This window comes from Heterocephalus glaber, unplaced genomic scaffold (genome assembly GCF_053883595.1).
Source record: "Heterocephalus glaber isolate CG9 unplaced genomic scaffold, H.glaber_assembly_v1.0 deba00001687, whole genome shotgun sequence".
Classification (NCBI taxonomy): domain Eukaryota; kingdom Metazoa; phylum Chordata; class Mammalia; order Rodentia; family Bathyergidae; genus Heterocephalus; species Heterocephalus glaber.
Window position 1 is genome coordinate 19,275,392 of NW_028258412.1, and position 275,959 is coordinate 19,551,350.

At 47.7% G+C, this 275,959-nt stretch overlaps 1 protein-coding gene and 2 pseudogenes across 12 annotated transcripts; 2 read left to right on the plus strand and 1 right to left on the minus strand.

Moving 5' to 3' along the window:
- Positions 1-1,710: 1,710 nt before the first annotated feature.
- On the minus strand, positions 1,711-219,547 carry Rph3a (rabphilin 3A). Of its 12 annotated transcripts, XM_087198487.1 has the most exons (25): positions 89,921-90,543; positions 89,670-89,792; positions 89,285-89,384; positions 88,742-88,921; positions 87,437-87,590; positions 57,232-57,325; positions 51,129-51,140; positions 42,801-42,947; positions 27,235-27,364; positions 25,604-25,690; positions 23,627-23,792; positions 22,108-22,146; positions 21,857-22,009; positions 19,111-19,197; positions 18,533-18,595; positions 17,653-17,862; positions 15,410-15,489; positions 14,533-14,607; positions 13,209-13,318; positions 12,397-12,523; positions 10,771-10,827; positions 9,999-10,153; positions 7,157-7,238; positions 3,505-3,601; positions 1,711-2,886 (listed from the first exon to the last, which is right to left on the minus strand). In XM_087198487.1, the coding sequence occupies exons 6-25, from the start codon at positions 57,300-57,302 to the stop codon at positions 2,756-2,758; spliced, it is 2,079 nt and encodes a 692-aa protein (XP_087054613.1). In that variant the 5' UTR covers positions 57,303-57,325; positions 87,437-87,590; positions 88,742-88,921; positions 89,285-89,384; positions 89,670-89,792; positions 89,921-90,543; the 3' UTR covers positions 1,711-2,755. The 12 variants fall into 12 exon arrangements, with proteins under 12 accessions (XP_087054613.1, XP_087054615.1, XP_087054614.1 ...); XM_087198489.1 differs by lacking the exon at positions 88,742-88,921; XM_087198488.1 differs by lacking the exon at positions 87,437-87,590.
- LOC147822020 (plasma membrane calcium-transporting ATPase 1 pseudogene) lies at positions 155,681-156,475 on the plus strand (annotated as a pseudogene).
- On the plus strand, positions 156,488-159,880 carry LOC101724272 (plasma membrane calcium-transporting ATPase 1 pseudogene; annotated as a pseudogene).
- Positions 219,548-275,959: the final 56,412 nt, after the last annotated feature.

Sequence of the window (275,959 nt, forward strand, 5' to 3'; positions counted from 1 at the left end):
TAATGGGCCGACTTCTGCTCCCAGCATCAAGAAACACCCTCTCACCTGGGGATTTAGCTCAGCGGTTCCACTGCCTGCCTCACAAGCACAAGGTCCTGAGTTTGATCCCTGGTACAAAAAAAAAAAAAAAGTGTCTTAAAAAAAGAAACACCCTCTCAGCTGTGGGCAAAGGGACTTGTCTTGAACTTGGCACTGCAGAGGCATTTCCATGGGAGGGATGAGAGGGATTTGATACTCTCTTCCAGGAAATAACCAACACTTCTGAAGTGTTCTGGGACCAAGTCTAATGGGATTAAGAATCCTCCAGGAAGGTTAGTCACCTACTCAGCTGTCTTTCAGCACTGTGGAGAATCCCAAGTGAGGGTCTACTGGGAAAGGCTCTTGTGGGTAGGGGGATGCTCGGATGCAAGGGAAGCATTTGACAATCTGTGTTTTCATTGGTCAGTGTGTTAAGGGCATTGGGCCGGGGTCCAGCATCCTAGCTCCTTCCTGGGCATAGCCTCTGAAATGTCACATGTGTCACTTCCTTCACTGGCCCCTGATGTCTTCATCTCTGTGATAACTGAATTGCTTGAATCAGGCCCCGGTTCGGTTCTAAGATTTCATTTCAGCAATACCTGATTCCACAGCCATCGGGACTTTTCCTGGGGGGGCTGAGGTGGGAGGGAGAGGGTGAGGATGAACCTCCCTGGGTACTGGGTACCCACTAAAAGTATTCTAGGAGGACGTGGGAGTCGCCCAGAGTCAGAAACTCCACATCTGTCCTGTTCACCGGCTGCAGCCCTTGCCAGGAACAAAGGCACATTTAATGCGCATGTGTAGGTAGCAAGCAGCACTTGTCTTGGGGCGGTGGCAGAACTTCCAGAAACCACCTAGGAAAACTGCAGACCACAGTTTGCCTGGATATTCCTACTTTATTGTTGGCTACATCATCACAAAGAAAGGCGGCGGGCGGTTGGCATGCACCAGGGGTTGTGTATGTCCTAGGCAGGAGGCGCTTGAGTGTGTCCGGTACAGCGCGTGCCCAGACCAGGGGCACAGCACGCTTGCGCATGCTCATTCCAGAGCCAACGCCGGCGCCAGGCTTGGCGACACAGCTGTCATGCATTCTCCTAAGGGCGGGCCGTGGCGGGGAGGTGGCTGCTTGGGTGCCGCAGGGGACTGACGGGAAAAGTCAAGGTCAAGAGGAAAGATGGCGGCCTGGAAGCTATTGGCCACCTTGGGGAAGGTGAAGAGCTTGGTATTTAGAAAAAGAGTGCTTAAAGGCAAGAACCAAGTTCTCCAATAAGTTGTGGGGGGAGCCGAGGGTGGAGGGCATTGAGAGGGGAAGGTCAGAAGGTGTGAGTTTGGATAGTGGGAGTTTCTGTTGGGTCTGACGGCTTCTAGAGCGTGTGGCGGAGGCTCGGGATGATTTGTGGTGATTTTCATGGGGAAAGATCTAATCGACGTCGAAAAAACCAAACCTTTCTTAGGGGGTTGAAGATTGCCGGATCTCAACCTCAGAATTATAATGTTCATCTCGATTCATGGTGGACCAAAAGCCTTTGGCATCAGGGTTGGCCCCGTTTTACAGTTGTATACCTGTGATGCTATTTGATTCCCCCCAGGGAACTTAGGAAAGAGCATGCAAGAGACAGAGAAGTGGACAGAGACACAGGCTTTCTGCAGAGAGACGGGGAACCCAAGGAAGGACGGAGTCACAGCATGGCGGGTGGGGGCGGTTCCTTTAACTGAGCACAGAGGAAGGAGACAGGAGGGGCTTTGGCCCAGCCCCTCAGACTGTAGCTGGGGTCTTCCACTGCCCAACTGGGAAGCAGGAGTGGCAGAGCTCGTCTAGGGGCATCTGCCAGCTTGTGGGGTGCTGCCATGCGCAGGGCTGTGCCTGCAGCCTGCCTGGGTCCAAGGCCCTCTGGCCATGCCAAGAGCAGTGGTGGGGAGTTTAAGAGGCGAGGCGCCAGGCCTGCGGGCAGCAGGCTCCAGGCTCCGAGACACAGCTTTTGATTTTGCTATTCTGCCTCCTGAGAGAGGCGCCAGGGAGGAGGGAGGTGCGGGTAGAGAGAAGAGAGCCAGGCAGGGGCTTCCCCTGATGGGGAGCTAGGGAAAGGGAAGCGGGTGGAGAGAGGGCAGTGGGGGGAGAATTATTTTTGCTAGGGGCAGATGGATGACTTCCTGAAAGAGGGGGCAGTGAGACCCCTGTGTGCCCTGCGTGTCCATTTCTTGCTGTGTTTGCAGCTGGAGTTGGCAGGGTGGGGGTGGGGGTGGGGTCCCCTGAACACAAGGAGCAGCTGTTCTGGCAATTGGGGGTGTGTTTTGGAGGGGTAGTGGATCCTGGATGTTCCCATTTCTGCCCCAGTGTGTGTCCTCATGGCGTGAGGGTCTGAGGGGACATGTGGCACGCGCACGCACTCGAGTATGAGTGTGTGTGTGTTCAAGGCCAGGAGGGTAGAGAGACAGCCCGGACAGTGAACACCTTCGTTCATTTCCCCACACAGGCGGTTATTAAGTGAGCCTGCTCTTTATGACTGTCTCCACATCCCCAGCCCTGCTGTCAGTCCTAGGGACCAGAGCAGGGCTGCAGCAGGAGCTGGAGGAGGGAGGAAGAGGAGCAGGTCTTTGGCAGCGGTGCCCAAGGTAGGGGGCCAAAGGCAGGCTCCGGGCAGGCAGCTGGGGCTGGGGAGGTGGCACAGGGAGACTAGAGAGCAGTGAGTGGCTGGGGCAGGCTGGGGCACGTGGCGGTGGGGACCAGGGCTCCGTCCTAATCGCTCGACACGTGGTTCTCATTCTGTAGCTGGTGCCAGCGCTCGATCTTCTTGTCCTTGTTCTTCAGACACTCGTACCAGTGTTTCAAGCGCTCTCCTTTGGCTGAGATCCCCAGCTGGCAGCCTCCTGGATGATGGGGTGGGGAGGGGGGGGCAGGAGGTCAAGATGGAGGATGCCCATCCTAGGCCCTAAAGTGTCACCATGGGCCTCTGTGCCTCAAGAACCTACCATGGCTCCCTACTATAGCACCAAGTCCTAACTTCTTGTCTGCTTTTAAAGCTTTCCTGTGGATGACCAGCCCGCTTATGGAAACTCACCCCCACTACTTCTTGCACTGGGCACCGGCCATCAAGTTCATCTTCCTGTTCAGCCCTTGCCTTCTGTCCAGAGTTCCCTCCCGACTCTGTCTTTAATCACCTCTCTTCCTTATCACTTGGAGGGAGGCCAGGAAGATGAAAACTTGCAAACAGATTAAGGGGAATTTCTTGCACCATTTTCTGCAGAGACCCCACCCACCCCACTCTACTAGGGTTGACTCATTCTATGCTGGCTCTGGGTTCAGGCTGAGCCCACCACACAAAGGCAACTCTGGAAGGGACCAAAGTCAGGGTCATAGGCTCCAACTTGGGGTTGGGACCACAGGATTGCGGAAGGACGGGGCTGAGCCCAACCCTCTGGAGCCCTGCAAGGCTTCCTCTTCTGGGAGGACAGGGAGGGGTGCCCTCCGGAGCTGGGGGCGCTCACCAATGTAATCGTTGGACTTGCCAATGTCATAGTCCCACACGGAGATGTCCAGTGACTTCTTGGCCAGGTCACTGTGTTTGATGTCATAGAAAAACTCCTGGGTGAGGCAGAGGAAGAATGAGTGAGGGTCCCTCCCCCCCACCTGAGGGGGTCATGGACTGAGGAGCACCGTGGAGCGGGGCATTCTGCGAGCCTCCAACCCAGCCCAAAGATTCCCTTCCTCAAACATTGCTCAACAAAGCCCCGGAAACTTTGCAGTGAAGGCTGTGTTTGGAGTGGGGAGGCAGCAGGGATTGTCCCCTGGGCCTGGGCCTGCTTGGGTTCCTGGCAGGTAAGATGACCGAGACCTCATCCTTCCTTCCTGGTCTTTGGAAGGGCTCTGCATACCTTATTTTTAGGGAGTAAAGGTGGTGAAAGCAGACCAAGTACTTTTACTCCTAAACAATCTGATTTGGTTTTTTTTTTGGTACCAGGGATCGAACTCGGGACTTTGAGCTTGCGAGGCAGGCATTGGAACCACTGAGCTAAATCCCCAGCCCTGAGCTAAATCCCCGGCCCCTCTGATTTTTTAAAAACAATTTTTTTCCTAATTATAAAATTCACTCATATTCATTGTTAAAAGAAACACATAAGCTGGGTGTAGTGGTGCACACTTGTAATCCCAGCACTTGGGAGGCCAAGCCAGGAGGATGGCCATAAGTTCGAGGCCAGCCTGGGCTGCACATCGAGACCCTGTCTCAAAAAACCAAACCAAACAACAAAATAAGGGAGCAAAAAAATAAAAATAAGAAAAGACTTGTAATCCAACTACCCAAGAATAGCCACTGTCAATATTTTCCCATCTGTGTCCATGTTGATCTAAGTTTTTAAAATACAAAACAAGGGCCGGGGATGTAGCTCAGTGGCACTGCACCTGCCTGGCAAGTGCAAGGTCCTGAGTTCAATTCCCTGTACCCAAAAAAAAAATTAAAATATGAAACAATACTGAATATATTGTATTATAGCTTCCTTTCTCCACTGTATATCCTATGGCAAACCCAACAGAATATTCACAAATATTTTACAAACACTTTACCATATCACCATTTTAATGGCCATATTTAGTGGCTGTATGGTTACACCACAGCCTAAACCAGGGATGGGGGACCTTTTAGAGCTATCAGAGTTAACAAACAGCTGGCTGCCACACGCATGCTGTAGGTTTGTCACCACTGGCCTAATCCCTCACAGTTGAGTGTTTAGGGTGTTTCCAGTTTTTTGCTCTCACTGATAATACTATGAAGGACAACCGTGCAGTGAAACCTTTATGTACACCCGTGGTGATGTATTTAGGGTGATTTCTAGGAAGTGAACTCCTGAGTTTGTTGCAGTGTAAGATGGAGACTGGTGGAGGTATTGTGATGCCATTTGTGAACAATAAGAAAACCGGTCACACGTACATTTACATTGTACATAAGAGGTCTGATCAGAAAATATGATTAATGTTTAAATTTAAAAACCATCACAGTAAAAGACACGTTGCCATGAATACGCAGCTCTGGTGTCCTCTTTCATGAGGGTCTTTCGTTGCGCTGTTGTGGCTGCCTTGATGTCCTGAATGGATTAAAAAAGTTTACCTTTCATGGTCCTTTTGATTTGGGGAGGAGCCAGGAGTTGCACCCTGCCAGATCCGGGGATGAAGACCCATGTTGTGTTTGCATGAGCCTGCCTCTCTGTTAGACGGCGCTTGGCAGCAGTAGTCAGCACATTTTAATCCCACCTCATAAAGACACTCACAAAAATGGGCTCCCCGAACTGTTTCAGAAAGTGGCAGGAAGGAAAGTATGTTTGAAGCAAGGGGGAGTACTGTGGGTGGGATTCATGGCAATGTGTATTTTATTATAATAAATATTTTAAATGTAAACATTCACTATATATGCAATCACACCTCATATATATATACATATATATATATATATCAGAAATGAATTATATTTTTGCTTCAGAAGAAAAGAAGTAGGTGCCAGAGGCTGGGGGAAAAGGAGATTTTGATTGAATACTCGTTTGTACTTCGAATTTTAGAATATTTTTCTATATTACCCATTTCCCAAATAAGTGGACTTGCAAAGATTTTGCAGCTTTTGAAGGACTAACACACTTCCCTTCGGAGGCTGGGCCAGTATGTTTTCAACCCAGGAGCGTGTGCATTTCTCTGTGTGCTCACCAACACTGAGTATCCACATTTCAAAGTATTTCAGGGCCAGTTTGTTACAAGATATGGGGTTTGGTGTTGATATTTAGGACTTGGATTTCAGATTATTTTTGTGTGTGTGGTTTTGGGGACTGAACCCAGGGCCTTCAGAGCTACATCCTCAGCACGTTTTATTCATTTATTTTTTTATTTTGAGACAGAGTCTCATTAAATTGCTCAGGCTGGAACCTGAGATCCTCCTATTTTACTATGTGTGCTGCTGAAGCGAGCCCTTGTTGAGATCCTCCTGCCTCAGCCTCCCAGAGTGCTGAATGGATATCTTCTTTTGTGACTTGATCAGATTCCAGGAGAGGACTGGACCTTGGGAAATCCATGGGTCTCTGTGAGGAATTCAGGTGCTTGGTGGAAGGGCAGAGCCAGCAGGTCAGGGGTGACCCTGGACTCTGTTTACCGCAGAGTCCCCCTCTCTGTGCATATGGCTATTCTCCATACAAACAAAACACTAACAAAAATCCTGTATTGTAGATTCCCTCCCCGCTCTGCAGCATGTGATGACAACCACATTAGCTGGCTCTGACCCAAGACGAATCTCAGGAAGGGGGCCAGGAAGGGAGAACGCAGGGCCAGGCAGCGCTGGGCTGGCACGGAGCTGGGAACCTGGACTCGCGCCTGCTCTGGGCATGAAGCCAGGCTAAGGGCTGGGTTCAGGCTCTGAACTTGTGTCTCCCATGACCCTGTTGTGGTTTCTTCCTTCCCTGTGTTTTAGGTTTGCTTAGAGCTCATCTGTTCTTCCACCCTCTGGTCCATCCCATCCTTTGTTAATTTGCCAGATGGTTCTGGACCCCTAGTGTCTGACAGGCCTGGCAGATAACTGAGATCCAGGTGCAGCCCAAGGCAGGAGTGATGATGCACAGGGTCTGGAACACAGGGGAAGCATGCGTGCAGGAGGTAACACTCTATGTTTTGAGGGATGACTAGGAGTTTGTTAAGGAGGGAAAGGATAGAAGAGAGCAGCAGGGACAGAGGGACCTGCACGGAGTTTTGTGTGACTTGAGAGCATGTGAGACAGGGCCGGTGGAGGAGAGTCCGAAAGGGCTTGACCGTCAGTGCCCAGTGGCTTCAGCCGCTTGATGTCCTGGGTGGACACAGGGAGAGAAAAGCACCAACCCTACTTCCTCACCTTTGAGTTTTATAGAGCATTTGTGTGAGCAAAGGCACTGAAGGTGATTTGATTCAGTCTCCCTCCAAGCATAGTTTCCTCCCTGTGAATTCCTAATCTGCATGCTTTTGTCTGAGGCTTGATTACGTCTGGTGAAAAGGAACTCATCCCCTCTCCTTAATTCAAGCTGATCAATGCCCCAAAGCTTTTTTGATGTGATCGACAGGATTCTAGCAGGAATCTGCTCCTCTCTCACTCACAAGAATTATCACAGAGCGTGACCAGGGCTGGGGAGGCCTTACCTCATTAAATTCAGGATTCAAGGTTTTCTTTTTAATTTGAGTCTTGTGTTTGGCCTTCTTTCCCATGTCCGGTTTCAGCCAGCTGCAAGGAGACAGGAGAGGCCATAAGGCACAGAGTTTAATGGATGAGGACAGCCCTGCCACAACCCCAAGGCTACTCTCAACCTCAGAGTGACAGCAAGGACCAAATTGGACAGTGGAGCAACACTGACAAGGACCAGTGTGCGTCAGGGCTCGGCTGGATGGTGCCAGGCCCAGTGCTAAGCACCTTGGGCAGGACACTGCATACACTGAAACCAAGAGACCAGAGGTGGCCCCAGGTCACATAGCCAGGGATGACACCTACCTACTGTGTTGCTGTCTGTGCTCTTAACCACCACTGTGTCCCAAAGGACCAAACAGAGAGCCATGGCTGGTGGCAGAACTCAGCAGAGGGTTTAAAATCTTCATTTAGCCTTTTGGCCCTGTGTGGTTGGGTCCCTGCTCCACCCCAGCCAAATCTTGTGCCATGTTCTCTCCACTCCTTACTCCTCTTTCTGCCCCAGGGCCTTTGCACACACCACTTCTTCTGTCTCTAAAGCTCTTCCCCCATGTCTGGCACATAGTAGGTGCTCAATCAGTTTCTGGGTGAAAATAAATATGCCAGGGACAGAGTTTGAAAAAAGAACAAGGCTAATTATCATAATGTCTGAATACTATCCTTTGCCTGTAAAGCATTTCTGACAGAACAAGTATTTCCTAGGTGAGTAAACAAAATGGGCTAAAACCTCCTCAGGGTTGGGACTTTTGGATTATGACCCAGGGTGTGACTCTTTGGACAATTTTAAATATGAACATAAACTTCTTCCTGTAAAGAGCACAAACATTTCTTTCTCATTCACTGAATGGCTTTAGGAAGACTCACAAGTGAGGAGAGGAATGGAAAGATATCAGTTTCTACATTAGAAAATCTTTATTTGGTCACAAATGGCCTGAGGGTTTTCTGTTGCCTTTACCAGGACTGCAGCCGCCAGGGTAGCTGCCCCCCTTCCAGTAGCACTGGGCAGGTGGGAGAGGGGAGATGTGGAGGGTTATTTCAGGAAGCCAGGGGTATGTAGGATGTGCAGGGCTGGGCTCATCTCTGGTACCACACGAGGAAACAAAACCAAATTATTCTGAGAAATCACACTTATCCCTGGAGCATGTGTTTTAACTAAATCTTTGCTCACAGAAAATCCACACAGGCCTGTTCTTTAGCCCTGGGCTTAAGGGAAGTTTTGCTTTGGGTATGGGGTAGTGTGTGTGGGGGGGGTGCCTTCCACCCAGAGAGAACACTAATAGACACTCTGCCATGAGTAAGCAAAGCCATGGTAGTTATTTATAACCACAACAGCAGGTGTTTATTGAACACTTATTATGTGCAAAACCCCATGAAACTGCACTTCTCAGATCTCCAACTGCAGGGGCTGAAATTAACAGAAAAGCTACAGGGCTGTGAACTGACATCATGCTGCCCTCAGCCAATCACAGGCCTGCAGGGATGGGTGCGGGGGGCAGCCCACTGGGGCTTCTTGGATGGGTGGCTTTGTGCTCAAGGCCTCGCAGTGGCCCGGCTGAAACATCTTGGAACTGCACTGCAGCCAGGAAGTCTTCCTGCTTCGACTTCCTTCCCTCCCTCTCCCTTCCTTGATAAATCAGATCTCTGATAAAGCGGACAAACTCTGCTGTCTCTAGGGACCTCCTCTTCCTGATTCCCTTCACAGGCATTTTCCCCAATGAATCTCTTGTGTATCTCATGCACTCCTGGTGTCTCCTTCTTGGAGCACCAGGACTAATACTGCACAGTGTTGCTCTCTCTACTTTACAGATGAGGACTCCTAGGCCCAGAAGTTAAGCCACAAGCCCAATGTCACACAGCTGGAGAATACTGAACCCTAACAGAGCAGTCTGGATCCAGAGCCCATGTCCTTAACCATGTCCACAAAATGCACTTCGCTGCCACACAGCAAAGCAGAATTCTACTCAGGTGCAAAACATTCTGGCACCAGGCACAGTTCTAACTGCTTTATACAGGTTGGGCATCTCTGACCCCTAAATCAGAAATGCTCCAAAATCTGAAACTTTTAGAAATCTGAACCCTTCACACCTGACCTCGTGTGATGGCAGCAGTCAAAACACAGGTGCACTAAACGTACTATAAACTTACCTTTGGGCTCTGGTAAAAGGGTATATGAAACCTAAATGAATTTTGTGCTTAGACTTGGGTACTACCCAACATATTTCACTATGTAGATGTAAATATTCCCAAATCTTAAAAAGTGCAAAATCTGAGACACTTCTAGCCCTGAGCATTTTGGGTATGCTGTCTCATTTGAGCCCCGTGTCCCCTGGACAGAAACAGAACTGCAATCTCCACTTCAGGGGAGGACGCTGAGAGGCTGATTCATGCGCTTGGATCTACGCCCCAGGACTGAGGGTCCTGGAATAGCCCCCAGGTCTCAGGTCTTTCCTTGGTGCATCTGCAGAATGAATCGGGGAGAAGCCACATGACTTCCTTGCTGTGAGGTTCTGAGCTGCCACAGGGAATGCAGCCGACTCCTGGGAGTCCTAGGGGGTTACTGTGACCACACCTCCTGCCCCCAGGAGGGACAGAATCACAAAGCCTCACCCGTGGCAGGTGTCGCGCTGGCCCAGCACCTGAGGCGCCAGCCTCCCACTCCAATCCCTGTGTCACTGAGACCGTGGCAGGCTCGTCCCCTGTCTGGGTCTTCGGGTGCTGTGACTTGGAGGAAGCCCTCTGGCTCTCCCTTTCCAAGGACTGAGACCCTCATGGTCCCTTCAGGGTCCCGAGGCCCCGACTCACAGCTTGACGAAAGGGTCTGAGTAGCCATTGGCGTCCATGGCGGCCAGGTGCACACAGCGGATGATGCCCACGATGAGGCCTCCTTGCTGAGTGCTGTACATCAGGGACACCAGGATCTTGCCGCGCTCCTCTATGTCACCAATGCGCTCCACCTGCTGCGTTGGGGCAAAGGAACGGGGGCTAGGGGGCAGGGGCTGCGCTCTGTGGTGGGCAGGCAGGCCGCTCAGTGGGTCAGCACTACGGACAGCGGCCCTCCCAGAGGCGCTAAGGGGACCCGCGGGGCCTGAGTCCTGACCCGAGCATATGTGGCGCTAGATCTCTATCGCTGAGTGACCCTGATTCTGACCCAGTACTGAGCCTGGATCTCCAGCCACACCTCGGACTCTGATCAAAGACTCCTGGACCCACGCAATGTCCTCAGAGTTACGCAACCTGGGGTCCCGTGAGAGCCCAGCAGGGGACACGGAGGTTTGGTCCTCTGCCTGCCAGGCACACAGCCTGAGGAGCCTGCCCATGTCCCCAGGGTGGGAGGAGAGTGTCACCGCTCTCCTTTCGCATGGACATCAGCAGAACTTTGTGCCCAAGGCCAAGGACCTCGGGTATCCAGGTATCTTGGGTTTCTCAGAGGCTTTGAGTGTGGGGACCCTGGGTCTCACCGGGGTGAAGGGCCACTCTGGGGACCCCACAGGCCGGGAGTCACCAGGAAGCAATGACAGGGCCAGGCAGGCAGGGCAGAGAGACCTGACATGGCTCCACTCCCACCCCAGCTCACCTCCTCCTCGTAAAGGGCCATGCCTCGGGCCGAGCCGGTGGTCCCTGCGCGCTTCATCTTGATGGGAGGAAACAGAACGAAGAGGACATTGTCTGCAGGGCTCCTCACTTCACAGGAAGCTCAGAACCCCTCCCTTCCATCAGCACAAGGTGGGGTCTCAGAGCCCTGCGCCTCCCATGCTCTTCCTCCCAGCTGCAATTTATCTGACGCTGACCTGTAGCAGGGCAGGTGAATGCACCGCCGCCAGGACACAGGCTCTCTTCCCGTGCCCAGTTTACTGATGAAGATGCTGAGGCAGAGCGGGAAAGCCACTACCCCACACCAGAGCACCCCGCCCGGAAATCAGATAGGTTTCGTCTGCTCGGGCTGAGGGCTCAGGGACTTGGGGTTAGGTCCACCAGGTGCCCCTCGCACAGCCTGTGCCCCAAGGCTCTGAGGAAGTTTGCAAACCACTGGTTAAATCATCTGGGGTCCGCAGGGAGGGGACAGCATTTTTTAGGCCACAGCAGGTCCTTGATAGTGAAAGGAATAAAAGGCAAAGAGCTGAAGATGATTAGCAGTGTACTGGGGCCACAGCAGCACACCTGTCCCGCTGTCTCTGTGTCCCAGGTCATGTGTCCATCGGCAAGATGGGCAGAGCCGGGAGCTGATGGCCCAGCCAGGGGCCTGTCCACTGTCCTGACCAACTGGGCTCATGCAGCAGGGGAGGAAGAGGGAGCCAGACAGTCAGCTGTACTCCTAGGGCAGCACAGGATTGAGGAGGAGCCCGGCAGGCAGCGCCAGCCTTCCCTGCAGTTTCTCTCGTGGTGTCCGCTTCCTTCTCATGAGCTGTGAGAACAGGGCCTGGCGACCAGCCAGTCCACTCTCGGGCCAGCCACACATCCGACAAGCGCAGGCTGGGTTAGACACCACTGCGCATCCCCCGCTTAGTGGGAATCTCCAGGGGGCACCTGCACAAGTCTTTGTACATCTCCGGTGGTCAAATCCCCTGGTAAACTCCGTGGTGCCACATCCGACGGCGACTTGAGTTCTCATACTTGATTAGCACAACCACATGGAACCATGAAAAGACTTTCAGGTGGGTCCCACACTATCCCAGGTTACAGAGGAGAAAACTGAGGCTCAGAGAGCTTAAGGGATTTGCCTGAGACTGGATTCAATCTGCAGAGTCAGGATTCAAACCCAGGCCCTGGCTGCACGGGCCACATTCTTGGCCACCAAGCCACGCTTCCTCCTCTCTATCTGTGGGACACTTAGGAGGTCATGACTGACAGATGGACAAGGCAGTGTTATTTCCTATAATAATCACCGTGCCTTCATGAATGCTTATTTATCACACAGTAGATTCTGTTCTGATGTTTTAAAAACACAATCATCCCACCAGTAGGCACAGTCACAGTACCCATTTTGCAGACAAGAGCAGGGAGTGGCAGGGCTGGGCTCTGACCCCAGCTGACGCTGGAGGGAGTGATGCTGACCCCAGAAGGTCGAAGGCAGATGGAAGATGCAGCCCTGACCTCCTGAGCGGGAATCTTCACTCTCCTTGCCAGCTGCCACAGCCCTCTGCTTTGGTGCCCGTGCACCCAGGCCCGCAGACCCTGCAATCCCGAGGGTTGAGCTGCTCACCGGGATCACCCGCTCCAGACAGATGTTGAAGTTCTTCCTCTGGTTCGGTTTCAGTTTCTTGAGCGAGAATCTCGTTTCACCAATGAACTCGTTATGGCCAAATTTGTCCTCGTCACAAACAGAGATCCTGCCGGGGACGTAAGGGCGGGGAGAGAAAGAGCAACAAATATTGAGCTCCTACTACGTGCCAGGAGCCACGGCTGGCTCTGGTGAGGACCGAGGACCGGGTCTGAGGATGACACGGGCCAAGTTAGGGATCCTGGGCCTGGCCGGGGCTCACACTTCTGCTTGGCTGCAGTGTAACCCACCTGCCGCAAGGGGCGCAGACGCGGGGCACAGATCTGGGGCGCAGACCAGCGAGTCCGCGCATGTGTGCATACCAGTACACACTGCGCAGGCGCACACACAGGTCTGCGCCCTGCTCAAGTCCAGCTGAGGGCGTTCTTGTACCGGGGGATGCTCAGGATCCTCCCCACTCACAACCTGCCCCCAGGCAACCCCTGTCCTGACCTCTGGTTGCACGGTGGCATTTGTCCTGTCTGACCTTCACCTTCACCTACGTTTGCCCCCTCCGCCTCCTTTTTCTTCTATTGGAGATTGAGCCCAGGGCTTTTGCACCAGCTACATCCTCAGCCCTGATTGGTTGACTGAGACACAGTCTTGCTAAGCTGCCCAGGCTCGAACTTGTGACCCTCCTACCTCAGTCTCCCAGAGTGCTGGGACTACTGGTGTGTGCCACCATGCCTGTTTTTTACGAAGATGTTTGAAAAGGAGTGGGCCTCCTCTTGCCTCCCTCTCCCTGCTGTGGGCACCTGAGGGTCTTCCTCTGCATGTCCTCGTCCGTGATGCCATGGTACACCAGGGTCTCGTTCCAGATGGGGTTCCGGGTGTTCCGCAGAGTCTTCGTCCGGAGCTTGTTGGACTAGAGCCCCGAGAGAGGGTCAGAGAGACTCGCCTCCCCAAGAGCTGCCCGCAGCCTGGTACTTGAGCCCTTCTCGGTGGGCAGTGGCTTTCCCCCAAGGAGTGTCCAGGGCCCGAGTGGCCCCAATACACGTTCTAGGGGGTGGGGCCTCTAGGACAATGGCCATAGGCAAACGGATCAGTGCCCTACACTGCCCCCTGCCGGAACTCTACGTTAAGATAAAGAAGCAACGACGCCTTCCCTCCAGTCCCAGGCTTTGTCATTTGAGAGAGAGAAGCGCCATCTATAGGCCAGGGAGGTAGAAATGAGAGTCTCCAGTTCCTAGGCAGGAGATCTTGGGGTGGTTCCGTCTGTTCCCCCAAATACTGACCTTCCTGCCTGAAATACCTTAGCAAGGACAAAGTTTTTCATATTACTCTGAAAGGAAAGGCTAGAAATGCAACTGCATCCAGAACAGGAGGCCTGATGAAAAATCTAATTCATACAACCTGTAAATGACTCATGTTGGAGTCTTTGGCCAAACAGGTTTGGATTTAACAGTACATAACTGGCATTCAGTACCACACCTGGCAAAGAGAGGGTCTTGATGGGAAGGCGTGGGTGGAGGGACCATACACACGCTGGCCCTAGCAGGTAAGAGACTATCTTTGATCCAAATAAAGTAAGAATGAGAGAAAGTGTGTGTGCTTGCGTGTGTGTGTGCACACACATGTGTCTTTGGTTTCATGGGGCATTTGACACCTGCAGAGGTATTTAACGGGCATTTTATGAGAGCATGTCAGCAAGTGCACTGTCACTTTGTTAAGCTAACATGACAAGGCAATAGATACGCCCAGGAAGCCATACTTCTGGGTCCAACCAGGACCATGGGGGCCACAGGAAGAATGGACGTAACCCCAGGGCTCAAGATGAGCTGAAACTCTGGGCTCTGCAGGGGTTCATTTCTGCGGAGAGTTGAAGGGGTCTGGTGGGTCAGATGGCTGGGGGAGCCCCTGGAGGTGTGGGGGCAGCTGAAGGGCATCTCCTTTCTGGCCCTTGGGAGTCCCTGGACCCGAGTTTCAGAGCTGGAGAAGGAGCAGAGCCCCTGACCACCCTCAGCCACATGAGGGCTTTGCCCCAGGATGGGGTGTGGGCATGGGGCAGATGGGCTGTCCAGGCTCTGGGCTGAGAACCCAGGTGCTGGCCAGCTCGCAGAGCTGCAGGCCATATGGTACCTTGCTGGCTCCTGGCAGGAGGTGCAACTTGACATAGGGATCGGCCAAACCGTTGGAGTCCATGGGCTTCAGTCCCTGCAAGAAAAGCCAGCCAGGGCATGAAGGCCTCCAGCCTCTGCTGTCGTAGGCTGGGGCACAGCCCCTGTGTCTGTCCCACCTGGCAGTCTCCCCTGTGTGCTTCCTCTTCCAAAGAGAGAGAAGAGAGATGCAGTACTGGGGAGAGTGCTAGATTCAGGCAGTCAGGACCTAAAGATGTGTTGCTTCTCAAAGAGAGCTGTGTGACCTCAGGAAAGTTTCTTAACCTCTCTGAGCCTCAGTTTCTTCACCTATGAAATGGGCATGAGAATGGTACTTTCCTCATGGAATGGTGAGCTTAAATGTAATCCTGCCAGGCACACAGTAAGCACCTCATGGAGGCCGGATTATTTTTCTAGGGTGGGAATAGAATAGAAAGGGTGGAGAGAAGGAGGCACTGGAGGAGGAGGAGAGTCCTGAGTTCTGGCCCTTACCTCACACTCACTCCTGAGACCTCAGTTTCCCCAGCCGTACGAAGGGGTCCATACAAACCCGGGCCTCACGGGTTTCCGTGATGAGGACTCGGGATTCTGTGGGCACTGACTCACCTTGTCATGTGCGGGTCGGGTGCTGAGTACACTGAACTGTGCGCAGCGCGGGGCCTGGTACTCAGCAGGGCCCAATCAGGGCCCATGAAGGAAGTGGCATGAGAGGGAAGACACGAGCGCCTCACACTGCTTTATGGAGCAGAGTGGAACTGGAGTGCTCAGCCTTGTCACCCGCTGGGCCACCATTGCTGTCACAGATAGGCAGCAGCAGGAGGCAGCCCTGGGTCTGTCCCCACCCGAGTGTCCTCACCCACCTTGGCCTTTATGATGGTGCACTGCAGGGAGCTGTTGTCCTGGTTGTAGAGAAGGCTGAATTCCAGGGCACCCAGGGTGGCTGCAGGGGTAAGACGGGAACCAAGAGGACATTTGTTTAGTCATTCAACAAACATTTATGATGTACCCTGTCCAGGCTAGGCACGGAGACTAGAGAAGACAGGAAGACTCTGTCCCTGCTCTGGACAGCCCATCCTGGCACACCTTCCTCCTTAGTACCTCTGTGCTTGTATGATCAGTGGATTATCTTTGCACTTGCTGAGAGGGTGACTTCCTTAAGCCCCATGAGGGCAAGGGTGGGGCCATCTTGCTGACTCTGTCCCCACTGTGCACCATTCAGGGCACACAGTAGATGCTTCCTCATTCACCAAGGGAACAAACGAGACTTAGCGTTTGCTGTTCCCCTTGCCCGGAATGCTCTCCCTCTACATCCTCACATGGCTAACAGCTTCTCATTATCCACTTCTCTGCCTAAATGTCACCTGCTCAGGGGGGCTCCCCATCACTGCATCTAACGCAGCTGCCCTCAGGGTCACTCAACATATTTTATCTCCTTTCAGGGGCTCTTGTCTTGATGTGAAATGGACTCCACGTTAATCGTCTCTCTGCACTAGAATGCCAGCTCCAGTAGATCAGCCAGCTTGCCTGGCACCTTTTGCCGTGGTATCTGAATGTCTGGGACAGCTGGAGGTGCTCAGTACGTGCTCAGTAAGTCCTGTCTGCTGCAGAGATATGTGAGGAGGAGGAGGACGGGGTTGGAAACAGGTGTATTAATATGCATGAGACAGGCATTTCAGAAGTCATGGGCATAGGTTAAGGACCGGCCCAGTGCATTTCTGGAGCAGAGACAGCCCTGGCTGCAGAGGCGGGGCAGTCTCAAGACAGCACAGGGGATGCAGGGGACAGCTGACACCTCCCCAGGCCTGGCCGTCGGCCCCTCCCTCCAGTCCCCAGCTTCCTGGAGCCTCCCCATTTGTCACGAGGGAGGGGGACAAGCGGCTGTCCTGGCCTTGCAGGGGAGTTCAGTGAGCAGACACGCACAGCAGCTCAGGAGAGACCCTGGGACAGGGTGTGGGTCCCACCTGTGTCACCACTAGAACCCCAGGTATTGGAATCACGGAACAGCGATTCATCCTGGGCCTGGAGAACCGTGTGAAAACAATGGCTTTAGTGAAACCTCATCTCAATATTTTTTTGAGACAGGGTCTCACTGTATAGTCCAGGCTGGCCTTGAACTCACAGCAGTCCTCCTGCCTCAGCCTCCTGAGTGTTAGGATTACAGGGGTGTGCCACCACTCCTGGCTCAAAATTTAAAAATGTATTTTAAGAAAGGACTAGGGATGTAGCTCTGTGCAAAGGCCTTGGGTTCCACGCCCAGTAGGGCAAAATAAAAAAAGGGTGATGGTGTGCAGTCCATGAAGCACCTTCCAGAAGGTGCCTCAGTTCACCTTCCCCCCAGCCAGCATCTACTTCCCAGTGTGCAATGAGCCAAGGCTGGGCCACTGTGCTAGCCTTCGCCCCACTTCCGTGTGGCTCCAGTGTCCCCGCCTGAGATGGACCCTGGACCACATGCTGCATCCCATGCTTGCAAACCCCGACTCCCTGCCGGTCTCCCAGAGATGCACAGTAGATGCTTAATAAATCACTGAAGAGGCAGACAAGAGCGACTTAAAATCCTGGTTAAGCATCACTCTTAGAGGACACCAGCTAAAACCCTTGGGCAGTGTTCATCTGTAGACAGACCTGCCTGGGAGTGTGGTCGCCGGGGCCCACAAGGGTTGTTTAACCAGGAGCTGCAGTGGGGGATGTCGTCAGTGCCACCTCACTGAAATCTTTAAGATGATTAAAATGAGCCAGGTGTGGTGGTGGTGCACATCTGTTATCCCAGCGCTCTGGGAGGCTGAGGCAGGAGGATCACAAATTTGAGCCCAGGTAAGTCGAGCAAGTTACCAATTTAGTGAGACCCTGCCTCAAAATTATAAAGGGCCCAGGATGGAACTTGGTGCAAAGGCCCTGGGTTCAATCCCCAGTACTGCAGCAATGCAAACAAAAATAATTAAAATGCTAGCTTTGATGTTAAGTGTATTTCACTACAATAAAAAATATACTGTCTAGTACCCATCCTGTACAAGGCCCATACTGCTTTGTGAACCCGAGTTTTCATTCACGGCTTTAGTATGCCAACCAGTCTTGGCACACGGGGGCTAGGGTGTCCTGCACCTACTTGCTTCGTCAGAATCATAGCTGTTGGCCTCCTCCTCCTCCTCTGGGGGCAGCGGGCGGGCAGAGGTGGCCGGCTGGGGGGCGGCGGCAGCGGATGCTTGGGAATAGGGCCCCAGCGGTGGGGCCGCTTGCTCCTCCCTGGCTCCCCCTGTCCTCTCCTCCCGCAGTGGGGTGGTGGGCCCCAGATAGCCAGGGCCACCCATGGCCACCTCTGTAGGGACAGAGAGGACAAGGAAGAGGCAGGTGAATCCCGAGAGCAACTAGGGAAGTGTCACAATGCAAGCTTCCTGGCCTGTCCAGAATTAGTGGCCTGCAGCGGGGCCTGGGGCCCATGACCGACAGCCGAGCTGATTCAGATGTGGCCACGACAGGCCTCACTGGGCTGGGCAGCAGAGTGGACTTGAGCCAGACAGCCTGAGTTTGAAACTCAGCCATGTGACCTCGGGAAAGTTCTGGAATGTCTCTGAGCCTTAGTTTCCTCATCTGTAGAATGGGACTCATGGTACTCACTCACACTGCACTAGTTGTGGGGGTTATATTAATATGGTATCTGTAGCCAGAAGCAATGGGGATGTGGTAGCCATGACGACTGATGATGGAGGTGACCCACAGGGATGGCTGTACATGTTCCCTGCTCAATGCTGAGGTCCTTTGTGTGTTAGTGCATTAATCCTCCCCACTCCCCGTGAAGCTGGGCCTCGTGTCTTTCCCACATTGCAGATAGGGAAACTGAGGCTCAGAGACAGTCAGTGACTTGTCCCAGTCACACTGCCAGGAAGTGGGGGAGCAGGGACCCAGCAGCCAGCGCTGGCTGGGGACTTGGAATCCGGGCACCCCTGCTGTCCCTGGGAAGCCTGGGGAGGGAGGAAGCGCACACTCGCCTGCTCTCTGGTCTGGAAAGCGTCCTGCAGGGCCAGGAGCCGCTCTGCCGCCCCCTGCTGGCCCTGCAGGAGAGAGAGAGAGAGAGAGAGAGAGAGAGAGAGAGAGAGAGAGAGAGAGAGAGAGAGAGAGAGAGAGAGAGAGAGACAGAGAGAGAGAGAGACAGAGAGAGAGAGAGAAAGGGAAGTGGACAGTGGGGAGGGAACTGGTGCCCCTCAGGCTCGTCACAGGGGTGGACATGACCCCGGGAGTCATGGGGAGGTCACCCGGGCTGCAGGAGTGGTCCCATCATGGGCTGGGGGTCAGAAAAGCCCGGTTCACACCTGATGCTGTGGGCCCTTCCCACACCCCCAGGTCCTCTGAGGACTCAAGGCAGAGACCCGGATGACAGGATGCTCCTTCTTCCCCCTCCTGCCCCTCCCCAACAGGCCCAGCTCTAAGCTGCCTCTCTCATTGGAGCCACATCTCAGAAGAGCTTAGGACTCAGCAGCAGCCGCAGCTATGCTCGAGGTCCAGCAGCTCTTCTGGGTGAATGGCAGACTGGAGGGACTGGGGACATGCAGGTGGGTGGGGCAGGTACCTGGTGGCCCTGGCTGGGGAGGTGCTGGGCTGGGCCCTGAGGCCGGGGAGGGGCGGGAGGCCTGCACTGAATTGGTGCGTCTCAAACCTGCAAGGGGAAGACAGCAAATAGGAGTCGTGATTCACGTGGCACACACGAGCGTGCACATATGAGCGTGCACACACACACCCACTCCCGTGTTCTGGGCCTTAGTTACCCAGGCTGGTGTCAAACTTGAGACCCTCCTGCCTCTGCCTCCAGGGTAGCTGGGATTACAGGCCTGCACCATCACACCTTTTTAATATTCAGGCTCTGCAGGCAAATCCCAGCCATAGCCTGCTGGCTAGAAAGCACAGGCTCTGTGACCTTCCTTCCTTCTGCCTGTGAGACTTTTCACTAGTGATCTATCCACTCTGGGCCTCAGTTTCCTCATCTGTCAAATGGGCATAACAGCACCTGCCCAGAGGGACAGGAGTCCTGAGTCTGGCTCAGGAATGTCCTGAGCGTCTTTTCCCTCAGGAGGCAAAATAATGTAGAGGTTAAAGACAGGATTTGATATACAAAAATTAACTCAAAGTGGATCAAAGACCCAAACATAACAGCAAAAGCTATAAAGATTTTAAAAGAAAATATAAAAGGAAGTTGTTATGGCAATGATGGCTTAGCTATGACACTAAAAATGTGGGAAGCAAAAGGAAAAGTAGATAAATTGGACTTCATCAGTCAAACACTTCTGTGCATCAAGTGACACTGCTATCAAAGAGGGACAGCAACTCACAGAGAGGGTGAAAGTATTCATGAGCTGTACGGCTGCTCAGGCATTAATATCCAGAGTGTATAAAGAACCCCTATAACTCAAGAACAACCCAGCTTAGAGAAATGGGTCAGGGATTCAAGTACATATTTCTGTAAAGAAAATATGCAAAGGGCTGATAGGCGTGTGGTAAGGCGTTCAACATCCCTCCAACAGGACAAGACACCCGAGTCTACAGGAACACAGTGAGGCCACTTCACACCCACAGGAATGGTGTTATTTAAAAACAAGACGAAAAGCAAATGAAAAAAACCCAAGAAAATAACAAGTGCTGGTAAGCATGCAAAGAAATTGGAAACCTTGTGCATTGTCGGTGGGGATGGGATAGTGGTGTAGACACCATGGAAAATAGCGTGTTGGTCATGAACAAATCACACACAGAGAATTCCCATCTGATGTAGGTATGTACTCAACACACTTGAAAATATATTTGTACATCATGTCCATACATGTGCACTATTCATAGCAGCCAAGAGGTGGGAATAACCAAATGCCCACGAACAGATGAATGGATAGGTAACATGGTATATACAGATGGTGGAATAGTGCATAACCCTAAAGAGGGAGGAAATTTGGACACGTGTTACAATGTGGATAAAGCTCAAAGTTGTTATGCTAAGTTAAGCCAGACACAAATACTGTATGATTCCACTTAAATGTGGCATCTAGAATAGTCAAATTCATATAGAAAGAAGAGTAGTGGTTACTGGGAGGGGGAGAGGTAAAAGGAAGATGGGGTGTCATTGTTTCACGGATACAGAATTTCTGTTTGGAATGACGAAAAGCTTTTGGAGACGGACAGTGGGGTGGTTTCCAACAATGAGAGCGTACTAAGTACCGCTGAACTGTACACATAAAATGATCAAAATAGTGAGATATAGAAGTGGATACAGAACACAAACATAAAAGCTGGAACTGTAAAACTCTAAGAGGAAAATATAAAGGAAAATTTCAATTGCAAGTTCAGAAAAATAAAAAAGCATTTCCAATAAAAACTTTACTTCTGAAAGAGAAAAGCAAACAAAAAGCACAGGCTTTGGGCTTTAATTCTCATTTTAACCAAATATCAGCTGGTGACTGAGGGCAGGTGGTGGCTTTGCCTCCCTAAGCCTCAGTTTTTCCATGTGTAAAATGGGAATAATGAGTCTCAGACATGGCTTTGGGGTTGTGGCAAGGATTCAGGGATATAATATAGGTTTCTGGACAGTGTCTGATGCCCAGCAAGCATTCAGTAAGCATTCTGTGCACTGCAGACCTAGAAATCCATCTCTCCCTGTCCATCCGAACCAGGGGTTCACGGGGGTGGGTCTGGGTGGCAGATGGCACGTGCCCTGCTGGGAACTGAGATGTTCAGTCAGGAACCACAATTTAGGAAGAAAAGACCAGGACTCACCATGAGACTGCAGCGCTCGGCTAGTGTGACTTAGACCTGACTCATCCCCTCGCTGGCAAAGCGATGAAGCTGCTCAGGCCGGGGTTATGGGACATGGATTTCCCAACCCAGCAGATGTTTCCTTTGAAGTCCACAGACCAAGGACTCTGGCCAGGGGGCTCTAACCCCAGCCCTGGTGAGACAGAGGCACTGGCACGATGACAGGACCTGTCAGTGACATCCTGGCCATGCTGAGCCACCTGTCTCCTTGGACAGCTGAGAGCCCTTGCCAAGCGAAGAAGAATCTTTGGAACGAGGCATCCTTACCTTGCTCAAAGCCAAGGGACATTCTCCCCAGCTTTCAGAGGGGAAGTGAGGCAAAACTACATGTTTTCCTTTTAATGGCAAGAAAAGATCATAACCAAAATTTTATGAATCCTGTCCATCCCCTATCATAGCCTTGAGCCAGTGTCTGGAACAGGATGCTCCACGCATTCCAAGTGAATGAATAAATGAAAACCTCCCTCTCTTAGCTCCTTCAGATTCTCCGAGTGCCCACCTGGCCTCGTCACCTCTCTCACCTGCGGGGCTCCGGCTGGCATCTCCTGCACTCCCACTGTGGCCATGGTCCCAGCTCTCAGAGTCCCGGGTGGCTGAGCTCATGCGCGCCTCCGAGGCTCTGCGTACCGGAGGCCCATGGCTTCCTCGGCCAGGGGTGGAGGCCGGGTCAGGGCCTGCAGGGGGCAGCAGGGATTGAACAGAGAAAGGGCCATGGAGGAATAGGGCAGAAGGTCTCCTGTCCAAAGCTGAAGACAGAGTCAGCAGAACCCACCTGGCTTCTGACCTGGGGCCCTCCTGTCCTCGGTGTCACCTGGAGAGAGAGGAGGGGAATAATGGTGTGTGGAGAGCATTTACTTACGAGGCCCATGAAGGGGCTCCTCTACCTCTCCTCTCCTAAAAACATGTAAAAAATCAAGTCCCCTCTCAACCGTCCCCTAATCTAGCTGATGCTTACAGTTTTATTTTATTTCCTTTGCATGCACAAGCACCGATGAGCATACACAGACTTAAAACAAACAAACAAAAGAATAGCTCTGTTGTAGTCTTTGCAGGCAAGAGGGAGTAACGCTTGACCAAAAGAGAGTCCTCTAGTGGCAGAACCTGGGCACTACTCTGACACAGCATGTCTGCTGACCATCTGGTGACTCTCTTCCTTCGAGGAGTGGAGATTGCTGATGCCTCACCAGAAGAAAGCATTTGTGGAATGCCTCCTGGGTGCCATGCATTGTGCTAGGTACCTTGAAAGATCACCGTATGAGACACAGCTGGGTGCTCAGTTTTGTTTTTGTTTTTCCAGTACTGACGATTAACCTCGAGCCCTTCACATTGAGCTACATCCTTGGGCCTTTAAAAAAATTGTTTCTTCGGTACTGGGGACTAAACTCAGGACCTTGCACTTGTGAGGCAGGCATGGCATCACTGAGATAAATCTCTATCTAAATTTTTTTTTTAAATTTTGACACAGCCTCTCACCAAGTTACAAGGTTTCCCATCCTGGGCTTGAACTTTCGATTCTCCTGCTTCAGCCTCTCAGAGTGCTGGGATTACAGGCATGTGCCACCAGGCCCAGCTGATGCTGCAGTTTTTGAGAACTTCAACTCTAACCTTGCTTTCAGAATTACAATCTGTGCTCAAGTCCAGAGTTGCCACTGAGACCAGATTTGATTGCTTATTGTTAATTGAAATTACTGTGAGAGCTTTATCTGGTCAGTCCAAGAGATCTAATCCAATTAAACCATGTTTCTTAAAAAAATTGCTGTTTTGCCTCTCTTAGATATCATTTTAAAAATTAATAGTAACACCTGTATAATAGTGATAATATCAATAGCAGTGATAATTTTTCTTTTACTAAATTTATTTCAGTTCATTTTTCACTTTATTTAATCCAATTTCAGACTTCCTTATAGCTGATTGAAGAAACACTGCAGGCCAAGAAGGCTTTCTCAGCAAGTCCCAATTCCCCCAGGCTCCAGGGTGTATTTTAGTGGAGGGAGGCTGTCTCAGTTTGTATTTTAATTTCTCCTTCTTTCGTATTTCTAAGCATTCCACCAGGGATGACAGGAAGGTTTCTTGGCAGCCTGGCTTTGCCAGAGAGTTTCCTGTGCTACCTTCCAGGTAAAGGTTTATGGTAGGCATGAAGGGGACAAAGAAGTCCTAGACCCCAATCCAGAGGTCGACTGTCTGTCCACTAACTGCATAGACACAGGCACCCTGTCAGGCATCCTTCAGGTAGACCAGTTGGCTTGGATCTGTCCTTGGTTGTTGAAAAAAGAATTTGTTTAGGGTCCTACCTTGTGCTGGAGCCGGAACAGTGTGCTTGGGCTCACGGGTGGGCTGCTCTAGACCAGCAGGCTTGGTGATAGGCTGCTGGGGTTTGGTCTTCTTTATAGGCATGGGCTGTGGGAGAACCTGTTTGGGGAAGCCTTTGAAGAACCATGCTCCTGAACGCTTCCATACCTGAGGAGGAGAGAGGCATAGAAGATGCAGCAGCCAACCATGATGGCTTTTGCCTTTGTGAGTCAGTTTTTAGCTCTGCTTCCTCTTCACAGCAAGAAGTCTTCCATCTTATTTTTGGGGTGTTGGGGATTGAACCCAGGACCTTCACACTGAGCTATATCTACAGCCGTTTTTATTTTTAATTTTGAAACCAGGTCTCACTAAGTTGCTCCAGCTGGGCTCAAACTCACACTCTTCCTGCCTCAGCCCCCTAAGAGCATGGGGTCACAGGTGTGTGCACCACCACCCCCAGCTTAGTCTTCCATCTCTCTTTTCTTTGAGTCTTCCATCTCTTGAGGTGGCACTATAGTAGTTGCGGTAAAGAGGCAGCTTCCTGACCTGTGGCCTTTGTCCTGGCAGCACCTTGAGGCAGCACATCAACAAACACCTTCATCTGTAAGACCCATTCTGCACCAGTCCCCACCTGGCTTGGGCCTGGAAGCTGAGCAGCACGGGCTGCAAGAAGTGGACTCACTTGACCTCTGCCTTTAGGGCTATTTGGTCAAGGAGAGCCCCAGAGGAGTTCTCCAGGCTGCAGTCGTGGCACTCCTGCCCTTGGCTCCCTCCCTGCTAGCTGGACAGTGACAGCATCGCTATAGGGGACACTGACTTCCCAGGCTGGTGATGGCTCCCTCCCCATCTCAGGGTGGTAACAGTTGCTACCACTGGGGAGCACCTCCATCCACTGTGGCTTCCCTCAACCCTGCCCTACCTTTGGAAATGGCTCAGAATTTTTCAGACTTTATCCCTCTGATTACCCTGCTGGAGTGAGTCCTGCCCAGCCCTTCTGATACCCAGAAGGTTGTGGTCATCAAAACCGTCTCAAAGGCAAGAAGCAGCCAGGAGTGGTGGTGCACACCTATAATCCCAGCACTCGGGAGGCTGAGGCAGGAGAATTGCCGCAAGTTCAAGGCCAGTTTGGGCTACATAGTGAGTTCAAGGCCAGCCTGGACTATATAGTGAGACCCTGTCTCAAAAAACAAAAAACCTCAACAACATCAAAAGCAAGAATTGGTAGCAGGGGGTGAGTGTTGAAAAAAATCAGAAATCGGGGTCAAATGAGTAACAAAAAACAAGTCTGGCAAAGGAAGGGTTGCATGGAAGCACAAGCCCAAGAAAGTAAAGAGAAAGAGCAGGGCAAAGGTGTGGAAAGTGCGGGAGGCTGAGAGGGCGAGGGAGAGAGGAGAGCAGGCGGTGAGGATGCAGAAAGAAGACGCCTCAAATGAAGGAGGCAGTGTGAGGAAAGCAAAGACAGGCGACGTGGAATAGAGGGAAAGAGAAAGCCAAGAGGTTTGGAGAGGAAGACCCAGAAGGTGCGAAATGGGGGTGAGGTGAAGTGGAAGCCAGAGGGTGATGAATTAGGAGAGAAGAAGGGAAGGTGAGGAAGAAGTGGGAGTCACAGAGGCAGAAGACAATAAAAGAAACTCGGAGGTCATTCTGCCCGTTCATAGCTGAACCGGATCCTTTCTCACCAAGCCCTTAAGGTACAAGGCCTGCTGGGGTGGTGGCACACAGCTGTAATCCTAGTACTCAGGAGACTGAGGCAGGAGGAGTGCCATGAGCTTGAGGCCAATTTGGGCCACAGTGAATTCAAAGCCAGTCTAACCTACATAGAGAGACCCTGTCTCAAACAAAATGAAATAAAAAGAAACAAATCAAAATAGACACAAGACCCTACCCAAAACCCCCACTCTTCCAATGCTACCCCATTTTCCTGGTCCCAGGAAGAAAAGGGAGCAGGTAAGGAAGGTAGATGAGCCCGGTCCACTCACCTCCCTCTGCTCGATGCAGATTTTGCAGAGCCACACAGGGTGCAGGCGGTTGTTGGAAGTCTCCACCCCACACTTGGTGCAGACGTTCTGGGGACAGAGCACAGCACAAGGCACATTCAGAGGAGATGTGGGGGGCTGGGGAGGCCTGGAGGGGTGGCAGTGGGGCCCCAGGATCTCTTGGTGGATGGAAAGAATTAGCACTCCCCTTCCTTCCTCACCCTTTCTGCGGTGAGCAATACAGTTCCAGTTGGAATACAGTTCCGATCTGATTCTTATTTGCAATAACAAGAACTCGAGTCCTTCCTAAGCATGGATGAAGGGATTCTCTGAGAGTTCCTGTCGGGTCTGAGTGTTCAGCAACCACACAGAGGAGGGGATTGGTATCATTTTTAGGAGGAAAGACCGTGCATCCATTTTGTTTACTCATTTACCTTTTCTTTCTTTCCCTAAAGGATCTAAGACAACCTTGACCATGATGAGAAGCCCACCTCTGCCTGCAGAAGGAAGCTATCTGGGCACAAGGTATGACTGGGGCAGAGCAGTATATTTAGGGCTGAGTGTCCTGGCTGTCAGGACAAGCAGGAAAACATACCAGACCACAAATTCCCACTGTCTTGTTGACTGCGGAAGATGTTTTTCAGAAAAGATATACTCTTCCCAAGATTTCATTCTAAATGCTAAATGGAATAGGACATGCCAAGGGATTGTCCCCATCTGGGTCGCTCACTGGAATTCCTTTGCTGGGAGTCGGGCACACCGAAAGCCAGTGGTACCTCTGCTCCAGCTCTGTGAAGTGCAGACAGTTTAGGGAGGGGATGGGGGGAATTGCCAAGAGCTCACAGAGACTTCCCTCCAAGCATGAATGCTCTCGAAGTCCAAGGGTTTGAACGTGGCTGGAGAGAGGCTTTCTGAGTCTCTTGTACCATTCTCTTCAGAAGACAACGTCAAAAGCATGTAAAATGTCCCACAAAAGTAACAAGAGGTAAGGCTTTTGGAAGGAGACTTGATCATGGGAGAGCTACACTCATCAATGGATTAATCCATTAATGAGATCTATTAATATCATACCTAAATGATCTCATGGCTGAATGTGTTGTTGAGAAGTAGGGGCTGGCTGGAAGAGATGAGCCACAGGGGGTGTCCCTTTTGAGGAATATCTCCTTTCCTGGCTCCTTTCTTCTCTCTCTGCTTCCTGGCTGCTATGAGTTGAGCAGCTTTCCTCTGCAGGTACCATGCTTTTCTGCCTTGGAGCCAGCTGACCATGGACTGAACCCACTGGAAACCGTGAGCCAAAAAGATCTCTCCCAATTTAAGTTGTGGGTATTGGGGGCTGGGTCCAGTGATAGGAAGGTGACTAATACACTTGGAAGCCACAGCCAGGACACTCACAGGCTCCTCCACCCTGGGCTCCAAGTTCATCCTGGTCAGAGGTCAGTTCAAAGGGAACATAAGAGTTAGAGTGAATTCCAGGAAGGAACTAGGATCAGGGTGACCTTGGGAGACAATTGGGCAGGGCGAATCCATGTCCTGCCAACAACTCTTCAGATCCCCGAGGTGTGCAGACCCCTAAAGCAGCAGCTTGGCATCTCCACAGGTGCTGGGGAGGAATGGAGGCAAGAGGGTGATGGTACCTTCTTGCAGTCCTCACAGACGACACAGGCAGAGCCCAGCATCCCCAGCTGTTCCCCACACAGGATGCAGCGGTTCACCCCGTCCCCGGCCACATTCTTCCTCATGTTCTCCAGGCGATCCACCAGGCGCCTGGAGGGAGACAGGGCAGTAAGGGCCTTGCAGGACCAGGCACCATCATCTTGTTCCCCAGTGTCACATTGAGGGTCTTAACCTCTGAGCTATATGCCCTTGAAGCTCTGATGGTGGCTGCAGATCTTTCTCTTAGAAGGGGCCTGTGCTCTTCAAATTCTGACACCGAAGCCCTGCTCAGCACCCACACCCCTCAAAGTCTACCCAGTCTAGTGACTGCAGACTAAGCATCCCATCTGGTCCTTCTCATCCTGAGTGACCCCGCAGGGAGCTGCCTTCGTGCTCCAGATCTAAGTCTGCATGACGCCTATACTTGGCTGTGCTCCTAGCCCAGCAGGCTGGTGCTTTCGGGCTGAGCTCCCCGTCTTGGTGTTTCTCCATTGCCACCCTGGGCAGCTGTTCCCCAAGCTCAGGAAAGAGCGCTGCCACCCACTAACTCCTCAAGCCAGAAACTTGGGTCCTCCTGCACCCTCTCCTGGTCTGGCATTCAGGGACCCCACCTAATCACCAAGTTCCACTGAGTCTACCTCCTTAAAACTTCGGGGTCCATTTCTGTCCCCACCTCTGGCCAGACACCGCCATCTTTCTTCCAGATGGCTGTAGTCATGGCCCTGCACGTCCTTCTACAATCGGTGCCCAACCCCCAGCCACGGTGACATTTCGTGTCACCCTCGGCCCCCTACAGAGATCTGGTGGCTTGCCATTCCATGGGGGCTCTCATGGCCCTCTGTGCTCTGGCCCAGCTGCAATCCTGATCCCCTTGTCCCTCCTGGGCCTGCACTAATGGTCTGCAGAGGCTCCAGACCAGCTGCATCAGCATCACCTGGGAACTTGTTAGAAATGCAATTTCTCCAGCCCCAGAAATTCCAGGGCTTGGCCCACAGATGTGTGTTGCCACACGCCCTCAGGTGGTCCTGATGTCCGCTTGGCATTGCTCTCAGTACTCAGTCTTTCTTCCATTCCAATTCTCCTCTCTACCTCAGGACATTTGCACATTCTGTTCCTTGTGCCTGGAATGCACCCTCCATATGCATATTTGTGTGTGATCTTTTCCCCTGTTTTGTTGCACATGTATGTGAGTGCACGCGCACACACACATACACACATACTTTTACACTTTCCCTGCCTCTATTCTCATCCTTGAGATTCCAGTTCTCATATCACTTCTTTCTAGAAGCCTTCCCTGACCACCTATCTTATTCACACTAAAAACAAGCCGGGGCTTCCTCACAGTGCTTGTCACATTTGTAAGCAACCAAGGGATGACATAACTAAATGATTCACGGATCGTGACACGATCTCCAGCTCCCCTCTGGATTACGGGTCCCTGCAAGCCAGGGATCTTATCTGTTCTGTCCCTTATGTGCTCAGAGCCAGCTCAGTGCAGAGCAGGTACTTGATAGTTGTTTTCTTTTTGTTTTGAGACAGGGTCTTGCTATGTAGCCCAGGCTGGACTCAAACTTACGATCCTCCTGCCTCAGCCTTCCAGAGCGCCGGGATCACTGGTGTGTGCCACTGTGTCTGGGTCACACGATAGGTGAACCAATGATGACTGAATGACAGCTGCTCACTCCCACACTGGTCCCCAGTAAAAGCTGAACGGGGTACCTGGTGATGCCCAATAACCGCTTATGTTTGTATAGGGGTTCAGACACACCTGGCCTGGTCTGCATCGCCCTGCCACCCATCCTTATGAGGTGGGCACTGCCATAGTGCCCCTTTGCAGGTAAGGAAGGTGAAGCACAGGGAAGCTGAATGACAGCTGGGTTACAGCAGAGTCCAAACTAGAATGGAAGTCTCGTGTGCATTGCCCTAGAGCTTGACACACTAATGTGCACACAGATGACACGGGACCTTGTTAGAAAGCAGATTCTGAAACACCAGGTCTGGGTGAGGAGCTGAGCGGCAGCATTCTAGAAGGCTCCCCGTGATGCCACAGGGTGCCGCTGGCCCAGGGTCTCTGTGAATACCAAGGTGACACAGCTGTGTAACCCTTGCAGCTGTGGGCATTCTGCTCCAGGCTCAGGGTTTGGTTGTTGTTATTTTTGGTACCAGGGATTGAGCTTGGGAGCTTGGGCTTGCAAGGCATGCGGCAGCACCACTGAGCTAAATCCCTGGCACTGTTGTTTTCTTTTGTAACACTTCCTGCCAATTTGAAGTCACTTCCTTGCCCTTCTCTTCAATGAAGATTTATTGTCCCGTCCCAGACCCAGCCAGTGGACCCCAGTGGAGCCCCCCACTGATGCACCCCTCTGTGTCTGGGTCCCTTGGAGGACACCATGTGCGTGGGAACCGATGAGGGAGCACTTGGACATCACAGCCTCTGAGGGACCTTGGCAGTGCTGGCTGCAACCCCATGGTGACTCTTCAGGGGCTCCCTGGCTCTCCTGGCTCTGCCATGACCAAGATCAGACTACAGGGAGGAGGCAGAGGTGCTGGGCTGACTGGTCCCCTCATCTCCCCACCCACCAGGCTCTCCCCAGAAGTGATTCCTGTAGGATGCCGGGGAGACAGCAGCTGGGAGCAAACCCATGGTCTGTGGCCTTGAATCCCAGAAGCGCTGGAGCAGGTGTTTATTGAGCATTACTAGGTGACAGGTACAGAGTTACAAAGTAAATTTTCTTAACAAATTCTTCCAGCTGCACTAGAAGCCAAGGACTATGGACTGTCCCAGTCTTGAGATACTTTGACTCCACTACCGTGCAAAAGAGGACGGCAACCAGCAGAAACTGCACTGTGGGTTTTGCATTCTGATCTGTTGCTGGGCAGCAGTGTACGGTGTGGTCCTCTCTTGCCATGTCGAGCGGCTCCGTGTCAGCCCCACGTGGGGTCCTTGGAAACAACTGATGCTCTACAGTGTGCTGAGCTGGGTACTAGATTAAGGGTATCCAACATATTTTCAAATCAGAATGTTTTCAACTGAGAGCATCCCATTTATTAAGAGACAACGCAAGCACAGAGAGGTTAAGTGATTACCTAAGTCACACAGCTAAGAAGCAGTGAAAACCAAGATGCAGACCCAGGACATCTGGCTCTTGAATTCCTGTCCTAACTGGTGCACTCACGGGCATGTGGCAAGCAGAGCTGCAGGAGTCCTGGAGCAGTTCAATCTCTACCCTGGCCAGTTCTCCTCCCTTTCCCACCCCAAGGGGTCCTCAGTCATTGGCATGAACCCAGTCACACACACAGCCATCCCTGTTGGTCCTGTTACTTGCAGTGGAGACAAGAAACCTAACAGTTGCTGGGCCTGGTGCCACACACCTGTAATCCCAGGACTCTATGAGGCTGAGCCTGGAAAACTGCAAGTTCAAGCCCAGCCCGGGAAACTTAGCAAGACCCTGTCTCAACATATAAGAAGAAAAAAGGGACAGGGAATGTAGCTCAGAGTGAAGGCCCTGGGTTCAATCTCCAGTAGAAAAAGAAATAAAAAGAGAAAGAAAGAAAGAGGAAAGGAAGGAAGCAGAGGAAAATAAAAGAGAGAAACCCAATAGCTTCCTTCATCATGTTTCTCTAAAGAACTCTCAAAATTAAGCCAAGAAATCTGAATTTTCACTTCTTGGGGCTTCTGCTTCCTCATCTGGAAAACAGGGGGCTTGGGGTTACCTCAGAGGTTGTCAAACTGTGCTTCTTGGCACCACCGGGGTTCCATAGGGCTGGCCCGGTCCCCTCCACTGTGTGGTGTGTGGGGGAGACACTGAGTGGCCCCCACATCCCAATCCCCCCGAGCATTCAACTGTTCTCCTTGTTCGGGCTGATGGATTAGATTCTCTCTGCAAAGTTGTTTTCAGAGTTTAAGAACTGCAAGATACCAGAGGATTATAAAATACTCTGAGACAGCAAGGTGGACTTGGGGAGGAAGGGAATGAAAGTGCACGAGGACATTTCTCTTGTGCACAGTATTTTCCTCCTTACTACTTTCTTCGTCCACTGCCCTAGCCAGGAAGTAGTTAGATTTTGTTCTTCTCTCGCTATCACTGGGGACCCAAAGCACAAGGAGGTAAGAGGCTTGCCTGGCTCAGACTGCTGGGGCAGGAATCTAGTTTTCAGCGCCGGTAAACCATCTTGGATTTCCAAGAAGCCCCTGTGACTCTGTCCCTCACGTCCAGCTCTCCAAGGGGGCCCGGGAAGAGAGCATGTCATAGGTGTAATAGCTGCAGAAAGCCTTGTTAGGGAAACAAGGGTCTCCGGCCTCTCCTTGGACAATAAAGGTTAGAGATGTGCTCAGCCCCTGCAAAACCCACACTGCAACCTCCCTATCACACCCCCAATCCGAAAGGTGCCATTAACACGAGTGGACAGAGAGGCTCTCCTCAGCTTCCATCAAAAGCTGCAAACAGCACACAAATCCAACAGATTTAATTTGCCCCCAGAATCTTCGCTGGTGGCACTTATAGCTGCAGCATTTACCCTGACATAACTCACAAATTACCCTCTAACCTGACCCCCAAAGTTTGCCATGAAATATCTCGCTTTTGTTGTTTCAGCATTGCTCTGGTATATTAATAATCTTTAGAAACAAAAGACATCATTTATTTACAGCATTCTGTTTTTAGTAGTGGTATTTCCATTTACAAAATATAGTAATTTTCGACGGCTGAAAATTAAATGAACACTGGCATCGAGCTGTACTTCTTTTTCTAAATGGGAAATGGGTTAAGGCCCTTATTCAGGTGTCTCTGCTCCGGCCTTTGTTATTTGGGAATTTGATACAGACCAATAAAGAGGATGGATGTGAGGTACGGATGGGTCTCTCTTTTGCACCTAAGATCGGAAGTGATCAGGAAGTTTCTTGCAGCCTGTTTGTCTGGACACCCCTCCATACCCCCAAAAGCTAGGGCCATGAATTGGAAGGCCTCAACAGCCACAGATTTTAAACTCAGAAATAAAGCCCAGCAGGAAGCTAAATCAAAATTGTGTTACAGGAGATCATAGGCTACAAATGGATTTGTATCCTGGGATTAAACATTTCAGCTTTGTTACCCTAAAAAGAAATATTTGCTTTTATCAGTGTGGGCAGAAGAGCTGACTATGCATATAGGAGACTACCTGTCAATCACCCAGCATTAAAGAAGATATCAGTGTGACCCAGCCCCCTCAGGGCTGGATCTGGTTAAGCCCAGACGCTGTATTCAAGCATGCAGCCCTGCTAAGAGGCCCTGCGTGAGAGAATGTTCCTAAAATGTATGGCACATCTGGATCACTTTGGGGGAGAGTTCAGCATTCATGATTTCACAGGATTGGGGCGAGGCCCAGGAACCTGCATTTTAAAAGAGCTCCCTGTCTGATTCTGCAGCTCACGAGCTGTTTGTTGGCCATGCTTGGAGAGTTACTGCAACAGGCACATTGCATAGGAAAATTGTCTGCTTCTTTTTTTTTTTTGGTACCGGGGATTAAACTCAGGTCCTTGTGCTTGCGCAGCAGGCGGCGAAACCACTGAGCTAAATCCCCAGCCCAATAGTCTGCTTCTTATGTTCCAGTGGGGAAAACCCAAACACCTAGGAGGCAGGACTGTAAGCAGGGAGTAAGTTTGTGGGTGGAACATGTTCATCGGAATACCTTTACTGAGTGCACACAAAAAAAGAAAATCAGAGAGGAAACATCACAATAGTCACACTGATTTACACCAACTCGTGTGATCGTGGGTAACGTTCATGTCCTTCTTTCATGCCTCCACCCTTCCCCACATTAAGCATCCAATTAGGTGGACTCCTCTTTACTTTTTTTTTTTTTGGTACCGGGGATCGAACTCAGGACCTTGTGCTTTCGAGGCAGGCTCCGGAACCACTGAGCTAAATCCCCAGCCCCCTCTTTACTTTCTTACAATGAACATGTTATCACCTTGTATTAGAGAATGAAGTGCATTTTTGAAGAGAGAGCCATGTAGACCAAGGATTCAAAGACACAGGTTTGAACCCTTTCTCTCAGTGAATAAATGATCTTGAAAGACCTCTGTTCTCTAGGTCCCCTTTCCCCCGACTGTGCCCTGAGGGGTTAGGTGAGCTGCACCTTGAGCTTCCTCTGGGTAGCAGGGGTGGGTGGGCTTCTCAGATCCTGGGGCCGAAACATCAAGATCCCCTTTCTGTTCTGAACCGGAGGCTCCTTCTGTGACCAGGAGGCCAGTCCCCACCAGCAGCCTGGTTTTATTTGCTTGTCCGGGGTCTCCACCCCATCCCCACATTAGGTGCCTAATTAGCTGGACACTGTGAGTCACTGTCACTCCCTAGTTATGTCTTCGCATGCCCCATTAACTTTATGACGACTGCTCACACCCAGAAAGTGTCCCCCACGAGGCCGAGTGTTGACGACTCAGGGAAGCCAGATGGGAGCCTCTCCTTCCCCCAGATGTTTCCAGAGACACCAGAAAGAAACATGTGGCCTGCCCTGGCCACCAATGGATGACCTCTGGAGGTACTGGGAAGTGGATTCCCAGTTGGTCTGACTTGGCTTCCAAATTGAGGTAGACAGGCTCCTTGTGGATTTGACACATATCTATGGAGCACCTGCCATGTGCCAGGGAGGTGGGAATAAACCTTGTGGAGCTGGCATTCTAGACAGGGACTTGGCTGCCATCTAAATAGTCATACAATGAGCCCTCTGGGACTAGCATGGGCTGTTATGAGACATTGCATTGGAGGGACGGGGACATTCAGGATGGTCCTAGAGGAAGGACAGGAACAACAAGTACAAAGGGCTGGAGAAAGAGATCCCAGCATGGTGGGTGGGCTGGATGGCAGGAAGTGGGCCTGGAGGGACATCTGGAGTCTCAGAGGGACAGGGCAGAGTTAAGGGTCCTAAAGAGGAGGAGCTGGTCTGGGGAGAGCTCCAGGCAGCGTGAGGCAGGGCTCTGGGCTGTGCCCACCCCTCATCCCTTGCCTCTTGCAGCCTTGGGAAGCTGTCTGCATTTCCGGCTTCATGGCTACTTCCTCCGTCCTCGAAGGCAGCAGTGTGGCACCTCCCCAGCTCTCTGTGACTCTGACCCTCCCACCTCCCTCTTGTAAGGACCCTTGTGATGACACTGCATGCACCCCTAAAATCCAGGTGAATCTCACCATCTCCAGAGTCTGCATCTCACGAGTCATATCTACCAGCTCCCTTTATGGGAGGTGACATAAGCCTGGGTTCCAGGGACGCAGGATGGATGTCTGGGAGCCGTTACTCTGCATATCATGTCCACATTCTTGCCCCGTAGCCTGCCAGGTTCTATTTCCAGCTGGCTCAGGTCCAAATCTGACTTCGGCCCCCTCTCCAGAGCCAGGTGTGGCCAATCCTTCCACACCTGGCTGTGGAGGTCAGAAAAACCGAGCTTCAGGTTCCATGAGCTTCTGATCACTACCTCCTCCAGGCACTTATGCCCAACCCCAAGTGAGTGTGAGTCCTTACTCACACCTGCATAATACACACCTGCATGCACTCACCTGCACACATACCTGCATACATTCACACCTATATACACACACCTGCATACACATACACCTGCACAACTCACACAGACACCTGCACACACCTGTGCATACATCTGCAACACAACCTGCACACATATCTGTACACACACACTTGCCAAATCTGGAAACAGGAGGCAGTAGGTAGGGCTTGGGATGCCAGTTATGAACCTGCCTGCCTCCGTATGTGGGTGTTGCCACTTCCTAGCTCTGTGACCCCAGGAAAGTTACTTCACCTTTCTGAGCCTCACTTCCTTCATCTGTAAGTTAGGAGACACCAAGTCCTTACCTCCTAGGGTTGTTGCATAGATAAAATAAAGTTGTGCTTCTGAAAAGGAAACCGTGCCTGGAACATGGTAATTACTCAGCAGTAGTTGCTGCTCCACATTTCTTGTGGAGATCTGTGGCTTTTATAATTCCCTGATCTCACATGTTTCTGTGTCACCCCGGAGCTGTAATCTGTCCATGAAATCTGTCCTTCTAAAGCTTTTCAAGGACCTTTAGTGACAAGAAATATATAATACACACATGCCCATTTCTAAACACACACACACACAAACTCACACACACATGGATGGCACCTGCACCCACTTACGAGCATGTATACCCTGAGTACATCTAGGGGCACACGTCTGTGTGCACCTGAAAGTGTGCACACACAGATGCGAAACACAAATCTGTGTGCAAGAACACGCCTTCACATGCATGCCTGTGCAGGGGCTCAGCCCGGTCCGCTTCCTTCTGCAGAGCAGGACCCGAGCCAAGCTGAGAGCTGACAGCTGCTTGCTTGTTAAGCTCCGGCTCCCTGGAAGAGCCCAGGCTGGACTCGGGAACACTAAGGCAACTGTTTTTGACCCTCCGAGCTCATGTTGCCACAGTGTCTTGATGAACGCCAGAGGGAGGAGGAATGGATCAGGCCTGCCCCAGGACATGGGCTGGACTTGGCGGGCGGCGGAGCCCTGCTTGCCCAAGTGAGAGATGGATTTATGTGCTGGTCCCTGAATCAGCAGGGAAGTACTAAAAGCTGGGGGCCCTCCAGAGCCAGGGCAGCTGCCTTTAGAAGCAGCGGCTGGCTTTGATTTCACAGTGATATTTCAGACGGAGCGGGGGTAAGGGTGCTAGGTTGCCTCTCTGTCGCTCTGTCTTCTCTCTCTTTTGCTCACACACACACACCATCAATTCCAGAACCAAGCTGCTGGCTCTTCCTCCCACCCTAACTGCCAAGTAGGGGGTATAAGACCACTGAGTTTATTGACCTTGACACTTTCTGGAGTCAAGATGGGAGCATCTGCTGTGAATAGGGAAGCAGCCTGAGGTTCTGGCTCGGGGTCTCTCAGGACCCTGTCCTGAAGTGACTGAGCAGCCCAAATGTGAGGCCTTGCAGCTGGCATGCAGGGAATGTGCACGGCACACTTGTTCATTCTCACTGTTGTTTACGACTGTCACCACCCTGGGAACCATAGATCCCCATCTCTCCCAGAGGGACTGGAGAACAGATTCCCACCTGAGCCTCAGCTGTTGGGGTGAGGTCACCCCAGCTCATGAAGATGAAGGACCAAGAGAGAAGAGGGAGATAGAGCTCACTGGGCTGATGGAGTCGATGCTGAACAGGGCACTGGGTCACCATAAGCCCAGTAATAGTCATCGCTATCAACACTTATAAGAACCACACTCACCTTACAGATGGGGAAACTGAGGCACACAGAGGGAAGTCATTTGGTCAACTGGGAAGAGCCTGCAAGTAGCAGAAAAGGGACGGGTGCTGGGGGAACAAACTCTCTTTCATTAAGCGCTTAGGGTTGCAGCTCCATCTACCCCTCTGTCTGTCCCTTCCTGTCATAGGAAACAGAGTCAGGAGAATCTAGCACGGAGGAGCACAGTGGTGGCAGGAAGAAGCAGAGGAGGTGGCGTCAGTTAACTGACAGGTGACCAAGACACCCCACAAACGACTGACTTCTCTCAAACCCCAACGCCTCAGTCAATTACCTTCCCACCGGCACTCCTCAAAAGCAGTGGGAGAAAGGGAAATCAGATTCAAGTCCGAAGTCGAGTTTGGCCACAGAAGGGCCGTGTTTCCCTGGACAAGCAGCCTGACCTCGCTGCGCTTCAGTGTTCTCCGCTGTGAAGCAGAGACAAGAGTCTGTTTCTCGGCGAGGCTATTATGGCAATAAAAGGAAATACAACTTATTTTGAAAGTTCCTACCACAATGCATGGTGGCCAATATCTCTCCATGGAGGAGCAGAAATGTACCACGGAGAAACATGGGAATCCTGGGTCCAGCAGCCTGGGCTCATCTTTTCAGTCCTATCATTTATTAACTGTGTGATGCTGGGTAAGTTGCTTAACCTCTGTGTGCCTTGGTTTTCTCATCTGTAAAATGGGCACAGTGAGAATATGGTGTACTGCCCGGGTTGGTGTGGAATCACAGAGCCGCAAGTACACACAGCTGTGTGCTGGTGAATGACACTTTGTAAGAGTGGTCTGCTGTGATTACCTCCCTACAAGTGCAGTGTGAGTGCAGGACAATTCTCGGCTCATTTCCTCCCTCTGAGACCACCAGCAAAAAGCCAAGGGGATGGTCCTAAATAGGGGATGACTTTGTCCTCCACAGGACACTGGGCAGTGTCTGGAGACATTTTAGGTTGCCACAACTGGTGAGGAATGCTGCTAAGCATCCTACAATGCAGTAGACGCTTCTGCAAGCACAGTCATCTGCCCTAAACACCAAGAGTACTGAGGTTGATAAACTCTGAGCTAGAGGGACTCGGAGACGCCCAGCCAGACTTCCCATTTCCAAGTGAGGTCAGAGAGGCCCCAAGGTTAAAGTGACACCATGGCAGTTGGCTGGGGTCACAGTTCACTCAACATGCATTTCTTCATGTTCTCTTTGATGGCAGCTGTTGGGCTAATTAAGAAATTCAGAAGACATTCATTCTTATCTTGTACAGATTCCATAAAGCATTAAGGCTAGATAGATATTGAAAAGCATTGGTCTAATCCCTGGGGAAACTGAGATAGTACTCAGTAGTCCTCAGCATGCGGGAATCCAGAGTTCCCCCAGACCTGAAGAAATCTACAAATATTTCCTCTGGACAAAAGCATAAATGCATCTATAATACTTGGAAGCTCCCAACCCCTAAAGTGCACCTACAGGATGGCTACAGCTCCAGGTGGTGGGGGGTTCTTTTTAAAGCCAAGAGGGCCTTACTTTGTTTATGGTCTCTTCGTCAAACCACAGGAAAGATGCCTGCCTAAGTAGAGGTCGCAAGTTTCCAGCATTATTACTTCCTTCTCTCTCTGTCCATATTTTGGAAAAATTCTGTGCCAGAAAGTCTGGTGATGCTGGAACCCAGGTGGGGAGGTGACAGGAGGCTGCAGCTTCTGTCAACAACAGGTCTCCCTACAACTCTGACGTCCTCCCCCATCACTGTGTCTGGATGCCAAGGTTAATGACAAATCCTAATTACTTTTTTGGGCCCATCTGTTTAGGGAAGCTGACCTCTGATAGATAGTATCCAGCTGTCAGTCCCTTTGCAGGCAGGATACGTGAGCAAATGCCTTTGAGAAGCTCCAGACAGAAAGAAACAAAATACAGACAATAGAATATGTGTCTTTCCAACTCACCAAGGGCCCGGGCAGGCTCAGGAGAAGCCTCTGGCAGCCATATTTGCCTTTGGCTACATCTGATTGGATGAGGGGCAGACACCCAGGGGAGCAGGCCAATCAGAATTCCTTCCCTGGGAATTTGGAATTAGGACTAAGAAGAGGCATAGAAATTGAGGAGGGCCAGGCACACTGTTGTTCACCTGTAATCCCAGCTACTTGGGAGGCTGAGATAGGAGGACTGCAAGTTTGAAGCCACCCTGAGCAACTCAGTGAGTCCTGTCTCAAAATAAAAAATTTTTTAAAAGAGCTGAGGATATAGCTCAGTGGTAGAGTACTTGGCTAGTATGCATGAGGCCCTGGGTTCAGTCCTTAGTACGACAAAAGCAAAGTAAAACAGAACTGGAGAGGGATAGCATGGCTATATTTTCAAAATTATGGGATAAGAAGCAGACTCTTCATGAGGCTAGGTAATGTTCCTGTCATTGGGTCCTCTGAGATATCTCTGAATCCTAATATTAAATTCTCCCCTTTTGCATAATGTGGCAATGTCTGCCAAGACAGCTGTTAGGAATGCTTCCCTTCCCTGCCCATGTATCATTCCTTCTTTAAGGAGGTGGGATCTATCTCTCTGTGCCCTGAAGAAGATGATGGAAAAGATGTCCTGCCAGTTCCAAATGTAGCTATTCAGAGTCCTGGCGATTTCTTCCTTTGCTTTCCTGGGCTTCAGCTGCCGTGTGAAGGAGCTGGGACCAGCCTACTGAATAAGGAAGGGCCATGTAGGGGTCACACAGACAGCCCTAATGCACAGATGCAGCCCAGTCTAGCCACCAGCTGCATGAAGCTAAGGCAGCAACCCCACTCAACACTCCATGGAGCAGAAAACCTGCCCAGCAGAGCCCTGCCTGAATTCTTAGCCAGTGAAATCATGAAAAAAATACGACATGTTGTTGCTTTAAATCACTATGTTTTGGGTGGTTTGTTACATAGCAGTAGATGACTGAGGCAACCTGGCTGGGTTTTGTTTCCTAATTCTTGCCAGCAATGTGTTTCATCTAACACAGAAAGTTAGTTATGGCCACCATGAAGAGTAAACCCTAAGATCTCACTTCAAGCTTGAAGATGGAAAGTGGGAGCATAATGAGGCCAGTTAAAGGGGTCTCTCTCCTGGCCATCATTTCTACCTCCCAGGATACTTAAGACAGCAGGGCTGCATTGAAGGCTGAAGGTGAGCAATGGATTAAAACTTCTCTTGGGCAGAAGCAGAGGGCTCCAGGAAGGAGGCAGCTCCAGACTGCCGTGTGGCATAGGCTCCCGCACAGCCCAGACCACTCGGGAGGCTGAATGTAGCCGAACTTCCCCAGGGAGGCCTGAGGACTGTTCTCTCTTGGAACTCAAGCCAGCTCTGGCAACAGTGGGAGATACCAATGGGTTAATACGAGCTGGAAGGGACTTGTGCTGTAGGGTCTAGAAGTTTGAGGACAGATTTTGAGGAAATACCTCATAGTTATGAGCAAGTTTAAGAGTCAGCTAGGCAGGGGTTTGTGCCTTGCTTCTCAGTGACCTTTGGCAAGTGACCTAAGCACTTTAAGCCTCCGTTTCCTCATCTGCAAAATGGAGATGGTGGTAGCACTGTTTTGATAGGGTTGAAAGGAGCCATTCATGAATTAATTCAAATAAAGTTTTGAAATATAGGGTTTGGAACATAGTAAGCGCTCAATAAGCAGTTCCCATTGCAATGATTACTTATCCTGCTTATTCACAGAGATTTCACACCTCTCCCAGATGGCTTTTGCTTAGATAATAGGAAACTTGGCATGGCCGAATGGGTACCTGCAAAGGGGACGTGACACACCTGCAGCCTTAGCAGTTAGAAGAAGCTCCTTTACTCCGGAGACACAGCCAACAACACTGTGTGGGGTCCCCAGCAGCACCCCAGATACTGTCAAGTCTGCCCAGGTAGGATTCTGAGAACCACAGATGCATCTGATGAGTGGGGAAACTGAGACCCCAAAGTCTTGTTACCCAAGAGCCTCTGGTTCTGCGGTGGGAGCCCCAGCCGGCACTCCTACTGTCAAGCTTGCTTCCTGGCTTTCATCTGACCCCACTCTGATCCCCTCGCAGAGAAGCATGGGCGGAACAGGAGCGCCACCAGGCCGAAGGCTGGAGCTCAGAGCTGCAAATAGCATTGGGTTTGCCTCTGGCGCCGCCGCCAGCGAGGACTCTTCTGGGACCAGACTGCCCTCCCCGCCCGGGAAGCCAGGCAGAAAAAACGGGCCATCTCAGCAAAGTACATGCTGTCAGCTCGGATTTGGCCCTGCTTCCCTGGAAGCCTGGCAAACTCCCTTCAGGGGAAGCCAGGGGCTGAGAGAACTCCAGGGCTTGCCAAACCGGAGTCTCGGGCATGGTTGTACACAGGGAGTATCAGGCAGTATCAACAGCAAGCCTGTTCTTTTCTTTAAAAGTCACCGTTAGTCACCGCCATTTATGAAACACCCGAGAGGCAGCATGGTAATCTTTTGTATGCAAATTTAAAATGTACCAAGAAGCAGGTGTTAATGGTAGACCTAGTTTGCAGATGAAGAAACTGAGGCACAGAGAGGGTAAAGTGGCTGACAACAAGTCACGCAGAGAATACGTGACAGAGCTGGGATTTGAACTAGGTCTGTCTGATTTTGGAACTGTAGCTCTTAAGCAGGACACTGAGCTGCCACACCACCAAGTTGGTGGGAGAATATGTCAGCCATGGAGAACAGGCAGGGACCCTGTCAACCCCATTCCAGAATGTTCAAGCTGGGATCCGCTCTGTCCACAGGGATCCTCTCTTAACTTTCTTCAGCTGTGTCTCCAGGGCCATATCAGCAGGACCCGGTCTGATAGCCCTGGTTGTGGCTGATTGGACGGGGGACAATACCTGACAGAAGCCAGCCAATCAGAGTGCTTTCCCAGGACTCTGGACCCTGGACAGAATTCTAAACTCCCCAGCCTCTTAGAGACAAGTGATGTAGAAACTGGACAGCAGCATCACTGGCTGTGGTCACTCATTCACTCAACAACTATTGTGCTGTGCACATACTCTGTACCAGGCTCTGACAGCAGTGAACAGAACAGGCAAAAATCTCCACCTTCAAGAGTTTTGCATATGAAAGTGGCATATGATAGTCAAGGTAATGGGGAGGGTACAAAATATGACGGGGGCTTGAGTACAGTGCAGGAAGAGGGTTGAGAAGGATACAGTGTTTGCTTCCAGCTTCTACATTACCATCCATACCCTTCCTTCCTTCAGGACGAGGCTGCTGTTGTATGACATGCAAGATCTCTCTCTCTCTCTCTCTCTCTCTCTCTCTCTCTCTCCTTTACACATAATTGTATATATTTGTTGGGTACAGTATGATGTTTTTGTACAGTACTGGGGATTGAACCCAGGTCCCTCACATAGGGCTACTTTAAAAATAAATAAATTTTTTTTTTTTTTTTTACTTTTGGTACCAGGGATCGAACTCGAGACCTTGTGCTTGCAGGCAGGCGACAGCACCACTGAGCTAAATCCCCACCCAGCCCCCCCAAATTAATTTTGAGATCGGGTCTTTCTAAGTCACTAAATTGCATGGGTTGGGTTTGAATTTGGAATCCTCTTGCCTGGGCCTCCCAGAGTGCTAGGATTATAGATGTGCACCAGCACACCCGGCTATAGTGTGACATTTCAATACATGCATTCCCTGTGTAATAATCAGATCAAGGTAACTTGCATATCCATCACCCTAGATGCATATCATGTTTTTGTATCGGAAACATTCAAAATCTCCTCCTCTAGCTATTTTTAAACATTCAATTACTTGCTGTCAATGTGGTTGTCCCTTTGTGCTGGAGAACCTTAGAAGGCATTGCTCCTGTCCACTGCAGCCCTGTGCCCATTAACCAACCTCTCCCCAGCTGCCCTGCACGCAGCCTTCCCAGGCTCTGGGAACTGCTGTTCTCCTCTGTACTCCAGGAGGCTCAGTCTTCCAGCCCCTGCAAGTGAGCTCGGACACTGCCACCTCTACACCCACCTCTGTTCATGCCCTGTGGCTGTGTCCCCATGGTCAAGGTGTCCAGAACACATTGCTGTGAGGCTGCCATTGGCTAAGCCACCCTGTGCAGGCTCCAGTGACAAACCCCACGTCCCCACCTCAGGACCCCCCCTTTCCCCCCACCTTCCATGCACACCTTGCCAAGAGGCACCCCTCCAGCCCAGCCCGCTCTCCCCACCTCCCATAGCCAGGACTCTGGGTCTGTCTGGTGCCAGGTCTGTTCTGACAAGTCACAAAGGACAATGCCCAGAGGTATCCTGGCCCCGCAGCCCACCCCACCTCCCTGCCTCAGTGGCTTTCAGGGGCAGAAACATCAGCCTCACCCAATCCGCTCCTGCTCCATCTCCTCCATTTTCTCAGCCCGAGCGATCACCCTGTTGATGATTTCCTTCTCCTCATCTGTCAGCTCCTCCTGCTTCCTCTGTCTGTCTGTCTGGCCACTGGGGTGGACAGACCATCCTGCCTGGACCCTGAAAGGCAATTTGAGAAGGTATGAGTGAGGCTGGACAGAAAATGGATGAGATTTTTTAAATTTTTATTTTATTTATTTTTTTTCTTTTTTTTTTTGTTTGTTTGTTTGTTTTTGGTACTGGGGATCGAACTTGGGTCCTTGCACTTGCACAGCAGGCAGCGAAACCACTGAGCTAAATCCCCGGCCCCTATTATTTTTTTTCTTGAGACAGGATCTCATTTTGTAGCTCATGCTGGGCTTGAACTCATGATGATCCTCCTGCCTCATCCTCCTGAGTGCTGGGATGACAGGCATGCATCACCATGCCCAGTACCCATTGGATTTATTTTTATTAAGTGCTTGGTAATCTACACGGTGAGCACTCTGCAGATGGCATTTGGGGAGGTGCATGACTTGGAGGAGACTTCCATAGTTGGAAGGGAAACAATTCTGCCAGGCATCCTGAAGCCCTGGGTCTCAGGATGACCCCAGTGCCTGCCTGGCACAAAGATGTTTTGTTTGGGCCCCAGAATTTTAAAAAATAAATTTAAAGTAGTTGCCAACTAGGTTTACACAAATCTCTTGACTTCACATAAGTGTGTAGGTTTCTGGCTTCAAAGGCTCCAGTAATATTTTGAGTTCTACTCTGTGCTCTTCCTGCCCTTTTAAAAAAGTAAACATTAAAAAAAAAAGTAAACATTGCTGTAGTGCCACCGAGGTGCCTGGGTCACCTATCTGAACCCTCATGTCATCCCTACAAGGCAGGGACTGTCAGTGCCCCTGTTGGGCGGGGGTGAGGCAAGAGAAGTTAGATGGTCTGGAGGAGCAGAGGCTGCTGGGAGCAGAGCTGGCGCTAAGGCCTATGGGTAATCAGTGTCCCTTCCCCTAGCACCACGCTCCATGCCTCAGGCCCCGAGCTGCAGCAGCTGAGTGGACCCCGGGGCTTAACACCACTTGAATTCTTGTCCTTATCAGGGGAAATTTTCTTTCTCCAGAGCCTCAGGAGCCAGCGGCCTGGTAGCTACCGGCCTTGGTCACATCCCCTGCTCTGATCACAAAGTAGGTATGAAATTGGCTTTGACACCTGGAGTTGGAAATTAAAATCTCATCGCCCTCTCTCCTCTGCCTGCCTCCCCACCCTCACTGGTTTGTTGTGGGGAAGCAGGTGTCTTGGGGCCAGTGTTCTTGTGAGAAAGGGAAAGACATATGGCCGGAAACATGGGAGAGGAAACACGAGTGAGGCCCCGGAGCAGGGGCTTCTGGGATGGCAAATGCCAGCCATGCTCGAAACCTCCGGTGAGACCTGACTGACTTGGGATAAAGTCCAGAGCTGAGTTGGCTGGAGTCCTGTGAGGCGTGCGCGCATGTATGTGTGTGTGTGTGTGTGTGTGTGTGTGCGCGCGCGCGCGCGCATGCACAGTGCTGGGGATCAAGCCCAGAGTCTTGCACATGCTATGCACATGCCAGGCAACATTGTACCACTGAGCTACACTCCCAGTCCTGGACCTTTAAAGTGGTTAATGTGACGTTTACCTTAATAAAAGTAAAGCTCCATCTTCTTGCCCATTTGTAAAGTTCCACCTGCTCTGTCCCCACCCCCCCCATCAATGTCCCTGCTTTTTCTTGGTCACTATGCTCTATCCACAAGGGCCTCTGGCTAGTCTTGGACACTAAAAACTTGTTTTTGCCCTAGGGCCTTTGCACTTGCTGTTCCTTCAGCCAGAAATACTTCTCTCCCCAGAAGTCCACCTGGCTGCCTCTGCTGCATGGGGCCAATCTCAGGGAAGCTGTAGTTGATCCATCATTGCTCTGGTTCATTCTCTCCACTGTGCCTATCTCTAGATGAGGCTGTCTTTCCATTTTCTTGTTACCTGTTTATGACCTCTCTTTCCCCACTGGAGTGGAGATTATGAAACTGCAAGTACCCCGTCTCTCTCCAGTTCTCTATTGCGTCCCTGGCATTCAGATCAGTACCTGAGAACAGGCAAAAATAGGACCCAGTCCTTTGTGGCCCAAAGTGATACTGACATCTACTTAACGTGTGACACATGCAGACACAGGAAATAGGAAGTGGTCAGCCTAGGGCCCAAGGGCAGCTGCCTGGGAAGGGGAAGGGGCTCCGTTGTGATCTGGTGACCCTGAAACCTTAGTCTTTGTTTGCACAGCTTCCTCCTGAGGTGGCCCTAGTGATGGTCATACAATTAGGAAAATGTGCATAAGTCAGAGATTCTTGTCCCTGATCTTGAGGGTCCCTAAAGCATACAAACTCCCGGGCCCACACAGCTCCTGCTGGCCCTGCTAAGCCTGGGAGATGAAGCAAAGGAGGATGAGGAGGAAGGGGACAGCTGGGTCAGCAGACGGGGGTCTCTGCAGAGCCGTGGAGCAGGGAGTAGCCCGAAGAGGGAAAGACCAGGGTGACAGCCAGCCTACAGGGTGTCCCCAAGGATCCCTGCCTCCTGCTCCCCACAGCCTCCCCAGTGTATGTGCCTTCCAGGCTGAATACAGGCTGGTCCTGGCTGACCCACTAAATATGCTGGATGGGACCTCAAGTGGCTTGCAAGAGACACTGCAGCATCCACCATGGTCTCTGGTGTCTGCTTTAAGCCACTAAGTTTGCGGCATTTGATAACTGGAAACCGGCCTAGCTGAGGATGGAGATGGTGAGCACGAAGCTCTGTTGGCAGGGTTTGCGTCCAGTTCCATCTCTGCATTACAGATTCTTGCCAATCCCAGAGCTTCAGACCTCAGTCTGATGGGCTCCCAGCCTCACAGGCCAGGGTCAGCCTGGCTTCCCTGAGCTTCTGCTTGAGGCTTTGGGGCTTCAGTGAAGGTGTGGCAGGGCTGTGTTCTCATCTGGTGGCTCCACAATGGAAGAATCAGCTTCCAAGCAGATCTGGAGGTTGGTAGAGTTCATCTGCCTGCAGCTGCAGGATGGAGGCCTTGGCTTTTTTGTTGGTGGTCAGCCTGAGGCTAACTCAGTGCTGTAATCCCTAACCATCAGGACTTCTCTGGCAAGGAGATCAATTCCTGTGGCACATCCACAGGGAGGTGGTTTGGCTTGTGACAGCTGAACAGTCTTACACGAAATAAGCACAAGAGTGACAGCCATGTCCTGCCTGTATTCTGGAGGTTAGAAGCAAGTCCCAGATCCCACCTAGACTTGAGGGGAGGGGACTGAGCAGGGTGTGGACCCCAGGCAGAGGGGATCGTTGGGGTCACCTTGAAGTCTTTCTGCCAAGCTGCCCTGGCTTGGATGCTCCATTACAGAGGCCTCACTCTCTCTTCCCCACTGTGCACTAGCACCCCTCACCCTGACGCCTCCCTCCACTACTTTTTAAGGATACAGCAGGCTCCTGCATAATAAAGGCTACTGGCCCTCCCCAAAGTGGCCTAGTCAAAACCCATATCAACCACAGCCTGGGAGAAGTGTTTCATCTGCCCCATCCTTCAGGCTTGCAGCCCCACCTCTTCCTTGAGTGCTCTTGAGTCCCCCTCCATTTATTTCCTGTTCTAACAGAGCTCAGCGAGCCACACTGAACCAGGAGGATTCTGGGCCAGACCCAGTGGAGACCTCCAAGGACGGGTCCCTGCAGCTCCGGGTCTGGTCTCTCATGGTCATGGCCAGCTGCAGGTCAGACCTGACCCAACTTCCTGGGCTCCACGCGCACAGGAGACCTCAGCTCCCGGATGCTCACAGCTCCAGAGACCTAAGCAGGGACGGGTGCTCCGGAGGCCCCGCCCAGGGTAGCTGCGCCATCTGCAGGCTGCAGGAGCAGAAGGCCGCTGGAGGCTGCGGGCAGCTCGCCAACCCTTCCCCCACAGCCTGGCCCAAAGCATGCAGGCAGTTGACAAACAGCTCCTCCAGTGTTTGGGAATGTCTCGATCGGTCTCAGTGGGAGCCTGCAAGCCTCCTGTGGATTTTCATGTTTTAATTCCAAAAGCAAACGGAGGGAAATGAGATCGGCTTTTCAAAGCAAAGCCTTTGCTCTGAGGGACAGAAAGGGCCTGTCTGGGTCCCCAGGGCTGGGGAACATTGCGGACGTGGTGGTTTCAAGAGTCTGTCCTTGTGATAAGATGCTGACTACCTTGCCTTGGGCACAGGATGTCAGCTCTGCGTCCTCAGAGTCCAGTGTTTGTTAGAATAATTTTAAAAATCAGTGCTGTTGACCAAAGTGTGGCTCTCCTAGGACAAGCTGCTCGGTGGATTGTATCCAACCCAAGAAATGCCCAGAGGACCTACTGTGTGCCCACCTGAGCCTCCTGGACTTGGTTGAGTCAATGCCTGGCACCTGGGTTTGCCTCCCCCTGGCAGTTGCACAGGGGCTCAACTGTTAGGTGGATGAGCAGGTGATGCAGGCAGACATCCATGGAAAATGGACACCTGGCCCATAGCACATGGCAGGCATCCTGTGACGTCTTGTGACCATTCTCCTCATTTACGAAGTGCCCCAAACTTGCAGTGAGAGGTGAACTCAAACTGATGAACAAAAGACATCCCTTGTGCTGGGCTTTGGGAGCACTCTGAGGAGCCAGGCCAGCCACTGCTCCCCGTGAGTGCTGGAGTTTTACAGACTAATGCTCACTAACTACCTGCTGGCTGGCGAACCATCCACCTTCACAGCCCTGGGACTACCGACACTGGCAGCCTTAGAAACTTGGCCCCTCAGTCTCCGTGAGGATGCCATATCCTAAGGGAGGCTCTGAGGGAGTAGGATTGGGGCCACACAGCCTAGGCTCCTCTCCTGGCTCTGTCCTGCCTGGGGGTGCCACTTGAGGCACAACTTACTTAACATGGCTGAGCCTTAGTTTGCACATCTGCCAAAGGAGATGCTAGTGGTGTCACAGAAGGCAGAGAGGACTCACCAGAACAGGTGTACAAAGCACTCAAACAAGGTTGACTTGGATGTCTTCCCCCTCCCGTCCTCCTCCGTCAACATCTGGGCATGTCTTATATCCTGGCCATAGTGACAATTCAGGGGGAAATTATCTAACAGAGCTGTACACAGAGCAGGCCCTGAGTGTGAATGAATGAGTAAGTGCTTTAATAAGAAGCACTAGGGAAGAGAATGACTCACTGATCATGAGGTGGGAGGGGCCAAACAATAAAACAATGTGCAGCGGGGTCTCTGGCATTTTAAAGTTAGAAATCTTTGGACATCTGCAGACACCCCCAATGCCTTCATGATACAAGTTCCCAAATTCAACTGCCCATCAGTCTGTGCAAAAATGCATATAGGAAGGAGGGAGGGAGGGAGGGAGAGAGAGAGAGAGAGAGAGAGACAGGGAAAGAGAGAGACTGATGAATTGAAACTTCCAGGCAACCTAGCCTGAATTGAAGTGGCAGGAATTTCTATCAGCATAGGATATTTATTTTTATGGCTTTATTCTTTGGTGAAAATAGTGAAAAGTTCGAAATAACCCTGGTATCCATCAATAGTGACTGCTGAATAAACTGTTGTTTTTAAGATGACTTGTTACACAGCAATAGCTAACTGATACAACATCTGCTCTGGCAAGAAAAAAAGGAACATGAAGCTTTTTAGACTCTACACTTACTTTACAGATTGGTATTATTTTAAATCACAATGGTGTAAAGTTCACCATGATATTTTTTAATGCTTTCAGCCACACAAGGTCTTTATTCTGTTCTACTTTTATCTTTCTTAAATATTTAGCCTTTGAATAAAATATCACTGGAAGAAAGACTACACTGCTAACCGAAGTCTTAAATCATGACAGCTGACCCATTCATTTGCCAGATGTGTGGCATGCATGAGAGGGAGGGGAATTGCTGAGAAATGTTGACAAACCAGGCTTCCAGATGTGGTTTGCGTGCTACCTGGAGCACTGGCCTGGGCACATCTTGAGAGATTGGAAGGGTCTCTCCCTCAGAAGCAGGAATCAGATGCCCCCAAACAAAAGGAAGTCAGCCCTGACTCCAGTTGTCTGTGCCTAAAATCCTGCAAAGAACAGCCTGCTACCTCTTTCCTGCCTCCTACCTTGATTCCTCATGTCACGCACACAATAGTCACATAATAAATACCAGCCAGATGTCTCTATTAATAAATTAAATCTCCCCAAAGGCATGGGATGATGGAAGGGCTGTCGGGGCACGGAGACTCTGAAGCTTTCCAGCATGCAGAAAATTAATCCTTTTCTTTTCCTTTCTTCTTCTCTCCCTCCCTTCCCCCAGGGTGCCAATGTGGCAGGTGTCGCAGGAAGTCTGTACAGCTCAATGAATGAGAGTCTGATGCCTCCTGAAGGAAAGGACAGGGAGGGAGGGGGGCTGCACCTCCAAATGTCTTACATGTGCCTAGCTGCTGCAGAGGCCTGTTTGGATGAAATGCATCACGGCCAGATTAAGGGGTGCAGAAGGGATGTTGTGGTGGTCCTCCTTCCCTCACAAGGCCAGGACGCGGGGGAAGGGGGCTCTGGCTGACTTTTCAGCCTGATTGCCCCTGTTCAGCTTTTCTGAAATTCTGCACACTCTCCCTCTCTCTCATGCACACTTGGGCTTTGCACATGCCGTTCTCCACCCGGAACTCCTCTGCATGTTCCACACGATGCTTTTCAATTGCCTGATCTTAGGCTAGACATCACTGCTTTCAGGAAGCTTTCCCACTGTGCCCCAAGTCTAGGCCAGGTGGCACTCCTTGTATTCCCACGTTCCCACAATTACAGCTCCTTACATGCTGGAGCATATTTGTTGGTGACTGGCTGTTTGTGGAGCCCATTAGACCCCATTCATGCCTTGGGTAAGTCTGTATCTCTGGGTGCTGAGCACAGTGCTTAGTATTTAATAAGTCCATGGTAAATATTCTTGGAAGGAAGAGAGGGAGGGAGGGAAAAGGAGAGATGGAAAGGAAGATGAGGGTGTGAGGGGTGAGGGGAGGAAGCAGTGGTGAAGTAGGGAGAGGAAGAGGACAGACATATGCTCCACCTCCCAACCTTCAGCATCAGGAGGGCTCCGAGAGCTTTGGGACCCCCTGAGTCATGAGTCTCCCCTTGTGATGTGCACCTTTATCAGCTCATTGGGGCTCAGCATCTCTCCCTGACAGGTCTTAACAATAGATTCACAACTGCATAAAAAGCAGATCTTGCCTGGCCAGCATCCTACCAGCCAGCAACAGAGACTGTAGAGCACTCAAGTGGTCTTTAATAGCTTGTTTGAATCTCCTGTTTGGCAGATGGAGACACTGGGGTACAGATCAGGGAGAAGAATTTCCCTGGGGTCACTTGGCTAAGTGTCCTTGTTAAGACACTCTGTAGAGGGTTCTGATGATGTGATTACTTGTGTCCAAAGAGGCTGACACATTGCACAAGGCTCTCCCTGCAGAGGCTAAGGTAAGCAGGGCTGTGATTCACACTCATCTGGCTTTGCTGGGTGCTTTACAGTCTACAAAGCTTTCCTGTACATCGCATTTGATCCTCCACCACCACCTGCGGAGGAGGAAGGGCTGCGTGATCACATACAGTTTATAAAAGATACAACCAGAGCTCACTGGTGATGGCGGGGGGACAGTGTCCAAAGCCTCACTGACAGTCAGTCCCAGAGTCTGATTACGGCAACAATCTCTCTATAGTTTCTAAATTCATCCATGGAACTGAAGATGGGCTGCTTTGTATCCTGGCTAATCATTTATTGGTCCCAGCACCCAATCTGTTATGCATGTTTAGGAAATGAATCCCATTAAAGCTCAAAAGATAAGGCCTGTGAGCCACAGGCCTTTCCCTGGGAAATCAGGGTGCCCTCCAACGAGGCACTGAGAAGGAGGGTACAGCATGGAACAGCCCACACCCTCTGCGCTGTTTGCCATCAGCCATGATGAAGGACAGCAGTGATTGGAGCTACCGTTTTCCTTATCTAAGGACCATGTTTCCAGCCAAATGCTGCAGAAATGGGCAGAAAATGATCCGTAACCTGGCTGCAATTCCACAGATTGCTACCAAGAATTATTTGAGAGCGCTTCTCGGGAACGTTTCCCTTCCTTTTATCAAGTTGTTTGTGTTTTTTTTTTAAGGTTTCATTTTTTTTTTTCCTGAGATAGGTGTTTTCAGTTTACTTTTTAGCAACTTGACTTTTAAAAAGACATATAAAAGGCACTAGTTTTCAACTATCTCTCTTTTAGGGCAAGCCATCTTGATAAGAAAAGGATGAAACTCAGTATGGAGAAAAATAAAAGTGTCATAAAATACTCACTGTTCTTTGTCACTGAAGGAAGGCAAAGCAAGGAGAGAAAGAAAAATGAATAAAATTAGGTAAGAAATCTTGTAACCTTACCAAAACTTAATGGTTGCAATAACCAAATGGTTTGAATTACGATGATCTAATTCAATTTTTCTTAAGTCATCGTCTTATTTCAGCACATTTAAGATGGCTGCTTCCATGCAGGGCTACAAAATCCACATCCATGATTAAGTTGACAAATCAATTCAGCATATTAATGAACTGAGCATTCATGTATTTGAATAATGGTCTTGGGGGCAATAAAGAGAAATCTCTCAATACTAATGTGATCACAATCCTCTTGCTTTTTGTTATGTCAAAGGCCGGATGTGCGTGCATGCATGTGCATGTGTGTGTGGCAGGGGAGGCACATGAATAGCCCTGTGGCCCTAAATGGTAGACCGCACCAGGTCCCAGGCTGGGGAAGCAAGTTCTTTGTCCCAGAAAGGGACCATTATTTCCATTTCCTAGGTGTGAGACTGTAGCAAGATCACCCTCTCTATGTGCCTCAGTTTCTACCTTCCAACTCTGGCCCTCTCTGGCTGAAGACTTGAGAGCTAGATAGAACCATCAGAGAGACCAGTGTCTCTCCCCATGAATTCCCAATACGGAGAGCCGAGCCACAGCCCTAACCTCGCCAGAGGCAGGTGCGTGGTCCCTTTCAGATCCCATCCTGCAGGTTTCAGACAGGATCACTAGGCTCCAGGAGGCTGCAAGGGGAAGACATTTGGAAATCACAAAAGCAGTGTCTTTGGCCAGCAGCTAACGAAGACTGGATTCCTTAATTTACTGGAGAAAGACATGGGCATTGTCTGCATTTGCGTATCACCACTGCAGCTGGGTAGATAGCACGTGTGATGACTGTAATTCACCCACCGGCATTTATTGAAAAATACTTTTAATATCTGGAGAAAACACAGTAGCAATCAAGGCATCCGGATGCACTCGGAATGCCAAGATGCTTCGTGGGAGCCCAGGAGCGCTTTAATGAAACAGCGTCCAGACTGTTTGAATAATTTTAATTTAATTGTAAGGCAAATTGTTCGGCTTCATATCAACTGAAGTAAATTCTGATGGATGGGATTTTAATTAACTGACATTTCTTAAATAAAATAAATATTTTACCCCGTCCACCCTCCAGGCAGCTGTTTATCTTACAGAGACACACGTTTTGGCAGACAGAATATTGTCTGCAAAGTCAGTTTGGCTCCAAGAAGACATCATGGGAAGGGCTTGGGAAACTAGAAGTTTGCTATGTAAAAGGGTACCAGCTGAGTTCCGCAGTGTCTTCAAAATGCCAAAACTGTCAGTACCAGAGAAGGTTTAAGGTAGAAGTCACAACACAAGAATGATGGGTAAAAAAGTTCTTCCCCAATATATAAATGGGTCCTAGAGAAATTAGAGCAAACCTTTCTAAATGCAGGTCAGGGGTTGCTAGAAAGGAGCAGAATTTTCTGAGACTCTGCTCCTTTCAAAACAACAAAACAGACATCGTCAAAACTCAAACTTTTTTCCCTTCCAACGCCTCTGTTATGAGAAAGAAAGTGTGTGTAGCAGACCGAAAGTATTTGCCAAACGCTTATTTAACAAAACACTTTTATCTAGAACATTAGAAAAAGATGTAAAACTTAATTACAAAAAGATAAATGATCCGATTTTTTAAAATGAACAACAGATTGGAACAATATTTCAACAAAGAGGTTTGATAAATGGCAAGATTATATAAGATGTTCAGCATCATTAATCATTAGGGAAATGCGAATTATAAAGCACAATGAAATGCAACTGTGCACACACTAGAATGGTTAAAAATAAAAAGATTGAGCATAACAAGTGCCGGAGAGGTAGTAGGGAGAATGGAACTCTCAGACACTGCTGGAGGGAATTTTTAAAATGGTGCACCCCATTTGGAAAACAGTTTGGTAATTTTCTAGAAAGTTAAACCAATACCACATGCCTGAGACATTCCACTCCTAGGTAATTACCCAAGAGAAATTAAGTGATATTTTACACAAAATTTTGTTTGTGCTAGCTGAAAGCTGGAAAGTACACAAATGCCCATCAGTGGTTGAATGTGGCATATTCACATAAAGGAATACTATTCAGCGATGAAAAGGAAAACTCCACTGATATGCAAAACCATTTGGTTGGACCACAAAATAATTACACTGAGTGAAAGGAGGCAGATATCTCTCCTCTTTCCATCCAAAAAGTATATATTGTATTATTCCATTTATATAAAATTCTAGGAAATGCAAACTAATTTATAGTTACAGAAAAGAAATTAGTGATTACTTAAGGATGAGTAGGGAGAAGCTAGGCAAAAAAGAGGGACAAAGAAGTGGCACAGGGACGTTCTGATGGATATGGTCATGATCTTGAGGGTTGGGAGGGTTCCCAGCATATACATATATTTTTAAAAATCATCAAGCTGTACTTTAAATGATTACTGTTGAAGGTCTGTTGATTATACTTTTATAAGGCCATTAAAAAATGAAACGAGAATCCAGTAAGCTGGGGCCCCAGAGGCTAACTCGACCTCCTCACAAAACGGGGAGCCAGACCTGAGACCCCACACTGAGTGAATGTGATCTTAGCAGGAGTGAATGGCACTCTCCTGGAGGAAAAATGTCCCAGGGTAGGTCCCCAGGAGCCGCCGACTCAGCTCACAGGAACACGTCACCAGGCAGTCAAAGCAGCAAGTCATCGTGCATGAAAGTCTGCAGGGAAGATATATGACAGACTGGGCTGTCAAGGGCTCTGGCCAGCGGTGTGCTGGGAAATCTCAGGCAAAAGTCCCACTGGGACTGAGCTCAAGCACCAATATGAGGTCACACTCACAGCCGGGGAGAAATATGCAGTATAATGCCATTCATTATACAGTATTTCCGCCAGGCAAATACAATGAACACCAATAGCAGTGACAAAATAACCTAAAAGCGATTCATTTTGAGTGTTTGTCACCTTTGTGTATAACACAAGTAAATATATTTTAGTCTTTAATAGCTAATGGCTAGCAGCTGGCTTGCAAAATTCTTGGAAACTTAACCGCAGTTATAATGAACCCCTGGGAGCACGAATCAGCCCACCAATGAGTAGGTGCGATAATTACTGGATATAAAACATGAAGTTACTATATGTTAAAGGGGTCAATATGGATTAAAAACTGAGCAAGGACCAGTAAACTAGAAAAATAAATGGTTAGGAAGACACTAAAAAGAAAAAATTTTAAAAAAATAACAGGTGTAAGTAACTGTTAAAATCATAAAACTGCAGTACAGGGTTCAATGGGAAATTGCTACACTTTAAGATAGTGTATGGCCAGGATAATAGCTACAGACAGCCTAAAATATGTAAATCAAAATTCATAAAATCACAGGGAGATGTTGATAAACCCACCATTGTTGAAGATTTTAACATTCTACTCACAAGCAGATAGAAAAATAGTAAAGGGAAATAATGTCATGAACACAACCAATCAGCTTGGGTTTTTTTGTTGTTTTTTTATTGGGTTTTTTTTTTGGTACCAGGGATCGAACTCTGGACCTTGTGCTTGTGAGGCAGGCGGCGGAACCACTGAGCTAAATCCCTGGCTCAATTGGCTTATTTTAATAGGTGTGACTGATCTTACAATTATTAGAGAGTGCACAGCTTTCTCATGGAGCCGCTGAGCATATTCTAGTTCGTAAGCCAGATTTTAACACGTCGCAGAGTCAGTACCATCCCAAGCACATTCTCTGACCACAAGGCAGTAAGATTAATAACAAAAATACTAGTAAATTAACAATCCCCAAACACTCAAAAATTTTAAAATACAGTATGTGTCTAGATAACTCTTGGGTTAAAGAAGAAATCCTAAAAGTTAAAACACATAGAAGTGAGAAATAATGAAAACACAATTTATTGAACCTTGTAGGCAATTTGAATGTGATACCTTATACATCAGACTGTAACTACTAATAGTGGAAGAGGGACAGCTGGAGGAGATAAACATACAATGAAAGTAGTTATCGAGGAACAGAATAAGCCCAAGAAATGAGAAGGATAATCTGATAAAGATAAGAACAGATATTAATAAAATAGCAATGGACGGGGTAATACTGAACAATGGACAAAGAAAAACACTCCTTTTTTGACCTCCTTCCCAACCATATGGTTCCTTCCAAGAGGAAGTTACAATCTGTTGTTAATCAGTGTTTCACACTTGGCTGTGGCTTGTTGAGTTCCACCCTCTTATTACAATTATTAGTACATACTGATTGTATGAAATAATAAATTTCCTTTGTGACATTTTCATACATGCGTATAACATACTTTAATCACACGCCCCTTTTTTGCAGCACAGAGCTTCCATGCTTAACCCCCACAAACTTTTAATTTTTTATTCTGAGACAGAGTCTCGCTAGTTGCTAAGTTGCCCAGGCTGGGCTTGACCTTGCAAACCTCCTGCCTCGGCCTCCCACAGCGCTGGGATTACAGGTGTGCACCATCATGCCTGCCTTGATCATAACCCTTTAGAGGAAGTGGAAAGCAGGTCTCTGGTGGGAGCCTTGGGGAGGCTAAAGTATAGAGCCAGATACAATAACATTGTTTCTTTTATTTATTTATTTTATGGCTATCTTTTGTTCCTGGAAAGTAAGAGCCCATTATTTGCTTATATCCACTTCTGACCTACAGTTTCCTTAAGTGAGAGTGTTTGTTTTGTAAGTTGATTTAGAGAACACAGCAATGGTGTTGCATAGCTAAGGTGTAAATTGTGCAAGATACATACGGGCCCACATTTAGGGAGACTCAGGTCTCCAATAAGAAAGGATCTTTGTCAAGAATCCTTTCCTTAATCCCTGGGCAGGCCAGAGCCTCTCTCCAACATATATCCCCCACCTCTCTTTTTCCTTCAGTACTGGGGCCTGAACCCAGACCCTCGTGCATGCTACAAGCCACTGAGCTCCAACCCACACCTTTCTAAAATTTTATTTTGAGACAGGGTGGCATTAAGATGCCCAGGTGGGCTCTCATTTATGATCCTCCTGCCTCAGCTCTCTTAATAGCTGGAATTATGGCCACGTGCTTCCACACCTGGCTATTCCTTCCCTCCCTAAAATAATCATCTTATCAACTGGTCTATCTAGAGTGTAAAGTCTGCAACTGGGTCTAAAATGCTACTCAACAGATCCTCCACAGAGAGCATAGTTAAAGAAACTTAGAGGTCATCTATTCAACAGGTGTAGGTGGGTGACGTAAATGCACAGCGCAGACGGGGTATTCAGAACCAGCAGGGTACAGTGGGACCATGGACTCGGAAAGCTCACACGTGTCGTGTCTACAGTTCCAGCGCCTGCCCACATTTATAACAGTACTTCCTCTTAGTTCACTGAAAAGAAAGTTTTGTGCTATTACCTGTTTGTTTTTTCTGCGTAAGAGAGTCTTTGTCTATGTCTTGTACTCTGAATGATGACTTTTAAGATTATAATACATAGTGCATCAACTATCATTACTGTTTTGTTATGAAATTTTATTTTTCATAAAATAAAAAAGATATCAGCAGCTGCTGAAATGTTGACATGGACACATTTTGAACCAAGGTTGTCAGCTCTTTTGTTTTTTTTCAGAGATGCCAGAAGTTTGGCTTTAGATGAAATCTCCCAGTTCTTACATGATCTGGCCCAAAATTAAAGCATAAACAAAAACGCACACTTCTGCAAGTCAGAGTCAGCCGGCGGCCTGCCAGTTTATAAGCTCGGATTGAGTTTGGTGCCCTTATTTGACTCCTGAGGAAACTGAGGCTGGAGGGGGGAAGGGCTTGGATCACACAGTGAGTTCGCTCAGACCCCCATCGGACCCTGGAGTGTCCTCCCTGGCCCCCAGCTCAGCGCTGGTCCGTTCCTCGCTGCCGCCTATGTGTTCTTCCAACCTTGCAAAGCAGCCAAACTACAGGAGAAGTTCCGACAACAAGCTCCCCCACCCTGGGAGGAGATTCTGTTTCCTTCCTCAGGATTCCTCCCTTCTTTCAAGGACAGCAGCTATAGCTGACCCTCCCCCAGCCAGGCCAGCCCCTCCCAGGAGCTCCGAGACTCACCTGGACTGCAGGGGACGCTGGTTGGGGTACATCCATCGGTTGGAGCTGCTGCTGACCACGGTGTCCGTCATGGTGGAAGGTCAGCCTCAGGCTCCTGGAAGACACCAACCCAGAGAGGACGTCACCCAGGTGCTGGGACACTCTGTCCTTCCCCTGTCTCTACTTTACGCTGTGTTTGCAGGGAAGTAGAAAAAGGCAGCTCCACCCAGAGTCTCCATTTCCAGATAGGGCACCTGGAGTCCCAAGAGGGACAAGTTCCCCTGGAAGTCACAGTCATCTAGTAGCAAGAAATGGACCCAAATCAAGAGTTCCTTCCTTCAAATCTGAGTTCACAGCTTATCAATGTGTCACTGCTAAATTGTCTGGGCTGGCCTTGAACTTGAAATCCTCCCACCTCAGCCTCCCAGTCAGCTGGGATTATAGGCTTGTGCCACCACACCTGGCTTTTCCACCCAATTTTGATGCAAGGCCACACCTCCAGCTGGACACAACTCTTATCCAGGGCCTTTCTATTGGAATCTGTCATCTGACTCATTTACCCTGGAGTATTTCCTGCCCCCTCTTTGTACTCTACATCCAAGCCATCAGAAAATCCTGCTGTTGATCTTCAAAATGGATTGAGAAACTACTCACTGCTTTTGGCCTGTTTTGCTGTTTCACAGACCCAAACTGCTAGTCTCCCTGCCTGGCTTAACGTGGGAACTTCCTCCTCCTCTTCCTGTGTTTTGGATGGTGTCTCCCACATGTCCATGCCTAAAAGGCTTGGTCAGGGGTGGTACTTTTGGGATGCACTGTGGCTCTTTAAGGGGGTGCCTAGTGAGGGGTCCCTAGGTCTTTGACAGGGTGCTTTTGAAGATCCCAGGGGAACCCTGGTTGTGTAGTCTGTGCTTCCTGGTTCAAGGTGTATGTGGTTTGCTCCTACGTGTGCTTCCCCCATGACACGCTGCCCTTGCACAGGCCAAGCCAATGGGGCCACCCAGCCTTGGATCTGAACCTCCAGACTATGAGCCAGAATCGGCCTCTTCACTTGATAAGTAGCCTGTGTCAGGCATTTCATGGCAGTGATGGCAAGCTGACCGATACAGTCTCTCTCTGTATCTAACTTTGCCCACGACAGTTCGTGCTCCACACAGCAGCCAGGGAAAGCTTGAGAAACACACGTCACAGCCACATGCCTGCTGTGGACAGACGCAAAGTCACCACAGTCCCGGCAGTTCCGCTCCTAGGAATCTCTCGGCAAGAAATCAAAACACGGCACACAAACTTGAACGCAAATAAAGGCTCACAGCCATGTCACTCACAGTAGCCACAAAGTGGAAAGCAATATTCACCAGCTCTTGAATGAACAAACCAGGAGGTGTCTCTGTGCACTGAAAATTATTCAACCATAAAAAGAAATAAAGCATTGACACGAAAGGTCACATACTGTATACTTCCATTTACATGAAACATATGGGATCAATATATCTGTAAGAAACAAAAAGTAGATTAGCAGTTGCCTAGGACTGGAGGGGACTCAGTGGTACAGAGTTTCTTTTGGGTGGTGACGAAACTGTTTTAAAATTGATTGTAATAAGGGCTACATGACTCTGAGTAGGCAAAGTTGTCCACTTGAAATGGGCAAACTGTCTGATAGGTGAATTATACTTCTTCAAGCTGAAAAAAATGGTACGACTACTTAGGAAAATGACCTGGCAGTATCCGCTAAACCTAAAGGTTCATCTAGCCTGTGGCCCAAGAATTTCACCCAGGTGCACGCCCAAGAATCAGTGCTTCTGACCTAGGATGGAGGGGATGTTCACAGCCGCTCCCTGTCATGCTGAAAACAGGAAGTGGCCCGAGTCCCTCAGCAGCAGACTGAATAAATCAATCCTGGTTTCTTTGTGCCGTGGAATGCTGCTCGGTGATGAGACAAACTCCTAATAGACACCGTGTTTAGGGGAAGAAGCCAGGCCACAAAGAGAACGCGCTATTTGACAGTGTTTCCATGAAGGTTCAGGACAGGCAAGCCTATTTGACAGTGACAGGAATCAGACCAAATCAATTGATCACTTTGGGGTAGGTACTGATTGGAAGGGACATGGGGGCCTCCATGGGATGAAAATGGTCCATATCTTTTTGTTGTTGTTTTTTTTGTACCTGGGGATCAAACTCAGGACCTTGAGCTTGTGAGGCAGGCAGCAGAACCACTGAGCTAAATCCCTGGGCCCAAAAACAGTCCATATCTTGATCTGGGTCACTAACCAGGTATGAACATGTTCAAAAATCATAAGCTAAGTTCTTTCGATGTGTGTACTTTCCCTCCTTCCTTTCACCCAAAAAAGTAAACCAGCATATGTCTCTGTCTTGCTCAAAAGCCTTCCATGGCTCCCCAGTGCTTCCAGACTAAAATCTAAACGCTTGGCCCACCCTGCGGGCCTTTTCTTCTCTTTTCCTCCCCGTCTTCTCTCCTGTGCTCTTCCCCTGTTTCTCCAACATCCCGGGCACATTCCCAGTTGCTCTTCCCTGCCGGGAGCCCTTCCTTAGACACTAGCCCTGCTCACCTCTGCCTCCACGCAAGTCTGTCCTCAAATGTCACCTCCGCAAGAGGCCTCCCTGGTCACTCCATTCGTTCATCGATTTATTTTTATTGCAGTGCTGGGGATGGAACCCAGGGCCACATGCATGCCAGGCAAGCGCTCTGCCACTGAGCTACTTCCTCAGCCCTTTTTTGTTGTTTATTTTAATTTTATTTTTAAAAATAAAATTGCCTGTGCACATTTAAGATCTATAGCATGTAATATACATGTAGATACAGTATAGTGGAACGAATGAATGTACCTATCACCTCCCATAGCTACCCATTTTTGTTGACTTTGTGGCCAAAGCAGCTATAATTACTCATATAGCAAAACTCCTACACACAATACACCATGGTGAACCACAGTCTTCATGCTGCCTCTTAGGCCTTCTACTTCCTCGTGCTGTATATTTCCTGCTTGGGGTCCATCGGAGCACTGAGGTTAACACAGCTCCTCCTCCATCTCCTCTACCTGGGTTCTCTTTCCTGTAATTTCTTTTTCTTCATAGCTCTTAACACTACTACTCACAAAAATAATTTATTTATTTTATGTTTGGCTATTGGCTTAGTGTTGAGTTCCCCTACCCAAATATAAGTCCCTTGCCGATCTTTTGTTTTCTGCTTGATTTCCAACACCTAGCATAGTGTCTGGCACGCAGAAGGCACTTAATACGTGCTGAATATTGGCATGTGTCTCCACCAACGCTCAGTGCAATGAGCTCAGAGAGCCTGATGTTCTCTGTGGACCTGCCCTTTGCCTCCAGCGTCTCACCAAAGAAGAAGCCGTGGAGTTTACAGGAATTATTTAGAAAGCAAACAGAAAGGGATTGGTGTGTCCAGTGGGCACTGACCTCTGTCGAGCTTGTTATGACACAGTCTTGTTTTCTGGGAGGTGAAGCAGATGAACAAGCGGGTGCACAAAGGCGGGCTGCCTCCCTGGCCTGTAGCCTGGGGCCACCCCGTCTCTGGAGGGGAGGTTCAGGGCTGGACACGCGAGAGGGAAGGCCCTGGCAGAGCCATTCCATCTGCCTCCTGCGGCTGGCACAAGCTCCCCAGATCAATGCGACCATCTCATCACTGCCACTTCAAAACAGGAAGAAAGGGAGTCCCTGTTGAGAAGAGCGGCTGCGGGAAGGGAAAGTCTCCTTGCTGCCCGGGCCCGGGGTGGGGGTGGGGGGTTCCTGACCCTGTGGTGCAGAGCCACTGGCCTGGGTTCTGCCCTCCTCTGATGGAGAACCTGCCCTGCAACCAGGAGCTCTGCAACAGCGAACAGACATGGCCCTAGAAGGCTGTGGGGCACAGGGTGGGGCGAGGGAGCCCTGTGTTGTCTCCTCCTAGAGGCTCTGTCTCCAAATCCTGCCACCCTCAGGGCAGAACCTCCCTGCATTTGTCACCCACGTCCCCTGGAACTCCACGCAGAGTCCAAACTCCCAGTGGAAGCCACTGCTCCTTCTCTCTAGCCAGAAGCCACCTTGTGCTCTCAGCCGGGCCACTCTGGCCTCAATGCACTTAATGTCCCTGGATTGGACTCCTTGACCAGTGCTCACCCCAGTCTACTGGGCCTGGAACGATCTGAGCAATCGAAGTGATTCAGAGGTCTGGAGAAACCGGGCCAGGGAGGGACCATGTGTCCACAGGGAGATCCGAGGTGGGGCAGAGAGGGCAGCGTGGTCCTTCCCCAGCCTCCAGGCATGTGGGCCACTCGGGGCTCGCAGCAGCCCTTGCAGAGACAACTGCCCTCTCCCAGCCGAGCTGCAGGGCTCGGAGACACTGGGGGAGCTGCAGCCACCCCAGGAGCGGCCAAAGCCAGGGACCAACTGAGGGAGGTGGGGCACAGTCCTGGTGTCAGGGTGGGACAGCCCGAGATGCTATCCTGTGTGGGGCTCCCCGAGGGTCAGGCTGGGGCCAGGCTTCAGCTGAAGCCACACCTCACCCGCTACCCTCAGAGCACCCGCTGGGACCCCTCACTGGCACAGGAATCACCACTTCTAGCTCTGCTTCTAGGGATCTTCATCTTGCATGGGGTCCGCAGGGGATGCCAGGAGAGTGAGGTAATCACTTCCCATTTCCTATTCAACAGAGCATGAGCAGAAGGTGTTCATCCTATAAAGCTGCAATTCCCTTTTCCTGCTCCTCCTATAGTTTATACAACAATAATGAGTCATATTTCTTGAGCAGCTACTATGTGCCGAATTCTCTACCTTCATTATTTGCATTCATCTTTATAATCCTATTTCAAGGCAGATGGGATTATTCTCACTGTACAGCTAAGAAAACAGGCTCAGAGTGGTTAAAACACCTGCTTGACGTCACACAGCCGCCAAGTGGCAGAGCTGGGATTCAAACCCCGACTCCAAAGCCCAGGTGCTTATTCACTCCTCTGGTTCACGCCTGTTCACCCCTCCCTGGGCTTGGATTGCTGGGTTCTGAGGAGTGTCTGGGGGACTGGTGACTTCCCAGCCCCTGCCCTCTGGCCCCTGGCTGCATTCCAATCATTCATCCTCAGAAGGAGCCGTGAGCTGCTCAGCCTGTGCCCTGCCACGTGACAGAGAGGTCACACACCTTGGTTTGTGCAGGGACAAACATAACTGCCCTTCCAGGAAACGGGAGACTCTGTCTCCTCTTCTTCATGGGGTGGTCCCCGCATGGGCACTAAGGCACTTTCAAAAGTAAGGGCAACAGAGCGTTCACTACCAAGGCTCCCTGCGTGCTCTGCACCGGCACGTTTTCTCACTGGCGGCTCCCAGGCCACTCCTCTTCCCATCCCAGCTTCCAGGGGGGACCACTGGGTCACAGAGAGGCTGAGGATGCTCCTGCCTCGAGTCCTCTGCTAAGCAACCTAAGCCCCTGACACCCGTGCTGGTGCTGGTCTGCTGGATGCTGGGACATCTGCAGGAGTCCGGAGCTGCATAGCCGGAAAGAATGGCGCTCTCGCTCCATGGCCGATGGATCATCACCAAGGGTCAGCAGTGGAGAAGACCAGTGGGAAGGGTGGGGTCAGTCACGCAGCGCCGTGGATGCAGCGGGCCCTTAGTGGACCTCAACGTGACAAGCAGGTTCTGCCTCCGCAGCCCAGTGCTGACCGGGGCTGACTGTAACCCTCTGTCCTCACCCTGAAACCCAGATTCCGGGCCCCTCTCTCCTGCCTTCGCATTCCCTTCTGCCTGCGTCTCGGGCTCCCTCTACGTCCTTTGCTAAGGACCAGTGGTCCCAGCCCCTGGGACCCTCTGGATCTTCTGCTGGCTGTAGCTGAATGGATAGAACAGCTCAAAGCCCACTGAGTTTAAGAGTGGTGGCAGGTGTGTGAACACCACCAGCAGGGCTGGGTGGGGCAGCAGGGGCTTGGAGCTTCGTGGAGGTCAAAGGCCGACGTCCAAATCCCATGCTCCGCAGCCCACAGCTTGGACACCGCCCAGCTGCCCCCACATCTCCACCCTGTCCTTGCCCCGCCTCTCCACCCAGCTCCTCACTGCTCAATCAGGCACCCAGACACTCGCTGGGACAGCCTGGTGGGGCGGGAAACACCACATACCCAAAGTGCCTCAAAGCGGGAAGGAGACAGCATACTCGATGAACAGGATCCAGGCCGGAAATCTGCTCTGTTTGGCCCATGCAGTATTTTTGTTTGTTTGTTTGTTTGTTTGTTTTGGTACCGGGAATGGAACTTGGGTCCTTGTGCTTGCACAGCAGGCCAAGAAACCACTGAGCTAAATCCCCAGCCCTCATGCAGTATTTTTGAAAAGTGAAACTAAGCCAATATTTTTTAAACCACAGGCTTTAATAAAACATGCAGACTGCTCTGGAAAAGCGGAAAGACTCAAGTATTTCTAGAACATCTGCAATTACTATGTGTCAAGCACTGTTCCAGCATGGGGAGACAGCAGTCAAGCAGACAAAAGACAAAAGTCACTGTCCTCAGGGAGCCTCCCTTCTACTGGGGAAGGCAGACAACAGATAGTGAGATATGAAATGTGTCAGCTGGTGATGAGTGTCTTGGAGAAAAATAAAACAGGGAAGGAAGTTTGATTTTTAAATAGATGTCAAGGGGTTTTCACTGAGAGATGATGCTTGAGAGGACCTAAAAGGGAAAGGACTGAGCCATGAGGATATCTGGAGCAGAGCATTTCAACAGGAGCAAAAGCAAAGTGCAAAGGCCCCGGGGTGAGCTGTGTACCCTTGGCTCACTGGCCTGCCTCCTCCTCTCTAAGCCCTGATGCTGTCACACAACCAGTCACACCTGGACGGTGCAGGCTGCTGCTCACTGGCTTCTCCCTGTCCCTAGAGCAGCTGAGACCTCCTCAGCCTCCCCTGAGCCTGGCCAAGCCTGGAACAACAAGGATTTGTTCTTTATGCTCTAAACACCAGCCCAAGACAAAGATGGAGCCGGCCGGTGAGGTGCTGGAGACAAGCAACTCTGGTCTTGGCCTCGAAACAAAGCAACTCACTGTCATTTCCACACGGTGCTCCTGATGCCATGTAGTTGTGACAGATGGCTCCTGCCACTGGAGAGCCCAAAGATAATCCCAGGAGACTGCTCGGCCACTTACAACCTGCATGGTCTCAGCAGGTTGGTGGCCCTAGGTGCTAGTTAGTAAAATGCCAGCGGGCATCACAGAACAACCTGCCTCATCCCAATGGCTTCTTAAGATGTCCCTGGTGCTGGGTCCCTGAATGTTTTCCTCTGACGGCCTCATTTAACTCCCTGCACCAGTTCCGGAAGGTACTGGTAGCATTGTCTCCATTTTTCAGATGGAAAGACAGAGGCTTAGCAGAGGAAGTGATTGGCAGAGGTGAAATTTGGACAGACAACATCTGATGCCAGCTACGACTCACTCACTTGGTTCTGCTGTCTCTGGGAGCAGCGTGAAGAACGAGGGTGAAGATGCCAGCCAGGCCACTGAAGTGGCATCCAGAACAGAGTAGGTGCTCAGTAAACACCAGTTTCATCTGTCCTCGTCCTTTCTCCCTAGCTGCAGAAGTGGGTCATGGCTTACATGACTTGAAAGGCACAAAGTGGCCCAATCCCTGTCCCAGTGCCCAAGATTCCCTCCATCCTTTGTTCCCTGATTATATCTGGCTCTTCTGTCTCACTTAGCACAGGAAGGACAGAAGTCAGCTCACAGTGGACCAGTAGATTGGTCAAAAACAGCCCTATTGCTCTCTCTCTGGACCATATCCCTGTCAGCCCCTCCCATCCACAGGTGAAATTTATGTCTCTGCCCTCGGAATCTGATCGGCGATGAGACTTCCTGTGACCAATAGGACCATACAGAATGTGATGCAATCAAAAGCTTCAAAATCCTAGTGTTCTAGGTGTTGGCCTCACTGGTTGCTTTCAGAGCCTGCAGGCACCATCTGAGAAGCCCAGGCTATCCCACTGAAGGGGGAGACATCACATGACAGGAGGCCACAGCTGGCCCAGCTCCTACACAGGGACAAGCCCACTCAAGGTTATCCAAGTCCAATATCCAACAGAACCACAAAGCTGGATGCAATCCAATCACCAACCTGATGAATCACAAGATAAACAATGGTAGTTGTTCTAAGCTGCTGACATAGGGGTGGTTTGTTACACAGCAAGAACTGACTGATGCAGCTGCCTGTTGTGGTCGGAATATGACAGCACTCGGATCCAGGTCCTGGAATCCAATCCTATCTCTGTTTTTTTTTTTAAGGGACTCTGGAAAATTTTATATGCTCTCTGTAATGTGTATATAATAATTCTTACTTTTGCAGGGTGGCTGGGAAGAGCTGGGGAGTTAATCCACATGAAGGGCCCAGGCATCTGAAACACTGTCTAAGCATCAGCCAGGTAGGAGAACACAATCTCCAGTATTGATGGGTGAAGCCAGGGAGTGGGCTCTAAATGATTGGTTTGCTCAGGCCTGAATGAGGCCCTGCAGGGATATGAGGGGCAGACAGCTCTTGCTGCAGTTATCTGAGCAGCCTCTTAGGAGTAACAGTGCCCCAGTTTTTCTTTGAGAAATGATCCCTTTCTCATTCTCATCCTGTGTGCAGTGGGTGGGGCTCACTCAAACTTGGTCCCTCTCCTGGCCAATCAGTGTAGTGCATCCCTCGGCCCACTATGATTGGTTCAGGGATGGGCACATGACCCAGCGTGGGCCAATAAAAGCTTGCTCCAGGACTTGTGGAAATTCTGTAGAAAGAGGTAGTCTCTTTCCATTGGAGAGTTGCTAAGATGGTAGAACAGAAGCTTGTAGCTGCTATTGATCACTTTTGCCACTACACAGGAAAAGCTCACCAAAGGATAAAAAGCAGAGCTGGGAGATGGAGAAAGACTGGTTTCTGATGATGGTATCAGAATGCTGTATCCAGCCATTCCTGAATCTATCATGGCCATTTTGGCTCTCATGAGTTAATATGCTCCCCCCACTCACAGGCTCTTCTCAAGCCACGTTTGAATTGAATTTCTGCCTCTGCAGCCCTCCTGAGTTTATGGGTGTCTTCAGGGTGAGAACACCCTAACTGGGGACAAACAGGAATCCCAAAGTCACCAATGTTGCCTGAGGCCTGGAGAACAAGACAGTAACTCCACCTCCTTAAATCTCTCCCTCCTGCACCTCAGAGGTGCTGTCCCCCAAGCTTCTTAGAGGATGGGAAAAGTTTCCAAACCATCCTCACCAGGGCCTGCTGAGAGCCAGAACTCACAATTAAAATTCTGCGACTAAACAACACTAATTAAAAGCAAAACTAAGTACTTAATAAGACAAATGAGGCAGCGGTTTTAAAAGTCAGGAGGAGAGAGCTAGCATTAATTAAAAACAAAGAATAAGTTCTTTCCTCTTCTAAAAACAGGCTGTGTGCGTGTGCGTGCGTGCCTGTGTATGTGTGTGTGTGTGTGTGTGTGTGTGTGTGTGTGAGTGTGTGTGTCCTAGAAAAGGCTTAGATTTTGTTAATGCACAAAAAGCCAGAGCCGCAGACCGTGGGATTGGTTCTGCCTGGGAATCTTCCCACAGAAGGAAAAATTGGGGATGCTGCCTGCAGGGAGCTGAGGCAGGCAAGCCTCACGTATCTGTCTCCACAGCCCCTTTCTCTGAGGGGACAATCATGGATGTGTGAGGCTGGGTCCCTCAGGGAGGGCAACGATGTCAGGCACCCCTGCTAACTCACCAGTCCCAGGAAGCCTGCATACAAAACAGATGCGAAACTCTGGGAATTGTTTGTCATCGCAGCAAAACCAGACACATCCGGCTGAGCTTACTGTGGGCCAGGACCTACCCTCAGTGTTCCATGCACAACATCACACTTGGCCTTCATGACAGCATGCTTCTCTGCTCAGTTTTGGATTGGGAAACTGAAGCCCAGAGGGGTAAAGTTATTTGCCTGAGGACATACACCCCAAAAGCGAGGGAACCCAATCTCTCCCTCCTCTCCTGGATTACAGTCCCTCTGAAGCCTGAGGCCACCAAGCTGACCATGGCAGACACAGTGAACACTATCAGCCCCTCCTCGTTCCCAGCACAGCAGGGCTGATGGCCCAATTCCTCGATAAAGCAGAAACTTGCTCTTGCCTGTTGCTAACTGAACTTCTCCTGCCCTGGATACAGTACAGCAGGTAAGGAAAAGACGGAAGCTAGGATGAGTTCTGTTCTCAGGCATGCACACCGGCACCTGGGTCTCAAACAGAAACATGTAATGGGACGGGTCTGCTGCATATTAAAACAAGCCATGGAGCTTAACAGTCTCTGGGTGATGCTCAGGCCCAGACTGCAGTGAAATTCATTCTGATTAGACCTCAGCTGGCACCACCTCACCTGCATCCTTAAATCACACCATCTTACTAGGGACCACAAGTGTCATCATGGGCCCTCCACCGCTCAGAGTAGGGACATTTAGCCCCTTACCGCTGGCAGCAATCCTGGTTCTCATGTGAGACATTTTCACAAATTACAGGTGTCAGACATATCATACTCTCCCCAGCAGAACTGGGGTTGATCCCACAGCCTTCACACTGAGCTACATCCCCAGCCATGTTTTGTTGTTGTTCTGAGACAAGATCTGGCTAAGTTGCTAAACTGCCCAAGTTGGACTTGAACTCGCAACCCTCCTGCTTCAGCCTCCCAAGCATTTTCATTTTCTGGAGAAAGCAGAAGCCCCAGTTGGTCAAGGTCACACAAGTACATAGCAGGTGCAATCTCCAAGGACTCTGACCCAGGTCCGGTGTAAATGAGCATCCTGGCCCCACCTTGTATTATTTTATGCTGGGGAAAATAATATTGGGTTAAAGATATGAATTTGTTGTTTTTAGAGGGAAAAGAAAGGCCACATAGTGGCAGCATTGCGTGATTCAACCCAAAGAGCTGAGCTGAAGCTCCGATTGGCTGCGGCAGCCCATTGCTGTCCACCCTGCTCTGCCAGGAGGTGGACCCCAGTGGCTGTGTCCACAGAGCCCCTGTCCTGTGGCTGCTGGTTGAGTTCATCCAATGAGAGGCCCCAGCAGAAGACTGGAGAGAGGCAGGGAGGGAGGATGCACCGGGTACCATCCCGCATACCACCCGGGTCCCTCCTGCTGGGTACCAGGGCTGCTGTGACCACAGTGACCGTCAGGGTGTCTCTCCTGGCTCTCTCCTGAGTTCCCTCACTGTCCCCTCCAGGCCTGGAGAGGGGAGCGGCTTCCCAGGTCGCCCAGCTGCATGAGGCTGCAGGTGGAGTCCCAGGTGTGTGGCTTCAGAGCCAGAGCTCCTGCCCTGCCCCCCCGTCCTGCCTGGAGGGTGTGTACCTCACAGAAGCCCACAGAAGCCCACAGCACCCTTCTTTCTCGCGACAGGCAGTTTCCATCTACTGTCGAACTGCATCCTGAGGTTCTCAAGTTACTCCCATTTCTGAGACGCAAGCTCACCAGACAGGGACAGTGGAGCCAGGCAGGTTATGAAGTGGAGCGTGTCTCCATTGGCACCAGTGCTCTGGATGACCACTCATAGTGCAGCCCCCACCAGAGCCAGCACCAGCAGGGGAATGGGATGGGAAGGGAGAGTCGGGTTCAAGACAAGGAACAGCTTTCCAACCATTGGAGCCGTCACAAAGAGAGCATGCTACTTCGAGAGGTGATGAGTTCCTACTCACTGGAGGTAATCAGGCGGAAGCAGCAAAGCCACTATTATAAAGAGTGTCATGTGCTTTCCCGAAACTTCCCCACACTCATTCCCAGACTTGCCTGACTCTTATCATGTGGTAGAGCCAGCTTCTGGTTCCAGGACAGAAAACTCCAACACAAAGTGCATATTTTCACTTCGTCCTTGTGAAGAAGAGGCACTTAGGGCCCAGGAAGGGCTCTACTTGTCTTCTCGCCTTACTACAAGAACCACACACACACACACACACACACACACACACACACACACACACACACACCAGCCTGATGTCTGTCCATGGTCCCAAGCTCAGGATGTTATCCCCCAACCAGGAGGGCAGGGGCCAGAAGTGCAGGCTTTGCAGCCACTCAGACCTGATTCCACCCAGCTGCCCCACTGAGCCATTCAGATCACTCAGCACCCAGACCCTCAGTTTCCCTTCTGTACCACAGAGCTGCAGCAGCCACCTGCTCCTTCGGGTTGCTTGAGCTCGACGTGAACCTGACCCACAGCTTGGGTCTAGTCCTGTGCTGGCCCAGGTGACGCCCTCACTAGGTGTCCCTTGGGTTCTTCCTGAATCCCCAGCTGCTCCCCAGTAACATTTCATCCCGAAGCTCCTGCCTCACATGGTCGGTCCACTGCGGCCTGGGGATGTGGACTTGGGGACAGTCAAGACCCTTCCAGAAAGCATGAGCAGCTTCTCCCTTGGCCTCCATGAATAGCAGATCATGGGGACCTGACTCATCCATTCCTCTCCCACCCAGGTCCTCCCAGAGCCACTTGGGGGAAGGTAACAGAGAAGCAAACCTTGACCCCCATGAAAGCAGCCACCCAGTAGCACAGATGAAAAGCTCTGCAATTTACAAAGCCCCTGGGCTTCATGCTCACTGGCTAGATGGGTTTTAGGACCCGCATGATTGGAATCAGAGGAGTGCAGACACTAAGGGGTGCTGAGCTCCCGGGGTTCAAATCCCAGTGCGACCTCTTTTTAGCTGTGTGATGTTAGGATAGTTACTTAACCCCTTTGTGTCTTGCTTTTCTCCAAGGAAGATCAACAATGATAATAATACCTACTTAAAGGGATTTTGAGGTTGAATGAGTTAATGTTTGTAAAGTGCTTGAAACTGAGCCCAGCACATGGTTAAATAAAGAGCATTCAGTTACCCTTGTAATTATCTCCAGAACATAAAGCCTGCTAAATACACATAATGGCACTTACTGCCTACTGTGTACCAGCGACTGCACTGACTTAAGTACGTTGCACATGTGAGGCCTTCAGAGACAACACTGAGTCCATTTTAAAGACAGAACCATTGAGGCTTATAAAGGTTAGTTGGCTTTTCCCCCAGACTGAACTGGCCAGTGAGTAGTAGGGCTGGATACATTCCGCCTTAAACCATCCCTACCTCCTCTACCTCTCTCTTCACTGAGCGCCTTGTGAAGTGAGTGCATTCATTCACTGGATCACAGTGTTAGGTACTTACAGCAGTGTTGTCTAAGTTCATTCTCAGCTCAGCCATCAGCCTCGCTGCATAAAAGCGAATCGAGGCTGCAGCAAAGCCACCTTCCATCCCCTGACGATGCTCCTGACGGGTCATCCCATCCACACCACATCTGGAGCTGGTCTGGCTTCTCTTCATCTCCACACTCCTCCCTCCGGTAGGTGGGGCATTTGTATCACATTAGGGGCAGATGTGGGCAGCCTCACCCCAACATCCAACTTTCCAGGACTCAGTAGTAATTTATATGGGCTGTCAAAAGTATGCAAAAGAGACAGCAAAAATGTGACACATGGGCCATGAGGCCTTTTGGATAGGACAGCATGGTACACTGTTCAGCGGATGACCCCCAGGCAGCATGAGTTTTGCATTTTAGTTTCCCCATGCTCACTCTGAGCTCAGCATCTGGCTTCCTTTAGTCAATGAGACATCAGCAAAGAGGGCTAACAAAGACTGGGTATGTGCCCACTGGAGACTGTCCTCTGGAGTATCCCTTCCACCGTGTTAGAAGTCCAGTCAGTTCTGCTAGAGGGGTTGTGAGAAAGACATGAAGACCCCCAGTTAAGAGGCCCAGCTAACCCCAGACATATGGCTTAGACCGTCTTGTTCTACCCAGATGACTGTGGCCAAATGAGTGGCCAGGAAAGACCAAAGACCTGCTGGCTCCAGCCTGAACTGTGGAGTTATGAGCAAAGATGAGTGTTGTGTTAAGCAAAGATGATTCTTGTGTTAAGCCACTAGTTTTGGGGACAGTTGCTATGCAGCAAAGCTAGTTGATCCTGGCAGTGTGTCATATCTTTTGCCTACTGCACACAGCCAAGGTCACCCTATCTGCCTGGTTCTCTTTTCATGAAGCTGACTTGGGTTTGGCCAATGGCAGTCACCAGGGGAGAGGGAACAGAGGGAGAAGTAGCTCCGGGCTCCCTTTCTGTGGTGTTGTCTCAGGCTGGCTGCATCTCATGAGTGGTCACAGCTCTGTTCAGTCATTCCTCACCTGCAACTGCATTCCCAGCTCCCTCCTGGCTCTGCCAATGCTTTTCCTCTCTCCCTTAGGCCTAGGGGTGGTAACAGCTCACTGTTACTATAGCCCCAGGGTGCCTCACTACCCAGGGGTAGTTTTCCTTAATTCTGTTCACGCCTTTGTTCCTCTTCAAAGCTCTCCTTGAATTACACAATTTGAATTGCCATCTGTTTCCTGCTGGGACCCTGAGTCACATGGGCAGTGTTAACAGCGCATATTTCCCATGAAGACACAAGACAAGCACAATAAACGAGTCTCACTCTTGAGGAAAGTTGGATGGAAATCAGCCATGGACCAGAGCTGGGGTCCAGGACCGTGAACAGCGACACGCGAGTGTCACACCTCTCCTGTGTGTGTGTGTGTGTGTGTGTGTGTGTGTGTGTGTGTTCTCCCTGAGGTTCATGATGCCAAAGGAACCAGCAGGATGGAATAGAAGGGCCTGTGTGAGAAGATGGTTTTCAACCCCTGAAATGACTTTGATTCTCCATTCAATCTCTCAAATCCCGGCTCCACTCTGCCCTGTCCCATAAAGCCCTCTCCAGGCATCAGAGCCCTTGCTCTCTGAATTTCTGATAGGATTGGAATCTAGAAGCTTGGGGCTTGGCTCCTATAGTGGACAGAACCACCCTCCACAGACTGAAAGTTCTATAGGAGCATGGGGAGGGGACACCTGCTCCTCTTTGTTCTGGAGCCAACACTCTGACTTTCTCTTAAGGAGTCGTCCTGGGGCTGGGGTGCAGCTCAGTGGGGGAGCACCTGCTCAGCATGCATGAGGCCTGGGGTTTGATCCCTCCACTCCCTGACCTGGTGACTGGCATATCACTTATACTCTTCTGATGACTTGTAATTGAGTCAAAGTGGAATAAATTTCCTCACCCAAGCCACGTAGACTCAATTCTGAAACCTGTGTTGGGATCTTAGGAAAGAAGTTGTCTGATTTATTTTTCCTGGTTGAGCAATGCGAGGATGAGACAAACTTGGACTTGATGAGATTCCGCCAGGAGAGGGAAGTGAGGCCTAGCCAGAAGGAAGCAGAAATTGGAGGTGAAGGGAACTCAGCCTTGCTGCTGCTGGTGGCCTCTCGATCCCATCTTGTCTCGGCTCTGTTAGAAACTCTTCAATCACATCAGCCAACAGACGTCCCTTTGCACCATTTGAACAAGTTTGCATTAAGTTGCAATTCATGTGGTCCTGACTGATGCAGATAGAGGTAATTGGAAGATACAGTAAATGTTTAAATTTTTTTAAATTTTATTATACTAAAAGACTGATTGCCAAGTACAGTGGGATAAATGTATTCAGAGTGAAGGGGAGTATTTTGAGTATCTTGAGGGGGGATTTGTGGCATTGTGTCTTTTACTATAACACATTTTTATATTTAAACATTCATCCTAATTTTGATCATCCCTTGTTGATCAAACATTGATGGCAATTTCTGTCAAATAAAAGCATTCCAGTGTGTCCTCATCTGCTTTCTTCACCAGATTTGGCATTGTGCAAATTCGGGCTTTTCCCTGAGGTCAAAATGACCATGAAAGGTAAACTTGAAATCAATTCAGGAGATTGAGGCAGCCACAACAGTGCAACTAGAGACACTCAAAAGTTTTCAAAAAGAATACTTGCAGAACTGCTTGAGAAAGTGGCAAGAACAATAGGATTAATGTGTTTAAAGTAGGGGGGAGTATTCTGAGGAGGATTCAGGACAATGTGTCTTTTACTATGATAAATTGTTTAAAAAATTTAAACTTTCGCTGCATTTATCATACCGCATACACACGTGCATGGTAAACACTCATTATGTATGGGTTCCTTACCTACAAATGTGCCCACTACCTAAAATTTATTGGTGATCCGCAAATCAATTCGTGTGGTGCTTTTGTGGTCATTCACAATCAGGCAGAGAGGCCAAAAACTGAGTCACTGAACTCACATGTTCCCAGCTGACATCAAACCGAGCAACACTCGCTCTCCTAGTTTCTAGCTCTCATTCTGTAAATCAGCCTGCTTTTCAAGGTCTGCTGACTGCCACTGCTTTTGCATTTTTGTGCTTTTTGTTTGTGATTTTGATGCTGACAAATGGCCCGAAGCTGAAGTGTTGTCTGTTGTCCCTAAGAGCAAGAAGGCTGAGCTGTGCCTGGGGAGAAAATGATGATGTAGATCAGCCTTGAATCGATAATTATATGAAACTAGGTGTCATTAAATAGAAACACACATAAAACAAGGTGGTGCACTGGTCCATCGGTGCAGATGAGATGAATGACCAGACACTCACAGGAACAAAGCCCTGTATTTCCCTTAGGGCCGATGGCTCCTGTTCACTAATTTAGTGCCTGTGGTGACTTTGTAGAACATTAGTATTATAAGCAATGGCAGCTGACTCTCCCATACACATGTGTCTATCTTTATCTATATTTATATCTATGTATAAAAGAGATATACATTATAAATAAAATATTATAATATCCAAAATGCAATGTATTACATAATAAGATATACAACGAGAAGAATCAGGAGGTGTTCCTACTTTTTCACTTTCCCTCTTGCTATGAGGAATATTAATTGGAACAAGAGCCTGGTAGTTTGCTCTGTTTTCTGTTTTATTTTTCAGAGTGTGGTTGTGGTAAGGGGCAGATAATGAGATCACTGATGCCAGGAGGCAACCCGGGAGGGAAAGAGCCAGAGACAGACGGAGCACTGTCGTTGGGGCTTGTTTCTGGGCCAGCTTCTCCCACAAGACACCGAAGGTGCACTTCAGCCTTGCTCCTGCACCACCAGCGTTGCGGGGGCAGAGGAGGTGAAGCAGAAGAGAAGCTGTCAGGAGGGAACACGTTGGTTTGGGGATTCGGCAGGGATGGAAACTTACAGGAGTCATCTAGCACACTGCCTTTCTTCGGCCTGAGCAGATAAACCAGGGGTGGGCAGACGAGGGTTTCCAAGTGTATTTTCTATCTCTAGTGTCCACAGAACATGCTTGGAGCAAAAGGTGTGCTGCAAGGGGCTGGGGATTTAGCTCAGTGGTTCCTGCACCTGTCTCACAAGCGGAAGGTCCTGAGTTCAATCCCCGGTACAAAAAAAAGGTGTGCTGCAAGCTAAGGGTGAGCCAGCGGTGGTTGCCAGTGGTTCGTCCCAAGCCAGCCCCATTTCTGCAATGAAATGAGCCGTGATGGGGACTGAACTTGCTGGTGTCAAAAGGTCCCCATCTTTCAAAGCTGAGGACACATGAGAATTGAGCTCCCTCGGTCCTGATTTCCAGCTCTTCCTGGAGGAAGGAAAGGAAAACTCAGAGGTCACCTCTGTCTAAAGGAGTCATGGAGGCTTTGCTGGGTTATTTCTGACCTGTAGGTCTGGTTTCCAGGGCCGCACTGCCACAGGGAAACCAAGAAAGGAAGCTGAAGTGTCCCTAGCAGGATCCCTTGATGTTTTCATCCACTTCCTGCACATTTGGGGACATAGAAGCCTCAGTCAGAAAACCAAGCTTGTATGACATAGCCCTGAAGCCAGCAGGAGGAGGCATTGTGCTTAGGGTCCAAATTTAGAGATAAGAGAAAGGGAAGGGGACAGCCACTTCTCCCGGGGCTTCTGGAGATACCCTCAGCATCTCTCCTTTATAATCACCTTTCCTAGGAAGTCAACAGTGTCCAGACTGGTGACTTGCTTCACCTGAGGTGGCAAACTCCAGATACTCCACCACAGCTGGTCCTGGCTCTGTCCTCTGCTACCTGGGGCCTTGGGAAAGCTCCTTGTCCGGAAAATGGGGTAACAGTTGTACCTTCTTCCCACGCACAGCTGGAGAATGGGGCAGAATGAGCCACGTGAGCTCCCAGCACAGTGCTGGCCCGTGCTAACCACTCAGTAGCCACCAGCTGTCCTCCTGGAATAGCGATCATTCTGGTACAAGGCCCTCATTGCCAGCCCCAGCCTGCAAGGTTTGAATTAATGCCCATCTCTTCTTTCTGCTGTCAGACTTTGTGCCACCCCTCTGCTTCAGACATGGGAATCTGCGTGCTGAGGCTCCTCCAGAGCTCTTCCATGGCTCTCAGATGCTGAGTGCTCTGACAGCTCCAGCTCCCCAAAATGATGAGAGGAGGTCAATCGGGCAACTGGCAGGGAATGGTGGAGATGCTGGCACCTCCCGGGGAGACCCTCACGAACCCCCCATTGGCCCTTGACACCCACAAAGATTCCCAATGGGATCTTCAGCTTCTGAATTTTCTTGCAGCTGTAGAAGTTGAGGGTTTGAGGGGCCACTTTATAGATTCCAAAGCTGAAAGCCTGTGAGGTGAGAAGACACCCCAAACATCATGCAGGTGGCAAGCCATGGCTGCACCCTAGAATCGCCTGGGGAGCAGTCAAATGCCAAGGCCAGGACCCCACCAGAACAGTGGGAGACACTCAGAGGGTGGGTGCTGGCATTGATGGGCTTCAAAGGTGCCCAGGTGATGACAATATGCAGCCGGGGCTGAGAGCTACCTGTGGGCACTGCCACCCAGAGGAGCCTCCCCCCCTTCACCACTGTCTCCAATGTGAATATGCATCAGATCCCTGGGAAGGCTGTTGGGCACAGGGGACTGTCCTCCTCCCAGCTGCCCAGGTCTGGGACAGAGCCCTCGAATTTGCATTTCTAAGTTCCAGGTGACACTGGTACCCTTGGCCAGGTACTCCCATCATGAAAACCTTCACCTCCTGCAAACCCAGGAGACTAGATTCCTGGTCCACAGTTTCTCATCTGTTAGCAGCACTGTCTTGTCCTGAATCCCAGACAGGGCCCTGGGGTGCATTGCTCCCCAGGGCAAGGCAGGGGAGGGTGAGAGTTTTCTGGCTTTTCTGTCTGTAGTTTGCAGCCTGTCTTTGCACCAGTGGCCCCAGCCCTCTGCCTGCAATGCAGGTCTGCTGAAATAGTTAATAGGTTCACTGCGCTACCAGCTGCTGCAGCCGGCCAAGGTGAGGTCGCTATTGACAAAGGCTTAATGTCATTAATCAGGTTAAAAAGATCAGGCTGCAGAACTGGCTTTACGAAAGACCTTTACTTTCTTCCTCATCACCAGAATCCCCAGTGCCTCCCACTTTCCCTGCCCAGGCTCCCACCCTACCAAGACTTGAAAATTTTTATTTCTTCCCTTTGCAGCTATTCCGTTTAGCGACCCATGAGGTTATTTAGTGGAGCCCAGAGACAGGGCAAGGTTTCCAATCAGAGCAAGGAGCATTGGCTCAACACTGTGCTCATTTATCCAATAAATACTTATTGGGCACCCACTGGATGCTGGGCACTGTGTAATACAGTGTGCTGAAGATGTAGTGGTAAATAAAACAGTTGAATTATCCTGTTCTACTGGGGCTAGCATTCTAGGAAGTGAACAAAATTAATTATTAAAGTACACGGTGTGTACCTGGCACGAGTGCTGGGGGGAATCAAGTGGAGAAAGAGGAGGCAGAGGTCTAGGGGAGAGGGGACCTTTTAAACAAGGTGAACAAGGGCTGGGGATTTAGCTCAGTGATTCCACTGCCTGTCTCACAAGCTCAAGAACCAGAGTTCAATTCCCGGTACCAGAACAACAACAACAACAACAACAACAAATCTCTCTTTTAAACATAAAAATAAAATAAAATTACATTAAATTAAATTAAATTAAAAAACAAGGTGAACACACTGAGAAGGTGGTGGGCAGAGAGTGGAAAGGGTTAACAGGCCCCCTCTGGAATGCTGAGCCCAAATATCACACCACCCCGCACGGCATAACAGGAACGACTGTTCACTGAGTACCTGCCACACGCCAAGGTCACTCTTAGCAACAGCCGCATAATGACTTGTTAGACAACTGACGAGGCAGGTGTCACTGTTGTTGCCATTTTCCAGATGAGAAAACTGAGGTGCAGCGAGACTTAGTAACTTGTTCCAGGTCTCCCGGTGGCAGAGCTGGGATTTAAACCCAGGCAGATCAGCAGCTCTCCCGCCTCCCCTTCACGTCCCTATCTCTGTTTTCAGGGAGGGGCCCCCACACAGCTCATTGCTGAGCCCCTCCTGGAGGACCCCTCGGTCTCCCTCCCTTCCAGGGAGTTGGTGTTGCCAACAGCAGTGGGGTACCAGGACTCCCGCAAGATGTGGGTCACTCTGAATACATGTTGAGTCTCCCCAAGTTCTCACCTGCCTGGGAATCCTACAGTGCAGTTAGGGTGACTTTTTCAAATCATAGATCATTTCAGGCCTCAGAATAAATCACCCCAACATGGCCCTGCAGGCACTGCCCTCCTCATCCCCCACAAGGTTCCCCTGACCCCTTGCTTTAGCCATGCTGGCCTTCTTTCTGTTCTTTGGGTGCTACCTCAGGGCCTTTGCACATGTTCTCTCTGATTCTGCTCTCAGCTCAAATGTCACCCCCTCAGGAATGCCCTTTGGGATTAGATCAGATATCCTTGTGTCATCCTGTCATAGACCTGTGTTCCTATCTTCAGAATCCCTGCTTCTCTACCTGTAAATACACATCTACTTGCATAATAAATTGTCTACTTATTTGTGGGAAGGCACCAAATCGAAATTGTTTTCTGTCACATCCTAGCACCAAGCACGGTGCCTGACAAGGAGCACGTGGCCAAACAGAAGGTGCGAATGTGGATCATCACCAGGCATCCCTCAGAACACATGGCACCACTCCACCCAGGTTCTGGAAATGTTTTTCCTACTATTGAGCATTCTGTCTTCCCTCTCAAAATGCTTCATTTTGGATACCAAAACAGTTTAAGTACATTCTCCCTAAACTTTTCAACCCTGATAGCTCTTTCTTCCCATCTGCCAACTACTGTAGATGATTTTTGCCAAACTGATAAAATTTTCTTACTTTTCTGGTTATTTTTTTAATATGTACCAGTGGTTTGAAAAAAAAAAAAAACAGGCTTTATGGCTGCATAATTTTAGGTATCATGCAATTTTAAGTATGTGCATTACAATGGACAATTCAAATAATATATATGGACATTTCACTACTTCCCTTCCATCCCTAGCAGAACCTCCTAGTACTGAGGATTGAGCCAGGAGCCTTAGCACTGAGCTGCATCCCCTGCCCTTTTGAAAATTTGGACAGGGTCTTACTAAGTTGCTAAATTTCCCAGGCTGGGCTTGAATTTGTAATCCTCCTGCCTCAGCCTCCCAGAGTGCTAGGATGACAGGCAGGCACCACCATTTCTTGATCCTAACCGGTTATTCAAGCTGGGCAAAACATGTGGGGTTGGAGCCCCCAGACCTGCCTGAGTTGCTTAGGAAATCATTTATGCTGCAGATTCCTGGCACCCTAAACCTTCCAAGTCAGAATTCCTATGGCCTTGAGAATCTGTGTTTTAGAAAAAGTACCCTAGGAGATTCTCATACCCATGAAAATTGTATAACCCCTGAGGTTCCTGACTCAACAAAACACACTCTCAGACATGGATTTCTTGATGAGCATGGTGCCTTCCAAGTGAAGGTTCCTCGGTTTGCACTGTTTGGGGTATCTCTACTTAGCAAAGAAGGGCACCAAAAATGACTTTTAAAAGAAGCTACCATCAGTTATAGGCCAAGAGTTCTTTTAAATATATATATATACATAATTTAATATTAAATAAGTAGAAAAAACATCAGAATAGAAGAAATCTTTACTTCTTACCCAACTGTAAATGCTTCATTTCTTTCTCACACACCAGGACCGGGGGAAGCTGTATCACAGGGCAGATCTGGGTCTGGAAATAGCCAGTGTGATTTTGTGTGCTTCAAGAGCCTCACTCAATTAGGAAGATCCAGAGACCCGAGAAGGGGTTTGTCTCGCACCTCTGCAGTTTGCTTTTAGGAACAGCATCCCCATCCCACAGCTGGAAAGACTGAGGTACAGGGAGGCATGGGAACCAGCCATATCTGCACTGCCACAGGGGCAGAGTGGAGATCTGAACCCAGATCTCTGGACTGACTCCCTACCTGCTGGGCTGTGTCACCAGCCAATGCAGCTTTGCGAGGGCAGAGAGTGCTCTGCTGATATCACATATGGTGGGCAGACAGGGAAAATGGGAGGGTTTCAACCTCAGATCCTCTGGAGAGAACATGCAGCAGGTGGGCAGGTGTTCTGTAGCCTGGAGCAGGGAACGTGTCCACCCGTGCCCACCTGGAAGTGCTCACAGCCCCACCTGCTGGGCCCACGGGGAGGCTCCCCAGGCCACCAATTCCCCCAGCCCTGCTGTCGTCCAGCCTGTCTGAGACTGCCGATGGCCTGGCGGACCTGCCATGCTTTGGGGCTTTGTGACTCAGCCACTGCTCTCCCTGAGGATGGAAGCTGGTCCTGGTCCCCCTCACCCCCAAAACTTGGGAAATTGGTTCACTTCTCTGGGACTGAGATCCTTCACCTGTAAATGGTGCTACTAAGTCCATCTCTCCCCTTCAAAGGTTATTGTGTAACCACATTGCACCTAGAAGCAACCTTTTAAGAAATACATAAGTCCAATATGATAATAAACAGCTAACATGTAGAGCGTGTCATGTACGGGGCACGGTTCAAGGCCTTTGTGTGTAGATACACATAAAACTCATGTGATCCTCACAGCTACTCTATGAGGAGGTACCATTGTTATTCTCATCTTGCAGGTGAGTAAACTGCAGCTGGGGAGGCCACATGCTGGGAAGTAGCACAGCTGGAACACTAGCCAGTGGGCTGGAGGCAGCATGAGCTTCTGACCACTTCCCCTCGGTCACTGGTCACAGCGTCTGCTCCTTTACCTGAGCGACACTCACCCTTTGGCTCCCAGCCAGAAGGGGTTGCAGATGAGAGAATCGGTTTCTGCAGAGACAGTTTTAAGTTGCTTTACCTTCACAACAATCCCCAAAAGTATGTAAAGTGGTGATTGATTCTTATCCCATGTTAGGGGCAGGAGAAAGAGCCCTGGGGAGGCTCATTTCTTTGCTATGAAAATTCAGCATTTGACTTTGATGTCAAAGGCATCTGCATTTGAGTCCCTGCATCCCGGGGCACTGAGGCTCCCTGTTCCCTGGTGGTGATTTCCTAATCTGCAAATGAAGTGATAACAAGGGCTCCTCAGCAAGGTAACTCCCGAGACTACAGGAGGTCGTTCATGTGACACCCAGCACAGCGAGGGCCAGGACCCCATGGAGAAGCCACAGAGCCCTGTGGCCCAATCCAAAAACTCAGCACCCAGACACCTCTGCCCTTTGCCACAGCAGGGCTGGGCCCCAAGGCATCAACTCCTGGCTCCGTGCTCTTTTTGTTGGGAGAGGGTTGAAGGCTGGAAGCAGATGGGAGCCACCTGGGGGACATTGGAGACCAATCTGCTGTGGCAGCCCAAGGCTGTCCTCGAAGTATGCACTGGTCAGAATGGCAGCCCTTGGGACCTTGGGGATGGAGGCCCCCCCAGACCTGCTGCCATGGCCACCACTCACATCAGGAGGAGTCTTCTCAATCCAGGGCCTTGGGGAGCCTCCAGGGGCCTCTGTGGGCTCTTAAAGACTCTTCCTTCCAACCTCTGAGGGACTTTACCTTCTGGGCAAGCTTGGGGCCAGGACGAGCGGGTGTCAGGCCTAGAGGAAGAAAGCCAGGCCCTGGCAAGGGAACCAGGCTGATCACGCACAGGATAGGAGGAGGGTCTCAGGGCCTCTCTGCAGAGAGGGAAATAACCAGCCCCCAGGGTAGCAATGTCTCCACCTCAGCAGGGAACCACTTGTGGACACAGTCACATGCACACACATGCACACACACCGCAACACAGAGTCCAGACCCTGAGGGATTGTGCCATACTTTGGGCCCGGAATGCTCCCAAAGATATTGTCCACTGGGTGGTGTTCCTGGGCAGACATGCAACTTTTAAGAGGTAGGGCCAAGTGGGAGGTCTTAGATCCAAAACCATGAGCCAAAACAAATCTTTCCTCTTTTTAAGTTGATTATCTCAGGTATTTTCTTACAGTAATGGAAAGCTAACTAACGCAGGCTATAAATATCTATTTATCCAAGCCCACCAACAAGGTGCCTAAGGTATATCATGCATCATCTTATTTCACTCAGAAGCAACCTTATAAAATGAATACTTTCATTGTCCCCATTGTATGAAAGAAGAAACTGAGGCTCAGAGAGGTTAAGTCAGTTCATCAAAACTCACACAGCCATAGGTAGCAGAGTCAGGAATAAAGCCCACATCCACCCAGTTTCCAACCCCAGCAATCTGACCACTGTCCTCTTCTGTCTCCTCCTCAAAATCATCATGTCTGCATTCAGGAATTGGTACTCCACGTTTGTTGAACAAAATAATCAAAAGCGAAATGGCTGAGCATCTTCCTGCACCTCCAGAATTACTGAGAACTCTACTAAAATGAGAGGAGAATCTCAGGAATACTCCAGGCTACTGGAGGGAAACTAATATAATTGAAGAAAATGGGCAAAATCTGGGAGATCCATGGCTTGGAGTAGAGTGACAATTAGAAGCAAAGGATTAGCTACATCCTTTACAGCACCTGATGGGTTCTAAACACCTCATGCTGAGTGGGGAGAAAAGAAACCAGGAGATCAACAGCACAATCCATTTGCATAGATTAAAAGACATTTAACTCTTCATCTACTAACAAAAGAGCTGTCCATTAACAGCAAGGAGTGGCCTAAGAAGGGAGGGGTGGGGGCCTGGGGATAAGAGAATGCTTAATGAAAAACAGAGCCAGGGTCTGAGGATCTATGTTGGCCCGAGTTCTAGGAAATGAAACAGAAGAGCAACTCAACTCCGCACCAAAACAAAAATTCTGCTAACCTGAGAAGCAGCAGCATCCTCTGGGTTTACCTGAGAGGCTACGCATGAGGCCTGGTCTGGAGCATTATGATCAGAAACAAAGTCCCCTACCTGGTCACCAACATACGTGTGTGTCATCTACCTTTCCCCGATCTGTGGCTCAGAAGAGGACCTGTACCCAGATACCCAGAGGCCTTTGCAGCTAAGAGCTGAGGCTGCCCCAGTGACAGCCCCCTTCCAAGGGGAAAAGAGAGACTCAGCACCAGGTCCCCTTGGAAAGGTGAGACTGGTGTAAGATACATCACAGAGGTGGGACCCCTGACCTGTGTCCTGCTTTTAACCTTAGGCGCATGTCCAGTGCGGCCAGTTCCCTTCTGCCTGCTTTAGCTGACAACAGTCAGCTGTCCTTTCCCAGCCTCTGGACTCTGGATCTTGGCTCGAGACTCAATCAGACACCCTGCCCTGACATGGAAGCAGAAGCCTGCTAGGGGATTTTACAGCCTTCATCAAGTCACCATATCCTGCTTCTTGCTGATCTGTCCACCACTCCTATCCCAACATGCTGCCTTTTCATTTGTGGCAAGGGGATCATGCGTTTTAGACTTCATGGAGGGGGCATGTGGGGGTCTCTCTGAGAGGTCCTGAGCTTGCCCACACTATGTCTCACCTCCTAGTCCGCTGGCCTTGGTTACAGCCAAGGCCCCACTGCATGACAGCAGAGGTCCCGGGATCACAACCACCACCACCAACCCCCAAGAACAGCCCCCAAGAGGGGGTGGGGAGGTCCCCCCCCCTCCCCGAATGGGCCCTGACTCCCCTGTCCCCATCCCCCACACCTGATCCCTCAGTGAGACTCCTGCACGCCACTGCAAAATCCACCCACATCTGGCCACCTCTCCCCTGCTGCCATCCCTTCATCGTTGTAAATTGTGTCAAGCATCCTGCTGCTTAAAACCCTTCCCCCAAAATAAAATAACACTGCACTTGGATCATCGTGGATCCTTTCAGAGACTCAGCTTCCAGTTCCAGTGTTGCCATTTCTGGAGCCGCCCCAGGCCACCCCTTTTATAGCGTCATCGCTCCGAGTTCCAAAGTATCATCTGTTCACTTCCGCCCCAGCTCTTCCCTCAGTCTGAAACGCTCTTATGTGTTTACTTCTCCATTGCCCCTGTCACCCACTGGACTGTCTGATGCAGGAGAGCAGGGAACCCTGTGTCATCCACTGCTAGGTCCCGCGTACTTGGACAAGCAGCTGACAAAGGGCAGAGAGGAAGGAACAAGTTTGCAGGGACCTTGTTAGACATGCACACTGCTGAGTCCCATGGGATCAAAACTGTATTTAACAAGATCTTCGAGGAACCCGATGCTGGCTCACACTTGTGCCCCCCCTGGCATAGAAGGTTGTGCAATCTCTCCCCATTCCCTCTGCTAACAAGTGAGCAAAAAGCCACTGGGGTGGTCACTGTCAGGGCCAGGGGTGAGGAAGGTGGAGGGAGTCAGCCCGCCCACCCTCCATGGACCACTGGGCTCTGTGTGCCCAGGTGGAAGAGAATGCCCAGGGTAGGGGTCTTCAGAAACCAACGTGTGCCTCCCCCTGGCAGGAAATGGGCAACTTACCCACCACTCCAAGTCTTTGGTCTTTTGGAAGCCCTAAAAGGTTCCAAGCATTTGGCTTGGATGTAAGGTGACCACTTTGTTCATATTTGACTAGGGCCCTGGTTTTTATGTGGCAAGTCCTGCCTCCCTGGAATCCTTTCAGTCCTGGGCAAAGCAGAATGATTGGTCGCCTGCCTTGGGGGCCTCTCCTCTGGGGGTGTCGTAGCCTCTACAATGCATTCCCTTCACGAGTCATTTCTGTGCCCTCCACCAAGAGGGGCAGAGGCGCAGGATGAGACAGGGAAGGAGGAGGAGTTAAGAAAGTGGGGAGGAAGAGGGGCTGAGGAAGCTGGGGGAGTCCTAGGGGAGAGAAGAGGAGAGAGGGGAAGTGGAGGGGGAGTCTACAAGGAGAAGGAAGGGACATGCAGGAAAGATGGGAAAGGAGACAGAGCAGTAAACGGGAAAGAGGAGACAGAGAGAGAGACTCAGAAACAACACCACAGTGACAGAGGGAAAAGACAGACACGTGGAGCACAGAGGGGGCAGGGAGGAAGAATGCGGAGCAGAATGGACCAGAGTCGCTTCTGGGCCGCACAATGCATGGAGGACCTCCCAGCAAACTTTGAGAAATTGCCTCTCTTCTCCGCAGCTCCAGAACGCCACCGCCCTGCCCACCCGATGGCTGGCACTGAAAGCTGCTTACATAATCTGCTCCCTGCTGAAAGCTGCTTCCATTCACAAGTCTCTGCTTCTCACTGTGTAGGTGCAGTAAAGAGGGGAAAAGGAAAGGAAGGAAGGAAAAAAGAACAGAATAAGAAGACAGCTGAATGAACTCTCTCTGAAGATGATAACGAGAAATGAGAAGAGATTCTTTTTTCCCCACTCTCTAAATAAATCTTTCTCAAAGGAAACATCATTCCCATGCTGTCAGAGGAGTCTCTTCTTGTTGATTAATTGCAGGGGGGCGGGCATCCCCCCCAGCTGTCTCAGACATGTTATCTTGCTCACTTGCTGGATTACGGAGCCAGAGTCTGCCAGAGCTCCATTACAATTCGATTTAAGCGTGCATTATATCATTAAAACTAATGACAGCAAGACAATTACTTCGAGGAAACCGAAGTGACACTGCACGAAGCAGCCTGGTGCCTCACCACCGCTGCCTCCTCCACTTCCCTGACCCAGGCAGGGTGCAGAGTTGGGCTAAGACAAACCAGCTGGGTTCCCTCAAACACTCAAACCCTGGCCAGGCTGGAGGGCTGATTTTTGCCACTGGGCCGCTGTGCCGTCTGACAGCCTGAATGAGGACCCCTGGGAGTTCTCTGAGCTCAGGAATAGGGACCACCTACTCAGCCCAGGGGGACACTCAGTGGGATTCAGGAGGCAGGAAAGAGGAAGCTGTGGGTGCAGGAGGCAAAGGAGCCTGCTTCTGGTCCTGCTCAGCCCCTTGGGGACTGATGGGAGGATCTTGCCAAAAGGTTGAGGGCTCCCAGCACACAGAGAGCCTTCATAGGTAACACCCGTGAAAGCATTTCTCGGTGTTTAAAATGCCGTTCCTTAGAGCGGTGGGGGCTTGTGCACTCAGTTTTGAGTCCAAGAGTTCACCTTCTAGCAAGTTCTCAGGTGACTCTGAGAACCACCTGATTCAGGCTTATCACACCCCCGGAGCAGCAGAAGCTTGTCCCCTCCTCCTGCACCCCACAATTCACCTCTGTTAGCCTTCCTCTGCCATTTGTATCCTGTTCCACCTGGACATCCGGGAAATGCAAACGGCACTCCTGTCCCACAAACCCATCCTGCCTCACTGATAAGACAGGCTCTCATAGTCACTAAGTGTCAATGACTAAGGCGGGATGCATGAAACCACTCAGAAGCATCGGGCCTTCTGCCAAGAGCAAAGCCAAGCAAAGAATGAAACTTTCATAATGCAGTGTCAGTTATTGGTGCACCGAGTGCTGCAGATTGAGGCAGGAAGCCCTCTTTGCACCCCCAATCTCATTTTGTAGGTGCCATTTATGTTATTTAAGACTCTGAAGAGATGGTGTCTATCACTATTTCATTCCCAATGCCCACCAGGCGTACTGTAGGTGATTAACAAATGTGTGCTAGGTGAATAAACAGTAAGTGCTCTGGCAGGAGGACAGGGAGGCCCTGTCCTTTGCCTGCAGCAGATCCAAGATGAGAGCCAAGTCCTTTCAACCCCCTCACCAATGACTCATCGTAATCAACAAACACTAACTGAGCACCTACTGCATCAGGCTGGACTATGCGCTAAAGACTTTCCCCCAGGGCTAAAGACATTCCACTAGTCAATCAATTGAGGTTTCATTCATTCATTCATTCAGCAAGTCATTGCTGAGCACATGCTGTGTGCTGACCACAATCCCCAAAAGGGAGGCAGCACCACCTGGGCCCTTAGGGATGTCATTGGCAGCATCTCAGGACCCTGAAGAGGGACCAGCATGTCAGGGAAAGCATTTCCAGGAGAGGGGAGGGAAAGCACGGGTTCCCCAGAGAAAGTCTATGCTGCTCAGAGCATGCGAGGGATGAGTCAGCAAAAGTCTCACCGGGATTTGGAGGAGCAGAGGCTGGGCAGGGAGCAAGGCCCCTCCTTGCCACCCTCCTCGGGTCTCCCCCACACTCAGGCTGCCTTGCCACTGGCTGGAAGCTTCCTGAGCCTAGGGCAAGGGGGCAGCGCTGTGCCTATTCCACAGACAAAGAAACTGAGGTCCAGGATCTTCGGCAACCACATGAGAGCACAGCAGGTCATAGTGGGACAGGAAGTCCAGGGTGAATTCACTGTTACTGTCACCAATATTGTCCCCATCACTAACACTTGCTGGTCCCTGACTGGACTGAGTACTCTGTAGCCATTTACCTCTTATAATCTGCACACCTCCATTATGATCCTCATCTTGAAAATGGGAAAATCGAGGTCCAGAGGGAGAAGTGATACAGCTAGAAGGTGCCAGAACCAGGGTCTCAGCTCAGGAGATCTAGATCCAGAGCTTGCATTCTTAGCCATCATACTGCACTACTTTTATATACCTAATGGAAGGACCCAAGGCTCAGAGAGGTTAAGGAGTTTGCCTAAAGTCACACAGCAAGGAAGCAGTTGGAACTGGAACTCAAGTCTGGCTGCACCTCACACTGCAGCCTCTGGTGGCTCAAAAGGGCTGAGAAACAGGAAGCAAGGGGCTAATTCTGCATGTTTCCTCTACTCTCTCAGCACATCAAGGCTTCCATCCTTGGTGGCAGTTGAATAATTTAAACTCCTCAGCTCCAGCCCACCACTACTGGGTCCCAGGTTTATTTTTATCCCAGGTTACAGCCACAGCTCTGAGCAGAAATAAACCATGCCATTTGCTTCCCATCGCCTTCACATCAACTTCTGTCTTGTCTGCATTTATGGCCAGCAACCCCCCCCCGCCCCCATTGGGGAGTCAGAGCAGAAGCCAGGTCCATGTGTCATGGTGGTTTTGAAATGAAAATCACAAGCACTCCATGGCCCGCACAGAGAGAGGGACAGCGTGAGTAAAGAGGAAGATCATATCCTGTGAGTGCCACAGTCTCCAAGCATATCCCCAGAGCAGTACTCTTCCCCAGCAAGGCAGAAGGGAAGCAGAAGGGCCAGAGCTGGCCAGGGTCCCTGGCTGCCTCTGCCTCCCTCCTGCCTGCCAGACGGACTGTCCACATTCACCTCCAAGGCGCGGGCTCCGGAACTGGGATGGCAGGGTCCTTCCTGGGCACCTGGGGCTGGGGCAGGAAAAGGAGCGAAACGTCTCCCTGGTGGTGGGTTTGGATGTTGCATACTGTAGGTCCTTGGGCAGGTTGCTTTCCCTCTCTGGGCCCCCCTGAAAAGGGTTAGAAGAGCACAATGCTAGCCCTTCCTAGAAGTGTGGGCATGCACATACTCACATACCACAGAGTCCCAGCCCCTCAGAGTTGGAAGGGGCCTTGGGGTCACTTAAATCAACTGCCTCATTGCATAGATGGAGAAACTGAGGGCCAGAAAGGTGAGAGAGAGCTTGGTCTCAGCTCTTTTGATCTGAGTCCAGGGCTCTTTCCAGAAGCTTCTGTGCCCCTCTCCCTGGTGCACCACAATGCACCACTTCAAATGTGATGTGGAGGAGGAAGCATGGCCTCCTGGCTCACAGCCACCCCTGGGGCGTGCGCAGGAAGCCCTGGTGTCTGGACACCCTGGTCCTGTCCCTGGGCTGGGCTGGCGTGCATTGTGACATTCCATCCTGGATGGCAGTGCTGCCCTGGGGCCCCTGCGGTTTCCTTAATAACCTCCTCAAGATCCTCCCCCCCAAGCTCCCCATAATCCAGCAATCCATACAGCAGGGGGCCCCTAAAATCCTCCACTCCAGGGTCCCAACCACGGTCCATTCTGATCAATCTGGGCCAAAGCCCAATATTTTAAATATTCCCCATGGCCAGATCCTTAGCTTCTTATTTGAACCAAATTTCTTCACATTCATCATTCATGCCTGAGGCTCTCCAGAGAGGAAACTAAGGCAGCTTCTCTCTCAAGGTCATTGAACAATGGAAACCAGGGATGAGAAAGCGGAGAATTTTGAGGACCAAGCCTTTGGCATTGACCACCAGGCCACCCTCCCCGCTCCAGCTCCTGCATCCTGCCTGAGCAGGCTCATTCTCTGGCTGGAGATAACGTCTGAGTGGAGCCCGCTTACACTTCAGGCTTGCCAGTCTCTGGGCCTGGTGTTTCATTCCTCTCACTTACAAGAGCAAGTACCTCAAGAAGAAATCCTTGAGGGTGGGGAGCACAGGAGGCTGAAGTGGCCCCTGAGATAATAGCAAAGATGCTAAAAATAAGGGCATTCACTTCCAGAAAGGTAAATAAAATTAAAGCAGAAAGCAAAGAGAAATCTGCTTTTGATGGGTCACAGATTAGCAGCAAAAGCATTTTAAAGTTAAATGTGAGCTTTTGGATTCAGTTATGAGACCTCTGCTTCCCACTCACAGGTTGGTGCAGGCTTACCCTTTCCCAGTTTCAGAAAAAGAAAGTACTGCAGGGTTATCATGGTGTGGAGCTGGCAGCTGGAGCCCTTCCCCAGGATCTGAACCAGCGCCGTTCCCCTCTGTCCCTACTGTGACTCAGGCTCAAGAATGGAGTGTCCCCGGTGCCTGCCTCGAAAGCGCAAGGTCCCGAGTTCGATCCCTGGTACCAAAAAAAAAGAATGGAGTGTCCTGAGCTGGTGCCAGGGCGCAGCCCCCCCCCCAGCAACCACTTACAGGTTACACCACCTGTGAAAACAAAACATCATCTGCTCCACAGGCAGCTGGCTGCTCCCTTCTGACCTTCTTGACCATTCATTCCAAGCAAAAAGGAGCCCTTTAATCTGCCCCCAGGTCCCCCATCTTAAGAACAGCTTGCAAAATCCACCACAATTAAATTCCTCAGCTGTCCCTGAAAGAGTACAAGCTAAGCCTGCCCTGGCAAGTGTCCACCACCAGTGTGGCCAGCAAGGGTTAATATTCCAGACCCAGGTGACCCCCTCCCAGCCAGGGCCAGTATACTCACCCACTAAAACCACACACCCAGAGACCTTCCGTGCCAGGCTGACCACCCCAGGAAGGGTTAAATCACTCAGAGAACTGCCAGCTACTTTCAACAGCTTTTGCTGCAAGGGAGACAAATTGGGCAGAAGCCACTATCTTGATCACATTGCCCAAAATATGAGCACATTTACACCCCCCACCCCCCAGCACTGAGCCGAAATCTCATTTGGCTTTGGGGTGCCGCTGTGGCCATAAAACACTGCAGAATGTGGGCAAATAAACGTGGTCATTCTCCAGCACCCCTCCCCTCCCAGCTACCGTTTACCCCACCAGCTCATACACACCCCTCACCCCTGAGATTCCCATGCTCCCAGCCCCTTTGCATACCCAAGAACAATATCTCTTACCGCGACACCAGAGGGTTGCAGGGACCACGGGGAGCCGGATTCTGGCCAACTCCTTCCTTCCCTACCCGGTGGGAAGATACTACTCCCGAGGGATGACTTGGTTTGAAAGCTCAGCAGAGGTGCCTGGAAGAAAATTGTTCATTTGATTCTCCTACTCTTCCCAAAATAAAATAAAAACACCAACACACACACACGCACACGCACACACGCACACACCCTAAATCAAGCAGGACCAAGACAGAAAGAAATACCGCTGTCAGAAGAGGAGAAAACTCAGGTCAGCAGAGTCCGTGGAGAGCAGACAGGGGAGTCATTCAGACTGTCCGCCAGCTGGGTGAAGGTATTTGATGAGCCTCTCTCTCCTCTCTCTCTCTCTCTCCTCTCTCTCTCTCTCTCTCTCTCTCTCTCTCTCTCTCTCTCTCTCTCTCTCTCTCTCCTCTTCTTCCTCTCTCTCTCTCTCTTCCTCTCTCTCTCTCTCTCCTTTCTGTCCGAGCGCACGCAACTCCAGGCTGCTGGCAGCAGACGAATCAATTGCTTCCCCAGTGCCCGATCCGGCAGTAGCTGTCACCACTACCGCAAAACCCAGCGCGAGCTAGGGAGGGGCGGCAGCAGCTTCCCAGCGCAGGGGAACCAAGCCTGCCTTCCACCCGTGATTTATGTGTACGGTGCCTGGGGAGAGAAGTGGGAGGCCGCGAGGAGAGGCTGGCGCACGAGAGATCCCAGCCGGTGGAAGCAGCAATCCGGGATTGGCGGTCAGAACCACGGACAGAGCTAGGCTGCGGGGAGGAGGGGACAGGCGGGACGCGAATCCCCAAGGCGAGAAGTTAAGTTATTGGACGGTTAGATCCGAGCACGGGGGAGGCCAGAGGGATGGGAGACGGGACTTCTCGACCTCACACAGTCGAATCGGTAACAGCCTCCCTACCACACACTCGTTCTAATATTGTCATTCGCTCCAAGCAAAGGAGCTCTGACTTCGCAGCACCCTTCCCACAACACACCCCCTACCCCACTGGCGCTCTGTTCAGAGAACTCTGAGTTCAGGATGAGGCTCTCCCAGGGTCTGTCTCCCTCCACCCTCAAAGCTCAGCCTGGCTCACCCATTCTCATCCACCTTCCCGCAGATTTCTAAACTGTACCTTGGAATTTTTGGAACTCAGAGCAGGGAAGGTAAGGCTTTGGATAAAGAAATATCTCCTGGGCAAGATGCCTTAGGTAAATAACCACTCACTTAAGAGGTTTCCAGGAGCCAGTTCCTGCCCCCTTACAACTTTGGGAAAGTCATTTAATGTTTCCAAGTCCCATCTGTAAAATAAGGATATGAATACTTTATTTTCCTAAAGATCAGAAGAGGCAATAATAACAACATCAGTATTTGTGGGGTACTAGGATTTCATGATGTAAAACGTGTCTGACAATGTTTTGACAAACAAAGAAATTGACAGTCACCCCAGGACAGCATGTGGTCCAAAGTGGGATGATGCTGGATATTTTTAGGAATTCCAAACCACACATCTGAGCCTTGGCCAGAGACCTCCCCCCAGGAAAACCTAGACTGGCTTTCTGAAGTGAAATTACTATCTGGAAAAGAGAATAGAATCATTAAAGGGGAGAGATATAAAAGGAGGAGTGGACCCCGTTGAGTTCAGGGTCCTATTCCTGCTGCTACGGGGAAGCACTCGTGTTGCAAAAGAAACAGAAAATCTCAACGAATCAAGATCTACAAAGTTAGTTCCCTTTCAGTGAGAGACTCTCATTAAAAATTTCCTGCTCACGGGTAATGAGGAAAAAAATAAGAACCAAGATATATCATGTACAGGTACAAACACCCAACAATAAATGTAAATGAATTGTATACCTAAAATGTACCAATAAAAGAACAACAACAAAAAAAATTTCCTGCTCAGGTAGCCCAGGGCAACTCCAACATCTGCCACTTAACTGTCCATTTGAGAGTAGGACTTGGAGACCATTCGATCTTCCTTTTGTTGATGAGGTTGATGGTGGTGGTGACTGTCCTGATGGTAATCATGGGAATGCTGTTGATAAGGATAATGGTGGTGGTGGCTGTGGTCATGATGGGGATCATTATGGTGGTGGTGGTAATGATTTCAATGACAGCTACTGAGAACATAGGATGTGCCAGCCACCCTGCTAGGACCATTCCACGTTTCATCTTGAGTCCTCACCTGGACCCTGTGTAGGTACTATTATTATCCCCATTTTATAGATGAGAAAACTGAGACTCGAAAAACTACATTCCATGCCCAAAGGTACATGGTAAGTGGTAGGCACAGTATTTAAAGCCAGGGTTGTATGGTTCTAAAACCCATGCACCAGAATACTTGTCTCTCAGAGTCAAGCTCAAATGTGTTCTTCAATTTTATTTTTGGCAAGATCTCATTGAATATTTTCTGGAAAGACCCCATGACATAAATATAGTCCCCTCATTTTACAGATGGAGAAACTGAGGGCCAGAGAGGGGTAGTGACTTGCTCACAGTTGAAGAGCTAGTGGAGTGTGGAATCAAAGATGTTCAGATGCCTGGACCCATGTTCTCAAACCTAGAACAGTCCCGTCACATAGTAAGCCCTCAATAAACATTTGAGTAGTCATTTAAGAAGATCAGAGTGCAACAAAAGCCACCCTGGATCCCAGTGGTGGAATCAGGACACAAATCGTTCCTAGCACCTTGTTCCTTAGTCCCAAGGAATTTCTGTCCCACCCACAGCTTGCTCAGAGAATGAACCTAGCTACCACCTGTTCAATGCCTCAGCACTCAGTGTGTCTGGCAGGGTGCTAACCAAACACTAACTCCAGTCTTTACAACTCCATGAACTGGATGCTAATATTGCTCCTGTTTGGGATGAGAAGACTAAGGCTCGGACAGGGGAGGTGAAGCCTCGAGGATCTCCTGGGCAGGCTGTTAATCTCAGATCATCTGACTCAAAGCCTGTGTCTTTACCACCCTGCTAATTTTTTCCCAAACTAGTGCCGCTCCCAGCTCCCCCCAGGAAGTGAAAAGGGGGCCTGAACTGACCCTCAGCCTGGTTTGCACTAGAACAGTTGTGCTTTTAACTGATTTTGCATACTGGGAATCTGTCCAAGCCTTCATTGAAATAAGGCTTTGCAGCAAAATTAAAAAATAATAATATGGTGAAAACCAGAGCTCTGCACGCTCCCTGGCGACTGTGTCCTCTAGGAACTAGCTCTGCCTCCTCAGGGGGACTTTGCCCCGCCACCCTGATCACCATCTCCACTTCTGTCTTCTGTCCTGAGTCCTCCTGGAAAACCATTCAAAGAATCAGCACCTGCTACAAGCTCTGATAGCTCCAGGATGATGCAGCAGGGAGACTCCTTGAAACCAGAGTCCTCAGGCTCTGCTGTCCCCTGAGGTTTCGTGAAAGGCTGGAGCAGCATTGCAAAGAGATTCTTAGGAGCCCTGGACTCAGTCACTTGTCCTGCTCTTGTTCTGTTGAACAGCCCATTAAGACTCCCAGGCATCCCAGGGAGGCTGGGAAAGGATGGCAGTAGTCATGGCTACAATCAAGGCTGCCCCCTGGCCTCTGGGTGACTCCTGTGCATCCCATAATTATCAATCTTCACCCCAATCCTATGTCAGGATGTTGTGGTTTTATTTCCATTTTACGAATGAGAAAACTGAGACTGGGATGCTTAACACCACCAGCCCGAGGCCATTCACTTCGGAAGGGGTAAGAGGGGAATGTGACCAAGGCCCTGCGAGTTTATAGCCCTTACTCTATGTGGCATCCCTAATTATAACAGACTCCCTTATTTACTTTGGTGGCAAATAGTCACCAGTTGTGATGCTTGGTCAGCCAGGGCATTGCAGGGGTCACAACTGTGTGAAGAGGTTGTGGGACATTATTGATCCATCTTAGAGATGAGGACATTAGACAGCGAGGTCTAATACAACAAGGCAATACAGCTAGCAGGGCAGCGTGTGAATCTAACAGCTTTTCTCAGAGCTCTTTGCTCTTCTGTCTCCCAAGGAGAAGGGTACTGAGAGGCCAGAGAGAAAGGACGTCCCCATGTCACTTTGCAAGTGTAGTAGGCAGCATAATGGCTCCAAAGTTATCTGTGCCCTAATCCGCCAAATGGTTAATATATTACTTTAAGTGGCAAAAGGGAACTTTGCAGATGTAAGTAAAAGATCTTCAGATGTGGGCATTATCCTGGGTTGTGGGGGAGGTTCAGTGCATTTGCAAGGTTCTTATAAGAGCTGGAGTTGGGAGTAGAGGTAATAGTGGAAGTATGGAGAGGTAATGGTAAGGGGCAGGGTGAAATACCATGTTGCTTGTCTTGGTCTAAAGGTGGAGGAAGAGGCTATAAACCCAGGAATGTAGTGGCCTCAGGAAGCTTGAAAAAGCAAGGACATGGCTTCTTCTCTAGAACTTCCAGAGAAACTTGCTGACACCTTGCTTTGAGGACTTCTGTCCACCAGAACCATAAGATAATAAATGTGTGTTGTTTAACTCACCAAGTTTGTGGTTATTTGTTACAGCAGCCACAGGAGATTCATACAGCAAGGGTATGAGGGAACCGTACAGTGAGGAACTCACAGCAAACCAGCTTGAGCAATCACTGCCTGAGCTCTCTGTCGTTCAGAGGAGCCAATGCTTCAGTCTCATCTGAGCCCATCTGTGTGTGCAGAGACGCACACACCCATATGCAGGAGGCAGCCCTACAGGAGGAAGGACCCGTGCTCAGAGCCAGAGCTCTGTGCCTGACACCATGGCTGGGCTCCCTCCCCCCCCACGCCCCCGACGGCCCCCAGGGAAACACTGTCTTCAGGAACACAAAAGGGACAAAATGTCACAGGGCAGCTTTCCAGGAGCACAACCCTTCATAGGAATCAGTCAGAGGCAGGCCAAGTAAATGAGGCAGAGATTGGAGAGGCGGGGAGGAAAGGGATGGAAAAAGAAGAAAAGACAGTGAGAGACAGACAGAGAGACACAGAGAGACTATGAATATGAATAGTCGCTGGGACCCAAAGATCCTAACCACCGGGAAAAGTAGCAAGTCTTGGGGAGATGATAGGGCAACTGCAGAGAAGGCAAACTAGGGTTTGCATGAAACAAACATTCAAGACAAGTCAGCAAACCAGTCAATTCAGCACGATCAGGCAAGGCACTGCTGGGGGAAGGGAACTCAGCCTTCTGGGGCTGAGTTAGACTCTTGGTTCCCCCAATACCACCCATGTGACCTTGGGGACGTCACTAACATGCTCTGATCCCCAGTCTCCTCAGCTATAAAAAGGGACCACAATACCCTTACTATACACCTTCAATGTGGCTGTGTTTCACTGAGCTCATGGTCATGAACGGGTATTATATATTTTAAATAATAAACAACAGGCTCCGTTTATTGAGTGCCTATTGTGTGCTGGGTGCTTAACCAGACTCCTCCTGCTCTGTAGGACTGTACGCCAGCAGCATTCATCCCCAAACAACTCCAGCTCCTGGAGGAAGGACAGCAATAGCCTACAGTAAAACCAAATGGTTAAAAAGCCAGGTGTTGGAGTCAGGCTGTCAAGGGTTCAAATCTGAGGGTCCTCATACAAACTGTGTGGGCTTGAGAAAGTTGCTAAACCTCTCTATGCCTCAGTTTCCCAAAGTGGACAATACTGCTTCCTCATGTGGTTAGCACATTAGCTAAAATATGTCAAAGCACTTAGCAGGGGTCCTGGCACATAGGAGTCCCTGTGTGTGTTTTATTACTATTGGTATTATGATTATTATTTATTCTTGAGGACAAGTGTTTTCCAAAAAACAATACATGCTGTACTGATAACCCAAAGACAGTATCAGATGATCTATGTGTGCATACTTTAAAAAACTTCAGATGTTACATATTTCTTTTAAAGTGCACTAGAAAAATATTGTATTCCCATTTCCAGCAGTGAAATAATGCATTCTCCTACGCAAATTTATCTAAGTTGATGTAATAATGTAGGTCAGAAATCAATTTGACTTTCCCTTTCATTTCCAGCACTTCAATAAAATGATCTGCCTGAAATCAGTTCTCCAAGATACGTTAGGTTTTCTTGCCATCCACCACCTCCCTTAGCGATGGTATCTCTTGGGGCTGGTTCCTCAATTATGTCAGTAAATTCAGGAGCATGGTCTGATGCCCAGGGAATAAAGGAAGCAGGAAGCTCTTTCCTTTGCCAGGTCCCCTCCAGAGCCTGTTTCTAGCCTATGACAATTTAATTGCTTACTGGAGGCTGTCCCTCACCGCTGCTCCCACACACAGTTGACATTCCTTCCCCTCTTGACCCAGTATTATATCTGGCTCCCCACCCAGCTGGACCCTGCAGAAGTTCAGCCCAGTCTTGTGTAACTCTGGTTTCCAAGGGCACAGAACCAGTCTGATGCTTGGTCAGAGTTTAATAAGTGAAATATTCTTAGCACTGTTGATGCTTATTTCTTTCATTGTTGCTGGAATCTCAGGAAGGGGCATTTGACTACCCACCATGGCAAGTTCAGTCACCATGGATGGGATATACCATGATATACCCTACTTTGTGGTTTACACTCTCCATGAGCCTAGCAGAGACGTTGAGAGGGAGCTGTCTTAGGTTCCTACCTCCTGTGTGGATTAGCTGTGTGACCTTGGGGAAGTCACTTCAGCTCTCTGACCCTTAGCATTATTATCTGTAAAATGACACCTACATCATTAGTTTATTAGGATAATAGTACCCTAGTTTTATTTTTTATTTTTACACTATGCCAGATGCTGGATTTACTAAAATGACTGGGAATCTATTCCTCCAAGCTACAGGCTCATGGAAGGGACAAAGAAAAGCCCCCAACTTATAAAACAATGTGACAAGAACTATAAAAGAACTGTGGGAGGCTTCTTATAGCAGATGCTTATTTCTGTTATGTGAAGTGGGAAGAGACTGAATAAGGTTACCTCCGCAGGGACCAGGGAAGCAGGGGAAGGGTGGGGGGAGGCCACGTGACCAGCTCCTCGATGCCCTGAGCACCCTCCTCCCCACTCCAGGATCTGCTCAACATCTGGGCAGCATCTGCCCTCCAAGGAGATTTCTCAGCATCACACGCAAGCCTAACGTAACGTGACAGACACCCAGCAGGCTTGGAAAGACGAGTGCTCCCTAAGAGTCCCATTCGGCCATGTAGGGAAAGTGCTGCAGAACCAGGGAGAGGCAGGCAGCAGTGAGGCCAGAAGATCAGCTGCATGACCAGTTGCAGGGTGAAGTGGTCCAGACTTTCTGTAGGGTGAGCTGGAGCTCTGCATCCCAAATGTTTTTTGGGTTTTTTTAGTTCTTTTATTGGTACATTTTAGGTATACAATTGGTTTACATTTCATTGGGTGTTTGTACCTGTACATGATATATCTTGGTTCTCATTTTCTTCCCCATTACCTGTGCACCCTTCACCTGCTCCACCGCATCCCAAATGTTAATGACAATCCAGACCTAAATGTGACCCTCGAGACTTGGTCCAGGAACCCAGCCTCAGGAAATAATTCCATGTGTGCACAAAGATCATTATCACTGCATCCCTTATAATAATGACAAATCGGAAACAGCTACATATCCAACAATGGGGGAGGTGTTTAAATAAACAGTAGCACATGCCACACCAGGGGAGGTAAAGCAGCAGCACACTGTGATGGCCTTGTGAAACACTCCAAAGGTGTAAACTACACAATTACAAAAATGCTCTGGTTTGATTTCATTTAATAAATATAGCCTCTGGAAAGAGAATTGCCTGAAAGTCCTTCTACATGCATAGCTTTGAGGCCCGGACTGGTACCTCATGTATTCACTCAACAAGCAAGCATGGAGGACTGATTTGTGTTCCAGAAGCTGAAAATACAGGAGAGGAAACTGATGCCATCTCTGTCCTTGCCAAGCTTAGAAACCTAGAAGTCCCTTCTTCTGAGGAGACCTCCCTGATTACATTAATATGTTCTCTTTTGCAATACCCACTCCTTCTGCCAGAATGTATAATAGCAAATTCCTAAGACCTCAGTTAAGTTCTTTACATTCCAGATATTGTTGAATAGTTACAGCAACCCTGGAAAGCAGACCCTAAGATTGATTCCCATTTCCCAGATGAGAAGACTGAGGCTCAGAGAGGGGAAGATATTTGTTTGAGGTCATGCACTAGCAAGCAAACAAGGAAGGACACGGCCCACATCGATCTGACATTGGAGCCCATGCTCTTATACCCCATATATCACTGAACACCAAAGAGCCTGCATGGGCCAGGAACAGGGCACCTGAGCCCCCAGGACTCCCCCAATTCCTCCCAGTGCAGGGAGCTCCCCATTCTCAGGCACACAATTGACACCCACAGCAGCCTGTCTCTGTCCCTCCTGATCCCACGTGAGGCAGGGAGGCTTCTGTCTGCCCTGGACTGCATGCTTACTTATCCCAAAAGGAGCAAGTCAGTAGCCAAGCGGAATCTGCAAAGAGCCTCATGTTTTCCAGATGCTTCTCTCTGAGCAAGGATGAAGATCAGGACCAGATCATCATCGGAGATCGATGCCATTGTCGCTGGCTGCGTCACATCCCAGGGACAGGGGCCATGTTTGTCTTATGCACTCGACATGAGGGTCTGGGTGGCAGTGGGCAACCATTGCATGAGACCATTATTTCCTGGGTAAAAGATTTTCCCTATGGATCACTGATCCTCCCCGATCACCACCACACCCAGAAGCTACAATGAAACTGAATGCAGAGAAATCCAGGCCACCTGCCCACCCAGGGTCCTCTCATGGGGGAGGCTTAGAAAGAAGATGGGAAGCCGTGGTGGCAAGGTGAGGTTGGCTGCACAGCTACCTCCCCAGCACTGATGGCCTCAAGTCACAGCCTCACTGAATATCCGTGCTACTTCAGTAAACCCAGGAACCTCTCCCAGCCCTGGGCTTGCAGGAGGCACAGAGAGAGAAGCCCTGGAGTGTACAAGTCTGGCTGCACTTGAAAGCAACTACTCGGTTTTCAAGGAAACCAGAGAAGTTCCAGAGGGTAATCTCATAAGACTTTATATGTAATTCTCAAGCCAATCTTGAAGGGTATTGAAGCATATAATCTTCTCTCCTCATTGGCCTGTCCTGATTCTCCTGTGATTCATTGCAGGGAAAGAAAGCAGAGGTTCTAAGATTCTCCACCTTCATCTGCAAGACAGGGTAAGAATGTCAACCTCCCTGGGTGTCTATAAAAATTGAAACCCATGAAAGAGCTCCCAGAAAGCTCAGCGGACATTCAGCAAAAGCCTGCTGAGTCTGAAGCCAATGAAAATACCAGTGTTATCAGGAAGAGATACCAGATCCAACCCGGGGCCTCCTGTATGCTAGGCAAGCACTCTACCCCCGAGCTCCACCCCAGTCTGATAGGTAATGACAGGAAGTTTCAAAGGAAGAAGAAAAGCTGGGGGACATGGGAAGTTTTCTCAGCAATCAAGCCAAGGTAGGCCCCAGAAGAGATGGCTGGAGTACTGGAGACATAGAGGGGAGCAAAGAGTACAGATGATGAATGCCAAAAGCAAGATATACTAAAGGAAAACATTGCTAACTTCACCGAAGACCTCAGAGTGTGGTAAGCAAAGCTGACATAGGGCATCCAAAACCCCAGTTGTAATCACCACATATTTGACTGCAAAAACAGAAACTCTCAGTATAGCTGGAACAAAAAGCTTTACTGTAAAGACAGACCTTGCAGTTCTGAGTCTCCAGCCTCTCAGCTACTGCATCTCTTGTCTGGACAACTGTGGGAGCTTTCTTTGTGGCCTCCCTGCCTCTTGCAATCCATCCTCTACCACAGCCAAAGGTACAACCTGAAAATAAAGCCAGGACCTGCCATTGCCTCTCTTGAAACTCTCAGGTATCTTCTTACTGCACTCAAGCAAACAATAGCAGAAACAAACAAGAAAAAAGCAACTACCTACAAATCCTGCATCATCTGCCCTTCACTCCCAGCCCCTGCCTTTCACTCCTAGCCCCTGCCTCTTTGACTTCATTCCCTACTGCCCTTCCATCTCACCTCATGTCCAGCCTTTGGCCTTTGTTCTATGGATCAAACAGCCCAAGCTTGATCCCACCTCTGGGCCTTTGCATCAGCTTCTGCCTAGATTGCACATCCACCTGCTCTTTTTGTAGAGTTTTCTTCTTGTCATTCAGGTCCCAGCATAGGTCACTCCCTCAAAGAGTCCTTCTCCAATCACCTCAGTGCCTCATGGCTTTCTGCATAGCACTTTCCACCATCTGACAGTTTATTATTCAGACAGAGGCAAAGACAGAAAGAGACTGCTTCTCTTGGCCAATATAAATTCCATGAGATCAGACACCTAATAATCTGTCCACAGCTGTATCCCCAGAATCTATAAGCGTGTCTAATGTACAACAGGTACGCAGTAAATATAGATTGGGTTGGTGGATGGACAAATAAGTGGATGGGTGGACTGGTGGGTGGGTGGGTGGATGGATGGGTGGGTGGATGGATGGATGGATGGGTGGGTGGATGGATGGATGCATGGGTGGGTGGGATAGATGGGTGGATGGATGGATGAACAGATCCATCCATTTCCATGGACAGGCAGGATGTGAAGTTTCCTTTTATCTCTCGGGTCTCTCTCTCTCTCTCTCCCTCCCTCCCTCCCTCCCTCCCTCTGTCTCTCTCTCTCTCTCTCTCTCTCTCTCTCAGTGTGTGTGTAAGGACACTCATTATAATGGGTTAAGGGCTCATGCTAATTCAGCATGACCTCATCTTAACCTAAGTACTTATATCTGTAAAAAACTCTTTCCAAATAAGGTCACCTTCTGAGCTTCCCGGTAGACATGGATTTGAGGGACACCATCCATCCCAGTACAGAGGAGCATGATGGATAAGGGGGCAGCAGTCAGGTGGGAGTCCCATCTTATCACTGACTAGTGGCATGGCCTTGGACAAGCCATATCTCTCCTGCCTCACCTTCTACATCTGTCAGATGGGAGTAGAGATGATAACATTGTTTGTAATCAACTGAGCTAATGGCTGTGCAAACACCTTTAGTCAATGAGACACTCTGAATATGAGTTAGGACCTGTGGCAGCCATGAGGAAGGGCCGAGTGCAGGAAGCTTAATGCACTAAGGGCCCCTGCTGCCGCATGTTCAAGTCCACTGGGGTAAAGGAGGCCAGGGCTCCCCGGGACCTTGAGCAGCTGAGCACACCACAGCAAGGACACTGTGGCAGGCCCACTCCTGCAGGACCAGGCTGTCACAGTCTGCAGTTGGAGGCCCCTGAGCCCTTGCTGGGCCTTTGCGACTGTGGCAGAGTCTAGGACACTCCCACCAGCATCTTCCTTCCCTCTCCCCTAGCTTGGGGTCTGATGGCCTCCAAGCCTTCCCCGGCCCCTGCTTATTTCCTGCCCTAGTCCGTCTTCCTTCCATCGCACACTTATTCCTGTCTCGGTATCTGCTTCCTGAAGGACCCAGTCTAGCACATTACCCCGAGGACCATCTGTTACCTCTGCCTGCTCAGTGCTCATTTCCCTGCTCCTGCTCATCCTAGGAAACCAACCCCATCACTCGAGAGATCTGCCTGGCACGGGCCTGAGCCCAGCCCAGCCATTGACTTCAACCCCTGCCACAGTGATCAGTGCAGAAAAGGGCAGCAACCGACCACTTGCAAACCAATGAGATTCCTATCCAAAACTTTTGCTGGTTGGGAAAGAGTTGTATCTTGAGCTGGTTGTGTACCTCAGTTACATTGCTTGTAACTTACATGCACAAGAGCCTGGGTTCCATCCCCAGCATGAAAAAAAAGATATATCTTTTTCATTGGGGTCACTAAGCTGAGAGAACATAAGTCTTTGTATCTTGCAGCCTGACACTGAAGTCTATGCAGAAGCAGGGGGTGTGAGAAACTGATAATTGACACCATTATTTGAGCACCTGGACCCGGCCATTCCTGAAGCTGCTGCATTCTTTCCTAACATAAACCAGTACATTTCCTCCCCATTTTCTTTTTTGCTTTTGTCTATTTGGTTTGAGTGTCCTAACTTTACAAAACATCATACATTTCCTGACTCTGTTTCTTTAAAATGACAGAGGATGAGATTGTAGCTTTGGAGGGGAGCAACAAAGTTAAGTAAACATCAAGGATGGTAAAAAAAAAAAAAAAAAAAAAGGATTCTTTTAATTCCATACGTGATCTACTTTGAGGGTGTCATGAGGATTGAAGAGAAAAAAGAAACAACCAAAGCAGCCTCCGTGGGAGCCAGTTTGGCTTCAGTCTGCTTTTTAAAGAAAGCCTCTCCGCAATTAGGATTTCCAAATATAATCCTTCTCTCATTCCACATCACCCAGTACCTCGACAGTACCTTCTAAAAATAAGAGGGATGAAAATCTGTCTGTTTTCTGATGAATCACCAACACATTTCTTCTCTGGCTCTTCTTGTGTTTGGGGATGGAAATCAAAAGGAGGCTTTCCTCCTTTTAAAAAATGGAGATTCGTGGGGGATTTCTATTAATAAATTTGTTCTGCTCTTCTCCATAAATGTCACTTCTTTTTGCAAATGCTGGTGCCTCCCAGATGGAAGGGAAGGGGATGTCAAGCCTGTAATATCAACTCCAGTTGAAGTTTATCCTACCCAGGGAAAAAGGATCCTGGAGATTCTTTGCTTGACAACGAACCGAAGCCTGAGCCCAGGCAAGACCAGACAAAGCCTGTTTCCCCAGCTCAGTGTAAAGAGAACTCGTCCTGCTGAGGTACCATGCACAGTGCTATAGATTTAACAAAATTTCAGCCTGCACCACATTTCTGTCTCTGGGCTCAATCTCCTTGGGAAATAAAAGTAAATGAATCATTCATATTCAGCTGCCAACATCCTTTGTTAATAGAAGGAAGCCAAACTTCACCAAGCAGTTTATTTCCCTATGGCCATCCAAGGGCCTGTCTTGTGGTAGGACCCTTCTGCTCTGATTTCAGATGCATCTCCATCCCTGGCACACCTTTGATGGGGAAAGCAAAAGGCACCTACGTGTTCTTTAAATAGATCTCTGCCCTGGTGGCTGTGACAGCTAGTGGCCAGTGGACGCTAACACACAGTGGCATTTGCGTTCGCAAAATCAAGGAAGTTTTCCTTCAACCGACTTGCTCCTTTATTAAGAGGAAAAGCAATCAGGCATGTGGCAGCAAAGCTGACTCAGAGATTTGAACCCCCAAACTGCACTGAGCAGATGCCCAGTAACGGGGAGGACTCAGATTGATGATAATATGAATGATCATAACAGCAACAGCCATGGCAATGGCTACTATTGGCTGAATGCCTCCTGCAAGCCTGGCTCGAAACCATGACTTTATATGCACCATCGAGCTGTGTCCGTGCAATAACACTAAGCAGGTTCTGATGCTATCTCTGCACAGCTCAGTGTGTGTGGTAGATCAGTTGCAGAAAAGGCCTCAATTCTTCCTTTCCCTGGACCCATGCCCCTTGCCATATGACTTCACATTGCAATGTGATTTTCTGCAGTGCTGCCCATCAAGAAAAGGACTTGATTCCTCCACCTCCTGAAGCAGGTTTGGCCTGTGACTTGCTTGGGCCAGTAAACTGTCATGAGCTTGCAGTCTCTCTCTCTCTCTCTCTCTCTCTCTCTCTCTCTCTCTCTTTTACCAGCTGGTTCTCAGAGTCCCCTCAGCTATTTTCAGGCTCACGGCATGCTCAGCAAGAGGAATTGAGCCCTGCCTAGCACAGCACTACCACTCACACTTCCCACAGACTAGTGAGAAATAGCACATGTGTACTGTTATACATCACTGGGGTTTTGTGTGTGTGTGTGTGTGTGTGTGTGTGTGTGTAGGGGAATTCTTATGCAGCATTATTGTGTCCATAGATAACTGATACAATGAAGTCATGGCTAATAGCAGGTATTCAACAAATAGTTGTCAAATAAGTAAATGAATGAATAAATTAATTGAAAACCAAGTTCAGGCCCTCTGATGTTAAAGTTTGAGTGTTGAAGCAATTAGCTACACGAGGATGTACATTTCTATCCTAAACCAGTTTCTTTCCTTTTAAAACCAATTAATCTGGTACTGGATTCAATAAATGATTTCTTTTCTTTTCTCTGTCACTCTTGATTTGTACCCAGCTAATTTAACTTAATCCCTGCTTTATTATACAGTCCATAGAGAAAGGGGGGAGAATAAAAGTAATAAAAGCTATGTTTGACACAACCACAGTCCACCATGTTTTAGTTCAAACTGTCTCTGTTTTTATGTGTTAGATGTGGCTGCATTCCCCTCCACCTTGTCCCATCTTTGATTTCTATCTTTTAACTGGTGAGTTTGGGCCATTTATATTTATTATCATTACTGCCGTGTTAAATTTCATTCTGTTGTTTTGTTTAGAACCTTCTGTTTGCTGTTCTTTTCCCAAAGTCCCTTTCTTTGCTTCTTCTACCCTCTACTTTCCACACTGCTACTTTGGAATATGTGTGTGTGTGTGTGTGTGTGTGTGTGTGTGTGTGTATACACACATATATTTTCTATTTTTCAGTGGTTATCTTTTATCTTTTAGCTTACTGACTTAATTGAAAATTAATCAAGGTCTTACAGTAGTTTAGTCCTGATCTGCTGCTACTGTCTTCCCCACCTAGCCCTGTTTTTCTATATCCTTCAAAGAAGACACCCTGGTAGCCCCAGAGCCTATAACAGCACCTGACTTAGAGACCACACACAGTGAGTACTTGGTGGCTGAATGGATAATTGCCATTTGCTTATTGTTACCCTTTAAACATGTGCTAGGTTCTTATATGCAACTTTATATTCTCCAGAGGGTTTTCACACTGCAAAGTAAGCAGTGGAGATATTAAAGTGGATATGAAGCTGAGAAGCTTAGTGTCTTGGGACAGCCACAAGCCAGACAGAGAAGGTTTCAGGGCCAACCCAGTTCTTGGACTTTCAACCCAGTGTTCCCAGACATGTCCAGGACATTGGCAGCTAGAGAAGATTTGCTGTTCTCTTTTCCTAAATATTATATTCACATTTAATCATCATAATACTTTGTGTGCTGGTGACAATCTGAGAGCTTGCCTCTAATGCCTGGGAGATTTCTCCATTCATTCCAACCTCTTTGGCTTTATTTTAAAAATTCAGGGGCGGGATGTAGCACAGTGGTAGACTACTTGCCTAGCATGTACAAGTCCCTAGGTTCAAATCCCAGCATGGCAAAATAATAATAACAATTTAAAATGACAACAATAATAATAAGTAACTATCCATGTATACTTTCCCCCAAGTCAATTCCTCATTTCCTTGGCATGTTCATCTAAAGCAGGCTTGTCCCTTGATTTCTCCTTTCCAGCAGCCTCTGCCCTCCCCTGCCTCTGCTCTCCTTCCACTGTGGCCCGAGGGTGGTGTGGGCAGCCAGAATGGTTCTCCCCACTGACACCAGGAAACGAGGAAGATCATGCAGAACACTGAATAGAAACGTCAACTAGAAAAAGCAAATCTTCCACCCTTGGTTGGGCCTCAACCTTTTCCTTCAGGGCATTAAAACATCGAAAAGTAGCAAATGTTTTTGAAACCCGTTTAATCTCTCCATTCAAATAGATTCCATTATCTTATAAATAATTTTTTTTTAAAAAAAGATGACAGTGCTGCAAGTGAGAAAAAAATAAATAAACCCAATTTGGACTAGCAATCACCACTTCAAAGCCAGGGTCAGGCTTCTTAATGGAAAAGAAGAGGGAGCTGTTTTTTGCGCCAGAGAACTAAGTTGCTATCATTGCATCTTGCGTCTCTTTTCATCTGCAAAATCTGATCCATCAACAGACGGTCTTGATCATTTTCTCCTCCCACCCAAGCTTTCCTGTGACCCTAGGAGAGCGGTGTCCCTAAAGGCAGTGCTCATACTGATCACAGACGGTGGCAGCGCTTACCCTGTGCTCATCACTAACTAAGCACCTGGCTGTGTGACAGAACATGTCCAAGCCCACACAATTTGAGCCACCATTGTTATGTCCATTTTACAAAGGAGGAAACTGAGATGCAGGGAGGTGATCTATCTCGTGGAGTAGAAGAGACAGGACTTAAACCCAGGGAGGGACTAGAGCTCCTAACCACTCCCTGCCATGGTCCTCAAAGGCCACACTCTCACTGTCCCCTGAGATAAACTGCCACTACAGTTACTTTGGTTTCTCCTCCAGAGCATGTCTGTCTGTCTGTCTGTCTGTCTAACTTGGGTGGATCACATCACAAGGCTCCCTTCTCCACTGGGTTAAGCAAACGGGAGGTTCCTGGGGGGTTTAGGGGTGGGAGTGGAGAGAGAGAGTGTGTGTGTGTCTGTGTGTCTGTCACTTGGGGCCTACAGTGATCCGCACCAAAGCAGTAACACCCACCAAGGCCCAGGCAGACATGAGTGCCAGGAAAGTGAGAGAGTTGTCCTCAGGGCCTCAGGGTACAGCCGTAGCCATCATTTCTGCCTCATTTTCATCCCGGCAGTGACATCTGGTATCAGACACCCGGGAGTCTGAGGGCCCTGGAATGTACAGCGCGACCAATGTAGACCGAAGCCACCGTGGATATAAACAGTGCCCTTGGGGAAATCCTGTCATCAGCAGCCCCCTAAGTGCTCCCTAGAACACTGGCACCGGGACTTGAGGTGACGGGATGAGGTGACCAGGGTGACCAGCAGTGATTGGGACTGAATCGAGCTTGTGTCAGGACATTCGCCTCAGGGGACAGAACGGGCACACGGGAGTGTGCGGGGCTCCTTTCCTGTTCCTCAGTGAGAGCTGAGAATGCAGAGATCTTTCTGGAAAACAGCTGCTGACACCATGGAGCAGCGCTCTTCCCCCTCTGTGACGAAGACCCACAGTACGGAATGTGCTCACATCACACCCGGTTCACACACACATACACAACTGTGCGGCCCAAGCCAAAGGCGACAAAGCATCGCCCTCACTGTGCCTGATGCTCTCCAATTTTTCCATTCTGTCCTGTGTGGATTTCTACCCACTGAATTGACTCTACCATGTGTTAAATAGACCTCACTTCTCAGGTTGGAAAAACTCAGCCAAGGACCTGACTAGAAGAGAGTATTTAGAAGATAAAAAGCATGATAACACATTGTGTTGCCAAGCAGGTGGGGAGATGAGCATTTCCAGATACAATTAGTGAAAGTGAGGACATAACTTCCTGAGTGGGCTCTTTGGCGGACTCGTCAGTGTGTTCAGCGTAATCCCCTCAACCCAGCAGTTCTACTTCCAGGGATTCTTAGATTCACTCACACCGGCACCCAGAGCCGGATGTAGAAGTACCTTCCTGGAAGCCTTGCTTGTGGTGACATCAGTGTGGAAACAACACAAAGGTCCACCAGCAGGAGGCTGGCAAGATGAATGATAGGGCATCCTTAGGACTCGAGCGTTCAAAGCCACCATGAAGATAAATGAGGTGAGATTGTAGGAAGTGAACCAGAGTATAGCCCAGGATGCATTGTGCAGTGGGAAAAACCAGGACCATGTGCTGATTATTGTTGATGGTGAATGATGAATCCAGGTGGGTTGATCATCCTGCTGTCTCTACAACTGGGTAGTTTTTAATTTTGTCCATAACTAAGAAATGCTAAAGGGAAGTGCCCTGACTATGGTCAGTGGTCACTACTCGTGTGTACGCAGAGTTGCTTGATTTGGCAAGAATACAGACGGGACTAGGAGGAATGAGGGAGGGCCTCTGGCAAGCTGCAGCCTTTTATCTGTGTCTGTATGTGTGTTTGAAAATAAGACTGAGCTGGGTGTGGTGACACAGGCCTGTAATCCCTGCACTCCGGGAGGCTGAGGCAGGCGGATCTCAAGTTTGATCCCAGCTTGGGCAATTTAATGACTTAGCAAGATCCTGTCTCAAAATAAAAGAAGGTTGGGGATGTAAACCAATCCTCAGCACTGCTAATAATAATAATAAGATACTGGTGCTCACTATGAAGTGACTTAAACTCATACCCCTTGCGCAGACCACACGGCTGTGAGCTCCAGAGCTATTTCTAGATTCCCAAGTTCTAGAATCTGCCTCTCCTAAGCATTCTTTCTACAAACAGTTCCTTTGCTACCTTTCTGAGCTCAACAAAGAGAAACAATTTTATCTAAAATGAAAAGAACTCAACAGCACGGGGGAGAAATTCACTGAGAAAATGTACCCCTAACTTTGACCCCCATCCTCACACTACCTTTAGGGGTTTCCCAAGCAACCAAGGCAAAAGTGGAATTGTGTTTAATTACATTTTTCTGTCGATTTGTTGACTTTTGGAATCGAGACATAACAAAGGCTGGACCACATGGGTCCCTAATTATCCCCAGGCTATCCTGGACTCCATGTTGAATTTAACCTGTTCCTTCTCTGCTGTGGAAGACAGAGTCAGGTGCCACCCACCCTGTCTCTCAACGTCTGCCCAGGAGAGGGGCTTGAACGAGAATGTTCATCACGTATAGTTTTCAACAAGGAGAGACTGAAAGCAGCCTAAACCTTCAACACTGGGAACACGGCTAAGTCACAAGGTGCCTGTTCTGTGGAAAACCAGGGCGATATCCAACAATGTGGGAAATATACCCGGAAATTAGCCAGAGACTGAAGTTTGGGAGGGAAAAAACAACTTGTGGTACAGTGTGGCTAGTATTGTACATTTATGGGGCACATAGTGTCACAAAGCAATACTGTATCCAGTCACAAGAACATGCCACGCAGGCAGCGGGAATCCCAGAAGATCCTGGGGCCTGGTGACGTTGGAGGGAGTCACATTACTTTGTGTAATTACTTTGTGCACCACGTGAGGTTTGCAGAACAATGAAATCACCTAAGGATGCAATTACATTAAATGACATTAAATGCCACCTGACTGTATTAATATACATATACATAGGGCCCGGGATTTAGCTCAGTAGTTCCGCCGCCTGCCTCACAAGCGTAAGGTCCTGAGTTTGATCCCTAGTAACAAAAAAAATTAGGTAATATACATATGCATAAAAAAAACCCCATCCGGAGCCAGGCACAGCAGTGCACACCTGAAATCCCAGCACTCTGGGAGGCTGAGAAAGGAGGAGTGCAAGTTTGAACCCAGCCTGAACAACTTAGCTGTCTCAAAATAAAAAATAAAAATGGACTGAGGATGTAGCTCAGTACAAAGGCCCTGGGTTCAATCCCCAGTGTCACAAAAAAATCTAACATATGAAAGAATATATCAGAGGCATGGGGAGGGGGTTGTGGTCAAAAGGAACAACAGCTGTATTAGTAAATCTTAATTTTTTGATAAAAATGTATTTCTTATGACTTGTGTGATTAAAATCACTCAAACTATATTCTTCCCCCAAAGGGTTCTGAAAGAGTGGCCTAACCAAAGTATTCCAGAGCTGTTTCTAGAGCCCACATTCTAGAATCTGCCTCCTGACCTAAGAGCTCCTCCCACTACAGTTCATTCCCCATCTTGATCTTGAGACCAATAATTCCACTCTCCTTCTGGAGAGGGAAGATGGCCGCCTCCAGACCCCAGAGAGGAAGGGATGGCTTGTGCACTAAATGCTACGTGGTCAGATCCTGACAAGGTTAGCAGAGGCAATTAATTCCAAAGCTTTCTGCTGACAGCAATATACAAATTAGCTTCTGCCTCAGCTTTGGAAAACTAATTTCATTACATTGAAGAATTCAGCAGGGGGTTTAGTGTCTTTTAAAGAAAAAAAAAAAGGCTCAGTTCAAAGCAAGACGAAACTCTTTTCTGGAGTAACTTTATAATCATACTTCAAGGACAATGCTTCTAAACCCAGGGCTGGACAGGGACGAGCTGGAAGGAAGAAAGACATTGCAAAGAGATGCCCAGTTAAAATCTGCAGGAGACCCCATGAGAGGAAAAGAGAAAGATTAAAATTCTCAAAAGTTTATTATAAGCTATCAGAAGAGCTAACATTTAGGTATTCAATCAAGAAGCACCGAGTACTGCCTGCACGCCTATAATTCCAGCTACTCAGGAGACTGAGGCAAGAGGATCGCAAGTTCACAATTTAGTGAGATGCTGCCTCAAAATAAAATTTAGAGGACTGGGGATTTAGCTGAGTGGCATGGCACCTGCCTTGCAAGTGCAAGGTCCTGAGTTCGATTCCCAGTACCAAATAAAGAATTCAATCCACGGTGGGGGGTGGCGGGGGGGAGAGAAACAAAGGAAAAAAGAAAGTAAAAAAGGCCAAAAGGAAGGGAAACCTGAGACCTGACCGTGCCAAGGCAGGTGAACAGGGAGTGTAGGGCAAGGGGCTTCTATTTTAAGTAATGTGAGTGGTCAGTAAAGGTCTTCCTGAGAATGCAATAGGGGCCAGGCACCAAAAGGGCGAAAGAGCAGGTTCAGCAGATATCTAGGGGCAGTTTGTTCCAGGTAGTGGGGAGCATGTGCAAAGGTCCTGAGGTAAGGACATAACCAACATATGTTTTTAGGAGCTGCAAGAGGGTACCATGGCTCAAGCAGAGAGAATCAGGGAAGAATCTCAAGAGATAAGATGATGAGAAAGCCAGCAGCCAAGTGACACAGAACCATCTAGGCTGCTACAACAACTTGGCCTTTTACTCTGAGAGATGGGAGCCATGGGAGAGTTTAGAGAACAGGAATGATGTGAACTCACACATTCCTGAATACTCTGATGGGAGGGGAGGAGGTGGGGAAACCAGTGAAGCGGCCACGGGACGTATCCTGGGAAAGGTGGCTTACCAAGTGCCTGTGTGCAGACTTGGCATAACACCCATTTCCACTTTGCTACACTGAGATATGCACTCGACTTCATTTGCCCTAACAGTCACCATCTTCGCGTGTACACTTGAGTGGATTTTAATATATCTGGAAGATCATGTGACCATCACACCATCTCATCCCACAGCTCTTTGTCACCCCAAAAAGAAAGCCCATCCCCACTTGCAGTGTCCCCCCAGTCTCTGCCCAGCCCCTGACCCTGTGGATATTTCCTACATGCGTGGCCTTCCGTGTCCATCTGCAGCGTAGGCTGTGTCAGAGCCATCCATGCTCCTTCTGCCCATTGAATCTCCACACCCTGCTGCCAGGAGCCCCAGGAGGAGGACGCTGTAACCGCCGTGCCCAGCCAGGAAGGAGACCACAGCCCCTAGGACAAAGACGAGTGGAACGGCTGGCTGTGGCCGCAGGGCCTGACCCCACCACTGCTGGCCGCTTGTCTGCCTCATTTGCGGCTTTACCTGATAGGGAGCAAAGCGCTTGGCCAGGTCCTCCCTCACCAGACTGGGGAAACTGAGGCCCTTATTTTGTCTGGATTAAGCAAAGCCATACCTGAAACGCCAACGCCAAGGTGTCCTGACTTGTGGTTTGCTCTCGTGTCTCCCAGCTCCACAGTGGATGCCCGACAGGTCAGGGAGGTGGGCAGTGGGCAGGGGGGCGGGCACCGAGGAAGACAAAGCACTGGGGCTGTGAGCCAGCGACTGCAGCAGCAAGGTGTGAGCCAGGGTGGAGATCCACGCCTGTCATCCCAGCACTCTGGGAGGCTGAGGCAGGAGGATGGCAAGTTCAAGCCCAGCCTGGGCAAAATATAAAATGGAAAAGGGCTGGGATGTAGCTCAGTATGAAGGCCCTGGGCTCCCTCTCCAGTGCCAAAAACAAAATAAAACAGAACCAAAAAAACAGGCTCGCAGGGCAGTTGGGGACCATGTCTCAACACCATCGCAAGCCCAAGGCTGCTGCTTCTGTTGCTGCTGTCTGTGCATTAGCAGAGGACCCACAGTCTGACTGACTGCAGGCCACTTATGTGCAGGCGAAGCCCCCACCACATGTCTGGGAAAGAGGGGGTTCCTTGGGGTGGGTGGAGTGGCAGCAGGTGCTGACCCTGCTCCATCCAGATCTCCTGGGTCTCTCTTCCGTGTTCATGCAGGCTGACTGCCTTTCCAGGTGACACCGAGAGCCTGGCATGTCTGGGAATGGCCTTAGCTCTGATGACACGTGTGGGGTATAAATACTCCAGCTCCCTCACCCGCACTCCAGGGAGAAAAGATCTCCAGAGCGCCCCCTGCAGGATTCAACCAGGATTCTCTTCCCCAAACTTTGTCTCAGCCCACACCCTGCTTAGGACCCTATTTTCCTACTCCCCTTCCCATTTCTCATACAGACACTTCCTGATAACCTTGTTTCAGGGAGCTGCTGCTGGGAGCTAACCAAAGACAGGAGGTGAGCTGGAGAGCCATGTATTATGAATCACTGATGTCCGCTGAGCACTTACTACATGCCAGCCAGTTGTACCCACTGCACACATACTAACTCACTTACATCTTATAAAACTCTTAGGAGGCAGGTGCTATGATTTTCCCCAATCTACAGAAGAGGAAATGGAGGTGCTCAGTGTAGGCATCTACACAACACCTGCAGACATATGGAACACGTCCAAGGTCACCCAGCTAGTAAAGGGCAGAGCCAAGAGCTGAACCCAGACAATTCAATTCCAAGTCTAGGCTCTCATTGCTATATGATCTGCTCTTGTGTGGGGTTGGGGAGCAGGGATTGCATTTGGGGTGACTCGATGGACCAATTACAAGTAGAATGATGAGGACAGATGGCTTCTATGTACACAGAAAAAAGAACAAGAAGCATTTGCATGGGGTGGGGTCCAACAGGACAGTGGGGCTTCTCAGTTGCAATGGAGCCCAGCTACAGATCTAAGATTTCCTGGACTCCACCTACTCCTTTGTTACATGAGCTAACTTGCATGGATCTCTGCCCCTTGGAACTAAATTAATTCCCACATGGGCCAGGCACTGCCCTGCCAATGCCTATGCCCCAGCTTCAATGTGGCAAGTTTAGTTGTTTTTAAAGCAGTATTTCTTGGAAGCCTAATGGGAGGACACAGAAAGCACTCTCTGAGCACTTCACACATGCATTCATTTCATGCCTCTGTTTATAGGTGAGGAGACCAAGACCCAGAGATGCTATGTCGCCAGTGTAATAAGTGACAAAGCCAGAACCTCAGCTCAGGTCTGGCAGGCGCTCAGGACCACAACTTGAGCTTCCTGTATTGCTTTTACAACCTCTTCTTTATGAAGCACTGCAGGTGTATTAGACATATTTTTCATCACTGTGACCAAACAATTGAGAAAGTCAAGTTAGAGGAGGAAAGACTTATTTTTGCTCATGGTTTCAGAGGCTTCAGTCCATGGTTAGCTGGTTCCATGCTTTTAGGCCTGTGGTGAGGCAGAAACATCATGGCAGAAAGGCATAGAACAGGAAGGGTTTTCACCTCATGGCAGCCAGGAAGTAGAGAGAGAGAGAGAAAGAGCCAGCAAGGAAGGGGCCAGAGATACAGCACATGCTCAAAGCCACACCTCCATCCAATTGGACCCCAACTCCCAATAAGCCATTGAGCTATGAGCTTATTGATGGGTTAATCCATTGGTGAAGTTAGCTCCCTCGTGATCCAAGCTCTTTCCAGCCTCTGTCTCTAAATACTTCTGCACTGGGGATTGAGCCCTCAATACATGAATCTTTGGGGGACACCTCCTATTTAAACCATAACAGCAGGGCACCTTGGGGTCTTTATTAGCCTGTTCCTGTCTTTGCTGTGGACAAAAATAATCTCATGAGCCTTCAGTAACCTCTCACAGTCAACATTTAAAGAAGCTTGCCTTTCTTCTGAAAAGAAATTTGGGCATAAAAAAGTAATCGTACACATACGCACACAATTGAAACATCACTTTTTTCTTTGACACTTTCATGATCAACACCTTTTGACTCCCCACAGATCAGCTCCTCCTTGAACAGCTGGGACCAGGTAGACAAGCACCAGGGGTGTTTGATGAATGGAGAACTCTTAGTGAATACAGAGTCTTCAGAAAAAGGTGACTTCTCTCTCTCCAACCAACAGCTGAAAAATTCCTTGAAGGGCAAACGAAAGTCTCTTTGTGGCTCAGACAATTCTCCAGTGCCAGCTTGTTTCTAATGGGTTGAAAGTTCTGCATGAAATTCTCTTAACAGATCAGTATCAATCAGACACCAACCAGGGAAAGAGACCTCACACTAAGCAGTTCAAACAGATAAAATGTAATGCTGGAAATGGGTTGTTTGGGGCATGAAAAAGGTCAGGAACCAAGAAGGAATGGCAAGGTAACCCGGAGATAAACCACATCAAAAAGGGACAACTGTCTGTAAGTCTGGACAAACAGATGGAAGAGGAGGTAGGGAACAATTAAGAAATCAGAGGGCCGGGAATTTAGCTCAGTGGTACCGCCGCCTGCCTTGCAAGCACAAGGTCCTGAGTTCCATATCTGGTACAAAAAAAGGAAAAGAAAAAGAAATTGGAGTCACCAGGCAAAAGCTAGAACTGAAGGGAAGATGTGACCACCACAAAGAAAGTTCCTCAAAGGAGAAGTAGGGAAGGTAGAGAGAGTGGGGGAGCTGGGGGCACCCCAGGCTCTCCTTCTCCTATCCACAGGGGCCCTTCAAGGTCTTCCATCAGCCTCCCCAGGCAGAAGTCACGGAGCTGGGAAATACAGCCCAAGGGGCTCCATCCCCTCCCACAATGAGAGGACCAGGAAAGGATGGCAGCAGATCTGAGAACAGCACAAGTCCAGCACATTTGCTTCACTCGCTCATTCCATGACCCTTGTTGAATGCGCACCATATTCTAGGCACTGTGCCAGGTGCCCAAGCCTACAATACTAACAAAATACAGCCTTTGCCTTGGGGGAGTTAAGCACAATTGTGCTAATTGAGGTAGCATGTGACTGGTTTCCCAGGGGGTGAACACATGACCTAAATCAGTCCAATCAGCACATTCCATCTTCCTGGACATTGGCTTGAGGAGGGGCACATAACTGAAAGTGAGCTAATGGGAGGCAAGTCCAGAGTCTCAGGAATCTTAAATGAAAAGGAGCTTTCCTTCTCCTGGTGTTGCTACAACAGGTGGAAGTACGACTGAACTATTCAGAGCCATCCTGCCACTGGCAAAGATGAAAGTGAAGCCAACACAAAGGGAAATTTATCTGAGAGAAAGAGAAAATCCAGAGACTATTTGAGTCCCTTGATCCAGCCATACCTGAAGCCAATAATATAGATCCTTTAGTTATTTGAACAAATATATATTTGTTCAGCTTTTCAGTGTTGGATTTCTGTCATGTGCAGTTTAAAAAGTCTTGACTGATGAGATGGAGGACAGAGAAGAAATGGCCTGCAAGAAATAGGAAAGAGGGCGGTGTATTCAAGGTTGCACTAGTAGTTTGATGTGCCTAGAGAGCAGGCTCTTATAAAGGGGGAAAGGACATGAGTCTAGGAAGGCGGATGTGGATTTAAAGAGTCTTCAGCCCTCAGCAGCAAAGGCTGAGCTTCCTCCTGAGCTTCTGGAATTTTCTATTTTTACATCAAATAATCAATGTGGAATGGAGGGTGAGGTCACACTGGCCTTGAATTTGGCGTCTTTTTTCCTTTCAGAAGCCTTTTGCAAATGTCCCCGGCAGAATTAGCTGCTCATTGGTTCTTGCATCACTTTAACCATACTAGAGACCTGTCACATCATGTGTGTGTGTCCTTGTGTCTCCACTGGACAGTGAGGTGCTTGAGGGCAGGAGCCATTTGTGTTTCCCAGAGCCTTGTCCCGGCCTGGCCTCATGAAAGCAGATGCTCATAACTGAAGGCTGCACTGAGCAGACGTGATAATTACAGCTTCACAAATGTGTGTTTTCTTTCAACAGCCAGACAGCAACTTGTCTCAGAGCAGAAACACATCGCATTGGAGTTGGTATTCTCTGACTGTGCCTAGCACCGGGGTGAATACTAATTTAATATTCTATTTGTTGTTGAATGCTTAAAACACACCAGGGGCTGTGATATGGTCGTCCCATATTCCAACATATTTATCTCTGTCCTACACTCTGCAAGGCACCTTTTAACTCCATCTTACAGTCAAGGTCACTGAGGCTCAGAGAGGCTACTCAGCTCACCCAATGCCACACAGCTAGTAAGCAGTGGAGCCTGCAGCAGCTGACGTGGCTGATTGGTCACCATGATAACAAAGAGTAGTGGTCAGCAGGGAGATGATAATACCCTATTTAACACCTCAAATTGCACAGGGCTCCAGGTGTCCTGTTCCATCTTATTAACTGTGGCAGAGCCTGGACGTCTGAGCCTGGCTGGCTGCAGTTGCTGCAGGGACTCGGCCACTGGTCCAGCCTAGCGTGACTCAGCATCTGGGAACATGTGCGCTTTTAAATAGCTCCACTCTCGGCTGATGGATGGCCAACTGTGGAGGGAGGGTTGGAGGGAGGCAGCCAGGTGAGGCCCCCTGGGGTGTGCTGAGTGCTGTCTGGAGCAGAGCAGGGGACGTTCGGGAGTGAGCATAGAGCTGCAGGCGCTGTGATGTCTCTGGGGAATTAAGTGAGTGGGCAGGGAGACCCCACCAGACACCTTCCACCCTGATGCTGAACATCATTTGTCCATACCCAGCCTTGCACCTTGGCCTTTTGGGTCCCTCCTCTCCTCCCAGCTCTGTGGAGCAGCCACCATAGGAGAAGAACCAGGGCTAGGAGACCCGTGTTTGAATGCCCAGAGTCCCCCAACCTTGGACAAGCCCTGCACATTCCATGTGCTCATCTGTCAAGTGACAGTCAGATTACAAATGCGCAACAGGAGGCGGAGGACAGCCTGGCCGTCCTCCGTGGAGGATCAGCGAGTGACTTAAGGTCTGTCCATAGCCTGGACCAAATGAATGCATGTTCCTCTGGGGACAACTGTCATGTGCTGACACAGAGCCAACCCCAAGCCAGGTACAGGGGAGTGAGCTGCTGTCTACAGGCTTTGAGTGGCAACTGAGATAGTCATATGTGCCTCAATGGTCACAGGACGACTCAGAAAGGACACACACACACACACAAACACACACACGCACACACGCACGTGGATGGAGAGTTAAAGATTCATTTTTTACTCTATGCTATTTGTAATTTAAAATTATTTCAATATTGAATTGATAATCATCCTATATATATTGATGGGGCACAATAGAATGTTTTCATCTATGTTCACATTGTGGAATAATTAAGTAGAGCTAATGAACATATCCATCATCTCACCTACTTATGATAGTTGTGGGCAAGAACATTTGAAATCTACTCTTGGCATTTTCGTAAATATATGCTATTGTCCACTTCAGCCACCATGCTAGGTAACAGGTGGCTGGAACTTATTCTTCCTGTCTGACTGAAACTTTTTCCCCTTCACCAACCCCTGCCTGCTGTGGTTTTGGTGGCGTCTGCACTACTGAATTCTTTTAGGACAGTTTCTCAGGGGCTGAAATGATGACACAGAGGGTGACCAGGGGAGAGCAAGGTGGGGCTGTGGAGAGAGCACTGAAAACATTGGAGGCACAAACAATCCAGGTCTATTTCCAGTGACACAGCTGGGCGGTGGTCAGCAGCCCGGACTCCCCGAGTTTGGGTTTCAGCCTCTGACCCACAGGATCTGTTCACGCGTAAGAAGTGCCACATTTCTGTCCTGGGTTGGTACGGAGGTCAAATACAGAAAGAGCAGCACAGTGTCCATTGTAAGGCGCCAATGTTATTAATATTCGCTTACATCAGTAACAGAGAAGAGGGGGCCTAGAGCAGGTCAGTTAGGCTACTTCTTTTGTTAAGGCATTTTCCTAAATTACTGATTTATTACTTACTTATTTTGCAGTACTGGTGGTTGAGCCCAGAGCCTTCACACTGAGCTCCATCTCCCAATGTTGCCCAGGCTGGGTTTAAACTCCTGATCCTCACGCCTCAGCCTCCCAGAGCAGTGGGATTATAGGTGTGCATCACCAAGCCCAGCTTCTTGACAGCATTTCTGGTGACTTTGGGTCACCTGATCACTGGAGTCTAGCAGACTGGGTTGAAAGCCACCTTGATCATTTACTATCTTGAACAAGCAATTTAAACATCCAAATTCTCCTCTGTGGGTAAAACAGTGGTAGCCACACTCCACAGAGCCATACTTCCTTAGGGTTGAGTGATATAACATACATGAAACCTTTAGCATAGTGTTGTCACATAGTAAGTGCTCAATAAATAGGGTTTGGCTTTTAAAACCTATTCGTAGATTTACCTCAAGCCATTCTGCTTTTAGGAGCCAGATGTCACATGTACGGTGTGTGGACCATGTCCCCCTCCCAGTGGAAATGGGCTTCCTTTCTGTGTTAGCAGGGCTCCCTGGAAAACATAGCCTGGGCAAAAGCATTGCTAACCGACAACCAGTTGGAGAATGTGACTCAAGGGAGGCCAAAGAGGGGAAGAGGAAGGAAGGCAACAAGAGTGACCTCTGGAGCAGCTGCAGCTTTGACACAGGCCAGTTGCTTGGGGTCCTGGGTGCCTTCAGAGCTGCTGTATCTCTGCTCCACTCCTCTGGGGTGGGAGGAATCTACCCCCGCTCAAGTTCTTATCCCCTGTTGATCCGATGTCCCCCAAATTGGGTGTCACCTCCCCTACCCTTCCCACAAGGTCCTGTGCCTGGATGGAACAGGAAAATTCCAGGGCAGGGAGAGAGGTACAGGGCTCTGGTGGCCACCATGGTAATGACAGTAGGGGGACGGCGGTACCAACCATCGTCCCTAAGATCATGCAAACAGATGGGAAACCCCACCCATGCCAAGACTGTTCTTGTTTCTGCCAGGCTTTACTGGAGTCACTGAACCATGGTATTCATTTTATTTCATTCCTCTGATTATTTGTCAAATGTATATTAAGCAAAACAATGAGAAAAAAACAATCTAATGGAAAGGTGGCCAAAGGGTAATGAGTAGACAGTCTGTGGAAAGGAAAACACAAACAGCTCCTTGAAAAGATTCTCAATCTCTGGCAAATAAGAGAAAGACAAATTAAAGCTACATGGAGGTATCATTTTCCCCCATCAGATTGTGTGTTTTTTGGTTTTGTGTTGCTGTGACAAAATACCTGAGAAAAACAATTTGAAGTAGAAGAGGTCGGTTTTGGCTCATGGTTTCAGAGGTCTCAGTCCATGGTAAGCCAGATCCACTGCTTTTAGGCTGTGGTGAGGCAGGAGCAACATGGCAGGAGGGTGTGGTAGAGGAAAGCTGCTCACCTCATGGCAGCCAGAGAGAGAGAGAGAGAGGAGAGAGAGAGAGAGAAGGCTGGGACCAAATAGAAGCCCCAAGGCCACACCCCCACAATCCACTCTCTCAACTAGGTGCTGCTTGTTTCTATTACTTTCTAGTTGTCATCAAATTATGATCATTAATAAATTAATCCACAGATGACGTTAGATTCCTTATGACCCAATCACCTTCCAAAAAGCCCACCTCTGAACACATGAGCTTTTGGTGGGCGAGTGTGTTTTAGATCTAAACAATACCAGACAAAATATTGAAAAGGTTTATAATACACTGTGTTGGCAAGGCTGTGGCAACTATGTATTCTGAAACACTCCCTAGGAGTGCTCTTGTGGAGCCTAATCAGACAATATCTGTCAAAATTAGGAAAGCACATGTTCTTTGACATAGCAATTACCTTTCTGAGGAATTTATCCTACAAAGATGTTTGAACTTGTCCAAAATGATGTATGGACAAGATTATTTACTATGAAATTATGAGCTAAATACTGGGAACAAACTGTATGCTTCTGAGTAGGAGATAAGTATATCCAAACAATGACAGTCTATCCAGTTTTTAAAAAAAAACAGAATGAGGGGCTGGATGTGATGGCACGTGCCTGTAAACCCAGCGCTCTGGGAGGCTGAGGCAGGAGCATCACAAGTTCAAACTTAGCCTGGGCAACTTAGTGACTTAGATCCTCTCTCAAAATTTTAAAAGTAGAATGAGATTCCCTATATAGAAAGATTTCCATGATATATTGGCAAATAACAAGGGACAGAGATACGCTCTTCCCACAATATTCTGCCTAAAAAACCACCCCCAAACTTTAATTGGTGATCAGTCAATCTCACATTCATGGATTTGAGAGCTGGTTGGGGCTCAGCTGATCAAGGTAGGGCTCAGCAGAGTGGCTCTGCTCCAAGCTGCAGCTACGGGTCCCGTCTGGCTCCAGGGCACACTGAAGGGCCATGCGGAGGGATGGTGGCCAATCAGGGCACACTCCCCCATCCTGGGGTAGGCAGCTGGAGAGCACAATACCCCTCACATACACATTGTAGGACTCGCGCACATCTGGCCAGCTAACACGACATTGGCCAAAGCAAGTCACATAACCGAGACCCAGGAAGAGCACTCCACCTGCTACGAGCCAGAGCAAGAATGTGGGCACATCAGACCCTCAGAGCAGAGTGAGGAGCAATAACTCACTCTGTCATTACACATGCACACTTGTGTGTGCATGCCTATATGTGTACACGTGTTTTACTCATCTTTGCAGAAAGATGTCCTTGAGGAAACTGGTGATGACTGCCCGTTTGGGGCTGGGAGAAGTGAGGACCAGGTAGACAGAGAATGGGGGAAGGCATTTCTTTTTTTTTTTTTTTTTTTGGTACCGGGGATTGAACTCGGGTCCTTGCCCTTGCGCAGCAGGCAGTGAAACCACTGAGCTAAATCCCCGGCCCTGGCATTTCTTATGATACTAAAGAAAGCTTTGCTATCATTGAGTAACGAGATTCTTGGCTCTCTGTTATTAAGAGTTATAAAACATGACACACCTCTTTTTTCACTTTGGCAGCCAGGAAACTCAATGCCAAATGTCCAGCTCACTCAGAGCAACTACTCAAATCCAAGTTTCCTACAATATGGTTTTTCTTTATGAACTGAATTTCTGCCCTGATTTAATTTTCTATTGATCGAGAATCTCTACTTCTAGTCTTTGGTTTGTGTTCCTACAGAGTACTTCACATCAAACCTTATGATGTGGAGGAATTATATTATCAATATAATAATAATAAAGCCTTCTGTTTATTTCCCTGGCATTTATGATGCTCTAGGTGCTTTAAATATTTTATCTCCAGTTATTAAAAAACAAAACACAGGAGAGCTATCACTGTGTTCATTTTACAGATGATAAACTGAGGCTCAGAGAGGCCAACAGCTGATAAGAATCCTACAGCAGAAAGCAGACAGGCTGCTGTGTTAGTTCGCTACCATGGCTGTCATCAATTGCCACCAACTTGGTGGCTTAGAACAGACTTATTACAGCTCTGAGGGTCAGCAGTCCAGATGGAGAGGCAGGGCTGCGATCCTCCTGCAGGATGTAGGGGAGACTTATTTCTTTGCTATCCCTGCTTCTGAAGATGGCCCTCACTCTTCAGCGCAGAGGAGCACAGGACCCTGGCCTCTGCTCCTGTTGTCACATCTCCTCCTACTACTCTGACCCTCCACCCTCCCTGTGTAGGGACCCTTGTTACTCCTTGCTCTCCACCCTAGGAATCCAGGGTGATCCTCCCACCTTGACACCATTAACTTTGTCACACGTGTGATGCCCCTTCTGCCATGCAGGGCACTGTGATCCCAGGTTCCAGGAATTAGGATGCAGCCATCAATGGAGGATCGTTATTCAGCTGACCACAGCTGGGATTCAAATCCAGGTCTCTGACCTACACACATACATCTTTTCACTATCTTTTGCTTTCTCTGAAAAGTCTGGGGTCCATTTCTATGAAATCATTAAGTCTAGCACCTTCCAGGTTCTATCAAGAAAGAAACATATTTCTTTACAGATCAGACATGAGGCAGTAATAATCCTCACACTATCAAAGAGAAATTTCCCCCATTTGCAATTGGAGCTGGTAGGGCTTTACATAAGGCAGGGCACCTAGGGATCAGTTCCCAGCTGCCTCTGTGGTTGCCAGGTAGGGCTTCAGGAAGTAGCCAACTTTGCTTCTCGGTTTGTTGCCTCTATCCCTAGAATGTTGCCCCAATATTCACTACAGTGTCCCAGAGCCCAGAAGAGCCCAGCCCCAAACAGGCAGTGAGTTAATCCATGCACACCCCAAAGTTGTATCACAAGCCAGGTTCCACCTGGGTGCAGATTTGAAGGTGGGGGAGGGAATCAAGTGGCTTTGTCCAGAACCCCCTCCCACAGGAGGGTTAATGTGAAAGTTGGACATGAGAAAGGTGGAGCTTGTCCAGCTGGGGCCCTTCAGAGAGCAGAGATTACACCTCCGGAACATTCCACCTGCAACATGTGCCAAATCGATCTCATTTAGACATCAATAAGAATCCATCTATGAGAAATTCCCCCACAAGGGCACAAGACAGATGCACAAGGATATCCACTGCACTGTTTGTTACAGCAAAAAATATTGGCCATCACCCAAATGCCCATCAAGAGGGGACTGGGAAAATAAATGCTCGTATAGTCACAATGATGGAATACTGTCTAGCTGTTTAAAAAAAAATAGGATCGATAGGGAAAGATGTCCAAGATATATTGCTCAATGAAGAAAGCATGTTGCAGAAAAATTTTATAAAGGAAGGTCCTATGCATACATATATGCATACATATTCATTGAACTATCATATATATACTCATCAAACCATATACTTTAGGGTCTATGTATCTTTACTACACATAAATTATCCCTTCATAAAGAAAAAATATCTGTATACATTCTGGTTCTTTGATCTTAAAAAGCACATTTTTTCAAATTACTTTTTGAAATTAAGACTTGCCTTTTCATATGATGCAGCGTTTTATGCCTTGTGAAAGGCTTTAAGTCAAAGGGGTGACTTACCAATGGTTTGAGTAAAAGACATACAAGGATATGCATTACATACAATAGAAAATATACACCAGAGATAAGTTTATGCATAGAAAAGCTAAAAATAAATATATCTGGATCTAGGAGTGAAATAATGGGATGCCAGTGGAAACTGCAGACACTAAATAATAGATTTCTATAACTGAATTTTTACTAGAGACATATATCACTTTAGTAATGCAAAACTAATAAAGGTGAAGAAAAATCCTTCCTTCAGAGCATGACTGCTATTAGACAGGAGGAAGGGAACAGGAGGGATGCTGCACAGGAGGGTGATGGGGGATGGATAAGATCAAAATGTGTTCTATACATGTACAAAAATTTTAGAAAACAAAAGAGACTATCCAATAAAACCCAATATACTGAGGAGGAGGAGAAGGAGGAGGAAAAAGAGGAAGAAGAGAGAAAAGGAGGAGAAAGAAGAAGAGGAGGGAGAGGAGAAGTAAATAAGAAAGGAAGAGAGAGGGGGAGGGAGTGGGGGTGGAAGAGAGAGAGAGAGAGAGAGAGAGACAGAGAGACCCTTCCTGTGAGCCATATCTTTTGTGGGAAATCATGAAAACTCATTTTATATTCAGAAAAAAATGGGGCATTTGAAAATTTAGCAAATCAAGAGAATTGAGTCTCATTTGTGTTTTTAAAGAAGAAAAAGCTTTGTTGTTTTCTAATATCAAAAGCATTATGTGCTACTGCATAGCCAAATATTCAAATAATATGGAAAGTAGTCACTGAAACTTACCCCTGAGCCTACACTGTGAGACAGAAAATCTGAGTTGTCCATGTAATACGCATGTCAATAATATTCAAATATACATCGTTCCTATCCTGAGCCCAATATTGGTTGAACATTGGTGGTTTTTTACTTTTCTTTTCCTTTTTCTTTTTCTTCTTTTTTTGCCAATTTAAACAGTGGTGCAAAGAAAATTCTCATGTATACATTTTTAAGTACTTATCTGATTATTAAAAGGCTAAACTCCTGGAAGCACAATTTGCTGAGTCAAGAAGTTTACACATCCTTAAGCCTCCCGATCCTCGTGGTCACATCTTCTCTCCATAACAGGAACAATCATTAGTATTAGCATTTATTGAAGATAGACCTCATGCTGGGGCTTGTATTTCTTTCCCTTCTGAACAGTCTTCTGGGGCTGGTGTTTTTATTTGCCCTCATTTTGTAGATGGGAAAACTGTTATGGTTTAGATTGAAAATGTTACCGAAACTCTCATGGGTGGAGGGTGATTGGATTGTGGGGCCCTCTACTCATCAGTGGATTGATTCATGGATGAGCCCAGGGCTGAATATGCTGTTAGGAGGTGGGGCCCAGTTGGAAGTGGGGTGCTGAGGACATGACTTGGAAGGCTGTGTTCCTGTCCCCAGATCCTCTCTTCTCTCTCTGTCTGCTTCGTGGCTACCATGCGGTGAGCAACTGTCCCCCACCAGGCCCTTCTGCCATGATGCTTCTGTCTTGGAGCCAGCTGACCACAGACAGAAACCTCTGAAACCATGAGCCAAATAAACCTCTCCTCTTTTAAGTTACAGGTGTCAGGTATTTTGTCCCAGCAACGGAAAAGCTGACTAATACAGAAAACAGAGGCTCAGAGAGGAACGAAACTTCTCAGTGCCATATGGCTAAGACCCAGCAGAGCCAGGGACCCAACCCAGCATGCCTGCTTCCAACAGGCATGCTCACAGTCACAGCACTGCCAGAAGAGTGGTCCTATGGCTCGGAGGACAGTCCTCATGGTTCATCCTCCAGCCACCAGCAGAGGAGGAAGCCCAGTCCTCTCTCCCCAGCCTCCACTCAAATTGTTGCTTTCACTGGAATCATGTGGGGGTATGCAGCTGGAAACAACAGAAACCTCACATTGGAATAAATAGAGGGATTCCTGGGCTCCAATTAGCAAAGTTCCAGGGATGGCCATCTCTATCCAGCAGCACCATGGGGAGACCAAGGCTCGGGTTTGGTTTTCTCTCCTGATTTCTCTGTAGCTGGCTCTGTTTTCCATCTGCCTTCCATGGTCTCAAAGCAAGTGGTCCCCAACCACCCTCAGATCCAGAGAGAAGCTTTCCAGAAAAGCCTTTGGAAGCCCCGCCAACACAGAAGAAGAAAGCTCATTCCCAGGGCCCCTGGGCTTGTCTGGGAATTACCATTGTGCTCTCCCTAAACGAATCGCTGTGGCCAGAGGTGGGGTAGGGTTCTGATGCTGAGCTCAGGACTGAGCTCCAGATCCCCATTCCAAGATCCTGGATGGGGAATAGATTGATTCAGCATCCTCTAGAGGCTAAATAGAGAAGGCGTGCAATGAGAGCTGGCATGTGAGTCCAGAGGTAATGTGGACACCAGGAATTGTGGGACGTTCTCTCAAGACTCACCTGCCCCACAGCCCTTACCCTACAAGATGCTCTACCCTTGCCCAGGCAGTGAGAAGAATCGGGGAAGAACATCGCCAGGGAGTAACCCACAGCCAGTGATCAGAAGGCAGGGAATAAACATCCCTATTTTGATGGAACAGTCAGGGGCATGCTCTCCAGTGGCTCCCACACTTTCGTGATGAGATTAAAGTCCAGTTGCCCACGCTAGTAACCAGCTATGTGACTACCACCAGCCCTAACCCTGGCTTGGTGAACCACCTGTTATTCTCTCCTTTCTCTTCCTTCTCCTGTCCTCTCCCCTCTCCCCAAGGTTCCTGGGACCATACTGCACTTACACTTGAATTCTTAACTTGGGGTCTACTTCTGGGGAAGCCGAAGAAGACAGCGATGCAACTACAAAGCCCTCTCCAGAGTTACCGTGGCCTTGGTCTAGGGTAGGGACATTGTACAAATGTAGGCTTACAGTGTCGTGAGGTACAGGATGGGCATTCATGCAGCGGCTCTCCAGGCTGATGGAAAACACAGTCTACCTCTGAGCAGACACCTTCACCTCTGTGTGAAGGAGAAAGGAGGCCCCTTTCCTTCGAAAGCTACTTTGCATGCACCGCTACCTACAGTGACCAGACGCGAATGCATTATTCAGCACCCACCCCATTGCGAGACTGTCCTGCAGCTTTGGACATCTGGACTCCCTGGACAGATTCCTTCAGGAAAAAGAACAGGAACTCAAAAGATTGACTCAGCATATGGTGAATCAAAGTTTTTAATATAGCTTTTCCGTGAGCCTTCGCTACAAACAATTAGTCTGGTTGAGAGATAAAAAATAAATCCTTCCTCAAAATATGGCGGACCTTAATTTCTCAGTTTGCTTCTAAAAGATGTAATCTCTCCTTTCAGGCCTGCTAATGGGATCTGTATGACAATAATTTATTTACTGATTTAATTAATTGCTGGATAGCTTTGCATGGCTGGATGCAGCAGTGGCAAATGGCTGATTTCTATCAGGAAAAGATGCACAAGCAACTTCATTTCAGGAATGAGCCATAAACTAAGGAGATTTCTATCTCGGAAATGGCTTCTTTCAAAAGGGAAATTCTCTGGTGTCTTACAATGGGGCCTGACTTCCCAAGTCTGAGTAGGAAGAGAATTAAAAGATACTGAGTTCCAGTACTCCCTCCCTTTACGGATGAGAAAACCAAAGCCCCAGAAAGAAAAATGGCCCATCTTTAAGAACCAGAGTTTGTGCACACCAAGGAAAGGACCCACCATCTGGATTTCCAGCTGAAAGCTCACCACACAGACCTCCACCCACACCCCTGAGACAAAATGCTTTTCTGCTCCCAGTGGGCTGGGCTGAGTGCTGTTGGATCGATGGCTTAAAGGCAGAGGCAGGAAAAGCTGCCTCCTCTAGAATGGCCTGAAAAACTTATCAATCCCTCAAAGGAGATTGGCTCTGGGGGAAGAACAAATTCTTGAGCTAATGCACATGTTACTTAGCCCAACAGAAGCAACATATGGTAGGCAACACATGAGTGAAGGAGGCAGGAGGTGAACATGAGGGAGTGGTGGGGACTGTGGCAGAGATCACGTGCAAGGGCCCAGTGCTGCACACATCTGGGTTTTAGGGACCAGTAGGAAATATAAAGAGGCTACCAGAAGGGGCAGAGGCTGCCATCTGCCCTCCAAACCTGCTCTCCATGTCTTCCAGGGCTCACATTAGACTACATTTCCCAGACTCCTTTGCAGTTAGAGTAGCCATGTGTTGAACTGGGGCCAATAGAATGTGAACAGAAGTCATCTACATCACTTCCAGGAGTGGCCTGTGAAACGCCTATTTTTGCCCTCTGGGCTCTTTAACCCCTCCCTGCTGCAAGAAGGGACATGTGGATGCCTTGGTTGAGGATCAGAGCCACTGTCAGTCCAGGCCTGTGGGTCCAGGAATAACTGTGAGGACCACCTATTTTCCTGGAATAGTTGCTTTGGACTGTTACACATGAAAGAAAGAACTTCTGTGTTCCTGGTGCCCCTGGATTGCTACAGAGGTCTCATTAGAGCAATCGAGCCAAAAGCAATTATGACAGAGATAAGGGTGCCGGCAGCCAAAAGACTAGATGACTGGGTGCAAGGACCCAGACTGGGGGAGGTCAGAGCGCCTCCTATTTACTATTCATTTATTCATTCACTCAACAAATATTTACTGAGCACTTGCTATGCACCAGGTGCTGCTCTAGAAGCAATCAATTAATCAGTAAACAAGTTATGGTCATGAAAACCCCACTAGAAGTCATCAGGGATAAAGAAGCATCCTAGCTCATTGGAGCTGCTATAACAAAATGCCATAACTGCGTGGCTTATCAACAATAGAAATATATCCCAGCACCGTACTGGAGGCTGGGAGATGTAAGAGCAAGGAGCCTACAGATTTGGTGTCCAGTGGTGAGGGCTGATTTTTGGTACAAAGAGAGCCATCTTCCTGCTGTGTTCTCACATGGAGCGGGGTGAGCAAGGGCCTCTTTCAGAGAACAAAGATCTCCTACATTAGGGCTCCACCTCCATGACCTAATCAGCAGCAAAAGCCCCACCCCTAACCTCCATCACCTTGAGGACCAGGTTTGAACTTGGGAAGGTGAGGATGGGGCATAAAGATTCAGGTCACAGCATGCAGAGAAGAAAGTCTCAAAACGCCCTGCCCCATGGACTCAGGCTCTTCAGAGAATAAGGTGACATTTATACTCTGGGTGAAGGAAGTGGGCGGAAGTTGGGGAGCTGCCCAGATGGCACTGTTCCTGGGACCAGGAACAACAGGTGCAGAGGTGGGAGGGTGGGAGAAGGCGGCACTTTGGGGATGAGTCTAGTCACTGAGCCTGGCTGGGAGGCACAGTGGGCAGCTGGGAGAGAGGAAGGGGAGGAAGGTAAGGAAGGAGGAGACGAGAAGTTAGGCTGAGACAGGCGCAGAGACAGAAACCAGCAGAAACACAGAGATGGAGCTAGAGTGAGGCAGAAAACCTGCTGTCAGAAACAGAACCAAAGAGACAGAGAGCAGAGCAGAAAGTCCCACTGCAGATGATGCGACAGGTACTGCAAAGACCCTTGCTCCCAGTTCCACACTGCTCGGCCTTATTTTCACACTGGAGACAGAGGCCCACATTGTATTAAGTTGGCCCTTTGGTTGGCTGAGAAGGTGGATGTTTCTTCTCTATAGGGCTGCCTATCAGGAGCATTGTCAACTAACCTGAGAGCAGTCCCAGACATGGCTCAGCCAAGTGGGCAGGGACATGTGCTCCTTGGGTGAGCAATGGAGGGCACAGTGGCATCAGGAGGCCTGGGTTCTATGCCCTCCCTGACTGACTGCTGGCCATGGGATCCTGTTATCTTCATTTGTACCATGCATGTTCTTCCTCTGACATTTGGGCAGAAACTTGGCGGAGTTTGTGATTGCGATGGTTTGGATCTGAAATGTCCTCCAAAGACTCATGTGTTGAAGGCTTGTTCCCCAATGCAGCAGTGTTCAGAGGTGCCCATCCTCCATGATGTTTTCGCCTCACCACAGGGCTAAAAGCAATGTAGTCACTGGACCGTGGACTGAACCCTCTGAAACCATGAACAACAATAAGCCTTTCCTCCTGTATGTTGTTCTTCTCAACTATTGTGTTACAGCAACAGAAAGCTGACGAACACCACGAGCCTGCATTTATTTGTGATGATGTTTGGCATATGGCATGGGAGAGCTGGGGAGCAGATCATGTCTATCTTGTTCGTGAGTAAATATACAGTAGGTGTTCAACAGCTAGCATTTCTTAATTAAAAGAAAATAGAGAGGAAGGAAGGGAGAAAAAGAAAGGATGTTGAACACACGTGCTGAGCACTGTGACAAGGAAGGACAGGTTGCAAGGGGACCTGACTTCATCTGAATGAAACTTTCAGGAAGAGAAGGCTGCTAGAGGGTCTACGGTAATCTTTGTGAGATTCCCTGGGGAAGGTCATCAACCTTCATGCTTCTAGAAGAGGCATCTACAGCTATGAACAGAGGCAAGGGAGGCGGCACATAGTCATTGTGGCCACCAGAAAATCACACAACTGCCGGCCCCTCCCACCAGGTCACCTGCACTGAGGGGTAGGGAGGGGTGAGAGGAAGACAGAGGGAGCAGCCTGGCTTTGGACGCTGCTGAAATTGTCCCAAGCTCCCCAAGGACATAGGGATGGTCCCTAAAAATCCCCAGACTCCTGTCCCTCCTCCCAAAGAGCAGAAATCGGAATTTTCTCCTTTCTGGCTAAAACTGAAGATTTCCAGGTATTAACAGCCTTTGGATTTTCTAAGAGCGAAGAGGTAAGATGAATTCATGGTGGGAACAAATGAGCAAGTGACAGCTCTTCTGACAAAGATGACCTGTAGGAGATGGACAAGCACAGGCTGTGACAGACCCCCAAGTCCTCGTCAGTGTAAATAAGTGTGAATAAATGAAGAAAGTGGGCTCTAAGCCAAGCAAGAGGAAAGAAGGGAAAGGAAAAATTATGAGAAAAGAAAAAAATGGAAACAAAATCTCTCTAAATAGGGAAGAGTGGAGGGGGTGAAGGGCGCACAGGTAATGGGGAAAAAATAAGAACCAAAATACGTCATGTACAGGTACAAGCACCCAAGGATAAATGTAAACATATTGTATACCTAAAATGTACCAATAAAAGAATTTAAGGGAAAAAAAAGAAATGTAACAGGAATGATGGGATTTAGAAAGCTTTCTGTGGATGCTAAAACTAACTGGTTAGTCTGATGAATAGCAAGATATTTACCAATCTCAAAGTATCTCCCACAAATTACATATTCATTAGCAAGGAGGAAACTGTAACTGCCAATGGAAAAACCCATTAACCCTAGCCAACCAATCTCATCAGGAATGAGATAAACCAACAGCAGATGCCTCCCAATGTGACACACAGAGGAGAAGGTGAGGTCGCTGCTATGTTATTCTTGCCCCAAATGCAAACTCTGACTCCAATCGCACTTAAGCAGCAAGAAGGGCTGAATTAAGGACCTTCTGTAAAGTAACAGGCTTATGTAAGTTAGCTTCCCACCACTGTGACAAAATACCTGAGAATAAGAACTTAAAGGAGGAGAGGTTTATTTTAGCTCACAGTTCCAGAGGTTTCAGTCCATGGCTAGCTGGCTCCATTGCTTTTAGGCTGGCAGTAAAGCAGAAACATCATGTGGAAGCAGAGAAAGCCACACATGGGTTGGGACAAGATATACCCTTCAATGGCAGCCCCCAGTGACCTAGTTTCTCCAACTGGACCCCACCTCCTAATAATCCACTCAGCTATGAACTCATCAGTGGCTGAGCTCATCAGCTGATGAATTCAATACCCTCACAATGCAGTCATCTCTCTAGGCCCCTCTTCTGAACATCACTGTCCTGGGGCCAAGCCTTTAACATGTGAGCTTTTTGGGGGACATTTAAGATTCAAGCCCATGGGTCAGGGATTTAGCTCAGTGGTTCCACTGCCTGCATTGCAGGCACAAGGTCCTGAATTCGATCCCTGGTACCAAAAAAAAAAAAAAAAAAAGATTCAAGCCCCAATAAAGCCTGAATGTTTCAAAGATGTCAAAGCCGAGAGACAAAGAAGAACTGAGAGCTATTTTGGATTAAAGGATGCTAAGGCGCAGTGACAGCTCAATGCAGTGCAGAATCCATGACTGCATCCTGGACAGAGAATAAAGAGGTTATTACTGGGGCCATTAAGAGTATTTGAAAATGGTCTGTAGGTTAGATGATAATGTTACAGAGGTGTTAAATTCTGTGGGTTTCAAAACTGAACTGTGGCTATGTATGGGGATGTCCTTTTCCCTGGGATGCATAGAGTGAAGTATTGGGGGGAAGGAGCTGGAAAGAGAATCCTCAAATCAAAGCAGAGGGTGAGGGCTGTTTCTAGAGTCAGGAGAACTAGGTTCAAATCCCAGCTCTGTTACCCATTAGCTGTGTGACCTTGGGCAAGCCAGTTGATTCCCTGAGCCTCAGTTTTCTCATTGTAAAATGGGGCTAATAGGGCCAGGGATTTAGCTCAGTGGTTCCACCGCCTGCCTCGAAAACGCAAGGACCCAAGTTCAATCCCCAGTACCAAAATAATAAAAATATATATATATGGGGCTAATAAGAGAGGCTTCCTTCATAAGATTACTACAAAGATTTGATAAGATAACCCACTGCAAGGCCTGAGAACAGTCTCTGGTACTCATGGATGCTTGGTAACTGTTAGAAGCAGCTATAAATCTGAAAGTCTGAGTTAGAAGGAATCTTCAGCCTTCCGGTCCAGTTTTCCTCCCAAATATGGGTTTCCCCGGAAATGCTCTGTGAGAAAAGAAGGAGGATTCCAAACATCATACACTGAGAGTCAGAGCTATGAAGGTCCTTTGTTTTACAAATAGGGAACCTGAAGCCCAGAGTGGTCAAGGTCAAATGACTTAACAAGCTTAATCCAACTCGTCAAAATTTTAATTAACACCTACTACATGTGAGGACATACGAGACACTGTGGGGCTTACAAAGATAATCAAGCATGGAGACTACGTGTAAAGGCACATGTGTGTGCAATTATTATAAAGTGTTGATGGAGACAAACCAGAAGAAATCCTTGCCCACAACTCCTCATGAGTTCTCACCAGTCTCCAAACCTGCATTTTTCAAGCTTTCATTTCTATGTCATTGCTTGAACCTGGAATGTCAAACCCTTCCCGGTTTCTCTCTGCAAATTTTGCCATGCTATTACTTTGTACTTTTGGTGGCTCCTTCCTACATTTGGAAATGACACAGATTCCTTCTCAAGGGATACTTCATCCAGCCTAACCACACAACACAGCCCTGTGTGTAGACTGACAGTCAAACCACAAAACTTGCTGAGCACCTACTATATGTGGGAGGCTGCTGGGGGGATACAAAGAAGAATTTGTTTCCTTTACTGTCAGCAGCTTACACCATAGCTGGGGGAGCAGATATGCTTGGAAATACAGCAGGCAACACCAGACAGTACGGAGCCACAAATCTCCAAGCATGGTCCATGGAAAGACCCTGCATCTTCATCGCTGGGAAACTAATTTGGGTGAGGAATGCATAACACACACCCGGCAGTGTGTCTGTAGTTGGTGAGTGGGAGACCAATGCACATGGGGGCCTTGTGTGTTCCATAGTGTGGTGGGAAGACATTACCACTCTTCCCCTTCCTCCAGGAAAATACCCACATCCTCTTCCCCAGAACCTCTGACTGCATGGCAAAAGGGACTCCGCAAGATGTGACTGGCATGCTATCAAAACCAAGAGATTGTCCTCCATGGTTCCAGTGGGCCTAAGTGGAATCCTAAGTGTCTTCCTAAGAGGGCGATTTGACCATGGGAGACAAAAGATGTGAAAGGCAGAAGCAGGAGCTTGGGGTGTTGGGGCTGCTGGCTGGGGGGCTGTGAGCCAAGGCATGTGGGTGGCCTCTAGGAGATGGCAGGAAACAAATTCCCCCTCGGTTTCCCACAGCACACACAGCTCTGCCCACATCTTGATTTTTGCCCCACAAGTCCCACTCTGGACTTCTGATCCTCATAGTTATAATAAACCTGCATTGTTTTATGCCACTAAGAGTAGAATAGTTTGCTACGGCAGTCATAGAAAGGGAAAGCATACACAATAGGGCGCCACCCCATAGTTCCCTGGATCCTCACAACCCTGAGAGGTCAGGCGCCGTATTTACCCAGCAAAGGACCTGGCTTTCTCCTCCAGGCCCAGAAGGACTCCCACTGGTGACAGCCCCCAAATATGGCCGTATTTCCTGCCAGTTTCCTGAACTCCGTTTAGTTTTGGAAATAGCCTGTATTTAAATTCTCCTCAAATAACCCAGTCTGAGAACACCAGCTGTTTCTGGCCAGGATCCTCATCAATCTTATCTTAAAATTCTCATCAATCCTATCCCATGAAAAGTCTTGTCCCTAGACTTCTGCACATTCCAGAACATTCCAGAATATTCCTCTCCCTAGATTTCCACTTATTCCAGAGGTTGATTTCCTCATGGCCCTGCCAGTACCCTGGCTCTGGGTACCAAAGATGCTTCTCAGCTACGTGAGCATCAGGCCAGCTCTTTTTTTCTTTAGTTTCCCATGAGATTCTACTCACAGCAAGAGGCTCTTATTAACTACACTAGAGGCAGGCGTCAAAATCATTACAATCAAAAATAATAATTAAAAATTTAAGAATAAAGAATGTAACGTCATCTTTAGCCAAATGTTTCACCAAAATATCTATATTGCAGCAACATAAGCAATGACTGGTGGTCACTGGAGACACTCAATCCCCAAACATCTCCTGGGATTTCATGTGGATTCAGGGCTCTTTCCAGCTTGCTGGGGCCTCTCTCCTCCTCTTTCCAAGTCTTTTCCCACTCCTCCTCTTGAGTTTAGAATGAGACACATGGTGTGGGGACAGAAGTTGCACTCCCTCCCCCAACTCTCACCAAAGCAATCTTCTAAAAGAGATAGCTCTATCTACGCCTGCAAAGAATTCCAGTGGAAATAGCATTTTTCACTCAATGCAAAAGTGGTGAGAATTTGGAGTTTGGAGGCTGAAGTCCCCAAGGAAGGCTAAGAAGCAAACAGAAATGAGAGAAGGTGACATGAAGCAAGGAGCACCTAACAACATGGCAGCAGCTGGGAGCTTCAGATATTCGGGGACTGAGGCGACTCACAGTGTTGACTACTCAGTTCTGTTTCCTGTTGCCTTGAACCGTGGTCCAGCTCAGCCATCCCCAAACCTTCAGTGAAAATCTGCTACATGCATCTCACCTACTTTGTTAATTCTGAGGACAGAAGAAAAGGACTATGTTCAAAATAGGGCAAACAACAGTACCAGGAGCCAAGACATCACACAAATCCCTATAGAATTCCTCCCAAGGCATGGCCAGGGAGGCAAAATCCCTCTGAGGATTCTCAGATGTATCCAAGAAAGATACATGAATTTATAGGGGGGAGCTTGGACCAACTGTGTTTTTTGTTTGTTTGTTTGTTTTACCAATGTTAATGGGACAAGTGGTGCTGGCAGCATGGAGGAGTGGGAGCCATCTGAATAGCACACATGGATGGCCCTTTAGGGATCATGGTCAAGGTCTTGGGATCACAGGGCAAGTCAGTGATTCACCAGAATCTCTGCTGAACTGCGGTATTAATTACATGTCTGCAAGACAGTCAGTGAGGAAGCTAAAATTAGCCAACAGTCTGATATGTTGACATTTGGCATCAGTAACTGAAGCTTCTATGAAAGACAGATTTCTAAAATGAGCTTATGTTTCATGATGACACAGGCTTTCAGGAGCCCCCCAAAATTCTGCAAGTTCAGCATTTCCTCTGTATCTATCAGGCTATGCAGAGCTGAAAAAAGGAGCTGGATTTCCAGCTCTGTGAGGAGAAAGAAGGAAGGAAGAGCAAAGGGCAAAAGCTCCAGACTAGGCCACAGCCTGAGCCACCAGAGTGTGTTTTAATTAATATGTACACCCAGAAACAGTGCTTTTCAAAAGAGTAAAACACAATAAGCCTCTGTGGGTAACTAGAGAATTAATAATGCTGCTTAAATTACTGCAGTGTCTCCAAGCTGGGAAAGCCATTTTTATTATACGTCAGAGGCTGAGCCAAAGGTTTGAGCAGAATTAACTCATTTGATCCTCAGCAACACCTTGGGTAGTAGATGCTAACATTATCCCCATTTTATAGATAGGAAATCAAGGCCCAGAGAAGTGAAGTCACTCAGCTGGCATTTCAATCAGGATCAAATGGAGAAATCAGGAACCCTTACAAGTATTTACAACAGGGAGAATTTAATGCAGGGAATTAGTTACATAGATGAGGAGTAAGATGAGGCAGCAAGGAATGGTGAGGCCACCCAGAGATTTGCAACAGCAGAAAGCTATAACTCCCTGAGGCTGGAGGGAAGGAAGAGGATATAAGATTCCTGCACCCTTGTTGGTGGTAGGAATGTAAACTAAAATAACCACTATGGCAATCAGTATGGTGATTCCTTAAAAAACTAAAAATAGAAATTCCATTCGACCCAGCTATTCCTTTTCTAAGGATCTTCCTGAAAGAATTAAAGGCATCATATTACAGTGACACATGCATACCAATGTTTATAGCAGCACAATCCACAATACCTAAATCTTGAAAGTGGCCCATAGGTCCATCAACAAATGAATAGATAAAGAAAATGTGATGTTTATACCCAATAGAGTACTATTCTGCCATAAAGAAGGATAAACTGGAGTCATTTGTAGGAAAATGGATGTACCTTAAGACCATAATGTTAAGTGAAATGAAGCAGACACACAAGCTTAAATGTTGCATAACTTCTCTTATATAAGAAGCCCAAATTGTTAATAATTTAATGAGTAAACTAAAAGACAGACAATAGGAAACAGGGAGATAGATCTTTTGCAATGGAAAAGGGACCAGAGATGGAGGGAATGGGGAAGGAAGACGGGGGAGGGAAATAAAAAGAATTAAGATGTGTTGTGTGCATATTCCCTACTCTCCGCCATGAATATAATTATCACATACTGCAAATATGTACCAATAAAAATATTTTTAAAAGATTCCTGCACCCCTGAAGCCAGAGTTACCTGGAAGAAGTTGGCACCTTGGAGAAGTCAACAATGACAGAGGGGAGGAAGAATATCAGTCTCCCATGGGCTGAGCCAGCAGGAAGCCAGCTCATGGGAAGCATGAAAAATGCAGCTGATAGGAGAATGCAGCTGGGGAGAAGAGAGCAGAGGACAGGTAAGAGGCCAAGGACCAGGGCAGCTACTGAGTGGCTTAACTAGAATCCGAACCCAGGTCCTTCATGGAAGCCCAATGAACCATAGCTCCCTTCATGGAAGAACACATCAGCCAACTCCAGATTGGTTCAGGGAGGCCCTTGCCATCCTCCATGGGTACTGTGCAGGCTCAGAGAATGTAGGCAGTGCTCTTTGTCAAGGGCAGATACAAAGGATCACCTTGAGCCTAAGATCCACCTCGGCTAAGGCAGTGGCTCCTCCTGTGAGTTTAAGCACAGGATCTCATCTCTCTCAGTTTCTTCCTCTGGAAAATGGATGCTAAAAATGCATGTGTGGTAGAGTTGACTTAAAACATAGGGAGTACTTGGAGCACACAGGTACTCAAAAAAACCATCCACCTGACAGAGGAGGAGGCCTCAAGATTGATGTGCCACCACTTCCAGTGCAGAGGAGGAGGCTTTCAGCCCAATGTACCACCGCTCCCAGCATAGAGGAGGTGAGCCACGCGGGCGCCAGCAGCACACCCCCACCCCCACCCCACCTCATGCCAGTCGAAATGAGAAGACACATAAACAAGCCTCAAAACCAGACTTCCAGATCACCCACAGCAACCTCAAAGGGAAACGAGATGGAACAATCTGATACTCAGCCACCTGGACTCTCTGAACTGGCAACAAAAGAGGATCTGGAAAAAATGAAATCAGAAATAATTTCTCAGATAACAGCAGAGATTGTGCCCATAGTGCAAGACATGATTAATAAATTTAGAGAGGAGCTCAGGAACATGATGGAATCCCAACATAGAAAACAAATGGAATCCATAAAACAGATGCAAACAGATTTCCAGGAGATTAAAAATTCCATTGAAAGTCTATGCAGCAGAATGATCCAATGTGAGGACAGAATTTCAGATATAGAACATAAGATTGCAACTAGTGAACAGGAAAGGAGTAATTGCTTTAAAACTGTAAGGGACCATGAGAAATCAATCCAGCAGCTGCTAGATGATGCAAAGATGAATAACATAAGACTGATTGGAGTCAACCAAGAAACAGGAGAGAGTGCAGATGACATTAAAAATCTCTTCACAGAAATAATGGCAGAAAATTTCCCAAGCAGGGGAAAAGAACTTGACATACAGATAAGTGAGCCATATAGGACTCCAAATAGCCTTGATCAAAAAAAAAATCTACATATAGGCATATAATTGTTAAGATTCCAGAAACCCAACAGAAGAACAAACTTCTACAAGCAGTTAGAGAAAAGAAACAAATCACATATAAAGGAAAGCCCATCAGAATCACAGCAGACTTCTCAACACAAACCATCAAGGCAAGAAGAGCTTGGAGTGATGTATTCCAAGCCCTAAAGGAAAACAGCCTCCAACCCAGATTGATGCACCCTGAAAAACTATCTTTCAAAATTGATGGAGAAATAAGATACTTTCATGAAGAAGAGCACCTGAGGAACTTCATGAATACCAAACCAGCACTCCAAAAAATTTTACACAATATCCTAGGAAAAGATAATGAGGATCACCACCCCAGGAAGCCCAGAAAAATGAATCCATCGGGCACAACAAGAAATTAAACACAAAAAGGAAGAATCCAACAAAAAGAAAAAGTCATGACACTGATAAGTCAATATGTATCAGTTATAACCATCAGTGTTAATGGTCTCAACTCACCAGTGGTCTCAACTCACCAACCAGAATGGGTCAAGAAGCAAGATCCAACAATATGCTCCATACAAGAAACACTTAATTCAAAAAGAAACTTATAGACTGAAAGTTAAAGGGTGGAAAACAATACTCCATGTGACAGGAACCTGAAAAAAAGCAGGAGTAGCTATCCTCTTTGCAGATCAAGTGGATTTCAAACCAACAATGATTAAGAGAGACAAAGAAGGACACTACATCCTTGCAAAGGGAGCAATCCAAGAGGAAGAGATGACAATCATAAATATTTATGCACCAAACACTAATGCAGCCAACTATATAAAACAAATACTAATGGACGTGAAAAATCATATAAGCACTAATACAATAGTAGTAGGGGACCTCAATACCCCACTGTTACAAATAGATCAACTAGACAAAAAGCAAGCAACGAAATACTAGAACTCAATCAAACTCTTAAACAAATGAACTTAACAGATGTTTACAGAGTGTTCCACCCCACAAAATCAGAATACACATTCTTTCAGTTGTACACAAGTTGTTCTCCAAAATAGACCACGTACTTGCTCATAACACACATTTAAGTATGTGCAAAGGAATTGAAGTTATCCCCTGTATATTATCAGACCATAGTGAGATGAAATTGGAGATCAATAGCAAAAGAAACCTCAAAAATTTCATAAACACATGGAAATTGAACAACACACTTCTGAATAACCAATGGGTCACAGAGGAAATTAAAGAAGAAATCAGGCAGTTCCTTCAATTAAATGACAATGACAATACAACATATTGGAATCTATGGGACACAATGAAAGCAGTCTTACGAGGGAAATTTATAGCAGTGAATACTCATATTAGGAAAGCAGAGCAAGCCCAATTAAACAACCTGATGCTGAACCTCAAGCTTCTAGAAAAAGAAGAGCAAGACAAACCCAAAGCTCATACAAGGGAGGAAATTATAAAGATCAGAGGAGAAATCAATGCAGTGGAGACTAAGAGAACAATACCAAAAAAAATCAATGAAGCCAACAGTTGGTTCTTCAAAAGAATAAACAAAATTGACAACCCCTTAGCCAACCTTATCAGAAAAATGAAAGAAAAGGCCCAAGTCCATGCAATTAGGAATGAAAAGGATGAAATTACAACAGACCCAGCAGAAATCCAGAGGATCATCAATACCTACTTCTAGAACCTATACACCAATTAGATGGAAAACACAGAAGAAATGGACAGATTCCTAGATACATATGAATTATCAAAGCTAAATGAAGAAGACCTAAAAATTCTAAACAACCCAATATCAATCAATGAAATTGAAAATGTAATTAAAAATTACCAACTAAGAAAAGCCTGGGTCCTGATGGCTTCACTGCTGAATTCTACAACACATTTAGAGAGGAACTATTGCCACTACTGTTTAAACTCTTCAGTGAAATTGAAAGAGAACCAATACTCCCAAATTCATTCCTGGAAGCAAGCATCACCTTGATCCCCAAAGCAGAGAAATACCCAACCAAAAAAGATAACTATAGGCCAATCTCACTAATGAACATAGATGCAAAAATCCTTAATAAGATACTGGCAAATAGAATGCAGAAGATCATCAAGAAGATCATACACCCTGATCAAGTGGGATTCATCCCAGGGATGCAGGGATGGTTCAACATATGCAAATCAATCAATGTAATACACTATATCAATAGAGCCAAGGACAAAAACCATATGATCATCTCAATAGATGCAGAAAAAGCATTTGACAAAATCCAACACACATTTATGATAATAACCCTACAAAAAATTGGAATAGACAGTCTCTATTTCAATCTGATAAAAGCCATCTATGAAAAACCAACAGCCAATATCATACTAAACGGCCAAAAACTGTAATCCTTCACACTAAAATCAGGAACAAGACAAGGATGTCCACTATCACCACTCCTGTTCAATATAGTTTTGGAAACATTAGCCACAGCAATTAGACAAGAGAAAGAAATAAAAGGAATAAAGATAGGAAACTAAGAAGTCAAATTGTCATTATTTGCACATGACATGATACTCTATACAGAAGACCCCAAGAACTCCACCAAAAATCTTCCAGACTTAATAACCAAATCCAGTCAAGTAGCTGGATACAAGTTCAACACACAAAAAACAATAGCTTTCCTCTACACGAGCAACAGACTCACTGAGAGAGAAATAGGGCAAACAATTCTTTTCACAATAGCACCCAAAAAACTGAAATATGTAGGAATCAACCCAACAAAAGAAATCAAAAGACCTCTTCTTTGAAAACTATAGCACTCTGAAAAGAGAGATTGAAGAGGATATCAGAAAATGGAAAAAAATCCCCTGCTCCTGGGTAGGAAGGATCAACATAGTGAAATGGCCATACTTCCAAAACTGCTATATAGATTCAATGCAATCCCAATTGAAATCCCAGGAGCATACTTCATGGACTTTGAGAGAACAATCCAAAAATTCATTTGGAACAAGAAGAGACCCAGAATAGCAAAAGCAATTCTAGGTAACAGAGACATGGCAGGGGTTATTGCAACCTCCAACTTGTAACTATACTACAAAGCTACTGTGATAAAAACAGCATGGTACTGGCAAAGAAACAGACCTGAGGACCAATGGAACAGATTAGAAGATGCAGAAACAACTCCAGAGACAGTCAGCCACCTCATCTTTGACATAGGAGCCAAACACCCTCACTGGAGGAAAGATAGCCTCTTTAATAAATGGTGCTGGAAAAATTGGGTTTTAACTTGCCAAAGATTAAAATTAGACCTATATCTCTCACCATGCACTAAACTAAAATCGAAATGGATTAAAGATCTAAATATTAAAACAGAAGCCTGAACCAGCTGAAATAGAGGTTATGTAGAACTCTTGAAGACATTGGTGTAGGAAAAGATTTTATGAACAAAACCTCAGTTGCCTGTGAACTAGCACAAACAATCAATGAGTGGGATCTCTTCTTACTAAAAAGCTTCTGCACTGCAAGAGAAACCACCAGCAGAGTGAAGAGACAACCCACAATGTGGGAAAAAATTTTCACCTGTTGTTCTTCAGACAAAGATCTACTATCTAGAATCTATAAAGAACTTTAAAAAAATCAGACCTTCCAAATTTAAAGGCCCAATCCAAAAATGGGCATCTGAAATGAACAGACATTTCTCAGACAAAGAAGTAGAAACAGCAAATAAACATATGAAAAAATGTTCAACATCACTGGTTATTCGAGAGATGCAGATGAAAAGAACACTGAGATTCTACCTCACCCCAGAAAGAATGGCTGCTATCATGAAATCAACCAATAACAAATGCTAGTGGGGCTGTGAGGAAAGAGGAACCCTGCTCCACTGCTGGTGGGAGTGTAGACTGGTGCAACCACTGTGGAAATCAGTGTGGAGATACCTCAAAGAACTAGGACCGGAAGTCCAATTTGACCCTGCTATTCCCCTGCTGGGGAATCTTCCCCAAAGAATTAAAAGGATCATACCACAGTGATATATGTGCACCCATGTTCATAGCAGCGCAGTTTGTAATAGCTAAAACTTGGAAACAGCCCAAGTGTCCATCAACTGGAGACTGGATAAAGAAAATGTGGGGTTTTTAAAAATAAAATGAAGAACTACTCAGCCATAAAGAACGAGAAACTAGAAACATTTATAGCTAAATGAATGCATATTGAGGACATACTCTTAAGTGAAATAAACAGGACACACATGTGCAAATACTGAATAGTTTCTCTAGTGTGAGAAAATAAGGACTAAAAGGTATAATAGATAATGTGAAATAGGAAGAAAAGGGGCAAAGGGGAAGGGGAAGTGGGAGGGGTAGGGGAAACAAAAGAAGGGAATGGAATTAATATGAGAAAATGAAAAAATGGAAACAAAGTCTTTGTAAATAGGGAGGGGTGGAGGGGTTGAAGGGAGGGCAGGGGAAGGGGAAAAAAATAAGAACCAAGAGAGACAATGTAAAGGTGCGAATTTCCAATGATGAATGTCATTATATTGTACACCTAAAATGTACCAATAAAATAAAATTTTTAAAAATCCACCTAATTCCCATCTCCATCATCCTCAGCCTTACGTAACCTACAGATGGCTCAGTTCACTCACACAATTATCATATCACTTACAGGCTGCTTGTCCCCATGAACAGGTAGCACTCAGAAAGAAGCAATGTGAATCCTCCGAGTCCCAGGCAGCCCTAGGTCCCCTTGGCTGTCAAGCAAACTGATTCAAGTTCACTAACAATTACCAGCTGCTCCTGGAAAGAATACCCAGGGATTGCTGCAAATGCTGTTGATTCTGGCCTCTTCTCTTTGAAGAGTTCATTTACCACATGCTGGGGCCCTGCTCTGCTTTCATTAGAAAGTTATTCATTAGAGGAAAAAAAAAGGAAATCTAAATACCTAGGCAAACAAACCCCACTGGCAGGTCTGTTAAGAACCTTTGGTTTGGAAGGCATCAGAGATATGCAGGGCACCTGGGGCTGAGGATTAGGAAATTTTACCCTGGGTTCAGTGTGCAATTTGGCTGAACTGCTCTGCTGGGTATGAGAGTAGATTTAACACCTTTGGTGGGAAATCATCCAGCAAGTCATCTGCTCTTTCAGACTGAGCTGGAGGTAGTGCAACCCCCAAACAATAACATCGAGCACCTTCTAGGGCACCCTTCTCACCCCCTCTGGACATAGGCAGGGGATCTAAGCCCTGCCACTTAAAGGCTGAAAGCACCAGTCAGCAGGGCTGTGCAACCTCTGAGACTCTGGGCAGCTTTCTTCCTGCCTCTCCCAGCTTCCAGGGGCTCCCAGCAACCCTTGCAGCCCCCTGTGTTGGGTCTGCATCTCTCCGACCTCTGTGTCCACTATCACATGACTTTCTTCCTGTATGTGTCTCTGAGTGCTCTTTTTCTCTTAAAAAGACACCAGTTATTGGATTCAGGACCTGCCCTAATCCAGCTTCACATTTTGTCCTTCCGGGACCAGGAATCAAACTCAAGGCCACTCTACCACTGAGCTACATGCCCAGGCATTTTTAGTTTTTATTTTGAGACAAGGTCTTGCTAAATTGCTAAGTTGCCAAGTTTCCCAGACAGGACTCAAACTAGTAACCCACCTACCTCAGCCTCCCTAGGTGCTAAGATTACAGGCGTGGGCCACCACGCCAACTCTAGCATGACATTGGAACTAGTGACAGCTGCAGAGACTCTTTCCAAATAAGGCCAGATCTGGAGGTTGTGAGTGGACATGCACTTTTGGGGGACACTGCAGAGGGTAGACAGACTTTAAGTGGCACTGTCTTTGGGGGTCTGCTCAGCATTGGAGCCATGGCCACCTTCTTCCCACTGGCCCTGGCCAATGACTGGGCATGATGTGGTGCTCGGGAGGCTCTGCCAATGTGAGGCTCCTCCTATAGGCCATCAGCTCACATGGCTGCCAGCTGAGCCCTTGGCAGATCTGTGCAGGTGTTTGTGCAGGCAGGTATGTGTGAGTGTAGGTGTGCAGGTGTAGTGTGTACTGATGTCCAGGTATGTGCAGGTCTGGGTGGGTGCAGGTGGGTGTGTGCCAATTGCAAGTGTGTGGAGGTGCAGGTATGCAGGTATGGTACGCAGATATGGGTGTGTACAGGTGGGCAGGTGTTTTCAGGTGTGGGTGAGTGCAGGTGTGGTTGGGTGTAGATATAGTGAGCAGGTGCAAGGGTGGGCGTAGGTGTGGGTGTGTACAGGCTGAGTGTGTGCAGGATTGTAGGTGTGTGCAGGTGTGTTGGATGTTGCAGGTGTGCATTCAAAGCTTGCCTTTTTTCCCAGAGCACAGGCTCGTCCCCATCCAGAGGCCATAAGCATAAAGCTTGCAGAATGCAAGCTCCTCACCCCCAACATGGGGTACCCGAGAGCAGAGAGCACCCAGTCCCCGCAGGGCGCCGGCTCACGGCAGGAGCAGCTCTATGCAGGTTCCTGCGTGAATGACGCAGGGACCGCTGTATTGCAGCATTCCTCTCAGGAGGCTCCTGTCACAGACAGGGAAGCATTCCAGAGCCCAAGCCCCCTAGGTCCAGACTCAACGTCCGCAACAGCAGCCAGTGTGTACCAGCGCAGGGGTGCACCCCACATTCCCCTGAAGAGCACATCACCCCAGCTGCAGCCACCTTGCCCAAGCACATGGCCCCAGGTTGACCCTCACAGGTGACTGACCACAGACAACCCCAGCCACCTGGAACCGACTGCGAACCCAGATCATCAGACAACACTGCAGGTCACAGTGTGTAAAGCCCTTGCTTGAGACTAGATTATCAGCAAGGTAGCGGTAGAAGCAGTCATCTTTGCTGAGGATTTAGCTCAGTGGTTCTGCTGCCTGCCTAGCAAGGACAAGGACCCGAATTCAATCCCCAGTACCAAAAAAAAAGAAGTCATCTTCAAGCTGGTAGTGAGCTTAAGTGATGTTTAATCCAACACTCCTGTCTAATCAAAGCCCGAACCTGAGAAATGGACCTGAGGCTTTTCACCACTGACTGGAAGCCTGTTAGAATAACCCAGTAAACCCACAAAATATGTACCTTCCCTACGGTTTTTTTTGTTTTTCTTTTATTTTCCACTTTCTCACAGGTAAGAGAAAGGGGGAGAGAAAAGTACCAGGACTGCACCAATTTGATTGAAATATTTGCTGTCTGTGGAACCTGGAGAAATCCTTTCCCTGTAATTAAATGTCATTTTTCTAGAAGACTTAATTAGAAAAGGTTTCAAGGGAGAAATCCCCCAAATGGATATGACATGATACCATTGTCTGAGACTGCTAAATTAGAAGGGAAGGAGGAAAGAAATGTGGCACAATCCACACAGACCAGAAAAATATCCCAGAGGTGTCAAGGTTCTCTGCAACAGGGCAGAGACTGGAATAAGGAGAATTAAGAAATCATTTCTGGATTTCCCGTTTCTTATGAAATCTCCAAGATGCATCCACAAGTGAGGAAGCAGTTAGAAGACAGGCTCTCCCTTTAACTTTAATAGGAGTAAGAGCTGGGTATTTATGAAAGCTGAAATACTGCCTGCCTAATAGTGCATATATTTTGTACTTGACTGGCATTTTTTAGCAGGTACCAGGGAATGGATAAAATGGTTGTCACTACTGGATTGCCTAATGTACCAAGCATCGAGTGCGTGCTCTCTCTCTCTCTCTCTCACTCTCTCCCCATAAAATGCAATGCACTATGGGAATTATACCTTCTTGCCTCCCTGCAAAGTATAAAACACAGTATCCTTCTGCCATGCTTAGCATCTCAAGACTCAGCCAGCTCTACCCAGAGCTCCAGCCAAGGACAGACTCCTCCCAAGGCCAAGAGCACATGGTTTCACCCTTGGAGTCTTCTCCTGCAAGGAGTTACAGGAATGTCACAGCAATGTGGTACGCCCCTCCCTGTTCAGCCCCTGTTGCAGTGACCTGAGCCCAGACCAGGATGCCAGAGCCCAGGAAGCCTGCCCTGGAACAAACAGCTGGGCTGGTCTCCTTTCCTGGGATGCTCTCAGATCCTCTCCAGAGGCATGGGGGAGGGAACGGCCAGAGCTTTGGCTGCCACTGGCCTTGGCTAACTGACTGCCACGTGCAAAGCCCTGGGCCAGGTGTTTGCATGGATTGAAGATGAGAAAGCTGAAGCCCCAGGTTGCAAGTCGGGGGTCTCCACAAGCAGGTCCAGAAAGTGGAGTTTGGGATCCTCCCTTGCGAAAGGAAGAGGGAGGAAGTGGGGTTGGGTGGAGGAAGGTGCTGGAGATGCTGGCCCAGAAAACCCCGGCCAAGGGCACGGAGAATTCCAGAGCAAAGGCTGCCTGCGGGAGTGTCCCGCACTGGGCTGGCATGGCCAAGCCTTTGTACCACTGCTTCCCTGGGATGCAGATGTCAGCTTCCTGGGGGACAGGGTGACTTAGGAATGGCTTTCTGCAGCCGGGCTGACCCTGGAGGGACCAACATCTGGAGTTGTCCACTGGCCACACTCCCCACAGCTGGACAACAAGTATGGGCACAGGTCCAGGTCTTGTTGGGGGAAGGATTCATTCCAGGCCCCTCCCTGGCTTCCGGTGGCTGCCAGCAACCTGGTGTTCCTCAGTTTCTGCTGTGTCATCTGATTTCTGACTTCATTTTCCCTAGGGTCTTCCCTGTGAGTGCATCTGCCCCCAGACTTCCCCTTTTGATCAGGGCACCAGTCATACTGGAAAAGGGACCCGCCTTTTCCTCGCCTGGGCTATAACCTCTGCAATAGCCCCGCCCCAGGAGGACCACATTCTAGGACCAGGATCATGACTTTCACAGAATAGGGGTGGGGCACAAGTCAAGCGATAGTACCCAGAAAGGCTAGAGAACAACACCCCCACGTTCACATGGGCCATGACTAGCAGGGTCGCAGTGGAGAGCCAGCTCTTCTGACTTTGAAGCCAGGGCTATGGCCCCAACCACAGGCACCTGGGTTATAGGTTAGCCCTCAAGTTTTGCAGCTCACTTTTAATGCAACTGGACTTTGTGGGGTTTCTCTGTGCCCCAGAAGGTGGGTGGTGAATTCTCTAAAGGTAAAACATGGGGAAAAGTTGAGAAATTAATAACCACGTAGAACTCATGAGATTTTAAGTTTTCACAGGTCTCAGAACATTCTGGTGTCCCAATGCGAGCCATGAAAGCCAGAAAAATGCACAAAACATGTTGGCATTCATTTAATGTCCATCCATGATCACACAGTTTGTATCATACCTGCTGCCATTGGGGAAAATTGGGGAAAGTAGAAGCCTAAAAGGAGTTGAGGAAGATACAAGAACACGAAAGAGCTGGCATCTGCTAACTCTGCGCCACAAATCTGGGGACAGGGTCTCCCACAAAGCTGGTAGATAAATGTTCCTGCTTCCACATTTCCCCCTTCTGACCCTGAGGTATAGAAGGGGTCTCCCTCTGGAATGGAGGGAAAATCTCCACACAGCAGCAGCCCTCTCGCTAAGGGATCGGACTTGCATTTGAAAGCAAACCAATGCCAAGGTTTCTCCCCTCAAACGCGAGCTGAAAGGAGAAGGTGGCACTCTTCCAAGGTGCTTTGGTTTTTCTTTTCTTCCATTTTATGTCTTTGTGTCTTTTCATTTATTGGACTATTGGGCTGAGGTCTGGCTTCAAGACAAACTATTATAGGGGAAGAAACCATTGGCCCAGGAGAAAAGTTAGTGGCTTCTGAATCAGTGAAGACTGCTGTTTTGCTGTTTTGTTGTTGTAAACAATAGAGAACCCTAATCAAACTGGCACAAGCAAAATATAGAATTTGTTGTTTCAATTAATGTACTGATATGGTCTTCAGGCAAGGCTCAATCTAGGAACAACAACCATGTCATCAAAACGCTTTTCTTTGTAATCTCTAGGCTCAATTTCACTACTTTTTTCCTTGACTCCATGCAATGCTTCTAATATTCTAGACACATATCAGGTAAGAGTTCAATTTAGCTGCATATTAATAGATACCAAAATAATCAGGGCTCTAACAAGATACAGGTTACTTATCTCCTATATAAAATAAATAGAAGAATAGCCCAGCGCTGTTATGGCAGCCCTACAAAGTCACCAGTGATCTTCCCTTTCTGCCAAATTTAGCATGTGTCTTTTATCTTCGAGGTCACTTCATAGTCACAAAATGGCTGCTGGAGCCCTAACTATAATATCCACATTACAAGCAGGAAGAATAATAGAAAAGGAAATGGCCAAAGGGCTCCGATCTCCCAATTGGTTCAGCCTTCCTTAAAGAATTCCCAGGAAAACCATTCAACATTTTCACTTACATTTCACTGGCCACTCCTGTTCATAAGTGAAGATGGGAATTAAATTTTTTTCAGTTGGGTATATGGATGCTCATCAACAGTACAGAGACTGATTATGGATTAAGATGTAGATACTAGTTATGCAACTAGCAGAGAACTCCACAGCATTCTTCAGAAGGCACAGATGCCAGGAATCATATTTTCAACTTCATTTAACCACCTACATGCATAGCCTTGTGATATCTCAACTTCTTTCTTCCCGAGTGGGAATTGCTATCTGGCCCATGTGTGCTCAGTCCCACATTCCACCATGGAACCTGATCAGGGCACCATCTCTGAAGGGCTATGCATCCTTTCCAAAGGAGATGACTCCAGCATCCCATTCCACGAGTTCTCAGAGGGGGAAAAGCCAGGAGAAAGAGCTATGGTAGGAGAACGTGCATGAAAATCCAAACCTAGAGAGCAGAAGTGCTTGGTCAGTCATGGATCATCTCCAGGGCAGAGTCTTCTCGTCCGTAAATGAGGAGGGAGGAGGGGATGGAAGGTGTCTCTGACCCCTTCTCACCTGCCTTTATCTCATCAGCACACAGGTAGATAGGTCTCAAAAGACTTAGGAGAAAGAGAGATACATCACTATTTTTAAAAAGCCATTTCCATTCTAGTTAACAAGAGCTTTTTATCCCTCTTTTGTTAATGGAACTTGGAAATGCGTGAAAATTAGAGACGTCACCTCCTGGGTAGAGAGGATTTTAAAATTCCCCTTTGCAGGTGCCTTGTCATCTCCGTTTCCTTGGGTCATCTGTGATTCGGGATTACGTCAAGCGTGACTGCATCTCGAATGCAGTTACCATTGCTAAGGTGGGTTCTAAGAGCGGGCATTCTGGAACTAGAAGCTCTTGCCAAGGACTTGAAATATCTAAATAAGGTGGACCATGCCTGGGGGGAAATTCATTATCTTATCTTACTGCCTATGTGTGCCACAAAAGCTACTTAGGTACCACAGGCTACTTTAATTTTTTTTTATATAAAAGGATTTTATTTTGCTTACCACTGTTAGCTTAACAAATTTAAAATATTTACTTATAACAAATAGCTTAATGTTTTCTAATGTATTCCTTGGAGTCTGGGATATTCACAATCTGGCCTTCCATCTGCTTGCTTCTCTAAAATATTGCTACCCTGCATGACTGTGGTTATTTCCCTGCTGGTCTTAACGCTTTTCCCATTCCAAGGGTCAGGTTCTTTAAGATCATCCATTGTGACTAGTGCTGGGCATATTTGGAGATTCACAGGCACTTTTGGGTCACTAGAGGAAGAGTAGAGTGGTTTCCACAGTGATTGAGTCACAAAAAGTGCTTAGTTTATATCCACATCCCTGGGAGAGTTTATCCTGCTATTTAGACCTTTTGTTTTCAGCTATAATTTACTGAGTACCAGACCCTGCTGAGGGGCCCATGTGTATCATCTCATTTAATCTTCACAATGACGTTGAGGTGTGGGTACTATTATTACACCCAATTGCCAGGTAGATGAGAAACCAAAGCTCAAAGAAGCTGTCATTGTTCCACACAGTAAAAGATGGAGCAGGGTTTAAATACAGGTCTGTCTGACTTCATAACCCAGGCTCTTACACTGTGATAGACTGAACGATCACCTGGAGCCCTTGTCCTTCCCTGTGCCCATCCCCTTTGCCACATAACTTTGGAGTTCCTCCCACAAAAGACAGAGTGCATTACCTGTATTATCTCTGCCCAAGATGGTATGTGCAGGTATGGCACAACACAGGCTTAGAATGTGCTTGCATGGGTGGGCTTGTCCTCTTGAAATTCTACGATTGCCAAGAAAAGCACATGAACTGAGCAACCCAGTCTTCCCAGGAAAACAGAGAGGCACATGGAACAGAGCTATCCCAGTCAACCTGCAAACTGGCCAGTAAAAACTAAATGCTCATTGTGTGCCACTGAGATGTCTGTGCTTGCTTGTTACACAGCAATAGCTGACTGTTACATACTCTATCATCTACTGCCTCTTGAATGTCATAGCCCTTATTAAAACTGGAAGGAAAATCTTGTTCTTTTAATTCAACATTAGCCACCAATATTTATAACAAAAAGAAACAATATAGCTACTACCATGTTCAAGACATCACCTGCCTTCCACAGTGACAGTTTGGTCTATGTCATTCATTGTTATGTTGAGACACCTAGCTTGATTTGCTCACATGAAACCTTTGAGACTGACATTAAACTTTGCAGAATTTAATCAATTGTCTCTGAAATCAAAGACACGGACGTGTGTGCGCACACACACACGCAGGGTTTCCCCACTAATCACGGAAACAACTGTCCATCTCAAACTTCAACCTGCTTATCTGCCACTGTGCAGAGATTCAAGACACAACCTGAGTGCAGAAAGAGCCAGAAATATATCGCGAGGAGAGTTATTCTGACTGTTATTTTCTTCAGAGTCTTGAGAGAGAAAAGAGAAACAGGAAATGCTGCAGGCTCCAAGGGAAGCTAATTCAGGAAAGAATGCAGGCGATTCATGAGGGAAAGTCTGAGATTGAAAAACAAGGTCATGATTGGATTCAGCCAAGGGGATGCCAGAGCATCCTTTATTCCATTGCCACCAGGGGAATGTTTGACTCAAGTTCTGCAAAGTTTGAGGTTACTGTTGACACCAAGTTTTGGAGCAGTATCTGGCATAGCTCGCTTCAGTATAACAGGCAGACAATTCCTTATGGAACATAAGAACAGCCTAGCTGGCCCTGGCATCTTCCCTTGCTGTGACATCCTAATAAGTAGTCCTAAGTCCCAGTCAAATGCCCCTAATTTGTTGCATGCCATTCTTACACAGACCAATTGGTCTCAAAGAGGAAACTGGAGACCAAGGTCCAAAGGCAATGGCACAGACTGGAGCTCTTCCCCCCAAAAAAGGAGGAATGCACTTCCTTCTTCTTTCCCTTTTTATTCCATCCAAGCTACAAGCCTGTTGGTTGGTGCTACTCATATCCAGGGTAGATCTTCCCCTTCCAGTTGGCTGGCCTACATGTCAATCATCCACAGACACACCCAGAACTTTACTAATCTGCTAGGCAGTTCTTACTCAAGTCAAGTTGACCTATCAGCATTAATGATCTCGTACTCCACAAATTTTTATTGATTGTCTGCTACCTGCTACCTGCTACCTGCTGGAGCTCCAGTGGTAACCAAGACTGACATGGTCCCTGCCCTTATGGAGTTTAATCCAATGTGGGAGACCAGGAGACAACCACAATGTGTGCTATTACCAAGGGACAGCAGGTGCTCCAGAAAGGCCATTTAGGAGCTACCTGTAGGCAGTGATTGTGGGGAGTTGGGGTATAAATGCCCCAGCCCTGTCATGTCTTGGATAGGCCAACTGAAGGGGACATTGTGCATTGGCTTCTGGATGTCCTGGCAAGATTCAGCTCTGCTGGGTGGTTTGAAAATGGGCCCCTCACTGAGTGCCTTCTCTTTCCTGATGTACTTCCTCCTTTCTCTATCAGCACCAGGTTCTGAGTTATTTACTTAGGAGCTGATGCTGGGATTGCTAGAGGGGGCACAGCGGGGTTCTGTAACTTCAGCACTGTAGGTATCTGGGGACATGATAGGTTGTTGGAGGAGGGGGCTGTACATTGCAAGATATTTAGCAGCCTCCCTCTACCTACTGCATGGCAATTGTACCTTTCCTGCTGAGACAATTCAAAGTGACATTGCCAAATAATCCCTGGAGGACAAAATCTCCTCGAGGTGTGAACCTCTCGGGCAGAGCAGTATGAATTTAGTGTCATTTCCATGACCTAGCCTGGCTGACCTCAAAGCAGGACCATAAATTCTGAGTGAAGAGTGAAACCAAAGACCTTTGGCAGAGTCTGTTTCAGGACAGCAAATGCATGGTACAGATCCACAAATCTCCTGGATTAGGCCCAGGCAAACATCACCAAGTGCCCACTGCCCTTTCTCCTCCCAAGCCCCAGAAGGCCTGTGCCTCTCTCCCTGCAGCACTGCAGGTGGCCACCAACCCACAGACACTGGATGGGAGAATCACATGGGCTGCTATCGTATCAGGTTCTGCAACCCCTGCACCACATGACAATGTTAGAGCAGCATCTCCACCTTCTGCCTGCCCCAGCTTAGCCAGAAGCTGCGCCCCATCCCCTCAGCAATGCACAGTACGGTAGCTCTCCACTGCAGGAGGGGCTACCCACCCCCTATAGGAAAAAAGGTCAGTGTCCTGGAGAGGGAGAACGTGTGCATGGATCCCCCAGTGATTGTGATAGCCCTGACTGGCCCCCCACCTTGCCCCCCAGTTGGAAATCAATATAGACTGTAGACATAATTCCTTGGCAAGAAATTTTTTCCTCCTTTCTCTGCATTTGTCCTTTAAGAAAATATATAAGTGTTACCTTGGCATGGAGCTCTTGATTGTTTCAATTTTCTTCTAGAATCCAAATATCGATTTAAATATGTTTTGAGCTTAATGCAAATAAGCTCAATGTGAGCTATGACTTTTAGTTTGAACGGCTCAACACTTGCTCCTGGCTAATTAAGGCTGGGCTTTCTCAGGGTCTCGGCTAGAAGATATTTCTTTCTCCTGGTACAGGAAGACTAAGACCTGCTCCAGCCAAATGTAGTTCAAAGAAAAAACTCCTTCCTCGTCACCTGTGGACAGCAGAGGCAGAAGAAAATCTAGGCTGGTGCCAATTAAGTAGACTGCATTTTACCTGAAGGAGAAAGGTCACATTTGAAAGCGGAGCCTAAATGCCTTCTAAATTGACAGCAATTCCATGCACCCATAAAGTGACCAAGGACAACCAGAAAGTGACTATGCCAAGCACCACAAGGATACAGAGCAACTGAAACCTCCCTACATCACTGGGAGAAACACAAATAGCACAGTCAGTGAGCAAATCAGTTTGGAAATTTCAAATAAAGTTAAACACATACCATTCAAACCAGTAAACTTATTCCTAGGGATTGACCTAAATGAAATGGAAACCCACATGCACACAAAAACCAATATGCAAATGTTTATAACTGCTTAATTCATAATTGCCAAAACATGAAATGACCAAAATGTCTCTATTATAGTCTTGAAAGCCCATGTGTTAAAGGCTCAGTCCCAGTGTGGTGCTATTAGGAGGCAGGGCCTAATGGGAGGTCTTTAGGTTGTTGAAGGTGTGCTCTGGAAGGGGATTGTGGGGTCTTTTTCCTTCCCCACACCCTCCCACCATGATGTCTTGTCTCACTACAGGCCCAGTGTGATAGAACCAACTGATCATAGGCTGGAATCTTCTAAACCATGAGCCAAAGTAAATCTGTGCTCCTCATAAGTTCATTATCTCAGGCATTTGTTATAGGAACAGAAAGCTGACTAACACAATCCATCATCAGGAGAATGGATATGCAAATTGGCATAGCCACACAATACTACTGCTCAATAAAAAGAATGAGCTACTAGAACACACAACACCACAGATGCATCCATCTGGAGTGGTTAAGCTGGAGTGTCAGCTTGATTGGCTTGGGAGCTACCTGGAGGACTAGTAAAGCACATTCTGGGTATGACTGGGTGGGCAGCAGAGGTGTGACCTTGAGGACTATATCTGATCCCTGGCCTCAGCTTTCTAGTGCTATTCCCCTGCTCTTCTTCCCAGCCACTATGAACTAAGCAGCTCTGCTCCTCTATGCCCTTCCACCATAAGGTTTTTGCCTTGGAGCCTACCAGCCATGGACTGAGTCCCCTGAAACTGTGAACCAAATAAACCTTTCTTCTTTAAATTGTGAGTATTGAATATTTGGCCCAAGCAATGAAAAAGCTAACTAACACCATATTCCATTTATATGACATTATGGAAAGAGAAAAACTATGGGGATGAGTAACAGATCAGTATGCTGCTGGGCTGGAGGGTAGGGGGAACTTATCTCCAAGGGGCAACATGAGGAAGCTTGGGATGGGAAAAGTGCTTCTGTGTCTTGGTTGAGGTCATGGGTTCTATGATGGTGACACTGTCAGACTCACATGACTGTGTACCATAAAGAGTAAATTTTCCTCTATGTAAATTTAAAGATAAATTTTTTAAAAATCAAGAGTAAGGGGCCGGGGATTTAGCTCAATGGTTCTGCCATCGGCCTCACAAGCACAAGGACCTGAGTTTGATCCCCTGTACCAACCCCCCCCCCAAAAAAAAATCAAGAGTAGTCTCTTGATTGATTATACCATCCCCAATCCATAATTTCTTCAAACACTTCTGGGAGGCTCCTATTTAGGGGTGCTTTTTTTTTTTGTACCGGGGATCAAACTCGGGTCCTTGCACTTGCACAGCAGGCAGCGAAACCACTGAGCTAAATCCTTGGCCCTTAGGGGTGCTTTTTTAGACTGATACAAGATTAAATGAGAACAAGAATCCGCTATGGTTTGCACATAGTAAATCCTCAATAATAATTGGTGCTATTATTCATTTAACCAAGCCTTTCTGTGGGCCACACTGAAAATCTGTTACTTGCCTGTCTTGTCTACTAGGTTATAGATTTCAATCAGGCAAGGAACAAATCAGTGCTTATCTGAACATGCCACTATTTCCAGTCACATGCTTAGGTAAAAAATAACTTTTCATCAAATTGAGATTTTTCTGAGCAGAGACCGCTCAGCAACCCTATTTAATAACACTACAAAGTTTTGGTAGGAAACATAGCTACCAAGCTAGAGACTACATTTCCCAGCCTCAACTGAAGTTGGGCACGTGACTTGGTATACCCAATGGGAGACCAGCAGGAATGAGGCATACCCTTCAATTGTGCCCTTAACAGGATGTATGAGCTGTTGGCCAGCAGGCCAAAACCAGAGTCAATATCTGGAACCCACAGACAGCAGTAACACATGATGATAGTAGAAGTGTCCATTGCCCTATAGCTAGAAACTATTACATGAGAAAAAAATGAATTTTTGTCATTCCAAATGCCTCTGTTAAGGCAGGCCAATCAGTATTCTAACTCATACAAATGGGTCTTACTGTACTTACTGCTCTTTCATTAGTCATTCAACCATGTTTAAGGAATGCCCCATGACAGCTGCTATGGGGCGTCAAAGGTGACATGACCGATCCCTGCCCACTGCAACCTCAGAGTGTAATTGGGAAGAAAACACCTACAGCCAAGAAGTTTAATAACTCTATGCAAATTAAGTCTTGAGATAATGCAAGCAATGTCCTAGGACCTTCATTTATTCAACTTTATTTGGATGCCTTCTAAGAGCCACTCACTGTAGTGGGTGCTGGGACTATAATATAAGGGATTAAACAGAATTCCTCACTCTTAACAGTGGAGAGGGGCAGAGGAAGAGAAAGTGAAAAACAAGCAAATAAGTCAACAAGAGGATTCCAGTACCAGAAAGTGGCTTAATAAAACTAGAATTATGTTTTAAGAGAGACAGAGAGGGATTTGGAGGCTAGAGTATATGGGGTAATCAGGAAAGACTCCTTGAGGAAGTGACATTTTAATTCAGACCTAGCTCTTAAGAAGGAGCTAGCCATGTAACAATCTGGAAAAAGGTGTTGTAGGTACAGGGAATAGCCTGTGCAAAGGTCCTGGGCAGGGGAAAACCTTAGAAGCCTGAATTTCAGAAAGAAGGGACATCAAGTTAAAGCATATTGAGAGAGAGACAGAGAAAGACAGAGAGAGGTCACATAAATATTCATTGAGTAGTCTAAACACTAAGAACAGTAAGGAGAAATCATTGCTGATTATATCTCTCAGAAAGGCTTTCTGGAGGAGGGACTTAAGCTGGACGGAGATGTAGGAGGAGGCTTTGGATCTATAAAGAACACAAGAGAAATAGTTTCAGAAAAATAGAAAGAAGTCAGGCATGATGGTGCATGCCTATAATCACTGACACTCAGGTAGCTAAGGCAAGAGGGCTGCAAGTTTAAAGGCAGCCTGGGCAATTTATTGAGATCTTGTCTCAAAAAAAAAAGAAAAAGAAAAAGAAAGGCCTGAGGCTGTAGCTCAGAGGTACAGCACCCCTGGGTTCCATCCCCCATACCATAGGGTGGGGAATGGAAAGACAGAGACATGTGAGCAAAGTATGGAAGCAAAACTGAACTTCTCATCCTTTGAGTGGATGCACAGACGCAGGTACATAGCACAAAGTCCATTACACGCCACTTCCTTGCCCAGGGCAGACATTGCTAATCAACCTCAGCACTTTTCCTGCAGAGGCTGAACACAGCCTTAAATCCTCATCCTTCATTCCATCGATTCCAATCAATTCAAGTGGAATATGAGCAGGAAAAAAAAACAAACCTATGAGTCAGCCCTGAATTAATTAAAGTCTCCCTTTACTGCCTAAGAAAAGTGGGAAGAGGCGTGTCGCCGGGCGCCGAGCCCCTGTGATCTCCCGTCTTTCTCCCCTTGCGAAATGGTTCCCGCTGCCCAGCGAGATGTGTACATCTCATGATTGATACGAAGAAACAAGTCATGGGCCAAAGGTCAAGATATTTCTCTGGGAAATGTTGCTGCTGATGCTACTTTACAAAGTCATACAATGAGTGTTTGGTTTAAGAAAAATTTTCATATTTAAAAGATTTTCATCTTGGAAATACATCAAGGGAAAATTAGATTCTTTGGGGAAACATTTTCCTCTAATAAATTATACTTGTAAAGGGTGACATGGTAAACAATTCAGTTGCGTACAGTGGTGTGAAAAACTCCTTGAAAGAAGCTAATCATGATGGAGACTTTGGAATTATGCTTGCAGAGCTGCAGGCTCTTAGAGAGCTCCAGTCCACAGACGCATTACAAAAAATACAGGGAAGGTATGGAGATGTCTATGGAATTTGCACCAAGTTGGAAACATCTCCCAGTGAAGGTTTAAGTGGAAACGCTGCAGATTTAGAAAGAAGAGAAGCAGTGTTTGGAAAGAACTTTATACCTCCTAAAAAGCCAAAAACTTTTCTTCAATTAGTATGGGAAGCATTACAAGATGTCACTTTAGTTATATTAGAAATTGCAGCTAGAGTACCATTGGGCCTTTCTTTTTATTAACCTCCAGAAGGAAATTCTGCACTTTATGGAGAAGTTTCTGTCAGGGAGGAAGAAGGTGAAGGTAAAACTGCTTGGGTCTAAGGAGCCGCAATACTGTTGTCAGTGGTGTGTGTAGTATTAGTAACAGCTTTTAATGACTGGAGTAAGGAAAAACAGTTTAGAGGTTTGCAAAGTCTAATTGAACAAGAACAGAAGTTCACCGTCATCTGGGGTGGTCGGTCATTAAGATTCCTGTAGCTGAAATTACCGTTGGAGATATTGCTCAAGTGAAATATGGTGATCTTCCTGCTGATGGTATACTTGCTTATTCAAGGCAATGATCTTAAAATTGATGAAAGCTCATTGACTGGTGAATCTGATCATGTTAAGAAGTCTTTAGATAAGGATCCCTTACTTCTATCAGGTACTCATGTAATGTAAGGTTCTGGAAGAATGGTAGTTACTGCTGTAGGTGTAAATTCCCAGACTGGAATTATCTTTACCTTACTTGGAGCTGGAGGTGAAGAGGAAGAGAAGAAAGAGGAGAAGAAAAAGGAAAAGAAAAATAAGAAACAAGATAGAGCTACTGAGAATCGAAACAAAGCAAAAGCTCAGGATGGAGCAGCCATGGAAATGCAGCCGTTCAAGAGTGAAGACGGTGGAGATGGTGATGAGAAAAACAAAAAGAAAGCAAATTTGCCAAAAAAGGAAAAATCTGTTTTACAAGGGAAACTAACAAAGCTGGCTGTTCAGATTGGCAAAGCAGGTCTGTTGATGTCTGCCATCACAGTTATCATTCTAGAATTACACTTTGTAATTGATACATTCTGGGTTCAGAAGAGACCACGGCTTGCTGAGTGCACACCGATTTACGTACACTATTTTGTGAAGTTCTTCATTATCGGAGTTACGGGTTTAGTGGTTGCAGTGCCAGCAGGTTTTCCACTTGCAGTCACTATTTCACTGGCTTATTCAGTCAAGAAAATGATGAAAGATAACAACTTAGTAAGGCATCTGGATGCTTGTGAAACCATGGGAAATGCTACAGCTATTTGTTCAGATAAGACAGGAACATTGACAATGAACAGAATAATAGTTGTTCAAGCTTACATAAATGAAAAACAGTATAAAAAGTTTCCTAAACCAGAAGCTATCCCACCAAATATTTTGTCCTATCTTGTGACAGGAATTTCTGTGAATTGTGCTTATACATCAAAAATATTCCCACCAGAGAAGGAGGGTGGATTACCTCGTCATGTTGGTAATAAAACTGAATGTGCCTTGTTGAGATTTCTTTTGGATTTAAAATGGGATTATCAGGATGTTAGAAATGAAATACCAGAAGAAGCACTGTACAAAGTCTACACCTTCAATTCTGTTCAGAAGTCCATGAGTACTGTCTTAAAAAATTCAGAATGGAGGCTTTTGAATATTCAGCAAGGGTGTCTCTGAGATAATTCTGAGAAAGTGTTTCAAAATCTTGAGTGCTAATGGTGAGGCAAAAGCATTCAGACCAAGGGACCATGATGATATTGTAAAAGCTGTGATTTCACTGATCGCATCAGAAGGCTTGAGAACCATATGTCTTGCATTCAGAGATTTTCCAGCAGGAGAACCAGAACCAGAGTGGGATAATGAAAATGATATTGTCACTGGCCTTACATGCATTGCTGTTGTGGGGATTGAAGATCCTGTGAGACCTGAGGTACCAGATGCAATAAAGAAATGTCAGAGGGCTGGAATTACTGTACGAATGGTCACTGGTGATAATATTAATGCTGCTCGAGCTATTGCTACAAAGTGTGGTATTTTACATCCTGGGGAAGATTTTCTGTGCCTGGAAGGTAAAGATTTTAACAGAAGAATACAAAATGAAAAAGGAGAGATTGAACAGGAGCAGATAGACAAAATTTGCCCAAAGCTTCGAGTACTTGCAAGATCCTCTCTTACTGACAAGCATACACTGGTTAAAGGTATGATTGACAGCACGGTCTCAGAACAAAGCCAAGTTGTAGCTGTAACTGGTGACGGTACAAATGATGGCCCAGCGCTAAAGAAAGCAGATGTTGGATTTGCAATGGGCATTGCTGGAACTCATGTAGCTAAAGAAGCATCTGATATTATTCTCACAGATGACAACTTTACAAGCATTGTCAAAGCAGTTATGTGGGGATGAAATGTCTATGACAGCATCTCAAAATTTCTGCAGTTCCAACTTACTGTTAATGTCGTAGCAGTGATTGTTGCTTTCACGGCAGCTTGTATTACTTAAGATTCACCACTTAAAGCTGTGTGGATGCTGTCAGTAAACCTCATAATGGACACACTTGCTTCCCTGGTTCTGGCAACGGAACCACCCACTGAGTCTCTCTTGCTTCAGAAACTGTATGGTAGAAATAAACCTCTCATCTCATGCACAATGATGAAGAATATTTTGGGTCGTGCATTCTATCAACTCGTAGTAATTTTCACACTCTCATTTGCTGGAGAAAAGTTTTTTGATATTGGTAGTGAAAGAAATACTCCTCCTTCAGAACATTATACTATTGTTTTTAATACCTTTGTGCTGATGCAACTTTTTAATGAAATAAATGCCCAGAAAATCCATGGTGAAAGAAATGTGTTTGAAGGAATCTTTAATAACACCATCTTCTGCTCAATTGTTTTAGGCACTTTTGTGGTACAGATAATAATTGTGCAGTTTGGTGGAAAGCCTTTCAGTTCTTCAGAGTTTTCAGTAGAAGCGTGGCTATAGTTAATATTCTTAGAAATGGGGACATTACTCTGGGGTCAGTTTATTTCAACAATTCCAACTAGCCATTTAAAATTCCTGAAAGAAGCTGGCCATGGAACACAAAAGGAAGAAATACCTGAGGAAGAATGAGCAGAGGATGTTGAAGGGATAGATCACGCTGAAAGGGAGTTGCAGCATGGCCATATCTTGTGGTTTAGAGGTCTGAACAGAATCCAAACTCAGATTTGAGTGGTGAATGCATTTCGTAGTTCTTTATATGAAGGGTTAGAAAAACCAGAATCAAGAAGTTCAATTCACAACTTGATGACACATCCTGAGTTTAGGATAGAAGATTCAGAGCCTCATATCCCCTCATTGATGACACTGATGCAGAAGATGGTGCTCCTGCAAAATGTAAACTCCAGTCCTCACCTTCTCCCAACAAAAATAGCAATGCTGTTGACAGCGGGATTCACCGTACAGTAGGAATGAACAAGTCTGCTACCTCTTCATCCCCAGAAAGCCCACTACATAGTTTGGAAACATCACTCAGATTGTAAGCTGAATGTTAACACACTAGCTGCATTGTAAAGAAACAAATTGAAACTGGGTCTTTTCACATATTAGGACAGACAAGATAGTATTCTTGTCTTTGGACTTCAACAGAAGAAACACTTGTACGAATTTAGATTTTTTTTTTTTTTTAAAGCAAAGCTTTCTGCCAGACTGAGGGTGCTTTTTGAGGGTGGGAGAAATGACCTGACAGATAAACAGTAACTCAGTGTAAGTGACCCATGGATCATCAGTAGTACCCAAGAATGGTCCTGAATAGTGTATTAGCAGAGCTTTAGTTTCTCTCAGTCCTTGATGGGAGAGAGGGAGAAGTATACCTGGGCAAGCAAGACAAAGAGCCCTGGATCATTGAAATGATACTTTAATTTCTGCTGTTGGCTGTTAATAATTTGGATTATTTATGTTTATAGATGATAAAGATCTATTTATAAAGGTTTGTAGATACGTTTTTTGTTCCTGTTCATAGATGGGAAGCTTCCTTATAACTGATGCACAGAAAAATTAGTCCTTCAAATACTGCTGTATTTTCAGGGGGAAAAGGGGGGGGGTTGTTTCTATTGAAACTGTACTAAACTTTTGCCTACGATTTACCTTGTTAAATATTGTAGATAAATTGCTAATACTAATAGCCAAATAGATAACACTAACGCTCTGTTTAAAAAAAGAAAACAAAACAAAAAAAGATGAGCAGTGGTGTTCTAATGAAGTTATGGCATCTGTTCTGATTAGTTTCTTAAATACATTTACTACTTCATGGCTTTGAAACAACTGTTTAATTTTTAAAATTTTTTAAAACTTGCTAATAACCTTTGTTCAGAATTTAGTAGATTGTTTAATGCAGGACATCAATTACATAGTGAAAGATGCTTGAAATGCTTTTGTTATTTCAGGCAAATCAAATTAAATCAAACTATCAAACTAAAAAAAAAATAAAAGCAGTAAGAGAAAATCCCATACAGTATTTGAAAATAATATACTTGGGCTTTTCTGCTTCCCCCAGGCAACTCCACGCACTGCTTTGGGTTCAGCTGTAGGTGAGCACAGCGCCCCCTGCAGCCCCATGCAGCAGAGCCCTGGCCCCGACCTAGACCCTGAAGCCCCGCAAGGCTCTGCCATTCTGCCCCTCATTGGCATTCTGACGGCGATGATTGTGCAAGCTGCTTTGGTCTGATCAGAGCAAACCTTGCTTCCACACCAAGTCTTCCACCACAACCCTAATGGCTTCTCACATCTTCCTGTGTGCATTACTCTAAATTGTTGTCTCTGACATCTGAGGCTCTGCCTTACAATGCAAGGCTGTGGCTGTGCAGCCCAGTTTCCAGGGACAAGTACCCTCCTGATTACAGCCCCCACCTGGGTCTCAGAGCCTAGGAGTTGCTGGCTCTCCATCCACCTACCTGGGGCCCGAGGGTAGGGACACAGGGAGATAATGACATTGACTGAGCCAGCACTCACGTGTGTGTGTGTGTGTGTGTGTGTGTGTGTGGCTAAGAACATAATCCAGGACCTTGTACAAGCTAACCAAGCACTCTACCACTGAGTAACATCCCTTGCCTTTTCCATTTTTTATTTTGAGACAAGGTCTTACTAAGTTGACCAGGCTGGCCTCAAACTTGCAGTCCTCCTGCCTCAGCCTCCTGAGTACCTGGGGTTACAGGTGTGCACCACCACACCTGGCTAAGGGGGGTGCCCTTAGGATTCTCATTCTACAGATGAGGAAGCCAAAGCACCAAAGTGGTTAGGCATCTTGCCCGTAGTTACCTGACAAATGTCCAAATCTGAACCCAGCTCTCAGGAATTGAGCCCTGCTGTCCAGTTGTTTGTTCTTTCATTTCTCAGCCCCACCCTCAACTCCATCTAATCACCCCAGCTTCTTTCAAAACAAAGGACAAAACAGATTATAACTCAGGTCTACCTTATGCCATCACTCAAATGCTTTCTGTTCAGGTAGCCCTCCCTTTGATTTACTCATAAAACAAATATCTACTGAAAATTCACCTCATGTCAGGCACCAAGAAATCATCTCATTCTTGCAAAAGTGTGATTTTCAAAACTGTGACATGACACCATTGTCAATTATTCAGTTGCTCTTTTTTCTCCTTTCCTTTCTGCAAATCTTGGGGAATCTTTCTCAATACAAATATTTTCCAAAAATATGGACTGAAACAAGCCTGGGCTGATGGTTAGGGAAGAGATTATAAAAAGGAATTGTGCTGTCTTTTCATGCACTGCTGGTTTTACCGAAAATCCTTTCAGCTACTTGGTTTTTGAAATAACATTGAGATAGAGAAACACAGGTCAATATGAATGAATCTCAGCCATGATGTTGAGTGCGTGAAGCTGGTTACAAAAGGAGCTGTGTACTTTAAATAAAAGGAATCCACAAAACCATAAAATAGGTTTTGTTGGGGAGATATGTACAGAAGAGGTAAAAATATAAATACAAATTAGAATATGCACCACATGTAGAATGGGAGTTACTTTTGTCAGGTCATGAGGGACATGTGACTAGGAAGAAGACGCCAATTGCTTTGGTGGCATGATCTTTCTTTCCTTCAGGAGGGTTTGGTATTCAGACAGGATCTCACTATGTAGTACAGGCTGGCCTTGAACTCCCTGTGTAGCCCAGGCTGGCCTCAAACTCGCAGTGATCCTTCTGCCTCAGCCTCCCAAGAGCTGGGGTTACAGATGTGCACGACCACGCCTGGCTCTATTTCTTAAAGGGGAGGGTGAGTGTGTGGGTGTAGTTTATATTATTCTGAATATTTGTACATTTAAGATGATAGCTTGAAAATAGACATGTGGAAAACTTAAGTGTTTTCTATTAAGTGGAACCATAAGAAATTGCCGATATTGACACTGGTGACTTATCAAAGGATAATTCCGTATCTTCATCACAGAATACAGATCTATATTGTATTAATTAATGTAAAATCAGGCTTTCTAATAAATCTGTTATGGATAATTAAGACTCAGAAAGGGTGGTCTGGATGGCGGCTTGTGTGTCTGTGTGTGTGTGTGTATGTGTTCAAACTCCTATTGAGTACAGTTCTCAGTGGACTGAACTAAAGTTAATCTAAGATCCAAGATATACAGAGATGAAGAAGAGAGATTTCAGCAAACCGTGGACAAAGGCAGGGCCTCCCAGCCATCAGCATGGATTGCCCCTCCTCTCTGCCCTGGGTAACGGGGGTGCCTGGAATAACTGCTGGAATAAATGTCATTGCTCATTTCTTAGCAATCCGATGTCCAGTGCAGAAATTCTTGGCCATTAAAAATCACATGGAGGGGCCAGGGATTTAGCTCAGTGGTTCTGCTGCCAGCCTCGCAAGCACAAGGACCCGAGTTCAATCCCTGGTACCAAAAAAAAAAAAATCACATGGAGGAAATAAATAAATAAATCACATGGACAGCTGGGGATTTAGCTCAGTGGTTCCACCACCTGCCTTGCAAGCACAAGGTCCCAAGGTCGATCCCTGGAACCACCAAAAAAATCACATGGAGAGCTTTACTGGAAAGAGGAGGGAGGCTCCTCATTTGAGAAATACTAAGTCCTTGGGCTGGGAATTTAGCTCAATGGTTTTGCCGCCTGCTGCGCAAGCGCAAGGACCGGAGTTCAATCCCTGGTACAAAAAAAAAAAAAAAGAAGAAGAAGAAGTACTAAGTCCTTGAGTAGTTTCCATTATTGTACACCCCCCACCTCCCAAAAAAAGATCTATTTAGGTCAGGTAATGCAACACACTCCAAGAACAGAGCAAGAACAAGAAAGTTTGGCTTCATCACCATCAGGTCAGCTCCTGTCAGTTCTCAGCTGGGAGCTGTCCCCCCAGAGATGTGCTCCTTTTTCTCTCCAAAAGTATTAAGGGAAAACAAACTTTCTGCAGGGAAGGGGAGAGAGGCCCTGATTGCAGCACAAATGATCAAAGGGAAGAAATGATGCTTATATAGGGCAATTTGGGTGCACAGAAAAACACTCCTGGGCTTATTAGAAAGGTGACTTCCTTACATTGAATTGAACCTTGATTTAAACCTCCTCAAAAATGTGAAGCTGGGGAGAGCAGGATCAGGGGCTGGTGGGGCTGGAAAAGTATATCACTTGCCTGTCCGGATCTGCCAAAGTAAACCATGCATTATGCACTAATTAAAAGAGATGTGCAACAGAGCCCCCCAGAAATGCAAATTCCAGCTCTCCACCTAGAATCTGGGAGTTTTTGACAAGTGTCTAGGACCGGTGCCCACAGCCCCACCAGGAGACCAAGGTTGTGGAAGGAAGCCTGTCCCCCCAAAGCTAATCTGAATTCTCCCTGACGTGGATCTTGTTCAAAGAAAGGGCAGTTGCTGCCATCTGCCTAGAGTTCATTCTGAACTGGAGAAAGCCTCCTAAGCTAGTGTGTTCTAGCTGACAGGCAGCAGAATCGCTTCCTTCATTTATTCATTCAACAAGCATTTACTGAACACCTATGTGCTCAATGAGGTTACAATGAAAGATTCACATTCAAGATAAAAGGAGGAACAGGAAGGGGGCACAAATACAGGGTAAAAAGGAAAAAATATAGCCAAGCTGAAAAGGGAAGATTTTTAAAGAATTTTCTTTTACATCTCCAGGCAGCCCACTGTGGAGACACAGTAACTAATTTACAATGACAACTCTAGCTATTTTTCTGCTGAATGTACCTGGACCCTTTTTCTTTTCCTTTTAGATGGTAAACTGCAGGCAGAGCTGTCTCATTTGTTGTCCAGAGAGAGACCAGGTCCTTGAGGGAAGCTCTGGCTGCTAGCCCTTAAATGGGAACTTAAGGGTTTGTCACAGTGTCACAGATATGACGGGGCCTGGAAGGGAATTAGCAGGGGCCAGAGTGCTGTAGCCTCAGATAGTGACTTCCTGGGAACCTCATGGGGCACGGGGAGCAGGCTCCTGGTCCCCTCCTCCTGGGAGCATCCCGCTGCACTCAGCCCCTGCCCTTTGCTGGACCCCCTTTGCTGGATCGAAGCCAAACATTCTGTCCCAGGATGATCGGGTCCTTTTGCCAGGCTCTGGGATGTGGCACGTTCAGTCCTCACATCAAGGAAGTCCCAGGCAGCCCAGGATGTGTTGGTCACCCTCTGTGACCATCACTCCTGAGACACGGATGCCAGGACAACAGGGCAGCCGTGAACCTGGGGAGAGTGGAGGTCCTCGCTCCTGCATTCACCAGCTTCAGGCAAAACCACACACATCTGGGCCTCAACTTCCTCCTCAGCAAAGTGGAGAGAATAATCACTCCTCACACACACTGTCACTGTGAAGATGGGATGAATCCCTGTCCCTGTAGTGTGCTCTGCTGGGAGGACCCACCTGCCACCTACAAGCTCTACACAGCGCTTCTTGGAAGATGTCCCAGGCCCACCTCCAAATCACCAGCACAGAGCACAGTGCCTGGCACAGGGTAGGTGCACAATAAATATTTGCAGAGTAAATGGACAGTGCATACCCCCCATAGCACCTCACAGAGTGAAAATTTTAGAATAGCAACTTCTCTTGTTATTATTGGAACTGATAATAGTCAAGTACCTAAACATCTCATTTCTTAAACACCTAACATGGCAGATGTACTGCTAGATCTGTTTTTAAAACTTAATATAAGATCTCTGATGTAAAAAAAAAAAAAATAGAATAAAGGGGCCAGGGATTTAGCTCTGTCATTCCACTGCCTGCCTCACAAGTGCAAGGTCTCAAGTTCAATCCCCAGTACAAAAAAAAAAAAAAAAAGAATAAAATCTATGGTGTCACATTTTTCTCCACACAGCCTTATCAAAGAGGGCCGCAGTTTCCAAGCATAAGAGGTTTGGGAATTTGGCTCCTTCTTTCTCCATAAAATTTGCCATAAGGGAAATCACTGGATGGGAATGATTAAAAGCTGTTCTTTAATTGTCTGTATGCTGATGTGTCTGAACTCCAGGAAATGAGAGAAGAAACACAAGCTATGATTGGGTTTTGGTTTATTTTCATATCCACATGGTTCTTTATCAGGTCGAGGGCCAAGGGAGAATGAGAACAAGAAACAAAGGAAAAGGAAACACACTCACGGGACTTTCAGGCTATACCCTCTTTAGTTCTGTCCACGCGAGGCTCTGGGCCCGCACCCACTCGACAGTCCATCCAGGTTGGGCAGACACAGGAGCTCGTCCAACAGCAGAGTCTGTTAGGGCGAAAGCAGCTGCCACCTGCTCATCTCCACAGAGGCAACATTGTCTTGTGATGTCACTCTGAACAAGTGAATGGGCCCACAGTAGGTCCTCCGTGACACTTGTTGGTTGATCCCTTATGCCCCCTTGGCATCTCCTTTACAATGAGCTGCCACCTTTGAAGCCAGTGGAGCACTGGCTTCATTTCTCTTCCTCAGTCTTGGAGATGCAGCCTCCCACCACCCGGGGGGCCATGTGCCCTTTATAACTCCCAGCACTGGAGGACTGAGCTATTAACCCCTGACTTCCCCCGGGAGAGCCAAGCAAATGAAGTCAGGACTAGCCACACTTCTTCTTAGCTATATAAAATCTCTCTCTGCTATGCAAATGTCCTCAAAGACCTGGTCACATTCTGGGACTACAAATACCCAGTGATGCAATTAGCCAAGGTGAATACCATCATTGCCACAATTTATTAAGCGCCAATTACATGCCAGACACAGAGCTAAGCAATATACCTACATCTTCATTTATCTTGACAACTGTGCTGTGGGTGGTTAAAGCCTCAGGCTTTGAAGTCAGACTGATGTGGGTATTATCTTCCTAGACTGGTTTCCTCACCTGTAAGGTGAGGGTAAAACAGCCTACCTGAAAATGTTGGTGTGAGAGTCAATGGCAGAACATATCTAAAATGGTTATCATAATCCATGCAGGAGGAGGAACAGGAGGAAGATAAAGCAGTTCAGAGAGGCTAATTGACTTGACTAAGGTCACACAGCTAGAGAGTGACAAATATGAGACTCAAAGCCAGTTCAGCCCTTCTCAAATGATTATTCCAGCACCAAAGTCTGTCTTCCTGCCTGTCTCAACCCTGGACACTCTCATCCCAGCTCCCGCACAGCCCCATTCTGAAAAGGCTCAAAGGAACCCTTAGGGTGCCAAGGAGCACCAGAGTTTGAAAGCCCCTAACCATGCCACTGCTGCTGCCCTTTGGGAATCCCAAACACTTGTGGAGTATGAACAATGCAGCTCAGGGCTTATGATAATCCTCTGGTTTCTCCCCTCCCAAGGCTGCCTGCCTGCTCTTCCCACACAAAAGGGACACGTGTGATGTGGGACCATTTGGCTTAAAGAAAACCAGATTTTTTTTCTGTTGCTTGCATACAAGATCTTGAATGAGACACTGTAGACCACACATCACTGTCTCCACCCAGCAGACCCTCTACTCACCATTCAAGGCTCTGTATCTAGGCCAGTTCTTAAGGCCCTGCTCACTTCTCGAATTCTCTAATGTGGGTAGGGTTTCCCTGCAAGCAGAGCAGGGATTAAAGTGTGGTGCCAGCCACTCATGTGAGAGGTCCATTTTCTATTACTATAATGAAATACCTGGAGCTGGGTAGGTTTATAAATAAGAGGTATATAGCTCACAGTTTTGGAGAGAGAGAGTTCATGTTTAGGTGGCCCCATTGGTTCAGCCTCTGGGAAGGACCTCATGCCGTAGGGCATTGTGGCAGGATGTGTAAGGACAAGGGATCAATCACCAGACAGGAAACCACAGGGAATCGAAGGGGCTAGGCTTGCTCCTTTAGAACAGCCCTCTCTGGAGAATTAGCCAACAGATCCCAAGAGAGCTACCTCTATGCCTCCCAAGGGAAGCACCCCAGAGGGTCCCAGGAGTCTGTACCCCTTAGAGACCCACCACTTCTATGCCACCGTACTGAAGAGCAAGCTTCCAACATGTGAGCCTTGGGGGGACAACAGCCACACCACGGCAGGAAGGGATCCCAGCAAGCATCAGCCAGGGTCAGAGGAGGGCAACGAACAAACAGTGGAGAGGGCGTTATTTAACAGGGGTCTCTGCAGGCAACCCAGGCCCACTGAACTCCATCCCACTGAAGAGCTCTGGGACATGACAGTCATGGCTCAGTCACAGTCCTGGAGGGCAAGGCAGCCTGGGTATTTACACTCCAACTCTTATCATTGGTTGAGGGCCCAGAATTCCTGGAAGCATTAACTCCACAACACTTCTGCCTGAGCCATACATGAGGGTCAAAGGACAGATCTTTGCCAGTGGGCGTCATTGGCACACAAGACCCAGGGTCCAATATGGTGGACCACTGAGTCGCCAAGGGGAGAGGTACCGAAGCATCTGCCAGTCTCCATGGTACATCCTGTCTTTTATTCTATATCATTCTTTTATTATACTTAGAGCAACTGTCGGAAAATTTACAAATTTTTCTGCTTATGATCTGTTTCTCCCACCAACCTGGAAGCTCCATGAGTCCAAGGACTAAGACTGTCCTGCCCCCACCAGCTAGGACAGACTCAATATTGATTGAACAGATGGATGGCTGGGTGGCTGGGTGGGCACAGCCACTTGCTTCATAAATTCTAAAAAGTTTTGGTTCACTAAAAATCTGAAACAGTAGTTAAGGACAAAATACTACCTCCTAAAATATAAGCTTGAGTTTTAAGCCCCAATTTCAATTTCAATTAAAATGTAAAAGGAAAGTGCACTTTTGAATCAAGTTGTCTGAGCTCGTTTATATCACCAACCACCCATAGTTTTCAAAGAGTATTAATTTTCACATGCACGAAATTGGATTCTACTTTTTAATGTACAATTTCCCCTGAGTCTAAATCCACCTTCATACTTATCACTGTAGTAACCACATATAAAATTCTATTAATATCTCAGTGCTCCAAGAGGCCAAGGCAGGAGGATCACAAATTCAAGCCCAGCCTGGGCAACTTAGCAAGACCTCGTCTAAAAATAAGAAGGGACTGGGAGTGCAGCTGGGGGTGTGAAGGCCTTGGGTTTAATCCCCACTAGCATAAAAATTATTAAGTCAACAGAATTATGTTCATTGAACCATCAAACTATAGACACTTTTGTACAAACTATTTTTCTCTCTTTTGTATTTCCTAATACATCAGTAGGAATAGGATTACTCTCACAATTTCTATTTGTCCACCTCTCAGTATCTATTCTTCTTTGCTCTATAATAGAATTTTTAGCTGGACACAAGGCAGACTGGGATAAAGGCTACATTTCCCAGGGTCCCTTGCAGCTAAATATGGCCAGGTGACTAATTCAGGCCAATGGGATGCAAGCATAAGTGGTAAGCGCAACACTTGAATCATGCCCTTAGAGAGAAGGAGCAGGTCCTTATCTTCCCTTTTTCCACCTTTTAACTGCCTGGTGTGGGGAGATGGTGGTGAGCCATTGGACTCTGGGATCAGGAAAAACACTCAAGGTAAAACAAAAGACAAAGAAAAAGAGTCAGTGTCTGTCTTTCACCAAACAACACCTCCAGACCAGCTGGAACTTTTCTTTGAAAAAGAGAAACTATCCAATGTAAGGTGCTGTTACTTTCTCTATTACACTCAACCCAGCTGATACGGGTATACTCATCTTTGTGGTTCTTTATCTCTAGAGTTTTTTTGTTTTTGTTTTTTTTGTTTTGTTTTGAGACAAGATCTCCCTAGGTAGTTTAGGCTGGCCTTGAACTCACTATGTAGCTCAGGCTGGCCTCAAACTTGCAATGATCCTCCAGTCTCCTGAGTGCTGGGAATACAGGCATACACTACCATGCTCGGCTCCTTTTTTTAAAGACAGAATTTCACCATGACCCTTTAAAAGATACAATTATTGCAAAGCTTGCATAACAATGTACTGAATGCAGTACATAAGTCCCTAAACCTCCACAGAGCCCAAGCCCACACCCACCCCCCATCTCTGTTAGCAGTGGACCGTCCCAAAGTGAGAACACTGAGGAGTCTCATGGTCAAGAGAACTTTTGAAATGCTAAGCAAACCAAACTGTACTAACAAGATGTGGGTACCTCCTGGAATCTTCTAAATCCAAGGGTTAGGGTGACTTCTGTCTATAAAGAGGAAAGGGAAACGAACACAAAATAATGCTGAAAGGGAGCCAGCTATCTGCATTCAACAGCAGCTTTCCCCATCCAAACAGGCAGCTTAGTTGGTACTCAGGTGCTGGCTGGGCTGAAAAGCCTTCCAGGATGTATCCCAGTGGAGTCCCCTAACTCCCTGTTGCTTTGCTCTTAATCCCCAAAATAGGGGGGTAGGGAAAGGAAAGCAAGCTCATTTCTTTTTTTCTTTGGTACCAAACTCAGAGCCTTGCACTTGCGAGGCAGGCGGCAGAACCACTGAGCTAAATCCCCAGCCCTCTCGTTTCTGATTACAGCACAACAGTACACGCTGTGGTGCAGTTTGCAGCTCTGAACTCTTAGCTCAGGTCAGGTGAAATCATTGCAGGGATACGCATCCTGCTGGAAGTTTCTGGGCAGAAATGGGAGTGTGATGCTTCCATCTTGCCCTGACACCACATCCCCAGATCAAACTCGGGACCTTACACTTGTGAGGCAGGTGGTGGAACCGCTGAGCTAAATCCCCTGCCCCTCCCCTCTTTGTTTATTCATTATTGTCTCTTTGTCTCATAGGCCAGTGAGTCTTTGGGGGATTGGACCATCTTGCTTCTCTCTGACTCCCAGCCCAGAACGGAAATCAGCCATGCAAGCTTCCTCCCTGACTCCACTGCAACAGCTGAGGACGGGGAGCTCGCTAACCCTCGGGAGCGCCTTCTGCTGTAGGAAGCTCCAGACCTGAGCTCAGCTTAAACCACAGCCCACCTTCTGTGGCTCCGTTAGCCCCAATTCTGCTCACAGACGCCCCACAAACCTTACTCCCTTTCTCCTATGTTGTCTTTTGGGTCTCTGAAGACAACTATCGCATCTTCTCTCCAAGAAGTCTTAAGCATCAGGCTTGGTCATTTCAGCCTCCCGCCCTGCTCCTGCTCCATCCATCACTCTGCCCTTTCCTGACATGTAAAGGGCACCATCTCTTCTCTTCTCAAAACTCACCCTTCCACCTGTGCCCTCGCCGCCACCTCCTCCCGTCCTCTCTGTGACCTGGGGATGGAAATGGACTTGGGAATCAGTTTTCACAAAAGAAAAGGAAAGCTTTGCAGCCACGTTTATAGTTCGGAGGCCCAGTAATGGTGAGACCACCAACTACGACCAGAAGTCAGATGCCGGGTCGGGAGGGAGATCTGAACTCAGGTGAGGCCACAGTGAAGAGGTCCAGCAGGTGGGTGGACATGCTGGTCTGGGGCAGAGATTAGGGGTCACCAGCTGGTGACAGCATGAGAAAGGATGAAAGGAAAAGGTGGCCAACATCCAACTGCATCAGACACGAGATCCAGCAAAAACACGGCTGCTCCAGGACAGGGTGAACTCGGAGACTCATTCCCGCAGAGGACAGGAGACAGCCCGTGGGACTGAGAGGTGGTTGAAGGGAACAGGAGCAGAGGCTTGAAATACTGATTTCCCTTTCCTGGAAAGCATGTTTGAGAGTAGAAGTTCCTATCAGGACTTTCCAACTTAGGAGCGGAAGCAGAGTGGCTGTGTGGGTAGGAAAGATGCTCGGAACTAATTCTCTCCCCTCTGGCCAATCTATGGGACCTCAAAAATAATTTATTCTATTAGTAACACAGTATATATTTATTCTCTTAGGTAAATAAGCTGTCATCCTTGAAAGTGTATATAGACTCAACCAGGGCAATATTCACTCGACAAATATTTATTGACCTACAAGGTGCGATCAAAAAATACGGTGAATGTTTTAAAAATCTATTTTACCTAAAAACATACTGCCACTAATCCTGCTCAAAGTACTCCCAATCGCTTTGAACACATTTATCCCATTGTCCTTGTCACTTTCCAAGGCAGTTTTAGAAGTCCTTTTTTGTGAGTGTCTTTAGCTGCTCTGTCGTTTCCCTTTCGTGGTCATTTTGACTTCAGGGAAGAACCAGAGGTAACGCAATGCCAGGCGTGGTAAGGTGGATGAGGATGCGCCTTAATGTTTCCATTGGATGGAACTTAGTACAGCATTCACCACCATTTTTATCACATCTCAGAAAGATGCTCACAAAAGAGGACTTCCAAACCTGCTTCAGAGAGTGGCAAGAACAACAGCATTAGTGTGTTTTAAGCAAGGGCAAGCATTTTAAGGGGGAATAATGGCAATGTGGCCTTTATTGTAATACTTTTTTAAAATTTAAACATGCACCAAATATTTTTATGAAGGTGCCATCCCTATGAGTAGGCAGGAGGGTTATGAAAAGAATGAGACATGAAAGTAAAGGATTGTTGTTAGATGAATTTCTGGAATTCTTAATTTATAAAGCAATAAACCCCACCACCTTTAGAAGTATATGTGAATGCTTGTGAATGCATGTATGCCTTTTCATTTCTCACCCTTTATACTGAGGTATAATTTGCATGCGATAAAATGAACAGATTTTTAAGTGCACAGTTTGATGAGTTTTGACAAGTGTAACCACCACCCTAATCAAGATAGAGAACGTTTCCATTACCGCCAAAAGTCCTCTGGTGTCTCTTTATAGTCAGCTCCAGCCCCGGGAAGCCCCTGGTCTGCTTTCTTTCACTATAGATTATTTTTGCCTTTTTCATAATTTCATATAAATAGATTTGCACTCTTTTTCTTCCTGCTGCTTTTGCTCAACATAGTGTTTTTGAGATTCATCCATGTGGTTAGGTGAATCTTCCTTTTTACTACTTGGTTGTTTTCCATTGTATGAATTAATATACCCCAAGTGTTTAACTATTCGCCTACCCATAGATACTTACTTGGGTTGTCTCTAATTTTGAGTAATTATGAGCAAAACTGCTCTGGACATTTCCAAACTTCTCTGGCCATGTTTTCATTTCTCTTGGATAAATAACTTCAATATATGACTTCCAAATCATATGACAGTGTACTTTTACTTTATAGGAAGTCACTTTATTGTTTTCTGAGGTCTCATACATTCCTGCCAATAATACATGCATGTTCAGATGGCTTCATAGCCACCCCAACCCTTGATATTAATTATACGTTTTTGAAAGCCAATTCCAGTGAGGGTATGTTCTTTATCCACCCTGTGTTTGGCAGACTGGTTGTTCAGTCTGTACTTTGTCTTCTCACTTTCTTAACAGTGTTTTTCAGAGAGTAGTTTTACATTTTTCTGAAGTCCAGTTCATCAACATGTTATGGTTCGTGCTTTTGTGTCCTAGCTGAGAAATCTTTGCCTACCTCAAAGTCACAAAGATTTTTCTCTTGTATTTTTTATTAGCAGTTTTATAGCATTAGGGTTTACAGTCAGATCTGTGAGCCATTTCGAGCCAATGTTTGCACAGGGTAAGAGATGTCTGGGTGAAGGGTTATTCACTCAGGGGCGACCAACTGTTCCCGTGCTGTTTGTTGGAAAGAGGACTCTTTTTCCATTGGATCATCTTGGTACTGTTTTCAAATGGGTCTATTTCTCAACTCTTGATGCTGCCTCATAAATCTTTATTTCTATTCTTTGGGCAATAGCACATTGCATTGACTACTCTAGCTCATTAATAAGTCTTGAAATCTAGTGGTTTGAGTCCTCCAGTGTTCTTCTTTTCATAATCATTTGGGCTATTCTGGATTCTCTGGACTTCCATATGATTTTTAGGATTAGTCTGTCCATTTCTTAAACAAGAAGCTTACTTCGATTTTTAGTGGGATTTCTTTAAGCCTATAGGTCCATGTGGGAAAGCTCGACATCGGCACAATAGAGTCTTCCAATACATGGTACGGAATCTGTGTGTTTAACTTGTCTTAATTTCTCTAGCAGTAGTTTGTTATTTTCAGTGTAGAGTTCTTTTACATATTTTGTTAAATCTATCCCTAAGCATTTCACGTTTGGATGCTATTATAAATAGAACCATTTTAAATTTTTATGTTTTACTCCTGCTATAGTTTGGATCTTGATGGTCCCCCAAGTGCCTGTGTGCTAAGTCTTGGTCCCCAGGGTGGTATTACTGGAAAGTGATGGCACTTTTAGGAGGCAGGGCTTAGTGAAGGTCCTTAGAAATGCCCTTTCCCCTTTCCCTTTTTGCTTCCTGGTTGATGAGGTGCGCGGCTTTTCCCCACCACAGGCTTCCACCATGATGCACTGTCTCACCATGGGCCCAAAGCAGTGGGCCCAGCCACGGACTGGAACCTCCCAAACTGTGAGCCAAAACAAATCTTTTTTCTTTATAACTTGATTCCCTCAGGTATTATATTGTAGTGGTAGGAATCTGATCAATACAAATACTCCTAATATATAGTAGTACAATTAGACATTTTGTATTACCCTTGTATCCTGCAACCTTGCTAAACCCTCTTATGAGCTCTAGCAGGCTTTTCAATAGATTCCTTAGTAATTTCTACGAACATGATCATGTTACTTGAAATAAAGTCAGCTTTTTTTTTTTTTCCAAACCACATGCCTTTTTCTTTGCTTTGCTGCCATGGGCAGTATCTTAAATATAATTCTGATTAGAATGGTAAAGAGAAAGGTTCCTGCTTGTTGCATTTGGGGGCAAACCTTTCACTTCATTTGTCCATTATTCAGTATGATGTCGGTTGTAGATTTTTCATGGATTCCTTCCTGCATCTTATTTTTTAAATTGTAAGTAGCATCATTATTACTGCTAGTATTAAAAAGGTTAAACATATTTATTGTAAAAGAAAAAAGCAAATAAGACCAAAGGGTATGACATGAAATGCAAAAGGCTTCTGACCCAAACTCACCAATTTCCTCCCCAAAGGTACTGACTGGTTCTTTGGATGTTGAGAGAGACAGTGGGGAGCAAAGAGAGAATCACTGCTGATTTAAGGAGAAAAAAATTAATCCAATTCAAAGGCACAATCACCTCAGCCACCCAGAGCAGTTGGAGTCTCCCTTTCCTCTCAGAGTCTCATCTGAGCCCCCATGTGCCCTGATTTTCTTCTCCACATGCAGAGGGAAAGGAGCACTGTTCTTAGAGTCAGAAGGGATGGGATGAAAAGACACAGACTAGAAATATGACCATGTGCCCTATACATAGAAAATCAACCAAGAAAGTAAGGGTCCCTGGCACCCATGGGCCTCTAGGATTTCCTAAAGTAGGGAGAGCCTCACTGCCTCCCCAGATTATGCAGCTGTGAAATCAGACAATAAATACCAAAGACAGGGCACGAGAACAAAGTCAGACTAGAGATTGGAGGCAGGAAGCAGAACTTCATTTTAAGATCCATGTTATTTTCACTCAAAATCCATTTTCTCTGTGAGTGATAACACTTCCTCCTTTATTGATCAGCTTCTGAGATTGGCCTGTATCATTTTGGAGAGGCAATATCCTCAACCTTTAAAGGATTAATTTGTCCACTCTGGAATAAACAAACTAATTTTTTTTTCCTCTCAAAACTTCTCACCTTTTCAAATGAAATCTCCAAATACAAGAGTGTTTGGCAAGCCTCCCGGAGCAATGGATTTTGGTTAGGATATGGACTGGAAGCAAAGCCAGTCATCTTAAGAACATTTATCCCTAATTTTTGTCTATGGATAAGGGTGCTTACCTTTTAGTTTCAGCTAAATAATGAATGATTTTGTGTACAAAGCATATACCATACACTATTTGGGACATTCATTGTTTAGGTGAAATTCAAATGTAACTAGAAGTCTGTATTTTATCTGACAGCTCTATTACGGATTTCATTTCCTTGCTGTGTAGAAAATATCAAAAAAACTGCTAGAAGGTGTGAGAATCCAGAAGAGAAGCAAATAGTAACACTGGACTGATTGCTGGATCCCATGGGTGCCTTAGACACATTGCTCCCTTTGACTCTGTGCTCACAGCTGCACAAAAGCTCCAGGGCTTAGCGTCACCTCCCATGTTCCCAGTGGGGCCCCTGAGGCTATGTGTTAGTTAGCTTTTCCTCACTGTGACCAAATACCTGAGAAAAACAACTTAAAGGAGGAGAGGTGTATATTGTCTCATGGCTTCAGAAGTTTCAATCCATGGTGATGGGTCCATTGCCATGGGTGTGAGGTGAGCAGAACATCATGGCGGAAGGGGGGCTGGAGGAAAGTTGCTCACCTCATGGTGACCAGGAAGGAAAGAGACGAAGAAGGGGCCATCAACTAGATCCCACTTTTGTTTCCATCACCTCCCAACAGTGCCACCAAATCATGAGGTTAGAGCGCTTGTGACCCAATCTCTTCCCAAAGCCCATCCACAACCAAGCCTTCCACACAAGGAGCCTTTTGGGGGCACACTTTGGATCCCAAATATAACAAGCTGAGAAGGATTAAGTGGCTTCTCAAATCTAAAATAGTTCTACTTGGGCCCTGAGACTACTTGCCTCAAACTCCTGCCTAGGGATGGGGACAGGGTGCCACACTAGCTGAGAGCCAGAGGGAGCCTGATTCCCTCCACCACTGTCCCTGTGTGTGTAAAGCTCCTACTAAGGTGTGGGTGGCTGGGTCACCCAGGATTCAGACGCTCCCTTGGTCCTTCCATGAAATCCACAAACACTCAAAACAGCAGCCACAATCTGGAGCCTGGTCTATTGGTGATGAGAGCCAGGAGGGTTGGAAGAGAACAGAGGCCCACAGATGAGCACTGCAGGCAGAGAAGAGCCACTCCGGGTGTCTGAAGGGAGCAGCACAGTGCTAAGAGCACAGGCAGAAGCATGTTGATGGCAAAGGAAACACTCTCGGCTTCGGAGTTTTCCTCTAAGAGCGTGAGAGCGGATTCAAAGCCAGTCGAATGCCCCTGGCCTTCCATCACCAAATGTTATTGGTCATCTCCTAACCATTAGGTATCAGTGCGAGGCCCACTGCCTGCCATGCAGGCAGACAGCAAGGGGCAAGAAATGTGTGAGGGGAGATTAGCAAGTAAGCAAGTGAGTAAGTAAGCACAATCATTTCAGGTGGCAGCAAGTGTTCTGGAAAAAATAAAACTAGTTTGGATCAAGGCCAGAAGCGCTGGAGGAGGCAGCCATGAGACGATCTCGGGGAGAACAACTGAGGCAGAGGAAACGGTCAATAAGAGGGCCTGGAAGAGAGGACAGATGGGCCATGGGCAGGAGCAGAGTGGAGGGGAGAGGGGAAGGGGACAAGGCCAAGCAGGACAGCTGTGTCCTGTTCATACTCTCTGCTTCTGATGTCGAGATCAATGTAAGGCCAAGGTTAAGACAGTCTCCGACCCGGGTGGACAGGAAGTCCAAGCCCAGAAGCTACCGGAGGAAACACCAGCGGCAGATTCAACGCTGGTCCCTGGACAGCACGGTGTTTAGCACTTATCTGTACACCGAACAGAAGCTAAAACCCAGCTGCTCTCCGTGTCCTGAATAAGCAAGGCGCAGTGGTGTGTGAGGCTGAGGAGAGCCCAGCAGCCCTGTCCCGTCACTGCCAGGCTTTTTTTATGCACTGTGCTTTCCCACGTCTCTCAGCTGCTCAGCCAGGTGGTTCCCACCAGTGTTGGGGGCCTCGGGTCATGGACCCCACAGAACATACTGCATGCCCCAGGATGTGGTTACAGAGAACACCTGCACAGACTGCACAGAGACGACGCGGCCTGTCGCTGACCGCCCATTTCCTTCCAATGCAGATCCATCCCTGTCTCTTCTACCAGCTCTGCACATTGCTTTAATGTGGAAAGCGGCTGTGAAGCCAGGCAGATTGGTATTCGCACCCGGGCTCTGGCACTCTTGCTGTGTGGCCTGAAGCGAGTCCCTTAGGGTTAAACTGCCCACTGGGGTAGCCACTCACCACAGGCGCTCCAGGGTGCTTGCAGGGTAGCCCAGGGGAATTGACTTGCATTCTGTTTCTATCAGACAGCACTGCCTTGTATACTGTGAATGTGTTTCTCGCCTATAAAGTGGAAGGATGGCGTGGTGGCACAAGCCCGTAATCCCAGCATTTTGGGAAACTGAAGCAGGAGGATCACCAGTTCAAACCAGTCTGGGAAACTCAGCAACTTAGCTAGACCCTTCTCAAAATTAAAAAGAAAAAGGGGGGAGCTAGGAATGTAGCTCAGTATGGAGGTCCTGGGTTCAATCCCCAGTACGGAAAAAAAATTTAAAAGGAAGGAAGGATGGTGTCCCCAGTTAAAAATGTTTTGAGAATTCAGTGAAATGCCACATTTAACGTTGAATGTGCATAACTTGGCAGGCAAACAGAAATGAAATCTGTCCTACTACTAATAACACCTATCAGGCATTATCTCATTTAATGAGATTTCCTCAAAGCATCTTCTTAGAGCAAGTGAAGTTATTCCCACTTTATGGGTGAAGACACTAAGGCTAAGAAAATGTAAATCATTTGCCCTAAATCACTTAGTGACTCAGTAGCCACTACTGGCTATCAATCAATGTAGATGTCCATTAGTGGATACGTGGACAAAGAAACTGTTGTGTCTATACATGGGGAATATTATTCAGCTGTTACAAAGAATAAGTTGCTAGGTATGGTGGCACATGCCTGTCATCCCAGCACTCAGGAGGCTGAGTCAGGAGGATCGTCATGAGTTCAAGGCCAGTCTGGGCTACATAGTGAGTTCAACACCACCCTGGACTACACAGCTAGACGGTATCTCAAAAAAACCAAAATATATAAAAATGAAAAATGCAAAGAATGAGGTCCTATCATTCATGGCAACATGGATGAGCCTAGAGGATATCATGTTAAATGCAATATGGCAGCCACAGAAAGGCAAATAATGCATGTTCTCACATATGTGTAGAAGCTAAAAGAAAAATTTGATGTCATAGAAGTAAAAGTAGAATAGTGGTTACCAGAGATTGGGGAGGGTGTAGGGGTAAGAAGAGGTTGGTTAGGGGTACAGGGGTGCAGGAGGATAGGAAGAATAATTTCTAATGTTCTATAGCACAGCGGGGTAATTTTAATAACAATCAATTGCATATTTCCATTGGCTGAGAGAATGAATTCTGAATATTCTCAATACAAAGAAATGATCATGTTGGGGGGATAGTTATGTCATCATCACACGCTGCATGCATCTATTGTGATGTCACACTGCACCCTGTAAGTATGTAAAATTATTATGTCATCCAAATTTGTCAATTAATTTTAAAACTGACAGAGTGCCTGAGCCAGTATTCATAAAGAAATATTTACTGAGGTCAAAGTAATCGAGTTAAATGGCACTATAAGGAACACAGTATTTTTTGACATGGAAAGACATCCTGATTTAAAAGAACAGCAAATTATAATGCAGTATCCTCAAATGGACCTCAGGTCATAGGTTTCTGCATGGGTGTGTGAAAAATAGCCTACCCCTCTCCCATCACCTCTTCCTCAGTTATGGACTTTTGGACACTTAAATGTTTTCATGATATTTTAGTAAGTGGAAAAAGCAAAGGATGCAACATGCATCGTCTGAGCTTTTTTTGTACGAATAGATGTAAATATAACACCCTGTCCCTCCTCACCCTTTCACCCATCCCCCTCTGTGCTTACAACATGAAGAGATACAGGGAAATGTTGTTTAGTGAAAAAGGAAATGAGCCAATGAGCATGGTGGGATTCCATTTCGTAAGAGGACAAATCTGTGTACTATGGCAGGAGGAAATCCTTTGCTCTCCTCCCTCTCCCTGACCTCTCTCCTGCCCAAGAAGTAGAAACACTGGTCCGTTTGGCTCCAACTCCAGAACAGTGCTTGGCCCATGTTTCCCAGCAGGCAGAGGAGCTTTGTCCACAGATTCTCATGTCTTCAGCCACCTGTCCGAGGTGGTCAGCAGGGAGGAAATTTCATGATTCACAGTGGGCTTCGGAAAGGGCCCAGACTCTTTAATACACCTTGGTCATAGCCACGAATCCAGTTTACCAAAGAGGGTAGCGCGGGGATTCAGCATAAACCTTGTCCTTATCTCCCCTGGGTGTCTCAGCAGTGGGAGAAAAGGGGATGACTAAACCAATACTGGATTCACGCCTTCCTGGATCCTTAAGCAGATACAATCCAAAGCTTCCCAGAGTTCCCACAGGCCCCTACCCTGTACAAAGGAAAATGAGAAGGATATACTTCAAACAAGTTTTTTTAAATGGTTGTGCCTTGGAGGTAAAGTGTTGATGGTTTGCATTGTCTTTTTTTTTTTTTTTTTTTTTGGTACCAGGGATTGAACCCTGGACCTCGAGCTTGTGAAGCAGGTGGCGGTACCACTGAGCTAAATCCCCAGCCCCTGCATTGTTTTTTTATGGTTTACCACATTGCTATAGTCTGGCTATGAGATTCCCCCAAAAGCATCTATGTTGACTGCTTGGCCCCAGCCTGTGGTGCTGTTGGGAGGTGGGGAACTTTTAGGAGGAGGAGCATAGTGGGAGGAAGTTGGGTCATTGGGGGCACGCCCTTGAGGAGGACCCTGGGAGCCCAGCCCTTTCCTGCCTCTCTCTGCTCCCCAGCTGCCATGATATATGGCACCACCACAGGCCCAAAGAGCAGAGCCACGCAACATGGACTGAAAGCTCTAAGCCCATGAGGCACACCTTTCCTTCCCTTTACTCATTTTTCTTAGCTATCCTGTCACAGCAATGGAAAGCTGACTAACACACACATTTTCCAGCTTGCTTATTGATAGAATCTGTTACATAAATAGCAAGGGGGTGAAATGAAGTTCAGTGCGTCTACAGTTAAGTGGTGCTTCTGTGATTTTGGTACTTCTCACACTTTTGGAAGGAAGCTGAAATATTCTAAAGGAGACTATTCTCTCCTTACCTTTCAGAAAGCTGTGACCTCCTCTTTGACACAGTTGGAGCTCTGAGCTTCTCCATAGTTCAATATCTGCAGTACATAATCTGCTCCCCAACAAGCCTGACCTGTGAGCTTCAGGCTTTATTACCCTACTCTCTTTCACAGGCCTGCTGTAAAGATGTTTATTTTCAGCAACACAAGTGATCGATTCTCTCCCCCTCCTCCCTGCTCCTGCCCTCTCCTTGTCCCAAAGTGCCTTTGAAAGGCCCAGGGCACAGCTCAGCACTGGCCAGAGGTGGGCCTGCCTTCCTGTTGTCCTGTCTGTGCCTGTATTCAAGTACCATTTGTTTTCATGTCTTTCTCCTTTGTCATTTCGAATCAAGGTAGAATTTTGAAGATCATCTGACCCACGATACTACAGATTTCTAGCTTACAGTTGAAAATCGTCACATATCCATTGTCCCTGTGACAGGCCACGATTGCAATGCTGAGTTTATAAGTTTGCAGGGTGGGTGGCTGGACTTGGCCCCTAGCTGTCTTAGCTTTTAGTATTTCTGACCTGCAAAGTACTTTAAATTTGAATTACTATAATATTTATAAATCAGGTGATTTTACCCCACAACTCAGACTCCTGACTACTCTTGAGACCTTGGATCTAAGGTGGCCCTGGCACAGGAAGTCATTTGAGGATCCAGGCTGGCAGCTAAACAGCTGGGCGTGGCTCTCCTGCTTACCATAGTCCCCAGTGCTCCCTGACCTCCCAGCCCTGTGGCCACGTTTCAACTGCCATCTGTCTTCTCACACGTGGATCACTGTTCTCATTTAGGCCACTCTCACATCTCTGTGGACACCTGAATTGGCAGCTTCTCATCTCGTGAGTTAAGCAGGGCAAATCCAGAGATACCGTTAACTTCCTCTTATAGAGCTGTGTATCGGATTCCAATTTCATGAGGAAAAGAAAGTTGCATGTAGTAGATGGCAAAGAACCAGACAAGGCACAAAAAGACTTATATTTTAGCTTTGCCCAACCAGTTACTAGCTGGGGACCTGAATAGGACACATCCCCTCTCTTTGGGGCTCAGTTTCTCCACTTGTCAATTCTCATTAACTCATGTGTTGAGCATCCCCCCCCCCCCATGCAAAGCACTTGTTCTAGAAAAGGATGGAAACACAAAGATTACACATAGGGGCTTTGCTGACATGAAAGCGTGGCTGAAAAGCCTTTGACACACCTCCTAACCACAGTTAGGGTGTTTGTCCTCTCCACTTGCACTTGAGGAAGCTTGTGACTATTTGACACTTGGCCAAAGTGAAGTCCTGTGTCCTCCAGGGCCAGGTTACAAATGGGCACAGTGTTCCCCTTGCCCACTGGAGGAAGCCCCAGTCACACGGAAAAGCCACTTGCAGGTCCTCTGATCCAGGGCTGGGCACAAACTTTTTGGCTCTTCAGCCCTAACAACAAACCTGTGAGCAAAACCTCCTGACACCTCCCACCCTGTGACATTCAAGTCACCCCAGCCATTAGAATCTTCCCAAGAACCATCCCAGCCAAGCCTCACACATCTCGGAGCACAGACTTGTGGTCCCTTCTGTGCCATCTCATTCCCGACCTGTGGGATCCGAGAGCATAATGAAGAGGTCCCTAGGACAGACATCTTCAGTTCAGCGTCGCTTCCTGCAGAGCATCAGGTAACCTAAATGGGAACTTAGTTCCATGGAGCAGTTACCACAGCCAGGTATTTGCAGGGCACTAACCAAATGCTAGACACTTTGATGAGGTTTTTCAAAGCAGCTATGACCCCACAGAACTCTCACCATGATCCTAGCACACAACTCCCACCATCTTTCCCATTCTGCAGGTGATCACACTGAAGCAAAGAGGCCAAGAAACTCACTGAAGGTCACAGAACTTCTAAGTAACCAGAGCAGATATTATACCCAGGCACCGCAATTCTACTGCCTACTTGCTTAGTCCCCTCTGTGTCCTGCTCACGGATTGCCACAAATAGCATATAAGCATGACTTGTGTCACTGACAATCTGGTGACCTGGACCTACACAGCCAAATCTAGACATGAAGGATTTCTGGAGTCCCATTTTGCATTTTAATAATCCTTGTGAGCTTAGCATTTTGTGCCTTACAAGGCAATCGCTCGCCATCAGATAAAACCGAGGTGCCAGGAACATGCTCCCTGTGGATTTCAGGGTTCTAATCAGACCCGGCCTGATGCCAGGCTCCTCCATGAGTGTGTGAACCCCAGTTTGAGTAACACTGGCCCAGGCTGTACCTGCTCACTTGGACAGCAGGGTAGATGGAGAGTGTGGTAGAAGCATAGGCGGTGGAGCCTGTGCTCATAAAACCATCAGCCTTCAATCACGGCCCCACCCTGACGGTCTCGTCCAATCCCAACCATGCTGGAAGGCCCCACCCTCTCATACCATACAGTGAGGATTAAACCCCAGCATTCGTTCCCAAGGAGATGAAACATGTTCAGTGCTGGAGGGTAGCTCAGGGGAAGAACACTTTCCTGGTGTACATGAAGCCCTGGGTTCCATCCCCAGCATTGCAGAAAATTCAAGCCATAGCGGTGTTTTTTCTTACTAGTATTCACATTTTTAAATAGTGAATACCATGGTAGACCTAAGGGCCGTAGGTGTGTATTCGCCACCCTAGTTATCCAGAGACAGACAACAACAACAAAACATGATTCTTTGGAAAATGGATAACCATTAAAAGTAGTAATCCCTGAGGTCCATATCGGTGATATGGAGTTGAACCCCTTTGGATCCTCTGAGCTTTCTCTAAGTCAATGGTTCTAAGCTCTTCTAGATCACAGCATTGCCAGTGCAAATTTAAACTTCATCCCCAAAAGAATATATACTTACAGCCAGGTGTGGTGACACACGCCTGTAATCCCAGCACTCGGGAGGCTGAGGCAGGATGGTTGCCATGAGTTTGAGGCCAGCCTGGGCTACATAGTGAGTTCAAGACCAGGCTGCACTACATAGCAAGACTGTCTCAAAAAAAAAATAGATAGATACATGCATACATAGATAGATAGATAGATAGATTCATCCCTCTACACAGCACTTTGACACAATTCTAGGGTATTTGGAGATACTGTTCTTCTAAATCACATGGAGATACTACTCCTCTAAAAGGGCACGTAGACCTCAGTTTCCCCAGGCTATAACCAGAAATGTCTGCCCTCGATTCTATACAGGACCTGGTGTCCTTTCAGCCACACAGTGGAGTCACATTTTCCAAGTAAATGCTTTGAGGGTGGAACTATCCATTTACATCCTGATAAGTATTTTTCTTCGAGGTGACCATAGATAACACTGAGTGAGACTTTGACAAAAGTAAAGCTATTGTGTGGCTGCCCTTCAGACCTTGGGGCGTGACCTTGAACCTGGAATGGCCCTATGAAGTGGGCGGGTATTCGCTCTGTCAATCACCCCATACAGAAGTTGGACGGACAAGGGAACAAGGCAGCCTCGGACTAGGAAGGAGGAACTTCCTTCTCTCTCTGGTCTAAGAGACAGTGGCTCAGTCACCAGTGCATGAATGAGTCTGATGTCCCCTAGGAACCCTCAGAGGCAAAGAGGTTGGGCTGGGAGCAAAGAGCAGCCCCACACATTTGCGTCAGAAGAAGTGGCATCCCCATGATGACAGCAAGAACAGGGAGCGACAGGAGGCAGGATGTCACCTTCGGGTGGTCATTGTGACCTCTAGTTTCCATCGTCCTGCACATCTCATCTGAGATGCCACATTCCGGGATCCCTGGCAGCCCTATCTAGAGCCAACATGCCCAGCGTCAGTCTCTTTCAAACTCTGTTTCCTCCTCGACCCTCAGCATGTCTGTCATTACATATTTGTTTGGATGGTTTGCGAAAGGAGAAAATTGGAAGTAGAGTGTCTTGTGGGCCATGGGTGGAGCCAGAACTCAGACAAAGAGTAGAAGGACATTGGAGTGCCCAGGACACAGACCCTTGCCTGTGGGTTTCAGGCCCCTGTGCGACCAGACACCTAGAACTGCGATTCTTTGCTTCCTGATCTGTTCCCCTGGGTAGACTTCGAGTTAGGAATCTCATCAGACTGAGCATCGAGCCCATGCCCATTGCTATTCGTTGCAAGGCTGTGACATCCTGCATTGAGTTTCTTTCCTGCTTCCAGCCTGTTCTGCAAAACAGGGGCAAACAGCTGGCTACGGCCAGACCTATAGATTTTACCAGGGGATGAGTTCAGCAGGAAGGAATAAAGGTGTTCTGTCTGATAGAAAACCCTCGTGCATTGATTTTTTTGTTGTTACTCTTGTTGATGATGCTTAAGCTTATTTTGTTATCTCTGTATTAAACTCAGAGTGAACCAAGATCCTAGATATCCACGGCAGATCAATTTCCAATACCCTTTACTCTCACCCTCAGCACTGTCCTTCTGTTGGTAATTTCTGGTTCTGGGTTCTGGATTTAGAAAACATCCAAGTACAGACTCTGTCACTCTGACGCCTGGAGAGAAGGGCTCAGTCCAGGGCTTGTGTAATTACAACACCAAGTGTCGCCAAGTGTGGCTCTTGGGCTAGTGCCAGCCCTGGGCTCTGTGTCCTGGAAGCATCATATATCAAGCCAGGTCTCAGAGAAGGAGATTATTGTTGTTTCCTCTTACAGAATAGGAAACAGGCTCGGGTCAGGCAGACTGGCAAGGTCATCGGAGAGAAAGTGGTAGGTTTTTCCCTGTGAGACTCTGAGATGCTCAAGCCCTGCTCCCAAAGCCCTCCATGCTACTGTTGTGCCCAGATCGCGATGTCCCAAAGACCACCAGGAGACCGTTTCCGATGTAAGCACACGAGGGTCGTTTATTCAAGCTTAAGCAGGGACTCTCAATTGTCACCGACGCAGCGGATCGAGATTGAGAGCCCCGAGCCTCGAAACTAGCAGGGTTTTTATTGAGTATACATCAAGCTTTGGTTGTTAGTAGCCAGGTGATTGGTTAATGCTAAATACATATGAAGTGTAGGGTTTTGATTGGTTAGGCTCGGGGGGGGGTTAAGGGGGTTACGTATAGATTTTTGCAAGGGAGAAGGGGGCAAAGGTTAGGGGCCGACTGTCATAAGCTGATGGTTAGCAGGTCCACTGACTAATGGTCACATTTATCTTTTGTGGGCAGTTAGCCATTAACTGTTTACCTTATAGGTAGTGTGTCCGGAATGTCCTTCCTGAGTACACAGATGGCTGGGTAATAAACTTAGGAATTTTGAGTGGATAAGCACAAGTTTGAGAGAACAAAGGAGACAGCTCCAAAATGGAGTCACTCTGAGAGAACAAAGGAGACAGCTCCAAAATGGAGTCACTCTGGCTCCACACTACTTTTGGCTGTATTTTCTCTGTTATCCTTGACAGGGGCTGACGCCCAGGCCTCCCTCGTACCAAGCAAGGCCTGTCCCACACAGGTGTGGACGGGGCAGCCTCACAAGCCAGGCATGACTTTTCCAGGTGGAATTCTCCTTTGTCCAGCCACTCACTTCCTGGACTCTTCGGCAGAGTGGACCCTTTGGTTTTGGTTTTTGTGTTTTGTTTTGTTTTGGTTTCATTTGGATTTTTATGGTACAGGGGATTGAACACAGGACCTTCACCTTAAGCTACAACCCCAGCCTTTTTGAGTTTTTATTTTGAGACAGGGTCTCAGTCTGCTAAGTTGCCCAGGCTGGCCTCCAACCTGCGATCCTCCTGCCTCAGCCTCCCAGAGTGCTGGGATCACAGGCTTCCGCCACCATGCCTGGCTGGAACCATGTTTGTATGAAACTAGAAAGAGACTCTATCAAAGGAAGCCAGATCACACTGCAGCGGGCAGCATGTGCTAAACTAGAGAACCCTTGCAGGAAGAATCCCAAGAACCCAGGCCTGTGGGAGTGTGCCCACTCTACGCAGGGAAAGCTTGTAACCTTCCCTCATGCTTCCTCTCCCCACCACAGTGACACTGCACCTCCTGTCACCTCTTTCTGTCCCCTTCAGCCTCTAAGCACAGCCTCGGTGACACAGGGACAAGGATGTGTCCCCCACCCCGTTCCCGGAGCTGGCTGCCATTAGCACAGCCAGGAGTGTGCACTGAGAGGAGCCAGGCCATTAGCACAGCTGAATAATTCACTACTCCCCAAAAGGAGGCTGCATCTTCAGCCTGGCTCCAAAGAGCTCCTGACAGGAGGAGGGAAGCAGCATTAGAAAAAGAGGCTTGGGCCCAGTCTCATTGGCATCTGAAAGTATTATCGGGGCCAGAACCCAATTTTGAAATCAAATAAAGTCACACTAAAATTGCAGTTTAATTTGTGAGTTTAGCCCTGCTAGGAGAGCAGCAGGGGAGAGACTAGAGAGAAAGCTCAAGGTGGTTCTGATGAGAAGCCTCAGCCAGGAGCCCAGGTAAGGCAGCAATTAAGGAAAATCAGGGACAAACCCAGCCCAGGTGGAGTGGAAAGGCAGTGATGTGTACGTGTTTGGCTGACATCTGTGCCATCCCTGGGCACCTCTGTCTGCAGAGCCCTCCACCGGCCAGTGCCTGGGGTCAGCAGACCCCTCCCTGACCACATCAGGGTGGCTCAGCCACGGGGTGGACGGGGAGCTGAGGGGAACTACTTCTCCATCCCTCTGCCTTCGTCTGTGTTATGATGCTATAACTGAATACCAGAGACTGGTACTTTATCAAGAATAGAGGTTTATTTAGCTCATGATTCCGGTGGCTGAAATGTCCAGATGGCATGGGGTCAGCCTCCGGTGAGGGTCCCAGAGCTGTGTCAGCTCATGATGGAGAAGTGGGAAGGGAGCCAGTGAGTGACACATAAAAAGGGCCAAGCACAGGGGGTGGCTTTGCTTTTAAACTGACCCATTCTCAGAGGAGGGAGAAGAGGAGAGGAAAGAGACAAAAAAGAATTAAGATGTGTTAAGTACACGTACCGACTGCCCACAATGAATGTAATCATATTTCCCATATTTTCCTGACAGAGTACTGATTGATAAAACCACCAGCACTGGCTGGTGCGGTCCAGGAAATAGAAAACTGTCAGGAATACAATTTTTCACAGCTCGCAACACATACCGGGTACCAACAGTTCAACCCTTCCGACACCTGCAGAGCTGGAAATCAAGGCCTGTGCAGAGGGGGAAAACCTTTCCAACCAAAAGCTTGCCCTCTTTGGAGTAAAAAAGCAAAAATTTAAAAATGGGCCTTTGACTCAAACCAATCTGGGTTTATACGCAGCTCTGCCTTTTGCCAGCTGAAGGACTCTGGGTCATTCAAGCTTCCTGCAGCTGAGTTTTCTCACCGGCAGGCTGGGGAGAATAATGTCTATATTTTATAGGATTTTTTTTTAATATAGGCGACATCATTTCTGGCATGGAGGTAACTCTTCCATTAATGCCAGCTCCCTTGATCTGAAAAACACTTTACAGTTACCACAAGCAAGTCTGGGTCCAGCACTTGCTGCAATACTTTCAGACTTTTGTGAACCTGTCAAAAAACATGAAAAGGTGCTCTCTGCCCTTTTTTGGCAGGGGGGCATGTGTCTCCAAAGAAAATTCTAAGGATAAATCGCTGGAAAAATTAAGTTATTTCCTTGGGCAGAGAAATAGAAAGTTCTGATACCAAATAATAAAACTTGATACACAAAGCTGCCCCACATGGTTTTAGCTTTGGCAGAGATGAAAGAAACAGACATTTCTTCAAATATCATGCCTGGAGCTGCAGGGAGATTGCTACTGCTTTACAGGTTTGCAAGCTGCCCCGTGGGACCTGACTGCTCAGAATTCTTTAGTCTGCAGCTACTGTGACAGGGCTGAAAAGCCAGTCCTCCCTTCCTCTTGTGATGTTTAAAATAAACCAAGGAAGTAAAAGCCCTGAGCTGGAATGTGAATTGGTCTTTTTTTTTTTTTCCAAATAAACCCCTGCTTATAACTTTCAATTGCCCATCAGATAAAGGATTAGCCTGCTGCTTTTGTGACTCTTTGCCATGGACTTCTTAATAAAAACTCGATATCTGATCTTTGGGCTCGCAGGATGCAAACTCTTATCCTGATATCTTGATGGATTCCTGGGACAGGGTCAGAGATGACAAATCTCACCCTCCTTGACCTCAGATGCTCATGGGAAGGTAGCCAGGAGGCCTGGTGTAACTCAAGAGCCTCAACCCATGCTGGGGCTGCGCAGGTTCTGTTAGGTAAAAAATAGTCACAGTTGGCGGAGCCCAAACAACCACCATTCATAGCTACTCAAAGCCAACAAAGACATGGCCAGCTGCTGCCGTGTGGACACGGTTTGGCCCCCAAAGGACCACATCCTGAAAGCTCTGCCCCAGTGTGGCAGTGCTGAGAGGGGATGGGACCTTTAACAAGTGGGGCCAAGAGGAAACAGGTTAGAGCACTGAGGCTGTCACCCTAGGAAGGGATTAATGTAGTTCTTGTGGGACCCAACAGCTCCCACAAGAGCAAGTGGTTATAAAAACAGCAAGCCCAGCTCCTAGAGACAAGAGGGTCCCCACCGGAGGCTAGAGAGGGGGCTGCTTGATCTTGGACTTTCAACCTCTAAAACTATGAGCTGAGTAAGTTACCCAGCCTCAGGCACTTCGTTATAGTAACAGAAAACAGATAAATACACCAGCAATGTCAGGCACCTATATGTACCACGCAGTGCCCACATGAATAAAATGGGCTAAATGTGCGAGAGACAAGTCCTGCTGTGGGATGGTGATACTCAGAGCTAGGAGGACAGGGCTCAGAGCTCAGCCGCTCGTTCATTTTCCCTACTGCTCATTAGCAAGCCTCTTGCCTCTTGCATGTCTCAGCCTTGGTTTTCTCAGCAGCTATATGAAAATAACACTTGTCACAACAATAAGCAATACTAGGCAGGTCAAGGGAGGGAATGGAGAAAGATGTGTTCGGTGGTCATAATTCTCCCCGTGAGATAGAGGAGCCGAGGAAGTATTGTGTGTGCTCCTGCCGGGACACTCGGGACACTCAGGACATGGTGTAGGACACACCCAAAGGAGGCCCGGTATCAACGGCCTCCCCAGGGGCCCAGGGCTGGTGGGAGAATGGGCTCCACCCCACTCTGGCTGCCCTAACTCTGGGAGCAGCCATAGAATGTGCAGCTGAGTGAGCCAGGACACCGGGGACTGTGCAATTCCATCCTGAATGCAGGGGCAGTCCTGGTCACCCCAGTCACCCAAGTCCATGTGAGAGCCACGTGCTTCCGAATGTCAGCCTCCGGATCCACAGCTGCCACGTCCATTCCTGCCAGAACTTCCAACCCGCTTGCCTCACCCCACAGACTTGGACTGCCAGGCCCTGCAAATGCACAGGGCGGTTTCTCTGTTCTACTGGGGAACCTGAATACAAAGCTCCATCTGCTGGGCTCTTATCCGCCTGGCTTCTCTGTAATGTGTGAACTGTAAGGTTCCCTAACCCCTACACTCCAGGTCTGGTTTTCAGTTCACTGGCTGATAATTCCTTATAAAACTCTGGCCTGACTGGAGGAAATCCAAAAGGGAACATAAACCTTGTCCATCAATAACCATTCTTCCCTTATTCTTTTAGTAACAGATTCCCTGAGCTTTAACTGAGCATGTAGCATCCAAACTAAACACTCTGTTTCCCTTGCAGCTAGTTGTGGCCATAAGAAGAAATTCTGGCTGATGAGATGCAAACAGAAGTGATGTGTGCAATATTTGGATAGCTCTTTTAAAGAGAAGCATGCCTCCAATTCCCCTTTCCTCCCAACTGACTGGAATGCAGATGTAATGGTAGGAATTGAAGCAGCCATTTTAGACCAGAGGGGGAAGATGGCAGAGCAGCCTCATAGAAGGTGCCTGGGTCTCTAATAATTTGGAAACCACCACACCAATCCTGGACTGCTTTCTCAGACTTCTACTGAGAGATGGATATGCATTTGTCTCAGTTTAGTTCTCCGTTATAGCAGCCAAATCTCTATCCTACCTAAATATAAAGACCAGAGCAGGAGTTGGCCCCTGCCAAGTGCTTCCATGTCCACTTCTTAAAGTCAGGCACAACCACTCAGACCCTTTCAGTCTGATCATGAAAGCTGACAATTCACGGCAGGTAACACACAGATTGCTAATCACTGAATTTGGGCATCCACCCTCGTGGCTGATCAATCACATGCACGGTCCCAGTTAATGCAGCAGACTCTGCAGATCCCAAGATGCAGGTCTGCTGCCCACCCCTTAATTCTGGGCTGGCCTGGTGACCACCGCAACATGACAGTGTGCCAGCTCCCAGCATGCAGGTCCAGATGCCCATGCCTCTATTCATCCCTGGGCACTGTCACCCCGAGGGCAAGGTCAGCACAGAGGGTTAAAACTAGGGAAAGCAGAGGGAACTAGCCCAGCCGAGACTGTCCATCGTCACCTGGTCCCCAGCGAGTGAGACAGAGGAGACCCAGCCAAGATCAGCAGAGCCCAGCCTGGATCAGAACCAGCCAGCTGCATGCAGCATCCAGCCCCAGCTCACAAGACCACGAGTGGAATAAACGGTTAGGGGCTTATGGTGTTAAATATTGAGGTAGTTTGCAACATAGTAATGGTCAGTGGGTATATATATGAGAAGGAAGGGACACACACACATTCTCTTATTCTGCATGTTGTTCAAGGGCTCAGAAGCAAAGAGCTAAGGGCTTCTGGTTCCTTGCAAGTGGATGAGTATGCAGAGAGCTCCTCTCAAGAGGCTCTTGTCATTATCTAAAACATTTCAAGTGGATGCATCCTCTAATCCAGCAAAACCACTTCTAGAAATAGATCTTATAGAAATACTTGTGCACATCCTGAAAGATATATTTCCAAAATGAACATAACTGCATTGTTTATAATAACAAACACTGGAAACAACCCAAATATCTATCAATTGCAGATTGGTTAAATAAATCATGCTCTCACCATACAATGGAATACTACACAGCCATGGAAAACTTATATACTGACATCAAAAAGCGCATGAGATATATTTGAGAAGAAAACAAGTAGCAGAACAATATATATAGGGCCAGGGAGATCGCTCAATGGTAAATCACTTGCCTAGCATGCATAAGGCTCTGGGTTCCATGTCCAAAACCACACACACACACACACAAAAAAAAAAACTAGAAAAAATCTCATTAAAATGAATGTTGAACATATATGTGCACAGCCTAGAAAAATACGCCTATAGAAACATTTTAAAAATCTGAAAGCAAATAAATAAATAAATAAATATAAAAATCTAAAAGCAGACCAAACAAACTCTCAACAGTGGTTTGTGCAGTCTGTAGAAATAAGAAAATTCTTTTACTTTTTACTCTATTTCTTTGCACTTCTGTTTTACTTATAGAAATGGCTATTATCACTGTACAAAAATAATCATAGGGAAAACGTTTAAGTATGAATGGCCACAATGGTGGAGTCGATGCATTTGTCAGGCTCTGGGGATGACATTTCTTTGAACGCAAACCAGCTTTACCTTAACTGTTATTTTCAGTGTCACTGCTAGTCTAGAGGGCTTCTGTGCAAACTTTAAAAAGGGACGGTTCCTCTCACTCCACCCCAGGTAGTAAGGAGAGTATGGGCTGGATTGCAACCCATTCATCTCTAACCTTGAACAGTGAGCAGCCTGCACAGCTGTACCCAGCAACTCTGGTTCTCGTTGATATATTGCTATCTTCGCTGGATTTAGGTGGAGTCAGGGATTTGAAGTAGGGAAAGAAGGAGACGGAGTCTGATTCATTTTTTATTGCTCATAAGGCTACAGGGAAGACAAATGTCTGCATATAAATCCACATTGGTATTCTGCTCTGAGCCCACAGGAACAAAAGCTGTACAGAGTGCTGAAGGTGCGGGCCCAGGGCAGCTCGGAAAGCATTCACTGCTGATTCTTTCTCGCAACAGAGGCAGTGGGAAGCTCAGTTTACACAGAAGTTAAATTGAGGAGTTTTGGACTTTTCCCAAACCATCTTTGGTCATTCTGGGGGCTCTCTGCAGACCGTTGTCCACCTGTGAGGCAGACTGATCTCAGAGATGGCTCGAAGATTCTCCCACAAACACGTTTGTGCCTGGCTCTTTGCTGGGCACAGGTGAAGAAAGGAGGGCAAGACAAACATGGCCGGCGCTGTCATGGATCTTCCAGGCGGCCCGTGCAGAGATGCTAATTGAATAATCGCACAAACATTAGATTACACCATGTGGCGGGGCCGTGTGCAGTGGAGCCATGACCCATCCCAGGGAGTCAGGGAAGACTTCCGGAGGAAGAGACGCTGGATCCGGGTCTGAAGGCTGTGTTGGTCCTAAGTAGGTAAAAGGAGGAGAGGAGGACTTGCCATCCATTTGTTGAGTGGCTTCTTTTTCACTCCTGCTCACTCATCCAACAGGGAGCAAGAGGTCAGGTGACCGGGAGCTAAGGTCTCAGCTCAGAAGTGCTAACAGTGCTCCTCTTCTGCAGCCCGGTTTCCCAACTGTCCCTAGACGTCCTGTCATTTGCATCTTCTGAACCAGTCCCTTCAGAGACGCTGCCTCCTAACATGACCCCGATTTGATGTGCCGTCTTTCCTGCTGAGCCCTGACTTACACAGAAAGAAGTCACTCCTGACTTCTGAACTTCCTGCCTGGGCACCATGGTGAAGGGCAGCACCCTTCAAGAGACAGCTGCTTGGAAAAGAGAGGCTCTGGGGTGGGAAGAGAATCATTTGATATATTACTTGTGTTTCCTACTAGGTATTCAAGGGAAGGTGTGGGTATTTCAATTCCTAGGTATAAACAGCGAGGTAGAGGTTGGGGCTAGAGATGTGTATCTAGGAGTTGTCAACACATTCAAAGCATTTAAAACCTTAAATTTGAATGAGGTTACCCAGAAAGGAAGAGAGATAAAGAAGAAATGAGCTGTGCAAAGGCCCTGTGGTAAAAGTGAGTGCGGCACTCTGTGTTTTAAGAACTTGGAAAACGTCTCTGGCTGGAGCAGAGAGCCAGGAAGTGGCTTGGGATGAAGCTGCAAGGCCCGTGGTGAGGACTCAAGTCTTTCTCCCAAGAGCCTGGAATGGCACTGTAAGGTTTGAGGTAGAAGGATCCGATCAGCACTTCTAAATGGTGATGCCAGTGGAGGAGTGAAAATGGGTTAAAGCTAAGGCCCCACAGAGCAGAAACAAATTGCAATGCAGACACAGCCCACCTGAAGACATTGTGACAATGACACTAAGATGTGGTCTACACTTTCTCAGGAGCTTTGCTTTCAGGCCAGAGAACCTCACTGGAGCATAGGGGTGTGGGGATTCCTCCTCCCCAACCAGAGCCTGCCAGGGCTCCGGGACTCTGCCCCACCATGCTCTCTGATACGATGCTCTCTCTACCACACAAGCTACTACTTTCTCACCCCATTTGCTTTGACCAGAAAGAATTTTGCAGCTGAAAAAATATCCTCCTGCTTCTTATTCTGCCAAGTCCCAAGTGAGAAGAGGGAAGTAAAAGTGGCCCAGTTTTCACACCCTCAACTCCCTGCGGGACTGGGGCAGTGAACAGGAGGGGCTTTGGGTGAGGCCTGTACCAGCACAGATGCCAGGGCTGGGAGGCACAGGCTGCTTCCAGAGGTAGGGAGAATCGATGGCAATTAATGCTGAAGACAAGCCAGGGAAGAAAATTCAGAATACACTCACCAATCTAGTAGCTAAAACAGGACCCTAAAAGGCAAAGCTTTCAGACATCTCCCCCACCTCCCCCAAACCATTAAAATGCCCCTGGCACCATGCAGCAGAGAAAAAAAGACAGAAGCTATTAAGTTCTGCTTCTCTGTGAAACAGCAGCAAGATAATTTCCCAGCAGTGACCTACATTGGGATTGCGGCCATGGCTGGGGCTGCAAAGCCTGACTCCCCACTCAGGCACAGGCGGCCATGGGTCCTCCGAGAAAGCTGCACACGTGCCCTGCAAACAGCAAGGAGGCTGACCTGCTGCTCGGGGGCAGCTGATGGGCTGGCCCAAAGTTCACCTCAAACCTCCTGCGTGGTGAGTGTCTCTGTGCTTTTCAGTAGCTGTGCCCCCTATGAAGGCCACATGAGGCTCAGGGAAGCTTTGCAAGAGCAAAGTAGCTTTTAGGAAATCTGATGTTTCTGAAAGCTGAGGTAATAAAACCATTAAGGGTATCAGTCACATCACAAGACCATGTTTCTTCTTTATCAACTGAATCCACCACTGGGTTCCAAAATTGAAGTCTAATCCCTTAATGAGATTACATTTTTGTTGATAGTCCAAAATTCAGACCAGAGAGGTTAAGTCAGAGGAATAAAGGGTAAAAGAAATTAGAAGAAAGACCATGGTTGGCCAAAATCAACAAGCATTCAAATCCAAATAAATAAGTATGACAAGTACTAAAACATACCGGTGCCTAGCCCTGTGCCAGGCATTGCTCTGGGCCTTCCGTGTGTGTTGCTTGTGTAATCACACATTTTTGCCTCTGAGATCAGGACACTGATTATCCCTGTTGCACAAGTGAGGAGAAAGGTACATGGAGGTTAAGTGACCTGTCCACTTCTAGTAAATAGAGCAGTCAGGATTCCAGCTCTAAATCCTGTATGTCAGTAGAAAAATATGGCCTTTTGGATTTATGAAGTTCAAGGATCAGACAGGATTCGTTTCTCAGTCGCCTTTGGTTTCTGACATTCTGTGTATAGAAGACACATGTCTGGAACATAAACCAAGGCATTTCCTTCTGGATTCCAAGTTGAAGGCCAGTTTAAGTTAGTTTGGACTCACCTCAAAACCTGAGCCTGAGAAGTGGACTTGGGAAGTTTATTTGGGAGGTGACCCCGGGGACAGAGAGGAGGTGGTAGGAGAGAGGGACAGAAGGAAGAAAGGCCAGGGAAGATGTGTGCTGGTGACCTGGGCACCTTGGTGGGCAGCCAGGGCTCAGTGGTGCTGGGCAACCTCCAATGACCCACCCAGAATTCAGGGGCTTTACCCACCAGGGTTCCCCCAACAGCGCTAGCTCCCCAGCCCTCCAGTCACAGCCTGAGTGGCCTTCGTAGCATGGGAGGGAGCCCTGAGGCTGAAAAGCTGACCTGCCTGGATGCCTGGCATGGGCCCGAGGGGAGCTGTCCACCGGCTCGGTGCTGAAATCGCACCTGCAGAGTGGGCTCAGCTCACACCACAAAACCATCCTCTCAGAGACCAGTGGGCAATCGATCCTGCTACCGTCATCCCAACCTGAAAGTTGCTCCCCAATTCTAGGTCTCAGCCCTCTCTGTCTTTCCCTTGTAATGAAGATGAGAACAGTTCTCTAGAAGTAAAACCCGCCAGGTGGTCCATCCAGCAGCACTAATTACCTGATTAACTCTTCCAGGCCTCTAGTGAACAGAATAGGGAGGGCTTGCTTTTCGTCTATCACACCCAGATGGCATGTTCTCACATGGGGCATGCACTTCACCTACCTGGGTTACTACAACTATCCCTTACTGGTCTCCCCACCCAATGAGACATCCAGCTTTAGCCTTTCTTCAATCTACAACAGAGGTCACTTTCAGGCAAGAAAATCTCATGAGATACTTCATGCTTAAATTCCTGAAATAGATCCCTGCTGCCTTCAAGTCAAAGTCCAAGCTCCTAGCCACAGTTTATGGCCTACCGTTTGGACTAATTTGTGGTTTTTCTGACCTTCAACCTAATTTCTTCCTAATCCCTCTTCATGTGCTGTACACTACAGCAGCATTTCCCTTACACCCCTCTACCTTTGCCATGCCATTCTTTCTCCCTAGAGTGTGCAGGCCTCCCCATGCATGTTCTCCAAGGCCCAGCTCAAGGATGATTCCCTTAGGGAATTGCTGGGTTGGGGGAACATGTGCCCCACACTTCTTTTTCAGTCCCACTCCCAATCATGGGAGGGAAGACCTTTAACCCAGCCATCCAGTTATCTAATGTCTACCATTCTTATTAACAAAATGAGTTTATAGGAACAGACATGTGACCCAAACTGAGCAATCAGAAGTCTTCTTTGGGATTCTGTTGCTAAGACTAGTGAGAAAGACCATTTCTTTCTCTGGGCTTTTGATATTGCAAAGACATGATTCTGTAGAGTTTGGAAGATATATTTCTCATTACATGGAAGAAACAATCCCACAGAAGATGGCAAGAAGGTCAATATACTGGAAGCACACTAGTCTAAACTCTTGGTTTTGAGTAAAAGAAATTTAATTCAAACCTACTTAAGCAAATAAATGAATAAATAAAGAATTATGGGGAATCAGTGGTATTTGTTTAACTGAGATCAGGCATAGCTGAATCCAGAAACTTAACCAATTTTCCCTCCTTCTTTGTCTCTCCTTCCTCCTTTTCCATCATTTGGCCTCCCTCACCTCTGCTTGCCCCAATTTTCATGGCAGCCATCTCCATGTTCATACTCCCTTCCTTCCAGCTTAGAAATCCAACAGGAAAAATGCTTCTCTCCTTCATCACCAATTTCCAGATCCCAGAGAAGTCTCTGATTGGCCCACCCTGGTCATCCACTCACTCTACCTAAAGGTTCAGGAAGAATGAGCCCCATGATTGACAACCATCAGGGCCCTAGAGCAAGAGCTGACCAGCTACTCAGGGCTCAGGGCTCAAATCTGGCCTGCTGCCTGTTTCTGTAAACAACATTTTATTGGAACGGGGTCACATTCAGTCATTTGCATATGGGCTACAACTACTTGCATTACAATGGCGGGGTTCAGTAGTTGGGAGAGAAAGTGTGGCCTTCAAAACCCAAAATAATGGCTCTTGGGCCCTTTATGGAAAATATACACTGACCCCAGCCACAGGCAATGGGAGAGGAGTGAGCTCCCCATCTGCTTATAGCAAAAGCCAGCACCGCTTCTTAATATGTAACCTTGGGGACATGGCAACCTCATGCTAAAACTTCTTGGTCCAGCACTGTGTTCTTTTGGAGTTAGATTTAGTTGGAGGCATAATTAATCCAGAATGAGGCAAATGGGGGACAAGCCAGGGAGACACTGCACTCCCCTACAATAAACAAAGAGCTGAATACAGAGTCACTCAACAGTAAGCTCTCAATTAACAGCAGACCAAAGAAAAAAGTTAACAGAAACCTAAAGAAAGCAAAGCTGCCCCCTGGAATGGGAGCAGAGGAAATAACTTTGCAGAGGTACAGAATGACTTTCGGCAGCTCATCCTCCCTCATCCCCGCTGAAGTCCTGACGCAATTATGTCTCGGTCAGAAGAAAGCAATTTTGCTCCCATTGTGTAGAGAGGAGAAAATGGTCCCTGTTCTGGTGTTCAAATTCCTCATGATGTTCAGGTACCGCAGCAGGTGGCTGCTGGCCCAGAATGCACTGGGTCCCTTGTTTGAGGAGGGTGTGGGGGAGAGGTGCTGTTCAGAGACACTGGAGAAACAAAATGTTTTCATCTTAATCAGCAGAAGTGCTTCCAAAATAACCCTCCCTTAATTGCTCAAACAAGGTAGCACTCCTGCTTCTAATAGAACATTCCGAAGTCCAAGCAGAAAACAAAACTGCAGAGCCAGAGTCTGTCTGTCAAGAGCCTCTTGCTCTCTCGAGTCTCCACTGCTTCATCTGAAAACTGGGAGGCAACTCTTCCCTTCCATGGGTGTGGGAAAAGCTGGGTCTGTAACTGCTATTTCTCCTTTTGAATGAAACACACTACTTTCTGAAGGCCAAATAAGAATCCCAGAAGCAACTGAGTGTGGTGACTCATGCCTATAACTCAGGAGGCTGAGGCAAGAGGATCGAAAGTTCAAGCCCACCAAGGCAACTTAGTGACTTAGCAAGACCCTGTCTCAAAATAAAAAAGGGCTGGTGATGTACCTCAGCATGAAGGCCTTGGGTTCAATCCCCAATACTACAGAAAAAAAAAAGTCCCACATTTACCAACTACTTCCCCAGGCCACAGTTCTTCAACCGAGAAGGCGGGTGCCATAATTATCCTCTTCTTTCGATGGGGAAACTGAGGGTTTCTGCTTTACCCAGTCAGTGGTAGATCCAAGATGTGAACTGAGGTCCATCTGGCTTTACATCCCACACTTTTACTTTATACTTGAGGGAACTGGGCATCTAAAGGATAGATGAGATGCCAGCAGTCTCATCCTGCTCCTGGCCCATGCTGTGCTCCAGACGGCTCAGTCGAGCATGAGGTTGAGGCTCAGGGACCAGAAAGGGCATCTGGGGATGTAACTTTTATAGCATTGCACTGCCTCTTACAGGAACCCTCTGAGGTGGGCACTATTATTATGTCCATTTTTCAGATAGGCAAACTGAGGGTGTATGAGACCCGAAGTGAGATAGTGAAGGGATGAATACAGGAGCCACTGCTTGTTCTAAAGATGGTGCCAAATACACCAGCAGGTTACCAGAGCTTGCCTGTTCTTCTAAACATCAGTCAGACCCCATGGAAATCTATTCCTTTCCCTGTACATAAACTAGCATAACCTCAGGGTTCAATGAGAGTATGAGCTACAACTAGCCTGCCAGGCTTCAAACTCTCCTCTACTGCTTGCTAGCTCATGGCATTACTTAATCTTCCCTGGACCTCAGTTTCCCCACTGTAAAATAGAAATTAAACAACAGTATTATAGCTCTTCCTCTTTGCTTCTCTTCCCCATTGTTTTGTGGTACAGAGGGAGCCCACAGGATGTGGGGAGTGGTCCAGGCTGGGTGAGGAGGGCATTGGAGTGTGCAGGGGTTAGAGGCAGCCAAAATGGTGCATGGGTCACAAATAGGAAGGTAGATCAAAGTAACTAAGCATAGCAAGATCCGGGTTAGTCGGTAATGGATAAATGAGTCATAAATACAGAAAGGGAAAAGAACTGATGATAGAAAGAAAGAAAGATAGAAAAGAAAAGAAAAGAAAAGAAAAGAAAGAAAGAAAGAAAGAAAGAAAGAAAGAAAGAAAGAAAGAAAGAGAGAGGTGGATGGGTGGGTGGGTAAGTGGATAGATGGATAGATGGATAGATAGATTGGTGATGGATGGGTAGGTGGATGGATGGATGGATAGATGGATAGGGGATAGATAGATGATAGATAGATAGATAGAGGAATGGGATGTCTACAAAGCCTCAAAGCACCTCCCACAAACTAGATAATTACAAAAAGAAAGGGGGTAACTTTTCTTGGAGAAGCCTGGCAGACACTACTTTAATCACGCGATGTAAGTGTCGATCATCAGTAATAAGACAGATCAAAATGAGGAGCCACCCAATAGGCTGCAAGGAGAAGACAGCATCTCTCCTACGACCCTCCTGCTAAAGAGGCACAACTTGAATCTCATCATCAGAAACCTCAGACGCCCAACCAGAGGAGCAGGCTACAGAAAACAGCCCTGTGAGCTTCCCAAGCACCGAGGTCACAGAAGCCCCGGAAAGTCTGAGAAATCATTTCAGACAGAAGGAGATTCAGTCAAGGACAGTCAGTGTGATGCCTGCCTCTGAACTAATCCCGTTCATGTCCAGAGGGCCAGCAGCAGCAGTGTGTCAGTGTCCACTCCTGGACTTGGCTGGTGGCATGCGTTTAAGCAGGAGGACACCTTGTTCTCAGGAAATAAGGGTGAAGTGGAGCAGGTGACAACTTGCTCTCAGATGATTCTGGGGAAATAAAACCTTGGCATTGTATGCCCAACTTTCCTGTAAGTTTCCCAAAAAATAAAACTGAAAACAAACAGCACCCATCTGCCATAGGAGTCTCAGTCACTGTGAGCTGCCACACTATCGGCACCCTCTCCCCTGTGTCCACGCCCGGGTAGATAGACCATAAGGCATCAGCAGGCAATGGCCACTTAATCGGACATCTGGCCACCGGCCCAGCAGCAACCATTCCCTCTCACCAAGAGCATCTTGCCCCAGTGCATCAAACAGATGCAGCGAAACATTCATTTTCTTTAGAGCACTTTACCGACAAACAAGACACATGATCCATCAGCAAATTCTTTTGGCTCAGCCTCCCAAAGAGACTCAGAATCTAGATGTTTCCTAACCCTCCGCAGTAACACTCCAGAGTGAGCTGTCATCTTCTCTCGTCCGGAGCATCCGAGCTGCTTCCTGCCTTTGCCCCTTACTCTCTGGGGTCTACACAACACTGCAAAAACTAAATAAAATGTAAAACTCAGATCCTGTTACTCCTCCCTTCAAAGTCTTCCAGAGAGGCCCTGCTTCACTCAGAGAAGCAGCTGCTGACTTTACAGGGGTCTGCGTGGCCCTGCACCCTGCCCCTTCCATCACAGCTTCCAGCCCCACCCCCAGCATCTGCACTGGCTGCCCCCTCTCTCCCTCTCCCTGAAACACTGTGCCCCATCCACACGGCCAACTCCTCCTCCTCAGATTGTTGCTCACAGCCTAGCTTCCATCTGAAGCTTCCTCTGACCCCTATTTAAGATCACACCCCCTTCAGCCCAGCACTCTCTCCTACAAGTTCATGTTTTCCCCCAGCAAATTCCACCTTCTAAAAGTATTTATTTATTCATTTTGCTTGTCACACTGCTTATAATATTTGTTCCTTTTGGGCAGATGTCTTGGCTGATCATTTTCATTTAGTGCATAAAACCATTCCTCTGTATGGAACAGAAGAAAAAAAAAAGGAGGAGCATAAGACTGCATAGGACCTCTACTCCAATAAAATGGAAAACACAGAAGAAATGGGCAGATTCCTAGATACATACGAATTGCCAAAGTTAAATGAAGAAGATATAGAAATTCTAAACACCCCAATTACAATGAGCGAAATTGAAAATGTAATAAAATATTTACCAACAAAGAAAAGCCCAGGTCCAGATGGCTTCACTGCTGAATTCTATAAGACATTTAAAGAAGAACTAATGCCACTACTCTTTAAATTCATCAAGGAAATTGAAAGGGAAGTAATACTTCCAAATTCATTCCTGGAAGCAAGTGTTACTTTGATTCCAAAACCAGGGAAAGATCTAACCCAAAAAGAGAACTACAGGCCAATCTCCCTAATGAACATAGATGCAAAAATCCTCAACAAGATACTGGCAAACAGAATACAGAAGGTCATCAAGAAGATTATACACCCTGACCAAGTCAGATTTATCCCAGGGATGCAAGGATGGTTCAACATTCATAAATCAATAAATGTAATACACTATATTAACAGAGTCAAGGACAAAAACCATATGATCATCTCAAAAGATGCAGAAAAGGCATTTGACAAAATCCAGCACCCATTCATGATAAAAAAAAACCCTACAGAAAATTGGAATAGAAGGTCTTTATCTTAACCTGATTGAGGCTATCTATGAAAAACCAACAGCCAAAAAAAAAAAGAAAAGAAAAACCAACAGCCAACATCATACTAAATGGTCAAAAACTGAAAACTTTCACGCTAAAATCAGGAACAAGACAAGGATGCCCACTATCACCACTCCTTTTCAATATATTTCTGCAAACATTAGCCACAGCAATCAGAAAAGAGAAAGAAATAAAAGGAATAAAGATAGGAAAAGAAGTTAAACTGTCATTATTTGCTGAAGATACGATACTTTACATAGAAGACCCAAAAAACTCAGCCAAAAGACTTCTAGACTTAATTGACAGATTCAGTAGAGTAGCTAGATACAAGGTCAACACTCAAAAAACAATAGCCTTCTTGTACACAAATAACAGACTTACTGAGAGAGAAATTAGGGAAACAATTCCTTTTATAATAGCATCCAAAAAATGAAATATCTAGGAATCAATCTAACAAAGGAAGCAAAAGACCTCTACACTGAAAACTACAGCACCCTGAAAAAGGAGATCAAAGAGGATACAAGAAAATGGAAAGACATCCCTTGCTCCTGGGTAGGAAGAACCAATATAGTGAAAATGGCCATACTTTCAAAAGTGCTACACAGATTCAATGCAATGCCAATTGAAATTCCAACAACATACTTCAGAGAACTAGAGAAAACAATCCAAAAATTCATTTGGAACCAGAAGAGACCTAGAATAGTAAAAGCAATTCTAAGCAACAGAGACATGGCTGGGGATATCACAATTCCAACTTGAAACTATACTACAAAGCTACTGTGATAAAATCAGCATGGTACTGGCAAAGGAACAGACCTGAGGATCAGTGGAATAGATTAGGAGATGCAGAAACAACTCCAGACATGTTCAGCCACCTCATCTTTGAAAAAGGAGCCAACCACCCTCATTGGAGGAAAGATAGCCTATTTAACAAATGGTGTTGGAAAAACTGGATTTCAACCTGCTAAAGATTGAAACTAGACCCATACCTATCACCATGCACTAAACTAAGATCAAAGTGGATTAAAGATCTAAATATTAAGACAGAAACACTAAACTTACTGGAAGATAAGTTAGGTAGAACTCTTGAAGGTATTGGCATAGGAAAAGACTTCATGAACAAAACCTCAGTAGCACGGGAACTAGCAGAAAGAATCAACAACTGGGATATCATCTTATTAAAAAGCTTCTGCATTGCAAAAGAAACCACCAACAGAGCTAACAGACAACCTACAATTTGGGAAAAAATTTTTAGCAGCTGTACCTCAGACAAAGGACTACTATCTAGAATATATAAAGAACTGAAAACAATCAGACCCCCGAAATTCAAAGACCCAATTCAAAAATGGGCATCTGAAATGAACAGACATTTCTCAGACAAGGAAGTAAAAGCAGCAAACAAATATATGAAAAAATGTTCAACATCACTGGTCATTCGAGAGATGCAGATGAAAACAACACTGAGATTCCACCTCACCCCACAAAGAATGGCTGCTATCAAGAAATCAACAAATGACAATGCTGGTGGGGTTGGGGGGAGAAAGGAACCCTTCTCCATTGTTGGTGGGAGTGCAGACTGGTGCAACCACTGTGGAAATCAGTATGGAGATACCTCAAAGAACTAGGGCTAGAGGTCCCATTTGACCCAGCTATTCCCTTGCTGGGTATCTTCCCCAGAGAATTAAAAGAATCATAGCACAGCAATATATGTGCACCCATGTTCATAGCAGCTGTTTGTAATAGCTAAAGCTTGGAAACAGCCCAAGTGCCCATCAATAGAAACTGGATAAAGAAGATGTGGTTTTTTAATACAATGGAGTACTACTCAGCCTTAAAGAATGAGAAACTAGAGACATCTATAGCTAAATGGATGCATTTTGAGGCCATACTCTCAAGTGAAATAAATAGGACACAGGTGTAAATACCGAATAGTTTCTCTAGTGTGAGGAACTGAAAGTGTAAATAAGGGTTAAAATGATTAAAAGGAATAATTGATAATTTGAAATAGGAAGAAAAGGTCCAAAGGGGTAGGGGAAGTGGGAGGGGAAGGGGAAGGGAAAGGAAAAATTATGAGAAATGAAAAAAAAATGGAAATGATGTCTATGTAAATAGGGAAGGGTGGAGGGGGTGAAAGGCACACAGGTAATGGGGAAAAAATAAGAACCATGATACATCATGTACAGGTACAAGCACCCAATGATAAATGTAAATGTACTGTATACCTAAAATGTACCAATAAAAGAATTTAAGAAAAAAAAAAAAAGACTGCATAGGGCCCACACCTGGTGACAGAGCTCCCAAGTCACAGCCTTGTGTCTTCTCCAGAGCTCCCACCGACCCTGGCCAAGGAGACCAGCCTCAAAAGGCAGCCCTGCCCCCCACTGACACCTTCATCTTGAACTCCCAGGCTCCAGAACTGTGAGGAATCAGACATGTCTGTGGTCTCGGCCACCCAGTCTTCCGTGTTTGGTTTCATGAGCCCTAGCAGCTAACACGGTTGGAGAAGAAAAGAGACAAATGGGGTTGAGGTGCAGCTCGGTAATGCACACATGCTTGGCATGCACAAGGCTCTGGGTTTTACCTCCAGCAACAAAGGAAAACAAAACCAAAATAGACAGGATATCTGCCCCTAAGAATTTACAGTTTAAGGCCACGCTGCTCTCCTCGGTGACACCCGCAACTTAAAGGAAGGAGAGGTTTATTTTAGCTCACATTTCAGTCCACAGTCAGCTGCTCCAAGCCAGGATGGCATGGCAGAGGGGCCCGGCGGAGGAGAGTGGCTCACAGCATGGCGAACAGGAAGTAGAGAGTAAGGGAGGAGCCAGGGAGGGACATGCACCCTTCCAGGCCACGCCCCCACTGACCCCACCTCTTCTGACCAGACGCCACCTTTTAACACAAAGCCCACTATAAGCCCCCATGATCCAATCACTTTCCAAAAGCCCCATTTATGAGCACTCGAGGCTTTGGGGGATCGCCAGATATAAACCATAGCATCCTCAAAGGGTGGGTGCCCAATTACTGTAAGAATTTACATCAGTGGATGCAAATAATGGTTAGACTGTGCCAGACTCACAGGAAGCACTCAGAATACCAGAGTCCTTCAGGACTGAATGCACATGGGGAAACTGAGGCCAAGGAGAGGGTGGGACTGGCCTCAGGTTGCAGACCTGGTTAGTAGCTTCATCTTTGGCTCTGTTTGTTTTTATAGTTCTAGGGTCAAACCCAGGCCCTCGTGCTTGCTAGGCAAGTGCTCTACCACTAAGCTGCACCCACAGACAGCTGGGCACTTTCACCACCACCTGACTTCAGTCCAGTCCCACCAAGAGTCCTAAATTTCCACCACGGCATTGGAGGGAGTCTCTTTTTTTTAACAATTTAAAATAAAAATGTGCCTGGGGCACCAAATAGCAAATCTCATCACTCTCAGAAAGAATGGGAGGGACATAAAACTTTGCCAGCTCTAACAAGGAATAATATGGAATGAAGCAATATCCAGCCTACCCAGAGACGTGGCACATTCTGCATGGAAAGACCACACAAATAAACAATGCTGGTTTTAAATCTCTGTAAGTGAAAAACCAACCCCCTTGAATTTTGAATCAGCAATTCCGTATCTGAGCATGTCACCTGAGGAAACCACCCTGAACAGAAGAGCAAAAGCTTTATGCATTAGGCACACTCACATATGAGGAAAAATGGAAAGCAGCACAGGTAACCTGGGGAATGGTTAGGCAAGCTGCACCTCACAGAACACTATCCAGATGTACCGAATCATGGTTCTGATATGTTTATGGGAAATATTATGTCATCGGGTCAAGGTAAAAAAAACACAGGATACTGTACAGAACTGTATGCAGTATATATTGTGATCACAGCTGTGATGAATTAAAAACTGTGCATATAAAAATAACAGTGTGAATATGCTATTCACATGATTATCTCCATCTGTCTCTTCCACTATATTCTCCAAATTATCTACAATGATCGTTGACATATTTTAGAAAACTAAATTGATTATTTAAATATATTTTGTAATGTCAGAAGTATAGCCTGAGTTTTTCTCTTAAAATGAGTCTTATATTTTAAAAAACTAATAGTAAAATGAATAGTGACAATGACAATAATTCACATTTATTGAGAATGTATTGCTATTCTCAGGACTTGACTTTTTTTTCTTTTGTACTGCTCATTAAACCCAGGGCTTTCCCACTGAGCTATGTCTCCAGCCCCATTTTTATTTTTCATTTTGAGACAGGATCTTGCTAAGTCACTAAGTTGCCCAGGCTGGGCTCAAACCTGCAATCTCCTGCCTTAGCCTCCTGGAGTTCTGGGATTACACGCATGCACCATTGGGCTCAGTTTAAGCACTTAACTTTTATTAACTCAAACTTTGGTTTCCAGACTGTTCCAGCTGTATCTTCTCCTTGCTGTCCTCTGACCTCTTTGCTGCCTCTCATTAAATGAAGGCCAGCCTCAAGCACACATGAATGAATGAATGAATGAATGAATGAATGAATGAATAGCATAGCTGTCAATTAAATAAAGATCCAAGAGGCTGCAGCCCAGAAATTTCATGTTTAACAACGAGCAAGTGTAGATTAACAGGAAATTACATCCATCAGCAAGAATTCTTTACAACTGAAGAACTCAAACCATTTTCGTATTTTAATACTCTTGGTACACTGATGAATAGCAGAGAAATGCCAAAACAGAGGAAGAGGAATGGCAATATAGTTTAAACACTGACACTTGATAAATTGGTGCTTTTTAGCCTGTATCACTCAGTGTGGAGAGAATATAAGAGATCTAAATAGGAAGGCTTTCATGAAACTTGGCCCAGGCCTAGCTCCCTGTGTCATAAGCTTTGGTCCATTGGCCACACAAAAGAGTCAGTCTGCCAGGACTAGAGGTAAACCCAGTCTATGATCATACCACCAACACAGCAAGTGCCTTCCCAGCCACCTCTCCTCCCTTCTTGCCTTTTGCCAAACCTTGTTTGGTCCACAGGTCTACCTACTTCTAATTCTCTTCTGCTATATAATGTACGATCCCAAAATTTAGTCACTTAAAATAACGATCATTTGTTTTGCTCACAGATCTGCACCTTGGGCAGAGCTCAGAGAGGAAGCTCATCCTCACTCTCATCCTCACTCTACACACTCTACACTCTACATTAGGAGAAGCTTGGCCAGAGCTGAGGATCCACCTTCAAGATAGCAGACCTACCCTCAAGATGGTGGACCCACCTTCAAGATGGCAGACTCATATGGCAGGCCAGATGTTGCACACTGTCCTCTTGGAGCTCACTCATGGATATAGGCTGGAATCTTTGGTCCCTCTCCACAGGGAACTCTCCAGAGGCTGACTGGGCTTCCTCACAATATATGCTGGCTTCCAAGACTCTGCATCACAAGAAAATCAGAAGGGAGCCATATTGGGCTTTCATGAGTGAGTCCAAACCTTGCTCAGATCCAGGGAGGGAACACAGACACCAGCACTCAGGGAAACAGGTTCAAAGCCACATTAGAGGAAGAGCATGTGAGATGGGAGTATTTGATACCTGGAAAATGCAGTGTGCTACAAGCTTGCTAGACAAGGATGACCTGTCCCTGATTACAGGGATAAATCTTAACAGGTCCGTCATTCTGGTTCCATGACTTTCAGACCAGCTTAGATATGTGATGCTGCTGTACCCAGGGAGATGTGAGAAGTCTGCTGGTGTCTTTACTCTTCTGTGACTGGACATGACATTGCATCTGAAAGTGACATCTAGAATGAGGAAAGCCTTCTCGTCACCATGACAGCTGCTGACATCAAGATGACCAAGGAGATACGTGAGAATAATGTTGTATCTGGTGAAGTTGTCATGGTACTTATCTGTTCCCTGAGATGATAACTCTTACTGTTTTGGACCAGGTTTGTTTTTTTGTTTTTGTCTTAACAAATGCAACTTGATTGTCTTGGTCTGTTTGCTGCTGCTGTGGCAAAATACCAGAGCCTGGGAAACCTATAAAGAGAAAAAATGCTGGGCTGGGGATTTAGCTCAGTGGCACCACACCTGCCTCACAACCACAAGGTCCTGAGTTTGATCCCCGGTACCACAAAAAAAAAGGGAAAAAAATGTATCTCTCACAGTTCCAGAGGCTGAGAAGTCCAAGATCAAGGTGCCAGCATCTGGTGACGGCCTTTGTGCTGTGTCATAACACAGCAAAGGGCATCCTACGGGGACAGCAGGGGAGCTGTTCTCAGGCTGGCTTGGGCTTCTCTCATTATTAAGCCCCCAGCTCCATCTCAAGGGCCTCACCTTCATGACCTCATCCAACCCTAACGACCTCCCAAAGGGTCCACCTCCAACTATCATCAACATCTGAAGTTGAGGATTCAGTTTCCAATACATGAACTTTTGAGGACACATTCATTGATGTTTGCCAATTCATTGATACAAATTGCTACCATCCTGAGCATTTACTATGTATGCACAGCAAGCCAGGCCTGGTACCCATGCGTGTAATCCCAGCACTAGGGAAGCTGAGGCAGGACTGCCACGAGATGGAAGCCAGCCTGAACTACATAGAGAGACCTTGTCTAGAAAACAACGACAAAAGCATATTATGGACCCACAGCACACAGCACTGACAACTCCCCTTCCTCTCAGCTAAGCAGTGTACATTCCTTGTCAATATACCTCACAGCAACCCATGAGGCAGGCAATGTTATTAACCACGTTTCACAGACAGGAAATCAAAGCTCAGAGGCAATATTAAAATCCCCCAGGTCCCAAAGCTCTGGCAGGGCTGGGGTTTGGACCTGGGACAGAAGCCCCTGTGTCCCGTCCCTCTTTCACAGGCCCCTTCCTGCGGCTGTCTGCAAGCTGTCTGGTCCCAGCCCCCTCCCTCCCAAACCCCGCTCATATTTACAAATTGATTCAGAGAGCAGCTGTCGCACCCAGGAACTTATGAATCAGATCTACGAGCAGCAATTGCAATCTTTGAACAATTCCGTGAAGATACTTAAGAGCCATCCTATGAAATCCAAAGCAGATGTGATTTATCCCCCAAGGACGGCAAATCGAGCTCCTGCTGAAGTGCAAAGATGAAATTTGTGGAGAAGAGCTCTCTCGGCTGTGAAACGCCCTACACCTGCTCCCCAAAAGCAAGATCCGAATTTAGTTCAAGCACTACTTGCAGAATTTTTTTATTTCCGGTTGTGATCATCTTAAAACACAGTTCAAGTGCTTTCCTCCAGTGCTTTGAGTATAGCATTCAGAGAACAAGTTTTCCTAGTGATAAACTGTGTGGATACAGAAAGTGTCCTGATGATTTATACCCAGAGAATCTAGAAAAAGCCACAGAGATAAGGGCATCATTTGATAAGACAGTCAGATGCTTCGACCAAGTGTCCTAACTCCAGTCAGAAACTTGTACGTGCTGATGTTGGACAAAACAACCCTGCACAGTGGGGTCAAAACAACAAGAGGTGGTGCTTGGGGCAACATGGAGACTACTGTTGCCTTCTGGTTTGGTCTAGAAACTGTCATTTCAAACCCTGGGTCTCATCGGCTTCATCTGTATATATCTCAGTCTCTCCATGTTTGACTTCCCAGTTAGAGCCCTACAGGTTACAGCTCTCCAAAGCTCAACTTGCAAAGTTAAAAAAAAAAAAAAAAAAAACAAGGAGAATTTGTTGTCTCGGTACACAGATAATGACCAGAGGGGCAGCCTCAGGTACGGCTGGTCCAGGACACAACTCGCCACACAGTGCGATTCTCTCTGTTGGCTTTCTTTTTGAACAGGTTGTGGTGAGCTACAGTTAACACCTATTTCAGCCAACTACCATATTTTTGCTAACTTTCCTAGCCGAAAGCAGGCTTTTCTCCCCCTTGTGTAAGCTTTTCTGGGCTGAGTAACCTCCTCTACATGGTAGCTAAAGATGAGGAAGAACTGTGTGACTTTGGACAATTTAACTTCACATCAGTAAGATTCAGTGTTCTGGTCTACTAGATGAGGGGAGATCTTCCACTCTCAAGGGAGTTTTCTAAGGATTAAAAAGAAACATGTAGGCCCAGGGATTTAGCTCAGTGGTTCTGCTGCCTGCCTCGCAAGCACAAGGTCCCAAGTTCAATCCCTGGCACCAAAAAAAAAAAGTATAGCTTAGCACCTGGTGTGCAGTAGGCATAAAATGAATGGAAGTTGCTGGCATTGCGCGGGCAGGTGTGAGAGAGACTGTGTGTGTTACTCTCGAAGAGGAGCAGTTGCTGCCTGCTGTTCATTGTTGCATCTCCAGCATGGAGCAGGGAATGAGTTGTGCTTAGGAGCCAAACATCTTGGGTTTAAAATCCCAACTTCATCCCCTGCTGGCTGTGTGAACCTGGACAAGTCACTTCACCTCTCTGTGCCTCACCAGAAAAGCAGGAGTAATAATATAACCTCCTGTGCAGATTGCAAAGATGATGATCCTAGTCATTGAAAGCATCGTGTTCCGAGCAGCAGCTCGAATTCTGCTGCTCCCAGGGCAGAGCCAGGAAGCCCCAGCATTTTACTCTGTAGCTATGAAATTAATAGAGCTTGGGCGGTACAGGTGGGCAGCAGGAGGCAAAAATCCAAGGCTGACCTTTTCCAAATTTGTTTTCCCCAATGCCAATGCAGGCACAGGGCTGCAACCCAACATTCATCACTTCTCACGGGTAGATTTGTGGTTGCAGAGTTCTCAAAGCCCAGAAAATCGAGATGCACGCTGAACCCACTACACCCCATTTCTCAGCCACGCTGTTTAACGAGTGACTATTCGACATACAGAGTGCTGTGAAGAGCAGCGCGTTTCCGCGGCAGCCACCCCCTTCCGTCTCCGCTGGGGAGGAGGAGGGGGAGGAAGTGGCAAAGGAAACGGGGGAAATGCAGAATGCTGGCGAGGGGCCCGCGGAGACTAAAGGATCCAGGAAGCTCCTGAGACTCGCAAGGCGTGAGGCCCTGAGTGTGACTCGACAGCTGTCCGGGAAGGAAGCGGCGGGAGGCGAGGAAGCAGGTCAGAGTGGGGAAGATACAGAGGACCTCAGTGAGCGCCTCTTCCTCAGAGGCTTTTACGCGGCGGGCGAGTCTTTGAACCCGGCTCTGTGTGATTTTTGATGAGCTGCCCAACCTCTCTGAGCTTCCATTTCCTCAGTTATATATGGAGGTCACCGCCCAGAGCTGCCTGAGCTACGTGAGGCTCAGCCACGCCCAGCACATGACTCAGCACCCACCCTCGGGCAGAGGTGAGCATTGTGACCAGCAGGCGCCATGCCCAGCCCAGCGACTTGGGGTCAAGGCCTCGCCCAGCCCTGGACGCGACACAGGGTGCATCCAGTCATTCCCACCCGAGGGGCAGCATCTTCACGGCTCCATGCGGAACCACCCAAGTCCCACCCCCACCCCAGGTGGCCTGGGGCTGCCACTTTCTTAGAGCTCAGGACCCCTTGTGCTGGCCCTGTCCCTCCGCTCTGTCCCTCCCACACTCTGCGGACAGTCCCTGTACCTGCCCCTGGGCTCAGCTTCCCAGGGCCCGGAGGGAGACCCAGGTTCAGAGAGGTTGGAGCCGTGGCTCAAACACACAGCGCTGTCAAAGTGAGGAGGGGTCGCACAGGCTCTGTCTCGGTCCCCAAAGCTGTGACTGCTCCCCACGCGGTCTCCCAGAACTAGGGGCCTGCAAGAGCTTGGGGAGGGGCCTTTTCCCCACATACACAGGAAAGGCTGCAGCGCCTTCTTCAACCTCAGTCCCCCATCTCCACGAGGGGCGACCTTCTGCCTCTTCTGCACTAGGAAACTTGGATAGAGACTCAGGCTCCAGAATAGGGGTCTTGCTCCCCTCTGGGAGCTTGGCATATTCAAGGTTCTGAGAAGTCCTGCAGAAAACCACGCTATCTGATACAACGTTTTCCAGACTTTTTCACCCTGAAGCCTCTTGGGGAGTATTGGTTTTTCAAGAGATGAGTGTTGCACAGAACACATTAGAAGCTAGTGTTGCAGAGAAACCATCTGGGAAAATGCTAGGTCAGGGGTGATCAGAGAAGCGTGCGTCTGGTCGTCACGGAGGGTTGGAGGAACCGAGTGACCACCTCGGTGGACTGCGTGTTCCCGGCCACCAGGGTGGGTTCTGCAGGAGTCTCAGTGGCACACTTGGGGCCCCTGGGCCGACACCACGGAGAGCCACTGGGGGGCCCCAGGACACAGTCAGGCGCTGTATGGGCAGTGAGAGGGGCCCCCCGGGGGGCTGCCAGGCCACTGCCTCGGGCCTCTCATCATGGTCTGCCCTTAATCATGAGCTGTGAGATCAAGGTGGTGGCAGCAAGAAGAAAACAGAGATGCTAATGTGATACACGGTTGATTTATTCCACACTCACACGATGTCCCTCGGGGCACACCTGTGATCCCAGCTACTCAGGAGACTGAGGCTGGAGGGTCACAGGTTCAAAACCAGCCTGGGCAACTTACTTAGCAAAACCCTGTCTTGAAATTAAAAAAAAAAAAAAATTTAAAAAGGGCTGGGGATATAGCTCGGTGCCTAGAACATGTGAGCCCTGGATTCAATCCCCAGCACCATAAAACAATAAAATAAGGTACAAAGCAAGAAGTATGTATATATATGAGCCGCTGGCTGGGAAGGATCCTGCTGAAGGGAAATGTGTTGTGTCAGAAGACGGAACTATGTGCAGATAGGCAATAAATGTTAGACCTACGGGATCTGAAGGGTCCTAAAGATGTGAGTGTGAATGGTGGTTTGGAAATACTCGGTATGTGATGCTGCTAGGAGTAGACTACAATGGAGGTCTGAACTGCGGAGCTACACGTGCACACAGGAGAGGAGGACGCTGAGGGGTCTCCCGGGGCGGGCTCCACGGGCACTGGCCCGAGTCCTGGGCATGGGGGCTCCCTCCCCACACGTCGATGGCGAAAAGCTCCCAGTGAATAAAAGAAAAAGAAGAATTAGGGCCGAGGGCCCAAGCTAGGAACATTCCGGGCTGCGTGGGAGAAGGTCTGGGGTAGAGTCTGGAAGGGCCAAGTAGACCGCCGAGGGTGTGGTCTACGGCAAACTGCGGGAACCCCAAGGCCGCGCAGCCAAGAACCTGCAAGGCATCACCCCGGCACAGCTGTGGCCGCTGTAAATAAACCCAGTGTGACAGATGGCAGGGTGACTCCTTCCTGTCTTCCGCCTCTTCTGCACCCATCTTTCCCAGCAGGTGTTGGCACCGCAGGGAGAAGGGGCACAATACTCCCCTGCCTGAGACAGCCCCATGCAATTCGGGAAGATCAGCACCCCAGGTCCCCACTGTTCTGTCCTAATAAAATGTTAGGGTGGGCCCAAGGCTCCCTGGTCAAACGTCAAATTACAGCCCAGCTTGTAGCTAGGTGTGGCCATGTCACTGAACTCCATGCACTGCTACTAGAAGAGATAAGTGACCCTTCTGGGTTCTGTTTTTCAAGGAAACTGGTAGATCTCTATTTAGTCTTCCCCCGACCCATGGGCTGGGATGCAAATGTGAGGGCAGGAGCTGAAGAAGCTCTCTTGGAACATAAGGTGAAAATCAAATGCTTCAGAGGCTGAGCAACAAGACAGAAGGAGATTGGTGACTGTAGACCCATTCTACCAGCCCTGAACCGTCCTGTTACCAAGATTACAAGTAAACTTATATTGTTTCAGAGACTGATTTATTTTTTTGGTACTGGGGATGAAACCCAAGACCTTTGCACTGAGCTGCATCCCTAGTCTTTTTTTTATTTTTTATTTTGAGACAGGTCCTCAATCAGTCCCTAAGTTGCACACCCTGGACTTGAACATGTGATCCTCCTGCCCCAGCCCCCCAGAGCTCTGGAACTACAGGACTTCATCACCATGCCTGGCAAAGAGACTGATTTTTTTAAATTACATGTTTATAATAGCACATTGCCTAAGCTGCTCTACCTGAGTGTGACCACCCAGGAAGACACTGCCCACTCTTCTGGTGGCTTTTACAAGTTGACACTGGTTAGTAACATTTCTGGTGGTGCCCACTTCATTCAATGCTTTCCCTTGTGAAGTCAAGAAGGGTTGGATCTAAGGCGGAAGAGCAAGTCCACTTCCTTGAGTGGACTCAGGGCCATCAAGGCCACACCTGCTCGGGCGGCACATTTCTCAGGGCTCCCACCAGGACGTAGAGGGTCCCCCGTCCCATTTACTCCTGACAGACCCCTGGGAACCACAGAGACAGGAGGGACAGATTTCACAGCCACAACAAGCAGCATTACAATTTCCACTCAAGTCAGCATTTCCCAACGTCCAGGCCAGCTGGCATCTCCTTCAGGCATTTTTGCTCATCTTTGAGTATAAAAGTCACATTTTAACTGCCTACATTTACACAGCACTTACCAGGTCCCAGGTGCTATTCTAAGTGAACACACATAATCTTCACAAAGATTCTTCACAAAATAATCAGGATTTTTATTTCTTGAGTTGTGTGAGACAGGGTCTCACTGTGTAGTTCAGACCGGCCTGGAACTCACTAAGTAGCCAGGGATGGCCTCAAACTCATGGTGATCCTCCTTCCTGCCTCAGCCTCCTGAGTGCTAGGATTACAGAGGTGCATCACCACACCCAGCTTGAATCAGGATTTTTTATCTCTACTGAACAAATGAAGAAACTGAGGCACAGGGAATAAATAGATAATAAATGGCAAAACTAGGGTTCCAATAGAGTCCAACACCAAAGTGCAGCACCCAACCACCAAGCACTACCACCAGGGCCTCCTCTAGCACACAGAGCAGCAAACTGTGGCCACAGGCCACTGCCAGCCCCTTTTTTTGTAAATAAAGTTTTATTGGAACACAGCCCTGGGCGCACTACAATGGCAGAGTTGAGTAACTGCAACAAAAGCCTTATGGCTCTCGAGGGCTAAAATATTTACAATTAGCCCTTTCCAGAAAAAGTCTGCTCAGTCCTGACCTAGTCTATCATTTGCTATTTTCTCCTTAACTCTTAATCAAAAGCATCTTAGAGGAAGATTTCATATCAGCACCAATACTCAGTGAAAGCAGAGGAAAAACATAAAGCAATGGAAATTAAATGACACTAAATTCTAGTTAAACACTGTCACCTAGCTGGGCATGGTGGCACGCACCTGTAATCCCAGCACTCTGGGAGGCTGAAGCAGGAGGACTGCAAGTTTGGACCCACCCTGGGCAACTTAGCAACTTAGTGAAACATCTGTCTCAAAAAAAAAAAAAAAATTTCAAAGTGGCAGGCAATGGGAATGTAGCTCAGTGTGAAGGCCCTGGGCTCAATTCCCAGCACTACTGCAAAAAAAAAAAAAAAAAGTGCTATCACTTCTGTCCACTCCATTCATGGGATTATGCAATGCCCTGCCCCAAATCACCTCGGGTCCCATCAGAAATGCTCCGGGGCACATCCTGTATCTGGGGACACACTCAACCAATGCAGCAAAGAGTCACAAAGGCAACGGCGACCCACATGGATGTCACCCTCTCCAAATAGTGTCCCACTTACTTTTTAAATTGGCATTGAATACGAGTGTCACTGTCACCCCTGAGAATCATTTCCACAGGGACCTGGGAAATAAGAGAAAATAAGAGAACAAAGACCCCTGACCCATTCCACGGGGGACAGAGGAGATTTCCAATAACTGGTCCACAGCCACACAGCCAGACCAAGATTGGACCTGAGTCCCAGGCCAGGTTTTTTGGGGGGGTTTTTTGGTTTTTTTGTTTTTGTTTTTTTTTTGGTACCAGAGACTGAACTCAGGACCCTGCGCTTGCAAGGCAGGCAACAGAACCACTGAGCTAAATCCCCAGCCAGGCCAGGTTTTGAGATATCCATAAATTCAGAGCTGGGAGAAACAGGTTCTCCCCAGGCTTGAGATCATAAGGCAAGAGTTACTGTCATTTAATGAAACAATGGTTCTGAAATCCAAGTCCAATAAACCACCCACTGCAAATTTGAAGGATGATTCCTGGAGATCCCGTTTTGTTGTGTTTTTTTGTTTTACTTACTTTTGTGGTACTGGGATTTGAACCGGGAGCATTACAACGCTGAGCTACATCCCAGCCCCTTTTTACTATTTTTTTTTTTAACAGATTCTCGATAAGTCACTAAGTTTCCCGGGCTGGGCTCAAACTTACCTCAGCTTCCTGAGTAGCTGAGATTACAGGTGTGAGCCATCACTGAGCTAGATCCAATTTTCTAAAGTGAACCACTTCCTATGGACTTCAGGACCCCAAGATCTGCACCTGCTCACCCCTTAGACCTCACTTCTCATGGCTCCTCAGGGTAGATGGATGGATGGGTGGATGGATGGAGGATAGATGGCTGAATGTTGGACAGATGAATAGATGTATGGATGGGTGGATAGATGGATGGATGGATGGATGGGTGGATAGATGGGTAGATGGATGAGTGAACAAATGGATGGATGGATGGATGGATGGATGACGGATAGATGATAGGTGGATGGATGATGGATGGATGGATGGTGGATGGACAGATGGTGGATGGATAGATGGATGGATGATGGATAGATGATGGATGGTGGATGGATGGATGGACAGATGATGGATGGTGGATGGATGATGGATAGATGATGGATGGATGGACCAACAGATGGATACATTACCTAATGAAGGGCAAAAACAAAATACACCACCTTCACACCTGGTGGAGTAGTAAAAGACCATCATAAGGACCTAAGTCTGAATCTTTCCCTGCCTCTTCCTTGCTGTGTGATCTTGTGCACACAAAATACTTCTGGACCTCAGTTTACTTATCTGTAATATCAGGAATAGTCGCAGTTCTACCCCAGCTGTTGCAATGAGCCAATGATTCGATGCATACATAAAGTTCTTAGCACGGAGCTGGCACATAGTAAGTACTTCATAAATAGTTTCTACTGTCATCACCATCATCACTGTTATCATTATTAACCTAATTAAGAATCAAATCAAATATGCATCCCCTTTGGTGTCACAGTGTAGCCAAACAAACAAAGGTAGCAAGAGAAACCAAAAGCAAGCTGCAGCAGTGAAGTGTCCCGAGGACGGCATGAAGCTCCAGGGAGGGAGCTTCCCCTTGTCGTGCTAAAGTGACACCCCCACAAGGACAGGGACTCTGTCTGCTCAGCTAGGTTCCATGTTGTCCCTAAACACCAGGAAGTTCCAAAGCGAGTGCTGGGCCGATGCTCTTCTCCCAGCAGTCGAGCAGGGACCCCACTACCGGTCTCTGGTGGACCCACCAAGGCCCCTACCATCCCACACAAGCCTCCTCCCTGTCCCTCCTCACCACTGCTGTTGAGTCCCTGCCTCAGACACAGACCTCTTGTTAAAATGTAAGCCAGACCAGGTCACTCCTCTGCTCTCAACCTCCTGTGGCCCCATCTTAGAGAAACAGCCAAAGTCGCAAGTGGCTCCAAGGCTCCCCCTCTCTGCTCCCTTAACTGGCTTTGTCTCCTCTTACTCTTCCTCCTTTTCTTGCTCCACCTCCTACCAGACTGGCTTCTTTCCTTTTTCATAAACATCGCAGGCACATTCAGACCTCAGGACCTTTGCATATGCTATCTCCCTGTGTAAAACTCACCTCCCCAGTTATAAACATTCCTTCAGGTCTCTGCCCAAAAGTCACCTTGTCAGTGAAGGGTCCGCTGACCTCCCCTCAAAACAGATGCACCCAGCCCTCGCCTACACTCTGTGTCTCCTTCCTCAGTTTCCTCTTTCTCCACAGGGCTTATTATTGTCCACTCCCATGTAACATGGGCATCTCCCCTGACATGTTAACCACACACACTCAGGGTCTCTTGGTTTTGTTTCCTGCTACAACCCCAACATCTAGATAAATAAATGCCATGCTATATGTAGCCTGCAGTATAAACACAAAGAGCATTAACTTATAATTATATGTAATACATGTCTATGTTTATAGTATAATTACATATTGCAAATAATTAATGTTACAATGAAACAGAATATATCCATACCAATACGTTTAGGCTACTGCTATATATTATACATGTAATGTAAATAATATAAACATGTATCGCATATGATTATATATTATAATGCAACCATGATTCTGTATTATATACAATTATAAATAACATATCAGAATTATATAGTATATAATATGAATATTTTTAAAGTCACTGCTTAATAAATATCCACTGGAGTATCTGATTACTGAATGCTAAACTGAGACTCGACCCAGACCACCTCCTCCGAGTGCTGGAATTCTCTCCCCATCCCATCCTGCACTGGGGACTGAACCCAGGGCCTTGCACTGAGCTACAACCACAGCCCATTTTTTATTTCTGATTTTGAGACAGGGTCTCGCTAAGTTGTTCGACTGCCCAGGCCGGGCTCCAACTTGCGATCCTTCTGTCTCAGCCTCCCAGGGTGCTGGGATTATGGGTGTGCACCGCCTCGCACAGCCTACAATTTCTTTCCCCTTGCCCCAGCTGGACCAGCGACCTGGAAAGAGCTCCCCACAGCCTCCCTCCTCCCCACCCCACACCTTTGCCCTTCTTGTTCTCCAATCCACAAATCCAAATCCTAGCTCGAGTACCCAAGTCGTCTAGGACACTTTCTCGTCACCCAGCCTCTGCAATGACTTCCTGTGCTGACACAGCCAGCATCCAATCCATCCTTCTTCCCCACAGCCTGGCAGGCCACAGTGTCCATTTCAACACCAGGTCACTTCCGGACACCCCCACGTGCACCTGCCACACCCACACTGCCCGGAAGAGGGCACTAAGCAGCGGTCTGGCGGTCCTGAGACCAGAGACCAAGCTGTAGGGTTTGCCCTCAATCCTCCCTATGCACGAGGCCCTCAGCGAGGGTCCTATAAAGATGCCTAGGCCTTTCAAATGCCCGGGGTAGAAGAAATCACTGCTCCACAATCACCCCTTTGCTCCCCCTCCACGGTGGCACAGCGCTCCCCAGCTCATGGGTGCTGGCCAGCCAGACACTGGCCTTGGCACTGGGTGGGAGTGGAAATGACCAGCTAACTCAGCAGCGCTGGGTCCCTGGCACTCGCTGCCTGCGGTGAGAAGCGGGTGGGAAGGACCCAGACCTGGGACATCTGTCAGAGCTGGGTGTCTGGGGTGCAGCTGATGGACCGGATGTGGGTAGGAAAGTCAGGGAGGAAGGAGGGGGGAGAGAGGCAGCAGGACTGGGCCTGAGCCACGGGAAGGATGGCGCCTGGCAGGCAGGAGACAACAAATGCCAAAGTCATCAAATCCAGACGGCAGGTGGCTAAATCAAACAGAGGGGTAAAAGGTCTGAGGATGCAGTCCTTGATCAAGTCTAATGGGAAATACATTCTTTTCAGCAGGATTTGACCTTTGCAGGGAAGCAGGGCCTGCAGTGAGCCCTTTCACCACTAAGGAGCAGCTTATCTGTGATTTAAGCCCATGCAGAAAAAGCAGAATCCAGGGGTGGAGAAGCCGCAATGGTGACTTCACTTGGCACCTGGATCAAGCCACACCTGAAGCTTGGCATGCTCTAGACTTTTCTGTTGTGTAGCTTTGTAACATGGCACTTTGGGTTAGATCATTTTAGTAACAGAAAAATAATTCTAACTAACTCAGAAAGAGAATGAATAAAATCATTAGGGAATCTTCATCCTACGGGATATTATTATGCCACTAAAAAGAATTAGGTAGATCTGCACCTTCTGACCTGGAAATATGTCCATGATCATTAAAAAGTGGACCTCACACCCACTAGGATGACTATAATTAAAAGCAGAGCCAGGTGTGGTGGTGCACACCTGTAATCCCAGCATTTGGGAGGCTGAGGCAGGAGGATTGCCCCAAGTTCGAGGCCAACCTGGGGTAGTGAATTCAGGGCCAGCATGAGCTACAAAGGGAGACCTTGCCTCAAAAAACAAACAAAAAAGACAGATAATAACAAGTGTCATCAGGGAAACTAGACTCCTCCTCACACACTACTGGTGGAAGTGTAAAGTAGTACAGTTGGCTTGAGAAACAATTTTATGATATCTCAAAATGTTAAACATACATATACCCTAAAACCCAGAAACTCTCCTGGATCTACACCTAAAGGATTGAAAGTATGGGTCCGCACAAAGTCTTACAAATGTTGCTAGTGGGATTACTTACAATAAGGTAGAAACAGCACAATGTCCATCAGCCGATGAGCCCCTGAATAAACCATGATCCCTCCGTGTGACACATGGTGCTAGGAGGAAAAGAGAGTGAATTGCTGATTCCAACTCCGATGCAGAGAAGACTGGCAAACATTATGCTAAGTGAAAGAAGCCACTTGCAAAAGAACAAATATTATTTCATGGACAGCAAATGCCCAGAATAGGCAAATCTATGGAAACAGAAAATGAGAGATTGCCAGGGGGACACGAATGCTGGATGCCCAGTTACTGCTAATGGGTTTCTTTCAGGGGAAACAAAAATGTTCTAAAATTAGATGTGGTGGATAATTACACAACCCTGTGAATGTGCACACAACACTGAATTGTACACTTGAAAGGGGTGAATTGTAGGGTGTAGGAATTATAACTCAGAAGAGCTGATTTCAAAACGCATGTTGTGAGGGCTGGGGGTGTACAGCTCAGTGGTAGAGCACTTACCTAGCATGGTCAAGGGCCTGGGTTCAACCCTCAGCACTGGAAACTGAAAAATGAAATATAAAAAGGAAATTGGAAAAGAAGAAAAAAGAAAGAAAAAGAAATTGTAAATTGGGCCTGGTGGTGCAGGCCTGTAAGTCCAGCACTCTGGAAGGCTGAGGCAGGAGGATTGCAAGTTCTTGTATAACAATACTAATACTACTACTAATAATAGAAGAGCTAAGGATGTAGCTCAGTGTGAGGGCCCTGGGTCCAATCCCCAGAACCACAAAAAAGAAATTTAAAAATACATAAGTAAATTGTAGAATATATGTAGTACAATTCCATGTTTTAAGAGATAAAGATGAGAAAAAATAGAACCACTGCAGGCAAGAATCTGTATGTTAGAAGATGAAGAATGTTTAATTCCCTGGAATCGTCTAGAGATGAGCTATGTATTTGGGAGGAACAAAAGGGGCCGGGCGGGAGTCCGGGGAGCCCCCAAAAGTGCAGCCGTGGTAGACGCACGTGGACCCGGCGCCCCCGCAGCCCTGCATCCTGCAGTGGGGACGTGGAGAGGACAAAACCCCTCCTCTGCCTCCTACGAGGCCTCCTCCCGGTTCCCCGGGGCAGGGTGCACACGGTTCCCGCCCCCACAGGGTCGCTCGGGAAAACTGTAAACCTGGCTTAGACCGGAAGCCAACCTCGGTGACCTCTGTGGCAACACTGGACGCCTCCAAAAGGAGACCCACAGACCGCGCGCCTCTGGGGGTGGGGCCGAGGACAGGAACGCTACGCGAGGATTTTCCTTTGTTCCCTTCCCGGCTCCTGCCTTAATGAATCAATGTATCACAATGAGCATGGACGGTTTTGCTTTGTGTGTGCGTTTGTGGTGCTGGGGATTAAACCCAGGACCTTTGCACTGATCTACGTTGGGAGCCCTTCTTTATTTTTTGAGACAGGGTCTTGCTAAGTGGCCCAGGCTGGGCTGGTACTCGCCGTCCTCCTGCCTCAGCCTCCCAGAGTGCTGGGATCACAGGTGTGCGCCACCACACAAGGCCACATTTTGCCATTCTGAAAAGGCCGAAAAGGAGAAGTCTGGTGCATGCTGCCTCCTACAGGACGGGCACTCTTCCCCTGCTTTGCCATTAACTCTGCCCGCCCTGGCATTTCCTCTTCCGGGTCCTGGAGGAAAATTAAGTGTCGGGGGCCCGAAGGGAAGGGGCTGTTCACCGTCTCTAGGAGGGGTTGGAGGGCACCCGAGCGCTCCGGGGAATGAATGAGCGGAGAGACCAATCAACTCGCTCTCGGGCTTCGGTGAATCCCACCGGCTTGACCCGGGCTGGGCCCGGGCTCGGCCTTCGGAGACTGGAGCCACCGAGGTGCCTGGGATTAGGCCCTGCAGGTCTTCGTTACACGCAGGGCACAGCTGGACAACGCCGCCTGCTGGAGCTCGGCGGTCTCCAGTGTTAGTTCCTTACCTTTCTCTTCTCTTCCTGACACCTGGAGCCCTCAGGAAAGCAGGGGACAAACAGGGAGAAGAGGAGGCCTCAAGGGGCTGTGCTGCGGGGGCTCCGGAGGGAAAGAATCATCTTCTTGAGTTTTAGGAAAAGGCTCAGGCTGAGGAGAAGCCTGCCGGGTCCTTGCACAGCCAGAGGTCTTCGTTACAAACGCTCTTTGATCTACCCAGGAGGAAGCCATGTCTTTGATAAAGTCCATTCTCCCAGCTGAGCTGAAACTGACTGGGGCCACCCTGTCTCAGCCAGGAAGCCACACCCACCTTAATTCCTGCTGTTGGCTCCTGAGGGCAGCTGAGAGATCATCTCCCCTGATAATTAACAGGTGAGGCGCAAAGCAAAGGGTGAATGCTGCGTGAGCTCAATTGAAAAGCAGGCCTGGGTTCAAATCCTGCCACTGACCTGCTGTGTGGCTCTGGACATATTGCCCGACTTTGCTGAGCCTCAGTGACGCCCACCACCCCCCAATCTGGTGCCTGGAACTTTTTCCCCTTCCAAGATTTTGTCTTGGAATTAATTTATTATCATCTCTGGGAATCTTCTTCTAAGATGCAAAAATCCCCTGAAAGCCTCCAAATGAAGCCTCCAAATTTGAGGATGGATTTGTTTATCAGAGATGAACCAGTGTTCTGCAGGGCCCAGATGATGAGAGTCGTCGGATGGGTAAGTTTGGATGGGGGAGGAAGAAGACTCTCTCAAGAAGTTGCTCACAGAGGAAGGTAGAAGCCATGGGGAATCCTGAGAACAGGGTCCAGGCCTGTTTCCCCACCTCGAGCAACAGATCAAATAGAGAAAGCTTTATTGAGCACCTACTAGCTGCCTGGCATTGCACTTAGGGCTTCACAGACTCTCTGTGTTTATTTATTTTTTAATACATTTTACAGATGACAAAACTGAGGCCGGAGATGTTAAGTAACTGACCTGGGTCATTACACCTGCATACAGGAGAGCCGGCTTGGATTCTCAGAGACTTTTGTCAGCATCAGTGGATGTGTTAGGATTCCTTAAGGCCCAAGGTCGCCTAAGCAGGTTGGGGTGTGGAGGACAAGAAGCTACTGAGCCCAGGCCCACCCCGCCTTGGTGGGCCCTGAGAAGGACAGGCTGGCAGGATGTCCCACCCTCCTCCCCTCCCTCTGGCTCCCGTTGGCCAAGGCCCCTGACAGCGTTACCATGGAGACCACTTCTCTGGTGGTCAGAGCAAGCTGGGCCGAGTGGCAGGAGGTGTGGGAACGGCTGGCACCGGGTCTGGGGAGTGAGCCGCTGGAGGCCTCGAGCAGGCTGTGTCAGGGTTCACCAGATGGCTGGGGACACGAGGCCAGCCCCTCTCCCTGGGGCAGGTCCCTTGTCATGTTGGGGTCTGCAAGCCTCTCCTCAAAGTAACAGCCTCCACCAGAAAAAAAACATTTTTACACAGCAAAAATCATTTCGTGAGCGCGCACACGCGCGCGTGCATGCGTGCGTGCGTGTGTGTGTGTGTGTGTGTGTGTGTGTGTGGTGCCGGCAATCAAACCCAGGACCTCCCCCATGCTCTCAAGGACTCCACCCCCGAGAAATAGATTTCTGTCTTTAACCCTTGTAGGCGTCTTAGCATTTCTGCAGCACCTACTGTGTGCTACACTCAAGCAGCATGCTGGGATATTATCATAGGAAATCCACAGGTCAGTACAGGTCTGCAACAGAAAACAGTGTAAGGACCCCAAAAAGAGGCTGGGGATTAGTTCAACAAGAACTTGTTCATGCACTGCTTTTTATTAGAAGTCTCACATATTTTCATGCGAGCATTAATTTTTTAAAAAAGAACAGCAGCAGTAATACCTAATATTCAATCAGCACACACTGGAAGAATCTTTTCTGTCTCCCCTCTACCCTCATGCCATGGTGTGAGCGATGTCACTCTCATCCCCTGTCACAGATGGCAAAATTGAGGCTCAGACATGGTCCCCCACCAGCCCAAGGACAAATGTTTGCTGAGCTATTTCCCACTGCTTCTATAACAAGGGACCACAGAGGTAGGGCTGAAAACAAAGCAGATTTCTCTCCTCACGGTTCTGGAATTCAGAAGTCCAAGATCAGTTCCACCGGTCTGAGGTCCAGGTGTCAGGAGCACTGGTTCCTTCCAAAGGCTCTGCAGGGAGAAGCCGCCTCCTGGCCTTCCTGGCTTCCAGGGGCCACCTGTGCTCCCTGGCTGGTGTACCCTTGGTTCACACTCAGAGCACATCACACCAGTCCACTGCTGCCCTCCTGTCCCCTCTCCCTCCTCCCCTCCTGCCTCCCTCTTACAATCCCCCTTGCCCTCAAGGACAGGGGACCCAGGTGAATAACCCAGAGCCCGGCCTCCTTCGCACTGAGGCTCCCTGGCTTAAACACAGCAGACTCCTTTTGCCATCTTAAGTGATAGACTCACCGGCTGCTCCCGACGTGGACTTCCCTGCATCATTATTCAGCCAAGCAGAGCTGGTCAGTCGCAAAGCCAGAACCCAAACCCCAGATCTGTCTGCCTGCAGGGTCCCTTCTGGGCCCATCCCAAACGCCTCATTCCTGGGGAGCACTAGGCCTGTCTTCTCCAACCCCCGGGCTCTCCTAACGCCCACCCTCAGCGCGCAGCAGGCTTGGAGTCAGATAGTCTGGGACCTCAGTCTCACAGTGACCCTGCACCAGCTCTGTGACCTAGCCGTGCACTTGGCCTTCCGAGTGTCAGCTCCTCATCTGTGAAGTAGGCATAAACAGATCCACCTCCTTCACCAAGATCACGTAGCAAGAGGGGGTAACACAGGCTGGGGATGCAGTGCAGTGATAAACACAGCCCTCGCATAGAACTGGAGCTGAATAGGCCAGAATTATTATCATTATTATCAAAAAAAGTAAAACTTTTTCTCCAACCATCTCTTCTTGGAGGTGGGGGGACTTCATTATGGCTGGATGTTCTTTCAGACCTCATCTGAAAGATCTCAGGCTTAAAAACTAAAACTCCCTCCTCAGATCCTGAACCCCCTAGGACCCACACACTTCTCAGGGAGCCCTAGGGGCAGGCAGAGAAGCCAGACACAAGCGAGAAACTGGACAAAACAAATGTGTGGTGCTGACAGTGTCCTGAGAGGAAACACCGTTGCTGGCTTTCTGCCCCGATTCCCAGACCCATGAGAAGTGTGTGTGAGCTTGGCACACTTGATTTCATTCACACCAATGGAGCTTTGCACAGCCAGCTATGTGACAGGCCACAGAGCAAGAACCCCGGGGATTTGTTCCAACACCGCAAAAGCAGTAAAGGCTGTAATTAAAAGCCTCCTGGAGTCTCTCCAAATGAAAAGCCCACCCCTCAAAAAATATTTTGACAAGCGGAGGCTGAATTATTCAATAGACATCGCTCTCTATTTAAAGCGGAGTGTGGGTTGGCAAGAGATTTTGTTTCCACTTTATTTCTTCACTGGAGTCTTTATAGTCCAGGTTTATTATGGTTCCAAGAATGCCACAATGCAGAGCACAGAAAATGTGACAGTGACAACAGAGCCTCTGGCAGATGCACCTGAATGTAACAAATGCTCCCGCCACTGGCCATCCGCACATCTATTTAAATTGAGAAGCAGCAGAGCGACAGTTACCTACTGCAGGCTGCTAATTTCATTAAGGAGATTCTAATTATTTTCCTTCTTGGCTAGAATAAAAATACTAGTTATGCAAGAATATTTATTTCTATCTGCTGGAACTAAATATTGAAGTAAAAAATAACAACAGTGATCCAGGGCCAGGGATTTAGCTCAGTAGTTCCAGCACCAGCCTCGCAAGTGCAAGGTCCCAAGTTCGATCCCCGGTCCAAAAAAAAAAAGAAACAACAGTGATCCAACATGCTGTGGAGAGGATGTGGAAGGCTCTGGCCCGGACAAAGACAGTTCCGGAAGAGTCCCAGGAACGGAGTCCGGAAGGCAGAACCCTTGCAGTCTTGCTGTGATAGGAAAAGGGTGCCTGCTGCCTGGATCCACGCCTGCTGGTCACGTGACTACAATCATGCACCTGAACTCAACTACAGGCTGTGAACCAGCTGTCTTATAAAAACTGAAAGTACACTGCTGTCATTGATCAAAAAAATTGATTAACACATTAAAAATTATGAAAAGGGCTGAGGAATTAGCTCAGTGGTTCCACTGCCTGCCTTGCAGGCACAAGGTCCCCAGTTCAATCCCCAGTACCAAAAAGAAAAAAAATATGAAAAAAAGTGCTTGAGTCTGCCCACAAACAGTCCTTGCAAGCATTTGGTTTACTAAAAAGCTTAATTCTCTGTCCATACATTCATTGAACAAGTATTTTATTGAGTTTATTGAGCAACTACTATGTTCAAGACACTGAACTAGGAAAACAGCGGTGAATGACAAAATCTTTGTCCTCTGAGAATTTACCTTCAAGTGGGAAGAAACAAACAGTAAACAAGACAGTAAATGCACAAAATCATTCCAGACAAGTCTAAGTGCATGAAGAAAATAAGATAGTAGGGTGCAGAGGCTCTAGGTGAGGGGTTACTTTAGTAAATGAGGGAGAGCTTCTCAAAGGAAGAGTCACGTGAACTGAGAACAAAAAAAGAAGAGCAGCAAATGCAAAGGCCCTGGGGTAGAAATAGGGAAGCTGGTGTGGAGTATGGTCTGTAAATTATCAACACTCTCAGCAGGCACCAACCCTAGGCATGGGGTACAGCAGGAAACAGAGACACAAGATTCATTCTCACACTGAGCTGTCATCTGTGCTAGAAGGTGGCAGGTGGGGTGGACTGGGGATGCACAGGGAGTAGGACACCAATGAGGAGCATTGGATGCTTGCAGAGGATCAGGGAACACTTCTCAGAGGTGAGCTGGAAGAGGAGGTAGAAGGGGAGAAGAAGATTCCAGAGACAGAATATCATGTGCAAAGGCCCTGAGGTCACAGGAAATGCAAAGAACAGCAGCACAACTGATCTGGAACAGAGAGGGTGGGGGCAGAGCAGTGGGTCATCTAGGTCTTAAGTCACATTCAGGCGAGCTGAATTGGCCCCAGGGTCTCCAGGGGGTCACAGATAACACTTAAGCCACAGCAGGGATGGATGATCAGATCTACAAGCTAGAAAGCACCATGTGTCTGCAGGTGTGGAGAGACTTTCGAGGTGGGGCAGAGACAGACATATCAGTGAGGAACGCAGCACGGTCCTCTGAGGAGAGAGCAGCAGCCAGGACTGGAAACGTGTGGCTATGGGAGGACAGAGGAGGGTGCATTCTGAGCCTCAGGTGCACAGATCCAGCAGACTCGTGACTGGCGGGATGCTGGATGGCAGAGGCCTCAGCCAAGGTCAGCCTGGGACTTCTAACCTGTAGATCAGCTGCACAGTGGCCCCTGGATAAAGCAGAGTCTGTGTGCCTGGGAAAGAGGGGCCTCGGGAAACATCTGACAGTGAGGTTCCCCTCTCTCTGTTCCTCTCAAGTCCCTGACACCCAGGGACTTGTCACCTGGCTGCTTTTCACAAGAAAGATTCCATTTCCCACAACTCAGGAGGTCCTGGCCTCGAGTAATGGGTTAACACCTCCGTGAAAAGTGGAATTCTTCTTTTTTTTTTTTTTTTTGGTACCAGGAATCAAACTCGGGACCTTGCGCTTGCAAGGCAGAACCATTGAGCTAAATCCCCAGCAGTGGAGTCCTTCATTAATGAAACAAATAATTAACCTTAAGAACAGACGTGTTCCCCGTAGCACAACACATGGATCTGCTAACTGAACTCCATATTTACTAAGAGCCTGTCATGGGCAGGACACCACGTAGCAGTTTGCACTTGGTAACTCTTGCTAGGGAGCCAGTCCCAAATGGCAGCAGTGTAACCTCTGGCCATGTGTCTCTCATGCACACGCAAATCAGCCAATTGTGCATCAGCTCTCACACTAGCACTGCGCCACCTGTCCTTTGTCCCCCTGACCTTCTGCCAAACAAGATGTATGGCTGAGCCAAGGCCAAGGGATGGGGAAATACAACGGCCCAAAAGTTCTCCTGTAGCTTCAAGCTCTTACGACTGGGGAGGCATCAATGCTACAACTTACAGCACACACCATAGGAAAGTTTATTGAACTTTCTTTTACACTTAGTGCTACAGATTTTGAATGTGATATTTTTAAATTTTCTGCTTCAATACCTTTGATTAAGATGGCAAATGTTGACCCAAACAAGTTTTGATAAGGTCACGTGGCTATGGACTTGGGTAGAAGAAAGAAGAATTAAGGTCAAGGGTGAAACTGACCACACAGTGATACAGAGATGAACGGCAAGGAATTTCTCCTCTGGTCAGGGTGCCAAGTGGAAGGGGGCGAGCACAGACTATGGAAAGTGATAAAAAGAAACACAAACAACCCTCGTGTGATGGTGCATGGTAATCCCAGCACTCCGGGAGGCTGAGGCAGGAGGATGGCAGGTTCAAGTCCACCCTGGGTCATTTAGAGACTTAGCAAGATCCTGTCTCAAAATGAAAAATACTAAGGCCTGGGGATGTAGCTCAATGCAAAGACCCTGGGTTCAATCCCCAGCAGTGGAAACAAACAAAACACATTATCATGGCGTCCATTTCTGAACATGAACATGAGCCAGGCAGCGTGCTGCTGTCCAGGTGGTTCCATTCACTCCCCACAACACCACCATTACCCCCACTTTACGGATGTTAAAAATGAGACTGAGCAAGGAAGTAGCTTTCGTGGGATCGCAGAGCAAGGGGTGGCTGTCTAATCACAAGGCCTGTGCTCTTAACCCGGTGAATAGACATTGGGCTCTGAAATTAAATATAACAGTGACGGGGGTGGGAATCAAAAGTCTTCACAAGAAAGAAGTCCTTGATCTCTGGGTCCTGGGAGTTTGAGTCTGGTGCTGATAGGTAGAAAAAGAGGAAGGGGCGGGCAAACCAGGAAGGGACAGGGACGGAACCAACACACAGGGCAAGTTTTAGAGGCCCGGGCAGGTGCAGGCGCAGTAGCCCATCCAGTCTGGCTTCTCGGGAACTTAAGCCCACACATTAGGCCCGAAAGTCTGGGTCAGTATCACCAGCAATAGGGAGCCACTGAAGGCTTTAGAGCAGAAGTTATCTTCAAAGCCTTTTTGCTTAGTCATAAATCAATGGCACATTGAGCAAAGAAGAATGCATTTAAGAGATGAGGCTAAAAGTAATAATCATAATCACAGCTGGGCATTTTGGGGGAAAAGTAAGCTAAGAAAAACCTGGTTTGTTGGTGTCTGAGAATTTACCAAGAGCCACACTCAGGGAAACCTTTCTTTTTCAACTCCGGTGAGCACAGAATAAGCGCTTCCCGAAGGGCGTCGGACACTCATGTTCAGGTAAGTGATTCAAAAGCACTGTCTGGAAGTGAGCACCTCTCCTTCCTTTAAAAGATATGCTGTGTGCTGTGTCCTCAAATTAGCATAAAACAGCATTCGGGGCCCTGCGCCAATGGGAGGAGAGAGCCATCACTGCTGGCTCTTAGACTGCAAAGGAAAGAAAGAAAGGGTAATTATGTACATAAATGTATTGCTCATTCCTTGCATTTACAAAAAAACATTCTGAACTGTTCCTCTGGCTCCTATTAATTCTGCGCAACTATTATCTAGAAGAACTACAGTGAGCAGAAGCCAGCAGGGCAGAATGAAGACAGCTTTCAAAGCAACAAACAGTATGAGTGTGCTGCAGGGCAGGTCTGAGGGAGGCGAATTGTTAGAGCTGGAGGAAGCTCAGATTAGGCAATAAAGCCTGCTCATTTGACAAGTGAAAAGGGCCAGAGGGGCCAAGCAAACTCACCAAGCCACACAGCAAGCGGGGGCCTTGGGACACAGTGAAGGGGCGCTACAGGGCACTGCAGGGCACTGCAGGGTGGGTATGTGTGAGAAATGTCAGGCCCTGGAGAGATGAGTGCTGACCCATGCTTAGCTGACCCTCATTTTACAGATGAGGAGATTAAAGCCCAAGGAAGTGAGATTGCTCACCGGAACCCTAAGCTACAGTAGGAAGTGGTGAAGTCAGAAGAAGAACCCGAGTCCAAAGCAGCCCTGTGCTTTTTCCAGAGGAGGGGATGCAGAGTCAGGTCTCGCTGGGGCAGAGTGGAGGACACTGGGAAAGGGGGAAGGAAAGGAAGAGGTGGCAGTGAGCAGCTGCCCGATCCCTCCTTTATCACCTGCCCCACTCTTTGGGAGAGGTTTTTTTTTCATTCATTTTATTGGTACATTTTAGGTATGCAATATGCTGGCATTCATCATTGGGATCTTGTACTTGTACATGATGTATCTTGGTTCTTATTTTTTCCCCATTCTCTGTCCTCCCTTCACCCCCTCCACCCTTCCCTATTTACAAAGTCTTCATTTCCATTTTTTCCTTTTCTCATATTTTTTTCCTTTCCCTTCTTTCCTTCCCCTACCCCTCCCACTTCCCCTTCTCCTTGGACCTTTTCTTCCTATTTCACATTATCTGCTATACATTCTTAACCTTATTTACACTTTCAGTTTCTCACACCACACCAGAGAAACTCTTTGGTATTTACTCATGTGTGTCCTATTTATTTCACTCCAGAGTATGGCCTCAATCTGCATCCATTTAGCTATAAACGTCTCTAGCCTTTTTTCTCATTCTTTATGGCTGAGTAGTACTCCATTGTATTAAAAAAATCCACAGGGTGGGTTTTTTTGTTTTTATTTTTTTGGTACCCGGGATCGAACTCTGATCCTTGTGCTTGCACAGCAGGTGGCAAAACCACTGAGCTAAATCCCCAGCCCTAGGGTGGGGTTTTTGAGAGACTGGAGAGACTGCTCCATAGGAGGGAGCTCAAGACTCTGAGGAGGTCTAGAAGCCGGCATCCAACAGTACCTGGGCTGCTCATCCCATCCCAAAGTTACCCAGAAACCCGGATGACCAAGATCATGAAGAAGAGGAAAAAGAAGCAAGACCCCCCTGAGAGTGTCATGGAACCATCTGGTCAAGAGGAAGCCGCACATGTTCACTCGCAGCCAACAGACCAGGACCAGGAAGCCAAAACACCCTCCAGCTCCACAGAGGAAGAACTCTGCTGAGATGGCTAGGCAGATACAGAAGCAGAGGGAGCTGGAAAACCAAATACGAAGGCTTGCGCTGGAGCTGCAGCATTTAAGGACACACAGCTCACCGTGGCTCAGGAAGAAATCCCACTGCCATGAACACAGAAGAATTCGGAGCTAGCGCTACACCTCAGTCCAGCCTCCACCACCTCAGAAGCTTCGAAGACTTTGGAGGTTACTGGACCTCTCTGAGGGTGATGGTTTTTAAATGTGTTACTAAAGGAAAATTCCTTAGGTCAGCTGGATTTAGGAGAGATTGTTTGAAGAAAAAAATAAATGATTTGTGATAGAGCAGCTCCCAGAATAAGGCAGGTCCAACTGCATGATCAGACAGCATTTGTAGGAAAACACCTTCTGTGGAAGAAAACAACTCTATTGACTAAGCTGCAGCCAAATAGTCAATCAGTTATAGCTTATTTAATTGACCACAGGGCTTCTTGCAAGCAACCAGTGTGCAGCAACTGTGATTGAATTCTCTGGGTCTATTGGATTTAGTGCAGGTGCTGAGTCCAAATCCCTGGCCTTCACAAATTTGGTTTAACAATGTCTACAAACTCTTGGACATAGCCTCCTTCGAGAACAAAGCAGAGCCTCGCATGGGGGTGAATACCTGTAATCCCAGTGCTCAGAAGGCTGAGACAGGAGGATCACAAGGTCAAGGTCAACCTGGACTACATAGAAAGACCCTATCTCTAAAGAGAGAGAAAGGGAGAGAGAGATAGAGAGAGAGAGAGAGAGAGAGAGAGAGAGAGAGAGAGGGAGAGAGAGGGAGGGAGAGAGAGAGGGAGTTAAGAAGGAGGGACAGTATACATCTTCAGAGGCTAGGTCATAAAAGTCCTGCGGCTTCCACCTTGGTCTCTTCCTTGGATGGCTCAGTCTGGCAGAGGCTGCTGCTGTATCGGAAGGTCCCTGAGCCAGGCAACCGAGGCCTCCGGCCAACAATCATGTGAGTGCATCATCTGGAAGTGGATTTTCCAGCCGAAGCTGAGCCTTCCAATGAGGGGAAGCCCCACCCCATTCAGACCCCAACCTCATAAGCCCCTCAGCCAGAGCCACCCAGCTGAACCCTCCTAAAGCAGTGACCCTCAGAAGCCAGGTGGGACCATGGAATGCTTGCTGTTCAAAACTGCTGTATCTGGGATTAATTTGTTATACAGCTAGAGGTAACCAATACACTGTGAGCCTCAGTTTCCCCATCTGTGAAATAAGAGAAATAACAGATGAGCATAAAGAACATGTGGTTAACTCTTAGTTTAATGCAAAAGTTTTCAAACACTTTCCAGAGGCCTAGGGGTTCTGGAGGTACCCTGGGGACCACAAGAAGTACAGGGACACCAATAGGTCCTCTCTACCACATCTACTTTTATCCAGTTTCTTAAATATAAATATTTATATAAATAAGAGTACTGCAATTATTTAATTATATTTAAATATAAACTTTTAAAGAACTAGAGTATTGATTTTAAAACAACTTTATTGAGGTATAATTGACATATAAGCTGTGCATAAGATACACAATTTGGTCAGTTCTGATATATTATGGTGAAAATATTACCATAATCAAATTAATAGACATAATCATCATTCCAAAAGTCTTCTCACTGCCTTTGCTAATCCTTCCCAATCTCTCTCATGCCTAGGCAATATTTTATCTGCTTCTCATTGCTATAGATTAATTTTCACTTCCTAGGATTTTATATAAATAAAACCATATGTTCTTTTGTTTTGCTTTGGCTTGGCTCAGCATCTTTCAACATAATTATTTTGATTTTTTTTTTTACATGTTGTTCCTTGTATTGAGAACTCAAGCTTTACTCACACATAGTATTCTGTTGGGTAACTGGACCACGCTTTGTTTATTCATTCACCTGTTAGAGAAATGAGGGTTGTTTCCTATTTTTGATGACTACAAATACAACTGCTACATGCATTCACATTCAGATGAACATAAAACAAAAAAGGACATGAATAAGAGTATTTAAGATGCCCATAGATCCCTGTCTAGCATGTGTGAGGCCCTGGGTTCCATCATCAGAATTGAAAAAAAATAGAAAGAAGCATCCCCAATATGTATTTTGAGTGCCCCCTCCTCGGCCAGACCTCTAATCTGAGTTTGATGTTTTTCCAGCCCCATACATGATCTTATCCTTTTACTACCTATATATGTAATGTGTATCCTCAATTTTATATGATTGCTGCCCAAATATAAATAATATTCTCTGTGTATTTTTGAGCAACTTGCTTTTATTATCTTGACATGTTTTTGAGGGGATTCATCTATGTTGATTCACAGAGCCACTCATTTGTTTCTGGTGGCTTGAATTTAGTGTATACCTCCACTTTCCTGTTGATAAAGGGCAGATTTGCACCTGGTTCCCAAATATACTGTGACAAAGGTTGTAAAGGGAGATGGAATTAAACAGCGAAGGTGCCTGGGTTTTAGAGGTTTGCTAAATGTTTTTCAAATCTATCTCAAAAGGTAGATGTGAATCGGCAGTAAGGATTAAGGACACGATGACAAGAGGTGAACACTAGGGCCGGGGATTTAGCTTAGTGGTTCTGGCACCTGCCTTGCAAGCCCAAGGTCCCGAGTTTGATCCCTGGTACCAAAAAAATTTAAAAAAAAGAAGTGAACACTGATCGTGTGCATTTATATACACTTAATCCATCTTATCGCAGTCGCCTCAGATGCAGCCAGTAGTGTCCCGTTTTACCCGGGGGAGCACCTCAGGGACAGGGAAGTGATTGACCTGAAGACACACTGCTTGCATGAGGCAAAAGCAGGACTTGAACTCAGATCTCTGTCTCCCCCCCCCAGCTGCTTTAGCCCCCACACACACACCATGAAAAGGACTTCATGCAGAGTGGCCTTAGCCAAAGGTAGTTGTCCCTATCAGGCACAATGATTCAGGTTTAAATCAAGCAGGGCTGTACAAGCTGGCATTAATTATTCAGCTTACCCCATTACCCTGCAGAATGGCCCGTATTTAAATTAAAAGGACCAAAACAGATCAACTTTCCCAAAATGTGATTCTAATTATACCTCCAGGGATTGCCCTAAATCTGCAAATACTGAGAAATTGCTCCACTATGATTCAGAAGTATATGTAATTCGATCTCTTTTTGCCGAGCTCATGGTTCTGGGTCAGGAGACAGGGCCCTTATTGAGCACATATCCTACCCTAGGCCAGAGGCTGGGTCCAACAAACCAAGGTCATCCTGTCCCCTAAGGGCCCCAGGTGACCCCAGCCTGAGTCCAGCCTCATTTGCACTGGCGCTTTGGAGCCTCCCCCCAGACTCTGGATGCTTTGATGCTTCTCCAAAACGCTAGTATGATCAGAAACTCCCCCTCCCAGCAGGTGAGCCGCAGCAGGTACCCCACTAGGCTGGGCTCCAGTCAGCCCCAAACTGCGTGTCCTACCATAGTCCCAGGACCAAAGAGATCCAGCGCCTGGCCTCATCCAGGCTGAGTTCTTGAGGGTCCATCTCCACCCTGTGGAGCATACTTTTGCTTCTTTCACTTTCAACAAATCTTAACTCCTGTTGCTCCTTCTGAGCATCCTGCTCAATTCTTTGTTTGGGGTACAGCAAACCTGGAAAGAGTGCCCCCAAGACCCTCCATCCAATAACGGCAGCACCTGGGGAGGAGGGTACTATTGTCACCCACGATCCACGCCAGAAGGCTGAGGCTTAGGGGTGAAGTCACTCACCTCAAACCACTGGGATAGTTAGTGGCAGACATGGGTGCACCTGTGTTTTAAAAAACTATCAGAAAAGGCAGGGACAGCTGATAAGATAGCAGTAATATTTTGCTTTATGCACAGTTGGGTTTATTAAAGCTATTCCAACTAGCACACAGTGGCTATTGTGATCAAAACTTTTAAATTCTAAAGAATATCCCAAAAAAATCAGATGAGCAGTCTTCCAAGCTATACCTAAGCCATTTATTCAAGAGCCTTCTGAATAAATCAAATTCCTACAAATCAAATTGCATTTAGTAGCCTGTGTCACATCTAAACCCTCAACAGCTTGGCAGTAGAAGCCTCCACCTCTAATTATCAAAAGGTTACTATGTAACAACAAAAGGTACAACAAGTATGGAAGTGTGCTTCAAGTTTGCTGCCACTGATTAGTTGATAACATGTTACGTGTGTAGGCAGAGAAGGAAGCAGACACCGATTTGGGGTTGTGGTTTTCCTTTCCTATTTCAGGGGCCAGCATTTCTCTGTGGGGTGCACATACTCCCATGGGCCCTCGAAGGCTGGGAAGCTCCCAGCCCGAGGCCCCATGGTGCCAGATGCATGAGCAGCTGCCACCCTGGCCATGTCCTACCCAGACACTGCCATTCACTTCTGTATCCCTCCACATCGACCCCAATAATGTGCCAAAGCCCATGCAGGACGCAGCGTAGAAAGATGCTGATGGCCAGCACAGAGCCAAGAAAACAAATGATTAATAGCAGCACCCCAGAACAGAGAGGTCAATTACCGGCATCTTGGAGACCTGAGGGGATGATGTCACACATCCATATTACCAATTAACCTCACATTAAAAACATCACAATCTCTGCACTTCAGAGAAAGCGACTGTCATCCTAATTACAAGGGTGATACAAGACGCCAGTGTTAGGCAAGGAGACTTCTCTTTTAACCTCTCGTTTCTTTGGCATCCTTTCCATAACTTTCATCTGGATTCCACTCTTTCCTTAAAGCTATCCACTGAAATAGTTGTTGTTGCTGCTACCAGTACAGGTAACTTTTATTGAGCACTTACCATATGCAAGACATTATCTCCCTCCTTCTCTCCACTTTGTTTATTTATGGTCCCTGCCTGGTGCAATATTTTTGCTTTTTCAGTTTCCAAACTTGGTCTAGGGTTTTATAGCCTAAGCAAATCATTCTTCCAACTACTCTTGAAAATGGGCCATTTTTTTTTCAGACTCACAAGAGAGCAATGTATAAATCAGTGTCAATTTATTGATTCTGCCAAGAATCCAAAGCAAGACAAAAACTCACCTTCCGCACCAAGCACATTTTCTTCCAGTTACAAATCTGTTCAAGGAGCTGTAACGTAGCTTTCCACTGCTGATGTCCTCCTCGTTGTTCTTTGCACCCCAAATTTACAAATTCTGTTCTCTAGTTGCCAGAACATGCTAAGCCGGTGCATAGAGCAGGCCAGAAGTGTCAACTAGATAACACAACACCCTCAGCGCAGCCCCGGACCAACTGATGCCCAGATCAAGTGAAGCATAAGTACTTCCTTACCCACACAGCTCTCCAGTGTGCTGATCTTTGAAGTGTGCACAAACATGGGCTCCGGGACAGAGCTCCCAACAGGACCAGCCCCAGCTGCCCTGGGTAAAAACAGCGCATTACTGTGAGCTGTGCTGACTTACTGACTTTCCTACTTCCCTCCCCAGGACTCATAGTCCTTTGGGTGATCACGGGCCACTATCACGATGTCCCTTGCACGGGCCAGCTTTCCTCATTATAGGTCTGGAAACTCCTTTCTGGACCACTCTGGACACACGCACTGGCCACGCTGGCCCTCTGGACTCTGGTCACACAGCCTACATGCACACAGCCTCTCTTCACAGCACAACCCACATGATCAGATTTCTGTGCTTTTAATTACAAAATTACTCAGGTGGGGTCTGCAGGGTCCAGACTCACCCATCCTGCACATGCTCCCCACCAGGCTTTGAGGTGGTGCACCTGCTTTTGCTTTTTTTTTAATTATACAAATAGAGTCATGGTCCACATAATTACATTTTGTCCACACAGGACCTCATTACAAAAGAGGTCCCTTGAGGTTGTAGTGGAGCTGAAAATTTCCTGTCACCTAAGGGCAGCGTAGCTTTCTGATGTCATAGCACAATGCATGCCTCACACATTGGGTCAATGGGTCCATGAGTGGATGGGGAGAGGGATGATGGGTAAAGAAAGAGGTGAATGGGCCGGGGATTTAGCTCAGTGGTTTCACTGCCTGCTACGCAAGCGTAGGGACCTGAGTTCGATCCCCGGTACCAAAAAAAAAAAAAAGAAAAAAAGAAAGAGGTGGAGGACTGGGCAGTACCTGGTGAAAGGAGCCTTAATAGGTAGATCCCTTAGATTACCAGATTCACTCCAGGATCAGACAGGGAATGAAAGAGACCAGCAGATGGCCCAAGAGTAAACCTTGAGAAGGAATAGGAAGGCAATTCGTGAATGAAACAATTAGGAAATGTGAGCCCCAAAGAGAATGAGTTTAATCAAACACCCTCCAGCTCAAATGACAATTCTGGGAATCAGAGAGATAAAACTACTGGTCCAAAATGATGCCATTGATTCATGGGAGTGCCAAAACAAAAGCTCATTTCCTGACTTCCTTTTATTCATTCAACAAGCATAAATTGAGCACTTACTAGCTACTAGGCTCTGTACTATAAGTACTGGAGGTGATACATTCAGCAAGATAGATGCAGGACATACCCTTGGGGCATGGAAAGTCTAATGGGAAATTAGTGCAACTTGAGAGAAGTCCAAGGAGTTAGGAGAACACAGAACAGCAAGAACTAATCTAGCCTGGTGAGGAGGGAAGGCTTCCCTGAGGAGGGGGCATTGAAGTCTAAGCCTAAAGACAACAGTAAGATAGACAGGAAGTATTCTGGCAGAATCTTGTATAAAATAGCTCTATGACCCTGGGCCAACTGCCTAATCTCCCTGACTCCATTTCCCTCATCAGTAAATGTGGAAAATAATGAGCAAAATATACAGCACTCAATAAATTTTGGGTGCCCTTTCCTTCCCCAGGAAGGTGGCCTTCCAATCTACCATCCATCTATGAAGAAAAAGAGTTGCACATATATATATACACATATATATACACACATATATGTAAATATATATATATTCTAAAACCACAAACCACAAGTGTTCTTTTTTCCATCCTACAAAAGTCTTTGAGCACCACATGGCTGTCAAAAGGTTTCCTTGACATGGATGTGCAATGCCTACTCATCGACTCTAATAGAGAACGTATCAGTCAGCCTAAGCCAGGTTATGCTGCAGTAACAAACACATCCATGTCTCAGGAGCTTCACACAGCAATCTGCTGCAGAACCCAACACCTCAGGCTACTGCAACAAATTACCACAGACTGGGTGGTTTAAACAGCAGGCACTTGCTTCTCAGTTCTGAAGGGTGGATGTCCAAGATCAGGGTGCCAGTAGATACTGTTCTGGTGAAGGTCGCCTTCCTGGTGTACAGATGGCTGTCTTCTCATTGTATGGTTACCAGATGCTGAGCAGAGAGAGCAGGGAGCAAGCTCTCTTGGGTCTCTTGCTACAAGGCCACTGATCCCATTCATGGGAGCCCCACCCTCATGACCTGGTCATCTCCCAATGACCCCACCTCCTAATATCATCACAATGGGAATTAGGATCTCAGCAGAAGCCAGGGGACACACACAGCCCATGAGACCAGGTTGAAGCGATACTCTGAGGCCTGGAGGTGACCCAGAGCCCCTCTGTTTACAGTCCGCTGGCCAGAGCAAGCCACACGGTCCCACTTAGATACAAGGGGCTGAGCATGCAGCACGCGGGGACAATTTTATGAGTGTTACTGCCATGGCCACACAAATCGGCACTCAAATAAGACCATGATTACCACAGCATGACATGCCAGGATATTTTAACTGGGTGACCCAATCAGAGACCTGAATGAAGACTTCAGAACATAGGCAGCACACACCGTGCATAAAGCACAGGTGACAAGCAAAAGCTGCCACTGTCACCACCCAGCTTTCTCAACGCCGGCCCTCGAGAAGCACGGCTGAGTGATCTGTCCCTGCCGTGGCCAGAACCCAGGCGATGACTTCATGTCGAGTACAAATCACCCAGAACAATGCAGAGCCCAGAAATTCAGCCACACAATTCCCACAACATCTGTAAAAACAGCCCGACGTGGTACCACGCCCGGGATTTGCTTCCTGGGTCCTGTTCTAAGAGTGACAATTCAGCAGGTACACCCAGTGCCTAACTGGGACTGAGGTTCAGCGCACAAAAAGTAAAACTCAAACTCAAATGCCCAGGGTGGGCACTGAATGAGAGAAGGGTTACTCCCAGCCGGGACCCCCCTGCCCGTTGAAAGGTAAAGTGGCTCTCAACATCTCCCAAGCGTTGCTGCCTAGGATTATTTTTAAGTTTCTAAGAATGAGTTGGAAATTCAGATTTTCATATGAGATCTCTCAGTTTTTTAAATGTGAGGATTAAATAATATGGCTGCAAACACTTTCAGCTGAACAAAATATATCTGCTGTCCAAATTCATCCCATAGCTCCACGACTCTCCAGTGCCAGTGATGTGGCCCGAGACTTGCCCAAGCCTGAGTCACATCTGTTCACACCTTCCACGACACTGAGCCCTGGGCCACCCCGCCAGGGGACACGGGGAAGGAGGAGAGGCTGGGCCTGCCCGTGCGGGTTATGGAGACAGAACAGGCTTCCATGTTCTACCGCTGTGGGATTCCCACACCAGCGGGAAAGGACACCGGGGGTCACCACCCGACCAGGCTCAGAGAGGTTAAAACTGTGGCCCTGGCACTGTGACCCTGGGCCACACTCTTTTTTTTTTTTTTGGTACCGGGGATTGAACTTGGGCCCTTGTGCTTGTGAGGCAGGCGGCAGAACCACTGAGCTAAATGCCCGGCCCCTCTGGGCCACACTCTGAGCCTCTCTGAGCCCGTTTCATCACCAGCAAATTGAGTGCTAACAGTAGAGGAAGAACTAGGCGTTGTGTAAATGAAATGAGTCCTAGTCTGGGAAGCCGGACACACAGCCTGGCCCCAAGGAGTGACAGGTAGTATTTGTCATTCTATATTTGTCATTCACAAGTGTCTACTAAGCAGCTTCTGTGGGCCGCTTACTGGGGATACAGAAAAGGTGCTGTCCCCATGGAACAAATGGTGCCACAGGGGAGACAGACAAGAGAGAGCAAATGGATTTATCAAGTACTGACTGCTGTGATGAAAACTAAGGGCAGAAAAGGACAGAAATGAAGAGTGATGTCATTTTCAATGGGATGGTCTGGGAAAGACAGACATACATAAGTGACATTTGTGCTGAGACCCGGAGGAAGGGAGGGAGCCAGGCAAAGGCATTACGAGAGGAGGGAACAGCAGGTGCAAAGGCCCTGAGACAGAAATCTCCTTTTTTTTTTTCCAGCACTGAGGACTGAACCCAGATTCTTTACACTGAGCTACATCCTCCTCCTTTTTCTTAATTGTTTTTTTTTTAATCTTGACACAGGGTCTTGCCAAGTTACTAAGTTGTCCAAACTAGGCTCAAACTTGCAATCATCCTGCTGCAGCCTCACAGAGTACTAGAATCACAGGCATGCACCACCATGCCAGAGTAGGAATATTCTTGATGTGTTCAAAGAACAACAGGGGGTGGGCTGAAAAATGGGAGCTAAGCATGTGTTGGGGTCCTGGGGAGTTGAGTTAGCCTAGAGGAGGAGAGGAAGCATGAGGGGAGGGCAGCTAAGAGCAAAGTGCGGATGCAGGGATGAGCTGGGCCAGTGAGCAGACAAGCCTCAGATGCCCTGACCCTCCTGGATGGACTTCTGCTTTCCAATTCTGCTTCATCTCTCAATAATTCCACTGGTGTCCATACACACACACACACACACACACACACACACACACACACAGAGCCTCTCCTTCCTCCTCCCTCCCTTTCTTCCTCCCATCCAAACAGAAACCTCATGCGGTCTCCTGCCTCAGGGCCTTTGCACATGCTGTTCCTACTGCCAGAGACCTCTCCCCCTAGAGTCCCACCCACTTCTGTGTCTTTAATCTCTACCCATCTTTCAGATTTCACTTTAGCATTTGCACCCCAAGCAGCCTTCCCAGACTCCTGCACCTGAGCCCCAAGCCCCTTTGGAATGTCCCCAGAGTGCTTATGCTGTCCCTACCGGACACACCACAGACACAGTCCACACCCCACTGGCCCCTTGGTGAGGGCAGTTGGAGTTCAGCTCTATAGTTCCTCCAAATACCAGGAGAAGGCCGAGAACGCCAAGAGCCATCACAGAGAAGGTGCAGAAGGAGCCACCGAGGCAGGAGGGCCTGGTGGGTCTAAAGGACACCTCAGCCAGGCAAGCATCTCTGCATTCCCCTTCACCCACGTCCACACGGCCTGCCCAGCATAAGAGTGTGTACACCTGCTCTGTGCCAGGCCACGGAGGGAAGGGATCAGCACCATGTTATAGGCAGCGAAGTTAGACAGAAATTAATATTTAGTCAGAGAGGGACTGGGCTCTCAAGGAAGTCGGCAGAAAAAATGAAGACTTCAGAATTGTGGCTGGAGGGGCATCTGAAGACAGAGACACAGTGGCTAGGCCTGCAGCCTCCCCAAGGGACAAGCAGTGGCCTGGAATTATGCTGCCATTAGCACCACCTGGTCCAGGAAGTCCAGCTAGGCCTCAGTCTCCTAGGTGGGTGACCAGAGCATCTGGACCCATCCTTTCCCCAGACACCTTTGTTCTTTCCGTGTACCCTTGCTATGCGACCCACTACCCTACTGGATCAGTATTAGCTAAAGCGGCTGTACTCGTGATCCTACAGGTAGATGGCAGTCTGACCCACGTTGTACCCACGCTGTGACTTTGCTGTATAAATTACCCTGACAAAGGGCCTCGGTGGTCACCCACTCAGGACCCCTCCTGCCTCTCAGGAGCTATCTCTCAATAAACCTTCCTACTCTTAACCTCCATTGTTCCTTAGAATTCGTTCTTCCATTTCAGGGAACGCGAACTCGGCATAGCTGACATCTAGCAGATTGGGAATTGTGTTTCTCCTATAGCAACAGAGATCCTGGTCTTCCCTCCTGTCCCTCAGGTGTCGCCAGGAAAGCATGTGTCTGTCTCTAGATATTTTGTAATCAAGTTGACAAGTTGATTAAATGAGGTTTTCAATTTTCAGAAGTTAGAAGAGTTTCCTTCCTTCCTTCCCTCCTTTCCTTCTTAAAAGCAGTAGAGGTTAAATCAAACTGAGAAATGGGTACAAATAATAGAGCATTCTTTGTAGGATTCTTGTAAGGATTAAATGAAGGTGTTGCGGTTCAGATGAAAAATGTCCCTTAAAAGCCTCATGTGCTTGAAGGGTGACTGAACCTTGGTATGCTATACTTATCAGCGAATTCATCTATTGAGTTCAGCAGCTAAGTGTGCACAAATGGGGCCTGCGGGAGGTGGGTCTTGGGGGCGTGGCCTGGAAGGGTACGGCTCCTCCCTGGCTCCGCCCTTCTCCTGCTTCATGCTTGCCATCCCCTGAGCAGCATTTCCTCCGCCGTACCCCCTGTGTCAAGCTGTTTCTGCCTTGGAGCCATCAACCATGGACTGAACCCGTGAGCCAACATAAACCTCTCCTCCTGTAAAGTGTGAATGTCTTAAGACAGAGGAGACGGCTTGCATCATACGCAAAATGAAATGCACAGGACCTCGTACAAGGGCCTGGCCCCGCCGCTGCCGATCGTCTCTCCTTGGTTCATGACTTGATCTTGGGACACCCAAGCTTACTCCAGCCTCGTGACCTTCGCCCTGGTCATGCCTCCTCTCTGGAACGCTTTCCCCAAACCCTCCCCGCGGCTCACCAGCTCCTTGCAGAGACCAGGCCCGGTACTTAAAGGCCGGCTCTCCACATCCTTCCCCGGCCCACAGCCGCATCCCCTTCCCTTCCGTCTGCAGCACCAGCTGTCCTTATCAGCCACTTGTTGATGGCCTGTCGCGCCTGCGTGCCTGAAGGCTGTATAAATTCCGTGAGGGCTGGAGTTGAGTTCATCTTATTCATGACTTTGTCCCCAGCAGTTAGGAAATAAACAGTAGCTATTGTTACGGGACTAGAGGACAGAGCAGTGGGAAGAACAGGCAAAGCTCTGAACCCCTGACCCCCAACACCACCCAAACGCCTCACCGAAGATGTCAGTGAGGGAAGTGTTTAGTTTTTTTTAATATGAAAAGGACTCATGAGATTCATTGACCACCCAAATCAGGACTGAGATATGCTGGTTCTGTAACACATTCCTTTTCTTCACAAGCCCACTTCCCAGCCATTTTACACCACCTAAGCAGGTGAGCAGCTGTTAAAGAAACGGACTTCAAGCCCTGAATGGTGCACTAGTGTAATCCCAGCACTCTGGGAGGCCGAGGCAGGAAGATCACAAGTTTGAACCCAGCGCTGGTAACTCGATGAGACCCTGTCTCAAAATAGAAAAAATGGCCGGGGATTTAGCCCAGTGGTTTCGCCGCCTGTTGCGCAAGCGCAAGGACCCGAGTTCGATCCCCGGTACCAAAAAAAATCAAAATAGAAAAAAGCTCAGAGCGATGCCCTGGGTTCAAGTGAAAGGAAGGAGGGGAGGGACCCTACAAAGCTCTACAATAAGGTGGGCACCCCCGGCTTGTTTATTCCTTCCTGGGAGAGCCACTTCACATAAAGTGCAAGTGACTAATTTAAAGTTCTGTCGTTAATAACCACTGCACCAGTCCTAGCTCAGGAATCCATTCCTGAGAGTCCTGCGCCCCACCCAGGATGCCTATCTGAACCACCCCCCCATCCTGGCGCTCACAGTTCATTGGCTTAGATGTGAACATGTGACTCTGGCTGAGCCAATCAGATTCTCTCTCTGAAATCGACGCTGAAGGTATCAATTCAGGCTCAAACGTCAGAAAATCCAGCAGTTTCCTTGCATCTAGAAGCTCCTATAACAGGTCAGAATGACAGCAATGACATTGCTAAGTGCAAACATCTGACTCGCTTGCTCCGGCCCTTGGGTTCCCAGTATTCTTATACTCCATTCTTTTGTGTTTAAGCTTTAACAACCCCATCCCGAAAGAGATCCCAAAATACACAGTCTCGGATATGTATGCGCGTGAGACCCCCATGCAGCTGCTAGTGTGTAAGGCAGGTGACTTCCCTGAGCCTTGACTTCCCTATGTCCTGCGGCCAACATCACGTCCCAGTGATGGGGCTAGAAAAGGCCCCACTCAGAGCCCTTAAAGATTCTGTACGAGCCTGGCACACCTGTAATCCCAGCCACGCCAGAGGCTGAGGCAGGAGGATCACAGGTTTGAGTCCCAGCTGGCCAACTTAGAACCTGTCTCAAAACAGAAATAAAAAGGGTTGGGGATGTAGCTTAGTACTCCCTGTTCAATCATCAGTGCTAGAGGGAAGTGAAAATTCTGTTTGAGCCTTGCCCTTCTGTGGGAAGTAAACTGAGTCCTTCCTTGTTCTTTTGATTGGATTTTCTTATCATCATTATAGATATTTCCCATGTAGGGAAGGGGAGGGGATACAATGGCAAAGAGGTCAGACTGAGGAAGAATGAGAAGCTGGGTGCAAATCCTGTTCCTCGTCTGACCTGAAGACAGGAACTTATCCTCTCTGGGCCTCAGTTTCCCTATCTGCAAAATGTCAAAAGTGTCAGCTGCAGAGAGGCTACCGTGAGGATAAGCATGCACGGTGCCCTGCAGCTGCTCAGCGTTCATTGCCAGGCAACTGCTGCCATTGTCACCATTAACGCACCACTGTCGTCAGGCAAGCAGCCAAAAGAACCAAACCAGGATTAGGTCAGACCTAAAAGAAATGAGGCTGAGAGCAAGTGGAGACTGGATAAAGACTGAAATTCAGTCACTGCCCAGCTCCAGCTGCCCTCTTCGCCATAGAAAACTCAGCTATGGGAGACAAAGGAACCTTATTTGCAGGCAGAATTCATGTTTCTGGACCATTTCTCCATGTTTGCCCAGAGGATATAGAGCCACTGCAAAAGCCATCGACTCAGGGAAAATTTAAATATGGAGACAGATTCATGATCATGCATCATGAAAAGAGAAAAGCTAGTACCACTAACTGCCTGCCAATAGGGTATGCATACACAAATCCAGACTCAACAGCAGGAGGAAATACTATATACCCTTTAAAAAGTCAGTGAAGACAGACAAGACACAGAGACTGCTTAGGAGAAAATACTAAGTGAAATAAAGAGGATACAAAACTGTTACACATAATATAAACAGCCACAATTTGTTAAAACTATGTATCCAAAAAGGACCAAAACGATACACACTGAAATCTTCAGTGCTCTTCAGATGGAATGATTACTGACAACTTTCATTTTTTTCCTTTTTTCCCAAATTGTTTAATGTTGTCCTCTTCACAACAGAAAAAATACAATAATTTTAAAAATTAAACATTTGATAGTATATGTGTCAAGGAGTTTTAGACCTGGAAAAAACATTAGAGGCCAGCTAGTGCAACAAAAGAAAACTGAGCCCAGAGAGATTGAATACCTTTCCTAAGGTCACACAGCTGGTAAGAAGCAGCACTGGGATGGAGCTCAGGGGTGTGGAATGTTCCGTTTTGGACAAGTGAGCTGGAAATAATGTAGAGTGGAAGGAAACTTTTTTTTTGAATGAAAAGGAAAGAAGGAAGGAGGGAAGAGGAAGTGGGGAAGGAAGGAAGGGAAGGAGGGAAGGGTCTTCAAACTTTTTCCAAACTCCCTGGTTTTCTCCCCAAACATTTTTAATGATCTATGACCCTGCTCATTTCCATCCAGGCTGATGATCTTAATTTCGTAAAGACTGAAACACTTCCTCTCCCTAATATTCCCCAAGGTAAGAAAACTTACAGGAAACCACCAAAGAGCAATTTCTGCCTCTAATTCAATCACCACCACTCCTGTTAACGTGGGTGCCCACCAAGAACTTGGATTTCAGTGTTCCCCTCAAAGCCTCAGCATAGTGCAGCAGACTCGATATCAAGAAAGTTAATTTTGAATGTCAGTGTAATTCCTAGGAGAACATGTTTCACCTTCCCAATGCATTAGTATTTTGACAGTGTAAGAATTTAATATTTTAGTCACTTCTCACATCTTGCAAACCAATCTGCACAAAATTATTAATAAAAAGGCTATCTTGACTAAACTACATCAAAGTACAAACCAACTCACTCCCCCACCCACCTCCTTCTACTACAAAATATAAAAATGATGTTAGCTAAATGCTTGCTTAAAAATGAGTCCATCTAGGCCGGGGATTCAGCTCAGTGGATCTGCTGCCTGCCTCGCAACCGCAAGGTCCTGAGTTCAATCCCTGCTACCAAAAAAAAAAAAAAGAAAAAAAGAAATGAGTCCAGCTAGGCTGGGGATTTAGCTCAGTGGTTTCACCTTCTGCTGCACAAGCGCAAGGACCCAAGTTTGATCCCCAGTACCAAAAAAAAAAAAATGAGTCCATCTAGCCAAGTGTGGTGGTATATACCTGTAATCCCAGCCACGTGAAAGGCTGAAGCAGGAGGATTACAAGTTTGAGGCCAGCCTGGGCAACATAGTGAGACCCTATCTCAAAATAAAAAGGGCTGGCGATGGAACTCAGTGGTAGAGCACTTGCTTAGCATGCAAGAGGCCCTTGGTTTGATCCCCAACGCTGAAAAAAAAAAAAAAGTGTCATTTGGAGGGAACTATTTTATAGTCACAGAATGTTAAAGAAAGGCTTGGAGACAGGTGTGGTGGGATGCACCTGCAATCCCAGCACCCAGGAGGCTGAGGCAGGAGGATCACCTCAAGTTCAAGGCCAGCCTGGACTACACAGTGAGCTCAAGGCCAGCCTGAACTAGGGGAGGAGAGAGAGGAAAAGACAGAAAGAAAAAGAGAATTTTTTATGTGAAATTCAGAGAGAAATGAAGAAAGAAAAAGGGGAGCAGAAACAAAAAAGTTTGAGACAGAGATACATAGAGGCACAAAGAGATAAACATGGAGTGAGAGGTGGCCAGACAGGAGGACAGACAGACAGAGAGGGAGGGGGAGAGGTATCTTCCTCCAACTTCAATGTTTCCCTCACGTCATCATCATTGTCACTATAACAAGCCACAGGCCACCTGGGCTCAGGGTGGCCACCGAGGGGGAACAGGGCCAAGGGCAAAACAGACTGGGCTGTTACGGTTTCAGACAAGGAAGAGAGAGAGTGAGCAGCCCAGCTCTGTGGCACAGCTGGATTCCAGGACTCCTGAGACAGAGGCAGAAGCTTCTGGAACATTCTAGACATGGTGTCCTCCAGGCACCCAGAGTCTGCCTCCTGCCCAGACAGTTGTCTCAGGAAGCTGCAGGAGCCAAGCCCAGGGCCACTTCTGGAAGCCTGCTGTCCTCTTTCCAGCCATGACAGAAACACAAGTTGTCACCTGTGTGGTCCCCAGATGGCACCAACCTCCGTACTCTCAGGATTTGGCCTAGACTTGCTCCCTCAATGGACATTTATGCCACAACATGAAAAACATGCCCACAAATGATGACAGTGCTCACAGCAGGGACAGGCACTTTGAGCGCTCCTTGCCTGACAGGAACTGGACAAAGACTTTATGAAATCCTCATGTCACGCTCACCACAAAACTCTCTGCATTTAAGTCACAGCATTTTGTTTTGTTTTGAGGGAAGAAAATGGGCTCTGAGAAGTGTCTTGTCCACTTGCTTACTGTTAACAGTCAGGAGGCAGGATTTGAACCCACAACGCAGCTCTTAAACTCAGGGCCTCTCATCCAAGTCCCTACCACGAAGCTTCATTTAAGTAAAGATTGGAATCCAGGCGTAATTCAGAAACAGTGTCTGAAATCCACTGTGCTCCAGTTCTCCTGTGGGCTTCACATGTGCTATTCCCTCTGTCCATGATGCTTTTTCTTTCCTCCCTCCTGGCTCTCCCACGGGCTTTGACATTCTTCTCGCCCTTTAGATCTCAGTTCAATCCTCTTTTCTTCAGGGAAGCCTCTAGGTTGCCTTAAGCAGCTCAGGTCCTCCTCTTACAATTGCTCAACACCAGGCAGCTTTCACTTCATGCAGCTGCCCTTTCACATATTTTTCTGGGACTCTCTGACAAGCACAGGTGGGGCTCCTCTGCTAGGGAAGGATTCATCCAGGAGGGCAGAATCGGTTGCTGCTCAGCCCTCTGTTCATCGTGGCAGCCAGCAGACCCCCTACTGGATGCTTTCTGTATAGGTGTTTCATTGATCAGCTAATGAGCCAGAGGAGAATGGAATAACTAGAAACTTACATCAGGATCGCAACTAGGAAGAGGAAGGTGAGCTGGGTGTGGTGGCACAGCCTGCAGTGCTAGCACTCTGGAGCCTGAGGCAGGAGGATGGCAAGTTCAAGGCCAGCCTGGGCAACTTAGTGACTTAGCAAGTTCCTGTCTCAAAATAAAAAGAGGCCAAGATGTAGCTCTAAGTAAGAAGATCCTGGGTTCAATCCCTAGTACAGAAAGAAAGAAAGAAAGAAAGAAAGAAAGAAAGAAAGAAAGAAAGAAAGAAAGAAAGAAAGAAAGAAAGAAAGAAAGAAAAAGAAAGAAAGAAAGAAAGGAAGGAAGGGAGTTGGACCAATCCCTGGGACACTTTGTTCTAAAAGTCACGCCTAAACAAACCCAGAGCCAGGGCACCTAAGTCAAAGGCAACCAATCAGCACATCATGAATGAAACTCTGTCCAATGGGACCGTGCATATTTGATAGTGGTAAAACCAGCCAATCAGATTCTGTATTTGAAAAGTATAACTAGGAGGGCAGCCTCCCCTGTGACCCTGAGACACCAGGCCACCCAGGAGGCCCTGCAGCAAGCCCCGGGAATTGTATATAAAATCGCTGTGTGTTTTGTAGTTTTCCAGGCACTGTAGCTTTGATCAGACTATGAGAGGAAACCATGATGAAGAAAGGTTCAAAACAAGTATACGAACAAGTAAATATTTTTGTGTTTTTAAATTGGAAAATCTCATGTAAAAATCTAGATGTTTAATATTCTCCCAAAATATAATAATGCTGTAATTTCTCAGTTAGAATTGTTTTGAACTAAGTTGTCCTCCCCCTTAAAGACAAAGCATGCATCCCCAACTCACCATACCCTACCTCCCTTGCATCTTCTGCATGGCATTTCACATCTGGACCCTATAAGATGAATTCACAACTCATGGCTGTCAAAAAGTGCTGGTTCAGACTAAAGTGTGAATGGCAGCTATGTCCGCATTTTTGGAATAGCTTCTTCTTTTTTTTTTCGTACCAGGGATCGAACTCAGGACCTTGAACTCAGGACCTTGCGCTTTCGAGGCAGGCGGCAGAACCACTGAGCTAAATCCCCGGCCCCTGGAATAGCTCCTTGAACCCATGAATCTCTAGACCTGCACAGATTTAGCTGCATTCTGTTTGTTCTTGTTTTGGGAGAGTTCTGGGAGAGGGGGGCAGTTGGGGAAGAGGTTGTTTTGTTCTGTTTCCTGATGTGGATTTTTATTATGATTTGCCTCTCCAGGCATCTTGTCCTCAACAGTACCAGGACTTACAGTGCCCTCTGATTGACCCACACTGTGGGAAGCTTCTGCCCCCATCCCAGCTGGGAGGGGACATTCCACTACGAGCCTCTACCACTCAGGTCCTGCTGAGAAAAACCTGGCTACCTTCACATAATCCAATGCTGCAGTTCGAAACTGGCTCCTGCTGGGCCCATTTTCCTTTGCTTGGCACCTGCAAAGGGACAAAGTGACTTTGCATCCCAGGGTGGCAGTGAGGGACACAAAGGCAACCGGAATGGGAGTCTAAGGTTCTTCCTACAGCTCAGAGCAGGGACGGAGCGCACCTGCCCGAGGCCAGTGTCTAAGGCACTCAGGCTCTCCCTGCTCTGCGCCAGTCACTTACACGCAATTCCATGCTCCCAGCATGCCTTAGGCGAGATGCAGCACGACTAACACATCGAAACTGAAGTCTAGCGCAGAGGTCGGAAAACACCAATAATAATGACTATTCAACTGCTTTAAGGGACATCTGATCTTCCTGCCAAGCATTTATTCTCACTTTTTTCTTAAATTCTACCATGCCCCTGTCTCAAACTCTGGCCTGGTGAAATAAGCTTCCACTGCCCCTCCTGCCTCCTGGGGGAGAGATCAAGTTTCAACACTGTTGTCTGAGCACCTGGATCCAGCCACCTGGACCCAGAAAGACCCATCAGGATGGAGGCTAATGAGACGTGTCCAGGTAAGGACTCGGGCTGATGCCTCCCAGACTTCACTGGGGTGACCTGGGGCTCGAATTAGAATCCAGAGCTCAGTTCAACCAGTCTGGGAAGCTGAGACTCAGCTTTGTTTTTTTGTTTTGTTTTGTTTTTTCTTGACCCTTGAACCCAGGGTCTTCGCACTGAGCTACATCCCCAGCCCTTTTTAAAATTTACATATGCATATGTATTTTGAGACACGGTTTCACTAAGTCACTCAGTGGCCCAGGCTGGACTCAAACTTGCAATCCTCCTGCCTCGGCCTCCCCAAATTCTGGGATTGAGACTCATCATTCTAACCAGCTCCCAAGCAATGCTGAGGCTGCCAGCTGGTTCCAGACCACACTCTGAGTAGCCAGGATTCAGGTGAGGACAGCAGGCAGCCAGAGCGCTTAGGACAGAGGTGGCTCAGGCCCCAGCACCCCACTTGCTTTGCTGGTGTTCCTGAGAGAGGCACAGTTTGGGAATACTATAAGTGGAAGCGCACTGCATTCGCCCTCCCTACTGAGCAGCTCAGCTCAGGAGCACCAGATGCTGTAGACAGCAGCCTCCCCTCACTGGCTGCCTTACCCAGGTTGACCGGAGAGGGTCCCCAGCATATTGCTAACCCAGGAGCAGGGCCAAAAGCAGAGCCCTAAGCACAGTTCCTACTGAATATCTGGCTCTCACCAAGTGAAATTGAAACATCTCAAGTCAGAGCACCATAAACCAGGAAGGTGTGTATTGTAATATGTACCCGTATATATTCTATTTGTGTGTGTGTGTGTGTGTGTGTTTGAAACTTCTCATTATAAACTACTTTAAAGTTTAAATGAAGCCAAATGTGAAAGTGCACACCAGAAATCCCACCTGGAGGCAGGAGGATAGCAAGTTTGAAGTGAGTGTGGACGATTTAGTGAAATCCTGTCTCAAAAGTAGAAAGGCTGCAGCTGTAGCTCAGTGACACAGCACCCCTAGGTTCAATCCCCAGTACTGCAAAAATATTAACATTAATAAAATAAATGGAGTTGCCACAAGCTAAACGTTATGTTTCTTAAAGGCCGCAATTTCTGGCTTCTCAGATCAATCTGACCGCCCGGGTCCCTCGACCCTGCCTGGCATCGGTGCTCTACCCTGGTGGGCTCAAATTGGCACCCACAGCCTCCAGAACAGTGATGAGGAGCCAGGACGCAGCCACCAGCCTGCATCCCCGTCCTGTCCCGGCTCTTCCTGCCCACCTGGTTTTAACAAGTGACCTTCACTTTGCAGTACTGTACCTCAGTGTCCTTACCTGTAAAACAGGAGGCAGCAAGCTTGGGGTTTTGCAGTAAGTATAGAAGTGTGTAAAGCCCTTCAGACTGCCAGGCGGGGAGTCCCGGCCCCGGGAAAGGCCCGGGTCGACTCACATGCCCGCCTCTTGGGTGCACTGCGTTTGTCACCCCCGGCTCAGGAGGTGGTAAGAGGTCAGTGGGAAGGCCGGAACCAGCCGGCTGCCAGCTGCGAGAAACGCGCGCGGTCCCCCCCGGGTCCAGACTACAGTACCCCAGTGTCCCCTCCCCCGCCTCAGGCACCCTTGGGGTCCCCGCCGGCTCCAGGCAGCCCTGGGGCGCGTCCCACACCGTGGCCCCCGAGGTGCCAGCCTCACGCGCAGGGACCGTGCGCCCGCGGCCAGCTGTTCCCGCTCGGGAGCAGCCAGGCGGGGCCGGGGAGGAGCCGCCCCGCGCACCTCGGCTCCGCACCTCGGCCGCGCCCTCCGCCCGCCTCACCGTCCGCAGCTGCCCCGCCGCCCGCCCGGGCCTCCGCCGCCTCCAGTGGTGTCGCCTCGACCGCCGCCGCCACCGCGGCAAAGCCAGGCGCGTGACCCTCCGTCCCGGCCCCCGCCCTGTCCGCCGCCGCCCACCCGGGTCCCCTGTAACACAGGGGCGGCGCCCGGGGTCAGCACCCCTCCCACTCCCAAGAAGGGGCCTGGAAGGACGCGGGGCGGGGGCGGGTCCCCATCTCCGCGGGGCCGAAGCTACCGGCTCCAGGGCCGAGTTCCAGTTTAGGGCTGGGACGGAGCCTGGCTGGAAGTCAGGATTTACTCGGCCCCGGGGGGCCCGAGGAGCCCGGGTGCTGGAAGGGTTCGCTCGGGAGCAGAGCCTAGGCCGGGGCCTGCGCGGTGGGTGGCGCGGGTGACCTCAGCCACCCCCTTCCCCGGGCTGAAACCGTGGGGTCAAGGGAGGCCTGCAGAGGATATTCAGTTCGGTTTGGGGGGATGGGGGCTAAGGCTGGGCGTGGTGGATCACATCTCTAATCCCACCCCTCTGGGAGGCTGAGGCAGGAGGATTGCCAATTCAAGCCCAGCCTGGGCAACTTAGTGAGACTGAATTTCAAAACTTTAAAAAACAAAATGTTTTGGGCCAGGGATTTAGCTCAGTGGTTTCGCCGCCTGCTGCGCAAGCGCAAGGACCCGAGTTCAATCCGCGGTACCAAAAAAAAAAATGTTTTAATGTGAATTGTCGATCCTCAAAAATTGAGATCACACAAATATTAAGGATTCTCAATAACTCTTTTTAAAAATAGTCTAGGCTATGCCAGGCGTCGTAGGGCACACCTGTGATCCCAGCACTCTGGAGGCTGAGGCAGGAGGATCACCATGAGTTTAACCCCAGGCTGTGCTACATAGTGAATTCAAAGCCAGATTGGACTACATAGTGAGACCGTGTCTCAAAAGAAAAAGGACAAAAAAAAGAAAAGAAAGTAAAATAAAATAAAATAAAAATAGTGGAGGCCAGGCTGAGGCACCTCCCAGGAGACAGGAGCTAAGGAGCAGCAGCGGTGTGAAGAGGGATTTCCTGATTGATGGTTTCCACTGTCTTCCCTCTTTCACTTTGTCTTCCTGCCCCACCCGCCACTCACGGTCACACAGCAGAACTGACCTGGAACACAGTGTCTGCACCCCAGTGCCTCAGCCCAGATGGCAGAGGAGAGGAAAGGGGGAAAGAGGTTTACCTGAAACCACCTTTCAGAAAGGAACAGTTCTGGAACTTAAGTTTTAGCTCCGTCTAAATCAGGGTGCCCTCACCCACACTCACTCATCTGGGCTGCCTTCATTTTCTCATTTCAGCATCTTGAAAATTCCTAAAGGTTTGACTGAAACTGAAAATATTTCTTACTTCATCCATCCCTGGTTACTAGTAACCGTAGGTGTTCTTGTCTTTCCATTTCTTTTTTTTTTTTAAGCTTCTTTATATTTTATGCTTTGTAGTTTGTAAATTTCCTCTTACCAGCTGCTTGCAGAATCACATGCCTCCATTGTTAAGTTTCCTGTTAGGGCACCACCATCCTGTGACTCAGTGAAGACTTGAGAAGAACCACGTGCCAGGCTGCAGGCCCCACTCTGCTATGTTCTTGGGGTCTCTCCAGGCCTCTTTATAGCTCCTAAATTGAAACACCAGAGTCACTGACAGCTTAAAGTAGCATTAGTTAATAAATATAATTTTCCATAGAAACATTTTTTTAAAGTTAGGTTGCCAAAATTAGCCATAAAAATACTCCTGTGATACTGCCTATTTTTATTTTTCCATGCTATTCTGATTATATTTTTTTTAATAATCCTTTCCTTTCAATGAGATGAAATAGTTACAGGTGAAATGATACATCCGAGATCTGAAAATCATGCAGCCAGAATCATGCTACAAGGACCAAGTGGCAGATACTTCACCTAAGAAGGTCCTGACCTCCTGAATAAGTTGGGAGTGTCTTGCTTGAAAGTGAACAAAGGGCCAGGGATTTAGCTTAGTGGTTTTGTCATCTGCCTCGCAAGCAGAAGGTCCCGAGTTTGATCCCAGCACCAAAAGAAAAAAGAAAAAAAGAAAATGAACAAAATACAACAAACTTCAAACTAAAAGAATTTATTGGATCATGTAGTTGAACAGTGCACAGGTTGACCTGACTTCAAGCACAGTGGGATTTAGGGTACAAATGATGTTGTTGGGGCCTGGTTACTCTGACTGGCACCCTGTCACCTCATGGGAGCAAAAGAGCTGCCAGCAGCCCTGAGGCCACATCCTCTCAGATCCGAGAGCAGCAGGAGAGGCTGTTCTCTTTTTCTGGCAACTCCCACATCCTTGGGGCTTACTCTGATTGGCCAGTTTTAATCTGAGGCCCATCCCTGAACCAATGGGTGTGGTTGATGGCGTGGGAAGCACAGATTGGCTTACACCTGGGACACTCAGAAAAGAGAGAGGGAATTGATGCCGTGGAGGGTGACAGCAGATGTCCCTGACCTAGGCCTACTTCTCTGCAGAAGTCACCTGGGTTGGCAACAAGAGAAAATGAAAACAGCCTGCATCTGACATAGGGATTCTTCAGGAAGTCCCATACAAGGTCACTCATGGGCATCCCTACTAGTACAGGATAACTGACTATGTAGGCAGGGACTCATTGGGCACCTAGAGTGCACTAGGTGAGGGTCAGACTCTGGGTTCAAATCCTAGCCCTACCTCGTAATCCTCCGGGCAGCTTGCATGGAGCCCAACTTCTCCCTCTGCGGGGTGGGGTTCACAGCAGCGCCACCTGCCGGGCTGCAGTGCGGCTCCAGGAAGCTCACCACTGGGCAGTGCAGTGCCCGCCAGGAGGCCTGGCTCGGGACTGTCAGCCTAACAGCACTGATCATTAGGCGATGATGATTATAAGCAGGGATGGCTCTGGTTTCGGGTGCAAAAAGATATATAGAAGGGAGCTGTCACTGAAGGGAAGGGCATGGCAGGAAGCAGCGCACTGGGCTCTCCTGGGTTTTTCAAGTGCAGATTGTTAGATAAAATCTCCAAATCTATAAATGTTGGCAGGGATGGGCGTGTCTGGCATGCTCGGGGCCCTGAGTTTCACACACGCCCCACAGAACCTCCAAAACAACAAAAACCTAAGTGAGGTGAGTTTTTGGAGGCTTGAATTTATTTGTTTAATTTCAATTTTGTTCTTATTAGTACCGTGCATTACATAATGATCACATTCATCGTGAGGAGTTGGTAGGTGCACATAAGACATTTTAATACTTTTTACACCCTTACCCCTTCTCCATCTCTTGGTCTTCTTTCTATTTGTGAAAGATCTATCTTCCTAAAAACAGAAATGTTGACAACAGATTTTTTTTTTTTTGAGACAAGGTCTGAGTTGCCTAGTCTGAACTCCAACTGTGACCCTCCTGCCTCAGCCTCCCCCACAGCTGGGATTACAGGTGTGCACCACCATTCCTGGCTTTCAAATGTTTTAAACACACTCAAGGCATCTTGAAAAGTCAGAAAAAGTCAGAAAAGAAACCCGTATCAGGGCAGACGCATGTAGTTCACAGTCTCTCTTCTAGACTCCCTGGGCACCTATCCTGTGTGTCAGCAGGGAAACTTCTGCTCATCTGTTTGCCCCACTTTTCCTTGGTTCTTTGGTCCCTAGGACATCTTTGGCCCTGTACCAGTGGACAATGTGGCTTGTCAATCACCCAACTCTGTCCAATTGCTCTGCAGGATGGGATGGGTGGGTGGGTGGTAGAAGTGGGGGGGGGCTTCAGAGGTACACAAATTGGCCAAATGGAGACCATCCTCACTGTGTTCTGGGTTCTGGCCTGATCAGCAGACTGGTACACCAGCATCTCCTGGGAGCTCCTTACACCCTACCCCAGGCCTGCCCAAGCAGAAACTGGGCAAGGCAGGTCTCCCAGGGAATCTATGTTTTAAGAAGTCCTCAAGTCACCCAGAGTCAGAAAATTCAGAACCAAGTTTGAGGTTAGACTCCTCCTCAGTGTTTTGTCCTCAAGTAATTTGTCTTTCTCCGCCTTAAATTTTACTTCCCAAGATCCCCCCTGTTATCCTGGCCAATCCCAGAAAGAAAGGGAAGCTAGGAACCCCTCATCACATTGACAACTTTGAATATCTTTATTCCCTGCCATTGGGAGATATAATCTTATAATTCAGTAATAAGCAAATAGCACAATTAGCATATAGGGAAAACATCAGAACAGATAGTTTACAAATATATATATTTATATTATATATATATTACAAAAAGTATATATATGTGTGGCCAATAAGCACACAAAAAGTCTTCAACATTGTTAATCAGTATAAAGATGCAAATTGAAAGATGCAAATTGAAAAATTCAATGAGGTACCACTACACATCTACCAGAGGTGAAATTGGTAAGACTGACAGCATCGAGTATTTGTGAGAATATGGAGTAGCTAGAACTTTCATATGTTACTTAAGAGAATGAAAAATGGTGCCAGGGATTTAGTTCAGTGGTTTCACTGTCTGCTGCTCAAGCTCAAGGACCCGAGTTCGATCCCCAGTACCAAAGAAAGAAAGAAAAATGGTACAATGTTATAAGAAATAATAATTTCTTATGAAGCTCAACATATACTTATGAGGGCCAGGGATTTAGCTCAGTGGTTCCACTGCCTGCCTCGAAAGCTCAAGGTCCTGAGTTCGATCCCCAGTACCAAAAAAAAGCCACAGATACTTATGACCCAGTAACTCTACTCCTAGACATTTACCCAAGATAAATGAAAATATATGCACATACAAAGATGTGGGAATGAAAACATATGTCCTGAAAGGGAGCTGCACATAGCTGCTTTATTCATAATAACCAAAACCTGTAAGTGGACCAAAGCCCACAATATGTGCCTAGTAAGCTGTGGTATAGTCATACTGTGGAATACTACCTAGCATTGAGAAAGGAATGAGCCATTAACACATACGACATGGCTAAGTCTCAAAAACGTTATGCCAAGTAAAAGAAGATAGACACAAACGGACTGTATGATTCCATGTATATGAAACTTTAGAATAAAATTCTAGGCATTTGTAGTGACAGAGAGCATGTCAGTGTTGTCTGGGATTGGAGGAGTGATAAAATGACAAAAGGCTGTGAGGGAAGTTTCTGGGGTACAGGAAATGCTCGGTATCATCCTCCCAGTGGTGGTTACACGGGCAGGTCTATCTGCCAAAATCCATCAAGTGGCCCCCTGAAATCGCTGTGCACAAGTCACACCTCCTAACGTGCGTTTCCTAGCATGCTGCATGTAAATTACACTTGGTAAAGATTGAATGTGCTGGAGTCCCCAACATGGCCCCACTGTGCCCAGGCCAGGAGAAAGCTGCTCCGGCCAGCAGAACACCCAGCACGGTAACTGGAAAGCCAGCGGCGTCCCCGTGGGCACAGTTACCCAGCGCTCCTCACTCTGCCGCGAACCCGCGGCAGCCAAGCTAGCAGCTGATGCAGCAGGGCCCCGGCTGTGGTTCCTGCGCCTTTCACCTTTCAGAGAGAGGAAAGCCACTGAGGAGGCCAAGCCTGGCAGGTTTCTGGCCCCACCCAGCACAGGACTCCAGGGGGCGCCACGCGTGCAGCTCACCATGTTAGGGGCTGCAATCCGAAAGGCCTGGAGCCACCCGCCCACCCCAGTAGTGTGCGTCATTAACTAAGCCACAGTCCCCAAGAAGGGAGCGTTGTTCTGTTCACAGGCATCCCCCCCCACCGCCCCACTGCCCATGTGTAAAACTTGCCTAAGCGTTTCAGTGTTCAATTCACGGGGCACAGTGGTATAGCCTGCAATCTCAGCTACTCCGGAGGCTGAGGCAGGAGGGTCACACGTTCAAGGCCTCCCAGGGGCGATTTGGTGAGACTCTGTCTCAAAATTTCTTTAAAGCAATAACTGACGATAATTACTCCTGGCTGACTGTGGTCAAAAGTCTGCACCAGTTGCTGCTGTTGCCCAGGGTTACATTGATCTGAACTGTGACAAAATTCCTATATTCACTCAGGTTGCAAATTGGCAGAGGAAACCAGCCTGGAGCACTGGCCTTGGAGCAGGTTTGGGGAGCAGTGCTAGAGTGCAGTTTTAGAGCTGGCAGCAGCAGCAGCCCAGGAGGAGGCTAATGACCCGAAGCTGCCATTCATTCAGTTTGAGAACCTAAATGACTTCAATATTTGGTACAGAAGAAACAAGTTGGGCATGGTGGCACACGATGTAATCTCAGCAAAAGTTGAAATCCCAGAAGAAGCAAGCTTACCTCCAGCATCAGAGGCCTTCTCAACAGAACTGATGTATCTGGCAACTTTTTCTAGGACAGGCACATTTAGTGTCATTCACTAACCTGAACAACAAACAGGAGCGTCTATGTCTTTGGATAAATTTGTTTATAAATGTTATTAAATAGTATTGTAATAATGAAAAAAAAAATTTTTTTTAAAGGCTGAGGATGTAGCTCAGTGGCTAAACACTTACCTAGCAGGCCTGGTGCCTCCGGATCAATCCCCACTACTCCAAAAAATGAAACGAGGGGTCAATTCATGGCATTCACTTCACTCACATTGTTGAGCAACCATCACCCCTATTTACAATATTTTCACCACTAGGGAAGGAAACCTGTATCCATTAGCCAATCGCTCTCCATCTCTCTCTTCTCCAGCCCCTGCCAATCACTCATCTTTCTCTGTCTCTGTGGATTTATCTGTACTAGACTTTTCCCATTAACGGAATATACAATATGGAACCTCTTGTGCCTGACTTCCTTCCCTGAGCAGCATGCTATCAAATTTCATCCACACTGCCATACAAATCATTAGCTCACTCCTTTTCATGGCTGAGTAATATTCCACAGTGTGGCTTGTATATCCTATCTTCTTTCTCCATTCATTAGCCAGTGGACGTTTGGGACTTTACAGACATTTTATAACCCTCATCTCAGTCCTGGGGGAAGAGCAGGACTGTGAGGTTCTTAGAGACCAGGTCCATGCCTTCTGACATCAGTGCTTTTTGTCTCAGACCCATGGGTGCCACCTAGCTTGTTCTACAGGATCTAGGAAATAGTCTTTAATACTGAAGGAATGAAGGCAGAGTAAAGGAAGGGAGGATGGTCTTTGGACAAATAAAAATATCATATTTGGGTTTTGGGGGGGGAGCTGTTGTTGTATTGCTGTTCTTGTTGTTTTTGAAATGAAGTCTCCTATATTGCCCAGGCTGGTCTCAGACTCCTGAGCTCCAATAACCCTCCTGCCTCAGCCTCCTGAGTATGCATCCCTAACCCGGCTTATTGGCTTATTACTTATCAATATTCAGTAGGTACCTACAATGCAGCAGACAGCCTCGGTGCTAGAGGTACAACAGTGGGCTGATCCCCCTATCATTCCTTACTTCGTCCTTCTGTCGGCTTTTGGTTTTTAATTTCACAGCTGTTAGGGTTTATGTAGAGGATGTCCCCCCACGGCCTCGGGAATGTGTATGTAGGGCTTTTGGAAGAGGGCTGGAGCACTGGGTGCTATAGCTGGCTTGCTGGTAGGAGGTGGGGCCTGGCTGGGTCACTGGGGACGTGATCTGGAAGGATTTATCTTCCTCCCCGCTCCTCCCTTCTCATGCTCTGCTTCCTGGCCACCATGATGTGAGCCACTTTCCACCCCCAGACTCTTCCGCCATGCCCTCCTGCCTTGGAGCCAGCCGGCTATGGACTAAAAAACATGAGCCGAAATAAGCTGTGGGTGTCAGGTATTGTGTCCCAGTGACAACAAAGTGACTAGGACAACAGCTGTCCCCTTCAGTTGACCACTTTCCTCTCTCCATCCATCCACATATTACTTCCACCCTATTCCATGGTTTAGCCATTCATCACCCCAGCAAATAAGGTTGTTTAAAAAAAAAAAAACTTCACAACAGAAGATCTATAAATGGCCAATAAACCCACAAAAAGATGCTCAAAATCATTAGTCATTAGAGAAATGCAAATTAAAACCATGATGAGACATCACAATCCTCCCAGTAGCATGGTTCAAATCAGTGAGGCTGACAACGTGAAGTGTTGGCTCGGATACAGTGCAGCTGGAACTGGGTACGCTCCTGATGGACCATGTTGGAAAACAGTTTGCTGTCTTTTATAAAGATGCACCTCCTATAGGACCCAAGAATTCCACACCTAGACATTTACCCAAGAGACATGGCTGACTTCCGATGCCACTTCAGTAGGGAACAGGACAGATATGGGTCCCCGAAGAGAGGCTCACTGTCTGGGGAGGGATGTGGGCATTAAGCAAATAGAGACAGGAAATGGATCGGCACAAGGTGAGACAGAGTTTGCAGAGGGGGTGGCATGGGGGGCTGAACTTAGGGGAGCTGTGAGAGGAGGCTTCTTTGGGGAGATGACACCAGATGGAAGCGGAAGGGACAGAGAGCTTCCAGGAAGGCAGAGGAGAGGAGCCATAGCCAGGCCCTGGGTCCCCAGAGTCTGGGCAAGTGCCAGAAGAGAAAAGCCTAGGGCAGCCAGGAGGCAGAGGGGGCTGCAGCCAGAGACCAGAGAACACCTGCCCTGCAGACCATGGTGAGATGTTTGCACATTATCCTTCACATGGTGAAGTGGCGAGGGTCCTCTTTTGGGTCCTCCCAGGACCAGATCCTGAGACAAAGATGCGGTGGGAAGTGAGCTCAGGAAGCACCAGGAGAAGACAAGGAATAGGGAAGGAAAAAAGCAAATCCAGAAGGCATCATGCACACCTATGGCTCCAGGTCCCCAGAGGGAGGGTCTGGGGGACAGTGAGGAGCACACTCAGTGGAATCCCAGCCAAGGGGTGAGGACCAGGCATCATGGACACACGTGGGACCTTGTTCCAGCCTGCCCGTTAGATGGCCAGACAAGGCCCGGAGGGAGAACCAAGGGTGCTGCCACCATCAGACGCCATCAGGTCTGTGTGCCCGGAAGTGGTGTTCTCCAAGGGGACATGCACAACACCTGTCACAGGGAGCCCCTGGAGGGCTTTATGCAGAGGGGTTTTCAAAGCTCTCTCTGATCTCTGGGTGCAGAATGCGCTGCAGGCAACAGGAATGGAGACAGAAAGCTGCTCAGAGCGGGTGTGTGGTGCAGGAGAGAAACGTCACAGCTTGGGCCAGGCTGGTGGCAGCAGGGCTGGAGCGCGGCAGTGGGAGTGTGGAGGAATATTCAGAACTTGGGACTGCCAGGCCCGGGATGGATGGGTCAGTGGTGGGGATGCAGGTGAGAAAGCTTCAAGGGTAGCGCCTAAATTTCCACGGGACGTGAATGAAGGTGCCATTGCCTCAGGGGGGAAGTTAAGAGAAGAGGGTGCTGGTGTTGTGGCGGAATTCAATCGGAAGAGATGAGCTGTGTCACCAACTGCGGCTTGCCTGTCCCCTGCCCGTCCCATACTAGGTCCTGAGGGTGGTTCTGTGCTTTTCCTGTGGCTCCCAAATTCTTTGGGAGTGAGGGCCTGCCAGGGCTGTGGCAAATGGTGAGGATGGAAGATGTAACCTCCCGGAAGTAAGGGGGAGAGGCAAAGCCTCCCAGGCAGGTCCCTTGAGTTCTCCTGGCAATGCCACCCAATCCTGGAGGCAAATTCCTGGAACTTCCCTGGGTCCCGCTCCATTAGGGGGATCTTTCCCCGGCTTCCGGTGATAGCGGCATAAACCGAGTGTTAGGGCAACCTGGTCAATTTCCATTGGTGATGTGCTTTTAATTCAGTATTTTTAAATAGCTCGGATTACTTTTCTCTTGAAGATGACCTAAAAATAAAAACAGGAGAGCAAATGTTTGGGATTTGTTCCAGGGGAACTAAATCTGTCACTTAAGGAGTCAGCAAATATTAATATCTAATGTTATTAAGGCAACAGATGGAAAAAGGGGCGAGTTCAGACAGGCAGAGATGAAACGGTTCACCAACAGGAAAGAAACGGAACTGGGGGCTCAGAGAGAAGGGTGATCACGTCCACAGGGCACATTCCGCTGTGGGATACTGTGGCAGACTCAGGGCCAGAGAGGGTATGAATTGGAAAACTGTCTAAAAACTAGATCCAACTAGATCCAAACAAACATACCCACCACAGCCCCGAATCCCACTGCTAGGAATATTCCAAGAGACACACATCTTTTTTTTTTTTTTGCTCAAAGACATGTGCTAGAACGTTCAAGGTCATTCATATTAGCAAAATGAACAAAAAGAAAAACTAGAAACAACCCAAATGCCCACCAACAGCAGGAGAGATGTCCAGACGAGGTATATCTACAGAATGGAATACTGTACAGCAAGGCAAATAAAGGATGTAAAAGTACAAGCCACCACAAGGGTGCGTCCCACAAATAGAGCATTGAGCAAAAAAAGGAAAATGACTGGAAAGGGGCAGGGGAGAACTCAGGGGAGGGGCTGATAATATTCTACTTCTTGCCTTGCATGCTGGTTTGGGGGTGCATCTGCCTTGTGACAATTCATCAAGCTCTGCGCTTACGGAGCTGTGTGTTTCTGTATCTGAATGTTTTATTTCAGTCACGAGGTAAATGGGCCGGCCCTGGGGCAGCATCAGAAAATGTGAGCAAAAGAAGCAAGACCGGCAGAGCTGACCAGGGAAAACAAAGCCATCCACAGGGATGGGGACTCTGCTAGCATGCACAAGGCCCTGGGCTCCATCCCCTCTGCCAGAACATAGAATACACACACAGGCGGGGGGGGATGAGAACATGCAGCAAATGTTCCCACTTTTAAAACTGTATTACAGTAAAAAGCACATTGCCCTTAATGTCCCTCAAAATGCTCCAGCCTGCTTCAAACACCCTTATGCCATCCATCGTCTCGCTACTTGCTGAAGCAGTTCTGGAAGTCTTCTTTCATATCTTCACAAATATAATGAAAACAAAATTACAGTGAATGCCAGCGCAGAATGCCATCCAACACAAGGGCAGGCTCATGGAAACATCATGCTGTGTCCTCATCCAGCATATTCACTTAGATCTGGCACCGTGTGACTTTTGGCTCTTCCCAAAGTCAAAATGACCAGGGAAGGTAAACATTTTGAATCAACTTGGAACATCAAGGCAGCCATGACAGCACAACTAAAGACACTCGTGAAAGAGGACTTCCAGACCTGTTTCAGAAAGCAGCAGGAGCGATGGGATAAGTGTGTTCAAAGTGAGGGGGAGACTTCTGAGGAAGATGAATGGCAATGTGTCTTTCACTCTAATAAATTTTTAACATTTAAATATTCACTGTAGTTCTCAATTACATCTTATATATCATACCATATTGTTATAAATAAGTAAATAATCAGCCAGTGTCTCCCTTTGCCAATCTTCAGACTTGTAACTAAAGAAATCCTCCTGGTTGCATGGTGATGCATTTTTGTGGTTGCTTATAAAGCAGCAACAACCTAATTCAGAGGAGGAGGGGTTCTAGCTAAGTACATCACCTCCAGGAAGCAGAAAATATCTTTAAAAAATAGGCACATCACTTGATTCTGATAATTCTCATATCATACTTCCCCCTCACTGAAAATGGTTATATTGCTTTTATCGTTAAGGAATGAAATCAGAATGGAGTGTCAGAGCTGACCCAAGACAATCATTTTCTTGAGCTTAGTTGTCAAGCTGTTGACTCTGGTGTCAGAACTCTGGGCCAAGAGCCTTGGCCTTCAATAAGTTATATCACTCTGTAAGCTTCCTTTTTTTCCATTGGGAAATGGAAATAATAATGTCTCACTGACCTCAGAAAGTTACTGGAAAGATTGAATGAGACAATGCATGGGATCTTTCTTTTCTTTTCTCTTTCTTTCTTTCTTTCTTTCTTTCTTTCTTTCTTTCTTTCTTTCTTTCTTTCTTTTCTTTCTTTCTTGTGGTGCGGGGGATGGGACCCCGGGCCTTGCCAGGCAAGTGCTCACCACTGAGCCACACCCCTAGGCCACAATGTGACATTTTTACAGCAATAACCTGGCTCAAGGGATGTCTTTTAAATGATTACTGCTACTATTTCCAAGCTTCCATCCATGAATGGCCATGCCCAGGACAAGATGGGTAGCTCTTCACCTACAAGGTGAATGTATTCACCTTGATTGTATTCAGATACTTTGCATTTGGCCCACGGCCATTAACCAAGTCCCTCACTCAGGAGAGGGCCATCAGTTACCACAGAACACACTGCTGCAGACGCTGGGGTATAGACAGTAAGAGGGCCCACAAAAGCCCTCCTCAGGGAGCCATGGCCTCATGAGATCACACTGGAGATCAGTCATACCCAGGTGGAGTGATTTATCCTGAAACTCCAAAATTCAAAATGTTCCAAAATCTGAAATTTGTTGAGCTCCAACATGACACCATTAGTGAAGAATTCTGCATCTGACCTCATGAGTGAAACGCTGCTTTATGCACAAAATTATTTAAAATATTGAACAAAGTCACCTTCAGGGCTGAGGCTATGGCGCAGTGTTAAAGTGCCTGCCTAGCACATGTGAGGCCCTGGGTTCCACCCCAGTGCCACAAAACAAAAGTACCCTCAGGCTATGTGTATTAGATGTATGTGAAACATAAATGAATTTCATAATTAAACTTGGGTCCTGTCCCCAGGATAGCCCATTATTTGGATGGAAATATTCCAAAATCTGAAAAAAGTTTGAATCCCAAACACTTCTGTTCTGATACATTTGGGACAAGGGATATTCAGCCTGTAGATGAAGTATCTGACTTAGTTTAGATGTTGGCTTTTTAATGCCGTGCAATAACATAATGACCAAGATGGAACTTGTCAGGCCATGGTAGCACACGCCTGTAATCCCAGCACTCAGAAGGCAGAGGCAGGAGGATTACCACAGGCTACAGGCCAGCCTGGGCTATATAATCAGGGCAAATCCAGCCTGAACTACAAAGTAGGAGTTTGGGAGTTTTCTAGGGAGATGGTCCAAGGCATTCTCAGATTCTGTGGTCCATGCACACCCATGTCCAACCTGACTCTCTATACCATAGGCCCGTGTCCATCCTGACCCTTCCATAACCACTCCCCAAACACTGGCAAGTAGCTGTTCCTTATTTCTTACCATCCCAAAAAGGCTGCGTGGCTATCTTGGCACAGGTTGGGGTTTTTTCCCCACAGGGTTTTTCTTGTTCTTTCCTGAAAACTGCAAACAGTGGGTCAGGTGGTACTGACAGTGTGATGCTCCTAGATCGCTACTGACCACATTCTCAGTGCAGCAAGAATAGCCACTAAAGATCACCCACCAGATATGACAAAAGGATCATTTTAGCTTTAATTCACCATTGCTCTTCCTCTTTCTCCCTTGGAATAATAGACACCTACCCTGGATAAAACAGGAGCATGAGACATACTTATTACAATAGTGGGAAAATACCTATTTTCTAGCAAGATATTTCATGCTTCTGTGCCCTTGGAATTTCCTCTGGGATTCTTTCCTATCATTCACCATCACCAATGTGTCAGTTTCAGGGTAAACAGGCAAGAGGTGGTTGGGGGGTTGGGGGGGGGTGACAGGTGGAATGTTGCCATAGCAACAGAAGATTTCAGTGATGAGTATCCATGGTGATTGTAGCTACATTCTGAGTGGTTTTAAATGCTTTATTTAAAATACATAACCACAGTGCAGCTGTTGAGGATGTTACAGGGGAAGAGAGGAACGGGCTGTTGGTTCCATTATGGATACATCCTTGGCAGACAGCATCAAGAAGCAAGGAGGTTTAAGGACAGAAGCACGCACTCCCAAGGTGCTGCTATTTGCACGCTGTGGTTCCTCTAGTGCAGAGAGCTTTCACGCCTGTGGGTCCCATTCATACTTCAGTTGCCTGCTGCTGGGTAACTAACACCCAGGAAATATGCAGGCAAAACCCTGCTCCCACCCAGCTTCCTCCCCTGCCCCTCACTGCCTTGGACTTGAAACTCAGAGCTCTGAGCCCAACCCAGAGTTCCCAGGGGCAGCCTTGTTGGAAACTTTAAGTAGTGCCAAGCTGGAGATTGCAAAGCAGGGCTGTTTGTCTTCCTCCATCCCCAAATTCACATGGAAAATGAAGTGGAGAAATGGGACTAGAATCTAGGTCTTCTCATTCCTAATCCAGAGTTTATTTAGTCTCCTTTTATATTAGAATAAAGTTTGTCTTAGAACAGTAGAGATCCAACAAAATAAGTACTTTAACAGGATGGCAGTTTATTTCAATTTTACAAAAAAAAAAAAAAAAAGTTGAGGCTCAAGGAACCAGGCTGCTTCTATCTTTTTAGGCACTGTAAATAGACTGCATTTTCATAGTCACCTCATCATCAAGGAGGGCTGCCTGAATCCAGCCATCACATCCAAATTCTAGATCTCACTGCCAGATTCCCCGGAAGCCAGGCCCTAGGTGATCCTGAGCTGACTTACCTGGCCCACAGTCACCTTAGGGGAAAGGCATTCCCTTTCTCTCCCTTCCAGTCTTTCTGATTATGAGCCAAAGATAGTCTCAGTAGGGTGCTACCAGGGTTCTGAATACCTCTCTCACCTATGCTGTCTCCAGCATTGGGCATTGAACCCAGGGTCTTCACACTGTGATACATCCCCGGCCCTTTGTATATTTTATTTTGAGACAGGGTCTCACTAAGTTGCTAAGTTACCCGGGCTGGGCTCAAACTGGTGATCCTCCTGCCTCAGCCTCCCAGAATGCTGGGATTACAGGTGTGCATCACCATGCCCAGTTTAGAAACCAGATCTTGACCCCCAGCCTTAAACATTCCTAGGTGTCCCTGAGGGTTTCCAAGTGGAGCCGTTACCCATTGCTATCTGGCTAGAGCTTAACACTGTTGCTTTGTTTGCCTGGCATTAATTTTCATTCACTTTCTATTGCGGTGAGCAATGGGGTCTTCCACTGATATGTGCGATGTGTTTTCCTTTTACATAAACTTTTTAAAAAGTAACTGATTTAAAGAAAAAGCATTAAGTAGACAATAGTGCAAGTGATGCTCCGCGATGCTAAAAGCATAAATGAAATACAGGACACACAAGTGTGGTGGGAAATACAATCCTGGAGGCTGAAAGAGGCCTGGGTTCTAATCTGAGCTCTGCTATTGCTTTGCTGTGAGACTTTAAATGAGTTCCTTCCCCTCTCTGGACATCCATTTCCATATTGTCTGTAAAATGAAGAAAACAGGTTTCAGTAGTTTCTAAGATGGCTCCTCTGAAGGATGGAAATCTAGGGTTGTAGAGTGAGCCCCAGATCTACCCTGGGGACCCCTGCCATCCTCCTCGAGCGATGCAGCATTACTGCCATTGAGAGGCTGGGAGCACAGAAAGCCGCTTAGCTTAGCGATGGGGATTAATCTGTATTCAGAGCATCACAAATAAATAAAGATTTTTAAACCAGTGGAGAGCCCTCTCCTAAACATGCAAAATTAGACTTGATTATTTTTAAAACAATACTTCCCTTAATTTGCAAATGAGCAGAATGGAATGCTAAGCAGGGTCTTATTTGGGATGCGAACTACTGCAGCTTTTTCAATTGAAGATTTTCATACTCTCTCTTCACACTTCCCCCCAACTGTTTATTAATAACTCTGCCTTCTCCTTGGCTTTAAATTATCCCTAAATGTTAAGCCTGGTGTGCGGAGCAGCTGCTAACTTTTGTTTTATGTGAGTTGCTTGTCTTATTATAACCCCAAACAAAGACTCATTTCCTGATTCAAGAAATAGTGGGAGACTCTACTTTGGAGCTCTAGGCTTCCTGGGAGGGGCACAGACCTGCTGTCCCTCAAATACAACAATTCAAAAGTGTCCTGGAATGCATATTAAAACCACAATGGAACCCAATATGGCGGTACATGCCTGTAATCCCAGTGCTCGGGAAGCTGAGGCAGGAGGCTCACCATAAGTTTGAGGCCAGCCTAGGCAACATAGAAGAGGGAGGTATCAAGTGGGAAAAAGGATGGAGATGTTAACAAGGTGGTCAGAGAAGAGTCAATTAAGTGACTTCTGAGCAAAGACTTGCAAGGAAACTGCTGCTGTGCCCATTCAAGGAAGTGTTCTGTAGGCAGAGGGAACAGCCAGTACAAAGGTCCTGGGGTAGAAACATGCCTGGTCTAATTAAGGAAGAGTAAGGAAGCCCGGGTGACTGAAATACAGCAAGGAGACAAATGGCAGGAGATGAGGACAGAGAGGAACGTGTGAGGCCTGTAGGCCACACTGAGGGTTTTGGCTTTTGCTGTAGATAAGATCAGATGGAAGTCACAGAAGAGGAACTTAATCCCTCAGACGGCTGGGCTAAGAGGATGGGAGGTGGGAGCCGAGCACAGAAAGACCAGGGAGAGATGACTGCGGTGATCTAAGCAAGAGGAGATGGAGGCCCGGCTGGGGGTAGCATGGAGGAGGCTATCCTAGATGAAAATCGAATGTGCTGAATCCAGATGGAGGTGAGTTGGAATCTCGGCTCATCCACATTCCGGTGCCTGTCAGATGCCTGCTGTGAGCCTCAGTTTCCTCATCTGTAAAATGGGATCATTCCCATTCGGGCACAGAGCAAACTCAAGCAACTGTTATCCTTGGTCCTGGCCACTGTCCACCTCCTCCTGGCGCTGCTGGCCACCCCACAAGGCCTCACTGAAGCCACCAGGTCATGGAGCCAGAGGGCGATGAACCCTGAGAAACAGGGCCCAGCGGCCATGGTCTCCCCTCCCACCCTCCGCTTCTCATTCTGTCGATCTCTACAGCAAAAGCAGGATACTCAGCCCAGCTTCCCTGCCACCTTGCAGCGGGGCACACTGTGAGCTTTCCCAGCTTGCCAGCACAGGGGGGTCACAGGCAGAGCAGGGACAGGGCTGCTGGGGTCTCTGCTGCCTTGAGAAGCAGGAGGACCGTGAGCCGATCCCCAGAAATGTCCATCTCCCGCTGAAAGGACTCACGAACCTGCCCTTTGGGCCACCTCTTTAAAAGATGGTAAAGTCCAACCCAGAAAGGGAAAGGCAGAAAACCTTAACACTGTGTGGTGGATCCCAGCTACTTGGGAGGCTGAGACAGGATAATTGGAAGTTCAACCCCAACCTGAGCAACTTAGTGCCTTAGCGAGACCCTGTCTCAAAATTTTAAAAAGGACTGGGGAAGTAGCTCAGTGTGAAGGCCGTGGGTTCAATCTCCAGTACCATAAAAAAATAATAATAATAAAAACACACCTTTGCATTCAACGCCCACTTCTGTCCTCAAATGGATCAAACAAAACAATTTTTTTTAAAACTGTTTACTAGAAATCATGTCTGTCTTCTGTTAATATTTCTGTCTCAGACCCTAGAAGTGATCTCGCTGAATGAATAATAACCTGCGGAGCTGACTGAAGACTTTTACATCATTCCACTGAGTGCCTCCATTATGCAAAGTCATTATTCAAATTGTGCAATCACCCGCCACTCTGCTGCGGGCACTGCTCCGGTGGGGGCAGGCTCATCCTGGTGGGGACACACGAGGCAGGAGGGCACACTGGGGGACACGGAGAGGGCACCCAAGCTGGCATCCGCTTTGTGTGTTACATCTGTTTGAACATCACTCTTTCGCTTAAAATATGCAAAACTGAGTCACTCCGCTCAAATCACAGGAAACCCTTGAGACATTGTGGCTGTAGATCAAAAATACTTGTGACAGCCGCTCCCAGTATCCTGCAGGGCTGTGGGCTGGAATCCCCTGGGAGCACGGTGTCCCGAAATCAAGACCATGGGGGCGGGGCTAGGGATAAACTTTCAGGGCAAAAGGGGAAAGCTGTTTTGTACGGCAGAGACCAACAGCTCTTAGGACTGTGGGTGTCGACACTATTACCAATGAGTCCATAATAACCCTGCTCCTATGCCAGATTTTCATCCTTTTTTTAATGGGAAATTACATCATGACCTTCACTGGCTTCACACCTTTCAGCATTTCCCATTCTACTCAAAATGCAACCAAAGCCATGTATGCAATGCTCCGGGCCTGACCTGCTCTTTCCTACTTCTCCAGGTCTTCCAGCCTCCAACTTCCTCCTCACCTTCTGCAGTGATGCTGTCCCCTGCCTTGTATGCAGCGCTCCTTGCTGCCCCAAGGCCTTTGCCTGTGCTGTGTTCTCTTCCGGGAAGGCTTCCCCCACTCTGTGGCTGGCTGCTTCCTTCTCCTGCTTCAGGGTTCTTCTGAAATGTCCCCCAGACAGAGGGACCTCTCTGATCTCCTGAAACCGGTGCTTCTGACCCCAAACACACACACCTGTCCTGTCCGTCTGTCCCCTGCCCCACTGCCCCAGTGCCTCTCTCCAGGTCCAGTAATGAGGATAATATGTAATGCAGTAGAGGGTGACAGTGACAGCTGTCACGTACTGAGCACCTACTTCACCATCCCCTTTCACTGGGGATGTGGGACCACGGCCAGGAGGGGAGATGATCACCTCGGGTCCAGCAAGTGGTCCTCAGAAAAGGTGGCCAAGGTGGACATTTGTGTCAAGAGGAAGATGATGAGGCTACTGTTTTTTTGATCGCTCTGAGACAACAAAGAAGCAGGAAGAGAACCCAGGATTTATTTGGAGCATTGCATGATGGGAAGCACCATTAACACCTGGAAAAGATGAAACACAGTCGGAGAGATCAAAGTACAGCACGGCACTTACTTCCAGAGACATGAGGACTCTGGCTTGTCCCCAGGGGGTCCAACAATTGAGGATAGTTTCACAGATGAGGAGAGAATGGAACCAGCACACCATGAGGAAGCAGGGGGTATGGGTTCCAGCCATGGCTCTGCATTGACAACCATGCTGTGGGTCCCTCGGCAAGCCACGTGCCCACTCTGAACCTCAGGGAAAGTAAATCACCATTAGTACAGTGAGCAAGCTCTGCCTTCCAGAAGCCAGACATAGTACAGAGTGAAGTCAACAGGTGTGAGCCCTCATGATGTCTCGGGTTGCATCTCTGGTCACGGGCACACTTCATCTGCACAATAAACCTATACCCAGGGCATTACTGGACAAAGGAAATTGTTTGTTTCCCACCTGCCTCCATCACAGAGTCCTCTTGGCCACCTTGCTGTTCCCCTTCTGAAAGACATCGGTTAAAGGACGCCCTCCTCACACCACTATATGCCTCCACACTATATGTGTTTTAGTCACACAGTCCCTACCACCCACCACTTACAAGAGGAGAGGTTTATTTTGGCTCACTTTTTTTTGTCCATTCTTGGCTGGCTCCGAGGCAGGAGGGCATGGTGGGAGGATCTGGCGGAGGAAAGCTGCTCATGGCATGGTGACCAGGAAGTGGAGCGAGAAGGGAGGCGCGAGCAGGGAGAGAGAGCAGCCCAGGCCACGCCCCACGACAGCCTTCCCAGCCAGGCCCCGCCTCCCACCAGCAAGTCAGCTCCAGCGCCCCCATGCGCCAATCCTCTTCCAAAAGCCCCGTCTACAAACTATTGGAGCTCTTAGGTGACATCAGATGTAAATGTGATAAATAACATTCAATTGCTGCAGGGGGGCAACAGGGAGTGGGGAGCAAAAGGGACCCTTGGGCCTGGGGCAGGGTGAAAGGGACTTGCTGTCACTCGTTGCTAGGGAAGATCACAGGCCTGGTGTGGCCAGACATTCCGGTTTTTCCAGAGAAAGCCAGAAATTTGTGTTTAAGTAAAAAGTGTCCCCCATCTTGCTAACTACTTTGCATATGTAAAAGCCCCGGGGGAGTGTATACAGAGGGACCCCTTAAGGGGTACGGGTTTCTTTTATGGCAATGAAAATGTTTTGGAATTAGATGGAGTGGGTATGGACAATATGAATATCCCCAATGCCACTGAGTTTTACTCTTCAAAAATCGCTGTGAACGTCATCTAGGTTTTTTTGTTGTTGTTTTTTTAAACCCTGTCTGAGATCAAATAAGATGCATCCAGCTGTGTGTGGCTGTGCAGATTTGCAATCCCAGTACTCTGGGAGGCTGAGGCAGGAGGATCACAAGTTTGACCCCAGCCTGGGCAACTTAGCAACTTAGTGAGACTGTGTCTCAAAATTTAAAAATGAAAAGACGGGATGTGGCTCTGTATAAAGACCCTGGGTTCCATCCCCAGTTTGGGGGAAAAAAATCCTTGGCCACGTACTGAGAGTTGTTGAAGGAAGCCTGGGACTAGCCTCCCAGCTAGGACACCATGGGAAATAGGGTCCCAGGAATGGAGATGCCAGGGATCACCTGGGGTCCTGAAGAGCCCATGCCAGAGGTGCCAGGGCCACCTCTCCCTGCATTGTCCTGCTGATCCAAGGCAGCTCTGGTGGCTCAGCCCCCAGCACCTGGTGTTCCCTATGCTCCAGGGTGAGCAAGGCCCATCACCCTGGACAAGCCTTTCCTGAAGACTGATCCCATATCTCACCTCTTCTGGCTTTCGGTCTCCATGTCCCATTTAACAGAAGAAGACTTCAAGTGCCTGCCTGCTGTACCCTGTCCCAACCCACCACACCACCCTCAGAGTCTTTGTCTGGGCTGTCAGATCCACAAGGCAAGACATTTTTGTCACTTTCTTTCCTTCCGGAGTCTCCCAGCAAAACAGTGCCTGGCACAGAGCAGGGCGTGGTAAGTGAATGCTGTCTCTTCAGGACACTCAGATCCAGACCTGGGCCTGACTGGCTCCTCGTCACTCAGATCTGAGGTAGTGTCCCACCTCAGAGACCCCTCCCTGCACCTCAGGAACCACTGCCTACCCTGCCCCCTATCCCAACACCTAATCATTCCCCAGCCCAGGGGACAGCAGGCCATATCTGGCCCCTACTTGTTTTGGTAAATAAAGTTTTATTGGCACACAGTCATGACCACCAACTGGAGGATAGTTGTGACAAGGACCGTGAAGCTCATAAAGCTGCCCTTTACAGAAAAAGTGTGTGCCCTGCATTGTTCTATGGTATTCTGGATTTTCATGGTGCTTGCCATGTTTGACATTGTCATTTATTAACTCACTAATGTGGGTGTTGCTCCCATTAGAAACACAGACTTTGGAGGCTGGGCATTTCTGTGTGTCCATCTGCTGTTTCCTCCATATCCCCTTCAGCTCCCTGCCCCCACTCAGATTATCATAAATACTTCTTTTATTAAATGTCCTTCAAATGCCCTTTTCTCAAAGTATGTCTTCTCTTTCCTGCTGGAATCTGGGTTGATGTAGCATGTGCTCAATATACTTGGGTGAAAATGAGCAAATAAATGAGAACATGAATAAATGAGCCAATGGATAAGTGGGTAAAGAGGAGAAATAGAGGAGGGTTAGGGTCAAGGTTAGAGTAAGGGTATTAGGATCAAGATAAGGGTTATGGTTAAGGTAAAGGTTACTTGTTGAGGTTAGAGTTGAGATTATGGCAAAGCTGTCAGGCACCGTAGTGCAAGTCTGTAATCCCAGCGCTCTAGGAGGCTGAGGCAGGAGGATTGATTGCAAGTTAGACTCCAGCCTGGGAAACTTAGTGACTTAGCAAGATCCTGTCTCAAAAAATAAAAAGATGTGGGGATGTAGTTTGTTGTGAAAGCCCTGGGTCCCATTCCCATTACTGGAAAAAACAGTTAAACCCTAAAGCTCCAACCTTCTGTCTCTCAAATCCCCCATGGGACTGCATCCCGCATTGTGCTCTGGCTTCCGGTCCACTTACAAGCACCAGTGGAGGTCCAGAAAATGCAGGAGATGTCCCCCAGTGCACAGCTCATGCAGACTCCTAGAATGTTCCTACAAGGGACAACCCAGGGCCTCCGTTCTGGCTCTGCTACATGGATTCCTAGCTTCAGGCATCCAAGAAGAAAAGCCCCAAATGTAGAGGAGCGTTTGGAGGAAATTCTATAAAGACGAGATGAGCAGGGAGGAAGGGGCTGTTCGGCAAAGTCATCTGCAGAAGGCTCCAATCCTTTCATCGCCCCACCTGCCCTCAGGACAAAGCTGCAGAAGGGAAGGCATTGGCCACACCCCCAGAGGTAGTGAACCCCGGTGTGATGTCAACTGTGTGGCACACATTTTGCTTAGGAAATTTTTTTTTTTTTGCTACTAAAAAAATGCCTGTGATATTTCCCTTTGGTTTTTAAAATTATTCAAATTAATTTTTCCTGAATGAAAAGGATATACAAATATAAAATAAAAATAAATTTTAAATTAAACTTCCAACCCAGTGTGGTGGTGCAAGCTTGTAATCTCGGCACGCGGGAGGCTGAGGCAGGAGGATTGCCGTGAGTTTGAGGCCAGCCTGGGCTATATAGTGAGTTCAAGGCCAGCGTGAAGTATATACTGAGACTCTGTCTCAAAAAAACCTAAATAAATAAATGAGAATAATTTTTTTTTAATTTCTAGGGAGGGGGGAGTGGAATCAGGAGACAAGGGCTGCCCCTGGGGGAGAATGGACCAATTATTTCCTCTCTCTGAGGTTCTGGGTTCCTCATCTGGACACAGAATTGAAACAGAGGATCACTAAGTAGTGGTCCCCCGCCACCCTCTCGTGTGCTCAGATGGGTCTAACTTCCTTCTCCTTGCTCCTGTCCAGCCCTTCCTCACAGGTCAAGGTCAAGGTCAAAGTCAGCCATCCTCTCTGAGCAACCTGGGGCTGCTCAAGGAGACCGCACAGGGTGAGGTGGCAGGCAGAGGAGATGGATGCTGGGGGACCACTGGGGACAGTCGCAACAGTCAGGTGAGATAACAATCGGGAACAACAGGTGTGCAAGCCGCTGGCCTTGCAGACAGTGCCTGGAGGAGGAGCTAACTAACTGGAACTAACGCAGCTGCCAAGCCAAGATTTGAGGCCCCTGGCTCAGGGCACATTAACACAGCCGATGAATCCAGACTGTTGGGTGTGCAGCTGCTTCACATACACATAGCCCCCATGCCCGGGTCCAGGCGTGCGTTCCTGGGTGGCACTGTCACCTTTCAACTGTGTCTGCCAGCTGGTGCCTCATACCCATTTGTCTTTCCTGTTTGTGTTCTTCAATGATTTCCTCTCCTGAATGTTTCCCTTGAGTTTAAAAAAAAAAGGCAGATGTTAATTATAAGTAGAAAAGATTCCTTTGCGGGGAAAAATCTGGGGAAAAAAATCACCCTGAGTGATCTCGGTTATCCTCATCAATAATGGGATAAATGACATCACGTGCCTGCCACTGGGCCACACTAGGAAAGACACAGCATCACCCAGGCCGTATTTTTACCAGAAATGTTTAACCCGACTCTGATCACCAGGACACAACCAAACAGAGCAGCTGGCCTGGGCTCCCCAGATCCCCGGGTCACAAAGGACAGGAAGCCAAGGGAGCTGAGCTGGGGCTCAGGAAAGAGTAAAGGGACTAATCAGTGCCATGCAGGGTCCTCAACTAGGAAGCTGTAAAAGACATGATGAGGCAGGTAGAGAAGTCAAAATATTGTGTGTATTGTATCAATGTGAAGTTTCCTAGGGTGCTTGACCTCCCGAGGCTATGAAGAACTGTGTTCTCTGGAGATGTCTGCTACAGCACTGTACGGGGAAATATCACAACCTTGGTAGTCAGTATCCTGGGAAAAAGAGAGAGAGACAGAGAGAGACAGAGATGGGGAGGCAGGGCAGGGGACAGGGATGGATGGATGGATGGATGGATGGACAGATAGATTGGGTAGTGGTTAGGGTGGCTTTGGGATCCTCCCAGGGGCCTGGTGGAGCCCATTTCTAGGTGTCTGTGTGGGTTGTGGGGCATGATCCTGGGGACTCTGCTTGTCTCTCACCCCATCCTCTCTGGCGCTCTTCCCCAGCTCCATGTCTTGGCTGCCATAGATCGAGTAGCTCCAATCTGCCACGTCCTTCTGCCCACCATGTCTCAGCCTTGCACTGGCCAACCATGGACTGAAACCATGAGCAAATTAGCCCTCTCCTCTTTTAAGCTGTGGATGTTGGGTATTGTGTCCCAGCAATGAGAAAGATAGATGATAGATAGATGATAGATAGATGTGCTACAGAGGCAGAGAATCATAGATAGATGCTGATATACAGTTACAGATACAGAGCTAGAGACAGGGACCGAGAGACACAGAGACAGACAGGACAGAACGTGACTGAGAGGCAGACAGACAGAGCGAGACAGACGCAGAGATGGTGAACAGAGTGGTACGGGCTTGAGATGCCGTACAGGGGACAGGATGTGAATGCTCGCTGTGCTCATGTGCTCTTCTTGCAACTCTTTGACAGGGTTGAAGTTTTTCAAATTAAAACTGTGGAAAAATCAGTAACTTTATTCAACACTCACACACGTACACCAAAGCAGGCAGAGACTGCAATCCGGCGCTCCCGCCGTGGCTCCAGTGAAGAGCTGTCTCCCTAATGGAGAACACAGGCACAGCTTTGCATGCTGGGATGCCTGGGAAAGCCCCAGAATGCACCTGTAATCCAACATCATTAATAGCACACCCTAAAAATGCTACCAGTAGTTATCAGCCAGGTGCTGTGGTACACGCCTGTAATCCCATCTACTCAGGAGGCTGAGGTAGGAGGATTGCAAATTCAAGGCCAGCCTGGCCAATTTAGCAAGACCCTGTCTCAACATAAAAAGGGCTGAAGAGAAAATGGCCCTTTTATCTAACTTATCAGATATTGGCTTGTACTCACTTATTCACTCAACAAATATGCACCCCATCCCTGAGGGTGTGCCAGAAGCTGGGTCTATGGCTCTGAGCGAAGTCAGCAAGGTACCTGCCCAGACA

Excerpts from the sequence above, each read along its gene's own strand:
- Rph3a (XM_021257454.2), bottom strand. The coding sequence starts at position 57,302 with ATGACGGACACCGTGGTCAGCAGCAGCTCCAACCGATGGATGTACCCC. Across the intron at positions 17,863-18,532 it reads CTTTCCAGACCAGAGAGCAG|AGGTGGCCATGGGTGGCCCT; the intron begins GCGAGTGTGCGC and ends CTGTCCCTACAG. Across the intron at positions 10,154-10,770 it reads TGGCCCTTTACGAGGAGGAG|CAGGTGGAGCGCATTGGTGA; the intron begins GTGAGCTGGGGT and ends GCCCCAACGCAG.